The sequence below is a fragment of the Pagrus major genome, chromosome 14 (genome assembly GCF_040436345.1).
Source record: "Pagrus major chromosome 14, Pma_NU_1.0".
In the NCBI taxonomy this organism is placed as follows: Eukaryota; Metazoa; Chordata; class Actinopteri; order Spariformes; family Sparidae; genus Pagrus; species Pagrus major.
Genome location: NC_133228.1, coordinates 2,629,421 through 2,839,180, shown reverse-complemented (window position 1 = coordinate 2,839,180; position 209,760 = coordinate 2,629,421). Strand labels below are relative to the sequence as shown.

The 209,760-nt window shown below is 41.7% G+C and overlaps 3 protein-coding genes, 26 non-coding genes and 1 pseudogene across 35 annotated transcripts; 29 read left to right on the top strand and 1 right to left on the bottom strand.

Annotated features, from left to right (window-relative positions):
- Positions 1 to 11,130: 11,130 nt before the first annotated feature.
- trnae-cuc (transfer RNA glutamic acid (anticodon CUC)) lies at positions 11,131 to 11,202 on the top strand. Its single transcript has one exon. It is a non-coding gene; the product is annotated as a tRNA-Glu (tRNA).
- Positions 11,203 to 11,730: 528 nt separating this feature from the next.
- trnae-cuc (transfer RNA glutamic acid (anticodon CUC)) lies at positions 11,731 to 11,802 on the top strand. Its single transcript has one exon. It is a non-coding gene; the product is annotated as a tRNA-Glu (tRNA).
- Positions 11,803 to 12,549: 747 nt separating this feature from the next.
- trnae-uuc (transfer RNA glutamic acid (anticodon UUC)) lies at positions 12,550 to 12,621 on the top strand. The gene has a single exon. It is a non-coding gene; the product is annotated as a tRNA-Glu (tRNA).
- A 745-nt stretch (positions 12,622 to 13,366) lies between these two features.
- trnae-cuc (transfer RNA glutamic acid (anticodon CUC)) lies at positions 13,367 to 13,438 on the top strand. The gene has a single exon. It is a non-coding gene; the product is annotated as a tRNA-Glu (tRNA).
- Positions 13,439 to 14,185: 747 nt separating this feature from the next.
- Positions 14,186 to 14,257, top strand: trnae-cuc (transfer RNA glutamic acid (anticodon CUC)). Its single transcript has one exon. It is a non-coding gene; the product is annotated as a tRNA-Glu (tRNA).
- A 1,673-nt stretch (positions 14,258 to 15,930) lies between these two features.
- trnae-cuc (transfer RNA glutamic acid (anticodon CUC)) lies at positions 15,931 to 16,002 on the top strand. The gene has a single exon. It is a non-coding gene; the product is annotated as a tRNA-Glu (tRNA).
- A 747-nt stretch (positions 16,003 to 16,749) lies between these two features.
- On the top strand, positions 16,750 to 16,821 carry trnae-cuc (transfer RNA glutamic acid (anticodon CUC)). Its single transcript has one exon. It is a non-coding gene; the product is annotated as a tRNA-Glu (tRNA).
- Positions 16,822 to 17,567: 746 nt separating this feature from the next.
- On the top strand, positions 17,568 to 17,639 carry trnae-cuc (transfer RNA glutamic acid (anticodon CUC)). Its single transcript has one exon. It is a non-coding gene; the product is annotated as a tRNA-Glu (tRNA).
- A 723-nt stretch (positions 17,640 to 18,362) lies between these two features.
- Positions 18,363 to 18,434, top strand: trnae-cuc (transfer RNA glutamic acid (anticodon CUC)). Its single transcript has one exon. It is a non-coding gene; the product is annotated as a tRNA-Glu (tRNA).
- Positions 18,435 to 20,108: 1,674 nt separating this feature from the next.
- trnae-cuc (transfer RNA glutamic acid (anticodon CUC)) lies at positions 20,109 to 20,180 on the top strand. Its single transcript has one exon. It is a non-coding gene; the product is annotated as a tRNA-Glu (tRNA).
- Positions 20,181 to 20,903: 723 nt separating this feature from the next.
- trnae-cuc (transfer RNA glutamic acid (anticodon CUC)) lies at positions 20,904 to 20,975 on the top strand. Its single transcript has one exon. It is a non-coding gene; the product is annotated as a tRNA-Glu (tRNA).
- A 746-nt stretch (positions 20,976 to 21,721) lies between these two features.
- Positions 21,722 to 21,793, top strand: trnae-cuc (transfer RNA glutamic acid (anticodon CUC)). The gene has a single exon. It is a non-coding gene; the product is annotated as a tRNA-Glu (tRNA).
- Positions 21,794 to 22,540: 747 nt separating this feature from the next.
- On the top strand, positions 22,541 to 22,612 carry trnae-cuc (transfer RNA glutamic acid (anticodon CUC)). Its single transcript has one exon. It is a non-coding gene; the product is annotated as a tRNA-Glu (tRNA).
- A 747-nt stretch (positions 22,613 to 23,359) lies between these two features.
- trnae-cuc (transfer RNA glutamic acid (anticodon CUC)) lies at positions 23,360 to 23,431 on the top strand. The gene has a single exon. It is a non-coding gene; the product is annotated as a tRNA-Glu (tRNA).
- A 723-nt stretch (positions 23,432 to 24,154) lies between these two features.
- Positions 24,155 to 24,226, top strand: trnae-cuc (transfer RNA glutamic acid (anticodon CUC)). Its single transcript has one exon. It is a non-coding gene; the product is annotated as a tRNA-Glu (tRNA).
- A 746-nt stretch (positions 24,227 to 24,972) lies between these two features.
- trnae-cuc (transfer RNA glutamic acid (anticodon CUC)) lies at positions 24,973 to 25,044 on the top strand. Its single transcript has one exon. It is a non-coding gene; the product is annotated as a tRNA-Glu (tRNA).
- A 723-nt stretch (positions 25,045 to 25,767) lies between these two features.
- On the top strand, positions 25,768 to 25,839 carry trnae-cuc (transfer RNA glutamic acid (anticodon CUC)). The gene has a single exon. It is a non-coding gene; the product is annotated as a tRNA-Glu (tRNA).
- Positions 25,840 to 27,513: 1,674 nt separating this feature from the next.
- Positions 27,514 to 27,585, top strand: trnae-cuc (transfer RNA glutamic acid (anticodon CUC)). The gene has a single exon. It is a non-coding gene; the product is annotated as a tRNA-Glu (tRNA).
- A 747-nt stretch (positions 27,586 to 28,332) lies between these two features.
- Positions 28,333 to 28,404, top strand: trnae-cuc (transfer RNA glutamic acid (anticodon CUC)). The gene has a single exon. It is a non-coding gene; the product is annotated as a tRNA-Glu (tRNA).
- Positions 28,405 to 29,151: 747 nt separating this feature from the next.
- trnae-uuc (transfer RNA glutamic acid (anticodon UUC)) lies at positions 29,152 to 29,223 on the top strand. Its single transcript has one exon. It is a non-coding gene; the product is annotated as a tRNA-Glu (tRNA).
- Positions 29,224 to 29,969: 746 nt separating this feature from the next.
- Positions 29,970 to 30,041, top strand: trnae-cuc (transfer RNA glutamic acid (anticodon CUC)). The gene has a single exon. It is a non-coding gene; the product is annotated as a tRNA-Glu (tRNA).
- A 746-nt stretch (positions 30,042 to 30,787) lies between these two features.
- On the top strand, positions 30,788 to 30,859 carry trnae-cuc (transfer RNA glutamic acid (anticodon CUC)). Its single transcript has one exon. It is a non-coding gene; the product is annotated as a tRNA-Glu (tRNA).
- A 746-nt stretch (positions 30,860 to 31,605) lies between these two features.
- trnae-cuc (transfer RNA glutamic acid (anticodon CUC)) lies at positions 31,606 to 31,677 on the top strand. Its single transcript has one exon. It is a non-coding gene; the product is annotated as a tRNA-Glu (tRNA).
- Positions 31,678 to 33,349: 1,672 nt separating this feature from the next.
- On the top strand, positions 33,350 to 33,421 carry trnae-cuc (transfer RNA glutamic acid (anticodon CUC)). Its single transcript has one exon. It is a non-coding gene; the product is annotated as a tRNA-Glu (tRNA).
- A 747-nt stretch (positions 33,422 to 34,168) lies between these two features.
- trnae-cuc (transfer RNA glutamic acid (anticodon CUC)) lies at positions 34,169 to 34,240 on the top strand. The gene has a single exon. It is a non-coding gene; the product is annotated as a tRNA-Glu (tRNA).
- A 1,673-nt stretch (positions 34,241 to 35,913) lies between these two features.
- trnae-cuc (transfer RNA glutamic acid (anticodon CUC)) lies at positions 35,914 to 35,985 on the top strand. The gene has a single exon. It is a non-coding gene; the product is annotated as a tRNA-Glu (tRNA).
- An 8,465-nt stretch (positions 35,986 to 44,450) lies between these two features.
- Positions 44,451 to 142,559, top strand: dennd5b (DENN/MADD domain containing 5B). Of its 4 annotated transcripts, XM_073480905.1 has the most exons (24): positions 44,463 to 44,835; positions 82,432 to 82,491; positions 88,991 to 89,100; positions 93,321 to 94,023; positions 103,511 to 103,698; positions 108,369 to 108,959; positions 110,172 to 110,406; positions 116,217 to 116,367; positions 117,388 to 117,478; positions 117,829 to 117,939; positions 118,995 to 119,126; positions 124,846 to 124,998; positions 125,343 to 125,427; positions 128,726 to 128,807; positions 129,042 to 129,170; positions 130,484 to 130,605; positions 132,129 to 132,274; positions 132,888 to 132,929; positions 133,634 to 133,752; positions 134,105 to 134,292; positions 135,917 to 135,999; positions 137,475 to 137,601; positions 138,005 to 138,179; positions 138,397 to 142,559. In XM_073480905.1, exons 1-24 carry the CDS (start codon positions 44,727 to 44,729, stop codon positions 138,578 to 138,580), a joined length of 4,116 nt encoding a protein of 1,371 aa, XP_073337006.1. In that variant the 5' UTR covers positions 44,463 to 44,726; the 3' UTR covers positions 138,581 to 142,559. The 4 variants fall into 4 exon arrangements, with proteins under 4 accessions (XP_073337004.1, XP_073337006.1, XP_073337002.1 ...); XM_073480901.1 differs by lacking the exons at positions 117,829 to 117,939; positions 132,888 to 132,929 and having other exon boundaries at positions 44,468 to 44,835; XM_073480902.1 differs by lacking the exons at positions 82,432 to 82,491; positions 117,829 to 117,939; positions 132,888 to 132,929 and having other exon boundaries at positions 44,468 to 44,835.
- Positions 125,922 to 128,520, bottom strand: LOC141008657 (uncharacterized; annotated as a pseudogene).
- A 3,643-nt stretch (positions 142,560 to 146,202) lies between the features above and the next one.
- On the top strand, positions 146,203 to 156,254 carry LOC141008472 (SIN3-HDAC complex-associated factor-like). The gene is made up of 6 exons (XM_073480848.1): positions 146,203 to 146,283; positions 149,434 to 149,561; positions 153,381 to 153,480; positions 153,597 to 153,711; positions 153,920 to 154,070; positions 155,387 to 156,254. The coding sequence occupies exons 2-6, from the start codon at positions 149,434 to 149,436 to the stop codon at positions 155,634 to 155,636; spliced, it is 744 nt and encodes a 247-aa protein (XP_073336949.1). The 5' UTR covers positions 146,203 to 146,283; the 3' UTR covers positions 155,637 to 156,254.
- Positions 156,255 to 170,281: 14,027 nt separating this feature from the next.
- caprin2 (caprin family member 2) lies at positions 170,282 to 199,048 on the top strand. 4 transcript variants are annotated; one of them, XM_073480280.1, is made up of 21 exons: positions 170,282 to 170,369; positions 170,924 to 171,179; positions 171,278 to 171,340; positions 171,433 to 171,519; positions 172,679 to 172,917; positions 178,409 to 178,491; positions 179,061 to 179,174; positions 179,314 to 179,342; positions 179,506 to 179,685; positions 181,081 to 181,122; positions 181,202 to 181,330; positions 181,919 to 182,003; positions 184,301 to 184,350; positions 184,441 to 184,548; positions 184,621 to 184,722; positions 184,820 to 184,960; positions 185,661 to 185,805; positions 185,887 to 186,063; positions 186,244 to 186,305; positions 192,707 to 192,758; positions 197,799 to 199,048. In XM_073480280.1, the coding sequence occupies exons 2-21, from the start codon at positions 170,937 to 170,939 to the stop codon at positions 198,371 to 198,373; spliced, it is 2,706 nt and encodes a 901-aa protein (XP_073336381.1). In that variant the 5' UTR covers positions 170,282 to 170,369; positions 170,924 to 170,936; the 3' UTR covers positions 198,374 to 199,048. The 4 variants fall into 4 exon arrangements, with proteins under 4 accessions (XP_073336381.1, XP_073336382.1, XP_073336380.1 ...); XM_073480281.1 differs by having other exon boundaries at positions 179,458 to 179,685; positions 185,887 to 186,003; XM_073480279.1 differs by having other exon boundaries at positions 179,458 to 179,685; positions 197,802 to 199,048.
- Positions 199,049 to 209,760: the final 10,712 nt, after the last annotated feature.

Genomic DNA, 209,760 nt, shown 5'->3' with positions numbered 1-209,760 from the left:
CCACCATGACAGAGCAGAGAGGGGACCTGCCGCCGGACCCACAGTAGGTCGCAGAGGGGAACTGGTCCCCCACCCTCCCTCTTCTCTCATCTACCGCTACTGCTTTTTCTTTCTCTTTTTTCTCTCCTCCTCCCCCTTCTTCCTCCTCCCCCCTTCACTCTCCTTCTCCTTTTTCTGCTCTCTCCCTCCACCCTGCTCTTTTTCCAGTCCGCTGCTCTCCACAGGCTCCACCTAAGGAAAAGAGAGTTGCACAGACCCCAAGGCCAACACCCTACCTCCCCACCAATCCCCCTCCTTCCCCACGTCTGCATCCTGAAGCAGCGCAGGACATAGAGGAGGAATTATTGGTCGACCTCTTCGCAGATGAGGACCTGTCACCCAAGGGCCGGGTGAAGAGAACCACCACAACACCTGCACATCAACAGCTCCAAGGGGGACTTCTTCCCAGAGCTTCAAACATAACACATGAGTCAGTCCAGAGCCTACTACAGTTCAACTTGCAGCTGCCACACCACACACACCAACACGCAGACCTACTAGACACATTAACACTAAGAGTAAAAGCAAGGAGTGGTGTCTCACGGCGAGAAAAAAGGGGTTGATTGTAGGGGACTCTAACACAGCCAGGTTCCCACCCCTCCAGCAACCAGACCTGCAGATTGACAGCTTCCCAGGAGCTACTTTCAGAGACGCAGAGGCCACCCTCTGGAAAACCGAGGTTTCAACAACAGTTCAAAAGATCATCTTATCCTTTGGGCTGAACAACAGAGCTCAAAAAACTAACCAGACTACAGTCAAACAACTGCAGAGAGCCATGAAAATGGCTAAAATGGCCTTCCCTCAGGCCCAAATTATCATACCTGAGATTAACTTTTCCAGGACTCTCCCCCACCAGGAGCAGGACAATCTGAGACGCCTAAACGGGTACATCACCACCAACCACCACTTCATCCCAGCGCTGTCCAGAGGGTGTTTCACCACAGAAAAAGACGGCATCCACTGGTCCCACTCTACAGCCAAGCAGATGTTGGAGCATTGGCTTCAATATTTAAAATAGTTATCCCTGTGAACACTGTTACGCAGACGGGGAGTAAGAATGTTATTAATCTATGTAAAGATTTCACATTGTCCACAGCACAGTTTGCTCTACTTAGCAGGGGTCTTAACTTTATTCCGACTAAGGGCAACAACAAAAATATGGACCAAATCAGATTGGATATCCAACAGTATCATAGGAGATTGAAATTGGTAGCCTATTTTGAACATAAACTGGACTCAGAGCGTCCACCTTTTACTCCCAAATCACAGTGGGTCCCACCTACTGGCAAACTGCCTCCTGAAATCACTGCTGTAATTGATGCTGACATTCAGCACTTTCAAACAAAATTCAAAATTGGCTGGGTTAAACAGAACCTTACCAATGGGGAATTTGAAGCACTCTTTTCATTGAGCAATAACAAAAATATTATCATCAAACAAGCTGATAAAGGCAGTGCAGTTGTTATTATGGATAGGGAACAATAGCTGTGGGAAGGATATAGACAATTAAACGATAAAATGTATTATTCTAAATTGAAAAAGCCCAGTTATAGAGATACTGTACCACTTATTGATAAGATTATTCAATCATTATATAATAAAAAATGTATCAATAACAAACAAAAAACATATATTCTGGGAGATACTGAGCCTAGACCCAGAATTTTTTATATGCTGCCTAAAATCTACAAGGACCCCTCTAAGTGGAGCAAACCAGGGGAAATCCTTCCAGGGAGGCCCATTGTGTCTGATTGCAGCAGTGAAACCTACTATACAGCTGAGTTCATTGATTTTCATCTTAATCCACTCTTGACGAAGCATGCCAGTTATATCAAAGATACATATGATTTTGTAGAAAAGGTTAAACAAATTCACATTCCTTTAAGCTCATTCTTATTTACAATAGTTATAGACAGTCTCTATACCAATACGGATATCAAGGAAGGCCTACAAGCCACAAAAAACACTTTCCAAAAGTATCCAGACAGTAAGAGGCCTGATAAGGAACTTTTACAGTTACTAGAAATTAACCTTACTCGGAATGATTTTGAATTTAATGGGGAATTCTTTCTGCAAATTAAAGGCACGGCCATGGGCAAAAAATTTGCACCTGCCTATGCAAAACATTTTTTGGCTGAATGGGAAACAACAGCCTTAGCCTCTTGCTCCAAAAAACCTTTATATTATTATAGATTTTTAGACAATATTTGGGGCGTGTGGCCGCACTCGAGAGAGGATTTTGATTAATTTTTTGTCACTCTAAACAATCACAACCCATCCATCAAAATCAAATCCAGCCTCAGTCCGTCTTCTGTGGACTTTCTGGACACAACCACATTTAAGGGACCAGATTTTAAAGAAAATTTCAGACTTGATATTAAGGTATTTTTCAGAGACACTCATGCTCTGCTTTATAAATCTAGTTTTCATCCTAAACACACTTATGCGGGTTTAGTTAAATCACAATTGCTGAGATTTTATAGAATATGTACAAGACAGGAGGATTTTAAAGAAGCCACCAAGGTGTTGTTCTCTGCTTTAGCCGGTAGAGGGTACTCTAGGACCTTTTTACGCAGAATCTTCAAAACATTTCAACAAATCAAGCCAGTGATTATCAGCTCTCTGCTTCCAGTTATTACTACATATTCCCCATCAGCAGTACAACTGGTCAGAGCAATTAAAAACAATTTTAGCAACTTTATAGAAAGAACTCAGCTCTTACATGATCACAGGACAATTGCTGCATATAGAAAAAACAGAAGTTTATAGGATATTTTAGTTAAGGCTAAAATTAAAACACATTCTCACTCCAGACCTAAATGGCAAGGAGAATTTTTTCAGCACCAACCCTGGGTGCGCAATCATCAGAATAATAATGTTTTTCAAACACACAAATATGGCAATGTCCATTTAAAAAACTGGTCTACCTGATAAAGTGTAAACAGTGTTGAATGCAATATGTGGGTGAAAAAGGTAATACAATGCTTAACAGGTTCACACAACACAGACATAATATTTCTAAAAAGAAAAACGCACACACTCTTTTGGTTAAAAAAATTTGTAGAACAAGACTAGTCTTCACTAACCACCACAGTATTACAGTGTAATCCAAGATGGTCCAAAGCCCAGAGAAGGAAAATAGAGAGGCACTGGATATGTCAACTAGGCACTTTACAACCGGGAGGTCTCAACGAGAGGTTTGGGGGGGTCGGGGTTGACATACAGTTGATGGCCTGTGCATTTAATTCAATTTTCTTTTCCCTAACTGGCCCTTGCCTCGCTGTGTGTGGCCCTGGTCCTCTTCCTTCCCTCTATGGAGACGATTCTGGTTTGTGTGGTTATGACCCTTCCATGTTTAGACCTCTGATCGGATCACCCACTTCTATAATTTGCCATACTGAATGACCACTTTAGACTGTTTGTGATTTACAAGGATGTTCTTGTTTTATTCTCTGTAACCTCAGGAGGTATGTATCCCCATTCTATTAGTACATTAGAGCAATCGTCTGGTCATTTATGTAACAGTGATGTTATTATGGACAATTCATTGCCTGAGAATATTAATTGATGCTCATGTTGTCTCAGGAAGCTATTATCGAACCCTTGGTTGACTACAGGGTAATACTTGCACTGTATGATCTCAGGCTATTTTTTCTTCACAGGGATCACAGTACTACTACAGGTTCAGTTCATGGACACTGGTGACTCCAGAATGTCAATATTTGTTTATGTTCTGGTGAAAAGTCATGTTTGGACTCTAAATGCTAATGTCTAACTGTTATGTTAGTACATATGGTTATAGGTATATATATGTATATATAATTTTGTATATGTGATGGTCATGTGTGTAACCCTAACCCTAATTAGACTCTGTCAGGATTTGGCACGCCTTTACTAGTTTTAATTACGGCTTTTCCAAAAAGCTGCATTCTACGGTTTGACCAGCAGGGGGATTGCAAGGTTGCTGGAAAGGGATACCTAGAAATTATGGCTCAAGTCTGGGTTCTGTAGGAGATATATACATATATCCTTATCCTATTTCCTTCCTTGCACCTGCCAAAGTTTTGTGCCCCTGGTAGTCCATAGTCCAAAGTTTTCCTAAGTGTTTTCAAAGTGTTTGAATGGATTACCAGGGGCACGAAACTTTGAATGGAGTACCAGGGGCACGAAACTTTAAATAGAGTACCAGGGGCATGAAACTCCGGCTGGTGCAGCTATTGGTGTGTAGCCACGGGGGGGTGCTTAAGTGTGGGTGCACAGGTTCGGCTGGTGGGCAAGGTCCCTGGAGGGGGCTGGTTAGGATGAAGGGTGCCAAGAACCCAGCCTGGTCCTCTGGGGCTTGCTGGAGGCTTCTTAGGGGATGTTGGTAGGGAGCCAGAGTCCATGAATACAAGTTTGGAAGGGGGGGGGATAGACAGGGGAAAAAGTGGAGCCATGTACCCGATACAAAGTGCACCATTCATGAGTAAAGATCCAGGGATCAAGGGGGTGAACGTGGAGACATTTACCCCACAGACAGTGCTCCATTCTTGGGGTAAAGTTCCAGGGATTGAGGGGGGGAATGTGGAGCCATTTATCCCACAGAGAGTGCTCCATTACTGGGTAAAGATCCAGGGATTGAGGGGGTGGATGTGGAGCCATTTATCCCACAGAGAGTGCTCCATTCCTGGGGTAAAATTCCAGGGATTGAGGGGGTGAATGTTGAGCCATTTATCCCACAGAGAGTGCTCCATTCCTGGGTAACTCCATGTACACATCACTCAGACCCACTACTCAAGAAGGACATAACTTTCCTTGTAATTCCAGCTTCGAAACTTGTATTTATGGACTTTAGCTCATGCACGGCACTTAGTCGTGGTGACCAAAGTACACCCCCGAGAACCAGAGGGAGAGGGGATGTATGTGATGCCCCTACCCATCTCTGAGTGCCTGCTGTCAGCTACGTAGAGAACCAGAGGTTGGCGGTTTGTGTCCTTATAATTACAGCCTCAAAACTTGTATTTATGGACTCCCTTTTGGCTCTATGGCACCACCTGGTGGCCACTTAGTGAACTTCACTCATTCCTGGTGTCTAACTCGGGCCATATTTGCAAGATCGTGGAAATTGGGACGCACCCATTCAAGTAAATGGGAAAAGTCCCTAAATCCAAGGATTGCGATGGACTCGCAAAACGTTGCACTTGAAAAGATGAATGGGGAGGCCAGAAACTATTTTTTTGGGAACGGATTTGTAAGCTTAAGATTACAGCTTTACGCGCCCTAACCCCTTACCCTAACTCCTAACCCTAACCAGGTTATTTACTCGCCTAACCCTAACCACCCCCCCCGCCCCGGGCCCTAACCCTAACCTCACCCCTGTCACGCCTGGGAGGGGGGGGCTGCTCCAACCCCCAGAACACACACAAACAACATCCATCACAACTCACTCTTTTTGTTTCCACCTTCTCCCACAGGATTACAGGCCCACACTGGCAAATCAAGAACAACTTTTCTCGCGTACAGTCATAATATTCACATATTCAAAACTACAGGGTAATCTCAGCATTCCGGAAGAACAGCAATCTATAAAACATCCTGGTCCGCTCCAAGTTCACTGACAACAGACAAACACCCCACACACAGTATGACAAGCTCTACAAAAAACGCAAATTCATCCACAACCCACACAGTGGGGCCACTTTCCCTTTACTTGGCACATTTTCACTTACCTGCAGTAATATCATATATATCATCACATGCAACACCTGCAATAAACATGATATTGGAGAAACCAAACACACCATACTCACCAGACTAAAACAACACCTATACAACTTAGGGGAAGGAAGACTCTCCACCCCATTGGTCACACACTTCCAGCATCACTCCCTGGAACACCTCACAATTTCTGGCCTGGAAGCAAATGACCGCTGGACCAGTGGGCAGAGAAAGAGAGCAGAGAAACTGTGGATCTACAAATTAGGCACAACCACTCCAAAAGGTTTAAATGATGCACACTAATCCACCCTCCCCACAGGCGCTGCCCCAGAACTGCAACATCCATCCCTCCTTCCCCACAGGAACAATATTTCTCCCTATACAGCACAGTTTACTGGCTTGCTCCCCCTCCTATCTTCTATCTTCCCTACCCCCTTCCTACAACTGTTTTAACTGCATTTTATGTGAATTAAAGTCATCCAGCTTTAACCAAAATGTGTCTCTAATTCTTATGAAACCCTAATTTATGATTTTTACAAATTTTATCAGATTTTATCCACCATATACGCAGTCCACACACCTTCCTGGCCCAAACTGGTGGGTCTTCAGGGGGAGGGTGGCCCCTGCTGGTGAAAGGGTTATATGCTTTTAGGTATTTATGTATTTTAGGCACTTTAATTGTAAATATAACCCAATAATACATTGTCCACATATGGATGCATATAATTGTGTGTGTTATGATGTTTTAATCTTTAAGTTAATGATGCACTACTTACTTATCTATATGACTCAGCACTTTTATCCAGCACTTTTCTTTGCACTTCATTTAAATTAAACCCCAGCCTTTTTGTGTGTCTGTGTGTTTATTTGGGGCTGTTTTATTAAAACTGCATCTATAGCAACACAACTATAAAATGAACAGTGGTAACGGCACAAGTGTTTTATATGCACATTTTAAACTCCATGGCCCACATAACCTGCAGAGCCTGGGCCTGGAGAGCGACAGCAGATGGACAACGGCACAGCGATGAGTGGCGGAGAGAAAGTGGATCCACTTGTTGAAAACAATAGACCCCACGGGACTAAACGAAAAATACTAGCAAGGAATCCCCTCCACTTCTTTTTAAACCCATTTTGAAACCAACCTCTTCTGCTTCATGGTCTCCCCCCTACAGGTTTTATCCTCCAGCAGCACGGCGTACCTCGTTTCATTTATTTAATTATTTTATTTATTTATTTATTTATTTATTCTAAAATGTGTTGACTGGTTTTACTTGTCTTTTATTCTATTTACAGACTTTATATAGCCCTCTCTTGACTTTATATGGTATGATTCGTTTTTATTAACATCTTTGTTTTTTATTCACCCTACAAATATTTCTCTTTTGCCTGTGTGTTTATGTATTTATTTGCTTATTTATTCATTCATTTATTTATTAATTACACAATCTCATGGAAGAACTAAATAATGGGACCGCAAATTCTACACTTTATTGCTTGCCTCTGTCTTTTTAAGCAAGTTAGAATCCACACAGAGAGGTTTTTATAGGTTTTACAAGCAATGAATAAAATAAAAAGTAATATAATAATATTTAACCATCTGCAATCATTTTTAACTCAACAACTTTTAATTACAGTTTTTCTCAGTCGCTTTGGTACATTTCTCAAATCATCCTCGACATTTGCAAAACAGTAAGTGCATTTCTCAACACAATTCGTACAAATAGCAAAACACCAAGGATTACCTGCAAAAGCCAGTCTCTTGCTCAAAATCCTTAGTTTATCTCTCAAAAGTAAATATCTGCGTCAATGAGCATGTCATTGCCATCAGAATGACAAGTCCTTGTGTCATTGTGTACGGATAAGACAGTCAAATTGCTTAGTCATGTTGTCAATATAACAGTGTACTCTGGAGGGGTGTTCTGATGTAAACTATGGCTAAAGTTCTAATGACAATTATTGTAAATTGTAAGTTACACCTTAGTGTATATGGGAGATTGATTGCAAGAGACTGGACAAGATTCACATTTACGCTTTTACTGTTTGTACTGTAATTTGTTGACAGATGACCATGTCATTGCAATACAGAAAGGAAAACACAGCACTGCATAGCACAAAGAAAAAAACAAAAAACAAAAGTAGAAATGTGAACATAGGACAATCTCCTTAGGGAAAACTGTACATGCAGTGCTGTAGGAATTACAGTGTAGTCTTCCTACATCTCCTGACATTCCTGTCTGTTGGGCCACAAATTCTCATCCACATCACAACGAATATCTTCTCTTGCGATGCAGCGTGGAAAGAATCTTTTAGAGTGTCTTATCCAGCCTCTGCAGGCATCTGCTGTGATGTCATCACACGCTGCATCCATGGCAGCCAGAAGGGTTATCTGTGTATGTGGCTGGCGATCATATACTTTCCATCTCCATGCTGAGAAAAATTCCTCAATGGGGTTAAGGAATGGGGAGTAGGGTAAGAGGAACTCCATCAGCATCCTGTTGTGGGTCGCAAACCATTGCCTTATGATGTTGTAGCGATGGAAACTGACATTGTCCCAAACTATCACGTACTTTGGCAAGTCATCTCCAATCTGACCCCTCTCTTGTTCAGGGGTGAGATCCCTGTAGAGAGTGTCTACAAAAGGTGACAAGACGCTCTGTATTGTATGGCCCAATAATGGGAATATGCGTTAGCCCACCATTCTCAAAGATAGCAGCACCCATGGTTATGTTCCCGCCCCGTTGGCCTGGCACATCAACTGTAGCTCTGTGGCCGATGATATTTCGACCACACCTTCTGCGTTTTGTTAGGTTGAAGCCAGCCTCATCCATGTAGATGAAGTTGTGCGGTGGTTAACTTGCTTCCAGTTCCATTATACGGTATATCGAGAAAACACAAAATGAGTTTTATGAATTACATGCATTTTCATTTTGGACAAGATACAGTTACATCAAATGTATACAGCACATATTGCATCTTCTTTTCTACAGCCATAGCAAATGTGTAAAGGTCACACTTACTGTACTGTATATCACTATACGATGTTGTACCGTTTACTGTGAGGTACAGTTACTGCATGCTAATACATGTTTTACCTGTACATACTGGTAGCGCAGCTCCTTCACTCTTTCACCATTTCTTTCAAATGGAACAGTGTACAGCTGCTTCATATTCATTTGGTGTCTTTTCAGCACCCTGTCAATGGTTGAGATGCTGACTGTTTGGATGTTTTCAAAGATGTTGTTGTCCTCTGTAATGGTAATCTTTATCTCCCTTAGTCTTATGGCATTGTTTTCTACAACCATGGTGCAAATAGCCTTCTCCTGTTCAGGTGTGAAAAGGGGCCCTCTGCCACCCCTGTGAAGTTGTCTTGCAGTCCTATGTGGAAAAAATATAGTAATGCAAAACACAAAATTGAGTAAGATAAAATGTCACTGTAGAAAGTATACTTACTGTATATTGTAAAATGCAAGTGGAATACTGTAATATTTTATGAAGCATTACAGAAAGTATACAGTATTACAGTACAGTGCCTATTGTTAGATTATATACCTGTTCTGTCGACGAAAAATCTGAATAATTGAGGACACAGTTGTTCTCCCAACATTTGGCTGCACCCTTTGACCAGCCTCGGCCATTGTAAGCCCATAATTGAGAATGTGGTCTACAAGTGTGGCTCTTATCTCATCAGGAACGCACATATGTCCTCGGCCTCTTCTGCCTCGTCCTCTGTTTTGCCTCCCAGCTCCTCCGCCACGCAGCCTCACTCCTCTTCCTCTTCTTCTTCTCTCTGGCTGTTGACCCTGTCCAATTCCTTGTCCTTCCATTGTCAGACATTGTAACATTGTGTTGTGCTCCAGCTATATATATACTTGCTAGTTGATGGTTCATGAGATGCACCTTTGAGCTATTTCAGAAAACTGGTTGATCATCGGTTGATCTAATGCGTCACACATTTCCCTTCATTAGAGAAAGTCAAGATTCACCTGGGAGCAATTTACCAATTCAGGACAGGACATAAGAAATATGCTTGACATATTATGACAACTTGTTCAACCATTTTGCATGTAAAGACTTATGCGATGAACTAATGCCTAAATGTTGTGGGGGGTGAGACTATTCAACAGAGACCCATTATAATACATTTTGATCAACATAACATAAGCAATTGATAATGTAGGAAACAGCAGAGAATTGTACATAATAATTTGCATGGATGTACCAAAGCATTTGCAACTTGTTCAAAGAGATGAGAAACTGCTTTTTTGATGTGCACAAGTGACACAATGATGTGAAGATTGAACAAGTAGTTTTGAGAATTTAAATTCTGATCTGAGAAATGTACCAAAGCAACTGAGAAAAACGGTAAGATTGGGTCTACAAAAATGTAAAAATTTAAATTTAAAAATGTAATAATAATTCAATTCATAATTCAATAATCTCTCTATATATATATGTGTATATATATATATATTAAATGTATATGTATGTATGTATGTATGTGTATGTGTGTACATATATAATATATTTATATATATATTTATTTTTTTATTTTATTTTTTTTTTTTATTTATTTATTTATTTATTTTTTACTTTCCCTCTTTTTTCAAAAAAAATATAATTATACTTTATTATTTTAGATTTTTAGGTTTTGGAGGAGACTGTCGTGTCAGCATGCCTTTACCCTCTTAAACAGTTGGAGGAGAATCCGTGTCAGCAGGGAGCCTTTTTAAACAAATTGAACTCCCGCAGCCTTCCTGTGTCCTTGAACCTCTCTTGTCATTTTACTCTTTATAATCTTTTTATTTTGTTTTAAAACTTTTATCCATTAATTTCCTACATAAATAGGCTTTTCATTTTTAACTTCTTTCATGTTTTTCTTTGTTTTACCCCCTTTCCTTTACTGTTATTTTTAACAGGACCATTTTTTAACCAACCACGGATGGTTTTTATGAAGACACCCAAAAACTTTTTTAACAACCATGGATGCCTTGAGCCAGAGCCCCCCGGAGCACTCTTAAGAGTGCTGCGTTTTAACCCAACCTAACCCTGTTTTATGCCATCAGTATATTCCTCCATTTTCTCGATTTTCTAAAACCATTCACCTTAACCTGGTTTGTCAGAAGATCCTCACCCATCTGGCAGATAAATGACGGAGAGACCAGATAAGAGTTGACACTTCCTTAGTTGGCAGCATTGCAGTCTGCAGGGTTAAATTCCCGGTCAGGGAATGTGATTTTAGCACTGTGATGCCTTTGACACCTGCAAACACCATTCTCCCACGACCGATTTGCTTCGGAATGCAAATCACTCACTCACTCACCCACAAAAGCCAACCCGTGGGCTTGTCATTCCTCATTAACTCTTGCACTATGGGAAGGGAGAGCAGTGTGTTCCCTGATGGTCTAGTGGCTAGGATTCGGCGCTCTCACCGCCGCGGCCCGGGTTCGATTCCCGGTCAGGGAATGTGATTTTAGCACTGTGATGCCTTTGGAAAAAAAAAAAGCTTTTCCAGTGCCTCCAGACTTGATGAGCCATTCACAGCACATGCCATTACATTCCCTTTCTCAACTGAATCTAAATCCAATAACCAGATTGTTTAATGCCATCAGTGCACTCCTCCATTTTCTCCATTTTCTAAAACCATGCGCCTTAACCTGGTTTGTGAGAAGATCCTCACCTCGACAACATACACCCCACTGGCAGATGAATGAAGGAGAGACCAGGGAAGAGTTGACACTTCCTTAATTGGCAGCATTGCAATCTGCAGGGTTAAACCCCAGTGGGACTGTAGTCCGCCGCCTTGACCACTCGAGCGCACCTACCTCACCTCGGGATGACCTGTTTTTCCAGGAGAGATGGACCTTTGCCGATTAAGCAGATGACCGCAGATCAAGTCAAGCATACACAGCAGACATTAGTAACCTTTCCGTATTGCCAAACAATTCATCGTCTTTACATCTCGTGAATTGAAGAGGAACAAGTTGTTCATTGTCCCTGATGGTCTAGTGGCTAGGATTCGGCGCTCTCACCGCCGCGGCCCGGGTTCGATTCCCGGTCAGGGAATGTGATTTTAGCACTGTGATGCCTTTGACACCTGCCAACACAGTTCTCCCATGACCGATTTGCTTCGGAATGCAAATGTGCTCCAATCACCTTGAGAAAGTGTACCTGTAAAATACATAAACATCCATGAATGCATTCCCGATGTTCCTCTGGTCCAGAACCCCATCTGCGTCAGGGAAAGCAGGCGCGTACACAATCGACCCCGGCTCAACTGCTTGGGAAGCGCCTCGCTACTATACCGCCAAAACCTTCAGGGAAGCTTTTCCAGTGCCTCCAGACTTGATGAGCCATTCACAGCACATGCCATTACATTCCCTTTCTCAACTGAATCTAAATCCAATAACCAGATTGTTTAATGCCATCAGTGCACTCCTCCATTTTCTCCATTTTCTAAAACCATGCGCCTTAACCTGGTTTGTGAGAAGATCCTCACCTCGACAACATACACCCCTCTGGCAGATGAATGAAGGAGAGACCAGGGAAGAGTTGACACTTCCTTAATTGGCAGCATTGCAATCTGCAGGGTTAAACCCCAGTGGGACTGTAGTCCGCCGCCTTGACCACTCGAGCGCACCTACCTCACCTCGGGATGACCTGTTTTTCCAGGAGAGATGGACCTTTGCCGATTAAGCAGATGATCGCAGATCAAGTCAAGCATACACAGCAGACATTAGTAACCTTTCCGTATTACCAAACAATTCATCGTCTTTACATCTCGTGAATTGAAGAGGAACAAGTTGTTCATTGTCCCTGATGGTCTAGTGGCTAGGATTCGGCGCTTTCACCGCCGCGGCCCGGGTTCGATTCCCGGTCAGGGAATGTGATTTTAGCACTGTGATGCCTTTGACACCTGCCAACACAGTTCTCCCATGACCGATTTGCTTCGGAATGCAAATGTGCTCCAATCACCTTTAGAAAGTGTACCTGTAAAATACATAAACATCCATGAATGCATTCCCGATGTTCCTCTGGTCCAGAACCCATCTGCGTCAGGGAAAGCAGGCGCGTACACAATCGACCCCGGCTCAACTGCTTGGGAAGCGCCTCGCTACTATACCGCCAAAACCTTCAGGGAAGCTTTTCCAGTGCCTCCAGACTTGATGAGCCATTCACAGCACATGCCATTACATTCCCTTTCTCAACTGAATCTAAATCCAATAACCAGATTGTTTAATGCCATCAGTGCACTCCTCCATTTTCTCCATTTTCTAAAACCATGCGCCTTAACCTGGTTTGTGAGAAGATCCTCACCTCGACAACATACACCCCTCTGGCAGATGAATGAAGGAGAGACCAGGGAAGAGTTGACACTTCCTTAATTGGCAGCATTGCAATCTGCAGGGTTAAACCCCAGTGGGACTGTAGTCCGCCGCCTTGACCACTCGAGCGCACCTACCTCACCTCGGGATGACCTGTTTTTCCAGGAGAGATGGACCTTTGCCGATTAAGCAGATGACCGCAGATCAAGTCAAGCATACACAGCAGACATTAGTAACCTTTCCGTATTACCAAACAATTCATCGTCTTTACATCTCGTGTTTGAAGAGGAACAAGTTGTTCATTGTCCCTGATGGTCTAGTGGCTAGGATTCGGCGCTCTCACCGCCGCGGCCCGGGTTCGATTCCCGGTCAGGGAATGTGATTTTAGCACTGTGATGCCTTTGACACCTGCCAACACAGTTCTCCCATGACCGATTGGCTTCGGAATGCAAATGTGCTCCAATCACCTTGAGAAAGTGTACCTGTAAAATACATAAACATCCATGAATGCATTCCCAATGTTCCTCTGGTCCAGAACCCCATCTGCGTCAGGGAAAGCAGGCGCGTACACAATCGACCCCGGCTCAACTGCTTGGGAAGCGCCTCGCTACTATACCGCCAAAACCTTCAGGGAAGCTTTTCCAGTGCCTCCAGACTTGATGAGCCATTCACAGCACATGCCATTACATTCCCTTTCTCAACTGAATCTAAATCCAATAACCAGATTGTTTAATGACATCAGTGCACTCCTCCATTTTCTCCATTTTCTAAAACCATGCGCCTTAACCTGGTTTGTGAGAAGATCCTCACCTCGACAACATACACCCCTCTGGCAGATGAATGAAGGAGAGACCAGGGAAGAGTTGACACTTCCTTAATTGGCAGCATTGCAATCTGCAGGGTTAAACCCCAGTGGGACTGTAGTCCGCCGCCTTGACCACTCGAGTGCACCTACCTCACCTCGGGATGACCTGTTTTTCCAGGAGAGATGGACCTTTGCCGATTAAGCAGATGACCGCAGATCAAGTCAAGCATACACAGCAGACATTAGTAACCTTTCCGTATTGCCAAACAATTCATCGTCTTTACATCTCGTGAATTGAAGAGGAACAAGTTGTTCATTGTCCCTGATGGTCTAGTGGCTAGGATTCGGCGCTCTCACCGCCGCGGCCCGGGTTCGATTCCCGGTCAGGGAATGTCATTTTAGCACTGTGATGCCTTTGACACCTGCCAACACAGTTCTCCCATGACCGATTTGCTTCGGAATGCAAATGTGCTCCAATCACCTTGAGAAAGTGTACCTGTAAAATACATAAACATCCATGAATGCATTCCCGATGTTCCTCTGGTCCAGAACCCCATCTGCGTCAGGGAAAGCAGGCGCGTACACAATCGACCCCGGCTCAACTGCTTGGGAAGCGCCTCGCTACTATACCGCCAAAACCTTCAGGGAAGCTTTTCCAGTGCCTCCAGACCAAGGTTATTATCGTAAACGAAAACGAACGAAATGACGAAAACTAGAATTGAAAAAACATTTTCGTTAACTGAAATAAATAAAAACTATAATTAAAAGAAAAAAACGATAACTAACTGAAACTGTATTGTGTGATTACAAAACTAACTAAAACAAACTGAAATTATAGATAAAATTCCCTTCGTTTTCGTCTTTGTCAATTTCGGATTGATATGAAATCGATTTATTTCGCTCAAGCAATTTTACGTGAGCTGGCGGCGCCATACGGCACCTCACGGTCCGTCACTTCTCGTGTAGAGCCGGCCAGAGTCGGCTTCTCTTCGCCCCTCTACGGCAAAAAATGGCGTCAAAAGTTGGGCGAAAGCGACAGAGTCCTATATGGGATTTTTTTGAATATGACAGCGAGAAAGACAAAAGCAAGTGCATTGTCATGGAAACAGGTGATACAATCTGTGGAATACTTCTCAAGGGAAAAAACCCCACGAATCTGAAAGTCCATTTGAGAAGCTTGCACAAGAAGGCTAATGGCGAGTACCTTGACAAAGTGGCCTCTCTAAGTAGCTCCCCTGAAAGTGAAGCAACATCCCGGCCAGGTAGCACCGGGAAGGAGGAGACATCGATAATGGACTGCTTTCACCGACGACCAAATAGATGCTGGTTAGTTAACACGCAGGAACACCACAAGCGGGAAGATGCACTCATAAATATGTTTATTGAGACCAAAGTATGAAAAAACTAAAACTAATACTAAAACTAATAAAAACTAAACTAAAACTAAGCATTTAGTAAAAAACGAAAACTAACTAAAACTAGCAAACCCGCTCTAAAAACTAATTAAAACTAACTGAATTAGAGAAAAAAAAGTCAAAACTATCTAAAACTAAACTATAATGAAAAATCCAAAACTATTATAACATTGCTCCAGACTTGATGAGCCATTCACAGCACATGCCATTACATTCCCTTTCTCAACTGAATCTAAATCCAATAACCAGATTGTTTAATGCCATCAGTGCACTCCTCCATTTTCTCCATTTTCTAAAACCATGCGCCTTAACCTGGTTTGTGAGAAGATCCTCACCTCGACAACATACACCCCTCTGGCAGATGAATGAAGGAGAGACCAGGGAAGAGTTGACACTTCCTTAATTGGCAGCATTGCAATCTGCAGGGTTAAACCCCAGTGGGACTGTAGTCCGCCGCCTTGACCACTCGAGCGCACCTACCTCACCTCGGGATGACCTGTTTTTCCAGGAGAGATGGACCTTTGCCGATTAAGCAGATGACCGCAGATCAAGTCAAGCATACACAGCAGACATTAGTAACCTTTCCGTATTGCCAAACAATTCATCGTCTTTTCATCTCGTGAATTGAAGAGGAACAAGTTGTTCATTGTCCCTGATGGTCTAGTGGCTAGGATTCGGCGCTCTCACCGCCGCGGCCCGGGTTCGATTCCCGGTCAGGGAATGTAATTTTAGCACTGTGATGCCTTTGACACCTGCCAACACAGTTCTCCCATGACCGATTTGCTTCGGAGTGCAAATGTGCTCCAATCACCTTGAGAAAGTGTACCTGTAAAATACATAAACATCCATGAATGCATTCCCAATGTTCCTCTGGTCCAGAACCCCATCTGCGTCAGGGAAAGCAGGCGCGTACACAATCGACCCCGGCTCAACTGCTTGGGAAGCGCCTCGCTACTATACCGCCAAAACCTTCAGGGAAGCTTTTCCAGTGCCTCCAGACTTGATGAGCCATTCACAGCACATGCCATTACATTCCCTTTCTCAACTGAATCTAAATCCAATAACCAGATTGTTTAATGCCATCAGTGCACTCCTCCATTTTCTCCATTTTCTAAAACCATGCGCCTTAACCTGGTTTGTGAGAAGATCCTCACCTCGACAACATACACCCCTCTGGCAGATGAATGAAGGAGAGACCAGGGAAGAGTTGACACTTCCTTAATTGGCAGCATTGCAATCTGCAGGGTTAAACCCCAGTGGGACTGTAGTCCGCCGCCTTGACCACTCGAGCGCACCTACCTCACCTCGGGATGACCTGTTTTTCCAGGAGAGATGGACCTTTGCCGATTAAGCAGATGACCGCAGATCAAGTCAAGCATACACAGCAGACATTAGTAACCTTTCCGTATTACCAAACAATTCATCGTCTTTTCATCTCGTGAATTGAAGAGGAACAAGTTGTTCATTGTCCCTGATGGTCTAGTGGCTAGGATTCGGCGCTCTCACCGCCGCGGCCCGGGTTCGATTCCCGGTCAGGGAATGTGATTTTAGCACTGTGATGCCTTTGACACCTGCCAACACAGTTCTCCCATGACCGATTTGCTTCGGAGTGCAAATGTGCTCCAATCACCTTGAGAAAGTGTACCTGTAAAATACATAAACATCCATGAATGCATTCCCGATGTTCCTCTGGTCCAGAACCCATCTGTGTCAGGGAAAGCAGGCGCGTACACAATCGACCCCGGCTCAACTGCTTGGGAAGCGCCTTGCTACTATACCGCCAAAACCTTCAGGGAAGCTTTTCCAGTGCCTCCAGACTTGATGAGCCATTCACAGCACATGCCATTACATTCCCTTTCTCAACTGAATCTAAATCCAATAACCAGATTGTTTAATGCCATCAGTGCACTCCTCCATTTTCTCCATTTTCTAAAACCATGCGCCTTAACCTGGTTTGTGAGAAGATCCTCACCTCGACAACATACACCCCTCTGGCAGATGAATGAAGGAGAGACCAGGGAAGAGTTGACACTTCCTTAATTGGCAGCATTGCAATCTGCAGGGTTAAACCCCAGTGGGACTGTAGTCCGCCGCCTTGACCACTCGAGCACACCTACCTCACCTCGGGATGACCTGTTTTTCCAGGAGAGATGGACCTTTGCCGATTAAGCAGATGACCGCAGATCAAGTCAAGCATACACAGCAGACATTAGTAACCTTTCCGTATTACCAAACAATTCATCGTCTTTTCATCTCGTGAATTGAAGAGGAACAAGTTGTTCATTGTCCCTGATGGTCTAGTGGCTAGGATTCGGCGCTCTCACCGCCGCGGCCCGGGTTCGATTCCCGGTCAGGGAATGTGATTTTAGCACTGTGATGCCTTTGACACCTGCCAACACAGTTCTCCCATGACCGATTTGCTTCGGAGTGCAAATGTGCTCCAATCACCTTGAGAAAGTGTACCTGTAAAATACATAAACATCCATGAATGCATTCCCGATGTTCCTCTGGTCCAGAACCCATCTGCGTCAGGGAAAGCAGGCGCGTACACAATCGACCCCGGCTCAACTGCTTGGGAAGCGCCTCGCTACTATACCGCCAAAACCTTCAGACTTGATGAGCCATTCACAGCACATGCCATTACATTCCCTTTCTCAACTGAATCTAAATCCAATAACCAGATTGTTTAATGCCATCAGTGCACTCCTCCATTTTCTCCATTTTCTAAAACCATGCGCCTTAACCTGGTTTGTGAGAAGATCCTCACCTCGACAACATACACCCCTCTGGCAGATGAATGAAGGAGAGACCGGGGAAGAGTTGACACTTCCTTAATTGGCAGCATTGCAATCTGCAGGGTTAAACCCCAGTGGGACTGTAGTCCGCCGCCTTGACCACTCGAGCGCACCTACCTCACCTCGGGATGACCTGTTTTTCCAGGAGAGATGGACCTTTGCCGATTAAGCAGATGACCGCAGATCAAGTCAAGCATACACAGCAGACATTAGTAACCTTTCCGTATTACCAAACAATTCATCGTCTTTTCATCTCGTGAATTGAAGAGGAACAAGTTGTTCATTGTCCCTGATGGTCTAGTGGCTAGGATTCGGCGCTCTCACCGCCGCGGCCCGGGTTCGATTCCCGGTCAGGGAATGTGATTTTAGCACTGTGATGCCTTTGACACCTGCCAACACAGTTCTCCCATGACCGATTTGCTTCGGAGTGCAAATGTGCTCCAATCACCTTGAGAAAGTGTACCTGTAAAATACATAAACATCCATGAATGCATTCCCGATGTTCCTCTGGTCCAGAACCCCATCTGCGTCAGGGCAAGCAGGTGCGTACACAATCGACCCCGGCTCAACTGCTTGGGAAGCGCCTCGCTACTATACCGCCAAAACCTTCAGGGAAGCTTTTCCAGTGCCTCCAGACCAAGGTTATTATCGTAAACGAAAACGAACGAAATGACGAAAACTAGAATTGAAAAAACATTTTCGTTAACTGAAATAAATAAAAACTATAATTAAAAGAAAAAAAACGATAACTAACTGAAACTGTATTGTGTGATTACAAAACTAACTAAAACAAACTGAAATTATAGATAAAATTCCCTTCGTTTTCGTCTTTGTCAATTTCGGATTGATATGAAATCGATTTATTTCGCTCAAGCAATTTTACGTGAGCTGGCGGCGCCATACGGCACCTCACGGTCCGTCACTTCTCGTGTAGAGCCGGCCAGAGTCGGCTTCTCTTCGCCCCTCTACGGCAAAAAATGGCGTCAAAAGTTGGGCGAAAGCGACAGAGTCCTATATGGGATTTTTTTGAATATGACAGCGAGAAAGACAAAAGCAAGTGCATTGTCGTGGAAACAGGTGATACAATCTGTGGAATACTTCTCAAGGGAAAAAACCCCACGAATCTGAAAGTCCATTTGAGAAGCTTGCACAAGAAGGCTAATGGCGAGTACCTTGACAAAGTGGCCTCTCTAAGTAGCTCCCCTGAAAGTGAAGCAACATCCCGGCCAGGTAGCACCGGGAAGGAGGAGACATCGATAATGGACTGCTTTCACCGACGACCAAATAGATGCTGGTTAGTTAACACGCAGGAACACCACAAGCGGGAAGATGCACTCATAAATATGTTTATTGAGACCAAAGTATGAAAAAACTAAAACTAATACTAAAACTAATAAAAACTAAACTAAAACTAAGCATTTAGTAAAAAACGAAAACTAACTAAAACTAGCAAACCCGCTCTAAAAACTAATTAAAACTAACTGAATTAGAGAAAAAAAAGTCAAAACTAACTAAAACTAAACTATAATGAAAAATCCAAAACTATTATAACATTGCTCAAGACTTGATGAGCCATTCACAGCACATGCCATTACATTCCCTTTCTCAACTGAATCTAAATCCAATAACCAGATTGTTTAATGCCATCAGTGCACTCCTCCATTTTCTCCATTTTCTAAAACCATGCGCCTTAACCTGGTTTGTGAGAAGATCCTCACCTCGACAACATACACCCCTCTGGCAGATGAATGAAGGAGAGACCAGGGAAGAGTTGACACTTCCTTAATTAGCAGCATTGCAATCTGCAGGGTTAAACCCCAGTGGGACTGTAGTCCGCCGCCTTGACCACTCGAGCGCACCTACCTCACCTCGGGATGACCTGTTTTTCCAGGAGAGATGGACCTTTGCCGATTAAGCAGATGACCGCAGATCAAGTCAAGCATACACAGCAGACATTAGTAACCTTTCCGTATTACCAAACAATTCATCGTCTTTACATCTCGTGAATTGAAGAGGAACAAGTTGTTCATTGTCCCTGATGGTCTAGTGGCTAGAATTCGGCGCTCTCACCGCCGCGGCCCGGGTTCGATTCCCGGTCAGGGAATGTGATTTTAGCACTGTGATGCCTTTGACACCTGCCAACACAGTTCTCCCATGACCGATTTGCTTCGGAATGCAAATGTGCTCCAATCACCTTGAGAAAGTGTACCTGTAAAATACATAAACATCCATGAATGCATTCCCGATGTTCCTCTGGTCCAGAACCCATCTGCGTCAGGGAAAGCAGGCGCGTACACAATCGACCCCGGCTCAACTGCTTGGGAAGCGCCTAGCTACTATACCGCCAAAACCTTCAGACTTGATGAGCCATTCACAGCACATGCCATTACATTCCCTTTCTCAACTGAATCTAAATCCAATAACCAGATTGTTTAATGCCATCAGTGCACTCCTCCATTTTCTCCATTTTCTAAAACCATGCGCCTTAACCTGGTTTGTGAGAAGATCCTCACCTCGACAACATACACCCCTCTGGCAGATGAATGAAGGAGAGACCAGGGAAGAGTTGACACTTCCTTAATTGGCAGCATTGCAATCTGCAGGGTTAAACCCCAGTGGGACTGTAGTCCGCCGCCTTGACCACTCGAGCGCACCTACCTCACCTCGGGATGACCTGTTTTTCCAGGAGAGATGGACCTTTGCCGATTAAGCAGATGACCGCAGATCAAGTCAAGCATACACAGCAGACATTAGTAACCTTTCCGTATTACCAAACAATTCATCGTCTTTTCATCTCGTGAATTGAAGAGGAACAAGTTGTTCATTGTCCCTGATGGTCTAGTGGCTAGGATTCGGCGCTCTCACCGCCGCGGCCCGGGTTCGATTCCCGGTCAGGGAATGTGATTTTAGCACTGTGATGCCTTTGACACCTGCCAACACAGTTCTCCCATGACCGATTTGCTTCGGAGTGCAAATGTGCTCCAATCACCTTGAGAAAGTGTACCTGTAAAATACATAAACATCCATGAATGCATTCCCGATGTTCCTCTGGTCCAGAACCCATCTGCGTCAGGGAAAGCAGGCGCGTACACAATCGACCCCGGCTCAACTGCTTGGGAAGCGCCTCGCTACTATACTGCCAAAACCTTCAGGGAAGCTTTTCCAGTGCCTCCAGACTTGATGAGCCATTCACAGCACATGCCATTACATTCCCTTTCTCAACTGAATCTAAATCCAATAACCAGATTGTTTAATGCCATCAGTGCACTCCTCCATTTTCTCCATTTTCTAAAACCATGCGCCTTAACCTGGTTTGTGAGAAGATCCTCACCTCGACAACATACACCCCTCTGGCAGATGAATGAAGGAGAGACCAGGGAAGAGTTGACACTTCCTTAATTGGCAGCATTGCAATCTGCAGGGTTAAACCCCAGTGGGACTGTAGTCCGCCGCCTTGACCACTCGAGCGCACCTACCTCACCTCGGGATGACCTGTTTTTCCAGGAGAGATGGACCTTTGCCGATTAAGCAGATGACCGCAGATCAAGTCAAGCATACACAGCAGACATTAGTAACCTTTCCGTATTACCAAACAATTCATCGTCTTTTCATCTCGTGAATTGAAGAGGAACAAGTTGTTCATTGTCCCTGATGGTCTAGTGGCTAGGATTCGGCGCTCTCACCGCCGCGGCCCGGGTTCGATTCCCGGTCAGGGAATGTGATTTTAGCACTGTGATGCCTTTGACACCTGCCAACACAGTTCTCCCATGACCGATTTGCTTCGGAATGCAAATGTGCTCCAATCACCTTGAGAAAGTGTACCTGTAAAATACATAAACATCCATGAATGCATTCCCGATGTTCCTCTGGTCCAGAACCCCATCTGCGTCAGGGAAAGCAGGCGCGTACACAATCGACCCCGGCTCAACTGCTTGGGAAGCGCCTCGCTACTATACCGCCAAAACCTTCAGGGAAGCTTTTCCAGTGCCTCCAGACTTGATGAGCCATTCACAGCACATGCCATTACATTCCCTTTCTCAACTGAATCTAAATCCAATAACCAGATTGTTTAATGCCATCAGTGCACTCCTCCATTTTCTCCATTTTCTAAAACCATGCGCCTTAACCTGGTTTGTGAGAAGATCCTCACCTCGACAACATACACCCCTCTGGCAGATGAATGAAGGAGAGACCAGGGAAGAGTTGACACTTCCTTAATTGGCAGCATTGCAATCTGCAGGGTTAAACCCCAGTGGGACTGTAGTCCGCCGCCTTGACCACTCGAGCGCACCTACCTCACCTCGGGATGACCTGTTTTTCCAGGAGAGATGGACCTTTGCCGATTAAGCAGATGACCGCAGATCAAGTCAAGCATACACAGCAGACATTAGTAACCTTTCCGTATTGCCAAACAATTCATCGTCTTTTCATCTCGTGAATTGAAGAGGAACAAGTTGTTCATTGTCCCTGATGGTCTAGTGGCTAGGATTCGGCGCTCTCACCGCCGCGGCCCGGGTTCGATTCCCGGTCAGGGAATGTAATTTTAGCACTGTGATGCCTTTGACACCTGCCAACACAGTTCTCCCATGACCGATTTGCTTCGGAGTGCAAATGTGCTCCAATCACCTTGAGAAAGTGTACCTGTAAAATACATAAACATCCATGAATGCATTCCCAATGTTCCTCTGGTCCAGAACCCCATCTGCGTCAGGGAAAGCAGGCGCGTACACAATCGACCCCGGCTCAACTGCTTGGGAAGCGCCTCGCTACTATACCGCCAAAACCTTCAGGGAAGCTTTTCCAGTGCCTCCAGACTTGATGAGCCATTCACAGCACATGCCATTACATTCCCTTTCTCAACTGAATCTAAATCCAATAACCAGATTGTTTAATGCCATCAGTGCACTCCTCCATTTTCTCCATTTTCTAAAACCATGCGCCTTAACCTGGTTTGTGAGAAGATCCTCACCTCGACAACATACACCCCTCTGGCAGATGAATGAAGGAGAGACCAGGGAAGAGTTGACACTTCCTTAATTAGCAGCATTGCAATCTGCAGGGTTAAACCCCAGTGGGACTGTAGTCCGCCGCCTTGACCACTCGAGCGCACCTACCTCACCTCGGGATGACCTGTTTTTCCAGGAGAGATGGACCTTTGCCGATTAAGCAGATGACCGCAGATCAAGTCAAGCATACACAGCAGACATTAGTAACCTTTCCGTATTACCAAACAATTCATCGTCTTTACATCTCGTGAATTGAAGAGGAACAAGTTGTTCATTGTCCCTGATGGTCTAGTGGCTAGGATTCGGCGCTCTCACCGCCGCGGCCCGGGTTCGATTCCCGGTCAGGGAATGTGATTTTAGCACTGTGATGCCTTTGACACCTGCCAACACAGTTCTCCCATGACCGATTTGCTTCGGAGTGCAAATGTGCTCCAATCACCTTGAGAAAGTGTACCTGTAAAATACATAAACATCCATGAATGCATTCCCGATGTTCCTCTGGTCCAGAACCCATCTGCGTCAGGGAAAGCAGGCGCGTACACAATCGACCCCGGCTCAACTGCTTGGGAAGCGCCTCGCTACTATACCGCCAAAACCTTCAGACTTGATGAGCCATTCACAGCACATGCCATTACATTCCCTTTCTCAACTGAATCTAAATCCAATAACCAGATTGTTTAATGCCATCAGTGCACTCCTCCATTTTCTCCATTTTCTAAAACCATGCGCCTTAACCTGGTTTGTGAGAAGATCCTCACCTCGACAACATACACCCCTCTGGCAGATGAATGAAGGAGAGACCAGGGAAGAGTTGACACTTCCTTAATTGGCAGCATTGCAATCTGCAGGGTTAAACCCCAGTGGGACTGTAGTCCGCCGCCTTGACCACTCGAGCGCACCTACCTCACCTCGGGATGACCTGTTTTTCCAGGAGAGATGGACCTTTGCCGATTAAGCAGATGACCGCAGATCAAGTCAAGCATACACAGCAGACATTAGTAACCTTTCCGTATTACCAAACAATTCATCGTCTTTTCATCTCGTGAATTGAAGAGGAACAAGTTGTTCATTGTCCCTGATGGTCTAGTGGCTAGGATTCGGCGCTCTCACCGCCGCGGCCCGGGTTCGATTCCCGGTCAGGGAATGTGATTTTAGCACTGTGATGCCTTTGACACCTGCCAACACAGTTCTCCCATGACCGATTTGCTTCGGAGTGCAAATGTGCTCCAATCACCTTGAGAAAGTGTACCTGTAAAATACATAAACATCCATGAATGCATTCCCGATGTTCCTCTGGTCCAGAACCCATCTGTGTCAGGGAAAGCAGGCGCGTACACAATCGACCCCGGCTCAACTGCTTGGGAAGCGCCTTGCTACTATACCGCCAAAACCTTCAGGGAAGCTTTTCCAGTGCCTCCAGACTTGATGAGCCATTCACAGCACATGCCATTACATTCCCTTTCTCAACTGAATCTAAATCCAATAACCAGATTGTTTAATGCCATCAGTGCACTCCTCCATTTTCTCCATTTTCTAAAACCATGCGCCTTAACCTGGTTTGTGAGAAGATCCTCACCTCGACAACATACACCCCTCTGGCAGATGAATGAAGGAGAGACCAGGGAAGAGTTGACACTTCCTTAATTGGCAGCATTGCAATCTGCAGGGTTAAACCCCAGTGGGACTGTAGTCCGCCGCCTTGACCACTCGAGCACACCTACCTCACCTCGGGATGACCTGTTTTTCCAGGAGAGATGGACCTTTGCCGATTAAGCAGATGACCGCAGATCAAGTCAAGCATACACAGCAGACATTAGTAACCTTTCCGTATTACCAAACAATTCATCGTCTTTTCATCTCGTGAATTGAAGAGGAACAAGTTGTTCATTGTCCCTGATGGTCTAGTGGCTAGGATTCGGCGCTCTCACCGCCGCGGCCCGGGTTCGATTCCCGGTCAGGGAATGTGATTTTAGCACTGTGATGCCTTTGACACCTGCCAACACAGTTCTCCCATGACCGATTTGCTTCGGAGTGCAAATGTGCTCCAATCACCTTGAGAAAGTGTACCTGTAAAATACATAAACATCCATGAATGCATTCCCGATGTTCCTCTGGTCCAGAACCCATCTGCGTCAGGGAAAGCAGGCGCGTACACAATCGACCCCGGCTCAACTGCTTGGGAAGCGCCTCGCTACTATACCGCCAAAACCTTCAGACTTGATGAGCCATTCACAGCACATGCCATTACATTCCCTTTCTCAACTGAATCTAAATCCAATAACCAGATTGTTTAATGCCATCAGTGCACTCCTCCATTTTCTCCATTTTCTAAAACCATGCGCCTTAACCTGGTTTGTGAGAAGATCCTCACCTCGACAACATACACCCCTCTGGCAGATGAATGAAGGAGAGACCGGGGAAGAGTTGACACTTCCTTAATTGGCAGCATTGCAATCTGCAGGGTTAAACCCCAGTGGGACTGTAGTCCGCCGCCTTGACCACTCGAGCGCACCTACCTCACCTCGGGATGACCTGTTTTTCCAGGAGAGATGGACCTTTGCCGATTAAGCAGATGACCGCAGATCAAGTCAAGCATACACAGCAGACATTAGTAACCTTTCCGTATTACCAAACAATTCATCGTCTTTTCATCTCGTGAATTGAAGAGGAACAAGTTGTTCATTGTCCCTGATGGTCTAGTGGCTAGGATTCGGCGCTCTCACCGCCGCGGCCCGGGTTCGATTCCCGGTCAGGGAATGTGATTTTAGCACTGTGATGCCTTTGACACCTGCCAACACAGTTCTCCCATGACCGATTTGCTTCGGAGTGCAAATGTGCTCCAATCACCTTGAGAAAGTGTACCTGTAAAATACATAAACATCCATGAATGCATTCCCGATGTTCCTCTGGTCCAGAACCCCATCTGCGTCAGGGCAAGCAGGTGCGTACACAATCGACCCCGGCTCAACTGCTTGGGAAGCGCCTCGCTACTATACCGCCAAAACCTTCAGGGAAGCTTTTCCAGTGCCTCCAGACCAAGGTTATTATCGTAAACGAAAACGAACGAAATGACGAAAACTAGAATTGAAAAAACATTTTCGTTAACTGAAATAAATAAAAACTATAATTAAAAGAAAAAAAACGATAACTAACTGAAACTGTATTGTGTGATTACAAAACTAACTAAAACAAACTGAAATTATAGATAAAATTCCCTTCGTTTTCGTCTTTGTCAATTTCGGATTGATATGAAATCGATTTATTTCGCTCAAGCAATTTTACGTGAGCTGGCGGCGCCATACGGCACCTCACGGTCCGTCACTTCTCGTGTAGAGCCGGCCAGAGTCGGCTTCTCTTCGCCCCTCTACGGCAAAAAATGGCGTCAAAAGTTGGGCGAAAGCGACAGAGTCCTATATGGGATTTTTTTGAATATGACAGCGAGAAAGACAAAAGCAAGTGCATTGTCGTGGAAACAGGTGATACAATCTGTGGAATACTTCTCAAGGGAAAAAACCCCACGAATCTGAAAGTCCATTTGAGAAGCTTGCACAAGAAGGCTAATGGCGAGTACCTTGACAAAGTGGCCTCTCTAAGTAGCTCCCCTGAAAGTGAAGCAACATCCCGGCCAGGTAGCACCGGGAAGGAGGAGACATCGATAATGGACTGCTTTCACCGACGACCAAATAGATGCTGGTTAGTTAACACGCAGGAACACCACAAGCGGGAAGATGCACTCATAAATATGTTTATTGAGACCAAAGTATGAAAAAACTAAAACTAATACTAAAACTAATAAAAACTAAACTAAAACTAAGCATTTAGTAAAAAACGAAAACTAACTAAAACTAGCAAACCCGCTCTAAAAACTAATTAAAACTAACTGAATTAGAGAAAAAAAAGTCAAAACTAACTAAAACTAAACTATAATGAAAAATCCAAAACTATTATAACATTGCTCAAGACTTGATGAGCCATTCACAGCACATGCCATTACATTCCCTTTCTCAACTGAATCTAAATCCAATAACCAGATTGTTTAATGCCATCAGTGCACTCCTCCATTTTCTCCATTTTCTAAAACCATGCGCCTTAACCTGGTTTGTGAGAAGATCCTCACCTCGACAACATACACCCCTCTGGCAGATGAATGAAGGAGAGACCAGGGAAGAGTTGACACTTCCTTAATTGGCAGCATTGCAATCTGCAGGGTTAAACCCCAGTGGGACTGTAGTCCGCCGCCTTGACCACTCGAGCGCACCTACCTCACCTCGGGATGACCTGTTTTTCCAGGAGAGATGGACCTTTGCCGATTAAGCAGATGACCGCAGATCAAGTCAAGCATACACAGCAGACATTAGTAACCTTTCCGTATTACCAAACAATTCATCGTCTTTTCATCTCGTGAATTGAAGAGGAACAAGTTGTTCATTGTCCCTGATGGTCTAGTGGCTAGGATTCGGCGCTCTCACCGCCGCGGCCCGGGTTCGATTCCCGGTCAGGGAATGTGATTTTAGCACTGTGATGCCTTTGACACCTGCCAACACAGTTCTCCCATGACCGATTTGCTTCGGAATGCAAATGTGCTCCAATCACCTTGAGAAAGTGTACCTGTAAAATACATAAACATCCATGAATGCATTCCCGATGTTCCTCTGGTCCAGAACCCCATCTGCGTCAGGGAAAGCAGGCGCGTACACAATCGACCCCGGCTCAACTGCTTGGGAAGCGCCTCGCTACTATACCGCCAAAACCTTCAGGGAAGCTTTTCCAGTGCCTCCAGACTTGATGAGCCATTCACAGCACATGCCATTACATTCCCTTTCTCAACTGAATCTAAATCCAATAACCAGATTGTTTAATGCCATCAGTGCACTCCTCCATTTTCTCCATTTTCTAAAACCATGCGCCTTAACCTGGTTTGTGAGAAGATCCTCACCTCGACAACATACACCCCTCTGGCAGATGAATGAAGGAGAGACCAGGGAAGAGTTGACACTTCCTTAATTGGCAGCATTGCAATCTGCAGGGTTAAACCCCAGTGGGACTGTAGTCCGCCGCCTTGACCACTCGAGCGCACCTACCTCACCTCGGGAGGACCTGTTTTTCCAGGAGAGATGGACCTTTGCCGATTAAGCAGATGATCGCAGATCAAGTCAAGCATACACAGCAGACATTAGTAACCTTTCCGTATTACCAAACAATTCATCGTCTTTACATCTCGTGAATTGAAGAGGAACAAGTTGTTCATTGTCCCTGATGGTCTAGTGGCTAGGATTCGGCGCTCTCACCGCCGCGGCCCGGGTTCGATTCCCGGTCAGGGAATGTGATTTTAGCACTGTGATGCCTTTGACACCTGCCAACACAGTTCTCCCATGACCGATTTGCTTCGGAATGCAAATGTGCTCCAATCACCTTGAGAAAGTGTACCTGTAAAATACATAAACATCCATGAATGCATTCCCGATGTTCCTCTGGTCCAGAACCCCATCTGCGTCAGGGAAAGCAGGCGCGTACACAATCGACCCCGGCTCAACTGCTTGGGAAGCGCCTCGCTACTATACCGCCAAAACCTTCAGGGAAGCTTTTCCAGTGCCTCCAGACTTGATGAGCCATTCACAGCACATGCCATTACATTCCCTTTCTCAACTGAATCTAAATCCAATAACCAGATTGTTTAATGCCATCAGTGCACTCCTCCATTTTCTCCATTTTCTAAAACCATGCGCCTTAACCTGGTTTGTGAGAAGATCCTCACCTCGACAACATACACCCCTCTGGCAGATGAATGAAGGAGAGACCAGGGAAGAGTTGACACTTCCTTAATTGGCAGCATTGCAATCTGCAGGGTTAAACCCCAGTGGGACTGTAGTCCGCCGCCTTGACCACTCGAGCGCACCTACCTCACCTCGGGAGGACCTGTTTTTCCAGGAGAGATGGACCTTTGCCGATTAAGCAGATGATCGCAGATCAAGTCAAGCATACACAGCAGACATTAGTAACCTTTCCGTATTACCAAACAATTCATCGTCTTTACATCTCGTGAATTGAAGAGGAACAAGTTGTTCATTGTCCCTGATGGTCTAGTGGCTAGGATTCGGCGCTTTCACCGCCGCGGCCCGGGTTCGATTCCCGGTCAGGGAATGTCATTTTAGCACTGTGATGCCTTTGACACCTGCCAACACAGTTCTCCCATGACCGATTTGCTTCGGAATGCAAATGTGCTCCAATCACCTTGAGAAAGTGTACCTGTAAAATACATAAACATCCATGAATGCATTCCCGATGTTCCTCTGGTCCAGAACCCATCTGTGTCAGGGAAAGCAGGCGCGTACACAATCGACCCCGGCTCAACTGCTTGGGAAGCGCCTCGCTACTATACCGCCAAAACCTTCAGGGAAGCTTTTCCAGTGCCTCCAGACTTGATGAGCCATTCACAGCACATGCCATTACATTCCCTTTCTCAACTGAATCTAAATCCAATAACCAGACTGTTTAATGCCATCAGTGCACTCCTCCATTTTCTCCATTTTCTAAAACCATGCGCCTTAACCTGGTTTGTGAGAAGATCCTCACCTCGACAACATACACCCCTCTGGCAGATGAATGAAGGAGAGACCAGGGAAGAGTTGACACTTCCTTAATTGGCAGCATTGCAATCTGCAGGGTTAAACCCCAGTGGGACTGTAGTCCGCCGCCTTGACCACTCGAGCGCACCTACCTCACCTCGGGATGACCTGTTTTTCCAGGAGAGATGGACCTTTGCCGATTAAGCAGATGACCGCAGATCAAGTCAAGCATACACAGCAGACATTAGTAACCTTTCCGTATTACCAAACAATTCATCGTCTTTTCATCTCGTGAATTGAAGAGGAACAAGTTGTTCATTGTCCCTGATGGTCTAGTGGCTAGGATTCGGCGCTCTCACCGCCGCGGCCGGGGTTCGATTCCCGGTCAGGGAATGTGATTTTAGCACTGTGATGCCTTTGACACCTGCCAACACAGTTCTCCCATGACCGATTTGCTTCGGAGTGCAAATGTGCTCCAATCACCTTGAGAAAGTGTACCTGTAAAATACATAAACATCCATGAATGCATTCCCGATGTTCCTCTGGTCCAGAACCCATCTGCGTCAGGGAAAGCAGGCGCGTACACAATCGACCCCGGCTCAACTGCTTGGGAAGCGCCTCGCTACTATACCGCCAAATCCTCCAGGGAAGCTTTTCCAGTGCCTCCAGACTTGATGAGCCATTCACAGCACATGCCATTACATTCCCTTTCTCAACTGAATCTAAATCCAATAACCAGATTGTTTAATGCCATCAGTGCACTCCTCCATTTTCTCCATTTTCTAAAACCATGCGCCTTAACCTGGTTTGTGAGAAGATCCTCACCTCGACAACATACACCCCTCTGGCAGATGAATGAAGGAGAGACCAGGGAAGAGTTGACACTTCCTTAATTGGCAGCATTGCAATCTGCAGGGTTAAACCCCAGTGGGACTGTAGTCCGCCGCCTTGACCACTCGAGCGCACCTACCTCACCTCGGGATGACCTGTTTTTCCAGGAGAGATGGACCTTTGCCGATTAAGCAGATGACCGCAGATCAAGTCAAGCATACACAGCAGACATTAGTAACCTTTCCGTATTACCAAACAATTCATCGTCTTTTCATCTCGTGAATTGAAGAGGAACAAGTTGTTCATTGTCCCTGATGGTCTAGTGGCTAGGATTCGGCGCTCTCACCGCCGCGGCCGGGGTTCGATTCCCGGTCAGGGAATGTGATTTTAGCACTGTGATGCCTTTGACACCTGCCAACACAGTTCTCCCATGACCGATTTGCTTCGGAGTGCAAATGTGCTCCAATCACCTTGAGAAAGTGTACCTGTAAAATACATAAACATCCATGAATGCATTCCCGATGTTCCTCTGGTCCAGAACCCATCTGCGTCAGGGAAAGCAGGCGCGTACACAATCGACCCCGGCTCAACTGCTTGGGAAGCGCCTCGCTACTATACCGCCAAATCCTCCAGGGAAGCTTTTCCAGTGCCTCCAGACTTGATGAGCCATTCACAGCACATGCCATTACATTCCCTTTCTCAACTGAATCTAAATCCAATAACCAGATTGTTTAATGCCATCAGTGCACTCCTCCATTTTCTCCATTTTCTAAAACCATGCGCCTTAACCTGGTTTGTGAGAAGATCCTCACCTCGACAACATACACCCCTCTGGCAGATGAATGAAGGAGAGACCAGGGAAGAGTTGACACTTCCTTAATTGGCAGCATTGCAATCTGCAGGGTTAAACCCCAGTGGGACTGTAGTCCGCCGCCTTGACCACTCGAGCGCACCTACCTCACCTCGGGATGACCTGTTTTTCCAGGAGAGATGGACCTTTGCCGATTAAGCAGATGACCGCAGATCAAGTCAAGCATACACAGCAGACATTAGTAACCTTTCCGTATTACCAAACAATTCATCGTCTTTTCATCTCGTGAATTGAAGAGGAACAAGTTGTTCATTGTCCCTGATGGTCTAGTGGCTAGGATTCGGCGCTCTCACCGCCGCGGCCCGGGTTCGATTCCCGGTCAGGGAATGTCATTTTAGCACTGTGATGCCTTTGACACCTGCCAACACAGTTCTCCCATGACCGATTTGCTTCGGAATGCAAATGTGCTCCAATCACCTTGAGAAAGTGTACCTGTAAAATACATAAACATCCATGAATGCATTCCCGATGTTCCTCTGGTCCAGAACCCATCTGTGTCAGGGAAAGCAGGCGCGTACACAATCGACCCCGGCTCAACTGCTTGGGAAGCGCCTCGCTACTATACCGCCAAAACCTTCAGGGAAGCTTTTCCAGTGCCTCCAGACCAAGGTTATTATCGTAAACGAAAACGAACGAAATGACGAAAACTAGAATTGAAAAAACATTTTCGTTAACTGAAATAAATAAAAACTATAATTAAAAGAAAAAAACGATAACTAACTGAAACTGTATTGTGTGATTACAAAACTAACTAAAACAAACTGAAATTATAGATAAAATTCCCTTCGTTTTCGTCTTTGTCAATTTCGGATTGATATGAAATCGATTTATTTCGCTCAAGCAATTTTACGTGAGCTGGCGGCGCCATACGGCACCTCACGGTCCGTCACTTCTCGTGTAGAGCCGGCCAGAGTCGGCTTCTCTTCGCCCCTCTACGGCAAAAAATGGCGTCAAAAGTTGGGCGAAAGCGACAGAGTCCTATATGGGATTTTTTTGAATATGACAGCGAGAAAGACAAAAGCAAGTGCATTGTCGTGGAAACAGGTGATACAATCTGTGGAATACTTCTCAAGGGAAAAAACCCCACGAATCTGAAAGTCCATTTGAGAAGCTTGCACAAGAAGGCTAATGGCGAGTACCTTGACAAAGTGGCCTCTCTAAGTAGCTCCCCTGAAAGTGAAGCAACATCCCGGCCAGGTAGCACCGGGAAGGAGGAGACATCGATAATGGACTGCTTTCACCGACGACCAAATAGATGCTGGTTAGTTAACACGCAGGAACACCACAAGCGGGAAGATGCACTCATAAATATGTTTATTGAGACCAAAGTATGAAAAAACTAAAACTAATACTAAAACTAATAAAAACTAAACTAAAACTAAGCATTTAGTAAAAAACGAAAACTAACTAAAACTAGCAAACCCGCTCTAAAAACTAATTAAAACTAACTGAATTAGAGAAAAAAAAGTCAAAACTAACTAAAACTAAACTATAATGAAAAATCCAAAACTATTATAACATTGCTCCAGACTTGATGAGCCATTCACAGCACATGCCATTACATTCCCTTTCTCAACTGAATCTAAATCCAATAACCAGATTGTTTAATGCCATCAGTGCACTCCTCCATTTTCTCCATTTTCTAAAACCATGCGCTTTAACCTGGTTTGTGAGAAGATCCTCACCTCGACAACATACACCCCTCTGGCAGATGAATGAAGGAGAGACCAGGGAAGAGTTGACACTTCCTTAATTGGCAGCATTGCAATCTGCAGGGTTAAACCCCAGTGGGACTGTAGTCCGCCGCCTTGACCACTCGAGCGCACCTACCTCACCTCGGGATGACCTGTTTTTCCAGGAGAGATGGACCTTTGCCGATTAAGCAGATGACCGCAGATCAAGTCAAGCATACACAGCAGACATTAGTAACCTTTCCGTATTACCAAACAATTCATCGTCTTTACATCTCGTGAATTGAAGAGGAACAAGTTGTTCATTGTCCCTGATGGTCTAGTGGCTAGGATTCGGCGCTCTCACCGCCGCGGCCCGGGTTCGATTCCCGGTCAGGGAATGTGATTTTAGCACTGTGATGCCTTTGACACCTGCCAACACAGTTCTCCCATGACCGATTTGCTTCGGAATGCAAATGTGCTCCAATCACCTTGAGAAAGTGTACCTGTAAAATACATAAACATCCATGAATGCATTCCCGATGTTCCTCTGGTCCAGAACCCCATCTGCGTCAGGGAAAGCAGGCGCGTACACAATCGACCCCGGCTCAACTGCTTGGGAAGCGCCTCGCTACTATACCGCCAAAACCTTCAGGGAAGCTTTTCCAGTGCCTCCAGACTTGATGAGCCATTCACAGCACATGCCATTACATTCCCTTTCTCAACTGAATCTAAATCCAATAACCAGATTGTTTAATGCCATCAGTGCACTCCTCCATTTTCTCCATTTTCTAAAACCATGCGCCTTAACCTGGTTTGTGAGAAGATCCTCACCTCGACAACATACACCCCTCTGGCAGATGAATGAAGGAGAGACCAGGGAAGAGTTGACACTTCCTTAATTGGCAGCATTGCAATCTGCAGGGTTAAACCCCAGTGGGACTGTAGTCCGCCGCCTTGACCACTCGAGCGCACCTACCTCACCTCGGGATGACCTGTTTTTCCAGGAGAGATGGACCTTTGCCGATTAAGCAGATGACCGCAGATCAAGTCAAGCATACACAGCAGACATTAGTAACCTTTCCGTATTACCAAACAATTCATCGTCTTTTCATCTCGTGAATTGAAGAGGAACAAGTTGTTCATTGTCCCTGATGGTCTAGTGGCTAGGATTCGGCGCTCTCACCGCCGCGGCCCGGGTTCGATTCCCGGTCAGGGAATGTGATTTTAGCACTGTGATGCCTTTGACACCTGCCAACACAGTTCTCCCATGACCGATTTGCTTCGGAGTGCAAATGTGCTCCAATCACCTTGAGAAAGTGTACCTGTAAAATACATAAACATCCATGAATGCATTCCCGATGTTCCTCTGGTCCAGAACCCCATCTGCGTCAGGGAAAGCAGGCGCGTACACAATCGACCCCGGCTCAACTGCTTGGGAAGCGCCTCGCTACTATACCGCCAAAACCTTCAGGGAAGCTTTTCCAGTGCCTCCAGACCAAGGTTATTATCGTAAACGAAAACGAACGAAATGACGAAAACTAGAATTGAAAAAACATTTTCGTTAACTGAAATAAATAAAAACTATAATTAAAAGAAAAAAACGATAACTAACTGAAACTGTATTGTGTGATTACAAAACTAACTAAAACAAACTGAAATTATAGATAAAATTCCCTTCGTTTTCGTCTTTGTCAATTTCGGATTGATATGAAATCGATTTATTTCGCTCAAGCAATTTTACGTGAGCTGGCGGCGCCATACGGCACCTCACGGTCCGTCACTTCTCGTGTAGAGCCGGCCAGAGTCGGCTTCTCTTCGCCCCTCTACGGCAAAAAATGGCGTCAAAAGTTGGGCGAAAGCGACAGAGTCCTATATGGGATTTTTTTGAATATGACAGCGAGAAAGACAAAAGCAAGTGCATTGTCGTGGAAACAGGTGATACAATCTGTGGAATACTTCTCAAGGGAAAAAACCCCACGAATCTGAAAGTCCATTTGAGAAGCTTGCACAAGAAGGCTAATGGCGAGTACCTTGACAAAGTGGCCTCTCTAAGTAGCTCCCCTGAAAGTGAAGCAACATCCCGGCCAGGTAGCACCGGGAAGGAGGAGACATCGATAATGGACTGCTTTCACCGACGACCAAATAGATGCTGGTTAGTTAACACGCAGGAACACCACAAGCGGGAAGATGCACTCATAAATATGTTTATTGAGACCAAAGTATGAAAAAACTAAAACTAATACTAAAACTAATAAAAACTAAACTAAAACTAAGCATTTAGTAAAAAACGAAAACTAACTAAAACTAGCAAACCCGCTCTAAAAACTAATTAAAACTAACTGAATTAGAGAAAAAAAAGTCAAAACTAACTAAAACTAAACTATAATGAAAAATCCAAAACTATTATAACATTGCTCCAGACTTGATGAGCCATTCACAGCACATGCCATTACATTCCCTTTCTCAACTGAATCTAAATCCAATAACCAGATTGTTTAATGCCATCAGTGCACTCCTCCATTTTCTCCATTTTCTAAAACCATGCGCTTTAACCTGGTTTGTGAGAAGATCCTCACCTCGACAACATACACCCCTCTGGCAGATGAATGAAGGAGAGACCAGGGAAGAGTTGACACTTCCTTAATTGGCAGCATTGCAATCTGCAGGGTTAAACCCCAGTGGGACTGTAGTCCGCCGCCTTGACCACTCGAGCGCACCTACCTCACCTCAGGATGACCTGTTTTTCCAGGAGAGATGGACCTTTGCCGTTTAAGCAGATGACCGCAGATCAAGTCAAGCATACACAGCAGACATTAGTAACCTTTCCGTATTACCAAACAATTCATCGTCTTTACATCTCGTGAATTGAAGAGGAACAAGTTGTTCATTGTCCCTGATGGTCTAGTGGCTAGGATTCGGCGCTCTCACCGCCGCGGCCTGGGTTCGATTCCCGGTCAGGGAATGTGATTTTAGCACTGTGATGCCTTTGACACCTGCCAACACAGTTCTCCCATGACCGATTTGCTTCGGAATGCAAATGTGCTCCAATCACCTTGAGAAAGTGTACCTGTAAAATACATAAACATCCATGAATGCATTCCCGATGTTCCTCTGGTCCAGAACCCATCTGCGTCAGGGAAAGCAGGCGCGTACACAATCGACCCCGGCTCAACTGCTTGGGAAGCGCCTCGCTACTATACCGCCAAAACCTTCTGGGAAGCTTTTAGACTTAGACTTAGAATTAGACAGACTTTATTGTCATTCAGTGAGCAACAAGTGAACACAGAACGAAATTTCGTGTCAGAGGCTCAGCATAGAATTAAAATATGAAAGTATATCAAAAAAATACCACAATAAGAATAATAAATATCAACAACAGAAACATACTGAAAGTGCAAATTATTGAACGTGACATTGTTGAGTTAGGTAGCGCAAATATTTTGAGGAAACAAGGTATCCAGAATAAACGACAATTGTCACTTAGATTTCAGCAGTCTGATGACATGAGGGAACAAGCTGTTACAGAGCCTTGTGGTCCTGCACCGAATGCTGCAGAACCTCTTTCTAGGGGCCAACGCGGAAAACAGTCCATGGTGAGGGTGGGAGGAGTCTCTGATAATATTCCCAGCTCTGGGCATGCAGCACTTGGGAGTAAAGTCCTGAATGGGGGGGAGAGAAGTCCCAATGATCTTCTCTGCTGTCCTCATCACTCTCCTCACATTCCTCCAATCAGAGGCTTTGCAGCTTCCACACCACATGGAGATGCAGCTGGTCAGGATGCTCTCTATGGTGCTCCTGTAGAATGTAGTGAGGATGGGCGGGGGCAGGAGGGCTATCCTCATCCTTCGCAGGAAGCGCAGACACTGCTGTGCCTTCTTGACCAGTGCAGCAGTGTTCACAGACCAGGTGAAGTTATCTGTGATGTGCACCCCCAGGAACTTGGTGCTGCTGACCACCTCCATAGCCGTGTTGTTGATGAGAAGTGGAGCGTGGCTGGACTGCTTCTTCCTGAAGTCGACAATGATCTCTTTGGTTCTGTCCACGTTCAGGATCAAGTTGTTTTTGCTACACCAGCCCACCAGCTGCTCCACCTCCTCCCTGTAAGCCAGGTTGTGGTCATCCCTGATGAGGCCCACCACTGTTATGTCATCTGCAAACTTCACAATGTGATTGGTGGTAGCCCTTGGGACGCAGTCGTGAGTCATCAGAGTGAACAGCAGGGGCTCAGGACACAGCCTTGAGGGGAGCCTGTGTTGTGGGTGATGACACTGGAGGTATTCTGACCGACCTGCACTGACTGTGGTCTTTCAGTGAGGAAGTCTAGCAGCCAGTTGCACAGGGGGGCGCTGAAGCCCAGGGGTCCCAGTTTGTCTACCAGATGCTGTGGAATGATGGTATTAAACGCTGAACTGAAGTCCAGGAACAGTATCCGAACATGAGTGTTTTTCTCCTCCAGGTGTGCAAGGCTCAAGTGAAGAGCGGTGGAGATGGCATCCTCAGTGGAGCGGTTTGGCCGGTAGGCAAACTGGAAGGGGTCAAACGTGGTGGGGAGTCTGGAGGTGATGTGCTCCTTTACCAGCCTTTCAAAGCATTTCATCATAATAGGAGTGAGTGCGATGGGCCGGTAGTCATTGAGTGATGTGATTTGAGGTTTCTTTGGTACTGGGATGATGGAGGCAGTTTTGAAACATAATGGGACTTTGGCTTGATCCAGTGAGGTGTTAAAAATGTCTGTTAGGACACAAGCCAGCTGATCTGCACATTCCCTGAGCACCCGCCCAGGTATGTAGTCAGGGCCCGGAGCCTTCCGTGAGTTGACACTCCTCAGAGACCTTCACACCTCAGCTATGTCAAGGCAGAGTGCCTTTTCATCCTGGTGGGGAACAGTTTTCACAGCAGAAGTGTTGTTCAGTGCCTCAAACCTCCCAAAGAAGTTATTTAGTTCATTTAGGAAGTCCACGTCATCGTCACATGCAGGAGGGGCAATCCTGTAGTTGGTGATGGTCCGTATGCCTTGCCACATATCCCTGGTGTTAGCGGGATCATGGAAAAAGTCTTGGATTTTTCGACTGTGCGCATGCTTTGCTAGTCTGATGGCATGGTTCAAGTTGGCTCTTGCTGTTGTCAGTACCATCTTGTCGCCAGACTTGAAGGCTGAGTTCCGTGCCTTTAGCATTTTGCATACTTCATCAGTCATCCAGGGTTTTTGGTTGGCCCGGGTGGTGATGGATTTGCTAGCACTGACATCCTCCGTGCATTTGTTGATGTAGGCTGACACAGACATGGCATACTCATCTATGTTGATGTGATCGTTGTAAATGGCAGCTGCTTTGAACATATCCCAGTCAGTGCACTCAAAACAGTCCTGTAGTGCCTCCATAGCCCCCTCAGACCACACCCTCACCTGCCTCACTGTAGGTTTTCCTCTGACCAGCAGGGGCTTATATGCTAGAATTAGCATAACAGATAGATGATCTGAAGAGCCAAGATGGGGGCGGGGGGCTGCTCTGAATGCATCTTTCATGGTGGTGTAAGCCATGTCTAATGTATTTACTCCCCTAGTTGCACAATCCACATGCTGGTGGAAATGTGGGAGAACTGACTTCATGTTGGTCCGGTTGATGACAATGAAAAAGCCCTCAGTGTGAGTAGATTGCAACTCACTGATAGTCCGATAGAGAACTTTCATGGCCTCTTTAGTGTAAGCGCTGGGGGGCATGTACACAGCAGTGATGGAAACTAAGGAAAACCATAGAATGGTCTGCAGTTTACATTCAGAAGCTAAATGTCCAGTGAGCAATGGCTTGAGACAAACTTAGCATTTATACACAAGTTGTTGTTGATGTAAATACTTACAGCTGAGTGCGCAGCTCCTGTCAGCACGAAAAGTAGCCAGTCCCTGGAAGAATTATTGCACAACAGTTCTTCATCTCTCATTTACTTGTTAATTCCACCTGCAGATGATCTATTTTGTTTTCCAGGGAACGAACATTTGAGAGGAAGATAAATGGAAGTGGCATTTTATAGGGGCTAGCTTTTAGCCTAGCTGTTAGTCCTCCCCGACAGCCGCGGTTCCGCCTTTGGTCACACCGCCTCCGCTTGCTCCTCTGTCGGCTTGTGATGCTAGGAGCGGCCATAGCAACTGGGTCTTGATGGCGTAGCACTCGGTCACAACGCCTCCGCTTGCTCCTCTGTCGGCTTGTGATGCTAGGAGCGTCCATAGCAACTGGGTCTTGTCGGCGTAGCACTCGGTCACACCACCTCCGCTTGCTCCTCTGTCGGCTTGTGATGCTAGGAGCGTCCATAGCAACTGGGTCTTGTCGGCATCGCACTCCGAGGCTATGTAAACACTCCCGAGTAGTCGTGTCAATGAAGCCGAAGTCACTGGATGATCGTATTTCCAGCAAGAGATGGCAATCATATATTAATTTGTAGAGATTGGCATCTTAGGCGGCAGATTTTGATATAAATATTCTAAACTATCATGAGCCAGTGTAGCCGCAGCTGGACAGGGCGCTGCCATCTTGAAGAAAGTGCCTCCAGACTTGATGAACCATTCACAGCACATGCCAGAGAGATATATATAGAGAGAAATATATCTCTAGCGTTTCATGACATAAAGTCATGAAAGAGAGATAAATAGATAGATAGATAGATAGATAGAGAGAGAGAGAGAGAGAGAGAGACAGAGAGAGAGAGACAGACAGACAGGCAGATAGATAGATAGATAGATAGATAGATAGATAGATAGATAGACAGACAGACAGATAGATGTGTATGTGTGTGTGTGTGTGTGTGTGTGTGTGTTGGTCACTCACTGTCCCTCAGGTTGTGGCATGTTGACACATATTGGGCAGCAAGATATGCCCTATCTCCTTGTCCCAGGAGTATTTTTAATTTTGATATGTCGTTCAGCTCTTTGAAGCCTGAGATTACCTTATAACTTGTTAAAATAAATGTTCCTGGTTTCGTTGAATGCTTTACATTGTAGGAGAAAGTGCATCTCTGTCTCAACCTCACCTGTCGAGCAGTGACCACGTTCTATTTTCTTTTGGTTGCCATGATTGTTTGTGTCTTCCTGTTTGGATTGTCAGTTTGTGGTCACTGAGCCTGTACTTGGTGAGGATCTGTCTCTGCTTTCTATATCTGACAGTAGAGAGATCTGCTCATTCATAATCTCTTTTTAGGGCTAGATAACATTCTAATCTACTTTGGCTTTTAGTTTCTTCTCTCCAATGTTCCAGATAGGTTTCTTTACATTGTGTTATAATGTGCTTTACTCTGATTGGTGTTTGGAGAGCAGTGTTGTTGTGCGGCTGGTCAGACTGTGTCTGAGAGGGGGCAGTTAGCCTCAGTACCAGCTGACATAGGGGACTCTTTTCTGGGCTCAGCTCTTGAGTTTGGAGGGCTTTGGAGTGGAGGGTGTCTCGGGGGCTGGATTTCAGGTGGTTAAAAAAGTTGAGCGTTCTCTTTTGAATGTTAATTATCAGTGGGTATCTGCCTAATTCTGCGCTACATGCATTTGTTGGTGTGTTTCTGTGTACGTGTAAAATGTGTCTGCAGAATTCTGCATGTAAAGATTCTCTTGGATGTTTGTCCCAGCGGGTATAGCTCTGATGACTGAGTGGACCTCAGACTTCACTACCGTACAGCGCAATGGGCTGGATGACACTATCAAATATTTTAAGCCAGATTTTGACTGGAATTTGGAAATTATAAAATTTTCTCTTGATTGCATGTAGGGCTCTTCAAGCTTTTTCTTTTAGTGCATTCACTGCCATGTTGAAACTCCCTGATGCTGTAATGGTTATAACAAGGTAGCTATAACTCATGCTATGTTCAATGATATGATAATTTATGGTAAATTGGTGTTTGTTCTCCTGACATCGGGGGCGTTTTTGAAAGATCATGACATTAGTTTTCTTCATATTTACTGCCAGAGCCCAGTTCTGACAGTACTTTCCTACTATGTCCAGCTGTTGCTGTAGTCCTTGTTCAGTAGGAGACAGTAGAACAAAGTCATCAGCATAAAATAGAGACTTCACCTCTCTATCTAGGAGGGAGAGGCCAGGAGCAGCACATTGATCCAACTCAACAGCAAGTTCATTTATATACATGTTAAATAAAGTCGGACTTAAATTGCAACCCTGGCGTACACCTCTTCTCTGGGTGAAGAATTCAGTTTGTTTGTCTCCAATTTTAACAGCACACATATTTTCCAAATACATTGATTTAACCAGATCGTACATTTTGCCCCCTATACCACAGTGTAGAAGCCTGTAATAGAGCCCTTCATGCCAAATAGAGTCAGCTTTCTTGAAATCAATGAAACAAGTGACTATTTTACCATTTTTTGTTTGGTGTACATGTTTGTTAATTAAAGTGTGAAGGGTATATACATGGTCGGTGGTGCAGTGTTTTGGGAGGAAGCCAATTTGACTTTTACTCAAGATGGAGTGTTCCTCAAGGAAATCTAGTATTCTTTTATTCAGAATACTACAGAATAATTTACCTAGACAGCTGTTGACACAGATGCCACGGTAGTTATTAGGGTCTGATTTGTCCCCATTCTTATGAATGGGGGAAATGAGCCCTTTGCACCAGATGTCAGGAAAACATCCCGACTGTAATACAATATTGAACAGCTTTAACACTGCACCCTGCGTCTCTGGGGTGCTGCATTTGAGCATTTTGTTTTTAATGCTGTCTGGACCACAAGCTTTCCTCGGCTGGAGAGATTTTGTCTGTGTGGTCAATTCTTCCCAAGTAATTGGGAAATCAAGGGGGTTTTGGTTGTCTGTAATTGTTTCTTCTAATGTTTGGAGTTTTTCTTGTATAATACATTGATCTGAATTGATTTGATTTATTGGTATGTCTTTGTACAGATTTTCAAAATGTGCTGTCCAGATGTCACCATTTTGGATGGATAATGTCTGTTGCTTTGTGTTGAACTTGTTCCACATATCCCAGAATTGATTTTGATTAATGGCATTCTCAATATCTTCAAGTTTCATATGGGTATAATTTTGTTTTTTGTTCCTAATTGTACATTTATATTTCTTTAAAATTTCATTGTATCTAATGTGTAAGGCTGGGTTGTTTGGTTGGTGATGTTTTTCATTTGCTATTTTTCTCAGGTCTTTTCTGATGGTCTTGCATTTTTGATCAAACCATTTGATCTGAGAGTTTAAAGAACACATTTATTTGGTTGTGGTCTGAAAGGGGGGATTGCTGTCTGACAGTGAATGCACTGATAGTAATGCACTGATATCTCTCTCTCTCCCTCTCTCTCTTATATTTTTCAATTCAATTCAAAGGGGCTTTATTGGCATGGAAGTTTCAATAACAATGCTGCCAAAGCATCAAAATACAATTATATCATCATGTAAATATATATATATATATATATATATATATATATATATATATATATATATATATATATATATATGAGAGAGAGAGAGAGAGAGAGAGAAAGACAAATTTAGAGATATATATCTCTATGACAGCCTGAGGGACAATGACTGACTGGATCTGATCCATAGCAGGTTTCTTTGAGAATGATTAAAGGATTGTATATATATATATATATATATATATATATATATATATATATATATATATATATATATATATATGTATATATATATATATATATATATATATATATATATATAGAGAGAGAGAGAGAGAGAGAGAGAGATCTCTAACATTTCATGACTTAAAGTGTCTTTCACTCCCATTCAGTCTACGCCCCCTTCTGTATGCGTACACGTGCTCTGTCTCACTCGACAACTTCAGTGAGGTGGAACTAGCTATATCTTTAATATAAGAAACAAACATAATAAAGACCTACAGGAACAGCTGTCAGGTAAAGTTGTGGTCTCTAAAAGTAATGTTAACTTGGTGTGCTAGCTTCTAATCAAGCCCTCTCCAGTCTGTTTGTCTGTCTTGGTAATCTAGCCGGGCAGCACATAGCCTCTATCTCTCTGTCCTCGTTTTATTTACCAGCCACTTCCAGCGCTGTTCTGTGACCCTGTGCTTAGATCTAAACATGAGTGTTGAAATTAAAATTACTTTTCAACCAGAGTTGTGTGTGGCTGAATATAGTACTGTATATGAAGACTCTCTTCACCCTGAAGTCTGCATTAACGTCTCCACAAATCAACACCTTTCCCTGGGCATAGAAGTAGTTTGTCTTCAGTCTGGCTTTTTTATGGATGAAATTATATCTGATCCATGGCAGGTTTCTTTGAGAATGATTAAAGGATTGTTTTAATGAGTTGTTGAATTTTACTTAAAGAAACAGAAATACAGGTAGAAGGATGTGTTACTAATGATATTGAAGTTTTGATGCTGGTTCCAGCAAGGTAACTGCCAGGACTGTAAAGATGTCTGGGGAGGACATGTCTCTGCATCCTCTGCCAGAGGAGACTTCAAGAAGTTTATTTCCCCTCCTCCACTATTTGGAGTGCTTACAGTGACACCAACATTAATTTCCTGATCACAGGAAAGGAGGAGTGGATTCTGCAGTTTTGGGATCCACACTAGCTCCAATGGTCCATGTTAATGTCATGATATACTGGAAGCCAAGTAAGACTGTGGAGAAGCAAGCTAAAAAAAAACTTTTCTCAATCACTAAAAGGATGTCTATGAAAATGAAATGTCAAACAGCTTTTTTAATCAAATGACATATACATATGTGGACAATTACAGTGCTCTTGTGGAATTACATTTTCATTTTCAACTGTACATTATGTTTTAGTAATGTCTCATATGGGCTTCCATCAAAGAGAGAAACTTTTTAGTTTTAGCCTAGTTCTTAAAATTACACACATTTAAATTGGCCACGGAAAATGGGCTTCACCAATGAGGGAGAAGGAATAACTTTAAGATTTTAATGAGGTATTTATACCTTTATCTGCATGTTGCACACACATTAGATAATTTGTATGTATGCCTTAATAGAAATGTAAAGGGTTCTTTAAGGGTCTCTTAAATTTTGAAACACACCCATTTCCATTAATGTTTTGAACACCCATGCCTAATTTCTTAATTAATTTTACCATATTTTTAAAAAGAAAAGAAATCTTATCTAATGGTCTCATTTTAAAGATTTAAATAAAGTCAACACATTTGAGCCCACAGCTTGTGTGTTATTGTATTTTGGACAGCTCCATTGAATATATGATTCAGCACTGTAGCTGCATGATGACGTATGTCAGCTCATTAATATGTATGAGGCAGTGAACGTGAGCCAGTCTGTCGGTCACTCAGAAACAGAGCGGAGAGCGGACGCAGGCAGATGGTGACTTTTTTTTTGCCATATAATCACAAAACAGAATAAAATGTGGGCCTTTGTGTCAGCGAAAAGACTGGACTGAATGGGGGACTAGATTTGAATATCCCGCCCTCTGCTAAGCAACTCCTCCGAGCTCCACCGAGGCGGAGATTTCCAACGAGCTATCCAACACAGTCAGCAGTGTGTCGGGAAGCTCTGCCAGCACAGCTCACTGAGCTCCAGCTACCGCTGGAACAGCGTTTAAAGGAAACTTCGCTGTATCACGGAGCTTTTGTCTACAGCTAGGAATATACAGAGAAGTATTTCTCCTGAGTTGAGCATTTTATCCGCGTTTCCCCTTTTTCCTGGATATGTATCGCTTTGAGAACTAGGAGCGGACAGCGCTGCACACCTAAGCCGGGATGAGTGGGTGCTCCGCGGGCTCCGGCGCGGCGCCCTGCCGCTTCGCCCATTACTTTGTTATTTGTGGGATAGACACAGAAACGGGACTGGAACCGGACGAGTTAGCAGGTATGAGCTTTCACTTGTATGGCGTCTCGTTGGTTGTGAAAATGATTACATGATTTGACAATAATGAACCGCAAAAAACACATTCAGTTCAACACATTTGGACTAAAAATTGTCCTTCCACCACTATGTACATATTCTATTTAGTGATCCATTATGATATAAACGACGAAATATATTAATGTAAACTGACAAAGTCTTCGAATTTAAACTAATTATCATAAGTGACCGTTACACACTATAACCCCCCAAAACGGCACATGGTTTCCTTTAATTTGACTGTCTAATCACCATTAAAACACACAGGATAAACAGTTAAAGCAGCACTGAGGTTAGATGTCAGCGGGTTTGTTGACTTGTGTGGAGACTCAGCAGCATCGCTGTCCGATGATCGAGTGTCATTTTAGGTACTGCTGAGTGTGAGCAGGGACAGATCACCAGTATCTTTTCTAAATGTTACCATCTGATTTAAGCTTCCTGCGCTTCGCTGTATTGCTCTGAACCAGTCAAAGTGAAACTACTGTTCATAACTGTACTCCTGTTTTTACTCACTGTGTTTTCCAAATAAAAGTCGGTTGTCAGGTTATCTTTGATCACATGTATAAAACACAGCCTCAGCAAAATAAACCCCACACATGAGATGACTTCTCTAAGATGGCACCAGTACAGCTGTGGTGTTGCAGCATGCTTGCTCTGTCACCTGATACATTCACTCAGCCTATCCATTCATAATGTCCCAAAGTGTGGTTCTGCCAGCATAGAAGGCTGCATGTTGCAGTTGCTGAGGTATTGCATCACAGCCAAATTGGAAGCTTCTGTCTGTGTAACTGGTCTCTGGGCCAAAGTTCAGAATAGTTAAGTCTGCAGCCATGGTCAAAAGTTTACAAACACTTGAAAAGAACATGCAGTCTTGAGCACAGTCCACATGTAGTCAGTGGGGCTCAAGTCAGGACTTTGGGAATACAATTTCAAACGTCAGTTAGCCTGGTTGATCCATTCCTTTACCAATCCTTTTGATGTGTGTTTGGGATCATTGTCCTGTACCCAAGACCCAATCTTCTGTCTGATGATTTTAGGTTTTCTGGAAGAATTTGGAGATAATCCTCCTTCTTCATTATTCCATTTACTTTCTTTAGAGCAGCAGATCCACTGGCAGCAAAACAGCCCCACAGCATAATACTACCAGCACCGTGCTTGACAGTAGGTATGGTGTTCTTGGGGTTAAAGGCCTCACCTTCTCTCCTCCAAACATATTGCTGCTCATTGTGGCCAAACAGCTCAATGTTTGTTTCATCTGACCACTGAGTTTTCCTTCAGAAGGTTTTTTCTTTGTCCATGTGATGAGCAGCAAACTTCAGCTGAGCTTTAAGGTGCGTCTGGAGCAAGTGCTTCTTTCTAACACGGCAGCCTCTCAGCTCATGTTGATGTAAAACACACCTGACTGTGGACTCTGACACCTGTCTTCCAGCAGCTTCTAATTCATTGCAGACTTGCTTTTTTGGTGGTTTTTGGTTGACTGTTGACCATCCTGACCAGTTTTCTCTCAGCAGCAGGTGATGGTTTGTGTTTTCTTCCTGATCGTGGCAGTGACACAACTGTGCCATGCACTTTAGACTTACAAACAGTTGTTTGTACAGTTGATCTTGGGACCTGTAACTGCTTTGAAATGGCTCCAAGTGACATTCCTGACTTTTTCAAATCAATAAAGCATTCTTTCAGATCAATGCTGAGCTCCTTAGACTTTCCCATTGTAGGGTTTGTGGCTGAGTCTAATGGCTGTATCAAACAAGCCCTATTAAAATGGGTCCAGAAAAGTCACCAGCTGTTATCAATCAGAATCACTCAGAAGAAGTTAAGAAGCCATGCTAAAAAGAACATTTGATTCACACAGCTTTCTATAATCACCTAAATGGATTGCTCTAGTTATGGTATATATATATTACACAGCAGACTTGGTCACATTTTCAGAAGACCTATAATAAATTAACTATTGAACCAAACTTCATAAATCTTTTTTGTGACAAAGTAGTATGTATTGTGTTTTGTGTATGTTAAATTTTGACCACGACTGTGTCAGGTGAGCTGTATTTGCACGTTTGGCCTGATATCAAGTGGACTTGGACCAGTTGCAAAATAATCAGTTGTACTTAGTGAAACATTTCTCCTGAGTTTTTGAGGGTTTTGAGCATTTAGTTTTTACTGCATTTATGATGTTTTTTGTGTCTCAAGGTGTTCTGTTAGTTTGCAAGGATTGTGAGTGTGTGTGTGTGTGTGTGTGTGTGTGTGTGTGTGTGTGTGTGTGTACGTGCGTGCCCTCAAGCTGTAGCAAATCTCTGAGGTGACACTGATAAGCCTCAACCATACTGAGTCCATACGCCTGCTGTGTGCTCTGCTTAAACCAATCACCCCAACTTGCTGAGCATCTGCTGTGTGTATGGTTAAACTATGGGACAAGTCAGTGATGTGGTTAAAGCTGCGGTTAATGATTATTTTCATTATTGCTAAATCTGCCAATTTTCTTGAATAATTGCTTTGTCTATAAAATGTAAAAAAAAAAAAAAAGTAAAAGCCGCCCATCACAATTATCCAGAGTCCAAGGTGACATCTTTTAAATGTCCAACCAGCAGTAGTTTGGAAGCCAATCCTGGTCCAATATTCAGCATACACAAGTGTGATGTTGAAACTTGAAGTGACCAGTACATTAAACTTAGAATGGACTTCACATGAAAGTAGGAGACAAATTGTGCCCAGCAGTCATTAACATTATCAACATATTCATATATTCTGGAATTTTTAACAAGGGAGAAGGAATAGGTGGAAATTTAAGTGAATTGTGAATTTAAGTGAAGTGTAATTTGAATGTGTTAATTACATGTTTGTTCCTGCTAGAAAGTTGTATGTTTGCCTATGATGGGGATCTTTAATGACCCTGTTTCTAAAACAACAACGGAAACTAAAAACTCCCCAGTCGTGCAAAAATAATTTTCCTAACAGACATCCATTCTACGGAACAATATTCATTCAAGTGAATCAGTGAACACAATTTCAGAGGCAAGTATCCAGGTCTTATAACTAGGGATGCACGATATATATTGGACGGATTAATTATCAGCCCAATAATGGAAAATTTACATTATGGGTTATCGGCACACAAAGAAATTATAGCCCATAATACAAAGCCAAATTGCTTTTGTTGACTTAACAAGTGCAGCATCTATACACAGTAGGTGATGGTATGCACCTTTAAAGTTTTTTTGTGAGCAGCCAATAAACACATAGAAGAAGAACAACAAACACGCTGATGTCGCACTCATAAGGTCAAACTGATGCACCTGTGTAGATCCACGCAATGTAGACAGCAGCCACACATGTCATCACTGGTGTAAACTTTTTTAATGACATGACAGGAGGGAAAAAGTCTCCAAGTTTAACCATGAAATCTTATCACAGCTATGGAATATCAAGTAAACCATCTTTGCTCACTACATCTTAGCCTTTCTAACACTCAAGCGTGCATAAAAAAAGCATTAAATGTTAGTTTCTCTTATTGGTTGTTTTGTTGGTATCAGCCATGAGAGTCAGGTAATTATCGGTTATCGTATTGGCTGAAAAAAATCCATACCGAGCATCCCTACTTATAACACATCCATGGCCAATACAGATATAACAGGATTGTTTATAGATTGTTGAGGTTCATCATAATTCATGTGTTTAAAGAAGTACTGTGCAGCTCTCAATGTAAATATGGTGTCTGCTATATTTTTCACTAGGGATGCACCGATATGAAAATTTTGGCCGATACTGATATCCGATATTAATATTGTTGTTATGGCCGATAACCGATATTTATCGATATATGTTAAAAAAAAATAAAGTTTCTGAGATGATAAAATTTTGTACAGACTGAAAATCATGCAAACTGAATTTTTTAATGTCTTCCTTTATTTTCAAAACGTGTTTTACTTCCAAATAAGAAGGTTACAGGGCTACCATAAAACACAAGTAACCAACAGTGTTACTTTTTAGAAACCCTTACAACTTGTAGCAAGTGTGTAACTAAATTAAAGTACAGTTTAACTCCCTCAACTCACAAAACTCCTGTGAGAAAGTTTGGATCATAAATTACAAAAAGGATCATAAATCAAAATAATATCCTGACAAAGTTACCTTATCAAATTTACCAGTATTCATGGCAACCAGGCATTTATTAAATTGCAAAACATGTTTTAAGCTCAAGTCCACTCCATTTAAACTCAAATCTGTGAAAAAGGCTAAATCAAAAATATCAAAAACATGTCCTGACTGTCAGTCACATTGTCCAACAATTTGTGGATATGCGTGGCCACGGCTTCGTGCAAAGCAGGGAGGGAAACGTCGGAAAAGTAGCGCCGACTTGGAAGGCTGTAGCGGGGTTCAATATGCTCTATCAACCGCCGAAATCCTCAGTCCTCCACTTTGGAAAATGGCTGGTCATCAAGAGCAATCATTTCCATTACCTTGTTAGTTATTGACCTGGCTTTGCGCTGTCCTTGGCAAATTTCTTGGTTTGGTCGAGTACTTGCTGTATTGGGCTCCCAACTGCGGCTGCTGCTGCTTTCGTTTTGCCTGCTGGCTAATGTTAGCAGTGTTAGCTTCCTGCCATTGTTTGTGAACTTCTGGATTGGCGGTTTTTCCTATGACATATCAAATTTGTGGTGTTGAATGACTTGACGCGGCATCCTCCTCGCATTACCTTGACTTTGCAAGTGTTGCATACTGCTTTTCGAGTATCTTCTTTCGACACTGTGAAAAACGACCACACCACTGACATTTTTTCTCCTCTTTAGTTTAACACCCCACAATCCTGTGCTGCGTTTGCGTCACTGACACTGTCACATGCCCAAACAAATACCGCATGGCCAAATCCCCCTCCCGACACACATACACAAACAGCAACTAGATGGATATAAACATCGGTTGTTAATATCGGCCCAGTTTTACTCATCGGACCGATGCCGATATGTTAAAAAATGACAAACATCGGCCGATACCGATATTAATGCCGATATATCGTGCCAATTCATGTGTTAAAACAAGATGTAACATGGAGAAGCAGAGTGTATATTTCTGTAAGTAGACTTTGATTTTGCAATACATTGTAATATATTTTTGTATATTCTGTTTGTTCAACAAAACTATAACCCTAACCCTAACAATCGCGTTGTAAAGGAGTCTCTGTTGTATGTTTCACCATCACCATCAACCACATTCATGTGTTTGCCTAACAGCTGTGCTAAAATATAAATGCTGTGAACCTGAGAGAAGTTGTTGCGTGAGTCAGAAAAATGGGGTGACTCGGACACATCTCAAATCTCAACAACGTGTTTTGTCAGCCTGTTTGATCCAGCTCTTATTGGGGTGCGGGTCTGAAATAGAAAAGGGAAAAGCACATAAACATACACTTAATCTATACATATTAGCCTTCATAAGCACTTATGTGAATGAACTCCATACACATTCTCCCTATGTGCATCTGTGGGGGTTTCTATGCAAGCACACAAACTGATGCCGCCAAGAGGTCGGCACAGTTACTTTACTGATGCATGCCGATGTATCAAAGTATACTACTTTCCTGTTTGCAGTGCAGTAAAGCAGCTTGTATGTCTGGTATGTGGTTCGAACATTAACTGACTTGGTGCAGTGTCACCAGTGCGTGTTGCACTTGAGGGAAAACCAGCACCTTCACGAGGAAAGCAATAGCACAGCATTATGTCCCCGTCCCCTTTGTTCATCCCTAAAGCTGCCCACCCCCATTTCTTTATCATCTCCCCCAGTTTGCCCCCTCCCTTCTTCACTTAATTGGAGATCATTTACAATTCTGAGCAGGCCTGTTGCTGGCTCCCCCATGACACACCATCATCTAGACGACACTAATGCTGCAATGAGTGACATCAGCATGTTGCCTTTGGCGCTCCATGAACCTCCTTTTTTTTGTAAAGCACATGGCTACATCTCAGCACTTCGACATATTCCTATACCCTGAGTTGGAGGCAGCCATAATTGCAGTGACCCACATTAGGCAGGGTTCTATGCCTTTGCTTATTTCAGGCCTTGCTCTTTGTGCGGCAGTATGGCCCATTGTTCTAGTCAGAGGGCCAGACTTCCTGTTGTCCTGCCTCAGGCTCTGTCGTTGTTTTACAGTGCCTACTCTCTGTCTACGTGTGAGTCTACTCTTACAAGATCGTTCAGTATTTAAAGGAGCTGTTCAGTTTGCCCTCATGCCAAAGGAAAGCTGAGTAAAATTTCATAGTCCACAAAACATTTCACATAAACTGGCTCCATACAGCCCATCCGGTGTAATACAGGCTCCAGAAGCTCAGAGTTCTTAAACTGATTTGAAAAGACGTTAGTTACATCCTTTAAAAATAATTAAATAATTAAATAAATAAATAAAAACAGCTTCGGCCAAAGAGATATTGCTTTTAATAATGCATCAAAGTATGCATGAGGGCTGGCTCTCGTATCCTGCGTCTGTTTGGAGTGTTAGTCGTGCACGTCCACAGAAATTAGCGCTATGCTTCCGTCAGATACTATATGCACATGAACGGTAGGCATTGTGTAGGACCAGTATGGGGGTGTGACTGGATCAGGAGTCAGTAAGCGTGTCAGCAGCAGCAGGGACAAACAAGCTAACATGTGCCATCTAGTAGTATCCTTAAGTAACTTGCATAGTATATAGGCAAGTATGTGAACAACTATGTTCACAATGCAGCCAGTGGTTCAAAAGCAAGTATATCTCCGGCCTTGGAGAGATGATAGAAAATCGGATGAGAGGAGCGCTGGGAAAATCAGATGAGACGGGCAGATGACATGCAGCACAGGGCCACAGGCAGGATTTGAACACCAGGCTGCTGTGGCGAGGACACAGCCTCTGCACATGGGTTGCATGCTCTACCAACTGAGCTACCGGGGTGGCCTATATACATCTTTTTTAAGTCACTTTGACAGAGTGTTGATGGTGTAAATGGCGTCCTCTCAAATTAATTAAACCTTTTATTAACGGATTATTATTCTGGACGAGCTGTATGAAGCCATTTTATGTTTTTTTCAGTTGTTTTTTATGTTTTAAAAGTCCCCATCTACTTCAGTTGTTAAGGAGAATGCCGCAACACTACTTGCTGTGAAGCTCCAGAAATGTTTTCTGGACTACAGAACTTGACTGAATTTTCATTTTTGTGTGAACTGTTCCCTTTTTTTATTTAAAGCTATGGTCTACAATTTGAAAGATTGATCATTATTATTAACATTATTTAGATGGTGGTTATGGTCCAATAGGTCCGCATGGCTGCTATTGGTCAATTTTTCCATCCATTCCCCTCGCTCACTCTCCTGCTCCTGGTCACGTCTCATCCCAACCCACTTCCACATTTTAAACTACAAGCGGACAAGAGGTTTGTTTGGCCCTGAGCAGGTAATCTTTCGTCTTTATTGTGGATGTTGTGACACAGATAATTTTTATGCCGATGCTGGCTTATGACTGTGAAAGCTGCCATTAGTTTTTTTCTGTGTTATTAGACGGCGTCGAAACAATTTCTGTCTCTGCAGTATTGTCAACACTTGACGGAGACGTTAGCCTCTATGTTAGCATTGTAAGCTAAAATTGCTATCATGTTTACACCAAATCAGCCTATTTATTTGCTCGTGGCAGCTAAATGAAGCAGCAAGTAATGCAAGTAAGATGAATGAATGGATGAATGATCAAAGGTTTCGTTCATCCTGTCTGGATTTATTTCTCCATAACAACCTCTCGCCCGGTCACTACTCAACTGTTTTGCTAGCCCTCCTCCCGGTCTTGTCCATTTGTTTTCAACGAAGCCTTTGCTAAATCAATATGATGGATTATCATATACGCGTTATGATGTGTGTATTTGTGTGTCGTATCTGTCATAAACAAGAGATTACGGTTTACGGGGCACGTTTGTGTCGCAGTCTGGTGCTGCTCAGACAACAGCTGGGACACAGCTGGTCCGAGGCTCATGCAGGTTTAGTTTTCAGTCACAATGTGGAAGCGATCGTTGTGATTAAAGCTAACGGCAGCATCTGTTAGTCTCTTGGCCCTCAATAACTTTTAGCAGTGGCTAACTTAGCTGTTGATAAATAGTAACTTATTACCGAGCTGTAATGTAACGTAGCCGTAACATGCTAATGATGTTACGCTAGCTTGGCTGTGGAGCTTAGCTGTGGACATTGTAATGACTAACAAGATTTACGTTAGTTTCAACGTGCATTGTAATAACTTTACCTGTGACTCCGACATCGTTACTCCACATTCAAAGCTGGCGCCGTATTTGGTTTCTGCCGGCCGGCTTGTTGCTCTTGTTGCTTGTTGCGGGAGGGGTGTGTCGTGGGAGGCTCCGAGGGGAGAGCGATACGAGCTCGGAGGGGAGGGATTAAGGAGCACAGAGGGGAGGAGTGTGTGTGGGGGGGATGCTTTTTTCAAATCTTTCTCAGATCGTAGACCATAGCTTTATTTAACTAATGCTCTGATGTAGATCCTGAGCTCTTTGGTCTCAGGCTTGAATGCTAATTAGCTGGTTTATTTCCTCCCATAAATAGCCATTTTGTCAGCCCAGACACCCACCCCATACCATGCCATTGAGCTTTAGTGGTATAAATACACCCTGGCTGGCACACAAAGCCTGAAATAGTCCCTGCATTCTAACACCAGACACAGTTAGAGTCAAGCTGCATTGTGGAGATGAAAGGTGAGAGGAGTGAAGAGCTAATTTGGGGAGGGAGATGTTTGGCTTGCCAGTTGTAAATAGAGATATGAGGTCAGTGCTGCTATATTGTACGATGTGGACCAATTGGCTATCTTCTACCCCTGCTGGGGAAGAGGTGGGCATTCAGCACAGTGTAGCTGCTGCTGGAGAGATGTTTGCACACCAGTTGGCTTACCAGACATAAGTCAACCAGGCATTTTTATGGATGCCTCTACTTACTACTACTGCCAAGACAGTTCTTACTCTGCCTCTGATTGGCTGCCATTGTTGGCAGGGTTTGTAAGGTTTAGGCATGAGGAGTAAGACTGGTTGGGGTTAGAGCAAGAATATCAGGGTATGCCAGTCAGAGGCAGAATAGCCAATCAGAGCCAATCGGCTATTCTGCCAACCAAAATAGTTTGCATTTAATTTTCAGTTTGTCACTGAGTTAATCAGTTAATCAATCAATAATAATCACTGATTAATTGGAAAGTGACAGAGATGGTTTGTTTTCCACAGGTGTGGGTAATGTATTACTGGGAATGCTCTCAATAGAGATGTAGACATATTGTACATACATCATCACATCGTAATATGTATGACTTTACGGCATCATAAAGCGTCCTTTAGTCCTTTAAGCCGCCATTGTTATTAAATGATTTTGGAGAGGAATGGTTGCATCGATTATATGTCATGTCCACGTTGTGTACCCGTGCTTGTGCTCGTGCATGAGCAACTGTACCGTGCTGAAGCACACCATTTCCCTTGCTTTAGCACTAATCAAACAAACTGGACTTTGGGGGTCAAACATGCTTGGGCACGGTACGGATTGCCTAGTGTGAGTGCGCCCTAAAAGTCAGGATATCTCAGCCTCTGCTGCTAATGTCCATACATTTTTGTATCTTTATCTTTTAAGTCTAATCCTAAATCATTGACTTACTCAGTACTGTAGATTTGATGACAATGACATTGGTAGAGTGGACAAATCAAAACGTTCACAGCTTTACACAGATTTACAGTATATACCTACATACACACACAGACACACAGACCTATACACAGACATACTCACACATGCAGAAAGATGCTCTTCTGAAAATAACAGATGCTTTGTTTCAGTTCTCAGTTTCAGTTTCAGTTCTTCAGTTCGTCTTCCTCCACCTTCATATACTCCCTCTCTCCTCCTTTCATGTCCTCTTTGTCTCCATCTTTCACACCTCCCACTCACAGCAGCGCGTCACCCACTACTCTCCCACAGCAGCGATCTCCTGCTTTAGTCACACTGAATTAGACAGGCCGTTGTCAGTATTTTATCACAGGTTGGTCATTGGCCATTACCCAGATGTAAATGAGTTATTGTCACCTCAGGGAGAATTGCCCTCTTGTAGCACTGGGACTTACAACCACCTCCAGTTTCTAGCCAGATGCCAACAACTCTCTTCAAGTTAAACATGTCTGTTTCAAGATGAATGTCTTCTATAACAGCTTGACTTCAATTCAGACTAAACATAAAAAAATTAAACTGTGAACTTGGATTTTAGAATTTGATTATACAGTATTGCTTGAAGTTTGAATTTGGGATAATACTGACATGATCTTGTCAGCTGAAGCACAACACAGAGCAAATCACAATATGTTTCTCATGTTGCACCTATTAGTCCAAGAGGGAGATTGTCACTCCCAAGAGTTTCTTCTGAGTTTTTATGGTGGTACTTTTTCCTTGCTAACACAAGCAGGATGTCTCTAAGGGCTTGGGGAACCTTTTGAGTATGATTAGCCCTTTGAAGACAAAGAATACCTAACACTACTGACTTCAGATTCTTGTGAAGTAGTGTTGTCATGATACTGGAATTTTTAACGTTGATACATACCTTTTGATAAATATCGATATTCAATATCATATTCGATCCAACAGGGAAAAACTACATTTGGGGCATAACATTTCTGATTTTTATTATAAGATATGTATATAACAAGGCCCAAGTACTTTGTGTTAAGCACAACAGCATTTAAGTTAATTTACTTCTGGAGGAGATGGGGGCTATGTGGGCACTACAGTGCTGTATGTGTCAACTTGCTGTCTGAGAGGATAGCAAAAAAACACAGCTAGTACTGGACTATTAGTACTGCAAAAAATGCGTATGGAAACCATTTCAAATATTCAGTATCAATATTTATTGATATTCTGACAACACTATTGTAAAGTAATGTCTCTCCGTCACTCAGACGTCTGATGCTTGCTTCTCTTCTCAAAGTGAGGCTCTGGGAGGACTAACAGCTACAGTTGGCCAGTATGACCCTGTTTCTGACTATACATATGCAGTTTTTTTTTTCAAAAAGCTCCCTTGCTGTCAATGGGAGCTGGGAATTGGCCGGCCCAGCTTCAAATATGACTGAAGCAAAGAGGTGTTTAGACCGGGGCTGAGGTGGGAGCGTCCTACAGCAGTACACAAAGGGATTTGAGCAGCTAAAGCTCTCCTCTGGCCTTGACCATCTGTCCACACATAGACCAATCTGGGAGTCAGTCAGCACAAAGGCTGCACACTAACACTGCCGGCTGACGAAGGCCTATGATGACAAGGGCTAATGACACTGATGCACGCCCCTGTTGACTTTTGCTAACTATAGTATGCCTGGGTAATGAGCAGATAATGATATGGCATGTACAATGCTAGTAGCTCAGTAAAACAAAGATCAAACCAGACACTTGTTTTCTGGGGAAGAAGGAATTTAAATAGTTTCTGTTCATCTAATTATGTATTCATATTGACATTATGAGAAAATCTTTTTCTTTGTCACATATGTTTTTTGTTGTTGTTGTTTTTCAAGATGAGGAATTAACTTTTTTGTTTTCTTTTGCTACAAATTCTAGGGTCTTTTATGGCTCATCAGTTCCTTTCTCCTCTCTTCCCCCTGTAATGATCCTGTCCATCTATCTGAGATTTGTGCCCCGCTCATTGCCTCGTGCTCTGTTAGACCGGCTGGGCTGCTGTTAAGACTGTTAGAGTAATCCATTCAGACAGTTCCTCCAGGCTGCACTGAACCCATCGCTGTAATGTAGCCACACACGCACGCACGCACGCACACACACACACACACACACACACACACACACACACACACACACACACACACACACACACACACGACTCCACTCTCTCCATCCTGCAATGTTTGACCAGCGGCATCCTCCTGTCTTTCTTCATAAAGCCTCTCACTATGGGTCAGCTTGTTAATAGCTTTTGATGTGTTGGCCTCACTGGGCAATTAATGATTTTGGGATGAATTTTCTCAAAGAAAGAGCTTCCATTAAGTGGAGTGTAGGTCACCAAATTTCAAAGTCAAACAATTCAATTCACCTGAAAATAAATTAAATAAAAGTTAAATTTATATTACGATTAAAATAAGTCCATGTTAACTTGAGTCAGTCTTGTACAAAATCAGACAAGATGACCTGATGAAACCCTCGAGAGCTGAAAATAATAGAACTAAAAAATAGTATTTAGACAGGAAAATTAATCTGCAACCATTAAGTCAATTATCAAGACACAGTGCCAAACATTACCTGGTTGCAGCCTCTCCAGTTGACTTCTTTTGTCTTTTATGTATAATTCATAAATTGAGCATAGCCTCTTTCCCTGTCTTTTTCTGTTTCTGTTCTTATGCAATGATTCGCTTAGCTGAACAGCCAATCAGTGTGACCTCTGTCTTACTGATGGGCTTCACTGCCGATTCTACATTCTTAGTTGGCCAAAAAGCCTCCGACAAGGGCCGACTAGTGCCAATTGTGTGAGACACAACACAAAAACTGGGGTAGATGTATTTCAGAGCCCTTTATTTATTTATTTGAATTTTATATAATAGGTACAATGCATTTTAACATAGTTCCAAAAGAAAGATTGTAACTGATGTGCTGCACAGAGAGCATATAGCTATTGCTAATTTTCAACTCTTGCCCTAGCTGGGCTTTTACATGTACGACTGTTATGACTTTAACTGTAATTGGCATGTAAACAATGTTGAGTTGTTTACCATAAGCTCAGTGCTTGACCAAGAGAGAATTCAAGTGACTGCTGCAGAGACAGTAACGAAAAGTAGGAAATAAATAAAAAGAGAGCACCTAAGCTAAATATGCAGCAGATAAGACCAAAAACCTACAGCTCTCTGCTTCTTAAATATCTATAGTAGCTTTATGAACTCCAGACAACTCAGATACAGGCTAGAAGCAGTTTCCAGGTAGTCTGTAGTTTTGGGACAGTAATTTGCCCAACTGTGTTAGATGAACACTAGACTTTTGCTGCCTCAAATGCATCCTGTAGGTTTAAGTTGAAGGTCCTGACTGATGAGATGTTGAGTGTCTCTTGATGAGCTGTCTCAGCCTAGACCCATATAGTGTAGAAGAGGCTGCCATATGCTGGTAGTCAAAGTTTAAGGGTTGGGGGGTGAGAGAAGGGGAGCAATAATGATGGATTGTCTGCCTCTGGGAGTCAGTGGGACATGACAAACTCAGAGGATGCTGCTAGCTGTTGCTGACTGGTCACATACCTTTGCAAATGCCTCTATATCTCCAACATCCCCTCGCTTAGAGTGACCTCTGACCCTGAGCTCCATATGTTCTTTCTCTAAGGGGCAGGAAGGAGACAAAAGCCCTTTTCACACAGAGACTCCGTACTATCGCCACAAAGAAGGCTCATCATTACGCTGCCTTTGTTCAAACTGAACCAAGCAGTGCCGGCGTGAAGCTGCTCCAGTGTGTCATTTCATACAGCATGCGGTACCAAAAGAGGCATGACGGCACACATCATGACGTAGACATCTGTGTTTTTTTTTTTTTTTTTTTTTTAATGTGTTTCCCCCATATTCCACCTGTTAATCCAAACATGTATCTGCCAACTGTTTCTAATCACATAGATGCTGTTATAAGTGTTGTGGTTGAGATCCAGACCCACCATGCATTGTGGAAAGTAACAACAATAGCAAGTCAGACACCGAAACAACGTCAAAACATCCGGTTAATTTTCAGAATAAAACATCTGTGTTGACACCACAAACATCTAAAAAAAGAGACAAATCCAAGCAAGTCCACCCTTCTTATAATCCTTTGGTTGGGAATACTAACCATTGGTCTGTTTGTTGCTGTGTTTATAGCACATACATGTTATAAAGTAGTGTAACAGTAGTATACATAATTGCGAATCTGCATGATTCTGTAATTAATGCGGGAGCTCCTAGGGGTTGCTACTCCAGCTGTCCGACAGTGCTGCGACGTGCTGCACTCAAAACGCAGCCGGTGGGCGTTGATGGACGAGGGAGCACTGAGCAAAACTGCAGCGGAGCCGTTCCGTAATGCACATGCAACGAGTGGAATTCTGGAGTAAGGCCAGTTATGCACATTTTCAGATAGTCTCTCTTTAAAGGCAAAACAAGACAGAAGTAGCTGTTTAAAGAATGAAAAAAAGATGAAAAAAAAATGAAAAAGATTTTTGATGAGCGGTTAAGCTCATGTGTAGAACATTTCCCAAAGTGTGCTACAATCGTATCTTAGCAGACTTTGTGATATTGGAAAATATTGTATCGTTGTCCAAAGAATCAATATAGTTAGGGATGTCCCGAGCTGATCTGCGGGGTCGGGATCGGGGCCGATATGGGCATTGTTTCACTGATCGGGATCGGCAATTTTGAACTCGGACCCAAGCCTGATTATTTTTACGTCAGCTGTAAGCGGAGCACAATTTGTGGAAGAACGCAGACGCGCGCGTAACATTACTCTGGCAAACCTGTGGATAAAATGTCTGCAGTGCGGAAATATTTTAAATTAGAAAGCGAAAGCAGTCCAACGGCGACATGTAACATCTGCAATACGACTGTTTCACGAGGGGGTAACAAAAGAGCTGCATTTAATACTACAAATTTGATACGGCACATAAAAAACAAACACTCAAAGGAATACAAGTTGACTCAAGCAATACAAGCAAAGGCACCGAAGCAACAAACACTCGTGGATACTTTCAAAAGGAAAGAGAAATATCCTCGAGACAGCAACATGGCCAAAAATATTACAGAGAAGGTAACTGAATTCATCGCTCTGGATAACCAGCCCATCTCCGTGGTAGAGGATCAGGGTTTAGTTACTGACGTTGTTTACTTGGTTGTTTTTGTTAAAAAACAAAAAACAAATGAAAACCAATGTTGCAATAGGATATGCAGAATAAGAAAGAGCCATATGAAAGTATTTACTTTGTTTGAACAAAATAAAAAAACCTATTAAGGAACAGCTTGGATGCAGGTATTTTTTTCTTAATGCAGCTGTATTATCTCGGAAAATATTAGTTAGGGCTAAGTATCGGATCGGGACTCGGTATTGGCAGATACTAAATATTAAATGACTCGGATCGGGATCAGGGTAAAAAAAACCTGATTGGGACATCCCGAGATATAATTTTAATTTTTAATTTTGTAATTTTTACAAATTTACACCCCTAAGAACCACATTGTAGAAAAACAACCACATTGTAGAAAACACTGTCACATTGTAGGAAATGCAACCACATTTTAGAAACACAAGGACATTTCAGAAAACACAACTTCCTGTTGTTGTGTTTTGTTGAATGTTGTTGTCTTTTGTTGAATGTTGTTGTATTTAGTTTAATGTTGTGCATTCTGAAATTTTCTTGTGTTTTGTGAAATAATAATGTGTTTTGACGTTCAGCGCAACCGTAGCCAGGACTGAAACTCTAGTAATAGTCAGTAATTCGCTGCCCTACTTTACCAAATTAGTTGTGGAAAAACTGATAAAACATTTCAAAGACATAGCATTTGTTAAGTTGTGTTTAATTAAATTATTATTATTATTGTTAAATTATTTAATTAATTTTTTAAACTTAATTTGTTTATCCACTGCTGCCCCCTTTTAGCTTCTCTCCCCATTAGTGCAAAGATCTACTCGTGTTTCATTTGCTGTGTGTTGTAATGTAGTGTGATGGTACACTCCGTACTTGTTTGTAGGTGCTAGTCTGTACCCAGGTCAAGCAGACACTGATATTATGAGAACGTGGACTTCCAGAGACAGAGAGGGAAGCAGGTAAAAAAGAGATGCAGGGAGGCTATGACTGGGAAAAACAAGCTGGCCAGATTCTAACCATGATTGAAACATCTGTGATGAATAAGCCCACATTAATTGATTGACTGTTGAATGTAATGCCATAAAATAATACCTCCGAGTCCCCACAGATGACATCAGCCCACACAAACCTCATAATTGTAACAGCGTGGAGTGCAGTGTTATGTCAGGCAGGCTGTAAATCTCCTTACATAACTCTGATAGGCTGCACAGTGGTCACTAAGGCCCTTTATGACAGATAAGAGCTGCTGTGTTACAGGGGTCCTGCTGCCAAATGACAAGCCAGCACCTCACTGTGAGACACGCTGGACACACACAGTGGACACTGGATTATTCGTTCTAAACACAGTCAGAGCGTTACAGAGCTGAAATGCATTTATTTATTATAAAATTGCTTTCCAGGTTGATAATAAGTGCTGGTTGTTGTAATGCCTCACAAGCATGCAAACTAAGCTGCCTCCTCTCATGCATATATCTCTTTGACAAGATTCATATAAGATCAACACATAATGCTTTTTTTCAGTGATTAAATATCACTTGAAGACAGAAGACAGATCCATTGAGTTTGGAGGCATAGTTTGGCCAAATTGAATTGAATACAAATTCTCCTTCCACTTACTCTCTATTAGGAATATATCTTGAAAAAGCTTTGTTTACCTGAACCCCTTATATTCCATTAATAATTAGAATAATAGCCCGATCAAAATAAAAGTGCCATTTTAACCACTTCAGTTAAAAGATACTGACCTCATCTGGTCCAATGCAAATACATTTTTAATTGGATCAATAATCATCATAATCCATTCAATAGGAATATTTAGTGCCAAATAACCATGTAAACACTTAATCTGACTGTTCTCCTGTTGGAATAAATCTATTCTTGCTGTGCATGTTCACCTCACGTGGGGATAACATTGTGTAACATTGATTCCGGGAGAGACAGAAACATGGTGGTAGCCAAACAGAACTTGTCTGTGGCTAAGACAACTTTTTTGTTGAAGATCTTAAAAGATTAAAGATGGTTGAATGCTTGATGGTGGAAAGTCTTGAAACAATGAGCTGATCAAACAAGATTTTGAAAGAGCGAGTGAATGAATTAATTGGATTTTCTCATTGAAGATGGAGAAAAACTTCTTCAGTTACATTTCTGGCAAAGTAGATGATTTAAGCAGGTTGAACCACTCTGTGCATGTTGAAAAAGTTATATACGTATTTATTAATTATTTATTATTGCTTTGGCTATATAAAGACACATTATTGGTTTGTTTTATTTATTGTCCATGTAAACAGTGAAATTGGAATCTCTAACCAAAATGATTGCAATTGGATTGAAGAAATCTATTTCATTTTGTGATCAATTTAGTAGGTAGATGATTGCCTAAACAATAACCACACTAAACGTATTGGCTTTCACTTTGCCGTGTGAAATTGGTAGGTATTGCCCCTGGATGCAAATATGAAATAAATATGTCTGTCTGTATTTGGTTGGTCTGTCATGTCTTCTTGTTTTAGAAGGAAGAGTTTGTGTGTGTATGTGTATGTATATGTGTGTGTGTGTGTGTGTGTGTGTGTGCTTTTGTTGGTGGATTATTTGGACTTTGATCTCTCACTGATTGAGTTCCAACTCATCCACTGAACTCTGGCCTGTATGATTTGGCTGGTTAAACAAAGCATGACCGCTATCACAAAACTAACCCATGTCATATTCTCCCTCACTGTGACTCTCCAAACTTCTAGATAAGAGGATGGATTGAGTAATTTCCTTTTTGCCTTAGTCTTGCCTTCTTGTGTCAATCTCATTACTTTATCCTCTGTACCTCCTTTCTTTCCATTTTCTGCTACATCTTCTCTTTCCCCCGAGCAGTACATCAAGTTGAACACCCAGTATGACTGCACAGGACAGTGAATATAGTGAATTAAACCAGTGATGTGTAATGAAGTCTCCTAGTCCTGACCTCCCCCTGCTGCAGCAGAAATATCCAGACTGGAGTATCCCCAGGCTGACTTTGGATGTCTGCTGTAGGTGGCTCTGAGGAGGCTAACAGCTCCCCAGTGGCCCTTACACACACACATAGCAGACATTAGAGGCATCACTGGCAGCCATAACAGTCCAAAGTGTAATGCTGTAAGGGTAACTTATGTGAAGAAGAGATCAGCAGGCAAACTACAGAGAACACCATCAGAGAGGGGTAGGGCAAAATGTTAGAGCTACATTGCAGAGGTTTTTCAGAGGTACACCTTAAACCAGGGGTTATGAGAAATCTCTCTTGTTTCAGTGCATTATGGTCATTTTCTTTATTACAAGCATAAAGCAATTGCTGCCAGTTTGCTGATGTCTCATTAGCTAACTAGCCAACTAGCTAACGTTACATTGTTATTGCTGATTTGTGCATGAGCATCCTGCATTTTCACATACCTTTTACTTACTTTTAACTGAAGTCCAGCAGCAAAGTTGCTGCGCTTGGTACCGCTCCTCTAATATCAGTGCAGATGTGCAGGGTAGGAGCACAGGTTGCTAATGCCCATAAAGTACTACTAGTGACCAGGTAATGAAGCAATGTTGTTTTTTATTTGATAACTTGATTGATAGTGTGGAGTTGTGAACAATATGCGAGCATCCATGCTAAATGGCGAATAACAATTATGACAATATCAGGATTGCCACGGTAATGCAAGAGAATCACCACAGCTGAAGACGGCATGTTGGAAAAGTTCGGTCACGTGGGTTTACATATACGCCATTGATGACTACTTATGATGTGTGAGAGGCTTGAAGAGTTGTCCCATCACATAGGAGGAGTTTTCAACATTACCCCTTGTATCTCTGTTCTGAGGGGCAAGGGGCCACTCAAAAACAAGTGGTAGGGGTAAAAACTGGAAATGGGATTCAGCCTTAGACTCCTGTCATTCATGGACCAATGTGAAATCCATAGAGGTCTCTATAGAGTAGTTGAATGGTAGAGCTGCAATGATTAGTCAATTCATTAACTGATAAGTTCATCGAAAGAAAAAATAAATGCAAACTATTTTGATAATTTACAAAAATGTCAAACATTTGCTGCTTCCACCTTCCTAAATTTGAAGATTTGCTGCTTTTCATTGATGACAGTAAATAGAGAGTTTTTGCATCGTTAGGAACGTACCTAAAATCCCAGGCTAGAAAATACACCAATAGGAACACATCTCATTAGGAGTGTTTTAAGAAAATAGGTGGCGGCTCCATAAGAACTCCATAAGTACAAAACTAGAAACCCTGCGAGCTTGAGTTCAGTCTGGTCCCGGGATTGGCTCAAGTTTATTGAGGTTGCTGACTGGGAAAACTAAATAAACTCTATTGCAACAGATCCTGCTCATCCCCTGTGGATTTCTCTGAGTATTTTTGTTACTTCGATAGTTTATTAGGTGTTTTTGAAAAAGTGCTGGAATAGGGTCCAGACCTTTTCTCTGGCCCAGACCTGGATGTCTGAGCACCAACAATCCCTAGTGAATGGTGCATTCTGGTTTGAGAAAAAGTAGTTTAGCTGTATTCTTATAGGTTCAATCAATAAGCATTACTAGCATTATTAGCAGGGGCTCAGGACAGCGAGGCATTGGCCCAGCATGATTATGTCACCGCACACAGCTGCTTAACGTAAATCCCTCAGAATGTGTTTAAAAAACAGCCAAAATGTCAAATTAACTGACTCTGTTTTTGTGTGTGTGGTTGAACTTGGGTCACATTCACTCCCGCCCAGACGAAGCCTCCTCTCCTCTCCTGAAAACATCAAGTTATGTAATTGGACCGTCGGTGAACTTGTCAAGGCAGATTAGAGAAACTCGGCAGCTATTTCTGAACCAGTGGCTAGGTTGTTTATCTGAGCAGAGTGAAGGGTAAAACGTGACAGGACAGCAGAAAGCAGAAATCTGAGAGGAGCCCAGACTGACTGGAAGAGAGGAAAAGAGATGTGATGGACAGTGGGAGGAACTGATCAGCTATGATGTGAACATCAGCTCAAAAGAAAGGAAATGGGACAGGACTATATTGTGTTGTTTGATGGTGAGGTTGTAAGAACTGTATTATTTTGGGTATTAAAGGAACCTACAGAAGAGTTTGTATGTTTTGCTTTCATATATAATTTGCGTTACCTTCAACACAGTAATGTTAGAGACAAACATTGTTAAATGTGGGTCTATATCTTATATCACAGTTTTTATTTGATATTTTTATATTTTATATTTAAAGAAGTAAAGTCTCCTGACAGTGATCAACGTCCGCCGGCTTTTTAGTTAACATAAATCAAGTCTTTAGAAACATCAGTTGGTTTGACATAGTGATTCAAAGTTTTGCCACTAATCTTTCCAGAATTTTTCTGACATCTTCAGCTTTAACTCACTCCTTTAACTGTTGATAATAATGGACATCCTCTGCTCCAACTGTTTCACATTATATCCGCCTGCCTGATTTAAAGCTGAAGTATGGAACGTACGGCTGTAGTAGCTTATGCAACTGTCCTAAATGTCGTGCTCATTCTTGGGGCCATTTGAACAAACATGTCTCTGTCTGTCACTCTCTATCTTTTTACTTCATCTGTTTTTATCTCTGCTCCCAGCCTTTATCATTTCCTTTCCAAGCAGCTTCCTTAAAACATATGGTCCTGTGGGTTTTGTAGAAGCCAGATGGGAGCACCCATAATAAGACATCATTAGTATTGCCTACGAAAATGAAATCACCCACCCTACACTCAGGTGTAGTGATGAGCTGAGGGGCCTGCTCCTTGGCAATGTAATTAACATGTGCCTGGGTTCAAGACGTAACCTCCATTAACAGCGGCCCTCTACCCTTTTCTGTGTGCTACAGGGAGCACAGGGGTTGCCATGGAGACAGGAGAGCATTTAAGCAAGACAAATGATTTCACGGACGGGGGTTGTTGAGCTAAAGAGAGCGCCCTGTATCTCTGAACCCTCCTCCACTGACTTACTCTCATCCTTTCTCCTTCTGATTATATGCAGAATTTTTTGTTAACTGTTAGCTGGACAGGCTTTACCACTGCTCTCCACTAAGTCACTCATTCTTGGTAAAGCTAGCTATGAGATTCATGCTGCAGCTTTGTTCCAATTCTTAACCATTATTTCAATTAATTTAGCTCCAATCAGAAGTTGTTTTTCTTGATTATCAATACATGTCATCTTTAGCAAAATTACACTGTTAATATTTTCTCATTAAAGAATATTATAAGCCTGTTGTCACAGAGAGTAAAAGACAGGGACGTTTTTTGTTAGCTTTTCAGTATGGCCTCTCACAAATTAGGTAACCAATGTAGCGTTAAATTAAAACTCATCTTCATCTTCATCCGCTTTGTCTGGGGTCGGTCGCGGTGGCAGCAGGCTCTGTAGGGAGCTCCAGACCTCCTTCTCCCTAGCAACACTTTTCAGCTCCTCCGGGAGGATCCCGAGGCGTTCCCAGGCCAGATGAGATATGTAGTCTCTCCAGCGAGTTCTGGGTCTGCCCCAGGGTCTCCTCCCAGTTGGACGTGCCCGGAAAACCTCCATGGGGAGGCACCCAGGAGGCATCCTGATCAGATGCCCAAACCACCTCAACTGGCTCCTCTCGACGCGAAGGAGCAGCGGCTCTACTCCGAGCTCCCTCCGGATGTCTGAGCTCCTCACCCTATCCCTAAGGCTGAGCCCAGCCACCCTATGGAGGAAACTCATTTCAGCCGCTTGTATCCGCGATCTTGTTCTTTCGGTCACTACCCACAGCTCGTGGCCATAGGTGAGGGTTGGAACATAGATGGGCCGGTAAATCGAGAGCCCCACCTTGCGGCTCAGCTCCCTCCTTACCACGACGGTCCGGTACAACGCCCGCAATACTGCAGACGCTGCACCAAGCCATCTGTCCACCTCATGCTCCATTTTCCCATCACTCGTGGACAAGACCCTGAGATACTTAAACTCCTTCGCTTGGGTCAGGAGCTCACTCCCCAACCTGAGGGGGCAATCCACCGTTTTCCGGCAGAGAACCATGGCCTCAGACTTAGAGGTGCTGACCCTCATCCCGACCGCTTCACACTCGGCTGCGAACCGCCCCAATGCCTGCTGGAGGTCACGGGCTGAGGAAGCCAACAGAACCACGTCATCCGCAAAAAGCAAAGACGCAATTCTGAGGTCCCCATACCGGGGTCGTACCAGGACCGGATAGCTCGTACCAACGGCCCCGGTACCCTATACTCCCTCAGTACCCCCCACAGTACTCCCCGGGGGACCTGGTCGTAGGCCTTCTCCAAGTCTACAAAACACATGAAGACTGGATGGGCAAACTCCCATGAGTCCCCCAGCAAGCCTGCAAGGGTAAAGAGCTGATCCACTGTTCTGCAGCCAGGGCGGAATCCGCATTGTTCCTCCTGAATCAGAGGTTCGACGATTGGACGGACCCTCCTTTCGAGCACCCTGGAATAAACTTTCCCAGGGAGGCTGAGCAGTGTGATACCCCGATAATTAGAACACACCCTCCGGTCCCCCTTTTCGAAAATGGGGACCACCACCCTGGTCTGCCACTCCAAAGGTACCATCCCTGACCTCCACGCGACTCTGAAAAGATGTGTCAGCCATGACAGCCCAACAATGTCCAGAGCCTTCAGCATCTCGGGGCGAATCTCATCCACCCCTGGCGCCTTGCCACTGGGGAGCTTCTTGACTACCTCAGTGACCTCTGCCAGGGATATGAACGAGTCTTCCCCGTGTCTTCAGGCTCTGCCTCAGTTTCAGAGGACGTGTAAGCCAGGTTCAGGAGGTCCTCAAAGTGTTCCTTCCACCACCCGACGATATCCCAAGTCCGGTTCAGCAGGTCCCCTCCCCGACTGAAAACAGCCTGGGCTGAGGCCCGCTTCCCTTTTCTGAGTCGCTGGATGGTTTGCCAGAACTTCCTTGAGGCCAACCGAAAGTCCTTCTCCATAGCCTCACCAAACTTCTCCCACACCCGGGTTTTTGCTATTTTAAATTAAAACTCAGCTAATCAAAAAATTTTGGCCCACCAAAAAAGGCTGGACACGGTGATTTACCTACCACCATTTATATTCATATTTATATTTATTTATATATATTTATATTTATATATATGTATACACACATATACATATATATATATATATATATATACACGTGTGTGTATTTATGTCCCAATATTTTTTTTTTTATTAGTATACCGTAAGCATCCGCCGCAAAAATCGAGTATTGGTTGGGCTCTAGGTTCTACTATAATTAAGCTTCTTTTACTAAAATTCTACTTGTCCTGTACACGTTGGACATTTAAAATCTAAAGAAGGGGTTATGTCCACTCAGTTGGAGTGCTCTTACTCTTAAGAAACTTAGCTTTAAATCAAAAGAGGAAAGCAACCAAGTATTACAGACAGAATTCATTACAAGGTAGCATAAATGAAAGCTAACATTTCCTATCCACGAGTTTCCTGCGGAAGTCACTGGGTAAACGATTATGGCTGATACTTTAGTTGCTCGGCAGAAAGAGCGCAGGTTACACAGTTCCATAATAACTGACGCACAATAACACAACTGTAGCTAACTGTGAGCACCCTTCAGTTGTGTTGTGTAGATTCAGTTACTGTGTTGTCATATCAGCTTTAAAAGAACAGCATTGTTTCTGTCCTGTGTTGGCTCGGCCCTCTCCACAGCTGTCCACTCTCCTTCCCTTTCTCTTCCTCCCACCGTCTCTTGTTCTGGCAGTCTTGTTTGTAGTCCACACATTGATTTCATCTCTTTCAGGCTTGTTGCTTCGTGTTTGTCACTCACACCTCACTGTCACACCTCTCCTTGTTTCTCAGCATCACTGCAAGGCTCGCTGCATCTCAGATCTGTCTTTGTGTCTCTGTTAGTCATCCCTTGCGGTGGATTGCTACATCTTATTGTGTGATCCCTGTCACACTCTGCCTTCGTCTTTTCTGTTCATTCAGACAACACAGGGGCCTAGTTGATGCTGCTTTCATTATTTCTGCCAACAGAAATCATGTTTTTCCCCCGTCTGTCTCTCTCTGTTAATAAGACATCTTGTATAGTTACTTTGCTGTTGTCAGTATATGTGCTGTATGTAACTTGACTCCCAGATAAACTGCTTCCTAACATCAAAGACTGTAAAGACTCTGTTGCCTCGTCCACAGGTTTATTGACATTGCATTGAAATTTTGAAACCAAAGCATACCAAAGGCATGTTAACATTATGGTTACTTTTAACATGTACAGCTATACACAATGTAAATATATTGACTCAGAAATGAATGAAATCTCCTTATTTTACTGTTAGATGGTGTGTATTTATACAATACATTTTAATTAGATTAAATGCAATACATGACCTTGTATTCTAACATATAGGTTCATTCATATTCATCTTTCTATGAATTTCAATAGTAGTAACTCAAGTAGTAGATTTCTACCGTCAAACTTCACAAGGTGTAACACTGCTCTCAAAATAATTAACTGTAATATGTTGATGAAGGTTCTCAGTCATCCAGGTCATTCAGTTTCTGAAGAAGCCTCTTGGACGAGAGGTGAAACGTCTTCAAGAAACTAAAACAAGTCCAGATGCCTACGATACAGCACTTAAAATTAACTGTAATCTTACATAAGCGTAAAAATAATCAATACCTACCCACGATGCTACCAAAGGGTTAACATGTATGCAAATGCACTACGATAGAGTGTCAGCTTTCCGTGCCATGCTGACTTACTGCCTGATTACTGGTCACATGACAACTTCCTATTGCTAGTCCCTGTTACTCTCAAAGTGACCACAACAAAATACAAGAAGAAAGAAATACTTTAAAAAACGGAAATAATGCTTTTAATGTACTATTTCAGCTATAATCCAACATGCAACATTTATTCACAAATAAATACTCGCCAATTTGCTGCCTCTGGGTTCTCTTTCAGACAGAACTTCTGCTCTCATTTACTGATCTATTCCAAAAGCTTCAAATTAACAGTTTTTGGATCAGCATTTAGCTGCTGTCAGTGAAACTATTAGTGTTACCGGTAATAAAACTTAACATGTCTTATATACAAGTTTTACATTTAAAACACAGGAAAGTAGAGGTTATATCCTTGAGTTATTTTAAAGTGAAATAACTGTTCAGGAAGTATTGATATAAGGAGAACAGAATGGAATAAATTAGTTAGTTGACTCCATTTTCCTTTAAGTCTGGATCCACAGTGGATCAGGCGGTGCAGCGAAAACAAGGTTTTCCTGTTCATTTTAATGAGAGCAGTCCATTTGGCTGCGGTGGTGCTGGCCACAGGGGGCGCCAGAAAAAAAACACAGTTGAAGCCGACTCAACTTTTGGAAAAAAGCCTGAGTTTTTTGGCCACTGGGCCAAGTAGTTGCAGTGGCCAATCACATACACTGGCAATCAGACTTGCTGCATGAATGACTGCAACCACAGTAGACATTAATGTAGTGTGTCATTTGTATACACTTTGGCATTGTGCACCAGTTAAAACACATCTGTGGATGCTGACAATCACTGTAGGACCAGCATGCTTAACCTACTATGGCAGAGACATAACCACAGATCAGAGGCAGAACAGGTAAGTAGCTGGGCATGTTATTCAGTATGGTTAAAAGCTACAGAGGGAGCACAATGGACATTTCTCTGTGAAGCTTTATGTTTCACTTGTGATCACTCGGTTTGGTTTTGTGCCCCAGTTTAAAACACACATTAATGATCTGCCTCACATCCTGGTTGTTTACTCTTAGTTTTAATCAGCCTTTCGGCAAACTGATCATCAGGGGGTTCCCAACAGGTCACACACATGGACCATGGAGTGACACTCCCACACCGTTGCACAAGCCTGCAGCATTTTGTCGCACCACCAGATTTCATCTAAATATACCCTAAAGAACATGGGAACTGATCAGAAAACAGAGAAGCTTTTAAAAGTATGATAAAATCTACTAATAAAACAGGAAAACATTGAAGAAAAAGACCAATACACTTGTTTTAAATTTGGGGTAAATGATGTCCCCGACCAGTATTTGAGAATTTACACTATTGTCATTGAAAGGCTGGAGACTAGGGCAAACAGTTAGTTTGAGTAGTCTGGTTTGTTCCTCCGTGAACATCTGGATGAACCTCAATGAATTTTCAGAAGTCATCATGGATGCAGTGAAGCCAGATGAGGCCTGAGCCTGATAGACACATCTGACTACCTTAAGAATGAACTTGTATACATCTCTTCTCTCAGCAAAAAGTGACTCACTCCCATCAGGCACACCATCGTCACCACCTTGTTATAGCCCTATAGCTGTTGTGAGAACAGCTGCCATGTGATGACACATACACAGACACAGATGGCAACATCCTGCCTGACATACTTATTATTCAGAATAAAAAAACGTATCTTCCTTGACTCCCAGAAGTCTGGTTTGTATGGAGCATAACCTCTGTGGAATTGTAGAAATATTTGGACAAATAAAAAAAAATAAAAAAGTTAAATAGAAACAGACTTAGCCAATAAATTATGACACACAAAGCATGTGACTTACATGTCAATCAAACTTCCATTGATACGACAAATGGAGGCAAATCAAGTTAATAAATGGAAAAAAATGCCATATTTCGATAATGTTTTCTACATTGTTTCCCATCATTTACAGTCCTCTATCTTGTTGTGTCTTCTTTTCTTTAATGGCTTAATGGTGACTGAGAATTAGAAAGACCAACTGTTTATCTTAATGCACCAAACTCCTATATTCACTTTACAGAAGTGATAAAAAGTGATCCTGTCTGATACAAGCACCCTTCGCTCAATGAAATCCAACCCTGTGTGATGCTGCACAATCTATGATCAGTATATACATCACATTACCTCATGTTTATCTGGCAGCTAAAAGTAAAGTGCTTAAGTAAATTGTTGTTAACTCAGACTTAACAGACTAAGGACATGTGTATGAAATGATGCACAAGATGAATGGAATAGTTCAATTTGATGGAATAGTGCAACAAGTTTAAAATATGGCATTTTGGGGTTGGAAAATGTCACTCAGTAAGCATCATGTTTTATTGAAATGTTGGACAGGCAAGACAACGGCATATGTAAGTGACATGGATGTGTACTCTATAAGTTTTATTTTTATTTATGGGGTAAATCAGGGTGCAGCAGCTTAAATGAGGATTGTTGTTTTTTAGTTGGTGTCGCAGCCTGCGTGCTGGCAGCCTGCTGACACGGTTGTGTCATGAGTAAAGAATGCTGGGCTAAGGCCTCTCTGGCAACTGCAGCTTAACAAACAAACTTGTGAGGACACATTTTCCTTTCCAAATCCCTCAGTGGACGGATGTGTCAATGTTTTATCATCCTGCATAAGTAAATGCCTCATCATGCCCATCATTGCTTTCATTCAGTGTACTGAGGGTTATCTGTGCAGCTTTCATCAGTTACTTATCACAGCGCTCATAACAAGGTGTAGATATAAACCAGCTGCAGGTGACTGTGAGTCACAAAAGCATCCCATGATAGAATGACCCAGGGGAGCAACCAGAGCATGGTACTGAATGAAAATTAGTTTTGTTTCTTCTCCCTCTTCTTCGCTCCCCCTCTCTTCTTGCCACCCTAAAGTGAACAAAAGAACAAAGCAGTGTGTGACAGCATGACAGGACGATGATATCACCACTGTAGCCTCCTGTGGCCAGCCAATACAGCACTGAATAGGGCCGATAGATCCATCTTAGCAGAGTGCTGGAACACTGGAATATTGTAACACGCACACACACACGCACACACACACACACACACACTTTATTGTCTGGCCTCTGCTGGACAATGAAGTTACGTCGCGACGTTGCTCCCATGCTTTGGATTGCGGGCCGACATTAGGCTAACATTACTTACGTAGGAGGTATGTCAGAGGGAGGCAGAGATCATTTGCGAGTAATTAAAAAAAAGTTCTGAAAAATTTTATGAACTTGCTGTGAAGCATGAGCTGTACGAGCAGCTAATAAATAATCACTGTTATAGCAAGCCCAGCTAATCAGCCAAGAGTAGGTGCTGTCATCTTTGCCTTCTAACTCTGAGAGAGGTGTGTGCAGCAGATTCAATAAATGCCTTATCTTAAAACTGCCATGTGAAAACAATATTATTGTAGATGATAATCTGATTATTGGAAGGACTATCTGAATAAAAGGGGAATTTAAATGATGTGCAGTCATATAGATCATTGTGGATGCCATACAATGAGATGCATCGAGATGCATCAAGAATCATTTTGCATTCAAATTGTTGACAGCTGAATCGTATTTGAATCAAATTGTGAGGCCAGTGAAGATTCACACATCTAGCTCCCACCCAGCCAGTGCCAGGTGTTGGCATTTCAGCAGTTGATCAACTCCTGCTGGCTTATAGTGAGACTATGGCCATGACGAACAATTAAATTTTCCTAACTGCTGTTAACGGTAGTAGCAGCTCCGAAGCTCTGCTTATATTATTCAGTGCCTTATACTTTGCATTTTTAAGCCGCTGTCAATGAAACTCAACACTTCCTTCCGATGTTTCACCTTAAAAGAACTGTTCAGCCAGAAATGAAAATTCAGTCATTATGTACTCACCCTTATGCTTATGGAAAGTTGAGTGAAGTTTTGTAATCCACAAAACATTTCTGGAGCTTCAATGCAAAACAGCGTTGCAGCATTCTCCTAAACAACTGAAGTCCATGGGGACTTGTTTTAAAACTTACAAAAACAACTTAAAAAACACAAACATAAAATGGTTCCGCACAGCTGGTCCGGTGTAATCTAAGTCTCCAGAAGCCCCAAGATCCCAAATAGATTTTTAACGCTATTATAGAAACCCTCAACAGTTGAGATAAGTATTCCAAATATCATTTGGAAATACTTATCAAATGACTTCTTGCGTAACCAATTTAGACGGGTTGTGCACCAACCACTCTTAGTTTAGTAGCTTGAATGAAGAAAAAAGGTATAAATAACACCTTTGTGAAATTTGGGATCTTGGGGCTTCCAGAGACTTCGATTATACTAGACAAGCTGTATAGATCAATTTTGTTTTTATTTATTTATTTTTTTTTGGTTACATTTTAGTCCCTATTTACTTCAGTTGTTTAGGAGAATGCTACAACACTGTTTTGCTTTGAAGCCTCAGATATGTTTTTTGGACCATGAAACTTCACCCAACTTTCCATTGGCATTGCGTGCCTAATATTAACTGTGTACTAGTGTCTATGATGATGGATTACGGGCCAACCAAACACAATGTAGGATCCATTGTTTTTAGGGCTTGATCCATACTACAGAAAGAAATCTGCTGCTTCAGTTTCTGGGCTGTGATAACTGAGATTCTGGTTGATTATGAGAGTCATGTTTATTGTATAAAGGCTTGTTCTATTTGCTCTGGTAACTCGTGGTAAGACACAAATGTGTAAAATATGTCTGGGTCGTACATGAATGGTAAATGGATCAGTTTGTATCTGCAGATTTCTCTCCTTTTCACCAACATTTGATTCTACCTGATTGCTGCCTGACTTAAGAGTCCACAAACACAGTGATTCTTACACTCTCTCCTAGAGCTGAGCATCTGATCACCTGCTCTAGCAGGGCAACAGGCTCCACATACATTATACATCTGTGTCTGCAGCCGACATATACATAGTTCCTCAGTCTTTCTTCTGTGTGTGTGTGTGTGTCTGTGTGTGTGTGTGTGCGTGCGTGCGTGCCTGTGTGTGTGTGTGTGCGTGCATGCGTGCGTGCATGTGTCCTTGCACGTGTGTGTGTGGCATTTCCCCCTCAATTTCCCCCTTCATGCTCACTCTCCTCATTACGGCTTTTACTTCTGAAGAATCGTCATTTTAACATGGTGATGGGGTTTGTGTGTCTGTTTGTGTGTGTCTATTATGGTTGTCAGGGAGGGTGTGTTCATAAACCCGACAGCTATATGTAGAAACAAAGACGCAGAAAACTTTAGCTTGTGTTAGCTCGAAAGCAGGATTTTTTCTGCTTTCTCAACAAAAGGAAATACTTATCAAAATCAGTGTGGCAGTGTGGCATCAGGTAAGATACAGTATCTTCCAGTATGCACTTGAATTGCAAATTGACTAGCAGAAAAACACAAAAACAATTTGGTCTTAAGTGGTTACTTCTACTTACATTTTCCACAACTTAACTCTTTTATCAAATTGCACCTAAGATGAAAATGTATAATCTTACAGTGAGTAACATCCAAAATTACCTTCCAATATTACTCAGGCTAACAAATCACTGTGTTTACATATCTTCTTAAGTCACTTATCTACATAAATATACAGGACAACAGTTACACAGAACCTAAACATATCTGTATTAGCCTGTTATGTGTCTTCTGACTGGTTAACAAACAACAAACCTATTTTGCACGTCTCATAGCACTTCTGTTGTGCTGCGTATGTTAACTTGCTCATTAGCAACCGGTCCGCTAACCTAGCATGGCAGTGTACAGCTAAACATCTCTACTTCCACACAATACTGCAAAATGACTCAACTCTAAAAATCACACATTATCACCAAGGATTCACAACACTGTTATCCCTTATACTGGGGTGCATGCTTGTGGTTTTGAGGCATATTAATCCACCTATATGTAGAAACAAAGAGGCAGAAAACTAGCTTGCCTTCAGCTCGACTGCAGGATTTATTCTGCAGTGCTTGCCTCTAAAGGATTTCAAATTCTTCCCCAGCACTATGCACTAACTAGTCACCTGTCTGAGTACTGCATTAACAAGTAGAGGGTCAGATTTTCCATGACAGTCCAAAGGATGTGACTTTATGCACATTCTCAAGTGCCTAGTCTCAATACCTCTCTGGCTTCCAGCGCACCACAGAAATTCCACAAAGCCCCTTTAAGGGTTAATTTTATAATTCTTAGAACATTTCACAGATGACACAGCTTGGTGGTTGTTTCATGGTGTATACATCAACAGGGAAGCAAGTTTGATGGCAGAATTTTTTTTATTTATTTGCAATACTAATGCAGTGTTTATCTGCCCCCAAAACCAGTTTGCTTTACCGTACACTAGCTGTAAGCTAATGCTAGCAAGCAACGGCACACACCAAGAGTGTGTGTGTCCGTGTTAAATTCAGGACAACTCTCTGTGAATTCAGTTGGCTACTCACCAAAGAATCTGGTTCTCTTGCTTCTTTTCCCCCTCCCACTCACAACAACAGAGCTAAAGCTAATTGGATGATGGTACAGACAACATGCTGGATCAGACTCCATCATAATGAAAAAAGACCTCAGATTAAATTGGATACCAAGGGAGTGAAAGGATAGTGGGAGTTGAGTGTGGTAATGAGTATATTATTGTTAATATGAAAACAGTCAATCCCATGCATCAATATTGAGTCCCAGAGGGTGGAGAGGTCTGGGATTAATACTGACTCACTAACTCAATTGGTTTTGTTTGCTATACAGTGAGCTACTGAAGGATGATCCTGCTCTGATGGAGAAAGTAAAATCTTTACTGTTTCTCTCATAATTTTGGTACATCTTTGTACTTATTTTCTCCTGTCTCAGCATACTGCCCTGTGTGCCATAAAGTAGCACATGCCAGGCTTTTTACATGGTGATATATAGTTTGTCTCAGCTTTAAGTCATGGCGTCTTTACCCCTTGATTCCACTGGGCAAGTCTCCTGGCTTGTGCAACCCTGTTTTGTTCTGTCCTCCACACGACATCATATCCCACTGGGAACGTTTCAGAAGGAAGCTTCATGCCTGCCTGATGTTGACTTGCTCAGATTGTGTTTATTTCATCACTTGATTTTGTGTGCCTCTACTGTGGTTGAATAGGCTACGTAGTTGATTTATTTTGTTATTTGTCTGTTTTAGGGCCTGTGTCCACATAGTGTTTTTTTTTCCGGGCAGGAAAGCGTTGGCTGTGCCCTCAGGGGTGAGAGAAAAAAAACTGCACGTGGGTCTTGTCTCTCTGACAACATTATCTTGACAACTGCCACTGTATGATCAGCAGTGTCTCGTCTGTTTGTTTTTTATTTGACATCACGACAACAGAGCAAGGGGGATGTGGGTGCATGATATGATCCATAGGGGACAAAAGTACAGTGAATATTATCACCTAAGCCAGGACAAAAAAAAAAAGGAACGGTGACATCACCAGTACCTTCCTGAAAAGTTGAGAGATTTTTAACTTGGAGCGGCCGCACAAAAAAGGTGGAGCACTGCGCCTTTTCTCCAGGTGGCTGCCTGCTGCCGCAGACACTCGCTCCTCATTGTGAACAACTGAAAACAGACGCTGGCACAGTAAAAAACGCTATGTGGACACAGGCCCTTAAATGTGTTTATTGTTAACATTTCCAACTTTGTTGTGCTGTAGATCTCAGTGTGTCTCAGAGTGTTTTATTTTGAAAATTGAGCTGATGCCGCTGTCTGATTTTCTGTCTGGCTTGATCTGCTCAGTACAGGTTGACGTGGCTGCGGTCCACTTCCGTCAAAAATAGACTCAACGCTGATCTCCGCAGAGCAGAGTGGAGAACCACTTTTGGGACACTGCTGAAATTTGTCGTGGCGCAGCTGGTCAAAACAAGAGCATTGTCTTGAATGGCCATGATCCACTCCGGCGGCCGTATAGCGACCGTAACACAGCCAAGACAGGCCTGGTGAAATCTGGGTGTTAGAGTGAGAATAGAGTCCAAGCCAACTTTGGGAAATAACTCCAAAACAGACAGTGTGTAAGGAGAAGTGTTGCAATCGACATAGACTACTTTAAGTCCACTGTCTTCACTGATGCTCATACTTCTTCAGGGGAGTGAAATGAATTCAATTTGGTTAATTTCAAAATAAATCTCAAAGATGATGATATGGATTGATGTTTTCACTTTGCATCAATATTTGATTGTTACCTCTATCAAGGAGGTTGGTTTGTTGGTTGGTTTGTCAGCCAAATTACACAAAAACTACTGCACTGATTTCCACAAAACTTGGATGGAGGATGGATCTCGGCGCAGAATAGACCCCATTAATTTTTGGTGCAGATATGGACATTTTTGCATTATTTATCCATGCATTATTCCCTGAGAAATAATGCATGGATAAATAATGCAAAAAGATTTTAAGAATCAGGTGTATTTATCTAAGCCTACTGTTTCCTACTCAATACTAAATCTTGAAAATCAACACATATGATAGTTAAATACATTCAAAAAAGCCTCAGTGATTTCCTAAAACAGTTGGTCAATTATAATTAATAATAAACGATACGCAAAACGGTGGAAAAAGTGCATTTGGGACTATTTTCTGTGACAAATTAATCCACATTTAGTGATCTAGTGTGAGTATTTAGGGGTGTATATTCAATTGAGTCCAAATAAACTACAGTGTGTGTTCCTGGTAATACAGGAACATGTCACCCAGTGCAACCCTACGTGAAGTAGTATATACTAGAAGGATACTTTCATTATTTTGGCTCTACACATGGGATTTATGATACTTCATTATTGAAACTAGACTTCGTCTCTTTGCTTACAGTAAAAAAGCTCACCAGGAATGAGCCGGAAGAGAATCAGAGCAACATTAGTGCCATTTAGATGTTAGTAGCTTTTAAGCAGTATCAACAATAAATCCATCACTTTAAGGAGCAGCAGTATATGCAGACCTGTACCTAATGGGCTTAATACTGCAACTCATTGATCCCATGCCAATACTAATCATTAAAATCATGCAAAACTGCTTCATTAGTCCTGCTGTGCAATCATGCAAGGATAAATGGATGTGAGTGTTTGTTCAAGACCTCATTTGAAGGAGGACGATTACATGATCCAGAGAATGTTCAAAATGTAGTTTTGCATCTTTTTACAGTGTGTGTCTGCGTGATTTTATCTTAAATATGAGAATGAGACAGGGTAGATGAGAGTGAACAGAGTCGGGCAGACAGAAATGCAGTGATGTAAGAAACTGGTAATGGCACCAGCTCTGTGTGTGTGGTTTTCCTTTCACACAGACACAGCAGCTGATTGTTTCCCTCACTTTTGACTTTGCCACCATTTCAACCAAGTGACTTTTAGTTCAAGCCCAGCCACTGGAGCAGACACTGTGGTGCACACAAGAGAAAAAGCAACCTCTCTTGTGTAGAATGATGAAACTGATGGAATATTTCCACATGAAAAGGTCCATTATTTACCTTTCTACAGCTCAGGGAAGGATGAGCTATACATTCGTTGGAATACTTACTTTGTTATTAAGGGAATAAGCACCATACCAGTGGACCAGTGGAAATTTTTGTTGAAGTGGTTCCATCATATGTTACTGGGACAGGTCCAGTTTGGGAAACTTACCCACTCTGACATTCAAGATTCAGTTAGAATAAAATACATTGAAAGAAAATCAGTTGTAGATGACAAACAGTAAGCAGACATGGGCATTATTATTAGGTTTATAAGATTTTGCTCACAGTTGACTAAAAAAATCACAAAGCTTGCAGTGTCCATGCATCTAATTACAGGGGTTCCTCCTTGTAATTGCACTTCAATGCCATCTGAAATGCAGAATAATAAGCTAATAATTAAGAGCTCCAACTATCCCTTAATAAATCGATTCAATATCAATTATTTAATTCATTGCCAGGTATTTTGATAATCTCAGTTTAAAGGAACTTGTGGCAGTATCAAGAAATAAGACTCAATAGTGACACGACGGCCGTTGCGGCCGTTAGGGTAACTGCAGCCATCAGCCAAGCCGGCGCGGGAGCATGCATGAACTCTTCACAGCAGTGCAGCTGATGTCTTATCCCCTACACACATGAAGCAGCCGGGAAGCCGGCTCGCTGCGTGTAGGGTCACACAAGCGCGGCGATTTACCGTTACGGTTGATGCAGTCTGAAAGGTACAGGCGAAAGCAAAGACGGCATATTGGGGGAGAGAAATATCGTCTCTGATACGGGATTGCTGTGTGTAAGCGGCTAATGTTACTACACAGACACAAACAAACCGTTAGCCTCTGGCTACAGCCAGCTGCTAACGTTACCTCCCGGATAACAGGTTGGGCTTTCGGTCCCATATATAAAGGGACATATTTCTAACTATTCGGTTTCAGACTAAAGGACCGTGGAAAATGCGCAGTCTGTAACTATTCAGTGTTACAGCGGTGGACTAAGTTACATGTTTGCAGCTAACGCTACTTTGCACGTTAGGTCACTCCGAGTCCTCGGTGATCTCATATGATTTTCAAATCAAGCTCTAAACATGACCTGTAATGTTTTCTTACCTGGTTACTAGGAAATGAGCCATGTCAGCATCTGTTTTCAGTCCCAATTCAAGTTGAAGCTGCCTCCATGAGTCGAACGCGTATCCGATGTTTATTCAGGTGCCAGCCGGCTTTAGTCGTAATTTCGTTTTGACTCATGACATGCCGCTGATAAAACCTTTGTTTTCTTCTTAGTATGATTTTTTAGTGGACTTTGTGTGGTGGTGGGCCGTTTGCTGACCGTAGCAGAATCCATTACTACCCAAACACTAGTTTGGGTCCACCGCGCTTGTCTTCTTCCCGTATCCAAGGACGCGCATTCAGCGTCATCGGACGCCACGTCTGCAGGACTGCGCGGGAAATTCGGGCCTGAATTGCAGTACATTATGCAGCACACAGCCTGTTCAAGGCAATGGAGAGATACGTGGGTGGGCTCATTCTTTTTGGTTTTGAACGCTTCATCACCCATTAGCATTAAAAAACTTAAAATGCATGTTTATTTTTTCACAAAGTCCCTTTAAGTAAAATAAGTCGAAATTCTCTCATTCCAGTTTCTTAAAAATGAATATTTTCTGGTTTCTTTCCTCCTCAATGACTCTAAACTAAATATCCTTGTGGACAAAGCAAGGAGGAGGGTGAACAGATCTTTTCCGTCAATAAAAACCTTCAGTGCCGTTCTTTGTTATTCCTTAAATGAAATATACTCTTCAATTTTTTTCACTGATGCTAATAAAAAAAATGTAAATCTATATAATCAAAATGACCTTTAAGGAAAATAGTACTGTGCTACTTGTTGCAATTTAAGGCAGAGAAACAAACAGCAGTAGCTGTAGAAATAGTGAGCTGATTGTTGAAACCGTCAGGAAGAGTGGAATGATGTAAGAGATACACGGTGAGGAGGAAACTGCAGAGATAGCAGACTTAATAAATGTTCTAGAGTTATATAATCCTGACAGAGAGGTGTGTGTCTGTCATAAAGATCAGCAGTATGGAGTCCTGTCCCTGTGTTGTATTTGTGCGTGTGTGTGTAAGTGAGCGCAACACACACACCTGGACACCATAATGACCTTGAAATCCAAGCCCCTGCTGTGTGTGCGTGCATGCTGATACTATCCATGTTTCTGTACTGTAAGGGTGCACATTATTGTACCATATTACATTTTATTTTTTACAACATTAGAAATATGGCAGTTATATTCATGTACATTATGGCCAACACTGCCAGGATTAGGGACTGTAAAGCTCCTAGCTTTTCCTCCAGAGTTTTGTGTTTAAGAGTGAACCGATTAAGGCTTCTAATCTTCCAATCACCAGAGCAGAGATTCTCTCACAAGGATTAGCCTACTGTCTGTATGCTCACAGAGTATCCCCATCAACACGTAGATTTGCTTGTTTTTTGTTTAGTGTAATCTAGACATTTACAGTCGACAATGAAAAAAACAGTTTACACTAAATATGTTTAGTGTTGAAATGGTGAATGTATTTTACATACCGATATCAGTATAATCATCCCAGGGAATGCTACTCATCGTGTCAGAACAGTTGTATAATGTTTTCTGTGGCTCTGCAGGAGCTTTGTCAAACCTGAGACAACAGTAATACTGGTGATGGCATAAAGGTGTCATCTGGGTTATCTAAGCTTGACAGAAAGACTGTATTACAAACTGGGATGTAACATAAAGATGCTTTTGAGTTACATAATAGGGAATGTAGGTTTCAGTGTCGACCCATGCTAAGGACTAAAAGTGTCCAGTTGAATCTAAAATATAGTTCTGTGGATCTGAAAAAAGTCTGACCAGAAAGCATGTGTTTATAATGACTGTGAGCCAGTGGGATTAAAGAGGTTTAGCCAAGATAGAGTTGTCATTTTTGTGGTCTCTATTTTGGAGTTTGACTGAGATCTTAATATGTTGTAAGTCCTTTTCTTCTCCTTACAGTGTGTGTCACTGTGCAAATGTTGTTGCTTGGGTTGACTCAAGTTTGCTGCTCACTAACATTTAAACACAAGCTACTACTTCACTCACAGCTCCATCACTCAAGGCCGACACTGACATGCATCTAAACCATTTAATTGAGTCTCTGTAATGGCACCTTTTACTCCCTTAAAGACCAAATATTCATTAGAAAGTCTTATGTGCCTGATACTTTGTAGTCGATGACCCAAAATATTTGTCTAACATACTGCATGTGCCTACATTTTGTGGCTTTTGCCCCCATATTATAAGGCCGTTTGATAATCTCCATAATATCAATGGTTGTAGATGGTTCAGTATCTAATAAAAATAACCTTGAAAAGTAAAAAGTGCCGTTTCAGAATGCTGATACTAGATGCTCGTGTGTTATGTCTTAAATGCCATGCTCTGTTGTGATGTTGATGTTGATGTGTATGTGTCGTTCATGCTTGACTCATTCTTATTCATTGATTAATTTGCTTGTCTGTGTGCATTTGTTTTGACATTGGCCCCTTTTTTCTTTGTTTTTTGCTTCATGTTTTTCTGCACGCGACTCGTCTGTAGCTTTGTACCAATGGCTAGAAGCAGACCGCCAAGGCAAGGATCCTGATACTGCAGCCACAGGTAAAACACCATCAACTGTTCCCCCTTCTTCATGATAGAGCACTACACCCCACACTGTGTGTGTGCATGCCTGCTTTTTGTCAGTCACCTGCTTCCTTATACCATGTAAGTAGGGTTGTAATGATATGAGATTGTCGTGATAACCATCAAATATCCTGGTTTCACTGTACATTTTATACAATTATGAGTAGTATTTTCAGTTACAATTACCCTGAAAGGAATGAACAAGTACTTTATTACAATTTCACAAAATATTATCCTGACAGACATGAAACTTAAATTTGAAATATTTATATTTTTTAATAACACAAATACAGTAGAATGCAGTATTGTAGGAAATGAGCATGGTATGATAACTGTCAGTTTCGTACCACCTTGAAATTGGTATACCACTGCAACCCTATGTATAAGCTACATAATCTAGTATGAGCCATGCCCCATTATAGATTTACAGTTCCAACGTGGTGAAAATAAATAGCATTTTCAAATAATCACCTCACACACAGAAAAAAGAGGTCCAAGTACTACTCTATGTGGAACACCACATTTAACCTTAGTACAGAAGGATGTAGCTTAATTTTGTTCTTCATTGCTCTATGGTAATAAAAAACACCAAGAGGAAATAAAACACCTAATAGGTTAATTACTTATGGGCTTAGCAAAGATGATATCAAAAAAAATAGAAATGAAAATGGATCCAAAGTGGAACCAGTTATCAGAACCCAATCCTATGCTGACTGCCTTGAGTTATAGACAAAGTCAGCATGACAGAGCCATCAGTTAATAGCATATTAATTGACAGCAAGCAGCTGAAAATATGTCATAAGATTGAGTATGATCAAGTATTTTCACACTTTATATACTAATATATACTTGATATATTTATAGTCGTAAATGGCAGCATAGAAATTCTGTTATTAACCATCTGGAATGAGGAAGATGGTGCCAAATATACTGTAACTGATCTTTTCTCCATAAAGATATTACTTCAGGCTGTGTTTGTGTAAGGCTGACATCACTTATATGGTCACTAGATCGCTGTGTATCTTTCTGTTCCACAACATCCACCTAGATTACATCCTTAAATCCATTTCATCCACTTAACCTTTCTCTCTCTCATTTCCTTTCTTTGTCACACTCTCGCTTGCAGACTGGAGTTATTAGACGTAGAGGATGTAGGGCTTAGAATAAGAAAGCCTCTTCTCTTCTCTTCTCTTCTCTTCTCTTTTTTTTCCTCTTTTCTTCATCCTTTGCCTGTCACCTTCTGTTTGTCATGATTAAGGGCCTTGGGGTGGCTTCAGTCATGTTCTTTGTGCCGACAGAGAAGACACAAAGCACAAAGTGAGCGAGAGGACACGAGAGAGACATACAGAGACAGACAGATAAAAACAAACAAACAGAAGGCAGAAGGATGTGCGAATGCAGACAAGAGATCTAAATGAATTGTGATAAATGAATCAACACCAGACCAAAACGGTGTTCTAAAATATTTTACACAGAAAGAGAGAGAAAAACAAACAAGGGAGAAACCAACAAACACAAAAACTAAAAAAAAACAAGAAAAAACAAACACAAACAAAAGAAAGAAAGAAAAAACAAAACGCAAACAAAAGAAAGAGAGAAAAAACAAAACACAAACGAAAGAAAGAAAGAAAGAAAGAAACAAACAAAATAATGAATCAAAGGAAAGGCAGGCACTTAAAATTTGTTTCAGTCCTACTTACTCACATTAATGCCAGGTGAGGCAGGGGTTTCCCTTTTTTGGCCTCCCCCAGGCCCTTGGGAGGTAGCTAGCTGTTGAAGATGAACACCCCGTCACCCATCCTGAACAGCCCCCAGACCCAGTGAGAGAGAAGCTGTTCATGTGGGCAGAGATGTTTTTTGTTTGTTTGTTTATTTTTTCTCATTCATATTTGTGTTTGCTATATTCTAACATGAAACACTTATTGATCTGCTGGTGGGGCCCATGCTGGAATGATCAATCATTAAACGTTCAAAACAATTAGTGTGCTCCTCCTCCTTTATCCTGCGCTCCTCTCCAGTAACCTCTTCACCTCGCTTTAATCATAAAAAGGCCCAAACTGTCTATAGTCAATACAACAGCACTCTCACTTACAGAGCCTAATTACTTAATCTAATCAGTGCAGGTTTGTCTCAACCTTGTAGCAGGACTGTTGGTGATCTGGTCACTGAAGGATATGAAATGGTGTGTGAATGAGTGGTGAGATTTTGCAGCTCAAAGAGAGTCATTACAGAGCTGCAGATTTGACCCCAGCAACAGAGAAGCATCAGCATTTCACCAGCCAACAAGTTTGAGTCTTCCGAGTCAGTACTATTTACCTTGTGTTAGCCCCCCTGTGCATTATGTCTCTTTATGATCTTTTTTAGGTGCTTCACTCGGGATAAATAGTTATTGCATTGAACTGATTCTGGATGGCTTCACCAAACTGAATACTAGTGCCTAGTTGACTGTCAAAGGGGACCAGTGAAAAGAATTCCCAACATGGACAAATGAATTGCGTTATTTGTGTTACTCTTTAAAAGATCAATTTAAGCAAATTGTAGCAGTCCCATTGAGTGGCACTGGCTATCTTTTTTATTTTAAAATCCCTCTGGATTTATTGCAGTGGATTTTCTTTTGTTTGTTTAGCTTTTGTTTATCTTAATTGAAGCCCTTGTAACCCAAGCCCCTCGATACACCTTTAGTTTTCCCACGTTATTTAATTGGGGACTTGAGAAGTTGTAAAACACATATTTTTGTTTCATTATCTGCTGAAGAGGCATTTGACAAAAATCACAATTACATTTGATACCCTCTTGTGGTATCCAGTCATACAGCCATACAGTTTTCTTTGAAGACACCTCATCCAGTTCCACACACTGATGAAAGGAAATGAATTAGTGATTTAAGGACCTTTTCAGTTTTTCAATTTTTCTTTTTCAATTGGTGTGTGAGTTTCCTGGACTGCAAAGAAGTATCTTTCAAATGATCTGTTAGCATAACCTAGAGATTCTCAAGTCAGAGCAAAGAACAAGAAAAAATGCGAAATTACTTAAAAAGCATTACGACAATTCAACATTAATTGAGAATATCGGTTTCCAATGCACAAACAAACAAACAAACAAACAAAATAGTAATCAATGCTTATTAACCTATGGTCGAATTTGGCTGCAAATTTCCATTTTCTCTAATATTTCTTTCCTGAACTTTACAGACTTGTAAAATTAAACAAAGCAATGATTAACTGACGTACTAACACAACCAAAAAGATTCCAACAAATCTAATGTTAAAGAAAAGAAAATAATGTAAAATAATGAAACTGTAATCTTCACATATTATTGCTCTGCCTTTTTATCCAGATCTAGTAATGTTCCTACTACCATGATACCATATACACCTACATTTACCTTATCATTTGTGCTTCTCCCTGGGTTCCCTTGTATGAATTCCTCCTGTCACCACACTGCTGATGGAAGCACAATTGAATTTTCGAGACAGTTTCTCTTGAGAGTTTTCATTTTACATCGAAAGCATTTAGCTGACGCAGTGAAGGATTCAGAACAAGCCTAGTGGCACAATAAACTTATATTTCTTAATCAATAAGAGCAACAGTGTGACTGTCGTTCAGTGGAGCATACTCAGAATGCATTGGAGAAAAGTAAGAGTCCTGTGATTGAGTCAGCTGTACTGGAAGAAACAAATGAAGTGGGATAGTAGATCATATAAACATGGCTGTGTCCTGAGCAACTGTTGGGTATTAGACAGTTTATCTCTGCAATGCTGTTGTGACAACGTACGCATGCACGCACACACACACACACACACACACACACACACACACACACACACACACACACAGAATATTCCTTTTTTACTTCAGATTATCATTTTACATTTAAGTTTGTTTTTTGACCTGATAGGTGTGTACTAAATAATCTAAAATGATAATCTTTTTAATTGTATTCATTTTACTTTCAATTTCTATTTGTACTATTAATTTTGATTATTAATTAAATATGCTCCATACGAGGGTTGGGTATCATTCAGGTTTGAACAGATACCAGTTCTGATACTAGTACCTGAAAATCGGTACCAGTACCCAACAGTACCTTTTTTTTCCCCCAGAAATTTCAGTTCTAACCAGTTAAATCATTCACCTCTAGAGACAATATGTCATTAGTCATATTTCTAATAACAATGCACATCACATGTCAGTCAGTCTTTCTAGCTGTCTTGCTGTATTGCATATAAATCTGTAAAATAAAATACTTTATGAAGTAAACTGCTACATTTAGCTGTTCCCTGCTGATCAACCTAGTGCTATGAGAATAAATAGAATAGAAAACACCAAGATTTATATGTGCTGCCCTCCAATGGCACAAAACATCTCCATGAGTGGTGACTGTATTTTAAAGCAATTGGGAATTTTGAGTTTGTGTTTTGACGCCTTGAGCTTGCTGTAGTAGCTTAGTGTTGAAACAAAAGCAGCAGTTATAAGTTTGTTCAAGAACATATTAAATACTGTTTATGCCTGTAAATATGAGCACACATCATTTGATGTTAAGTATGTGAATTAAAGTGTTTTGTTTGTAAATATACGTTTAATGCGGTAGCAATGCTAACCCTAATTAGCACGTCTATGGGCATTCCCATTATGTGTTAGTATTGAGCTAGCAGGCTGAGTGCTTGTTACACAAAATTGTTTTGGTAATCAAACAAGCATGATGTAATATTTCCCCGTATACAGTATACAGTTCACATACTGTTGGTTTCATACCGAGGTTTTGGATGAGCTAAAAAACATACTGTTTTAGTAAACCAAACATCATGTTAAAGGAATTTCAGACGCAGTCAGTGACTGAGTTTTGGGGAGACGTCTCACTCTGTCTCTCTTTCTATAACGTTACTGTGAAGATGCGCACTCAGGTACTGAAATTTGGCACCAATTGAATAAATGTAAATCTGTACTGGGTAGTACCAACGTAATTTGGTTGGTACCCTTAAAAGTACCGAGTCCAGTTCCCAACCCTACTCCATACAGAGGGTGCTCTGAGTGCTCTGAAACTGGAACTGTGAATTTACTGAATGTATGAACACACCCATATTTATAGCTAAATTATCAGCGGGCTAACAGTTACTTTTAATTATAAACCCATGTTTGTATATTCTAAGTGCTATATCATTGGCAACTGGACTTGTTTAACGGGCAGGATGTAGCCAATCAAAGGCAGAGTAGGTTGAGTCATGCCGAGCAAGGTAGTGTGATTGAAAATAACACTGCTACAGCTGGTAACCATGGCTGCGGTACAGCCATATATATTTTATGATACACATATATAAAAATATATATTTATGTAACACCTGTTACATAGTGACGCACATAAGTTACGGAAGTAAAGGCTCGATTTCAAACCAGGTGTTTGAGGCAATGCAGGAGCAGTGTTTTCTGTGGGAGAGAGTAACTCCCTTTGGTGTGGACTTTGGGCGTTTCACTTTGCAGAACTTTTACATGCACAAAAATCATACAGGAAAAGCAAAAACACAAAAAGCATAATAAGACTTCTTTAAATGAATTATACTCACCTTGGGGATTCCTTGACTTTTCATTTGGAGCTGTCATTGGGTCAAAATGAAAATTGTCAGTATTGTTTCCTTTCCCTTAATTGTCACACGACAACTCTGCAATCATACGTCTCAGTAACGTTAACACTCTCGAGTTCTCAACATGGGAAACGTTTGCATCTCTTCCATCCATGCCATATGACATGAACACAGTGTACACATCAGCTTGTTAGCATTGCAATTGTCAGCATGTGATCGTACACTTCTTTTTTCCAACCAACAATTCAAAACCCAAAGACTCTTCATTAACTATCAAAACTGACAAAGCAAATTCTGACATTTAAGAAACTGGAACTAGTAAATGTTTGCCATATTGCTTAAAAAATGACTGAAACCATTTATCTATTATCAAAATAGTTAACAACTAATTTTCTTTTGATCGACTAATCAATTCATTGAGAAATCGCTGCAGCTCTAAGTGACTTATTAGTGTGTGTGTGTGTGTGTGTGTGTGTGTGTGTGTATTTAGTGAGATGTGTTTTGATATAGGGGATGGGGGAAATGTAGAACTGTCCAGCTGCTGACAAAGAGGAATGTCATGCATGCAGTCACAGTGGCTGTTGGTGAAAAGCTTCATCCAGGGTGTCACACACTGTACATGAGGTCATCCTCTCACTGCTGCTGTTTCTGTCCACATACAAACTACTGGGGTTTCTTTTGTAGATTTTCTGTCACTGCACAACATACAGACACATAACTACACTTGACATGTGTGAACCTGTTAATAAGGGAAAGTTTGCCAAATGGATCTTCTTCATGTTATTTTAATAAATAGTTTTTGTTTGTATAGGATGTTTGACTTGACAGGAAGCAGTCATGATGCTGAGCTGCTGTGTATACTGCTGCTTTATTGCATTGTCATCCCATCTGTCCAGGTGAAAACTTTGAGCAGAGCCCCCTGAAGAGGACGTTCAAGTCAAAAGTTCTGGCACGTTACCCTGAGAATGTGGAATGGAACCCATTTGACCAGGATGCTGTCAACATGGTAGGTGGACCGTACCAGTAGTAGATGAGTAACCCGAATGAATTCAGTGCAGGTAGAGACTAGTGGGATCATTGAGAGGAAACAGAGGACACTGTGGATGCTTTTAAACTAGCATTTTGGGGAAGAGACACTTCCTTTAAAAAAAAAAAGAAACTGCACATTTGAGCATTGAAACCCTGGATTAAGACACACAGTGCCTTCTCAAGGGATCCTGGGTAACGGAGCGCTAATAAATCCCTCTGCATCTTGTTTCCCAGAGAACTTTGCATGGAATAAACTAATGAACTTATCCTCATACAAACAGTGTTTGGAGCCTATAAATGACAGTAGAAAATAATTTAGGCAGTTGAGATGATTTTCAGCAACTTGTGGTGCAGACCTTATCGACTTGTGACCCAAACACAGACATGTTTTGCCGTAAAACGATACAGATAGGAGTTGTGTGTCACATGCTCAGTGATAACATGGAGTAAGTGTGCAGCGTGTCGAGGATTATGCAACCTCAAAAACATTCAGTAAAATTTGAAACATTTAAGAGACAGAAAAAATGGAATTAAGAAAAAAATAGCCTATAAGGTGTTAAAATTAAATCAGTGACATTGAAGGGAATTCCTACTTACATTATAACAACAGAATTAGTCAACCTTATCTATCACCATCTCACATCCAGAGGAGAAAACTGTGAGGAGGGATGAAGTTGAAATAAATTATTAGAAGACCTCTAATAAAACCTTTCCATACATAAAGGCATAAGCATACACATTTTCAGTCATTCTACTTCACAAAAGTATTTCACATATGAGAATTAATGAAAAGTCCTTGGATTTATTTGTCAAAGTTTGATTGTTTGATGAGGCTCAGCTGAATGTGCTAGACTGTCACTCTAGTGATGTTGAAAGGAACAACAAGAGTGAATTCTCCCTGTGTGTGTGTGTGTGTGTTGTGCTTCGAGTGTCTCTCTCTCGTGATGGAAGGTCACAGCTTATTTTTCCACCTGCCCTTGCGTCAGCACTGCTGAATAATTCAGCCGCGGTTCTCGCCTTACGTCAGCATGGAAATGGGCCATTATGCTGCAGCGCTGCATCTGAAACCCGACACCCGGGTAACTGGGAGCTGTCAAAGATGACAGCTGAACAACATTCTTGAAGCAGCGTCATTTCTCTTACTCTTTCTATGTCTTATGGCCTCCACGGCCTCATCAACTCCTCCTCTTTAGAATGTCCCTATCTCTGCTCCTCCTCCTTCTCCTGCTGTTCAGCGAGAGATGAGAAAGATGGGGGAGTGTAATCACACTTGTGATGATTTTTTTTCAAATCCCAACACCCCCAACCAACACACATGCACATACACACATACACATGCACGTGAACACACACACACACATACACATGCACGTGAACATACACACACTTTGCACATACACGTGCACACACACACACGCACTCTGTTCTTCATCTTCAGTCCACACTAAACCAGTGTTTTCAACCAGCATAAATAGATCAACATGTTTTCAACCTTCAGTTTTTTATAGGGGTGGGAATCACAGAGTAACTCACGATATACTGCTCACAATACAGAGATTATGATACTTGATGCATTGCTAGACATTCATCTATGATACATCACAATGTTTGTGTAAGTGAAGAAAAAATATAAATGCAAAAAAGTTGAAATTATTTCACTGCATTATAGTGTCAGTTTCACAGGACTTGACAAGTGCCATCATTACAATGTAAAATCATCGTGAACTGGCAAAGTGCTGAACTTCCAGGAAGCAGAACGGTTCTGGAATTAGAATGTTCAAAAGAAGGATACAACAGTGCTTCACTAAAATCCTTCAACCTGTTTAAATTAAGTTTACAAAAGTTTATACCCAGAGAGGTTGTGAAGTGGTGACTGTGATTACTCAAATTGTAAAGGGAATTTCTTTAGAGTGCCTGAATGTTTTAATAAAGATATTGATATTTGGCACCAGTTGCATGCGATACAATCTATTGCCATATCCAGTTTTCAAAGACATATAAAATACAATGAGCTTTTTTCCACCACTGATCCCCCGCACCCGCAGCCCCTCTGTTTCCACCCGGACCATTGACAATTAACCTCAACTGTAAAAAAAAAAAATAAACCGCTACATTTCAGGCACATTGATGTGACCAATGAAAATTTAAACCCTGGAGCCCTGTGTTGGCTGTAAATTACTTAAAGAACAATATGGCATATTTATGCTTTTTAATAACTGTATAAGTCTGTGTGTGCTCGTGTAAGTGTGGGTGCAATGTGAATAATGCTTATTCAGCTGTGCCTCTCACTAGCTCAGGCATTAGAAGATTCAATGATCTGAGTTTATTTTGTGTCTTTTAAGACTTAAGGAACCTTATCTGACACCTACCAGGGCTGCACGATACGGTAAAAAAAACAAAAAAACAAAGACAACAAACAAGCATTTTGAGATTATTTTGCCAGATATTTCGACTGTGTTATGATTCAAGATTAGTGTGAATGATCATTTTTGCATGACAATCTTCATTTTCACTGAAAAAACTATAGAAATCATGATGACATGATTTGTTGTTGTAAGAAACCATGTTTGTTTGGTATAGACATCTGGAGAACAAGATTTGTAGGTCAGGACATCTCTGCAGCACTACAGTACTTAATTATAATCCTGTTTGTCACATGTTACTTTATCAAAAAATTACATCTTCTGCGATTGGCCATATTTCGATTTCAATGATATTTCAATTAAATTTGTACAGCCCTAATCCCCGTTTGCGGTACATTGATGGCTGAGTCACCACAAACAGGATCCAATGGATGATCTTCTTTCCCTTTTCCCCTATTAAGTTCAGCCACATTTTTACTCTGAGAGTTCCTGCTAAGCCCTACCTACAGATAAACCTGATAACAGCTCCTAAATAAAAGCCTCAGCAGATTTCGTGCACTGTTAACAATAAACCATGTGCACCTCATCTGCTCCTGTTGTCCTTTTCCACATGACCTAAATAAACAGGAGAACAGGTGAATGAGGTAATTTTTTTTCTGTGGCCACTGTGTCATGAAGATGTATATCTTGTTCATACATCACACACGTTGCTTCTCACTAATGTAGCTAAACAATTTAAAACGCTCCTCGGCTTGTTCTGCAGGCAGTGAGTCGATACTTATTGGACAGAACACAATTTCATGGTGCCTTATGTGAGATTTGGAACATATTTCTCTCACTGCTCTGTTTGGGTTCATTACCCTCCTCGGCTCAGCAGGGCTGCGAGGTGAAACACATGAAGAGATAAATGTTTTCTAGACAACCAAACTGAATAAAGAATGTTCAGACAGGCACTGTGTGAAAGAGAGAGATAATCTGTCTGAACTGAGAACTGATTAGGACTGACCCATGCATAATCCAATCAGGTCACCAGGCCTGTGTGTGCATATGTGTGTGTTAGTGTTTCATTTGTTCTCCATAAGACAAAATGTGCATGATTGGGAAAACTGGGTACAATGTTATCAATGTTTGTTATTCAAGGCAAAAAATAAGCATACAAACATGCATACTAATGTAAATGTATGATTTTATGAGTTTATACATGCTTGCAGACTGGAAACTCATTCATATGTATGTATTTACCAAGCAGTAATAGCTAACCCACTTGAATGCATGTTTATGTGTGTTGGCACAGAGCAGCTCTTGTTTCAAGCCAGTTCCTGTTCAACTCTCAGCGGCCAGATAAACATAATGAGACTAATAAGTCAGATTTTTTTTAGGGCTGCTGCTGACTGGGTGTATCAACATGTTTATGTGGATCTGGCTCAGAGTTTGGCTGTCAATGTACAAGCACACACTATCAATATCAGTCATAACAGTTAAACTTCGTTTTCTCACAGAGAATATATCAACCTTGTTTTAAGGAAAATAGGTTTCATCAGCAATGTCATGGAGAACTTCTACACTACCCGCAATTCTCAAGTGTCCTAGCATTTATGAAGTTTTTCTAAGGAGATTTCAAAATATCAAGATATATATTGTGTACCACGATATAGCCTAAAAATATCACCATATTATTTTAAGGTTATATCACCCAGCCCTAGGTATCTTAAATAAAAATGCATGCTATCAGAATAATTGTACACATGGTATCATTAGAAAAAATATTGGTTTGACTAGAATTGACTGTCTGTTTTGTGGTGATTGACTCTTGTCCTCTGTCCTCTCCCTGCAGCTGTGTATGCCAAAAGGTCTATCATTCAGGACGCAAACAGACCGGCGGGATCCACAGTTCCACTCCTTCATCATCACAAAGGAGGATGGTTCTCGGACATACGGTTTCGTCCACACCTTCTACGAGGAGGTGACCAGCCCACAGATTTGCTCCGCCATGCAGACCCTCTACCAGATGCACAATGCAGAGCATGCCTCCGCCAACCCCCCTACCTCCTCCTCTTCCTCATCCTCCTCCTCTTCCTCCAGCATGGACTCTCTGGCCGGCAGTTTAGAAGAGGCCGACTCCCCCACATCCTCATCCACCTCGTTGTTGTCTTGTAAGGCGGGTGGCTATGACTCATCACGGGACACCCTCTACGTGTCCAAAGCTTTATGTCTGATCACGCCCATGCCCTTCATGCACGCTTCTCGACGCTTCTTGTCGCAGCTACACAGGGCTGTTACTGCGGCCACCGCCCCCCCTCTGCCACTGGAGAGCTACGTTTACAACATCCTGTACGAGGTGCCGCTGCCAGCTCCAGGACGCTCACTCAAGTTCCATGGTGTTTACGAACCAATCGTTTGCCAGAGGCCCGGGCTGGGGGAGCTGCCGCTGGCCGACTTCTCCCTCGCAGAGGCCTTTAGTCTGCTGGGATTGGAGAACCTGATCCAGGTGTTCACCTGCACGTTGCTGGAGATGCAAATCCTACTGTACTCACAGGGTAAGAAAGTAAATTAAGACAGGATCATAGCCAATCAGACTTCTTCTTAGCACTGTCAAACAGTTTTGTACTCTCCTGACAGTTGTGTTTATATCCATGAATACACTGCACAGTTTGGACAGGGACAGGGACTGCTACTAGCTAATTTGGCATTCTTAATGGTGCTAAATTTCCAAAAATGTAAACAAATATAAATGAAAAACTCAAGTCAAGTAGTAGCTCACAGCCAACTCACCCATTAATCATGGGGACTGAAAGCATGGTTATCCCTCAGATAGAAGTAAGACAAAGGACAATAATAGAAGTGACAAAATCCACAAATTTAAAAATATTTCATGTTAACTTGTTAATAATCCTTACTGTATTTAACTTTTAAAATGTGCTGCTTCTGTGTGCTTAAAGAGGGAAGATGTGATTAAGTTAACCTGTATTTATGCAGCCCATTTCAATTCAGAGTGCTTTACATAAATATACTGCAAACAATAAAAAATAACTCTTAATATGAAACTAAAAGGAGGAGGAAGGAAAAGAAAAAGTTTAGATCAGCAGGCTGGCTGATCCATACACTAAATTTGGACCATCAGTAACACTCAGTTACAAACACAAGCCTTCTCATCCATTTCAATCAGACCACTCTGTTGGCTCAGCAGGGGGATCTGCTAAAGAGCAAAGTTACGGCACAAACTTCTGATGAAACTAATTCTGTCTTGGCACAGTTTTTTAGTGCAGTTGATATGTTAGAAGCAGTGGGTGGCTGTAGAACCATGCTGTACTGTTGTATGTATGTTTCTGCTGAGCAGCAGGAAAAACTCTTACATAGTGTCCCGTTGAAACTTAGTGATTCAGAGACAAAAGAAAGTCAAAAAAATGATCTCAAATGATCACATAGAATGTCTGAAGTAGAAACGCTTCAGCTATATATGAGGCTAACTGAGATGTGATCAGATTTTCCCTCCTCTAGGTTTCCCTTCATCCATTATTCACAGCTGCAGTGAGACAGGGGTGTGTGTGCTGCTGGTTGTATTGGTGTACATTACCTCCACAGACAGAGCAGACACTTCAAACTACTCTGTTGATTAAGATAACCATCCGTCCTGCATTCCTCTGGCCTACTTTTTCTCAGTTTCATCTCTTCCAGCCTGCAGCGCACTCTGTAACACTTTCTCCGCAGCTTGTTTGTTTATCTTCTGTAATGGATGAGTCATGTAAATAGAAAAGGTTTGCACGGAAACCAAATCCACAGCCCCAAAATAAAAGCCTTTATCTACAGTATTCTGTAGCATGCATGTAGGAGGACCTGTTCCTGTGGTGCAGACTAATTACAAGAGGTGAATCAGTGAAATAACTCGGCTGCTTTTTAAAAAAAAGATTAACTAAGCATAAAAAAATCAGCCAAAATCAGAAAGTGCAGCTGAAGCAATCTTAACAGTATCCTTAAGATGATTACAGTCATTGTATTCACACAATTGAGATGCTGGTGCCAGATGTGGCCAATGGCACAATTAATTATAAAATGTTTGTCAACTTGAAGACTTGATTTGAAAGTACACTGTATGATAGCGTGAATAACTGTTGTGCAGACTTTTGGCATCTGAGAAGCCTTCAAAGTCATCTAGAGTAAACTAACAACTAATTGATTAATTGAGAAAATAATCCACAGATTAAAAAACGATTCTACCGTCTACCTTCTTAAGCTATAAGGATAGAGATAGTAGCCGACAGACACCTTCGCCTGTCACTTGACCCCTCCTCTTTGGTTGTAGCGATACATCAAATCTCCGTCATGGATCATTTGTTCAAATTAGAGGACAAATGCTAATTAGATAACAGTATGTGTAGTAACATCCACACTGACCCACAGCTGCTAAAAAAGACCACCACATTCAGGCTTGATGACAACGTCATCGTATCTGTTCCCACCAGGAGTCAAAAGCTCCTCTGGTCTGGAAGTCACCGTGATATTTTCATGCACTGGCAGATTAAATGGCAACAACTTACAACATGTAAAATGTCGTCTTCAAGTATATACTGCATAAGGCATCATAGACTGAGCAGATTAATAAACATGAGTTATGATTGCAGTCCACAGACTTTGGTATTTAGGATCAACCCTTCACTTGCATCTACTTCAGATAAATAACTGTACTCCCTCAAGATTTCTTTTCATGGTCGATCATCTCATCCGTCCTCATAGACCACTGATTATGTGGTGCTGGAGCCACAGCTTGTAGTGAAAACAAATGGGTTGAGGGATTAGACACTGTAATTTGATTGACTGACTATATTGCTCTTTCCTGTCCTACAGTAGTGGCTCAGCTCAGAGGGAGTGATTTTGGGCCGTCAATAGGCCACAGGGTGAGATTAGCTGGCAGCTTCAGGACAGATTAGGTTTTGAATAGTACTGACACTACTGTTAGTAGTAGGAACTGTGAAATGTCACTGTGTCAGCAATCATCGTCTGTGACATTTTCATATAAAGATAAAGTTTCTCTTCCTGAATAAATCTGCAGGCACACAAGCAGTGATGTTTTTACGGTTTTTAATGTTTGCAGCAGCACCGAAAGTGAAAATTGGAGGTAGTGATTAGATAATTTTTGTTCATACATTAAATGCCCTTCGAGATATAAGAAGGTCTTGAAGGATTGTGCCTATTCATAGGGTTCGACCACTAACCTTTTAACTCTGCTCTGAGGAGCAAAGAGGCACTTGAAAACAAGGGGTAGGAAATTGAGCCTTGGTCTCTGAAAGAAAGCTACTATACTGACCTATTCCTTTAAAAACTGTGTAGTTCAGATCCCTTTTCAGAGAAAAGATGGCCAACAAAATAGACACTGCATCAGGAGAACATCCATCCAGGGCACCTGTTGTCGGTCCTGAATTCACGATTGAATTGATAGAGGTTATAATGACACAGATAGAGAGAGAGGAGCTCATGCATCATGGGAAATCCCCCAGCAGTCTAAACCCATGGCAGCATAGCTAAGAGCCTGTGCAGGCCCTAACTATAAGCTTTATCACAAAGGGAAGTTCTAAGTCCACTCTTAAACATAGAGAGGGTGTCTGCCTCCTGAACCAACACTGGAAGGTGGTTCCACAGGAGAGGAGCTTGTTGGCTGGGCTAAAACCGCCCAGAACATCACTGGTACCCATCCGCAGAGCATTAGCAACATCGTTGAAGTGAGATGTCTGCACAGAGCCCAAAGGAAACTAAAAAATGACACCCACGCCGCTACAGTCTGTTCACCCTGCTGATACATAAGTATCCGCTGCCATACCGGACTACAACATGGGCAGTAAGTGGTGGTCCAAGATGGTGGATCCCCACATGTATCTTTGATAGGAGAGAACAAAGAAACAATGGGGATGCTCACACTAGAGTTGTTCCGATTCCAATACGAGTATCGGAAATGCTGACGATACTGCCAAAAATGCAGATATCAGTATCGGTGAGTATGTGAGTCTATGAACTGATCTGATACCTCGTAATTTAGAAACGGGACCCTGCTACTTCCCAGTTAGCTCTGTTAGCTCCGCTTAAGGTTACACACTGGAAATCAATTCTTCTTCCCTGCTCTAAAAGCCAACACAGGAAGTTCCACTGTGCTGCCCCTGGTAACTACTGTTTTTAGAGCGAGTTTTCAGTGGCCATTCAGTCTTGGTGGACTATGTTGTTTCTTTGCTCAGTGTTACTCCTGGCTTGCATATCCAAGCATGACTGGTCCTCAGACCACTGTTGCTTTGATTAGTGAAAATACTGTTCTCCCATGGTTAAGGCAGAATACCTTACACTAGCTAAGGTTTTTAAAAATGGCTGCAAAAACCGCTCCAAAACAGCACCTGAACAACCTTGGTTGAAAAGGGGTACCAGAGGCCTGAAATATGGTCCAAGTCGAGTTTGAGTAAAAGATCCTTAAAATTGAAGGCTTTTTAGATGCCAAAACTGCACAATGGTGTGTAATACTATGATACAGGATTTTTATCACAGCAGCCATGATTTCATCAGAATAACTGAGGTAAACAGAGACATACAGTGTAAATGTTATAAGGTTACTAATGATGTTCTGAGTGGGTTGAATAGGACCCTGCACGAACCATGCTAGTTTGTCATGTTTCCAGTCAGGATGCTTTCTATTGCTGCTCTGTAGAAGTTGACGAGAACTTGGCTCCAGAATTTATCCTTCTTTAGCCCTTCCTTTCCTTAAGAAGTAGAGCCTTTTTTGTGTAACAAAGTAATCTACCAGGAATGTGTGCTTGCATATAAGTGATTGACCCATACAGCACCATGCCAGATGTTGTTGAGTTGAGTTGTTGAGTTGCATTTTTGCTGGACAACCTTGAGTTGTTTTGCCGGACCCCACTGCAGTTGCACCCTAGCTGAGTTGCAGGCAGCCTTGTCATCCAACATCAGTGGTCAACCTCACTAAAGCCAGCAGCATGGTATTCTTTTCTCAAGCTTTACACTCACACATAGCAACCGTTACGTAATTGTGGCTATTGGTGGACCAAGAGTGTGCTTTTCAAAATGTTTAACATTGTAGTCTAATGCTGCGCAGAATGTGCTTTGTTGCTTTTAAATGTATACCTGGCCTAATTACTTACTGTTCAGTTTTCTTCAAAAACACCTCAAAAACAACATGGCCAATGTATTGTGAGACTTGCAAGGAAACATATAGAAGAAGCAACAAAACACGTGCTGTGCAAGTGGGATTATGAATACGAGTATAGGAGTTGCAGACAGTGCACACAAGATCACTGGGGAAATTGTATGCAGTTTGGTGTGTGGACACTTCATGCTGAGCCCTTAGTGCTCTTGTGTCTGAATGGGAGCAAATCCCTGCAGCCAGGTTCTGTAATCTGGTGGACAGCCTCAAACCAGAAGATTGGAGGCTGTTACAGCAGCATATGCAGGGTTTCCCCCAGGAAATTAATCGGTAGATATGGTTGTCAATGGGAATGGCTGAACCGACCCTTTAACATTCTGCTTAGATATACTAACCTTTTCTCTATTTTGTATAGTGTGTTTTTCCCAGGTCAGTTGACCAGTAGTTGACCAAGGTTTTCACACATAATAGCTTGGCTTGTTTCTTTCATTCCCCATGGGATGAGACGCTTCTCTTCGCCTCTTTCATTTTGATTTCTTTCTAAGCTTCAATCCAGACAGTAATTTTATGACTCTTGTATTATATTACAACATTGTCAGGGTGCAGCTGAACTAAAGTCTATCCTCTTTGCATTTGGAGAACACCTAATGTCGGCTGTTAACCACAGACAGCTTGCCTCTTCCCTTGTGAGAGTGAGCTGGCTGTGTTTATCAGTCCCTGATGCACTGTTACAGTTTCACAATGACATGTCCCGTTCCCTTGAGCACCGTCTCTGCCGGGACTTTCTGCAGCGTTACCCTTTGCCATATCAGATTTGGTGTTTTTAAAAATGATTATGTGCTTGCTCACCCATCACAGGCACTTGTACTTGTTATATTTCAAAGAGAGATTCCTTGGCGATGCAGCAAATGTTGTAATAGATGAATCAGCCCTTTTCAAAGGAGCACCTGTAGCAATTTCTCTGTGCTACAAAAATGATGAATTCATTCATCACCAGTTCAGTAAGAGGAGAAAATAAAATCAAGTAGGAGAGGATTTGACATGAAAAAAGAAACAGGTGTGTTTCAGTCAGTCTCTTGCTGTGTTTCCCACCAGAAAAACCAGAGAAACTTTGAACCAGAGAGACTGAGAGAGAGTGAGAGACTTTGACTTTTAGCCACCTTTATTAAAACATATCTACCAGGTACTTACAGCACTATACAAGACATTGTACATCCCCCTACAACCCCAGGCACACCCACACACATAGACAGATTAAAAATCTTTCTGTTACAGAAGCTTTTCATAAACAGATAGCCATATATAATTGCCCTGACAATGGACAGCCCTGCCGAATCCCCCTGCCTAAAGGCACCAGCCTATACAGCCCCCCAGCTACCTTTACTAGACATGAGGCCCCGCCATAGAGCATCTTCACCCAAGCAACAAAACGTTCCCCCACTCAAGCATGTAAAGCCTTAAACATGTACCCATTGTCCACCCTGCCAAAGGCCATCTCCTGATCCAAGCCAAGAAGACCAAAGTTCACATTTAAAAGTTATGCCAAGTCCATCATGTCACGCAGGAGATGCATGTTGTGTCCCTTCAGCTGGTTTGCCACACTCTTGGAAAAAAAATTAGAATCAACACAGAGCATCACCACGGGCCACCAGTTCCATAAATCATTTAGATCTCCCTTCCTAGGTAGCAGAGTAAGGACTGCCCTGCGACAGCTGAGCGATAGCTCCCCTACGCGAAGGCACTCCATCACCACCTCATACCAGTCTGGGCCCAGTACTGACCAGAAGCTTTTATAAAAGTCAACCAGCAGACTATCCACACCTGGGGAATGTCCAGACGCCATATGTGCCACTGCCTCGCTCAACTTCTGAAATGTGACAGGGGATTCCAGGTCATTCCGTTTGGTTGAGGAGAGTTGCGGCAAACCCTCCAGTAGTTCCTCAACACAAGCTGGCTCACACTCCTCTGCTGCATTGTCCATGTATCCACCAGATCATAATCTGTTAAAATCCCTCTCAATACAGTGGTTGAACCCACATGTGGCTCTTCACCCCTCCTCTCTAGATGAGGATCAATAGTACTGTTAAAATTTGCTGGAGTTACCCCAACACCTGAGGCCACCCTCCTACCACTGAGCACTTGTCTCACAGATCTGAGAAATTTTTGGGAATCCGGAAAATCCAGCAGGATAAAGAAAGGGTATGAGTGCGAAACATTGAGACCTTTAAGTGTTTTTTCCATCATTAGAACTGGTATTCATATATAATCAGAGGTCCTTGTATTCATTTTATGTTTGTATGTTTAAAGACGCACTCACACACTCTCTCTTTCTGTCTTTTTCTCTCTCTCTTTCTCTCTCTCTCCCTCTCTCTTTTTAGAAGTGAACAAACAGCTGCTTCTTATCGAGTCTCTCTTGTTGAATATAAATCAGTGTGATCTGTGGCTAAGGCACTGGAGAGCTTAATGCGTTTTTTATTGAAAGTGCATACATACCATATGTGCACATAAAGACAGGAGGACACTGTCATTTCCTTTCATTCCATTTAGTTCAGTCAAACAGGGAGAGAAGCACAGAAGAAAAGAGCAGCTAATTGGATAAACTTCTATAACTCTGATATTTGTTATTCTTTTTTTTCTTACTTTCCTCGAGATCGTGCCGGACATCATAATAACATCTGATCAGACTGCTGCTGAACTCAATTCTAAAGCCGGCCTTCAACTCCTGACCTTAATCTGTTTTTTAGGGAACAGCAGAGGCAGTCCCCTCAAACACAAACACACACGCACATGTGATAAAGGATTGAAAAGAATCCATTAGAATGTAATTCCTCTTGTCCTTAACCCTAACTCACTCTCATATTCAATTTGAATCACTTGATTAAAGCCTCTCTTGCACATCAATACTCTCACATATATGTATTTCATAAACCTCTTACTTTCTCTCCCCCACCCCCTTGACTCTGTTCAAGTCTGTTTACTGCAGTAAAATTATCTTTACGTGGTTGAAGAGTTCTTTGAAAAAACATAACCTACTTATATTCAGATACATTGTAATAACATCTTACATACGTAATACGTAATAACATAACATGTACTGTAATAATCTGAAAACGGGTCATTGCTTCTTTTCATCCTATTTTGAGAGAAAAACTATTACATCATTGAGCCACACGTGTTCCTCTAGTAGCATGAACACGCACACTATAGTTTGTTTTGCACTAAATGTGGATAACTGTGGAATGTTGTTGACAAAAACAGCAGTCACCAGCTGTTTTAAGAAAAAGTAGAGTTTCATAGTATATCACTTTTGTGAGGTGTTTTTTAAGATTAATGTCTTCCGTAGGAACCACTGGACTTTGGAATATTTATTTGAACATTATCAACACAGTGTGAAGAAACAACAGTGTTGACATTGAGTCAAAGAAGCTTTAGTATTGTGTTGCAGAGATGTCTACTGAAGCTAGCATGCTAACCAGCTAGCCCCGCCATGTCATGTCTCCTAATATCACTTTGTACCTCAAGGGGTGATAGTCTGATAGCCCCATAGTTTCAGCTGGGAGATGTATGTGAGCTGCCAGTTTGCCACATTTTACAAGCTCCATTTTTTTGTCTAGTATGTAGGCAAAATAGACTCACAAAATGTCATGAAATGATATACTTTCACATCTATTTTCCTCAGTAAACCAATAAATACAACCGTTTACCTTCTGAATTCAAGTTTCTCTCTTTTACCATACTAAGATGAGCTTAATTGCCTCGTTAACTCAATCTTAAAACACACGTCATTCAAACTCGACATAAACTAAATAAAACTCAGAAAAACAGTCTTGATTTGTTATCCACAATTACCTCTGGTTTGGTGGAAGTAAATCCTCAGTTCACAGACTAAGATGTGAAAATATTGCGGCTCTACGCGCCATTTTTACCCAATGCTGATGTCCGACTCTCTCTTTCCTCTGCAGCTTCATGCCTCTCCTGTCCCTGCCTGCCATGTCTTCTGGTCCCTAGAGTCATAGTCCTGATCAGAGCCTCTGTAAATCACCCCCATACTGTATCCCCTGTTCAAACTGACCTCTGTGAGTCTCAGAAACTGTTTTCAGTCCCAGTCTTATGTCCAGCAAGTGCACTGGTAGGCGAATGAGCCCGGTCGAGCTGAGCCTCCTCACGGTTGCAGGGAGCGCATATTCCAGTCAGCTAATCAAGCCACTTAGTTCCACAACTAACTGAGCTACTTGCTAATGGCAGCTTGTAGCAAAAAGTATCCTGAGCCACAGTGAGGGGTTATGCCCTCTATAGTTTCACCAGTTACCTTCAAATTGTGGCAATTTCTTACAGATTACACCTTTCAGGTAAATTTGATATCGTTTGATGTTTATTTTGTTTTGGAAAATTAATACTGATTTATTTTGATTAAACAGATGGAATCCGCAAGAGCAATTAACAGGGAATAGAGAAGTTATCTCTGGAAGTCCAGTGCAATGACATCACAAACTTACAAACAAAACAAGGAATTACATAAACAATTTACATTTGAGGGGGAAATTTTGTCATTGTCAGGCTCATTACTGTGCAGTTTTGAAACCCAAGAAACTACAGTTAAAATGCATCATTTCTCACCTGTTTTATCAAAGTCAGACAAGTGATGTAGCAGCCATGACCTTTAAATTTCAACTGTGTCACTCCTTTAACTTTGATTAAATCACACTGGAAGCTCAGAGGTGATTTTAGGTTCAACATTACAAACTCTAATTAAAGAGCTTTCAGACTGTGCACAGTGGTACAGTGTTCCTCCTTCCTACAAAATGAAGCCACAGGAAGCAAAGTTTGTAGACTGTCACTTTAGATATTTTGCCTCATGTCATCATGCTTCTCTCTCCTTCTCCCAGACTACCAGCGGTTGATGACAGTGGCTGAGGGTATTACCACCCTGCTGTTTCCCTTCCAGTGGCAGCATGTCTACGTTCCCATCCTGCCCGCCTCTCTCCTGCACTTCCTGGACGCTCCTGTTCCCTACCTGATGGGTCTGCAGTCCAAAGAGGGCACAGACCGCTCCAAACTGGAGCTTCCTCAGGAGGTACACAGCCAGTGTTCACTTAGGGACATTTCCTTTTCAAAGTTCAAAACAATATTTATCCACAATGAAAATAATAATATGCATTAGTTATTTTCACTGAAGGAGCACATAGATCAATAGACATAACTTAGTTATAGTTGGTTTACTGCTTTCTGATATAATCATAGGGGACTCCAAATCTTAACAAATGATATGAGTCAGACAAGCAGTAGCTTATCTCCTCCAAAAATGACAGGAAGCCATATCGTTGAGCCAAAAAGGGGAGGTAGATTTCCTTTCTCTCTATTGATAACTGTTATAGCTGTAACCATACAAAAGATGAAAGTCTGCTGGGTCTCATGTTGCAGCTTTAGAGGGCTTTCTAACCAGCCCCAAACAGAAAGTACACAGTCTGGATCAGTTTGCTCTAAAATCTCCTGTATGTAATGTTGTGTTAAGATCTGAGTGTGAAGGTCATAAATATGATTCATTTTCACACTCATTGAATCTTCAGTGAGCCTTTGTGTACCACTTACATGGAACCATTTGTATTTGTAATGCTTTTTCACACATTTATTCAGGTTTCTCTATTATTTTGCCCCTCATCTGTACATAAACTGTGACTGTTGTGATGATGTACAATAAACCCCAGGCTTTGATTTTTAAATGTGATTTTTTAACCTGAGCCTTGTTGTAAGCCTTGGGTTAGTACAAGTTTGAAATGAGGTTGTTAGCCCCAAGCTTTCTCGGGGTTCAGGTTAATCTTGAGCTAAGAAAATGCAGGTGTTAAAAGCCTGAGATATGAAATGAGTTTTATATTAGGACTTAGGGTGTAATGCTTGTGATTGGAGTTCGGCTTATGTTTAGGCCCTGATAAGGTTTGGTCAGTGTACAAACTGCAATGGCAGTATAGTAAAGCAAGTACTGTAAGTGTGTGCATGCACTAGCAGCAGCAGTTTGCAGTCAGTGCTCTTTGCGGCTGACAGAACATTATCCAAGGCCAACAATGAAAAATAGCACCACACACATACACACACACGCACAAAGGCAGACTACCAGACAGGAAATTGCAAAAAACGCCTTTCTGTTCTAATCAGCGTCTCTCTTGCACACACACACCCACAATATAACATGGAATTACCTATTGTTCGTCTACAAATTCACCTCAAGGCAAAGAGAGTCTAAAGTTAGTTTAGTCTCTGCTTTCTTCTTGCCTTTGTATTTAAGTTAGGAAGGTGCATGTCCTCTGGATTTCAACCAGTATTTAGCATTCAGTATTTAGCCCAATGCAAGGTTGCAGCGTGTGTGTGTGTGTGTGTGTGTGTGTGTGTGTGTGTGTGTGTGTGTGCGTCTGTCTGTGTCTCTGTCTGTCTGTCTGTCTGTCTGTCTGTGTGTATTCATGTGGTAAAGCAAGATAAGGCCCTAACAAAATGGAACAACCAGGCTCGCCGGCTTCCGGCTTTGCTTACATCCCCTGACTCCCAGCGCTCGTTAATCCGGCACATTCCGTATGGATGCTAATGATCCCAGCCAATGTCTGGATGCTGCTGCAGAGCACCCACAAGCCTGTGAGCCTCCTCTGCCCTCCTCCTCCCCCACACGGGGTCCCCTGCCTGCCTAGACTAGCAAATCTCCCTGTGTCTCTGAATGATGCTTTGAAGTGGCGGTGCCCTAGAAATGGGCTGATGATGAAAGAATTGCTTGAAGCAAAGCAGAGAGGAAATGATGAGAGAGAGGAAAATATGGATGTAATTGGGGAATTACTGCCGGACAAGGTTTGCCTTTCTTTACCTGATCAAATGATAACATCAGTTATGTTTGCATTGCACTATTATGCACATCTGAGGAAATTTCAATATTTTCAGTATCTGCATGCTATTTAAGTGGATTGGTAATTAGTAATTCGCATGTGCGTTTTGTGTGCATGTGCACACAATGCACTCGCGCTCTGGCTTGATCAGTTGGCTCTTGCCTGTCCACTGAATTTTGGAGCTTCAGGAGGAAGATGAAGGGAAGGTAATATGTGTTTAGTGCCACTGCAAAAGCCGAGAGAATGTTGTCTGTGAGAATCTCATGGAAAAGTGAAGGTCTTTTACTAAATGTACATTTTCTGTCACGTCTTTCACATGGATATTATACTAAATGCACTTACATCCATTGTTAATTGTTTGTCCTGATTGGCAGTAGTCACTGCCAGCTAGTATAATAACTAATTCAACCACTCATCGTGGATCATCAAAACACCTATTATATGTACCTAATACCGTTACACAATAGTAATACACTTTATTAACTTCTGTTGAACACCTCAATGGAGTGATTATTGATATACTGTTCTCCCAAAAAATGGACGATGACCACCACACTTTCCTGCAGCAACACCTGGTTTGAGGTAATTTGTGTTTAAAAGAAATAAAAAATAATAACACATCCATGTCACCTACCGAGCTCTGTAGATTTCAATGTGGTTCACTGCAATGAAAATTACATGTTAGGGCTCTCTTAACGTGCTAATCTTAGCAGCAGATGTAAGTGAACACACTGTTTCAACTGATCGAATCATTGAACTAGTAACTGCAGTATCCCCAGACCCTCTGAAAAAAATTGCACAATTTAGAGAGTTGTTGAGTGAGGAGTAAACTTTGAAAAACGGCTATGGCAATTCTAAATCATTTGTGCCTTCTTGTAAGTTCAACCTTTACCTCAAATTTTACAAATACAGTAAACAGGAGTCAATAAAGCCACTTCTCTGTTGCCCATAGGGAAAGGCCACATGCTCTCTTAAAACATTGCTCAATTTTGTGAGTTGTTGAGTTAGTAGAATTTTATAAACTTTGTGAAATGCTTTCTCTGACAAATTCTTAATTGTTTGGGCCTTCTTGTATATAGATTCTCAGTCATCCAGGTCATGGTAATTCCAAAAAAAAGGGCTGTGTAGGCAACTGGACTTGTTTCAGTTTCTTGAAGACATTTCATTTAGAGTTGTTCCGATTCCGATACCAGTATCGGAAATGCTCCGTCGTCCTCGGGCAACCCCCACCAGCTGTGAGTCCGCCACAGCAGCTCCGCCGAACAGCTGGAGTTACGAAACCGAGGAATTCCCGCGATAATTACATAATCACGCACGAGCGCAGTTATATGTATGTGTTATAAACACAACAACACGAAGTGTTCCCGACTGAAGGATTAGAAGAAGAGCGCGTATTTGTCTCTTATTTGAGGTTTTTGTACTTGTATCAACACGGAGTGTTTTATTTTGAAAATTGTTGACACACGTTGTTGTTTCGTGCCTGACTTCCTGTCTGCTCTGTGCTGAATTCGGCTGACTTGCTGCGTATCTGCTCCGCTTCTTCTGCTCTTAACACAGGTGCGCTGTGCTGCCATCTGCAGACAGAAGAATTGATCACCTGACACCTGCAGACAAGGAGCTAATTGTGGCTGCACTTTAATTTTTAAAAAAATAATTATTCCTAGATTTATTTAGTTAAGTTGCACTACTATTTTATACTGTTCTATTTAAAAATAAATGGCTTTCATTTGCTGTATTCATTCATGTTTTACAAAGGGTTTAACCTGAGCCAGGCCTTACCACAATGATAATCATATCACAGTCATGTAGGCGTAGTATGATATATATTTTTTATATATAACACACTGGTATCGGTATCGGTACTCGGTATCGGCCGATACCCACAGCATAAGTATCGGAATCGGTATCGGGAGGGAAAAAATGGTATCGGAACATCTCTAATTTCATTCCTCCAGAAGACTAACTGGAGGGGAGTTGCAGGCATTTAAACTTGGTGTGGGAGTGTCCTTACAGAGTCATCAAGGACTGTCTGTGTTTAACATATTTACATGCATAACTCCAGTTTACTACTAGGGTCCTTATCACTGTTGTTTTGACAATAACAAAGTGATTGATTAAAATCACTTGCTGAGATCTGGGATCACGTTGACATGCTTAAAACAGATCCAGTGGAGCAAGAATTGGCCTCAAACAGAAACCTCAGGATTAGTCATACTTATTTGAAAGAAAAAACAATGCAAACAGTAAACATTATTACCCAAACTAGCTATTGTAAACATCCCAGTTTACAAACCTACCTGCTTCAACCGAGACCTTCAGTATTGTTTGCTAATCAGCTTTAGTGTTCTTACAATCTAGCTATGGCATCGCAGTCTGTTTGGCAGCCCATATTTGGATGTTGGAGATTCCACCAGCACATGAAGACACCACACACTGCAGCCTGACCTCCAAATTCAATCTGGAGCTCCTCTGTCAGTCCTGTTTTTAATATTGATTTTATTTCCATTTCTGTGGTTTAGAGCTACAGTATTATCAGAGGTTTTGCTTTAATCCCATATGAGGGTGTGATCCTAACTCCATTATGTCAGATTTAGGTTGATCTCCCCTTATGTGCTATTATCAATCACACACTGACCTACATTCTCCGCACTCTACATCGCCCATCCCCATCATACCTCCTTAAACCAGTCTGTCTCAAAATGGCTCTTGATAATGCCTGTCCCAGCTCTCTGGGCTCACCCTGCACCTTTTCTGCCCTCAATCCAAACAGGAAACTGTTATCTTCTTTCCGTGATGTAGAGATTTGATTTTGTTTTTGTAGTACCAGAACTGTGTGTCAATTCAGTTATTGTTGTAATATGAACATCTGTCCCTCTCTTAGGCCAACCTTTGTTTTGTGGACATTGACAACCACTACATTGAGCTTCCTGAGGACTTTCCCCACCTTCCCAACAAGACTGAGTTCATCCAGGAGCTCAGCGAGGTGCTGCTTCGCTTTGGCATTTCTCCCAACACGGGGGCTCCACCACGGACCCGCTCCTGTCCAGGCAGCACTCCTGGCAGTACCCCCTCCACCCCTGGTAGGGAGCGTAAGACCGTTGCTCTCCGTCAGCTAGAGGACGACGGGCGTAACGGCAATCTGGCAGGAGAGGAGCTTGCTGTGCTGGAGCTACTACAGGAAAATGCCACCCTGGAGAGACTACAGGCGCTGACCAAGCGCACCGGGGTGACGGTGGCCCGCATGGAAACTCTAAGGGCCAAAGTCAAAGCTCAGAGTGCTGAGTGCCAAGGAGGCCTGACAGCAGCTGAAGAGGATGAGCTAAAGAATGCCAAGCTGAACATTCAGCTGAGGGAGGTGTTTGCCAGCCGCTTCACCACCATGTTTGCTGACTATGAAGCCTTTGTCATCCAGAGTGCCCCGGACTTGGAGTCCTGGCTCACGAACAGGGAGCAGATGCACAACTTCGACAAGGTGACTAAATCAAGAACAAACGGAGTACTTTCAAAACTAGGTTTTCTCTGTGTGTCCATCTTAAACAGTTACTTCACCTACAAATGAAAGCCCTGGAAAGTGGAAAGCTGGGAAGTTTCGTAGTTCACAAAACATTTCAGGAGCTTTACAGCAAAACAGCGTTGCAGCATTCTCCTAAACAACTGGAATAGATGGGGACTTGTTTTAAAACTTAAAAAACAACCAAACACAAAAAAAATAAAATGGCTCCATACAGTTAGTCCAGTGTAATCCAAGTCTCCAGAGATCCCAAATTTGAAAAAAAAAAAAACACTTGCAAAAACAAATAGAGTTTTGTTATGTGCTGTGCATTCAGAGCCGGTTAAGGATCGTAAATAGCAGTGTATGCATATTACATGCAGCACATTTCCATGGTAAGTTGTGAAAATATCATCTACCGCGCAGATTTGAAACTTGTTGTCAATGACAGAAATTTGTTTTTTTGGTTAGATCTCTGTCTACACTATACTTACACCAAACTGTTCATCCCAGCCACAGCAATGAGACAAGACTGTTTTATTGCAGACCAACTCAATGTTCGGTTTCTCATTTACATTATTTCTGTTTCTGTCAACAAACAACTGAAGAAGCAGGAAACAATGGTTGGATCGTCCTGTTAGTTACCGTTTCACCTACATTGTCTCTCTTAAATCACTATGTAATGATTGCAAAGTCATTTGAAAACATATGTGTTGCTATGTGATATTGACAGTTAAAATTAGTGTTTTGAGGCAACAGAAAGTTGACTTCTTAATTTTGCTGCCAGAACAACACTTAGTATCTGGCTGAATACAGTACTGGCTTAGTGTGGACATGATCTAATTGGTGGGCCAACTAAATGTTTTTTTCCCCTTTGCCATGTGTTAAATTTGTTAATGTACTGTTAATACAAACATCAATCTTCCCTTACATATACGCATATTACGTATCTGCTACACAGCAAAGGTTTTCCAGCAGTTCAGCGGAAATATGGATTTTTCTTCTCTGAAAGAAATTAGCAGTGAAGCAGCAGAAAATGTTGTGTTTGCATTAAAACGACACAAGTGATCAAAGTGATTGAATCAGGTGATTTTGTGTGCTGCCTATAATTAATCTAAACAGGCTGCAACTGGCTAACCTTGGAAAACTAACATTCCATATATTTCTGTATCTCTGTGATCATGCTTGCTCCAGGCATCGTTCCTGTCTGACCAGCCAGAGCCCTACCTGCCCTTCCTCTCCCATTTCATTGAGACGCAGATGTTTGCCACCTTCATCGACAACAAGATCATGTCCCAGTGGGAGGAGAAGGAGCCACTGCTCCGCGTCTTTGATGCACGCATCGACAAGGCCCGCCTCTACAACGTACAACGCGCGCCCAGCCTCCGATCTTCCATCTACCAGAGGTGCTCCATCCTCAAGGAGTCTGGTAAGCTCAGCATGGAGAAGTGTGAGTGCTAGAACGTGTTGGAGTGTGCTTGACTTCACAGAAAACGTTATTAAAATTGGAGCAGAAGTGGTTGGAGAGGCTTATCTACACCAGAGACGTAGTGTTTTTAATTGGCAGCAGGAAAGGAGCTCATGCTGCATACCAATCGTCCATTAGGAGAGGTCAAACAGGATGGCACTGTACAATGCAATTTAAAAACACACAAAAACCCTCTGCATTCATCTCTTGGCCTCCTTCTCCATTTCAACTTCTCCTCTTGTTTTTCATTTTATTGTCTGGAAGCAGCTCAGCTTTCCTCAGTGACCAGAAAACCCTACTCCTCATTTCTCTACATCCCGACACAGCAAACATTTCACCTCTCTCTCTGTCTCTCTCTGTCTCTCTCTCTCTCTCTCTCTCTCCCTCCTGCATTACCACAAGCACACACTCTGATGCCGTCTTACTGCAATAGTGTTTGGTCAGACCTTTTTTCTTATTTTCTCAATTAGTGCTGCTTGGCTTTCCTTTTATTAAGCCTTTAATTGGTGTTCAGTGTGCAGTGTGAGGCAGGAGGTGAGTGCACAGGACTGACTCAGACTGTTGGAGGCCAACAGGGAATCTGTGAGGCTGTGGTTTACTGTGGCATAAGTTTATGGATGTAACCACAGTTCTGTGAACCCTGGATGACTACTAGTGGCAGTGCTTATCACTCAATATCTTCCATCTCGCACACTAGGTCGAGTATACTGTATATATCAACAAATTTCTATGTGACCCTGACCAGGTATAAGTACCAGTGTCATCCGCAGAATCGTTCCCACTGAGTTTTCTCAGCTAACAAGATTCCAAGTGACCGAGATCTCTGGTAGTCATCCAGCGTTCATAGAGCCGTGGTTACATCTGTAACCTTTGTTCTATTTCAGCCTTCCTGATTACCAGAGGCAGTGCTTATCACTGGATGACTTATGACAACAGAGTTGTGAGGAATCCTGAGTATCTACCTCATAAGCAGAAGAGCTTGGCTGAAGAACCACACCAAAAAGACCACATCCACTCTGTAGTATCTGGAAAATTTGCTGGGCGATGCCCACGAGGTGTAGCTCAGATGTCCTCCAAGGGCACCCCTCTCAGGACCACCCATGATGTGGAGAAACTCCTGGTAGAGTGACACTTGACCCCAGATGGTTTAGCATGCCCCGTCGCGCTGTACACGTAAGCATCATGGCATCCACAATCCAATGGAACATGTGCTGTTTGAAGAGAGTGCAACCCTTCTTAGGCGGGACTCTGATCAAATCCAGGGGTGTGGCACAAAGGCAGGTTTTCCACAGGAGGCTCTAAAGAAAAAATAAAACTCAACTCAACCTATAGAGAAACACTGCCCGACGTTATGTTGCGATGGCCAATCAGATAAGGTGGCAGTCAGACTCGCAGCATGAATAACTGAAACTACAGTGAATAGTGTGTCATGTGTATTCACTCAGTTTGGCACTGTACACCAGTTTAAAACACATCCATGGATGCCAATTGACCTAACCTGGCAGAGGCATGACAGCAGATCAGAGGCAGGGTAGAATGGATCAGTAGTGGGCCCCAGTTTAAAACACACAGTAATGATCTGCCTCACATCTTGGTTGTTAACTGTTATTTTTAACCTGTCGATGAGGACAAACAATCACGAGTAGCATATGCTGGTAGTATAACAACATAGGAGCTTCTCCTTTCGGCAAACTGATCAGTGGGGTTTCCCAACACCTCACACACACAGACCACTGATGACACTCCCACACTGCTGCACAAGCATGTGGCATTTCGCCTCACCACTGGATTTTATCTGAATGTACCCTAGTGCCAGCGTAACAGACAAAGAGCTTTTCTGACCGCTGTATGCATGCAGTAGTTTGCACACGCCGCTGGATAGGCTGATTTAGGTGTGATTGTGCCAGCAACTTAGGAAGGAATGCTGTATTCATCCAGTGGTGACACCCAAGCCATCTGGGTCCTAGAGTCAGACTCCAGAGCTGCAGCCTCAATGTGAAACGCTGAGGCCTCTGATGGCGTGAGCTGGTTGCCTCGATGGCAGATTCAAAACCCCTAGGCTTCTAGGGGGCAGCTTGTCCCTGCGCAGACCCGAGAACTGCTATATGGTCTGGTTAGCTTGAACCATCTGCTCCAGGACCTGCAGAGCGGCTGAGCCAAAGAGCTCCCTTGGCTCCACTGGGACAGTACGGAGGGAGGAGACAAGGGTGACTGTGCGAGCCAAACCTGGTGGCAACTCTGAACCAGAGTGGACAACAGACGCCCAAATTCTCTTGACATGATGGCAAAGGCCTGCAATGAAGCTTCACTCAGGCTAATGAAGGACATGTTGACTGCAGTCTGCTGCAAGGGAGCTGAGAGGGCAAGCAAGAGGTGAAAGGAGGAGGTCATCTGTCACTCGACATTGGGGTCAAGTACATCTGGCATCTGGCCTCAGCGCCTTTTCAGGGGAAGTTATAAGGGAAGCAATGGTATGCTCAATAGCTGGCATGCAGTCGTAGTCAAATTTTGCTGCATCCTGCATGGTCGCCAGAGTCCAGGCATCAGACGTTGGGCAGGTGAGAGCCTAGGTGTCCTTTCAGTATGCATGGAGAAGAAAATCTAAAAGAGGAAAAGTTAAGTGAGTGGGAGCCGAAGTGCGCCTGGAAAAAAAGCACTAGCAGGCGCCTATTCTGACTGCTGTGAATCTAGCTGCAGGTGGCCCATTGCCATGCAAATGACAAGCCATGGAGCCATCCCTTGAGCCTTCTGTAGAACTATGAGTCGAGGCTCAAAGGCATGGGAGGGCCCCTGCTAACCATAGTCATTGAAGAGAGTAGCTGAAGCTGCTAACAACACAACAACTTCCGCTGGCACCAGCTCAAGCATGGGTAGAGTGGACAAGCCAGTCTTTCTCTACACAGCACCAGGGTGGATGGACAGGAGAAGAGATTTAATCTGTGCCATGTTAGCCATTCCACCTTTAGAAGACAGCTTGTCTTCTAAAGGTGCAAACTACCAATAACCTGTAAACAGACCTGTGCTTACAGATGCAGCCTTAAAGCTTCCCGTTCCTCCGTGTTACGCTCGACCTAGGGAGCCGAGCCTAACATAAATAACCGACACCCAACACAAGGCGAGTTACGTGACACAAACAATTTATTTACAACACGAGTAATAAGTGCAATTATGTACAGTGAAATAGGTGCTCTATATACAAGTGATGAAGCGTGGCTTCAGGGTGAGCTCAGGCCTAAAACAACAAACAAAACACAGATCTAAACTCCGGGGTCGAATCTATCTAAGCCCTATAAAAAAGAAAAGAAACAAAAAGACAATTGCTGAACCTAACTCCCTAACCTAATCAAAAACAGGAGAAAACTGAAGTAAAGAAAAAGGCAGCTCACCCCTACTGCTTCCCTAACCGCAAACACTCTTGCTCTGGTTTTACCCAGAGCACACGCACTCTCACAGACACTCTCGCACTTGGGCTCACAAACACACTCTAACTTTCAGCACTAATTTTCACAGTACGAAGTAACGCTCTCTAAGTTTGGTAGATGCCGGCACGATAGCGATCCACCTCTTCCTCTGGCATTGCCGGCTCTTATAGTCCCCGCTTCCTGGAGCAGCCAATCCCTCGCTGCCACAGCAGGGATACGGAACTAATGAGGTGCGGGAGCCACACGATCCTCTAGGGAGACAGGAACTCTCACTCTGTGTACAGAAAGCAAAAACACACACACGCACACGCACACACACACACACACACACACACACACACACACTAACGAATAACGGCGCGAGCCGTAACACTCCGTGACAGGGCCCTAACCGGTCCGTGATGGGTCCGTGCTCAGACCTGGAGGAGTCCATGACTGGAATGAGATTCCCCACGATGACATAGTGAAGGTGGGGCAGAATCGTAATGCCCCTAAGCGTTGTAGAAACCAGTTGCAATGGTTTATCTATCCACCATGAGGAGCAGTGATGATGGAAGCGGAAGCATTAATTCGTGCTACTAGCGTGAAATCAGCTGTTTTTACTGTATCATAGGCATACAGTATTTGACGTGTGTGAGAGACATATTTCACACATATTTAATGATTATTAGGGTACCATATCATGAGGTCATCAATATTATGCTTCAGCTTTTTGTTTTTCAACAGTACTACATGAACGTGAAAGTAGTATGGCTGGGGAATTAATGATTTAAAAGGAAGGAAAAACTGTGTGCAGCACTCTGAGCGACTGACTTTATCTGCAGTGGTACCGGGATATTATAGTGTAAGAGCTGTTTTCTTGTTTGTTATTGTAGTTATATAAATGTAATTTCTCATGCTGTTATTTTACTGTTAGACCATGTCGTCAGGTGCATGCAGAAATCCGAGAGCAAACTTTTTTTTGCCACAGTGAAAATTATATATTTTTTGTTAAATCATTAATTTCCCAGTGAAATTGCGTTCACTACTGTTGAAAAACAAAAAGCTCAAACATAATATTGATGACCTCATGATATGGTAGATAATCTTTAAACATGCTCGGCCCGTGATCATGCTCAGGTCAGGCTTGAACCCTGGGCCTCTGTGGCGAGGGTGAGGTCTCTCTACACTCTACCAACTGGGCTTATGGGGTGCCCCAGGAGGGGAAACATTTTAATTAGAAGAGAACGATATTCATTGACTGATTTTATGTGCATTAACAAGCTAAATAAACACATGGTCTTTGTTTTCATGACTGAATAAACAAATGGTCCATTTCAGATTAATATACGTATAGTATATTCTCGAATTATAACTATTGATGCATTAATGTGTTCATAACTTTAGAGCTGCAGCAGGTAAAGGTAATTTTAATAACTTTTTATACTGCTGGGTGGCTTAACCTATAATAATATAACCTAGGTACAACTTTAGATTATTAGTATAAAATATAAATAAACTAAGTAAAGTAACTAGTAGGCCTAATGCTAACTAAACTAACTAAAGCTTTAAAATAAATAAAGTGGAATAAAATATATAATAAAATATTTGTCTCTGAGATACAATGGAGTAGAATAATATGGTTTAGGTTTAAAGGGTATTAAGATATCAATATAGGGCAGATAACATACCAGGATGTGAGAGGAGGGGAGATCCTCTTCACCTGAGGTGTGGGGAGTTGTCAAGGTTAGAAAAGGTCAGGAATTCATATAAGGGACAATTCTCTTTGCCTAAGTTATTAACAGGAAGGTAGCTATGATGGCACTTATTATCCAGTAAAATATCAGAGGGTCACTGGCCTGGGGAAGACATGATTGACACAAACATCAGATGATCATTCCTTTGGGGAAGGTATGGGTTGACAACAATTGTCATGAAGTAAGTAACCACTGTTCTGTTGTGTTAAGGTCAAGAAAATCTGGAAGACCGCAGAGAACACTGGGTCTTCTCTCCATGCCGCATGTATTAAAGAGATCTGATTCATCATGCCGAGTTTGTAATTCTTCAGAGCATTAGCAACTCTCTACCTCAACAAGGATAATTTCCCTTACAGTAGCAGAGTAGGATGAGAGGACACCATACTCCATCTGTGATTTATTGTGTAAACAACCTGTTTTTGAAGTCCAGCCAGGTTTTTTCGTCTTGGCAAATGAGCAGCTGTTAGAGCTTATAATTCATATTTTTCTGTGTATTGACTTTCTATGATTCCATGGACTGCAGGAAAACTGAGAAGAAAAATACAAATAAAAAATGTTTTTTTCACACTTCCTGATCAAAGTGCTATCTAAATAGATTCTGTCCTCCCGACAGCTCAGGCCATTGAGCAGCGGCTAATGAAGATTGACCACACCGCCATCCACCCACACCTGCTGGACATGAAGATCGGTCAGGGCAAATACGAGCAGGGATTCTTCCCAAAACTGCAGGCTGATGTGCTCAACACGGGGCCCACCAACAACAAGTGAGTCAACCTCCGCACATGAAACCAGCATATGAAGTCAGCACTTAACACCAACACTTTATCAACTCGCTGGACTCATTTTTATACTGCTTCTCCATGTGCTTCATGTGTTAGGTAAAGAACCAAATTTTGCTTTCTGTATCAGTTTCAGTGTCCTTTCAGATTTACTCTTCACTATTTGACTATGTGTCTTTGACCTTATTTGGTATCCTGTTTTTTGTACTGACTTGTGTTTTTAATTCGTATGTGTTGTGCTGCATTTACACTTTCGCTTGGGATTAATTATGTATATATCAATCTGTCTGTCTGTTTGCAGAGGAAAAGAAGAACGTTTAAAAAATAAAATTAAGGAATAGTTTTAACCTTTAACAGAATACTCGACACAAATTTGTTAGTTTAAGCTTTTATTGGACAGCTGGCAGTAGAGAAATGACAGGAAATGAGGACCCTTCAACCCTAAGGCCATCAGGGCACCTCTGGTCTGAGTAATTTGTCAAAGACTTTGGACAAAGACTAGAACCCTCTCTGCCCTTCTTGATGCTAAGCTAGGCTAACCATGTCCCGACTCAAGCTCTGCACTTGACACAGACATGTGATTGATAACATTCTTCTGTTTACAGAGGAGGGATTCAGAGGAAGACAGTTTCTGTGAGGGCTGTACAATTAATCATATATCCAAATTGCAGAAGCTGCATTTGTTTTTTGATAAGGTAAAATGTGTAGATCTTGTTCTACAGATGTAAACAAACATGTCTGTTTGGTACAGACCCTAACAAATGTCACTTCATCATGATTTTTATATTTTTTTCAGTGAAAATAAAAATTGTGATGCAAAAATGATAATTCCCACTAATCATGAATCATATTGCAATTATAATATCTGTCAAAATAATTGCAATAATTTACAATAAAAGTTATCATGCACTCCTAGTTCCTGTGAATTACATTAAAACCTTTTAAAAAGTAGTGATAAAAGTTGTAATTTCACTTAAAATTAAAAGTTGTAATTTCACTTTTCAGGTGGTCTCATAGGAGTGCAACAGCTCAGCGAAGGAAAGACCGTCACAGACAACAAACGGAACATCTGAGCCTCGACAACGACCTGAAAGAGGTAGAAAAACCTCCTCACAGCCAACCTGTAACATTCTCCTTGAAATTCCCCCCCCCCCCCTTCTCTGTTCTCTAACATAATGTAGTGTACAAGCATGTCTTTATTTTTCTGTATGTCTCCTTACAGCATATTTCTGTTTGTTTTTGTTCTGTAATTTAATTCTTGTTGGTTTCTGTTTGAGCTTTTATTTGTTACTTTTTTATCCCTTTTTTAAGACTTCATCTGCTTGCTGCCTTCTGTTTTCTTTCCATCCTTCTCTTTTGTTCCTGTTCTCTCCTGTCTGCTTGCTCGTGTGTCCTGTGCCGGTCGGTCGGGGGTCGGGTCGTACCCTTCTTTCTCCTCCTCCTCAGCAGGTGGAGGGCTGTCTGGTCCTGCAGAACTCCATGGCGTTTTGGGAGTGGGACAATGCGTCCCCTCCACCTAACAAACCGCCTAAAAAATCTGCCTCTGCATCCTGCCTGGTATGTGAAGGAGCTGCTTCTGTTGTGGACTCCCTCTCACAGACCCCACCACCTCCACCTCCACCCCACACTTTACACTCCTACCCAAGGTTTCCCACTGTTCTTAAGGTCAAACTTTTTTACAGAGATTTTCTGTGCAATTCAATTATATTATTATATTTCCCCTCTCCTACACTTCTCAGTTGTGGAATTTAAATGGTAGTCTTCCATTCCTGCGCTAGATTCAGATTGTCTACCTTAACATGCAGGATTGACAAGAAAAATTCATGCATGTAATCCAGAGCAATTTGATCTCATTGATATCTCATTGATATTAACACACTTGCTATTAACATGGTAACCACAAGTGTTCCCAAATTAATTATGACTCGAATCTTAAGGGGACAGTTTACACCCAATTCTAAAATTTCATTGTTATAAATGCTGGTCTGACTGGGCCCTGAGAAGAAGCTTTATTCTAGAAGTTTATTGCAGGGAAGCCGACTGAGTCACAGTATGTGACAATGTGGAAAAGCTGTGATGCTTCAGTTATGACTTCAGTGGGAACCCTGCTCACCTCCCAACACACACATCCTTTCTTAAATGATGTCCTAGCTTTCACGTGTGTCCACTGTCACATCCATTCTTGTTAACTCACATGAATCCTTTGAAGTGTTGGATTTTCACAGCTCTTCACTTTTATAAATATCACAAGCTATAGTCATTATATCATTTCTACTCCAGAAAACAGTTGCTGAGGGGTGGCCGTTTCTGTTTGATCATGCAGCATATTTTGTCATATTTACAATGACCGCAGGGAAACAGACAGCAGTGAGACACAGCTGCTGTTTGAAATCAAATAAATGTATCTGTGCCATATTGAAGTGAATGTTTTTGATGCATCATGTTAACTTGCAGCAGAAGTGTGTGCTTCTTAGGTTTAATGTCTCAACCATTAGCTTGTGTGCATTACGAAATAAATAAGACACAACAGATACAGTTCAGTTCAGGCAGTTCAGGCCTGATCATAGTGCAGGTTCTCCAGAACTCACTAGTTTCTTCTGTTTGATCTTTAGAAGTACATGCAGGAGGCCCGCAGCCTGGGGAAGAACCTTCGACAGCCCAAACTGTCTGATCTGTCGCCTGCTGTCATCGCCCAGACCAACTGGAAGTTTGTGGAGGGACTGCTCAAGGAGTGTCGCATGAAGGTGAAATATCACAGCATTTCTCTGCACTAAGAAAAGGACCTGATTCATTAGTACAGTCATTCACCGACATCATGACTTCCTCAGTGTGATAACCTCTGTGGTTTTCACAAACTTAAAGATCATCTCTCAGGAACAGGCACGCATGGAATATTGGCCACAGAATTCCAATGACAACTCTGCAGATTTTCCACAAATTTAAATGAATAAAGAGACTGCTAAGATACTGCTTGTAAAACTCAAGCAAACATTTACACATCTCCACCCCCTTGTGCATGAGTGTGACAGTTGTGTGTTGTTTTCAGTCAGCGTTCAGATCAAGTTAGTGGTGCAATCTGACAGTATGTCAAAAATTTGATTTACTACTGAGGAACCATTTGGCAACACAGATAACTAACTGCAAGTGATCAGTTGACTGAATTGGGCAATGACTATTAAGCGGATGGAGGAGTGTTGCTCTGTAGTGTGTCAGCACTACCTGTGGAGGCAGACAGTGCTCAGAGACACTCACAGACCCAATGACATCTGACCTTAAGGAGGAAGGGTGTCAAGAAAGACAAGGAATAGACCTGAGAAGACATGCCTTGTTCCATCAAGCACAGACTTTCCATTCTTATCCTTATGTCTTAAACCTATCAAGAGTCATAAATACACCGCATTCCTCACTAAGTTAGTTCCCCTCTCTTTTTCCTCCTTCTGTTTAGCCTAAGTGTCAGAAATGGTCAGAACTATCAACTTGAATGTGCAAATATATATACCTTGTGTTTCACAACATGTGATCATTTTGATATTATGAAACTCTAACTCTGCTTCAAAATCTGCAAATGTACAGGATTCCACTCTGGTATCTAATGAGTTTCGGTAATAACCTTTAACACAATGATATAAGGAAATACCAGTACCACATTAGTGTATTTGGTGTTAACCAGTATGATTTTCTTATGATTTGACTTATATTATCATTTATTATTTTAGATGTGCTTCACTGTTATATAATCCTGTGCTACAGATAAGAAAATGTTGATTTGTTGTCACTTGACTGTTTCCAATTTGCAAGTGTGTATAATTCAGATATTATTTAGAAAATCAAATTATTCCCCTTTAAGAAGAGGCCAGTTCTCTTTCCACACATTGGAATTCATTAGTAATTAGTAAAAGAGCGCCATGGGTCCTCTTTCGTCCAAAACACGCCGCTAAACTATAAAACTTTACAACACATTCTCTTACAGCTCCCTTCTCTCTTGTCCCTCTTCGGCCTGACTCTTGACTTTTGCTCATCACCTTTTTTGGGCTCTCGTAGTGAAGTCCCTTGCTGGGACATGAGACCAGCTGCTTCACTGAACCTGCTGTACAACAGTTATCATCTGGCTGCACCGTGGCTCCCCAGGATCACCGAGTCTGCTTGCCATTTTCTGCGCTTTCCAGGAAGTTCACTTCATCATCAGCTCATCCATCACCTTCCTGCGTTCTGTTTTTTTTTTTTTAAAGGAACACTTAAACGTCACAGTATAATACCAAGTCACTTAAACTTCAGGGATATCAATCAGTCCATTTAGGAAGCACAAGTGATTGTGAATCAATTTCACCTACTTTGGTGCAAATGAAAGTGGCAACAGGTGCAGTGGAGAGGCAGAAGCAAGACAACCCCAAAAAATTTAATGTTGTTGCATGTGGTGGCCACAGACAGTTGCTCTCTCCTTATCCTTCCTGGCTAATTATTCTCTAGTTTTTGGTTCTGATTGTGTCTTTGTCACTACTGGTAGCATGAGGTGGTACCTGCAGCCCAATCAGGTAGTCCAGCTCCTCCAGGATGGCACATTCATACGTGCGGTCGCAAGAAGGTTTGCTGTGTCTCCCAGCACAGTCTCAAGAGCATGGAGGAGATACCAGGAGACTGGCTGTTACACGAGGAGAACTGGACAGGACCGTAGAAGGGCATCATCCCAGCAGCAGGACTGGTATTTGCTCCTTTGTGCGAGGAGGAACCTGAGGAGCACTGCCACAGCCCTAAAAAGCAGGCTACTGGTGTGCATGTTTCTGACCAGACTGTCATAAGCAGACTCCATGAGGGTGGAATGAGGACCTGACATCCTCTAGTGGGACCTGTGCTCACAGCCCAGCACTGTGCAGCTCGATCGGCACTGGCAAGAGAACACCAGAATTGGCATGTCTGTCACTGATGCCCCGTTCTCTTCACAGATGAGAGCAGGTTCACACTGAGCTCATATGACAGGCATGAAAAAGTCTGGAGACACCGTGGTGAACGTTATGCTGCCTGTAACATCATCCAGCATGACCATCGCACCATGTCATACCCTACGGTATCCTGACTGTTGTTAGGTACTGGGCTGAAATCCTCAGAGTGATTGTCAGACCTTACGCTGGTGCAGTGGGCCCTGCAGGACAATGCCAGCCCTTCTGTGGACAGAGTGTGTAGGCAGTTCCTGGAGGACAAAGGCATTGATCCATTGACTGGCCCTCTCGTTCCCCTGACCTAAATCCGATTGAGCACCCATAGGATGTTATGTATTGGTGCATCCGACGCCACCATGTACGGCCACAGACTGTCCAGGAGCTCACTAATACCATTATCCAGGTCTGAGAGGAGATCCCCCTGGACACCATCCGCTGCCTCATCAGGAGCATGCCCAGACATTGTCAAGAGTGTATACAGGCACACGGGGGCCATGCACACTACTGAGGGTGCATTCACACCAACAGCAGTTGGTGCGCACTAAACAGTCCATTCGAACCAAAAGCTCTTAGTTCGATTTGTTTTTGTCGGTGTGAAAGCATCAATCGCACTCGGGTGCGCACTAAATCAAGCACCAAATGCCAACCTTTGGTGCGGTCCCTCTGGTGAGAATGCGAACCTGGACCAACTCAGGTATAAACGAAATGTATAAACAGCATAACAGATTCTACAGCCTAGAAATCTAGACCCTAGCGGTCTGGCTTGTCAGGCTATAGCCTACCTTGTGGGTCTTTGGAAAGGTGCTTGTCTCATCATCACCATGACAGCACTTGTGAAAATAGCGCGTCTCCTCTCCCTGAAATGACGCGCTATAGGCTACGTCTTCTGCGAATCCAGTACATCCGCAGATTGTTCTCCAGCCGCAGCCACGACTCATTCTGAAATTGGATATTTTGCCAGAAATGGCTGATATTGACAATATGAAAAGCAAGGACCAGCGCAAGTAACAGTGTACGAACTTGTTGCTCCATTGTGAAAGTCCAAATTGGCGCTTATTTCTACCGGAAGATGACGAAACGTCATTCAGACCAATTTTGGTCCGTTTGCATGTGTGAACGCGGACCACACCGCAGTCTGTATGCTACAATGTAACAATTTTACTGCCTGGTGCGGACCAAATAATCGAACTAGCGGTGTGAAAGCGCCCTGAGTCACATTATGAGTTGCCGTGTTAAAATTCACGCAAGTTGGATCAGCCTGTGATTTAAATTTTTTTACTTTCATTTTTGGTGTGATTTTGAATCCAGCCCTCAGTGGGTTGATGATTTTGGTTTCCACTGACCGTTGTTACATCATTTTGTTCTCAACAAATTATACAGTGTACATCAGTAAAGAGTTTCAACTTGAATAATTTGTTCATCAAGATCTGATGTGTGATTAAAGTGTTCCCTTAATTTTTTTGAGCAGTAGTTCAATACATATCTTGAATTAAGCCATTATATTCAGGTTTTCCTTTATTACATAGATGGAGGTCAATGTAATTGGCATACAACTTTCAGACATAAGACTGATACGAGTTCATGGTTTCATATATTTTTATCATTGTGCAGAACTGTCGGTGAGGTCCATTTTCTGTTGATTATAATCTGAGTCTTATTTAATTTAACTGTAACCCGTAGACCAGTTTAGGTGAGGTGGAGTTGCCGAGGCTGGGCACACTCAGCTTGTGTTCACAGCTGCAGCACCAAAACACAGCGGCTAAAAGTAATAGAAACTGTCAAATTTGTTTGTGCAAATAAATGTTTAAACACATCTTGAATGTGTATGGTTAACTATCTACAAACAAGGAAATACAAATTTGGCTACCTGAGTCACAGTGTATCTTTCACATCTGTCTCTACCCCTCCACTCAAAGGGTATTCTCTGCTAATTCTTGCCAGTTTCTCATCAAGGTGGATGGGCGTTGCGTCCTCTTTCCCCCACCTTGGCTGTACGCTTTTGGTGTCCACTTTTACAGTCGGGACATTCCATGCTAACTCACCCAAAATCCAGAACTTTTCCCAGTTCACATCATGGATTTTCTCGAAGAAATGAATGTTGAAACTTCTAATAAATTCATGGGACCTTGCAAAATCCTATAGGTGTACTCCAAATGCTTTTTAAGTTATGATTTTTTTAAGTCTGGCCCTCAGAGCTAAATTTCAGCATTTTTGTGATTATCTGTGTATTCTAAACCTCACCAATTGCTGATTTTCCCCTGGATTGGTTTGAAAATTGTCCTGGAGATCCAAGAGACCCTAAGGAAACTTGGCAACTTTCATTCATTTAAATAGTTGCTGCTGAATGGTTACAGTAATCAAATTAGTAACATGAAGTCAACCAAATTTTGGTTCTGTGTAGTATTTATGTAGTTCTATCACATCTAGAAATTATTTGGTCCGGAATAAAAATTTGAATGATTTTGTTAAATATAGCTTTCGGAGATGAAAAACCCACTTATTGGGTAATTTTGACTGTAAACTTTCCTAGGATTATTTTAATTTCCTTGAAACTTAAGTATGTGAAAGTGTTGATTCATTGTATAAATATAAAAAAATCAAAGATATATATATATATCTGGAGGATGAAGTGTTTCTTTTTGGGTTGAGAGATGAACTGAGATATGAAGAGTGTTGATTATTAATTATAGTGTAACTATTCAGAAAAGTCACTGGCACTATCAGACACAGCCCATTCCCACATGAAGCATCCTCTTTCTCTCGTGAAAAAGAAAAAACTCTCTCATGAAGCAAACAATAAAACTTAAAGGGGAATTCCAGCATTTTTATACCTGGGCATAAACCTTTTGGTTTGTAAATAATTCATACTTACCATAAGTTTTGAATTGGCCCAGTAGATCGCCTCAGCTGGCAGCCGTTACACAGCTGCAATGTAATCCTTTGGGGCAACTCCGACTGTCAAAGTTTTGGCAATCTAGCTGAGGCAACAACTGTAAAGACTCACTTCTCGTAAGATTTCATAGCGAAACTTCTCCTTGAATAAGACTTGTATTTCTGGTTACAAAATTATTCTTATTATTTCACATAGTCATCATTTCTGTAATTTCAGACACTTAGAATAACAACCTCAGCCTGTCAGTAACAAAACCAGGTACTTTCAGTGGATGTACCTTTGATGGTTGGAGTTGCCCCAAGGGATTAAGTTGTAACAATGCTGAGGTGATCTACTGGACTGATTACAAACCTTTTGGTAAGTATGAATCATTTACACACCAAAACGTATAAATATAGGGCCCAGGTTTAAAAATACAGATATTCCTCTTAAGGGAAATTCTGGTCATGATTTTGAGAAATATTGTGAGAAGTTTGATTCTTATAAAAATTAAACTTTTGTCGAAGTTGTTTGTAATTTACACTGAATTTTAAAATACAACTTTTTTACTTTTTTATGAATTGTGAATTGTTTGGTTTCATTATTTATCCCCTCAAACCATGCATATAGCTATCATAATGTTGTGTGTATGTTCAGACTAAGCGTATGCTGGTTGAGAAGATGGGTTGGGAGGCGGTGGAGCTGGGCCACGGTGAGGCCAACATCACCGGACTGGAGGAGAACACTCTGATCGCCAGCCTATGTGACCTGCTTGAGAGGATCTGGAGCCACGGGCTGCAAGTCAAACAAGTCAGTGCATGTCATACACACATACACACACACACATACAAACACAGAGTCAGAGGGACATTTAAACATACAGGGAAACATAAATGAAGCTTCATACTGTCACAAACCAGTGCACGTGCATCAGATTTATTATAAAGTCAATTTGCTGGAATACACCCACTTGTGCTGTCAGTAAAAACACTCGGTGGTTAATCAGATGTTTATGACCTTATTGGATATTGAGGCTAAGAGGTTATATCCTGATAAATCCTCTTTATGTGTGTGTATAATCTCTCCCTTCATCAATGAGCTGCCTTTACGGGTGTGATTCTGGTTCTCTTAAACACTCTTCTCTGACCTCTCAGGGGAAGTCGGCCCTATGGTCCCACCTGCTACACTACCAGGCACGAGAAGAGAGGCTGCTGGAGCAGCAGCAGGCAGAGTCACCAGGTAACACAGACACACACACACAGTATATTTTCCAACATTTAACTATATTCACTATAATCTTTTTGTTCATTGTTTGAGTGGCAAACTCAATTTAAATATTTAAATCTTTCCAATCTTTGATACATTGTGATATTTGTTTAACTTTTCAGTCCCATTCATAACATTTGACTCATTCTCACTTCAACCTCTCTTCATACTCCATTACATTACATTACATTTACATTTAGGGCGTTTAGCAGACACTTTTGTCCAAAGCGACTTACAATAAGTACATTTGTCACAAGAAAGAAACCACAACATATCACCGTCGATAAAGTAGAAAAGAAAAGATAGAAAACAATTTTCAAGCCCTCATCTGAGCAAAGTAGCTGCTATTTATCAAGGATACCATAAGTACAAAAATGCTATGATGTAAGTGCTAAGGGTAAGAACATACAAGTGCATATGCATTTTTTTTTTTTTTTTTTGGGCGGGGGGTTGGGGAGGGAGTCATGCTATGCGGGGTCGAGGTGAAGTCTGAACAAGTGAGTCTTGAGTCTTTTCCGGAAGATGGCGAGTGATTCTGCTGTCCTGGCATTGGTCGGGAGTTCGTTCCACCACTGGGGCGCCAGGACAGAGAAGAGTCGCGACTTCGCTGAGCCGGTTTTGTTTGTTCTTAGCGATGGCGGTACCAGCCGGCCAGCTGATGTAGAGGGAAGCGCTTGCGCTGGGGCGTGTGGTCTGACCAGTGTTTGGAGGTAGATGGGTGCAGTTCCGTTGATGGCCTTGAAGGCCAGCACCATGGTCTTGAATCTGATGCAGGCCGCAACAGGAAGCCATTGGAGGTCACGGAGGAGGGGGGTCACATGGGAGAATTTGGGTAGATTGAAAACAAGGCGCACTGCAGCGTTCTGGATACGTTGCAACGGTTTAGTCGCAGAGGCTGGGAGTCCAGCCAAGAGTGAGTTGCAGTAGTCCAGACGGGAAATGACCAGCGATTGGACCAGGAGTTGCGTTGCGTCCTTTGTGAGGAAAGACCGGATCCTGCGGATGTTGTAGAGGGCAAATCTGCAGGATTGGGCCACCACGGTGATGTTAGGGGTGCAGGATAGTCCGTCGTCAAGGATTACGCCCAGGTTCCTTGCAGTCGATGAAGGCGATACCGTGACGTCCTCGACAGTGACTGACAGGTCCATGTGAGGGAAGTCTTTCCCCGGGATGAGAAGGAGTTCAGTTTTACTAAGGTTGAGCTTGAGATGATGCGCCGTCGTCCAGGCGGAGATGTCTGCCAGACATTCCGAGATGCGCGTGGCAACATGGGTATTGGAGGATGGGAGAAAGGAGATGAACAGTTGGGTGTCGTCAGCATAACAGTGGTAAAAGTATGGTAAAACGGTGGTAAATCCATGTGATGTGATTGCAGAGCCTAGTGATCTAGTGTATAGTGAAAACAGAAGCGGTCCTAGTACTGAGCCTTGAGGGACACCAGTTTCCAGGGAGCAGGGTTTGGACAAGGAGGCATTCAACATGACCTGAAAGGTGCGATTTGTCAGGTATGATGTGAACCAGGTTAGAGCAGAGTCAGCGATGCCAAGTTCAGCCAAAGTGGAGAGGAGGATTTAGTGGTTGACTGTGTCAAACGCAGAGGATAAGTCGAGGAGGTTGAGGACTGACGAGTGGGACGAGGCTCTGGCGGCACAGAGTGACTCAGTCACTGTGAGGAGGGCCGTCTTAGTGGAGTGAGCAGTCCTGAAGCCTGACTGATTAGGGCCAAGGAGGTCATTTTGTGAAAGGTAGGAGGACAGTTGGCTGTAGACGGCATGTTCCAGGGTTTTAGAGAGGAACGAGAGAAGAGATACAGGTCTGTAGTTTCGGATGTCAGCCGAGTCTAGGGTGGGTTTCTTTAGGAGTGGCTTTACTGTAGCTGTCTTGAAAGGAGCTGGAATATGGCCTGAAGTGAGGGAGGAGTTGATCAGAGTGGTGAAGAAAGGCAAGATGTCGTATGAGATGTTTTGGAGAAGAGAGGAGGGAATTGGGTCAAGGAAACAGGTGGTGGCACGGTTAGACGTCACTAGTGTGTGAACATCTTCAGAGGAGAGAGGGCTGAAGTAGGTAAGGCTGTCATAGGTGGGGGTTGGGGGAGGTGCTTTCTGGGAGGGCATAGGAGTAAATGAGGAGCTGATGTCTTTTACTTTCTTGGTAAAGTAAGTTGCAAAGTCATCAGCAGTGAGGGAGGACAGAGGGGGAGGGGTAGGAGGGTTGAGGAGCGAAGAGAATATGGAGAATAGTTTCCTGGGGTTGAAGGCAGAGGAGTTGATCTTTGACAGGTAGAAGGCAGATTTGGCTGCTGAAACAGTTGATGTGAAGTCAGAGAGGAGGTGGTGGTAGTGAGCAAGGTCATCAGGATGATGAGATTTTTTCCATTTTTTCTCTGCTGCTCGTAACACCGATCTATTGGTTCGCAGCTATTCAGACAGCCAGGGAAGGGGGGGAGATGATCGTGCTGGTCGGGAGATGAGGGGACAGAGAGCGTTTAAAGAGGAGGAGAGGGAGGATGACAGAGTGGAGGAGGCTTCCTCGGTGGACAGTAGAGAGAACTGATCCGAGGATGGTAGTGAGGAGAGAACAGTTGATGAGAGAGTGAAGGGAGAGAGGGATTTCAGGTTGCGGCGGGTGGTGACCGTGCGAGGTCTAGGGGTGAGGAAAGCGGTGGACTTCAAGGGGAGAGAGAAAGCGACAAAGTGGTGGTCGGACACAGTGAGCGGGGTAACAGAGAGTGCCGAGGTACTACAGGACCTTGTGAAGACAAGGTCAAGTTGGTTCCCGCCCCGGTGGGTGGGTGGAGAGGGGGAGAGTGTGAGGTCAAATGTGGAAAAGAAGCTGATGAATTCAGATGAGCGCAGCTTCTCGGTGGGGGATGTTGAAGTCACCCAAGACGACAAGCGGTGTGCCATTGTCAGGGGAGCAGCTTAGGAGGACGTCCATCTCATCATAGAAGTCGCAGAGAGGACCGGGAGGGCGATAGATCACCACAATATTGAGCTTGAAAGGAAGGGTGACAGAGACAGAGACATTAGGCTCCAAGTAGCCTATAGTATATTTTGAATCCGTCATTCTCACCCCACTATAAGGACGCTTCATACTCATAAATTAAATAACAATTCAGTTTAGCGTCAGCTTTTTCAACAAACCTCAAAATATTCCACAGTTTTCATATATTCTTGCCAATGTCCATTTAGCGTAGCTTTCTATCCTGCATCATCTAACACCCATTTCTGACTGCAACAAAGCCATCATATGCTGTATTTCTTCTTAACAGTGTCACATGTTCCTGAGAGGAGGAAGTCTGATTGTTCCATAGCGATGCCGTCTCTTCGTGTGTCTCTCATACAGGATATGAGGTGTGTGTTGCTGTCTTCTAATGATGGAAGATGTCTCATTGGTGTCTCAAATTCACAACTTGTCATGTCAGTCTTGTGTCTGTAGCCCAAACTCATCAGAATTTGCCCTAGAACCCAGATAGATTTTTTTCTACCAGGGGAGTCATTGAATATTAGAGTGATGAGGTTGGATGTTTATGCCTATGTGCTTGTTTTATGAGCTCTCTACTGTCTCTCCATTGTATGTGTACTCAGGCATATCCAGAGTATGTCAGAGATAAAGACAGATGTGGGACGAGCAAGAGCCTGGATCCGTCTGTCCCTGGAGAAGAAGGTGCTCTCTCAGCACCTCAAACAGCTGCTGTCCCGGCAAGCCTTAACCAAGTGAGCACATAGAAAACTCACACACAAATACACTCACACACTGATAGGTGAGATTGATTCCCATGTTCATCTCAGATGCAGCTGTACTAATGTTATTGCATGTCCCAAAGATCATTCAGTGTAAACAAACTAATTTGTGCTAATCCCTGAAGTTATTTCTCTTTAAATGAATCAGAAATCTTTATCTCTTTGTCCCTTTGTGTGGCTTTTCCAAGCTTTTTCTCAGTGCGTTTGAGTGTGCTCACTGCTGCCACCCGTTGGATAGGCAGTGGGTGGGCAGATTTAAGTTGCATTTGTAAACAATCTTGGACAGGTCACACAAAGCCAAGATATAGTTTTTCGTCCGAACTGTTTACAAGTAGGATGTTTCACTTTATCAAATTATCCAGTTGCAAATCTGCAATTTCTCAAAATCTCAATGATTTTGCAGTTGTTTGCACCACCTCCGAAGAGGAAAAATCAAATTGAATCAATAATTTATTACATTATCATTCAGATATCCTAAAGTGTGACTTGACTCGATTAAATTGATTTCCGTTCTGCACTCCAAAAACTTGGTCTCAATGAAAATATTTATTAATTAACTAAATACTAATCCAGTGACGTATTATTTTCAAACAGGAATATTTAACGTATACAAGCAATCAAAATGATGACAGTGAATTGGAATGATGAAAGGGGAATGGTGGAAGAAATAATCTGTTCAATATGTATTCTAGTAACTACTATTGAAGGAAGATGTGAAATTTTGAGGTCGAATCACTGTCAATGTAGCAGGAGTTGAGAGCTCGATCGGGACCCACAGCACTGGATGCGGTGGACAGAGGCTGATGATCTTAGGTTTTCCGGGAGAATTTCTTTGTTATTCCATTTACTTTCTTTAGAGCAGCAGATCCACTGACAGCAAAATAGCCCCAGAGCATAATACTACCAGCACTGTGCTTGACAGGTGTGGTGTTCTTGGGGTTAAAGGCCTCACCGTCTTTCTCTCCTCGAAACATATTGCTGCTCATTGTGGCCAAATAACTAAATTTCTGTTTCATGTGACCTCAGAGTTTTCCTCCAGAAGGTTTTTTCTTTGTCCATGTGATCAGCAGCAAACTTCAGTTGAGCTTTAGGTGTCGTGTCTGGAGCAAGAGCTTCTTTCTTACACAGCAGCCTCTCAGCTCATGTTGATGTAAAACACACTTGACTGTGGACTCTGGCACCTGTCGTCCAGCAGCTTCTAATTCATTGCAGACTTGCCTTTTGGTGGTTTTTGGTTGACTCTTGCCCATCCTGACCAAACCTGCCGTGTTGTTCTGTCTCTACAGGAATCTTTACAAGCGTTATGCCTTCCTGCGCTGCGAGGAGGAGAAGGAACAGTTCCTCTTCCACCTGCTCTCTCTCAACGCTGTCGACTACTTCTGCTTCACCAGCGTGTTTACCACCATCAGTGAGTTCTCCATCAGCTGCACATGACCTATGACATCTCTTCAACAACAGCTGAGCTCAATATTAAATCCAAACCTCAGTCCAGATTAACAAACCTCTATCAGAACACAAGTCACTGAGCAGCTCTGAATGTGATTAAAGATGCTGAAAGTTCTGACACGACATACTGTGGTAAGATTTCATCACCCGAAGACTGTAAATGACATTTCTATTGGTTAGAAATTTCACTATGGCAAGTCAAAGTGAGGATGAAATTTACATGATTTAAAGGTAGTAAATTGCTTTTCATGAAGTTTTTAATTCCACTACTTTTTTACAAACAGGGTTGTTCTTACTAAGTATTTGTTTTGATATTAACTTTACTTAAGAAGATGGTTGCACACGGCACCAAGGACTGACAAAACCATTGACAAAAAACATCCTGGCTTTTTTTTTCTCTTTCCATTTCCTATTTTCTTAAGCCTTTACTCAATGTACAATATAGATTACCAATACAGATGACTGATAATTACCTGCTTCTCATAGCTGATACCAATAAGATAGCTGATGATAACCAATAATTTCACATTTTTGTATTATAGAAATAAGTGCCATACCTGTAGTTTATGCACACCTGAGGATAAGAAAGGCTAAGATGTAGTAAACAAAAATGGATGATTTAATATTCCGTTGCTATAAGATTTGTTGTGTTGTAGACGTTTTCCCTCCTCCTGGAACCCTTGTATTACATGTATAGTAAATTGCAATCAAGTTGGTATTTATCAGCTATTATTTAATTATTGTTAGAAATAATAAAATGGCTTGTGTCACTGATCTTAACTAACTACTGTAAAAACAAAGACATCTTGTGAACATAACTAGCTAAGCCAGCCTATTGGGTCAAAGTTGAACAAGGAAATATCTTTGCAATGTAAAGGATGTTAAAAAGTATGTTTATGTAATGAAGTTGATAAGTAAAATATAGTCAGCATTCATAAAAATACTATTAAATAGTATATTTAATTAGATGTGGCCTGACAGACTACTCTGGGCATCTGTAAAGCAGCACATCCCACCTGTGAATATCTATAGTTCATATTTCCAGAAACTCCTCTTCCCGCTCGTTTTTCTCTGAGTTATTTGGTTGATGGCAGCTGGTAGATGGATGGAGCTGAATGTAGATCGATGGCTGGCTGAGCTATAAGTGTGAATAAACCATGTGAATGTATGTTATCAAAGATTTAAAACACAATGTATTATTCATCTCAGTGTTTGCACACAGACCAGCTAAGCCTCTCACATAGATAGATGACTGCAGATCTACAGAATATGTTCAGTTTGTGTACAGTGTGCACAGGTGGTGATATAAGGTCTCTGCTGCTGTACTATCTCATCTGTTGTTTTTTTTTTCCTGTCTGCTGTAGAGTGTTTGCCTTAATATGTGATTTCATAATAAAAATTGATCCATTTAGATAACGTACATTGAGTCTAATTAGCATGTCCATTTTTACTTTTCTGCTCTGGCGCTGACATGTTCCCCTGCAGTGATCCCATACAGAGTCGTCATCATCCCCATCAAGAAGCTGAGCAATGCCATGACCACTTCCAACCCCTGGGTGTGTGTGTCAGGAGAGCTGGGAGACTCAGGCATCATGCAGATCCCCAAGAACGTCCTGGAGATTACCTTCGATGTGAGTACTATGACCTCTGACAAGATGAGCACACGGTCAGTCACTGCGGTTTGTTGATTGGAGTGCAGTGTGGGTGATGTTGGGTTTGTGTGTGTCAGACATGATCTTCAGTTATACTCACTGTTCATGTCCTCTGTCACTGTGAAACCATCACACTCTACATGTCAGCAGCACTTACATTAAAGCAACTGCATGTAGTTTGTCTTGTTTCATTAAAGGGTAATCAGGTTTTTTATTACAAAGTGTAGGTATACATACCTGCCTACCTACACCTACTTACATACACTGATCAGACAAAACATTATAAAATGGAAGTAAACAAGTGGTCATCTCTTTACAATAAAATGTTCTGCTGGGTCTTGGGTCCTGTCATGTAGAAATTCATTGACACGTACTACCCGTACTTTAGGTCATAGTTCTGCGTAGCATTTTACTACTTAGACTTCCTGCTGCCCACCTCACACTGCATGCCTCTTCAGGTGCATGTGTTGCACTGGTGGTGTATTTTTTCTGTCTGCATGATGGATAATATGCTTGTTTTTGTTCTGAGATTGCCATCACATCATTTTATTGTCCATCCATTGTGTCTAAACAAGTGTTTAATGTCTCTCAGTCTGCTTTCAGGCCTCACACGCACATCTCTGCCTTGTTCAAGGTTAGAGAAAGCCTGACCCCCTTTTCCCATCATCCTCTTCTATCTCTGTGACATGCTTCTGTTCCAGTTGTCCTTAAGTCCTAGGCACCTTTGCCCTTCAGTCAGCCTTATTTTAGTCCGTTCTGAGTCATAGTTGGTCTGATATTCGGCAGCAAAGTGTTTTCAGAATAGCTATACTCACACCTATAAATCCAAATGCTGCTCTGTAATATATGGTAATTATTAGCACTGCTTAAAACTACTAAAATAATTGGTTTAAAGATACATTTAATGGAGGTAAATGTTATTTCCACAAATGTGGAAACTTATGCCCAGTGCATGCTGGGATAGCAGCCTTGAAAATGATTCAGGATTTAATTAATTGAATTCTCATTTCCATGGACCTCCATGAATTAAGCATGTGAATTAGATGAAGTAAAATATAGAGAACTGTGACAAAAATCTTATAACATAATTCTATTTTTCAAAAATGATTAACTCTAACTTAATTAAAGACACTCAAATATAATCAAACTGGAAGTAGGAAATTCACATTAATGTGAAGACAGCAGTAATAACAGTGCTGGTAATTGGCTGTAGATCAAGGTGTTTATTCATTATATCGGTGTACAGAGTGTATAAAGTAGAATTTTGGTAGGATGATATTGATTAAAAGCATATTGCATCAACTAGATTTTCTCTCCACTGTGTTTGTCTATGTTTAGTGTCAGAACCTGGGAAAGTTGACCACTGTGCAGCTGGGTCATGATAATGCTGGACTCCTGGCTAAATGGCTGGTGGACTGTGTCATGGTGCGCAATGAGATCACAGGACACACCTACAGGTGAGTGGAGGCTGAGAATTTTTAGTCAGGTTCGCGGCAATGTTGATCAGTCAACTACTTTAGCCTACACTGAAATATGCAGTCCATGTTGTTTTTAGAGCAATTACCCTTTTCAGTTTCAGAAACCTTTTTGACACACTACATGAATGTGAAAAACAGCATTGCCCCTACAGATCATGGATACTTATTCAACATTTTCTTGGATAATAGAGTCTAGTGTTGTGGCAGGTCTCCAAGAACTTTTAGAGAAAAAAGAAGCAGTGAGAACACTGGGAAAGAAAATAAATAATAAACAGAGTCAACCAATAGGACAAAAACAGATCCATCACCTTGCTCTTTCTGTCTCCTCCAGGTTTCCATGTGGTCGGTGGCTTGGTAAGGGCATAGATGACGGCAGTCTGGAGAGGGTCCTGATCGGTGAACTAGTGATGTCCAGCGGAGAGGAGGATTCTGGGAGAGGCTGCCGCACTCCCCCACTGCAGCGCTCGCCATCCCAGACCAGACGCATCAGCATCACATCTCTGTCTGGGCGAGGGTGCAGTAAGTATCTGTCAAGATTCACATACTGATGTGCAGGGACAGTCCTCTCGGGATCAGCCATGACGTGGATAAAATTTCTGGTGGAGTGACACTTGACCGACAGCACTGTAAATGTAATCGATTGCATCCTCAATTCAAAGGGACTGGCGCTATTTAAAGAGAGCGCAACCCTACTTAGTACCACCGTAGCAGACAAAGAACTGCCCCCGCTATTTCTGATGGGAGAGGAAGTCTGCGACCTGTTTCTGGTCCTCCGGTAGATATATTGCCTGCAGACTAGTCATGCGGAGGGCTGCCCACGTCAGAAGATCCTGTGACACCCGCAGCAACAGTGCAGATTTTGTACCCCCTGGCAGTTTATGTGAAAGACGGTCAAGGTGTTGTCCGACCAGACATGCTTCTTCCCCCTCAGGTATGGCAGGAACTGCCTGAGTGCTAGGTGCACAGCCTGTACCTCCAGCACATTGATGTACTCTGTGCAGTTCTGGGCAGACCACTGCCCCAAAGCCATCCTGTTCTGCTATACTGCACCCCATCCTGACTAGCAGGCATCCGTCGTGACAGTCTCTCAGCAAGACGGAACGGAGCCCATGGGCACGCCTCTTACAGAGATACAACCTCTCCCCACGTGGAGACAGAGCAAGGAGGCACCACTGTGACACCCTGAGCTGCCTGTGCCGCTTGGGATCCAAGTGGAAGCCAACTTTGCAGGGGCCGCAATGTCAGTAAGCCCAAAGCAACGACGGCTGAGGCAGCTGAGGCAGTGGTGAAGAAACTGACTGTATTGCAATACCTTGCCCTGTCGGAAGAGGGGAAGGAGGTAAAGGATGTCCTCCATGTGCTGAAGTAGTGACGGTGTCCAGAGCAACACCAATGAATGCTTTGCTCAATGCTTCCCCAAGATCACCTTGAGGCCCAACCGGGCCACGTGCATAGGAAGGCAAGCCGCCCTGTGAGGGAGCACAGATTAACAATTTTTTCAAGCTACCTTTGACTTCTGGCAATTTCTTACAAATTACAACCCTAATTTTAAGTTATTAAACAGCCATTTAAATTGAATTTTTTACTAATCCATTAATAAGTACTTTTTGAAATGTATCAGTTGGCTGTAATGTGTGCAAACTCCAGACTCAATATTTCAATGCTCTTTCTCTGCTAGAAATTAAACTGTGGGGGAGAATTACTTAATCATTGGCCTAAAAGTGATAAAAAACTAAATATATTGGGTCTACAAACACTGGAATATAACTGTGAAATACCTTCCATGGGTAAATCATATTAATCATAGAATTTGAACTCCCCCGAGGTCTTATAAAGCCCCACATTCACAGAAATATTACCAAGGACCTGACCTCAGCATCTTCAACACTAAATGTGGCCTGTTAACAGTATAATTTACAGTATTAAACAGCAGTCAGGTCATGCTTATAATGTAAGTGTCAATAACCCAATTTGTGTTATTTGCTAAAAGTTCATTTTATTGTGTACGATTTGCTTGTGGTGTTACTTCGGGTACATCAGTAAGTGTCTGACCATCGGGGGATCTGCTACAGTAAGGTTGATGGCACTTCCTTTCTGTACTTGGAAAGGATATATATATTGATGCAGCTGTTTTTCATTCCAGAGCCGACCTCAGCCCAGATTCAAGAGGCCATCGGGGAGGCTGTGAACAACATCATCAAACACTTCCACAAGCCAGAGAAAGAGGCGAGTGACTGATCTCAATATCACTAGTGTATCAGTTGCTCTGATTAACAATAACTAAAACTCATTTATCATTCGCTTTCACTGCTGTACTTTGTCTAAAACCTTCTCATCACTGAACTGTGTGGATTAAATACTCTGTCTGTTTCTATCCACTGACTGTGTTTATTATGTTTTAGTGGTGTTGTATGGTTGGTTCAACAGCACTCCTACTGCCACAGCAAAGGAAACAGATGTGCTACAAATATCTCAGGCCACTTTATACAGCACACTTTAAGTGGCCTCTGTCAGAGAAGTGATGGAGAGAAATTAAAGTTGAGAGTGATTCATATAGCCTCAAAGAGGCCATAAACCAGACGACACTGAAAATCCATCACAATGAAGCCAGCGCTCAAAATCCTACAAGACTGTGTGAAGATTTGGCATCAACAGTGTTGTCCGGATCATGATCTGGGGCCCTTGATCATTGTATTCACAAGGCATGTTAGTACTAAAACCAGCACCCAAAAGTAAATGTAATTGGACTCCTCGGTCACTAAAAAAGTCACTCACTTATTGCAGGTAATGAACTTCATGTCAGTGTTTTGGAAAAATAAACCCACATAAAAAAAAAGCATTTTGTGCTGGCTGGTGAGTTAATAAGGATCCAACAAAATCGGCACTACAGAATTGCATTATAAAAGGAAGACTTTATGACCGCTGGAAAAAAAAAAATATTACGGTATCAACATGTAGATAGTGTTTGATAGCAAATACAATATACCTGATGGGTCATTAATTTACTAGAAGCAGCTATAAATGATATTTGTATTAAAACAATGTATCAAAAAGGTGAAAACAGAGCCAACAGCCATTTTCATTGGTTTTCAGATCGTTGTTTAGCTGTCCGGCCACAGCTTCACTGTTTTGGTTCACTCTTGCCGCTCTCAAAGCAGATAAGACAGCAGATAGTTGTTTTCAGAGAAAAAGCTTTGACAAACCTTCTGTACAGTACCTGCTCAGCACCAAACGGCAGACAGACCGCAGTCAGGTTTCCATCCAGGTACAGGGGAAATAATTTTAACAACATTTTTGGAGAATCTGCCAAAGAAAATTTATACTCTTTTCCATCTACTACTGTCATGCAGATATTAGTCATTTCAGTCAGATAAGCAGTAGTTGGTACTAATTATTTTATGTCCTAATCATCATTTATTCACTTAGTCTGTTTCCATTGCCATTTGTCGCATTTTCTTTTTATTGATTCTCCAATTTTCCACCTCAGCTAAAGTATTTCTTTTTTTTTTTTAATTGTCAGTATTTCCACACAGACTTTTTATACAACAAATTGAACCTGATTGCTCATCAAAACCAGTGGATGGAAACCTACCTGCCATCAGAGAGTAGCTAAAACTCCGTAGTCTTTCCTCATCATGTTGACCTCTGTTCTCTGTGTGTATCATCTGTTGATGTTTGGTCTCCTGGTTGTCTTCATGCAGAGAGGCAGCCTGACCGTGCTACTGTGTGGAGAGAGCAGTTTGGTGGCAGCTTTGGAACAGTTCTTCCATCACGGCTTCAAGTCTTCCCGTCTCTTCCAGAAGACTGTGTTTGTGTGGGACTTTGTGGGTGAGTGTGAAGCGACAGCACCATCTGCTGCTGAAGAGATGAACTATTTAATATGGCCCAATTTAGTTTTTGGGGGGGTTTTCAAGTGTAGGGAGCTTTATCTTTGCACAATTTCGCCCTTGTTTTCTCATTTATTTTTGGTATTTGGTATTATTTGATCATTTGTATATATGATATTCATATTTGTTGAATATGACTGTTGCGGCAGTCATATTCAGGAAAGACTAATGTAAAAGGTAAAGGTTTTGCATCAGTGAAAAAATGAATGTGTTTTAATACAAAATAAAGACATTGTAGAATGTTGTGTAAGGTAACTATAATGCTCCGAGCTCAGTGTTCTTAAACCACAGTCTATATGGATTCAAACTCTCTGAGTGTGTATTGTCACCCCCTCCCTCTGCAGAGAAGGCTGTTGTCTACATGGAGTCAGCTGACCAGATGGGAGACCTCCAGGAGACCGCAGAACCCCTGGGGATGACCTGTCAATCACTCTGTCACTATGTCAACGCTATCAACTCCACCCCCAGGAATATTGGCAAGGATGGGAAGTTCCAACTGCTGGTCTGCCTCGGAGCCAGGTCAGTTTCAGGAGATCACTGCTGTAATTTACCTAACTTGGACATGACTGCTTTTTAATTCTGTTACGTTTATATGTAGTATTCACAGCAAATATAGGTTGGAAATATATGAAATATATTGCCAGACAATAAGTCACTCTGCTAGCTGTTGATAACAGAGCTCTCAGGTTATAAAGTGGTAGTTTTCTAACTGACCATCTTACTGTTTGTTCTGCAGAGACCGTCTGCTGCCCCAGTGGCTCCCCCTGCTGGTGGAGTGCCCAGTGATCCAGCAGATGTACGAGGACATGGCCCTGCTCAGAGACCGCACCACTGTCAACGCCCTCATTGGAGTCCTGGAAACACTTCACGACTTCCCCATCACACTGGAAGCCTCGCTGATTAAGTGCATAGACCTTTAGTCCCAAGTGGGACCATCAGGATCAGCTCTACTCTTTCCTCCAAAACCTCCCCTCAATACCACCGACTTTTAGCCAATTAGCTCTGGGACTGGACAAAAGGAAGGAGAAAGTGAGGGGCAAGAAAACGAAATTGAAGATTGGTTTGGTCACCAAAGCAGAAACTTCTACTGCTTCATGTAAGAAGTTGGGGCTTTGGATCAACCATAAGCTTATATGCAGTATTATTACCCCACCTGTGGCTCTGAAAGACCCATTTTAATCAAATAACAACCAGTGCTTAATCATGTTATACCTCCCAACTACAAATCCCAAATACCTTACATTACAACACAATTTTCCAGAACATACCATTTGTTTTCCAGGTGATTTCCTAGTTTCCATGCAGCCATTGGTTTCACGTTTCTGGAAAAAACAGTCCCTGCCCTCAGTGGCTGAAACAGTGGCTGCTTGGAAGGAAGTAAAGAAAAATTGAAGCACACCTTGGAAAATTGCTGACAGTAATACACACTAATGAGAAGATAAAGGAGGCGAACAATTGCAAAACCATTGGTGTGTTTTATTAAAACTTTTAGTAGCAGCTGCAGACATTTGCCTGTGTCCTAGCTGTGTAGCATAACCCTCCGTCAATAAGTAGAGCTAGATAGACTGTGTGGTAAGTTCTCTTTTCTTCACCTGCCTCTGGCAATTACAGCACCATTGTCCCCACACCCTAGTTAGTGTTAGCGTTAGCAATAGCGAGCATGCCTATGGGATGTGGAAAGAACAGATGACCTCAGGAAGAGACTAAGCGATCACTGACACACTGGAAGAAGGATTATCACAGAAGTTGGTGATGGAGTTCTGTTCTGTAACTTACTGACTTGCAGACAGTGCAGTGGTGTGGGGTCACCAGCCCTCCATGCCTCTCTTTCTTTAATTCGCTGGACTTTAGTTGGGCATTTTCTACACTCTTAGCCTGCAGATGACCACAAATGCTGATCTCTGTGGTTCAGAGTCCGGGAGCTTAACCTGTGGCTGCATGGATATTCATTCCTACCAAACTATAGGCATTGACCTGGCTGTGTATGTTTTGTGCGATTGAGTGTGTATCACATTTTAAGGGTGCGTCTGCTGTGTGTGTGTTGGCCCTTCATTTACTTTCCATTTTATCTTCCAACTCAAAGTCTACTGGTTTCTGTGGTGCTCTGTAACACTGTGTGTGTGTGTGTGTGTGTGTGTGTGTGTGTGTGTGTGTGTGTGTGTGTGTGTGTGTGTGTGTGTGTGTTATAACGTTTGCCAATATTGTCACCTCAATAACAGCTACAACAAAATAATTCCAGAGCTTTGAACCACATTGTGTTTGTTTAGTTGTCATGGAGTCATCACATGACTTAGTGCAAGACTTTGTGGCTGAAAGCTCTGGCAAAGGTTAGGAAGTGAATCTTGAGTTAAGAATATGTTGTCAATTTTATTATTTTAAGTTCAAGACTGATTTTTTACACAACTAAGCAATGTTCCTTTCTCTAAATGATTTAGTGTAGTGATCAGTGGAATAGAAATGCTAACAGAAGAGAGTTTGGAGAGGATCAGCCATTTGTAGGTCTACTTATTGAACATATTGAGTGAATCATATGGTAAACAAACAGCTCAAACCTGGTTATAAATACAGCTTCTCAACTAGGAGCTCATAAATCTAGATTTTTTTTTACCTCCTACTAGATAAATAACAGGAAATCACCCTTTAAATTGTAGTTCATAGTTCACTGGTTGGGCTTGTTTTCTTAAAGGTGCAATATGTAAGAACTGGACACCTTTTGAATTACTACTCCAAACAAATAGGGGGTAGCATATCAACAGACTAACTGCTAACTGTAGAGGCCTTCAGCTAGTTAGCTTAGTTAGCAGTGCAGCTAGCAGTCTGACTGGCAGCTTAGAGATCTGAGGGAGTGTTAGTGTTGTTTACACAACTTGCACTGGAGCTTTGGATTGCCACCATGAGGAGGACCTATCAGGGAATGCTGGGAGGGAGTGGTGCCATAACATTACATCAAAACTGTTAATTCTTCAACTTTAGTTGATAACTTAAGTATTTTTTTTTATTGTTTTAGACTAAACTTCTTACATATTGCACCTTTAAATTCTGCTTCACAATGCAACATCTGCCTAAAAATGTGCTCCTTTTTGCAAGTGTTTGTAGTTGTATGCAACAATGTACTTAACACTCGTTGATTAATTTTCAAATTGTTCTTAAAGGAATTGCTCAACATTATTGGAAATACACTTTCTATCAGAAAGTGACATGAGAAGTTTGACATCAATCTCATGTCTGTGTGTTAAGTACAAGGCTGAAGTCAGAACATGGTTATCCTAGTTTAGCGTAAAGTCTTGAGATGCATGGGGGAAATGCTAGCCTGGCTCTGTCCAAAGTAAGAAAAAAACAACACCTCTGAACAACTGTGCATCTATCCTCCCAGGAATTCTGTGCTGCGCCTTAACTAATTGTGTGGGTTCCCACATACAGTCAGTCAGAACAGGGGACTCCAGGAACTCACTCCAGTCACTGTGCCAGGTTGTTTGCCAATAGTTCCTCTTTTTAGGATAAACAAACTGATACCTTACAATGATGCTTGTGATGCTTACAATTTAAAGGATAAGGCTGGTGTTATCCTGTAATTTTTTTTGTCAAAATATCCCATGAAAATTCTCAAGCTCAATATACCAACCAAAACTCAATAATCAACTTTCTTCAAGACATAAATCTTTACAAATACCTCACAAATATATAGTTTTTATTTTTAAAAGGTTTTTTTTAAATTTCCTAATACAGCTGGTCACTGTAGCTTCTAACATGTCAAACAGGAGGACATAGGACATTGGTTGCTTTGTTGTAGTTTTTTGGCTACATACGTATTAATTGTTGGTTTGCATCTTTTAATGGGATTTGTTGACTATGACAAAACTACATTTTCTTATAGTAAACAAAACCTAATTTAATGCTAATGAAGTTTTAGCTAATTTGAGATCAGTGCGTGATGTTACAGGCTAGCTGTTCAGACTCTTAATTCTAAATTACTTTTAACAGCAGCCAGCAGATGGGTGGAAACTAATAACTATTTTTCTTGAGACAGATTTTTATTCCCCCCTCAACTTTTGCTGCATGAGAGATTTTGCCACTGTTCCCACTCAGCGCTGTCTAAATGAATCCTGTCTGAGAAATGGTGTAAATACTCTCATTAGTGCATGTTGAATTTAGACTGAGCTGTATTTATTGTGACCCTCTACAATGAATTCTTGAGTTTTGAGGGGACAAAACATGGAAGTGGACTTTTTTGCAATCTCAGTTCCTTGTAGTATTTCTGCTGTATCCAGTATTAAGTCTGTGAAGGGCACAGCCTGTCATGTTTGTTTTGAATGTCTTTGTTTCATTAATTTATTAATTTAGTATTAATCCATGGTATGCTGACAGCGGCACTGGTATTTTAAGGTTGATGAAGATTATGGAATAACTGGAAACAATCATGTCTTTAAGAAAGTAACCACTATTACAACTTCATGTGTTTTGATCATGTATTAACCCTTTGTGCTCCTGCTGCTGTGTCCCTGATGCCTCCCCTACTGGACTATCCACGGCTGCAGAGCACAATAACAGATTCCTATGTTCTCGTTTGTGTACAAACTCTCTGCCGACACCTACATGGCAAAGGAGGAGGATATGCTTTGTGGACAATTGAGATTCCTCCTTAGACTACTACACACTTTGCTTATGGGGTGGATTTGTTACATGAACATGTCGTGTGAAAAGTGGTATTAACCGTGAGTGGATCTTCTCAAACAAGAAACAACAAATGCAACAGACATCCATGACAGCAGTAGCTGTGTGTTCTGCAAATGGCAAGAACACCACTGGGCCTAAATAATTTCATGCCTGTGTCACACTGATTGCTCTGTTCTGATATTTATTATGCCTATTTCAATAAAAACACCCACTGTGTTAAAAGTGTCTGTGTGTTTGTCCATAAACTGCACTTCCTTAATGTACAGTGTCCAAAGCCTGTATGTGATTTTATCAGAAATGAAATGATGTTTCACTAATGTCTTTAAATGTGATGTCTGACATTTCAAATGTGAAATAGTGTTCCTTATTTGATAGAGTGCCTCACATGTGATAATGCCACATGTCCTTTTATTTTGAAAATAAATGTTTTTGAAAATAGTTGTCCTACATAAAGAAAAGTTAAAAGCAGTTCTCGAATAAAAAGTCAGAGACCACTAGTCAAGGTACTTCTATTTTGCATCTGTTAAAATTTAATACTATTTTTCTCATTACAAATATATAATATCAGCTTGACAGTTTGAGTGGAATGTTGAATCTTTGAAAAATTACGATGAATCTCAGAATAGCTTAGTGTTTGTTATGTCCCCCTTTTGCTTTAATGACAGCATTCATTCAAGCTGGCATGGACTCCAAAGATTTGTGTAAAAGTCAGACTTTTGGACCTTACTGTATACTCAATTGAAAATGGTACAAAGAGGATATACTTATATTACAATATACAAATGTTTTACCTCATCAACTTCAATGATTTTTGTAAATATCTGCTTACTCTGAATTTGATGGCAGCAGCACTTTTCAAACAAGTTGTGAAGAGGTCAACAAAAGACTGGGAAAGTTGTGCAGAAACACCTGTTTGGAACATTACTCTGGTAAACAGATACATTGGTAACAGCTGGTCGTATTGTTGCTGCAATTTCTGTCCCCAATAACGAGGTGAACACTTTTAAGATTTAATTCTCAAAAACGTGCATATGGGTTGACCCTCGCAGAAGAAACGAGCAACAGGTCAAAATTTCCAGCACATTATACATACACACTATATACAGTATATACTATATACTCTTCTTGTTTTCATCGTACAAACAGTCCCATTATCCAAGTCAGAAAGAAAGGAAGGATGAATGATAAGAAATTACTGACCTAATTCTATCTATTTCTCACACAGAACAGCCTGTGCTGATGCAAGTAGAGAAAGAGAAAGATGTATGGCATTAAAGTTGCTACAAGACACAGAAATCTGTCCTTGGATGGGAATGCAACATGGTTCATTTGAGAACAAACATGCCATGTATTACAGTAGTTCTTCAGTATAAACCTTAGGGCACAACTTATGTATAAATAGAGTTTGATTTATTTACATATAACTAATTCATTTATTCATTATCCATTACCGCTTTACTGTTGCTGAGCAACATATACATGCATTTCTAACACTGTGTGTCCCTTACATAACATACATGTTATAGCATCAGTACTACTGACACCCTTATTCTTGTGAAGGCAGTCACATCAGATGGATCAAACTTACACAGCATAAATTTGCCAGGTGGTGCAGTGTTTATGACAACATATTGTATTAACAGATATAGACAATGGGGGAATAAAACAGTTATTTCATAGCTACTATTATTTAATAGCAAAGGATTGTAGAGGAGAACAGGGTTTTACTGAAGTGGATTGTTCCACAGGAGACATTTACATGATGGGGCAAATATAACTTGAGACTTCGCCCTATTTTAGAAGTATTTTTTATTTATCTTCACATTATTAATACATCAATGCCAATGATGCAATATAGAAACAGAGGGACCATCATGTTTTCAAAGATTAAGCTAGGATCAATAGAGTGCTGCAGAGATGACGTGTTTCTGTATGCTAACCTGGAGGTTTGCACTGCCTGCTTTTTCAATTGGATTTTGGAATATGGTATAAAATAATCTCTGCGGCAAGGTTGATACTCACACAATGTTCAGAAAGATAATCTTCACAAATAAACACCACTTTTGTTATTTTTAAGGCATAAATTAATTCTCCAAAAGTAAAAAGCTAACGTTAAGCTATAAACAAACTACATCACGGTCGCATTACTTCAATTTCACCAACACCAAGTATCTTACTAAAATATAAAAAACACAATTTAGTATAAAGTGATCAATCTACAAAGTGTTAGGTTAGAGATAGAAGAGAGACTAAACTTCTGCAGTCTTATTTAGCCACTTGTTAGAAATCAAATTTTTCAAGACACTTTATAATTCATATAGCGTTTACTGATGTACTTTATGTCATAGAGCAAAACATGAAAATCTCTTAAGCTTGTGTTAACCATAGACCTTATTTCAGGCACCAAACCTAAAACCCACTCATATAAACCTATGAACTTTGATTCGAGGGAACTGAATTGCAAACATGCTAACTTATTTCCATGTGTTTAGGCTCTTCCCTGTGGAACTTTATTTTCCAAATAGTTTAGGTCAGAATTATTTTGCTTTCTCTTATAATTTCAACATACTGACATATTTAGATTTCATTTGGAGGTATATATCAATATTATTATCTATTCAACAAATTGTAAGTAGCTCTTGAGATTGTGTGAACCTTCAGCCAGTTGCCATGTTGCCACTATACAAGATATTGGAATCAAGAATGCTATCCTTCCTCACTCCCTGCAAGGATACTGTGTTAAATTAGTAGTCCCAGATAAATTATATTACAGTGTTATTGTAGTGACCATGCTTCACTTGACTTAATTATTGTTTATTTGGGGGCAGCAATAGCTCAGTCCGTAGGGACTTGGCTTGGGGACTCAAAGGTGGCTGGTTCAAGTCCCACTTGGACCAAAAAAGTCTGATGTGGACTAGTAATGGAGAATACTATTTCACATCCTGGGCATTGCCGAGGCGCCCTTGTGCAAGGCACCGACCCCTAACACTGCTCGTTGGGCACCATTGCATGTGGCAGCCCTTTCACTCATTCTCCTCTATACACTGTGTGTGTGTGTGTGTAATGTAAGTGATAAAAAGAATAACTAAAAAATAGTTTTAAAAAATTAAAATTAAATTTGCAGCTGCTTTTGCTGATAACAAAGCAATTTCTGCTTGTTGTCAGATGGTCCACAAACTACATACAGTGCTTTCCACAGTTGCATACTTATACTTTTATTGTTGACATTTTTGAGTTCCTGTAGATTACAGAGAGATGTTTTTAATTAATCTTGTTTTTTTCTCAGTTGAAATGTATATAGTGTGAAATGTTTTTACTCTTACAACCAGCGTGTCTTTAATTTGTAATTGTATATTAATATCTAATAAAATAAAACAAAATCAAATCAAACTAAATTCAATTCAATTAAGCTCAAAGAGTAACATAAAAAGTGTTAACAGAGCCCCCTCCTGGCAGCATCCCTGTCCTGCAGCCTCTGCCTTGGTAAACCTCCTTTTCCCGCGTAAATGTCCCTCCTTACTTGGGTATCGCAGTGTGTGTACGCAGGCAGACGTCACAGCTGTATGCAAATCATGCTGATTGAAGAAAATCAGAAAATGGTGGCGCGTGAGTCGCGTAACGCGCCTGCGTGTACGTTTCTACTACGGGTCTGCATTAGGCTGAGGATTTATTCATCTGGCTGGCCACACATCGTCAATGCAAGATCGGAAGTTGTCGACCTGGCCTTCAAAATAAGTGGATGATAGAAAGGTATTCATGACGCTGATTTTAATTTGAAACTGGCAAGCGGAAGTGTTTTTTGGTAACCCATGTGTGAAGACGCTGCGGCGGGCAACGTTCTAACTGATGGTGTGCAGCGGCGCGCAGTGTTAAATGAGACACTTCAGAAAAGGCTTTTTACCGCATATGACAGAGGTGTGAGCCGCTCGGCTTCTCACTTTAAAACAAGGTAAGTGTGTTTTCTGTCTGTCTACAGAAGGAAGGTTGTTTTGCCAGCTCGATGTCTGTCGGCGTGCAGTAAAGTTGTCGGAGGCTGGTGTTTCTGATTTCACATCTCCGCGTAGCTTTACCCTAACTAGCTGTGTAAGCAGTTCAATAAAGTGATGGACCTGAAGGAGCACAACGCCTCGGCTCCACCATCACTGAAGCGGACCACACTTATTCTAACACGGGGCTTGTTTTGCTGCGGTGTGTTGTTAAAAGGCTCCACGGTGTCTGTCTGTCTGTCTGACGGTGCTCTTGGTGTTTTAGCTGGGTAAGTCAGCGTTGACTAGTTGCTCAAATATTTCTTCAGCTTTCAATAGTCTGCTGTAAGCTAACTTATATGTTTTTAATAGTCATACGTCGGCTCGTAACCTGTTCAGGTTACTGCTCAAAACGAAATCAAGTTTAAATGTTACGTTAGCTTGAAGTTGCTCAACACATTTGAACGTTGAATGAAAGTGTGCAGAGATGAGCTCCGCTGTGTGTTGGGTTGGTGGGTGTGTGTCTGTCAGCGTCAGTGTCCAGCCCCCTCCGCTAACATTTCAACTACATCGACACGTTAGATTCAAAGCACAGAATGAAAAAAATGAAAAAATGATCGCAGTATTTCTAAACAGCAATACCAGTTAAAAGTTTGTAGGCTACTTTTATTTTAGGGAAATCCAACACTGCGGCCGACTATCAGCCCTCAGAGTCGTCCCGGATACTCAGATACTTCGTTGTTTTGGCGACATTTCAGAGCTGGCAAAAAGAGGACGAGATATAACATAATTGCAATTGGAACTTGAAATTGATAAAAGTGCACTGACCTGACCCTGATCATAATGTTTCTCTGTCAAATCAAAGACAATCTAATGTCCGATAATATACGCACACGGAGGAGCGCTGCTTCCATGTTACGATATGAGGAGTAGTGGACCTGTATCACTGAGTCGAGTATTGACAGCATAGTTACGATGTGTTTTTTTCCTTTACGCCCTTTTGCAGTCTGATCTGTTGCATGTAGCTACACAGCAACGCCGTCCGTCTGCAGGTAGGCCTAGTGAGCACTAAGTCTGGCGATGATAAATCTATAAAACTTTGTCAATAATCTACAATATAAACGCGTTACAGTGAACTTTGTCCACTTTAGTCATATTCAGACTGTGAACCATTGTGTGCAGCAGGCACAGCACCACATCGCGTCAGTCGGCAGCACGCCTCCGCTACTTCCATCCTCCTGCCATGTGCCTGCCTGTCAGGACAGGATTACACAACCACTGCCAGCACCACCGCACAGCTCCACACGTGACATTTTCAATACAATAACCGCACAAAGTCCATTGTAACATTGCTGTGGTTTGTGTAACGTAAAACGTGTTGGTTTCCATTTCGTCTTTTAATGTTTGAATCTGGTAAGAGATAAAGTGAGTTTAAACCTGCGTCTAAGCGATTAGAGTGTTTTCTTTTCGGTGGTTGTCGATCACCTAGACTCACCATCCCTCGAGCCTCCAGTTGCATCAGCACCACGGTTGCGTAAGTGGCAGCCAGGCCGCGCTGTTCCGTCCTCCGTGATGCTCAGCCTGATAACCTGGCGCATTAACCACACACACACACACACACACACACACACACACACACACACACATCTCCTCCCCTCCCCTCCCCTCCCCCCAGGTGTGCAGGAGTGACAGGAGGGGTCGGCTTAAATCGCATATGACGTAAATGCGCATAGTAAGCACACAGACCCAGTTTGGCGATATTATCCTTAGATTCTTCTCATTGTGCTACATGAATTAGTTACAAGAATATGTCTCTATGCTTAACTGAGGAGAGTAAGGCAATACTGTGTTTGTTCAGACATAAAACCTGCTGTCTGCAAGTCCTGAGAAAAACTATAATGTCTAAACTGATGAGCCAAAACCTTAGAGATGCTGTAAGCATTATTTTCTTATCAAAATGAGAGGTCAGCCCAGTTCAGACCAAAGACTTGTGACGCAACAAAACTGTTTTATAATGGTGCAGCAGTGTGAACTGGCCTAAATAGCTTTATGTTCCAACAGTAATCACTGTTATGTAGAGTGTTTGGTCAGTAACACATGTCTCTCTTGCCCCTGCTCATGCAGTAAAAGAGAAATTACATTTTCTGGTATCCCTGTCCATTTTATCCAATTAGACAGAGAACTCCATTAAGAAACAGTCCTGTCAGGGCGCCCCAGTAGCTCAGTTGGCAGAGCACGTCCCATGTACAGAGGTTGTGTCATCACTAGGGATGCAGCAGTAGAGTTTTCCCACAGTTCGGTATGCATCACAGTTTTTGGGCCACGGTAACGGTACGGTTTCGGTATCTTAATATAAAACTACTCACTAGCAAAGGCAATATTGCATGTAAAAATAATTAAAAGCAGATATAGTCAAACCACAAACCTTATTATAAAGATTTAACACTTATCTTAATTGCCTTCCATAAAAAACATATGCAGTATCCAATCAAGTTAAACGGCAAAAATTTTTGTAGTATTGTATTGTACTGTATTGTATTGTATTGTATTGTTTGCCTTTGTGTATTGAACCTAACAGGGCGTATTGAACGGTTCGATAAAATATTGAATATTGTTGCATCCCTAGTTATCACTGCCACGGCCCAAGGTTCAAGTCTGACCTGCAGCCCTTTGCTGCATCTCATCCCGTTTCCTGTCATCTCTCAACCAATCTCAACCGAGATGGTCTATCTGTTGACAGAGAAATAATCAGCAACTATTTAGATAATTGATTATTTGTTAGTCATTTTTCAAGCAAAAACAGCAATCATTTTGTTCTCAACAAATTATACAATGTACATCAGTAAAGATTTCCAACTTGAAGAATTCATTCATCAAGATCTGATGTGTGATTAAAGTGTTCCCTTAATTTTTTTGAGCATACATACATATAAATGTATGTGTGTATTTATGCATGTATGTGAAATTCTAATAAAAAAAAGAGTTTGTTAAGCCAAAAAACCCTGTTTCTTTTTTATAAGGGTCATTGTAACTGATTAATAATAATTGTGTAATGCCTTATACAGTGAAACCATGATACTTTTTGAGATTGTTATCTTACCATTGCAACTCTATCTCTGCCTGCGTTACTGTAGATGTTTGGCTTCCACAAACCGAAGATGTACCGTAGCATAGATGGCTGCTGCATCTGCAGATCCAAGTCATCCAGCTCCCGTTTCACTGACAGCCAACGCTATGAGACCGACTTCAAGAGCTGCTTCGGGTGAGTCAGCAGCACCTTCCACAGGTCCAGATGGTTGAGTTAGGGATAACCGAGACACGGTTTAACTTGGGTCTCTTCTGTTCGTGTAGACTTTCAGGATTCACAAAGTAGTGAGGTTTTGAAACTGTGAGACAACAACGATACTGTGTAAATCTCTCACACTCTGTATCTCCATACAGTATGCAGATGCTGATTTCCTTTTCCAGCAGCACTTGGCATCTGCCCAAACTACTAAAACTACTAATAAATGGTTTGCTTACCATGGTATTACTGTGCTTGACTGGCCAGCCAACATGCCAGTGTCGCAGGGTTTTACCTGCTATATAGAGGGCTCAGTATTCATATAGTGAGATGCACCTTCATAGGCAGGTTCACAATGCATGTACGCTGTGCTTTATTGATTACAGAGGCTGCTTTCAGTCATTTAAAGGTTTCCTTTCCATGCACGTAGTAATGTCACTGTAGCAAACATCATGGCTCATTTAAGCAGCAAAACTAAAATCTGTAGTTATAAACAGGACAGTACAGGAGGTACTCTCCAGAGGAAACGGCAGTGATGAGCTCAGGAGTCGGGAGATTTCAATAATCAGTGAAGTTAAACTCTGTCTCGTGCGTAAATGCGTGCGTCTCTCTTGAGGGGGAGACGCACGTCATGTTTCTGCTGCTAGAGTCCATTGCAGGTTATGTTATTAATATGTCCCTTATTAAAGATTAATTGTTTCACCCACCTACACCCCATCCCCTATTTATCACAATGATAGTCTGTATGATCTGTCCTGTCCAATCAGAGGACTGAGATCCGCTCACCACGTTATGCACACAGAGGTGCACCGCAGTGCTCCTCCTGCTCCAGTTAAATAGAGCATTTCTTACAATATAAACTGTTTCAAGATTTCAACATCCTTTATTGCTCAACAACATGTAAAAATAGAATAAGAATCAAAGACATAATACACAAATAAGACTGAAACTAAGAATTGTTTGAGCTTGTAGTAAGTAGGGGGAGGGGTTTTCCCCTCGATCCATTTCCTGGGAGAGGGATACGGTCAAATAAAATTACATTTTATTTCTTCAGATTCTCTGTGTGTGTAGCAGACAGCAGCAGCAGGGCCAGGCCAGGAGGACTACTGTGACTACATACCTTAGTAGCATTACAGTTAGGGGTGTCACGATTCTCCAAATCCTCGATTCGATTACATTTTCGATTCCAAGGTCACGGTTCGATTCTCGATTTTTACATTTATTTTTTTTAAAGCACAGGTTGCTATGCCATTTTTAGACTAGACTTTTATGCAATATAATATCTGACCTTTGTTCGCACTGTACCACACTTGTCAAATTTAAAACATTTATTAACAACATAATGTAACAATAACTTATACCTTCAGTCAATTGGAAACTTAAACAAAATAACCTGCCATCTAGTTTCTCTATTGTAACTGCAGTCTTCTTCACAGAAGATGACATTCAAGTTCACAACGAAACAAACAAAAAAATAAAACAAACAAAAAATGAACAATTAAGTGTCTTAACAAACTATTTCCGAACAGTTGGACATATACAAGGTGCGTAAGGTGTGAGTGGGCGAGCAAGAGTGAGGGAGTGTGCGTACGTGCAGACAGTGGAGAGGAAGGAGAAGCGAAAGGAGTAGCAGTAGTAGCGACAGCATTAAAGTGTACAATATAGGCTGCAGTTTGGCTGTGAATAAAGGCCACGGCTCCTCAAGATACAGCAAAGCTCCCTGGTATTATTTCCCGACCAGCTTAACACGTGAAAGGGGATTCACCCCGAAGGTAAACAGAAACTTTGGCCCTGGAGGAAATCATCTCCCCTGTCCTTCCCGACCACGGTCCGGGAGCCGAACAGGAATGGTGTAACACCATGCTATCATTTGACTGGCTGTAGCTAATAGCTACTGGCTTAGCTAGTAGCTAAGTTAGAGGAGGTTGACTGGCAGCACTTCAACACGTGTGTGTTTTTTTCCCCTTGGCAAGCCGACCGGACGTGACATGGGGGCGTGGCAGCATCGACGATTCTATTTTTTAATTCAAAGTTCGAGATTGTGAATTAATTTCGATCGATTTCGATTTAAAATCGAAATCGTGACACCCTCAATTACAGTAGATCTTTTTTGTTCACTTAAAGGGCCATCGTCCAACAGGTCTTCCAGCCCCCACAAGGTGCATTGTCACACTGAGAGCAAGAGCCTTTGTAACACTACAAATTTGGTGTTTTGTTATCTTTTTTAAAAAAAACATTCCTCTGTGGTGAGCTTGAATAGCAGGTACAGCAGTGATGTGAATATACAGACAAAAGACAAAGAAGGCTACATTTGGAGGAGCCAAGGATCAAACCTCCGGCGCTGTGATCTGTGGACAAGCGACTGTACAGGGCCGTCCACACCAAGATCAATAACTAGGCTGTAACAATAACAATGTAAACAGTGGCACCAAGAACACGCTGCGCAACTGTATCAGCAGCTTAGGAAAATGAATATTGATGGATAACATGGATATTGATTACCTTTTTAAAATTGCGTTTACGAAACATGTAGGGCCTACTTATACACATTAAAATGACCTTTTAGCAGTTTTTTCCATCAGTTAGTGACTATAATAATGACAAAAATAAAAAAATATTAAATTGACAATAATAATAATCATATGGAAACAATTATAGTATTGTATCAAAATCACAGTATCCCAAATTATCCCAAAGAATTATTCATTAAAATATATATTACATCCATTCCTCACATTTCCAAAAGAAATCATCCATTGGTTTATTTTTTAGATGCATTAAGTGCTCAATTTGATTTGCCATGCTGGTTAGCTGGGAAAACTTTACTTCTGCACTTAACAAAACTATCAAAGCACTGCAGAATCAGTTTCATCCACAAAATGCAATCCACTTCTTCATTCAGCTGAACAACGTCCACCTCATATAATTGACAGACACAGCACTGCACTGCCGTCCTCTTGGGCAAATTAGTCCTAATTAGCTCTAATCAGTTATCTGTCACAAAGCATGGCATGTTATGACTTTCGGTTTGTCTTATTCTTCCAAACCACCTGACTGTCCATGCAGTTCTCTTCTTCCATCTTTTGTTTGAGTCAGACTGTTTTCAATTCCCTTAATTGGTGAGGAGCTAGTTTTTTGACTAAAATGTAGGTTTCCAATGAATGAAGCCTTGGCTTGACGATCTTACGATTCCCTTTGTCTTCCTCTACATCTCTAGATCTGCAAATGAAACGGATGGCCTGATCTTGCTAAATATCTCAGTTGGACAAAGCAGAACTGCACCACTTCAACTGACCAACCAACCGATATTTGTTTAGCGCCAATTTACATCAAAAGTCATCTCACGACACTAAATTGAGAGGTTCTATGCCATTCTCTTTAATTAATTTGAGACCCAACATTTCCCCCATGAGCAAGCACTTGGCAACAGTGGCGAGAAAAAACAGCCCTTTAACAGGCAGAAACCCTTGAGCAGAATGTGACTTTATAACATTAGTAGGCACTATAAGTCACCAAGACTACACAATAGAGTGTTAGTACTGCTAGTTTTTTGGCCAGAAGGGGTCATTATAATTATTTCTGGTCTGGAGTCTTCAACTGCAAGAAATTTTTGGAAATCTAGTTCTTAATTTCAGTGAGAAGGACATAATAAAGGATACATCAGTGGTACCAGGCCTTACAGTTATGTATAATCCATGTAGAAATTAAAATCTATATCATGTAAACATCTCCGATACAACATGAGCTTGTCTGTATTTGTGTGATGCTTATCAGGTGACACTCTTCCTGTCCTTGCAGGTTGGGTGAGGTACGTTGTGGGGACATCTGTAATGCCTGTGTCCTCCTGGTCAAGAGATGGAAAAAACTTCCAGTTGGATCCCAGAAAAACTGGAATCATGTAAGGACCCATTCATCATTATTACCCTTGTAGACCTTTTTCTGATGAGTGTTTTGGCTACACCATTTGGCTAGATCTTCCTGTAAAACCCTTTTCTTATCTTTGTGTGATTTCAGGTAGTCGATGCAAAAGCTGGGTCGAGCATGAAGGCTATGCTGAGGCCGAAGAAGATGAAGAAGAAACTGAGGCCGATGCAGATTAGTCGGGTGCAGAGCGAGCTGAAGAGAAACAGTAAGCTACCAATGCAGTGATGGAGTAGTGTGTAGGACTGCAATATTACATTTTTAATACATGACAGTTATTATCATAAGTAGCATTCTAACCTTTATACATCTCGGTATAAAAGTTAACCTTACATCTCTGGTTAAACGTACTGTAGTGTGTGTCTCTTTATGTCATTAGGAAGTGTTGTGATCTGTGTGGTTTGTGTCCCTCCTAGATTCCGACGCCCACAGCACTACCTCCAGTGCCTCGCCCGCTGAGTCACCTAGCTACAGCAACCAATCAGACGAGGGCTCAGACACAGAGCTTTCACCCTGCCCCACCCCTACCCAGGCCTTCTCCTTTCTAGACCTCACCTACTGGAAAAAGTAACTGTGTCCTCCACGGACTCCAACACTCTTTTCATTCAAGTGTTCCTTTGTCCCTACCCGAAATCATCCATCCAAACATCCAGCCTCGTCAGTTCATGATCCACGCAAGCTGCAGCCACACATACAGGGAGACTGTGCAAACTCCACACAGAAACTAAAGATCGGTCAATTGAAAAACACACACATAAGACTAATTCAATTAAATCAAATTATCAGTCAAAATCTACATGAATTAAGTTCACCCAAAAATTAAAAATTCAAGTCATTATCTATTAACCCTCATGGAGATGGAAAGTTGGCTGACGTTTTGTCATCCACAAAACATTTCTGGAGCTTCACCACAAAACAGGGGACAAAAAAAACAACTGATAAAAGAGACTTGTATTACACCCCAATTTTGTGTTTTTCACTTGTTTTACTTTATGTGTAAAATGAGTCCCCACTACTTCAGTTGTTAAAGGTGCATTTTCTAAGATCTGGACATAATTTTAGTTTAAAACATTCAAAAAATAAACTAACCGTATCAACAGTGTGTAAAAGTAACCGGTCTGATGAAGATGTGTGCACAGCTGTGTAGCTTCATGAGTCTAAAACATGCATAGTATTTCATTTATAATTTTATTGTAATTTGTAATTTGAAACATTCCCACCTGCTGGAAAGGCTTTTGAGCCAGCTTTACTCAAATGTGGGTTACAGTGGGTGTTCTGTATGCCTGCTTACATAGACCTGTGTTTGTTACACCAACAGAATGAGCTGAGCTGAGGAATGGTGAATATATGGGTAAATAAATGCATCCATAGTAGTAATTATTTCAGTCCTTACAATTTTAACCACTTTCAGCAATGAATTTGCAAAGAAACAAATGAAATATATCAAATAAATAACAAGAAGGTTTTGAACAAAACGTTGAGAAGTACTGCCCCCTATGCATTTGAAGCAGGTGGCTGGAAATTACAAATAGGTTCTTTAAGGAGAATGCTGCAACACTGTTCTGCTGTGAAGCTCCAGAAATGTTTTGTGGACTACAAAACTTCACCCGACTTTCCATCTGTATGGGTGGTGAGTAGAAATTGACTTGATTTTCATTTTTAGATGAACTTGCCCGTAAACCTATCCAAATAGGGCTGTTGATGGCTGTTTATGTCCCAGTAAACAGGATTCTTTTTTCCCACCCTAAGAAACAACATAGAAATGTACTCTCTCTATGGCCATGCATTGTAAACAATCCCTTTTTAATTATTCTTTTCCAAAATTGCTTTTATATCGTAGGTTATGTAAACTCATACTCACAGAAGCATGTTTGATGTTTTAGACAGAAGGTGTGCTGTGGGATCGTGTACAAGGGACGCTACGGAGAAGTAATCATCAATCCCCACCTGTACAAGCCCTGCTGTCAGAGGAAGCCAGATCTGCCGCAGGCAGAAGGTGGAGAGATGAAAAAGGGGGTGGAAGAGCAGGCATTGGGAAAGAACGCACTGAGCTTGTCCCCACCCCCCATACCCAAACAAGAAGTGGAGGAGAAGGAGAAGGAGCACGGTGATGGGAGCACAGGGTTGGTATAGTCTTCCTTCATGGAAAGACCAACAGACATTGGCTTATGACACACGACCAAACATACAGTAACACATACTGTTCAAACCAAACCTCACTGTAGTTTTTGCAACTTTTATAAGCTGCCACAATCCTTCCAGACTTTCTTTATATCTCTGACACCACCTAGACTGGATCCTTGGACTGGTTCTGTTTTCAGTGTCTTGGTTTGCCATGAGATTCTGTCTTTTGTAAATAATTTGTTTTGATTTCGGTCTGAAATGCTGGATCCACAAATGCTGCATGGAAAGCTGGAGACGTCTGGAAATCACCCTTTATTCTTAGGATGGAGCCATACATTGGAAAGCAGCCTTCCACTCTTTCCATTTACCTTTCCCTTTCCCTTTCTTGATTCAACAAGCTTGTTCTCAAGTGTAGCTCTATTTAATGATTCTACTTCATTCTCTCAAAAAGGATCTGATATTGTCTATTCACAAAGATAGTGGTGCAGCAAAAGTCATTTTTGTCTCATGAGAAAAACTATTTGGGAAGCTGAGTGACTTTTGACTTTTTCTATGTTAAGTTTAAGTACAAGATGACTAACATGGCATTTGTTCAAAAATAAATCAAACACGTCAAATTAAATAAAATACTAATCTAGGCTGTAGACATAACGGTATTACATTTACTTGTGGTGCCTACACTGCCCCTATAAGTCACACACTGATGTACAACTGTGAGGCTTGGAAATATGGTCCACACAAGTTAGTGAACGCAAATGACACATCTGACCCAGCTAGCACAAACATGCATCCCCGGAAACATTTCAATGTGAGCTCTTACACACAGTTGGAAGTAACAAACGCCAATCCTTGAAGGGGTGATATAGAGCTAATCAGTGTTTCCTGCTGTAACTACAGCACAGAAGGAAGAGAGAAACAAATAGACGAGGAGAGAAGAGGTGACAGTGTCATTAGTACTGGTAAGCCATGGCTGTTTTGAGCGGAAGTGAACCCAAACAGAAGGAGTCAGCTTTCTCTTGTTGTTTTGTACTTGGGTTGTGTTATGATTTTCAGGTAACTCATTCCAGAACACAACAACACATGAAATCTATGTTTGCCTTTGCATATATACATTTGTGTACTTGTGTAGACCATGTTTCTGTCATTAGATTGCATTTGGCAGATTATTTAGTTGAATCAAAAATTCTTAGTCACTTGGTTTGGTGACATGATTAAGTGGTCCCACAGATGACTGGTTTTCTCAAACAGAACACAGTCAAGCAAATATTAAATATATTTCACCTGGTCATTACGTTTTATTCTAGACACATTCTGTATTTGTGCCACTGACTTCTGTCTCACTACGGCAAATTGTGCCACATCTGGATCAGTTAAGACTGATGGATGGTCTAACAAAGTGAATATGATAGTTTCCTCAATTTTAGACTCCAAAGGGGCCTTTATTGCCTCAAAGGTCAACATACTCCACATTGAAGCTCCATGTGTTTCAATTAAAATGAATTGAAGATGTTTCCAAAATGTTGCTGTTAATACCATTATGATCAGGTTTAAGTAAGTAAGTCTCAAAAAAAAAGAAATGCACCACCTCCACAATTGTCTAAATATCTGCAATAAAAAAATATCAGACTAAATTTTTAAAAGTTGATACTGGCTGATACTGGCTGAAGTGCAGTCATTGTTGGGTGAATCTTTTCCAAAAAGTCATTACGTTTCCCTACTGTCCTTAGTGCTCATGTCACTTCTCATGAAGTGTAAATAATGAAACCCATTCAAAACAAAGCTTTAGAGTCATTTTTGTTGCAAGGGATTGATTCATTGTGCACATGCATAAAAAGCACAAACAAATATTCAGGGAGGAGCCCACATGTGGTCATTTGAACCATTATAAGCTAAACAAAGCCTTAGGAAGATTGGGGCAACAGCACAAACTGAGGCATGGTAGAGGCACTTCCTGTATGGTTGTTGCCACCTTTCAACAGCTTTTCTTGTCATGTCGGGATGGGCTTGGGAACTATTTGTATTCCAATGATATTATAATGTAAGCCCTGTTTTTCCACAGACCAATAAAGCTGTGAGGATTTGTCCTTTCATTATTAATAGTTTTTAGTTTGAGGCCTTCAGAGGAATGTTTAATGTGCTGTGGTTGTTTGCAGATCTCAATATACTTTAGTATTTTGCATGAGCTTTCCACATGTTCGTTTTTTGAGGGCTCAATTTTTCTCGATGTGATGTTGTACAGCGTGAATATATATTTTTGGATATAAATTAATAAATGGAGACAAGCATCTGTCCAGTTACAGATCTGTCCTCAACTTGAACCGTGTTGTGTAACCTATCATTAATAATTACAAGGGGGGGTTGTTCACTTTTAAAGATGTTAAGACAGTGCTTGCAGGTGTGTTCAGATTTCTGAGATGATCTCACGGTACGATATCGTCACAATATTTAGTCCACGGTACAATATTTATCACGATATTTAAAAAAAAAGAAAAAAAGATTTCTTGAACAATGTCCTTAAATAAAAGATCATGTGTACATAATTTATTTGCATACACTTTGTTTTTACTTTAAGTACTTCTGCTCTCCTACAATAAAAGAAAAGTAGCCTGCTATGACCTAGGCAATGAATGATTGGATAATGAACAACTGTGAAACGATACGGCAGCCAGTAAATAAAGTCAATAGAGGCACATCTCTTTCTCAGTAGTAGTTCTTTTTTAAAGAAAAATTAAATTAAAATAAAATAAAAAAAATAAATGATTCTGCCGCTGGATCATTAAAACAAAATAAGTCAAAATCACAGACTTGGCACATCAGTTCTTTTTTAGCACCCCCTATTCTACTATCTACCTATATAGTATTCTAGACAGGCTTATATGTAGTATCAAAAACAAGTCACACTATCACAGGCAGACACAGGAACATCCAGTGTTTTTTTGACCTGCTACCAACTCACAGAAAGAAGGCAGACAGAGAGATATGCTTTGGCCATGGGAGACCACAGTGGGTAAAGCTGTGCAGTGTCTTGCCACCACTTGAGAGGACTTGAGAGGTCAGAGGTAAAATAGAGGTCCCTTGGCAATACAAGTCAATTTCAGCCTCAGTCTTGAAGTTGGGCTGTGCAGTGTCCACTCCTTCAGTGAAAGAATCTCCAAGGAGATCTTCAAGTGCTATCTTTTTGGAAGGAGATTGTGTCTCCTCAGCTCAATGGGCTGTGTGTGGCAGGCCATCACCAGGCTCAGGCTGTCCTGCTGCATGTGTGGGGCTGCCTGGTGCTGTCCTTTTCCCCTCTGTATGACTGGAGTTCTGGTAGAAAAAATGACCTAAATGTTTCAGTTTGTTTCTTTTCACAAAAGCAAAAGAGGCTTTAGTCACACCCACGCTCTATCTTCCTCTAACACAACTTAAAATAAGTTGAATAAGTTACCTACACACACACTAACACATAGAATATTTAAATAAATACCTGGTTTTGCATCTTTGTTACTTTGAACTTCAGCCTATTGAAAAATTCTGGCTGTTGTCTAGCTGGAGCAAGCAAGCTCTGAAACCAGGGGTCCAATGCAGTGTTTTCAAGCAGAAACTTGTTTTGCTCCCCTTGGTATTGGTCTGTCAAGTCCTTCATTTGGGCGATGGTGGCGAAGTCTCCCTCGCACTGTGCCATACTCTGTTCCAGCACAATGAGAGACACTGTAGGATGAGACTCGTCCAGGTGATGCGTTGCGCCTCAGTAGTGCCGTGACGTAATGGTGTACTTCAGCATTTGTCGTTTCTTTTTCGCCATTGTCCTTTTTTTGAAATGGGACAGCGGAAATGCTTTAAATCAGCTTTAAAAGTTGACGGGGCATCTGCAATATGAATTTCCTCATCTGCATTCCTTCGCCATTGTGTCATTGGGTCCACGGCATTGACTGGCCTCAACACAAAGGGTGATGGGAGTCTGTCGTTTTGACCAGTACGACTGCACTCTCTGCTGTTCAAACAAAACAGTACGGTGAAAATAACCACATGATAGATCGGTAGATATTGTCACAGTCCCACGACAGTATTGTTGCATTTTATTTACCACCATTTATCCACCACCCCAGACAAGTCAGAGCTCGAGGACTTATGGGAGGCTTTGCTCATCTTTGTGTTAAAGGTAATTGATGTGATGTTCCCCACATTTGCAGGCCATCAGGAGTGTCTTGAAAGCATGATGAGTAACATGTAATTCTCCATTCGGGAGGAACAACAGCCTCAACAGCCTCACAAGTTTTACTCACGAAATGATGCAGACGATCTAAATGTACTGACAAGAGGGAGGGATAAAACTATTTATAATCAGGTTTTGTCAAATTTGTTTTTGGGTGCAGACATGACTATGTTTTAAATGTTTGCTCAGTGTGAATGCTGAAGGCAAGTTTGAACAAATCTGAACTTTGAACTGTTCAGCTTGTATTCAACTTTTTAAAATCTTTTACAGTTTTTAAATTACCATAGTTTTAGTTGAAATGTTTTTTCGCCCCCTCTTCAAATTTTATAAATGGGTGTGTATTGCGCAATGTTCAGAGGTGCAGAGTGGGTCACATGACCCCTAGAGTGGAGAGCAGGTGGAAATAATATAATAATCTTGATTTAGATCCCACAGCTTTTACTTCTCAATATATACATAGAAATGTAGGAAGTTATGTTGGCTTTTCAGCGACAAGCACTCCAGCAACTCCCCCATAAGCCACAATGTTAATATTGAGCCTAAATTTCTGGAGGAGAGCAGACAGCAGCAGTTATGTCACTCGCTCTAACTCCCTCATTTTTCAGTTCAGTTCAGCAATGTCTCCTGTTGCTCACAGTAAAAAATTGTGCTCATAACCATTACGTTTTTTTCAAGACAAGCAGGAGTTTGCAAGTTTTTATTCTATGTAAGTGGACCTAATAAGACAGATACTGTTATTTATGCTTAGTAGACTTAATAGTAGTACTACTACCAGTACTACTAGTATTACTACCCGGAATACTAATCTAGTATTACTACCAGTACTACTACTACAAATACAACTACAGATATTACTACGACTACTACAGCTTTTACTACTACTACTATTACCAATACTATTAATACTATTAGGCTACTACGACTAGTACTACTTTAACTGTTACAGCTTATACTACAACTACTGTGAATACTAATATTACTCCTCCTACTGCAGCGACCACTGCTACTACTTATATTACTAGTAATACTACAACTACAACTACTTCAAGTACTATTATTACTACTTGTACTACTTCAACTACTACTACTACTACTTTTGCTACTACTACTACTACTTTTGCTACTACTACTACTACTACTACTACTTGTACTACTACTACTTGTACGAATACTACTACTTGTACTAATACTTCTACGAATACTACTTCTTGTCCTTGAGCTAGAGAAACTGTTCAGTTATCAAAAAGGTTAATCTTTTTAAGCCCATTCAGCCTATGACTTTTCAGCCTGTCTGCCTTTTCAACTTATAAAATATTCAGCTTTTTCTGCAAAAATTTGTCCATTCATTCTTATAGGGAATTTTTCTAATTTCTGCCACTGCTTCAGCATAAATTCAGCTAGAGAAACCACTCAGCTATCAAAATGTTCAGCTTTTTAAGCCCATTCAGCTGATTACTTTTTTCAGGTTTTTAAAATATAATACTGCTACTACTTCTACTACTACTACTATTTTAGGTTTTTAAAATATACTACTTCTACTACTACTACTACTACTACTACTACTACTACTACTACATGAAGATTTTTTAGCAGTGTAGTGCAATTCATTATAGTTTTATAAGAATAATAATAAATAATAATAATAATGATAATAATAATAATACATTTATTTTATATAGCACTTTTCAGGGTACACAAAGACACTTTACAGGTTAAAAAGCAGAATAATAAAAATACATTAAAAGCAGTGATGGCTGGTTGTGGAGGGCTTTGTGAGTGAGGAGGAGGATTTTCAATTGGATCCGTTAGGGATAGGGAGCCAGTGGAGTTTCTGGAGGACGGGGGTGATGCGGGTCACGGGTGCAGTTGTGGGTGAGTAGGCGAGCAGCAGAGTTCTGGATGTATTGGAGTTTATTCAAGAGTTTGCCGTAGAGGATGCTGTTGCAATAATCAACTCTGGACATGATGAAGGCGTGGATCAGGGTTTCTGTAGCAGAGAAGGAGAGTGATGGGCGGAGACAGGCTATGTCTTTGAGGTGGAAGAAGGCATTTCTGGTGATTTGATTAATGTGTTGTTGAAAGAAGAGGTTGTTGTCAAAGATGACTCCGAGGTTGCGACTTTGTTGGGAGGGAGACAGGGTGGAGTTGTCAATGGTGAGGCAGAAGTTGTGAGTGGTCTCGATGAGGGATTTGGGGCCGATGATGACCATGTCTGATTTGTCGCAGTTCAGTTGGAGGAAGTTAGACTGCATCCAGGATTTTATTTCAGTGAGGCAGTTGGTGAGTGTGGAGTGTGTAGCAGTGGTGATGGACTTAGTGGAGATGTAGATTTGGACGTTGTCAGTGTAACAGTGAAAGCGGAGACCATGACGGCGTATGATGTTGCCAAGGGGAAGCATGTAGAGGATGAAGAGGAGTGGACCAAGCACCAAACCCTAGGGGACACCTTGGGACAGAGAAGTGGTGGAGGAAGTGCAGTTGTCGATATGGATGAACTGTTGTCTGTTTGTGAGATATGTTTTTTACGAGGAGAGGGCAGTGCCGGTGGTGTTGAGGAAGGATTCAAGGTGGGAGAGAAGAAAGAAGTGGTTGAGTGGTTGGTGGTGTCAAAAGCTGCAGTGAGGTCCAGGAGGATGAGGATGCTGAGGTGGCCAGAGTCTGCGGAGAGGAGAAGGTCGTTAGGGACTTTAAGGAGGGCTGTTTCAGTATTTTTGATAAGAAAGGGAGGTTGGAGATGGGCCGGAAATTTGTCATAATGTCAGGGTTGAGTCCAGGTTTTTTGAGAATGGGGGTGACAGCTGCCAGTTTGAGTGATTGAGGGACTGAACCAGAGCTGAGGGAGGAGTTGATTATTTTTGTGATGAGGGAGGAGATTGCTGGAAGACAGTTCTTGACCAGGTGGGATGGGATGGGATCCAGGGAACAGGTGGGGCTTTTCATTTCTGCCATGATGGTGGACAGGTCCCTTGGAGACACAGGGGAGAACTGAGACAGGGGCTGAGAGGTGAGGGGGGGAGGGTTGGATGAAGGAGTGGAGGGGGGAGGGGCAAGAGAAGTGGACAGGTTGCTGTAGATATTGTCGATTTTTATATGGAAAAATGAGAGGAAGGAGTTGCATTTATCGGTTGTAAAGGAGTTGGAGGTGTTGTCAATGGGTTTGAGAAGTTTGTTTATGGTGGAGAAGAGAGCTTTGGGGTTGGTGGAGCCAGAGTGAATGAGGTGGGAGTAGTAGGTGGAGCGGGTTTTGGTGAGAGCATCCTTGTATTGCTGCAGATAGTCTGTATATGCTTGGAGATGGACAGTTAAACCAGTTTTCTTGGCAAGTCTTTCAAGTTTACACTTTTGGGATTTCATTTGACGGAGTTCAGGAGTGTATCAGGGAGCAGAGTGAGTGAATGAGACTGTTTTGGTTTTAATGGCAGCCAGCTGATCGAGGAAGGAGGAGAGTATTTCATTGCAGTAGTTATGCATTTTGGGCAAATATTTTTCCGTATATTCAGCAGTTTTTTCAAAATCACTTCAGCTGTCAGCATTCCCACTGTATTTTTGCAGGAAATACACATTTTCTAGTGTAAAATAGACTTCTCAGGGGAACAAAATGTGGCTGATCAAAACCATTGCAGAGTATGATTTTTGCTTTAAGCAGGCTTGAAGGACAGCAGCTCTAACTTCAAAAATACAAATTAGACAAATCTGCTGGTTCTGGCAGCAAGCTGCAGCCTGGACCTCCACCTCCAATATTGCCAGAGGCATGCAGCTACGAGCTCCACTTGCTGGTTCTGGAAGTTAACTGCAGCCTTTACCTCTACCACCAACCAATGCAAGAACCTGCAGCTACAACCTACCCGTGTATTTTGGTAGTAAACAGCATCCTTTACCTCTGCCTCCAACCACTGCCAGAACCTGCAGCCATTACCTCCACCTGCTCGCTCTGGGGAGTATGCAGACCCCCAATACTGTGTTCCTGCAGTTGCGGAGACTGCACTTTCAGGACCACAGTTTCAGGACCGCAGCTTCAGGACCCTAGATTTTACTACAGCGCCCCGTATCATAGAGGAGGCTGCACTTTCTGAATGTTTAGAGAGAGAGAGAGAGAGAGAGAGAGAGAGAATTTTTTAGTTTTCCTGACCCTTCAATATTCAAACCTCAGATTGGCAAAGTAGGTAACAGCATTTGAATCCAACAATTCACTGTCAGTGCTCGGGCCCTAATAAATAATCCTCACAGATACAATAGGGCCTTCGCACAGTCAGTGCTCGGGCCCTAATAAAACTTTATTCACTTTCAGTACTCACACTTATTTGTTGTCCTTACTCTCGTCTATGTGCGTACATACGTCCATACGTCTTACCCTCTATCTCCAAAGGGGTTGTCCAATTCGGTAGGTGGTGCTGTGGCGAAAAACTGGGGTCCTGAAAGTGCACAGTCCATTACTGCAGCTACTGCAGAAGCAAGAGACTCCGTCTCTAACTACTGTCAGAAGCCTTCAGTCACAGCCTCCACCTGCTGATAATGCTAGAAAGCTGCAGCCTGTACCTCCACCTCTGACCACCACCAGACACCTGCAGCAAGATCCTCCACCTGCTGGTTCTCTCAGAAATCTGCAACCTGTACTTCCACCTTCAGCAACTGTGAGAAACCTGCAGCGACAACCTCCACCTTCTGGTTTTGACAATAAGCGGCAGCCTTTTTCCATTACCTCAAACCAAGGTCAGAAACCTGTGGTGACGATCTCCACCTGCAGGTTATGGTGGTACACTGCAGCCTGTACCTCCACCTCCAAGCACTGCCAGAAACCTGCAGCCACAGCCTCCACCTGCTGGTTCTGGTATTTAGTTGCAGACTGTTCCTCCACCTAAGACTACTGCCAAAAACGTCTGACCACAGCCTCCAGTCTTTGATAGTCTAGTGGTTAGGATTTGGCGTTTTCACCACGCCAGCCCAGCTTTAATTCCTGGTCAGGTAACGTAGGTTTAGTCCAGTGATGCGCTTGCAATCTCCAAAGAGGGTTTGCAGGTTTGCAGGTATTTTTAACTCCTTCCATTTAGATATAGAGGCCCACAATTTATTTTAATTTCATTCTTTTTCATTTTTTTGCCAAAAAATGTGTAGAAATTTAAAAGTAAAGCAGGGTTTGTGGTCATTTGCACCAGAGAAGATACAGTATAAGACCCTGCAAATATTTTGTATAACTAAAATGATCGTGTCAACCATAAATAAATCATATTGTTTTGTCTGTCTGGATGAGCACAATATGGATTTCAGTATTTTTTTATCAGTAAAAATTGTGTCTTGGGAGACCATTGAGGTCTCAACTAAGAAAATTGTGACTTTCTCTTTCTTTAAATGTCTGCCTGACAGCATTACTTTAAATGTATCTATTCTTTTATGCATTCATGAACATCTGATAATAGGCAGGTGGTCAGCCGGTCCCATGTCTTCTGGTGCTCTGTTGTCCTACTACAGCCATGCCTCCATCTGACTCTGTGCAAAGCAGGAGGCTGTAGCTACAGCAGTAGTATGGCTCTCAAGTTCCACAAACAGCTGATATTTACAGACAAGTTAACAGTGCACAGTGATGATGTTGTGAAAATATTTCACTCAGAACCCCAGATGTGAACAACTTGGAGCCGCAAAAATCATTTGGTTATCAGAATCACAAGGACACAACATCTGGAAATCATAAATTTTATGACAATCCATCCAGCTGATGCTGGGTATCTGTGTTACAAATTCGAGAGAAGGGTTGGACCCAAATGCAGAAACACTCGGGGGGCAGACAGGATTCAGGAACTAAAGGCAAGCTTTATTAAACAAAAGCTGAATGATACAAAATAAACAAGAATCCAGGAAAACCAAAAATTAGTTAAAAGGACAAAAACACAAAGTAGCAACAAAAGAGCTTAAACAAAGTGCAAACAAAAGCAAAGTGCAAATCAAAGAAAACACAAGGAACAAAAACTAGCACATACCATGAGGTCAAACGGAGAAACGCTAGATAACACTGGAGGACGCTGGGCTGAAACACAGGGGAAGACAGGAGGGAAACACAGGAGAAAACAAAACAATCTCACAAAGACAAGAGGGAGCACAAAGACTATATACACACACGTTAACGAGGCGATGAGGTGCAGATGGAGTGAGGCAGGGAAAGGACAGGTGAGCGAAGGGAATGGAAAAACACTGGAAGGAGGGAAATCACACAGTGAAAAGCACAACTGAAAAGCAACACACGACACATGAGGGCACATTTACAAAATAAAACAAGAAATAACAGAACAACAAAAAACAGAATCATGACAATTTGACTGATTAAATGAAAAGTTTGACCAGCTGGTGGCACTAGAGGAAAGCTAAGTGTTGCTAGGATTTATCCCTGAGCACCATGGATATCAAATTTACCAACTATCATGGCATTCATCCAAGACATTTCCAGCCCATCCTCAACAGAAAAACAACAGTCAACTGTGAAAGCAGCATTTTACAACCCATGTATCTGTTTGGCGGTGACCTCTAGTGGCTGTTGTAATTATTGTGGCAGCGAAAGAGGAGGTGAAGTGGTATAAAGAGTGACAAGTCTACATAGGGAGCAGGTCGGGGACAGATGGTTGGGTCAAACATGAACAGGACTTTTATTTTATATGTCACTGGGTCTGAGTAAATATCCACTCTGGCTTAACAGGTTAACCCACACCGCAATGTTTTTCTAAACCTATCTAAGTCGTTTTCTTGCCGAAACCTAACCAAGCTGCACTGACTTGTTTTTCTTTTGGGGAATAGCTGTCTTTGTGTTGAATGTATAATTCATATTCAATGCCATCTTGCTTCAAAATATGGGCTGTAATTTTGAATGAAATAATGTCTGGATTCATCTGCACAAATGTAATGGCGTTTAGTTGCTAGACTTCATGAAACAAATCCAATCCTTTTTTAGATGAACTCAGTGAATATCCATATGAACTTATCTTCAGATGGTCTACAGTAAAATATCAGAAAAATTATACAGAGCAATGACAATCATTTCTGCTGAAAACGTGTCACCTCAGCGTTATAGTTCATGTGTCTTGTAACCACCCACACCCAGTGAAATATTCAAACCAAATACTTCAAATATAAATACCATCACAGACAGAGCATATTTAAAGATTATTAGGCTACCATATCATGAGGTCATCAATATTATGCTTCAGCTTTTTGTTTTTCAACAGCACTGCGTGGAAGTGAAAGTAATATGACTGGGGAATTAATGATTTAACAACAACGGGACAAACTATTATAGTATAGTAAGGTTTTTTTTCTTGTTTGTTATTGTAGTTATATAAATATAATTTCTCGTGCTGTCAGATTACTGTTAGACCATGCTGTCAGATGCGTGCTGAAATCCGAGAGCAAATGTTGTTTTACCACAGTGAACATATTGTTTTTGTGGTTAAACACATATTGAAGCAGAATATTTTTTTCAGGTAAAAACATGTTGTGGATTTTGGAAGTGATTACATTGATATTTTTTCCATACATTTCAGCTTTTGGAATTTTTAACACTATGAAGTTACTTTACATGAAGTCTGCAGATATGTAGTAGCCTACCTTAATCTGTCTGTGGAAAATGTTTTTCTTCAGCAGGTATTTTAGTTATCCTCGAGCTAGCTAAGCATTTCTGTGTTTATATATGCAGTATTTATTCAGTTTGGGAAATCCCACGATCTCTGGAGCATTCAAGGTGGACTCAACAGGGACTAGATATCATCGCTTCACCAAAAAATGCTCTAATGTGCCTTCCACATTTGCGGAAAAACGAAAAAAAATTGCTTCTGGCTCGTGTAATCCGAACATTTCTAATAATTTCAGAGCACTTGAAAAGTCCAAAAGTCAAAACATATTGAAAAAAGATCAATGTAATAATTTCCAAAATCCACAACATGTTTTTATCTAACAATTCTATCTATTCTGCTTCAATCCATATTTGTTGGAATTTTCAAAAATAACATTTTCACTGTGGCAAAAAAACGTTTACTTTCGGATTACCACACGCACCTGACGACATGGTCTAGCAGTTATCTAACAGCATGAGAAATGATATTTATATAACTGCAATAACAAACAAAAAACGTCTCATACACTATAATAGTTTGTCCTGGCACTACTGTAGCAGTCAGCTGCTCAGACGAGTGCTGCAAACACAGTTTTTTTCCTTCCTGTTAAATCATTAATTCCCTAGCCGTATTACTTTCACTTTCATGCAGTACTGTTTAAAAACAAAAAGCTGAAACATAATATTGATGACCTCATGATATGATAGCCTAATAATCATTAAATATGCTGTGTGGGAATCACACTCTCTCACACACGTCAAATACTGTATGCCTATGATACAGTAAGAACAGCTGATTTCAGCTGAAGTAATGCTTCAGCCTCCATCATCACATGGTGGATAGATAAACCATTGCAACTGGTTTCCCCACATGGCGCTTAGGGGCATTACAATTTGGCCCCACTTTCACTATGTCATTGCGGGGGATCTCATTCCAGTCACGGACTCTTCCAGGTCTGAGCACGGACCTGTCAGGGACCCATCAGGCACCGGTTAGGGGCCCGTCACGGAGGAACGGGAAGTTTTAAGAGGCTTCATCTGTACAGAGCATCAGTGACATTGGTGAAGTGAGATTTCTGCACAGAACCCAAAGGATACTAAAAGACAACAGCCACCCAGCCACAATCTGTTCACTCCACTGCCATCTGACAACAGATACAGAAGTATCTGCTGCTGTACCATCAGACTACAGAGCAGCTTCACTCCCCAGGCTGAGACTCCTGAACTCATCCTCAACACTCCACCATGAAAAATAGCTTTTCTTGTGGAGCATAAAGGAACTACAACTTACATTTTGTTGTACACCTTGTGTTATGGAATGATAATTAAATTAACCTTGAACCTTGCAGTACAGTTTTGGGGTACTTGGGGTAAGTATTTCCACTTTCCACTCCTTTATACTTCCACTATACATTTTGGTGGCAAATATTGTACCTTTTTACTTTTTACTCAAGTACATTTAATGTTAGATACTGAAGAACTATTTGTATATGCATGATTCTCACTTGTAGTAATAGCTCAACACAACATCGTTACTTTAACTCAAGTATGATTTGTGATTGTACATTTTACAACACTGCACAACAGTATATAAAGCAGCGAAAATGACCTCAACCTTAAACATGTACGACAGTAAAATGCAACATACAGATTAATGCAGCAGTAATATTAATCAAAATCATCAGATGTAAGAGAAAATCACTGACAGGGACCATTTTACTGCAGAATAAGCACTTTTACTTTCTATAATTTAAGTACATTTTGCTGATAATATGGCTACTTACATAACTTTACTCAAGTAAGGTTTTGAATGCAGGACTTTTGCTTGTAGTGGTGTATTTGCACAGTGTGGTATTGGTAATTTTACTTAAGTAAAGGATTTGAATATTTTCTTTTCAGAACAGCTGTAGTAGTTGATAAAGGTCACTTTACATTTAACAATTTGGGTCCCACATACAGTATGTTGAAGCTGTACTCCTTTCAGAGTGTTGTAGCAGTTGTCTGCCACCGGAGGGCACAGCAGGACAAACACAGGGGAGAAATCAGAATTGGGGAATTGAATGAGGTAAAGCATGTTACAAACAGAAGGTTACTGGCTGTGTGTGCTTTATTGCCAGCATCCATGATGAGTACACATACACATGTTGATGTTTCCCAGAACACCAGTGGACTCAAGCAATATATGTTGTAATATAAATGTTTGGGTAGGCGGTAAAGAGACATTGGATAGAACAGACAGGCATGCCTACATTTAATTGCTTTATCGTCTTTAACTGGTCATGCAAGATGTATTTATGTGTAAACAGAATGGTTATTGTTAGTTGTTGTTCATATTTTGGCCTTGAACAGTTCAATGAAGAATTTTCTCAAGATGTTCCAATATGATGACTTAAAGGGTAACTGCACTAATTTTACAAATTAAAGTGTGTTTACAGGTCTTGGGGGGTATACAGTATAAAGCCTTCTGTGGCTGCTGAGGAAGTTGCTCCCTTTAAGTAATCATATTGGAACATCTTGAGAGAACTCCTCACAGAACTGTTGAAGGCCAACATATGAACAACAATAACCATTTTGTTTAGTTTAGTTTCATTTCTGTTTTCTGGTTATTTCATTTATGTTACAATAACGAAATAGAAATAAAAATCAAACCATTTATTTTAATTTTACTCAACCCTTTTGTGACACAGTAAAGTGACTTGAAGTTCATTATTCCGCACTAAGTACTCACGGACATAACCGTGACCGGTACCAGAACCGGATGTGGTCACGGTGGATGTTTGGCCCCCGGCGGAGCGCGTTGTGTGGCCGCAGGGTATATAAAGGTGTGGGCTGACGCCTGCGTGGCCTCTGCGAGCTAAACATCACGGTTGGAAAAGGGGGTCGGTCAGTTTCGGCGCTTTCGGATGTCCAGCGGCTCTCCTGAGAGGATTTAACGCGCACGAGTCAAAGACACGAGGTGGGTCAGCTGTTTCTGTCGCGTACTGTTGGTTTCAATAAACGCTGACGTCAGGCCATTAAACCCGACAGCATTTAAAGACGGGGCGAAAGTTTCAGGTAAAGGGATATTTGCAGCAAAGTTTGGATGGATGCATGATTATAGCATGATTAATCTCGTGCCAGCGCTTTAATTGCTCATCCATCCTTCTTAATTGCTTAACTTCCCATTCTGCTGATATTTATCCCACCCAACCCTTAAGAGAAGTATGACTCGCGGCAAAGGCTGCATCATATGCACGCAGGGATGTTTAATTCTGGGAGATGGTCCGATAAAGATCCTTTCTTGCATACTGTTTGTTTTGAGCTGCTGCTTTCATGATTCATCCAGAGAGCACGCTGTTCACTGCCGCTATAAATGCAGTGTCACGGGGTTGGCGGCTGTCCAAGCTGGGCTGAGTCCATCTCCATCTCTATTGAAACACTCGGCTCGGTACCAGCGGCATCTCTCCTCTGTTGCAGCTGCGTGGCACTGAAACCACGGGGCTCATATTTGCAAACGTGTCCCTCTTGTAGTGTGGAGCTCAACATGGTGCAGCTGTCTCCTTTCCCTACCCTGGATGTCACCCCTCCACCTGAGCACTCAGAGGATGGGGAGGAAAGACAGGAGGACTATGTGACAGCTGGTAGCCCAAAGGTGGGCTCACCAGGTGGCCTGGGCACCCTGCAGCTCAGCCTGGAGGCCTCCACAGCCTACCATGGCTATGAAACCTACATAGAAGATGGTCTAATCTGCCTCAAACACAAAGTCCGCAACTTGGAGAAAAAAAAGGTAGGGTGGTGACAGGGTGGAGTGAATAACAGGTATAAAAAAGTGGATAGGTGGAGGCAAGACACCTGGATTGTGTGATGTGTCTTGTGTGCCCACAGCTGAAACTGGAAGACTACAAGAAGAGGCTGAGCCAGGGCGAGGCACTGAACAAGGATCAGATGGTAAGACCTGGTAATGAAATGGCAACAAAGATGTGATCTCATAAATGTAAATGTTGTGTGAATTTTTTAAAACCCATTTTGTTGTTTTCTAGGTGGCTGTGGAAAAGTATGAGGAGGTGCTGCATAACCTGGCATTTGCACAGGAGATGCACAAAACCCTGGACGGCTTGACTCAGAATGTAATTTTTTGGCAGTATGGCTACTCTTCACTTTGGTGTCTCTTTAAATGAGAGGTCTTCTTAAATGATATTTAACATCTCAGTAAAGCCTACATATGATATAAATCTCAGCATCCCTGCTAATTAGTTAGTTTCATTGACAGAGCCCCAGAAGTCACATTTCATGGCTGATAAACACCTACATAGTTGAACATCTGCCATCAAGTATTTAGATTTTTTGGAATGCCATGCACTGACTTTTTGTATCTGCTTTTAACTCTGTTCATCCAGTACTTCATATGCCAAACTATCCATTTGCAGCCACTAAATAGGAGCCTGACCGATAAGCAGTTTTTGGGGTATAAAAAAAAAAATCCAACGATATATAGGCAGATATTCACACATTTTGAATGTGCCCAGGGCCGTCTTTTAATTAGAATTTTTAAAAAGTGGGGGGGGGACACTGGTCACTGGTCACCCACTATCAAATGTAGCTGTGATGCTGGAGCTATAACACATCAAACTAGGACAGGAAAAAGCATCCACACACTCAATCTGTGGAAAATTATGTTTAAAGTGCATAAGCTTTTGGTCCGAGACCATCTTCAAGGCGATTTTGAAAGAGATATTTACTTTTACAAAAAAGATTAATGTACTTTACTTTTTGTCTGACATTTTACAGCAAGATGAAAAAGTGTAATCCATCTTTAATCTCTAGAGAATTTTGTCATGGTCCCCACAGTCTATTGCAAGAAAAGACCGTTAAAGTAAACTGTTGCTTTGGTTGCAGAAAATACATGAAGATCTTCCTGAAATAGATCGGCAATAATCTTAATGCCCCTGGATTTCCATGTATTAAAGACTGAAGTGCCACTACGTAAGCATAAAGACCAAATCCATCTTTTGGAAAACTGAATAATATTCCCCAGACCTTAACAGAATTGTAAACTATAGGGATAATTTTAACTTAAATGATGTGTTTATTGCATTTCAGCAAGCCCCAAAGGGAGAGAGGTGAGAACCTGAAGGTTTCCCTCAATCTAAATTCTGGGCAATATATCTAAATATTCATCATATTTTGCTGCAGTTTAAAAAAAAAAACGAATACTATCGTCATAGCCCATACCTCATTCAATGTTCATGTTTTCTCACTCCTCCTTAAATTATCCTGCGGCTGCAGTTGCTGAGAGGCCAGAAGAAGGCAGTGAAGAAGGAGCAGGTGGTGAAGTTGGAGGCGGAGAGGAGGCGTTTGAGCACCGTGCTCCAGGTCCAGCACCTCCTCCACAGTCTACAGCAGGAGCACGTCAGGAGAGACCTGCTGGCTGGACACAACCAGGCACCCCACATCCCAGCCCAGCAGCTGCATAGCCTGAGTCAGCTCTCAGCCCTGCTGGGAGTCAAGAGGGATAACAGACTGAGGTGAGTGTATCTTTGTCTTTGCAGATTAACTGAAAGCGTAAACTCATTTGGTGTGGAAATGAGTAAGGGCTCCACTCGCTTACCATAATATCTGCAGAGTTTTGATGGTGACTGACTACTTGGGTCAGATCTGTGGGGACATTGCTGTATGTGATTTGGATTTCAATCTCTAATTCTTATTGGATGTATTTACAGGTGTATTTTATTATCAGATGGCTACTGTTTTAGTACATACAGGTGCATCTCAATAAATTAGAATATCGTGGAAAAGTTTATTTCAGTAATTCAATTTAAAAAGTGAAACTCATATTATAGAGATTCATTACACACAAGTGCAATATTTCAGCCTTTATTTGTTTTAATCTTACGGCTTACAGCTCATGAAAACCCAAAATTCAGTATCTCAGAAAATTAGAATATTGTGAAAAAGTTCAATATTGTAGACTCAAGGTGTCACACTCTAATCAGCTAGTTAACTCAAAACACCTGCAAAGGTTTCCTGAGCCTTTAAATGGTCTTTCAGTCTGGTTCAGTAGGCTTCACAATCATGGAAGACTGCTGACTTGACAGTTGTGCAGAAGACAGTCATTGACACCCTCCACAAGGAGGGAAACCTCAAAAGGTCATTGCTAAAGAAGCTGGCTGTTCAGAGTGCTGTATCCAAGCATATTCATAGAAAGTTGAGTGGAAGGAAAAAGTGTGGTAGGAAAAGGTGCACAAGCAACAGGGATAACCGCAGCCTTGAGAGGATTGTCAAGCAAAGGCCATTAAAAAATTTGGGGGAGCTTCACAAGGAGTGGACTGAGGCAGGAGTCAGTGCATCAAGAGCCACCACGCAACACCAACAACGTCAGAAGCGTCTTACCTGGGCTAAGGAGAAAAAGAACTGGTCTGTCGCTCAGTGGTCCAAAGTCCTCTTTTCAGATGAAAGTAAATTTTGCATTTAATTTGGAAATTAAGGTCCCAGAGTCTGGGGAAGAGTGGAGAGGCACAGAATCCAAGTTGCTTGAAGTCCAGTGTGAAGTTTCAACAGTCAGTGATAATTTGGGGAGCCATGTCATCTTCTGGTGTTGGTCCACTGTCCACTTTTATCAAGTCCAAAGTCAACCCAGCCGTCTACCAGGAAAGGAGCACTTCATGCTTCCTTCTGCTGACAAGCTTTATGGAAATTCTGATTTCATTTTCCAGCAGGACTTGGCACCTGCCCACACTGGAAAAAGTACTAATACCTGGTTTAATGACCATGGGATTACTGTGCTTGATTGATCAGCAAACTCGCCTGACCTGAACCCCATAGAAAATTGATGGGGTATTGTCAAGAGGAAGGTGAGACACGAGACCCAGCAATGCAAACGAGCTGAATGCCGCTATCAAAGCGACCTGGGCTTCCATAACACCTCAGCAGTGCCACAGGCTGATCGACTCCATGCCACATGGCATTGATGCAGTAATTCATGCAAAAGGAGCCCCAACCAAGTACTGAGTGCATATACAAGAACATACTTTTCAGAAGGCCGACATTTCTGTATTAAAAATCCTTTTTTTACTGGTCTTATGTAATATTCAAATTTTCTGAGATACTGAATTTTGGGTTTTCATGAGCTGTAAGCCATCATCAAGATTAAAACAAATAAAGGCTTGAAATATTTCAATTTGTGTGTAATGAATCTATATAATATGAGTTTCACTTTTTAAATTGAGTTACTGAGTTATTGAGATGCACCTTTAGTGTCTTATGTCGGACCTGGGCATGAGTGTGGTACAGGCTTGTACTTTTTTTTTTTTTTTTCAAAAGTACAATCAAAAGATAAGGTTAAGTGCTTTTTTTAGCCATTGACTATCCAACATGTGGATGAAGAGTCCATGTCTGAAAAGTGCAGCCTTTAATCTGCATTCTTTCAAATGGCCAGAAGGGGCGACTCCACTGGTTTCATAAGAGTCCCAATTGTATGTAAGGTTATGAGAAAGTGATCCTACATCTCACTTGATTTATTTCCTTGGTAAACAGTTAAAGGAATAGTTTACTCTAGAACAAAATTCAGTCATTATCGACTCACCCCATGCTGATGAGAAGTCCGGTGCAGTTTCTTATTCCTCAAAGTGCAGCTGGAGACCCGCGGGGGTACCCTCCTGCAGCAAAAATCCATATAACAGGCGTAAATGGTGTCCGAGACGAAAAGGTCCATAAAACTACACAAAAACTTTGTAATATTCCTCCATACTGCTCGTCCGCTGCAATCCAAGTGTCCTGAAGTGGCGACATCCAGAGTTTACTCGAAACGACGTCATTTAGTACATTTTTATAGCCTAAACAGTCACTATACTACACTGAACAAAAATATAAACGCAACACTTTTGTTTTTGCTCCCATTTTTCATGAGCTGAATTCAAAGATCTAAAACTTTTTTTATATACACAAAGATCCAGTTCTCTCAAATATTGTTCACAAATCTGTCTAAATCTGTGTTAGTGAGCACTTCTCCTTTGCCGAGATAATCCATCCCACCTCACAGGTGTGGCATATCAAGATGCTGATTAGACAGCATGAATATTGCACAGGTGTGCCTTAGGCTGGCCACAATAAAAGGCCACTCTGAAATGTGCAGTTTTGCTTTATTGGGGGGTCTGGGGGGGTCAGAAAACCAGTCAGTATCTGGTGTGACCACCATTTGCCTCACATCTCCTTCGCATAGAGTTGATCAGGTTGTTGATTGTTGGGTTAGGGTTAGGCACAGGTGTGCCTTAGGCTGGCCACAATAAAAGGCCACTCTGAAATGTGCAGTTTTGCTTTATTGGAGACGGCTTATGGTAGAGAAATGAACATTCAATTCACGGGCAACAGCTCTGGTGGACATTCCTGCAGTCAGCATGTCAATTGCACGCTCCCTCAAAACTTGCGACATCTGTGGCATTGTGCTGTGTGATAAAACTGAACATTTTAGAGTGGCCTTTTATTGTCTCTGGATACGACACGTATACGATACGTATACGACAGCGTGTTCCAGTTCCTGCCAATATCCAGCAACTTCGCACAGTCATTGAAGAGGAGTGGACCAACATCCCACAGGCCACAATCAACAACCTGATCAACTCTATGCGAAGGAGATGTGAGGCAAATGGTGGTCACACCAGATACTGACTGGTTTTCTGACCCCCCTCCCCCCCAATAAAGCAAAACTGCACATTTCAGAGTGGCCTTTTATTGTGGCCAGCCTAAGGCACACCTGTGCAATATTCATGCTGTCTAATCAACATCTTGATATGCCACACCTGTGAGGTGGGATGGATTATCTCGGCAAAGGAGAAGTGCTCACTAACACAGATTTAGACAGATTTGTGAACAATATTTGAGAGAAATGGATCTTTTGTGTATATAGAAAAAGTTTTAGATCTTTGAGTTCAGCTCATGAAAAATGGGAGCAAAAACAAAAGTGTTGCGTTTATATTTTTGTTCAATGTATATCTGCCTGGAGGCACACTCCCGCATGCACACAAGTCTCCCTCACAGCGGTTTGCACTACGGAAGCCGCACCAGACAAGATCAACAGAACTCGCGATAGATACACACCGGTATTTACATCCTGCTGTGAGTGACCGAGCGACACACAAACACAAGAGGGATCTGCCTGCACTAGTGATTTGAAACTTTGACACTCACAGATGGATGTAAATACCAGTGTGTATCTATTGCGAGCTCTGTTGATCTTGTCTGGCGCGGCTTCCGTTGTGCAATCGGCTGTGAGGGAGACTCGCTTGCATGTGGGAGCGTGCCTCCAGGCAGATATAGTATAGTGACTGTTTAGGCTAGAAAAATGTACTAAATGACGTTGTTTCGAGTAAACTCTGGATGTCGCCACTTCAGGACACTTGGATTGCAGCGGACGAGTAGTATGGAGGAATATTACAAAGTTTTTGTGTAGTTTTATGGACCTTTTTTTATAATCATTTTATATTTACGCCCGTTATATGGATTTTTGCTGCAGGAGGGTACACCGGCGGGTCTCCAGCTGCACTTTGAGGAATAAGAAACTACACCAGACTTCTCATCAGCATGAGGGTGAGTCAATAATGACTGAATTTCATTCTAGAGTGAACTATTCCTTTTAAGTAATGAGTTTATGGTCTCAATCATGAGTCTTAAGTCTTCTTCAAAACAGCATGATGTTCATTTTGTAAAGTGTGTGTGTTCACTTCTACGGCATGTTGTCCGTTTCTTAGTCGGATCCAATCAGTGTTGTCCCCACCCCCTCCTTTTCTGCCAGATATGGTCAATCATCAGCGAAGTGAATTTTAACCTTGTGATATTTGGGAAATTGTTTATCCACCCCAAACAGCCGCATTACTTTAGTGTGAGTGTGTGTGGAAACTGCAGTTCTACAAATGGCCACTTGAGGCTGGCTACAAACGCAAGTCATTCCCCATAAGAGCCTATATTAAAATGTCCAACTTTACAGCAGAAAAACAGATTTGGTCTCTCTATCCAATTAATCCTTCATGGGATAAACTGGATGTGGTTGAAATTTTGGATACATCATTCATTTAAATTATATTAAGGCTTACAAATTCCACATAGTTAAGGGCCTGGCTGCTTTGAGTGCCAGCAGGTGGAGGCTGTGGCTGCAGCTTACTGCCACACTTGAGCCACGGCGCAGCCAAAATCCACTGTAACGTGATTTAAGTCTTATTTACAAGTTTAATGACATAAAGAGCCTCTACAGCCAAGTTTCACTTTGGAGCACAGGGCCCTTGGCCCACTACGGGCTCAGGGCTCCTTGATAGTGAGGCACGGGCCGCATATTTCTGTCCCAACCTGACCGAGCCCGAGAGAATAGTACCCGAACCCGTCCGAACCTGACAGTCATTCTGTTTTATGTCCGAAACCGAACCAAGCCCGACATTATTTAATTACTGAAGCACTGAGTTTCTGTCGTATTTCATGAGAACCGCACACGTTTTACACATTACAAATCCAACTGGCTCGTCATTTTCTGCATTGACGACTAAATCAAAATGCCTCCATACCGTGGATTTCCCTGCGTGGTTTTCGGTAGTTTTAAACTTCCCAGATGACAGATGTTGTTTGGCGTCCTCCATGTTTTAGCTAGGCTAGTAATGTAACGTTAAGTTACAACTACTAAAGTCCGCCAGAAAAGTACCGGCAGGACCCCCACCTCAAAGTTCCGGCAGAAATAGCCTGTGTGTGTGTTCTGTTCAGGTGTTGTCACGTAAATAACAGTTCCCAAGCAATGAACAGGACAGACAATAGGATTTTATTTATTTTTACATAACATTTTCACTGAAAGCTGACCGAATCCGACCCGAGCCTGAATACAATTTTTTTTTTTTTTTTTTTTTTTTTTTTTTTTTTTTTTTTTTTTTTTTTTAAACGAACCCAGCCCGACCCGTTGGGTACCATCGGGACCCGTCGGGCTCGGGTCGGGTAGCCACACTCTACCCCTTGATGACCTCTCCTCTGTTTTCACTGGTGTAGATTGAAGGAACAGATGGAGCAAGCAGCTCTGGCCTACTTGGACCTGTTGGAGGGTAAAGAAAAGCCAGTGGCAGGATCCACGTGTGAGTATTAAAAACAGAAATCTGAGCTTAGTCGACTGAGCCCCATACTTTGTTCTTTTGTTAATCCAGGCTGTTGTGATTTTTGGTCATCCTCATGCTTCAGACTGAAGGTCTTCAAAGGTAGTTTGAAAATGTGGTCCTCAATCCTGGATGTAATTCTCCTGGGAAACTACTCCATATTTTTGAGGCAGTTGGAATAAGTGGACACATGGCAATATGATAGCGTAGTTGATTAATCTTGCGAAGGAGGAACTCGTGGCAGAGGCATATTTGACAAACTATAGTATTGAGCCAATAGAAGTTAAACCTCTAGGCCTGATCAGTAGGTGGTGCTTTTATGTGTTGAGCTATTATCTCAAACACAACACGGTTAGGTGTTCAAGATTGATTGTGACCTTACTGCTCATTTCTTGCCTACTTCTCAGCAATAACTTTAGTGATTACAATGTTATTACAGATAATACAAACGATTGTTGAAGCTACAAAAATGAGAACCAACTTGTAAAAGATAATTTTTCCATTTGGTCGTCTGAAGTGGGTTTTCCTCTACTTGACTGTTGTTTTTCTAGTTAAGCAGTTGAAAGAGGAGCTCACCAGGCTGTTGAACTGCAAGTACTTCAGTTGTCTGCCACCTCCACCCAAAAAGTCTCCAGAGGTGTTACTGAGCTTAACCAGCCACAGCAGTAAGAAGATAATACTTTAACTGTGCCAGAAATTATGTTCATCAAAAAACTTGCAAGTGTGTAATTTACTACTAAAACCTTTGTCTATTCTGAATGTCGAGTTGCAGATTCTTATTTCTTTCTCTTTTGCTCCTGTCAGCCACAAAACCAAATGAAGCATCAAAGGAGGTAAGACAGATATCCAGTTTGTCTAAAGCCGTATTTCAATATTGTGTGTATTTCAGTACTGTGTGACTCTGAGCATGCGCCAGGATCTACTGATGCTCTGTTGGTGATATGGCAGTTTTTCAACAGACTGTACCTGACTGACACGGCGACTCCTCTCACTCAGAACTGGAAGGAGGACTTCCAGACCATGAGAGAGCAGGAGCCTCCTGACAGCTGGGATATGGAGTTCTCAGACGGAGCTGCCTCGCCCAAAGCTGCAGTTCACAAACCGTGGAGAGGAGCTGCTGCTTTCATTCCCAAAGTGCCAATCAGCACCAAGAAACAATCTGCTGAATGCAAACAGGTGAGGGCTCATCAAACCCTCTGGGTCCTGGACTTGGCGTTGCTATTGTGTCGATGGACAAAAGATGTACAACTTGGAACATTACAAATTGCATTATAAATGGTAAATGGACTTTTATTCCTGTAGTGGAATTTGGATTTTATCTTCCTGGGTGGGCTGCCCAAGTAGAGCCTATACATGGGAAACACTGGTATCATTTGCAATTTAGGATGGGTTTTACTACTCAGAGTTATTAAATGTAGTTGAGACGGAATCAAATTAAATGTGTAAATTAATTTTACATTTTTAACAGACTATTAGGTATGCACCAGTCTTAGTCTCAGTTTCTTATAATCTTGTGCTGTTCTTGCAAATTAGACCCAAAGGAAATACGTACCTTTGACTTAACCACATTTTGAAACTGGAGAAATCGCCTTTGGAAATCCTCTCAAAAAATGATTGACTATAGGAACTTTTAGATGGGTAAAATAATCGTAACCGTTGTTGGTGCCTTTGTGTGTTTTTAGGGCCCCCTATTGTCTCTGTAAGGATTTTTTTTTTTCTTCTGCGCTTTGACTGCATATTTGGTGGCCTGAACGTACCCCAAAACTCACCAAACTCAGAACATACGTCACATGTGGCGAAAAAATTTATAATTCAATGTGATTGGGGGTGGGTGTGGCCAGGGGACTCCAAAGCGCCACCTAACATCAGAAAATTTGCGTGAAGATCATTTTTGATCATCATGAAATTCACAGGAGTCATAGGTCTCATCGATTTAGCCACAAATTTGTTTTGTTGGAATTTTTGCCGCAACAGGAAGTCGGCCATCTTGAATGGTGTGCGGCGATTTTCATTTTTCCGACACTGTTCAGAGGACTTTAGGATGTTCGCAGACTCACCAAATTTGACACGTAGGTTCAAACTCATGAGTACTTTAATTTGATGCCACAACTGTCCTCAGGTGCGGCACAACAGCTCAGTAGCGCCCCCTAATGGCTTTTCCCATTTGGTACATACAGACAAACTCCTACAAACACCAAATTTGGCAGGTCCATTGCCAGTCACAAACATTGATGTCTGATATGGGTCTGGGCCTTTTTAAGTGCAAAGATGGCACCACAGCAGCCCCACGAGGATTGAAAAGGGCGCTTAAGCTTGAAGCCCCGCCTCCTACATGCACATACATGAACGAAATTCGGTATGCATATGTATCATGACCAGACGCACAAAAAACCCTCAGCCTGACGTACGTGGGTCGAGGGCCCGTTCATCACTGCTGGCAGTTTTCTTTTTTTTGTTTATTTTGTTTTAAGTGTAAACTGCTGAGTAATCGATTTGTAATGCCATTTAACATAATGTTTACATTACAGCAATGGTGTCCAAACAATAAATAATCCATGATATTCTCCCCAGAAAAAAGCCAGAAAAGCCAAAGTAGAGCAACATGCCAAGTCGGTGAGTATAAAACATGTAGTTTGAAATGTACAGACATCTCTAAACAAATTGCAAACTATCCACATGTGATTCCTGACAGCCGGTTCACATGGATATGACTGTAGAGGTTTTCAACTCTCCGTCTGCCTTACCTAAAGACCCCATCCTGAGGAAGCAGCACCTGGAGGACCTCATGACAAAGATCCACGGCTCCTTCAGTTTTATGCAGGTAGAGTTGAGCTGTTTGCAAACCCATGAACATATTATACCCTTTTCACACTAAACACCCATTAACATCTGTTTTTTGTCTTCAGTGGGAAAGGGTACAATCAGCATTCATTCCCAGGTCAAATTACTCTGCAGGAGTTGCATGTTGTGAAGGAAACACCTGGGTGAACATGAAAATGTGCCCCTCTTTTCCAGGAGAAATGCTATGAAATTAAAGTTACAAATTTTCACACCTAAATGTTTTCCATGGGTGTCTGTTCAAGTAGTGCTTGAACGTCATTCAGTGGGTGTTTAAAGCAACCGCAGTAGAAGCTCCAAAATGTAACCACCACAACATTGCCACTGGCCTCTATGCTGCTGTTTTCATGTGTCATGATGAAGCATCAGGAAAAAAGGCAAACTCGTCTACTGTTACCTTAATGGGAAGGGAGTCAACCACCAATATTGGCGGGTTTTACCCACGTTTAAAAAAACCTGCATGTACGCCCTAATTTTGGAGTGAAAGTGGTATTAACAACAAACCAGTACAAGGTATAGCTGTGGTTTGATTGAGTTGTGCCAGTTTTTAAAATGGTCCTGCCCTTTTCAGGACTCTCTTCTTGATGGTGAGATCTCTGCCACGAACAGCCACACCAGACTGAAAAGACGGCCGTCTAGATCTCCCTCTCCTCTTGGTAACTTGGAACAAGTCAACAAGCTTTGTAATTTGACATGGTCTTCATCAGGTAATGGGAGGAATTGCTCGTTTAACATGAAAATGGTTCTGATTACCCATCCAAACACAATTTGCTGAGGAAGGCCATGGATCAGTTTTTGGGGTACCTGTACCTGGCTTTATTGTACCTAACATTTGACATCCTGCAGAACGGGTAGCATGAAGCTGGTTAAGTTTTCTGTTAACGGAGTTTTCCAGTTCAGCTACAGTCATGTGAGGGTGACGTAATCAGAAGCATGAAGTGCTTGCTATTAAATAAGAGAAAACAATGTAACATGGGAATATTAGCTTGTAGCTACATTAATATTAATGTGACGCACAAAACATTTGAAAGGAATCTCAAGACGGTTTGTTTGGAGAGAAGAAAAGTCATTCATATCCTGTATAAATCCTACTTACTTTGGTGATCGCCTGACTTGCTCTCGTGGCACCATCACCTCAAAATCGGAATTTGTCCAAGACTTTGCTCTATGAACAAATACCTGCAAAACTAATATCATTTCCACCAGTCAAAGCTGTACTTTGTTAATTAAAGTTAATATGCTAAACTAATGATAAATATTATAACTGCTGAATATTATCATTCTTATTGTGAGCATATTGGCATTCCAATGTTGACCAGTTTCCTGAGGTCTCAGTAGCTAACTAGCCAACTTTACATTGTTATTGGTGATTTGTGCATGACTGTCCCACATTTTCATGTATTTCAATGTTGTATCCCCCACGCCCTGGGATTTGCGCGTATTGACAAACAAGCTTTTGTGTGACCGTGATCACCCACTACGTGACCATTTACATCGACTGGGTGTGGCGAGCTAGCTGTCACATATGCCTAAATGATTCATTCTTAACTCTACTTTTTTCTAGAATTAACTGGCATCACCACAGTATTGTATTATCAAACAGTATGTGATGGTGAATTTAACATTTTCAGTGACAAAATAACTTACATTTATGACAATCTTTTATAAATATGAATAATCATTAATATCTCAGAGAATCTGTTGATTGCCTTTTGACAGCTGTCGCCTGTCATGGTGCCCCTCGCGCCCAGTAGGCCGGCCTCCAGGATGATGAAACCAGTCATGCATGTGGAACGTTGACTATCTTTATATCAACACATATCTTCCAAATGTTGTGTATCTCACAGATGTGCGTTTCCCTGTTTATCACAATCAAGTGACTGCATTTGCTGTACAGTCACTGTGACACTCGTGTGAAGTTGCAGGACAGTTTCTTCTGTGATAATAACCATGAATACGTGTTTGCTTCATTGTTGACATTTACCCGATGCTTGTTATAATCATAGAGCTGACATATTCAGGTAAGCGCAAAATTCCTCGTTTATATGCTTAATGCTTTGTTTTTGTGTGCTGTCAGTAGCGAGGATAAAATACAACAATACAAGTCCTCTCCTCATGCATATGTTGATATGCACTAATCGCAGGAGTGTTAATTGACCTTGATGTGAAGCATCCATAGAAAAAAATCATATAGACTAACCAAAACGCTGCACACTCCACTCCACCCCTGTCTTCCTCTCCTCTTCTCCCCCTGTGTTTTAAAAAAAAAAAAAGCTTAGCTTTGGCTCTGCTGCCTGGTGATTAGTCCAGTCCTCACAATTTACTCTACTACATATCTCTGGCAATACAATGTTAGCACAAGCCTATAAGCAATAGTTGATAGGCTACAAGATTAAAAGCAATAGATTGCTATTAGTCCTGACTTGTAACTAAACCTTGACTGAGAGACCAGATGATCACTATCCTCGAAGCAACATTGAAACCGTTATTGTGAGAGATGAAAAACTCTTTGGCTCAATGATTTTATATTTTTGGATAAAAATGAGACTGGTGCAGCAAGTTAGACTATGGCGGGCCACAGGAGTCTTGTTAATTAATAGGAAACACTGAATTATCAGCAGCAGAGGTGTGGCACTGCTATGTGCATATAGGGGAACCACTGTAATACCGGCATTGCCACAGTATGTCATGCCCGGTCGAAATGTAACTGGCGTATGAGGGTCTTAAAGCTTTGGCCCACTTCATAGGGGGAGATTTCAAACATTAATCCTTGTAACTCTGTTCTAAGGGAAAAGGGGGCACTCTAAAACGAAGGGAAGGTGTAAAAAGGTTGCGACTGGGACAAGTCCAAGCAGAGTACACGCATTTAAGCATCAATTTCAAATAAAAATTTGACTTGTTATATCTTGATTAATCGTTTTTTCTTTTTTCTTTTTTTTTTTAATTAAACCAGCTCATTCAAACTTGAGAAGCCCAGATGAAGTCCTGCCCAAAGCAATGCATGTAAGCTGTTCTTTCATTCTGAGATTTCAGTTGTGACTTTAATTGAAATAACTTGGACATGTCGTCACTTCATCCTCATCCCCCACTTAGTCTACCCCACTGCCTACCAGGCTTATGGAGCGCAAAGCCAGTCTAACAAATGGAGATGAGTGCCTGGAGACCTGTGACCTGGAGCTTTCATCAAATGACCTACCTCATGTAAGAAGCAGTACATTGAATATGAGACACAACATATTGCATATTGTAGTTTAAGTTATCTTGTCTCTGCAGGAGCCGCTGCAGTTGGCTGAACGAAATAAGTTTCCTTCACCACCGCTGTACCGCAGGGAAGCGACCATCTCTGTTGGCCTGGAGGAGAAGAGCCGTCCTTGTGTAAATAAGCATTCTTGGCCATGTCAACAGACAAAACATTTAAGCTGATGTGAAACTTTGTCGATGTGCTTTTTGTTACTTTAACCTGTGTTCACAGACACCAGTAACTGAGTCAGGGGAGCAGTCACCCTGTAATGGAGTGGCACCTTGCACCTCCACCCCTCCCCAGGGACAGACTTTCTCTACACCCCCCACTAGGCAAACCCTAACATCTGCACAATTTCGAAACATCCAGTCAGTAAGTCTTCATCATAGGGCCTTTACTTTTACACCTGGTACTAAAAAACTCAGTCCTTATCTTAATTCTGGAGCTCAATATGTAAATTATGTAGTTTGAACTGGCAGACTTGTTAAACTTGGTGCATCCTAGGTCAAGGGAAGCAATGCAGGATGCACTCCAGGGGTTGAAACTTAGGAACACCTAGAGAGAATTTTCAAATTTGGCACAACCTCCAGTTGGACAAACCGATTACATTTTGGTGATCAAAGGTTAAGGACACTGTGACCTCACAGAACACATTTTTGGCCATAACTTCCAACTTCTAGTTCCTTTAGTGAAAATGTGTGGTTTTTAGCGTGTTGCTGGGCATTTGAGATGTCTGGAAGAGGCTGTTTCTGATGGCATTTAGCAAAACTGCAGACTTGGGTCAGGGTACAAATCCAATCAAGATCTCAAGTCTGTGTTAGCCCAATAACAACCCAGAAAACATATGTGCCAAATTTGGTGGTGGCTAAGAAGTGTCATGTCAGTGTAAATGCAAATGCTTTCAAGGTCTGTGCAGTTGGCTTTTTACTACAGCGTCCTGCATGAAAAATCTCAGATGATTTTCCTCTGGTGTCCAAATAAGAATAAAATAATAAACAGAACAATACAAATGTGAGCACCGAGGCATACACACTTCTGCAAGTGTCTTTGATTTTCGTTTTCTTCACTGTAGGTCTTCAAGGTAAATGGCTCCTTGCCTCCCAATGGAGACCTTAATTACAAACCAGATTCTGCAGTTTTCCCTGAGCCCAGGTACAGCACTGCCAGTACCCAAACGCCACCTGAGTTTGCTCCCTCAGAAGATGAACCACAGCAGGGTATGTTGATCGAATTTTAGTTTCAACCCACATGGGCTGAATGGTCAAGTCAATTGTCTGAGACCCATTTCATCCATCTAGTGTACCAGTCAGATTATACAGTGGGTAATGGTGGACAGATTTTCCTGTCCCCTGGCCCTTCGGGTGGAAGTGTGTGTCGATCCGGCCAGACGTACTACACCAGAGGATCTGTGAGAGGTATGGCACGTGGTGGCAAGGGACTGGCACAAACCTTTCGCTCTTCTGGTTGGCATCGAGGTATCTATCCTCAGCTCTCTTTTCTTTTTGGCTTTTCCCCACTGCTTCATGTCTTTCTCCTTTTCCTGGACATTTGTTCAGGATCAGGTGTTGCAGCGTTGTCTTGTCACATCCTGGCTGAAGCTTGGACTGAAATGAATCTCAATAAAGTAATTCTCAACACTGATTTCTACTCCTCAGGAGGAGCTTACATCCCGCAGACTCATTTCAGGGACTCTGGCCCTCTCCTCTATGCTGCTAGAGTAAGTAAATCCCTTTGTACTCTGTTGTGCAATTTTGCAATGGAACAAACTAGGGCTGGGTGATCGATCAAAAATTGTAATTTGAAAATAAAATTTGGCTTCCAACAATTATAACAAATAGTACAGTTGAAACAACCTGAGCTAACAGAACCTAGCCAGACTTCAGGGAGAGGACAACACTGAATTGGTGTAAAAAATATATATACATATTTATTTATTCTATTTTAGTTTGTATAATAAAATAAGAAAAAATAGGAATATGAATGCAAATGGAGCATTGTTTAAAAGTCCCTCAAAACATTATGAAAACTCTGTGGGTTCCGGTTCTGCTCCACAGAAGATGACTTCAGAGCCCAATGGTTTTGTCAAAGTAACCCCAAAAAATCATATTTCTTAATAATTGGTGGATACTATTTAAATATGGAGAAAGGGGTTACCACCAGAAGTGATAGACCAGGAGGGTCGTGCGTGGAGGGACAACTTAAGGATCTATGGAATACCCGAAGGTAAAGAAGGTAGCGACATGGTTGGTTTCATGGATCAACTGCTGAAAAAAGCACTCGACCTTCTTGCTGACGGAGAGCTTTGAGCTTTTTTGGGATTGACCGAGCTCATTGTGCCCTGTCACAGAAGCACAATGACCCACAAGCAAAATCCTGGTCTATTATAGTCAAGTTTGGAAGCTACTGGATAAAAGAGTGCATGGCAGAAAAAACCATCTTCAATGACACTCGCTTCAATGTTGACCATGATGTTCCTCTCGAGGTGCTAAAGAAACGCAGCGAATGCACCAAAGCCAAAAGTGCAGAGAGAGAGAGAGAGAGAGAGAGAAACAGATCAAGTTTCAGGCACCATATCCTGCAAGGATGCATGTCTTTTACGAAGACGACACTCGGGTAAAGCAGATAAGTTTTGCTTGGTTTGAATAATATATTTAATTCTCCTACCAATCCAAAAGACTGTCAGCTCGTTTCACATATAGGTATGTTTCATTCCTACTCTATATTTTCTCCATAGATAAAGAAGTTGGGGCTGACTAATTAGCGAGTCACCTATGGTTTATTTTGTTTGGATTTTGGTTTGGACACTGGCTAACATGCGGCCACACATGAGGGCCCCACCACTGACCCAATGTGGGACACTTCCTTATGGGAGCTTTGACTTTGCAAAGCCCCGCAAGCAGTAGGCGATATGAGGGGGGATGCCGTCCCCCTTGTTAGCAAAATTACCAAAAAGCATCCCCCTTGTTAACCTGCCATCCCTCTCCATCCCCTAGTAGCAGAAAGTGTGTTACAAACCACAAGCGGCTGCGATCAGCTCTGGCGCACAGTGGAGTCAAGCCGTGCACGGCTGCTTTGTGTTCCGGCTGCCTGGTCGTTTTTTTTTTTTTTTTTTTTTTTATCTTTTTTCTTCTTTTTGATGGAAGCCGCAACAAGCTGCACAGAGCAGATCGCGCCGGCAGGAAGTCAGAGACACAGGAACAGCATAGAGCATCCGGTCAATTTTCAAAATAAAACACCCTGTGCAGACTCCTGATTGTATAAAAACGAAAAATGACCAGATCAAGAAAATCTGAGCAAATCAACAAAATCTGGCAGACAGAAGGCTCTGTTCTGAAACGTTCCCGCTGGGTTCTCTTTATACATTCATGGTATGACGTCGTGCGGAGGGCAGAACAAAACCTGTAGCAGACACGACGTCATAGAGAAGCTTCCGGTGGATTCCCAGCGCGTCTCTCGTGTAGAGGAGGAGCACAACAAGTTTGCTTGTTCTAAAACTAAAATGTGACTTTTTGTAAGTGTTTTTATTGTCTGTTCACAACATGGTGGCTTATGTTATGTTGGTAATTGTCATTTTTGTGCTGGTTTATAGTTCAACCATTAGTGAGGTAGCTGCTACATTTCCTGACACCAGCTGTTTTATCCCCCGTTGAAGCGCACTCTGCTGGACAAACTGTCATTACACCAATTTTAAATTAGCCCAAGTATGTCTTCCTGCATTATAGTTTTTAAATATATGGTTATAATATCGGACAATATATACACCGATACTGATATATTTGTGATAGGCTAATATCGGCCGATAAAATCGGCCTACCGATAAATCGGTTGGGCTCTACTATTTTGCACAATGTTCATTGTGTGTCCTTCAAGGAATTTAGATGGTAAAAAATTCCAAGGGGTCATGTAACTTAAAATGACCCTGCTTGTAGTGAATTGTGAGAAACATGAGAAAACCCTGCCTGAATAAACTCAGTCCACTGCCTACAATTTAAAGGTGTATTTACTCATTACTTTAATACAGTTATAAAAAGACAATTGTAGTAGGGAGAGAAGGAAGATAACTGGATAAAATGGAATTGTAGGATTAGAAATGTCAGTTATGGTTAAGGCGTCAACAATGTCCTTTAGGAGGTGTACATAGGTGTGTCGGGGCAGGGTGGTGCTCCCATTGAGCCATCCCCCCTGTTAAAAATTAACAAATCACCTACTGCCCGCAAGGCTCTTTTGAATCGAGCCTCTTCATTGGAACCAACTGTTCTAATTTTTCTCCATGAAGCTTTGTAAAATACTGTTTTTATTTGTTGTTTTTATAATTGTTCTCTGGGAGAGAGATTATCACTGTGCAGTCTTTATGTTACCAGGAATGTTGGGAGAGATTTTATTTAGGAACATTTTACAAGACTGAGCAAGCAAGTCCTCAAAGTTATCTCTTATAATGTAAAGGGGATTCTAAACCCGGCAAAGAAATTATAAAAAATATTTTTAAAAATTATATCCAAAATGAGAGGAAAATGCACAAATCGTACTTTTGCAAGAGACGCACCTCACCCCATCAGATCATGAAAAACTAAAGAATGGGATTCTCAAGGGTATATTCATTTTTTTATAAATCAGGTCGAAGGAGTGGAGTAGCAATCTTAATCTCTCAGAAAATATTTTTTGAACAAATTTCAGAGATAGTGGACAAGGAAGGGAGATGTATAGTAGTTTCTGCAAAAAATGACTACCACAACAATCTGTAATATATTCCCAACTCTGTCATTAGGAGATTAATTCTTTTATGTAATGACAAAGCACAAAACCTTGCTTTTTATAGAAAGATGTTTGATTTAATGATAGGGGCCACAGGAATTGTGATATGTGGTGGAGATTGGAACATTCACCTCAACCCACAACTTGACAAAATTCAACCGATACGTCATTACATAAAAGAATTAATCTCCTAATGACTTTCACCCATCAGACCATGATTATACTTTTTACTCACCCCCTCAGAATACATACTTAAGAATAGAGTCTGTCATAGAATGCATAGCTGTGATATTGGTAATATTGATTGATCAGATCATGCTCCTATCTCCTGCACTGTTCATATTAACGATAATCCAGGAAAACACTGTGGAGACTAAACACAAGTATTCTAAATAACCCACAATTCAAAACTCAAATGAGAAATTAAATAAAAAATTATGTAAAAGACAATGATACCGGAGAGGTAGACTCAACTATAGTATGGGACACCCTAAAAGCAGTAATCGGGGAAAATTGTCTTTTTGTGCCCAAAAAACGAAAACAAACGAGACTAAAAGACCTCAACAAAGAATTAAAAGATCTTGAGGCACAACACAAAAGAACAAAAAACAACCATAATGATGAAAATAAAGGAAATTAATTGACGCATTATACTCTCAGGAAATTGAAAAAAGATGGTATTCACAAAGCAAAAATACTAAGTCAGGTTTAAAATCAACAACTTCTGGCGAGAAAGCTACAAAAAAATCATAAACTACTATCCTTGCCAAAAGACTAGAAAAGATTATGCCATAGCTTATACTCAATGACCAGAAAGCGTTAAAGGAATCTGCATTAATGAAGACCACAAGGTGGCGCTCTACGCAGATATTTTGGTTTATTTAAGTAACCCTTCTGAATCTTTCTCTAACCGTATGAAACTTCTTGACACATTTGGTAAATATGCAGGGTATAAATTAAATATAGAATAAACACAAATCATGTCATTCAATTGTGTACCTTCAAAACACCTTTTTAGAGAGGAATTTAAATTAAAGCGGGATCAAAACTCATTGAAATATCTGGGGATAAACCTTCCAAAAATCCTCTCAACACTGGCTGAGATAAATTATAACCCCCTAACAAAAGTCAGATGACATACATAGATGGAACTCTGTCTCCTTCCTTGGCCTCAGTCATAGAATTGAATGTGTGAAAATTAACATACTTCCACGATATCATTCTATTTCAAGCCCTTCCTGTAGAAGTCCCCTCAAAACATTTTTCTGAATTGAATAAAATCTCTAGATTTATTTGGCAAGGGAAAAAACCTAGGATCAAATGCAAAACCCTACAACTTCCAAAGGAGGAATGGCTCTACCCAATTTAAAAGCTTATTATTCTGCAGCCCAAATTAAACCCTTAATTAACATATGTACCCCAACATACCAGGCTAGGTGGAAAGACATTGAACTTTCCATTATGAATGACCCTCCAATTCATGCAAGTACTACCCCACAAAAACCTGGCGGGATTCATAAATGATGTAAAGAATCCACTTCTCAAAGCTCAACTAAAAATCTGGAATACTATTAGGGATGTGTATAAACTAGAAGATAAACTACAAATAATCCAATGGTGTGCTTATGATCCTATGTTCAAGCCAAACAAAATGGACTATAGATTTAAATTCTGGATTGCAAGAGGAATAACAACGTTTTACTCCCTAACAGAAAACGAACAGTTGAAAGACTTTTGAATACCTGAGGGAAAAATATTGTCTTGAAGAAAAATATTTTTATAGAGGTCTCCAGATATGCAATCACTATGAACATAATATTAAGAATAAAACAGACTTTAACAACCCCAATACTGAAAATATTTACTGATTCCTACAAAAGCAAGTCTAATAAGGGTGTTGTCTCTAAACTTTATAAAGGCCTAATGGATAAGAAATCCAACACCACAGAATACATTAAAGAAAAATGGGAGAGGGGGTAATCTTTAAATCTCAAGTGAAAGTTGGCTTGATATGTGTAGACTCCAGTGGAAATGTACTAATTTAATACCTGGCGGGAATTCGGATGGAAATGCTTTTTTCGTTTCTTCATATCACCAAGGCAGAAGGCACATTTTACTCGAGGGAAGCCAAATGTTGGAGACAATTTGGTTCTCAAGAGGCCAAGCACTGGCATATATTTTGGGACTGTTCAGTGATCAAACCCTTTTTTGGGTGGAGTTTCACAGAGCACTCAAAAGCTTACTTAACGCTGACCTACCCTTGGAATTTACTGTATTATTCCTAGGAAATGTTGACCCTCTGACAAGGCTGATTAAATATAAATATATCAGCCTGGAAAAAAAGGCATAACCAGGCACTGGTTACTTCCTGAACCGCCCACAATACAAGAATGGATTGATATAGTGAATAACATTTGTCATGGAACAGAAACTTTCTCCCTTCGCCTTCAGAAAGAAGTGTTCATTAAATTCTGGACTAAGTGGATTAAATATGTAAAACCTTTTACAGCCAGATTTTGTGGAGGTATTAAAGACCCTGTTATGCTGCTTGTATCTAACAAACGGTATTTGTTTTAGCTCCTCATAAGTCTCCCCTTGTCTACTTTTCCTTTTATGCACAGTTTTCCTCTCCCAACCTGTAGTCTTTGTATATAGAAAATATGAGGACTGCAGAAGTTTAAACTGACTTTGTATGCATATTTGACTTTTTTTATATGAACTGCTGTCCCAATAAAAAAATAAGATAAAAACATTATGTAAACTCTTCTCTGATCAATATTCACAAGAAATAATCTGCTTAAAAATCTTCCAAATCAGTTTCACAAAACTTCCTTCATTTCACCATTTTGGATTAATTGAAAAGATAATCAGTTCATCTGTACTTTTATTGTTATGCATTGAATATCATGAGTTTACTCATTGATAGAAAAGGGGTCCATTCAGGAAAAAGGTTGGGCACCACTGTTCTACTGCTCATGAGTTCCCTTTTCAAAACTGAAATGTACACGTTTTAAAACTTTGTCCAGTTCTTTTACTGTGGAGATATTTATTTTTGCATATTATCTTGTGCTTTGCAGATTTTGTTGAAATTTTATCACTTGGCAGTGTCCAGTGATTTTCAAATGTGTAAGCTTATCAAATTCAAAGTTAATATGATGGATGATTTGGGATACTTTGCTGCATGATGGCTTTGGTTATCTGTTTCTCTGTTAAGCAGATCAGCAATAAATAATAAGTAATCAAACAAACATTAGCACAAGCCAAGAAATCAGTATGCTCGCACACAGCCCTGTTTTAAATCCAGTGCTGTCTTGCAGCTTTGTCTGTCTACATAAGTTTCATAGTCCCTCTGTGGTATTTTCTCAGGATTCTGGATACCAACACAGCTATAGACGTGGAGGAGGGAGGCATAACTCTGGTAAGAACACAATTCCAAACAGTAATTTATCTGTCAGGGAAGAACTTTTGTAGCAAACGCCTGTTTTAAGTTCCTCCCTTAAGGAAAGTAGTTGGAATGGATAGTTATCATTAGAATTTTATTGATACCACTCTTATCAGCACTGCTCACATCTGGTAGTTTATTGGTACTTATTATGGTTTAAGGGGCATAACAAATTAGCCAATTTGGTGTTTATAAGGGTATGTGAATTTCAGTCCCCAGCCCTTCTAGTTTGGCAGCAGAGATTACCCCTCATGAGTGCAATGGTGCTAGGCTTGTCATCAGCCAATGTTTGAGCAGTGAAAATCTCACTCATGTCTCTAATGACTGGGTTGGTGAGCATCTGAAACACTTGCATGAGCATGGAAGTCCCCTGGATGAGTGACTATATTTACGGAAGTTAAAATCTGGTTTATTCGGATAAAGTCAGAAGTCTTGACACTTGCTGACTTTTAGCATATAGAACATCTGAAACATGTAGTCACTAAAACTATCAACACTGCTGCTGTGTCCAAATAGCAGGATGACATTGTTGGAAAAATCTACCATTCCAATCAATTATAGATCTGTTCAGTATCTACTGTGCAATGCTTTTGATTAATGTGCTTCAATTAAATCTAATGCCTCTCCATATACTCATAGAAGTATCCATGACAGTCATGGGTACGGTTGATTTATTTCTATAATTCTGTAAGAATGTAAGAAATGACCAGAATTTTAGCTGAAAAAATTCAATAAATTATCTAACATTGTGAACGGTGTGAAGAAAACCGTGACGTTCTGTCAAAGACATCTGTTTTTAGATGTTCACTGAAGTTAGCATGCTAACCAGCTAGCTACGGGAGTCTCTGTAAGGTAATGGCTGACTTGGCTGACTTGGCTCCCTGGCTAACCAAACTAACTTGCTAGCAGCAGCTAGTAGAGATGGGATTTATGGCTCTTTGAGGGGAGCCGGATCTTGGTGAGCCGTTCCTTTCAAAGAGCCGTTCAAAAAACTGGCTCATTTGACTGATTTTTATATTTATTAAGTTTTAAGAAGCCAGCCTGGTGGTAACTCATTTTATCTTGGAAATAATCACTGGGAGGTATGATGGGGTGAGATTTGGAACAAAATAATACAAAATTAGATATCCCACCAATATCTGAGTTTGAATTATTCTGAAATATTGATTATAACCTCATTTGACATGTGTGGACTAGATTTTAAAGTCTGATCTGGATTCATTGTAAATATTCCACAAGGTTGCACCATATCACTGTCTTCCACAAGAGAAAAGTGCATCCAAATGCTGCTCCATTTCCTTTGGCTCATTTTGTCCAAACAACGACGTCAGACACAGGACAGACTGACTGTCCTCCTCCTAATTAAGACCGCTGCAGCTGCTCTGCTCTCGGAGGCAGGGGCAGTCACGTGTTTCTGTTTTTGCAAAGGCAGCGTGCACAACTCAGGTGGCCTCTGCTACATTTGCATATCTAATAAGCACCTGCAGCTGGGCTGTGCTCCTCCACATGTAACTTTTTTCCCTCCTGTTCTCTGTCCCACTCAGGGAGGAGCAAAGGAGGAGCTTGTGTGTGCATCTGCGTGAAACACATATATATATATATATATATATATATATATATATATATATATATATATATATATATATATATATATATATATATATATATATATATATATATATATATATATATATATATATATATATATATATATATATATATATATATTTTTAAAAAAAAAGAACGGTTCCCAGCTGCGACTCGGTTCCCATCGTTCATGTTAATGAGCCGTTCAAAAGAATTGGTTCGTTCGTGAACGTCACAACACTAGCAGCTAGTCACTGCAGCCAAAGATAGCTACAGCAAAGAGTATAGAAAGCAGTTGTTAGTGGTTTCTGTGTCCATTTCTTATGACTACACCTTTTTTTTTTTTTTTTTTTTTTTTTTTTTTTTTTAAACTAAAAACTACCTTGTCTACTCGCATCTCTTTGTCAAACCCAAAGTAGTCTGACTCAGTGATTGTAGACTGGTGGTATAAGCCTGTCATTGGGTGCAAATTTCAGGCCACGTTGTCGTTCCACTATCTGTGTGTTACTGTTTTCAAAATCCCTGATGCTCCTGGAAACAACACTAACAACCTCTGAGCTACCTGAAAATGGCAAGTTACCCTAACACTAACCTGGTAGCTAACGGTACGAACGTCAGAACACTACTCGTATAGAACAGGAGTAAGTACAATGAAAAATTGGCTGGCTTGGTAAAGTGTGAATTAGAAATACTTTCTAGTAACCTGACATTTCTTTCAGACCATCATTATTCTACTCAACAGTCATCAGAAGGTTGCTTTCTGTTGCCTACATGTAGAATTAGTTATAGAGAGCAGGTCATTATTGAGCAAAGGAGGCATGGAATTCATTACCAAGTTTTTTGATTTCAGAAAGAAAATATTTTAATCGTGTAGTGGAAGAGTTTTTTAGCGCATCATTTTGTCAATTTTTTTTTTTGTAATGAACATTTTTATTGAAGTTTAACACACAAATAATACAGACAGGGAGAGATCAAGGCCAGAGATTTACCCCCTGGATTTGTAGTAAAAGAGTTGAGTATAAAAACACAAATGAAACAACAAAACAAACAAAAACATAGACCACCACACTGATACTTCTCAATAGATAAGCACAATAAATCATTGACAGCATTGCATTATCAAGGCAACCATTAATTTACAGACAGCCAGTCAGTAAAAGGGCTCCAAGTAAACATATATTGTTCCAGTTTGTCCAGTAGGGAGTATGTCACCCTCTCGTAAGCAGCTAGCTGTGCCATTGTTGTAGTCTATTCTTCATAAGGAGGTGGGGTATTTTTGCCTCCAGTGTCTTAGTAGTATCCGTTTAGCTGTTGTGAGAGCCAAAAAAATCCATCTTTTCTCAAAACACGAAAAGTCATTGTCATGAAAGCTCAGTGGTCGATCCCAAGAAAGACAGCTTTGCAGAGATGTGGAACTTTTTTGTGCATTGATCTTAAGAGTAATGCCCCTACCTGAACTTGATCTAATCAGCTGTTCAATTGGGCTGCCCGTGGGTCAGGTAAGCGGGCCTCCTAACCATTTAGACAGGGTGCTTTGCATTTGGACATACCTCCAGTATTGATTATGTGGTAATTTGTATCATCCACTATTTGATTAAAGCTTAAAAAGTGCTTGGTATTGCTATCAAATAAATGTAAAATATAGGTTATCCCTGCTTTTTGCCAAATAGTCCAGTTAACTGTTTTGTTTCCAATTAGAATTAGCTTGTTATTATATAGCGGTGCATGAGGGGATTTGAAAAAGTCCCAATGACCTGCTCTATGTAGTTTATGCCACATTAATTTAGTGTTAGCGATAATAGGGTTATCATTCTGTAATGGCAATTTTGTACTAAATAACTCAGACCAAGAGGACAGCCCCCCCACTTACTTCAGCCTCTATTTGGAACCAACCTGGCTTATCTCCTGCCTTGTCATTAGGTAACCATGTTCTTATGTGTTTCATATTGAAAGCCCAGCAATACCATCTGAAGTTGGGAAGAGAAAATCCCTCTTTTTGTGTGGGCCTGTAATTTCTTTATTCCTAAACGGTGATGTGAATCACCCCAGAGAAAATCTAAGGGTGTCAAAATCTCTAAAGTAGGAAGGTGAGATAGTATGTAATAAATCACAGGTGCAGTCATCATTTTAACAGTGTATTTTTCCCCAGAGCGAAAGGTGGATTTTAGTCCACCTGCCAAAATCTGATTTCATTTTCTGAAGCAGTGGGTTAATGTTCTCTCGGACCATATCTTTATAATCAGGAGTTATTTGAATGCCTAAATGATACCTTTCGAAGCCCAGTGAAATTTCCACTGATCGAAGAGGGTAGATGGGCAATAGCCTGATATAGGCATGGCCTCAGATTTGTCCCAATTGATGCGATATCCAGATAACAATGTGAACTCTTCAATACAGTTTAATAAAGTGGGTACAGATTTTTCTGGTTGCGTTACTACCAACATCATCTGCGTACAGTAAAAGTTTGTGATGGATACTGCCCACTGTGATCCCATGTATATCTGAATTATTCCTCAGTTTCTGTGCTAAAGGCTCCAAGGCAAGCACGAACAAGCCCAGACTTAAGGGGCAACCTTGTCTTGTGGACCTATGCAGCTGGAATGGATTAGATATAAGACCATTTGTCAAAACACAAGCATAGGGAGTATTGTATAAAGTTTTGATCCATGTAATAAAATTTTGCCCAAAGCCGAATCTTTTAAGTGTTTCGAAAAGATAAGTCCATTCAACGCAATCGAAAGCCTTAGCGGCGTCTACTGACAAAGTGATTGTTGGATGGATGGAGTAGTACACTAAATACTGTAAATTGACTAGCCGGCTAATATTATCGGAGCTATAGTGATTTGGGATGAAGCCTGATTGGTCAATGTGAATTATACTTCCAATGACTTTTGACAAGCGATTTGCTAATACCTTTGCTAAGATCTTTTGATCTCAGTTGAGTAAGGAAATGGGTCGATAGCCACTAGGGTCTAAATCATCTTTCCCCTTTTTGTGAATGAAAGATAACTGCAGTGTGCATAGATTGTGGTAATGTGCCAGCTCATTTTGTCAATTTTTATTTTTTTTAGATGAAATATTATAGAGCTATAGTGTGTGACAGGTTTCAAGTTTACTTGTGTGTCTTACCGGTTTGTGTAGTGTCTTGAGTCTTACTGTGAGTATGAATCTGTATTAATGTAATTTATTCATGAAGTATTGTTGAGGAAAACAATGGAGACGCCAGGAAGACTGGCTAATGGGAATCTTGATAAACAAACAAAAGCAGGTCATCCTGACACTATTTTACAGGGGCACCCTTGCTGCATCCTGTCTTCACATGTGCTCAGTCTGAAAATGCCCGAACACAGCCATTTTGTTTGCTGACTCTAGTGCACTGCAGTACTGCTTCCAGTACGTTCTCTTATGTTTTTTGTCTTGACTCTCCAGCAGCATGGAGTGACTCTTCCCAGGTGAGCAGCCCAGACCGGGAAGGAGCCTTTACTATTGTGGAGTCAGGACATGGGGATTCCCTATCAGTCTCCACCTTGGAAGTCCCTCTCACTCCCCACGGCCACCATCACACCGCCCTGCTTCCTATGCAACTCTACCCACTGTCCCAGCCACTGCGAGTGGCCTTCACTGCCTCTCGCACTGCCAACTTCGCCCCCGGCAACCTGGACCAGCCCATTGTGTTTGACCAACTTCACAGTAACCTGGGGGAGACTTATGACACCCACATCGGCCGCTTCACCTGCCCCGTCAATGGAACCTATGTCTTCATCTTCCACATCCTGAAGCTCGCCATCAACGTGCCGCTCTACATTAATCTCATGCGCAATGAGGAGGTGATGGTGTCGGCCTACGCCAATGATGGAGCCCCAGATCATGAGACGGCCAGCAACCACGCCATTCTGCCTCTCTTCCAAGGAGACCAGGTGTGGCTCCGGTTGCATCGTGGTGCTATCTATGGCAGCACCTGGAAGTATAGCACCTTCTCTGGCTTCCTACTTTATCAGGATTGAACTAATGTCTAAGGGCCCTCTTCTCTCAGTGTGAGGACTGCTTACTTTGTACTGAATGGTGATCAAACTGACGTCTGCATGCCAGTACCCTCTTCTTGCCAAAAGACCATTCAAACCATGAATGTTGGTGGCCAAATGGTACACGTATGATCTGTGCTCAAAGCCATTATCTTCACTTGAAATGGAGATTGTGACTGCTTGACATAAGCCAAATGTACTTGATTTCCTATGAATGTATAGTTCATGATGGTGGTGGACCCTGTGACTGTCATACTAGTACAACTCAGCCTGGATGACTTGTCATATAGCTGTTCAGCCCACAGGCCACTGATTTCAGTGAGAACTCTAATGCCATGTTTTGAACTTGTGCCTTTTTGTTTTCTGAATGGCTTTGGATGACTGAGCAGATGTTAATCAGCTAATTAACTGTATGACTGACTAATTTATCAGATTAATTATAATTGACTGTACTATCAGCACATTGCTTGATGCTGGGTTCCTATACAGTTTCAGTTTCACTTTGCTGTGTGCGAATGTGACACTGAGGAATAAAAGATTGTGTTCTTGGTGGTGGGTATGGTGTTGAACACTTGAGGCCAAATTATTGCACTAACAAACTACTGTGGAGAGGTGGAGTGGTCCCTTGACGTGCCTAAATAAAAGATGAGCAATGAACTCTGTGCTTCGTGATTTTTGTAATGCTTTTGCATTTGCAGAGGGATTTCTGGTCTAAATTAGACCATCTTGTTGCATTCAGCGGTCTACTACACTGTACTGACTTTGCTATCGTCCAGGCAATATACATGTTTATCTGATATCGCCGTGCTGGTGTTCCTAGAACATCATGTGGTTGTAGAATGAAATGTCAGTTGAAGTCCCTATATGCTACATAAACTAAATTGTGGAGGATGAGTTCAGGAGTCTCAGTCTGGGGAATGAAGCTGCTCTGTAGTCTGGTGGTATGACAGTAGATATTTTATCTATTCATTTAAAAAGCCTAAGGGGTCCATCCATTCCACCTGATTCAGAACTGATTGCAAAATGAGGTAAAAGTTGAGGGCACAACATCTTGTAGCATAACAGATATTTTTTAAGGTCAGATGAAGCATGAGCTCTCTAATCCATGAAATAAATGTTGATCTGTCTTTCCATTTGAGTAGTATAAGTCTCCTTGCCAGGAGTTTAGCAAACCCTATCATGTTTTTGCTGCATTGTCTAATATTGAGATCCTGTGCCACCATGCCAAATCTGGATTGCTAAAAACTGTTCAGTTTGGGGCAAAAATTTGAAGAAGTGTGTTAGATTGTAATCATAGCCGCTCAAATTATGCAAAATTACCATCAACATTAGGTCTTTTATTATGATTAATCCATTCTTGGTCCATGTATTGAAGGATGTAAAGAGGCAGGCCCACAAGACAAGGTCTCTAACTGTAACAACTGTGGGCTGCTTTCATTTGGCAATTTAAGTCAGTTACATAACATAAAACGTGTATTAGCTGCCCAATAGTAGTATTGAAAGTTGGGTAAGGATAATCCTCTGTGTTCACGGTGTTGCTCTAAAATGCTCTTACAAATTTGGGGATTTTTCTTATTCCAGATAAATGAAGAGATTTGTCTATGGTCAGAAAAAAAGATTTTGTCAAAAAGATGCGTATATAAAAAGATACCTAAAAGGTTTATGTTGGAACAAATATAAAAATTTAGGTAGCACATTCATTTTAATATAATTGTTTCTACCTTATAATGATAATAAATTCCAACGTTCAAAGTCTTGTTTTAAACTATCAATGAGTGGGGGAAAATTAGCTTTGTAAAGGTGTTTATATACCTAAACAAATATTTGACTTGTGTGACCCATATACCGAAATATTTAAATTTACTTTAAAGGGGAATGAATTAAATCTGATCTGTTTGACTGCAGGGTTGATAGGCATAAGTTCACTTTTTTGTGTGTTAATTTTATATCCTGATATCTTCCCAAATGTATCTAATAAGATGAGTGAGGCAGACTGCTTAATGGTTTGGATGGTTCCGATCCATGATGTAAACTTCATGCCAAATCCAAACCTCTTCAATGTATAAAAGAGAGAGTCCCACTCCACCCCATCAGATGCATCGAGTGAGTGAAGTACTTAAGGAATGTGGGGTGGATGGGACTATAAAGGATATTCAGTAATCTATATATATTTAAAATGTGACGAATTTTAATAAATCCAGTCTGATCATCAGAAACTATAGTGGGAACAAATGTTTCCAAGCTGTGGGCTAACATTTTAGAGAGCAATTTACTACAACATTCAATGAGGAAATGGGTCGATATGAGCTACATTCAAGGGTTGTTTTTTTAAAATCCTTTTCAAGGATTAATGATATGACCACTTGTCTCATCGTTTCAGGTGATGAGCCGGAGGCAAAATATTCTTCGTAGACTGGAAGTAGGATAGGAGCTAGTTTGGTGGCAAATAAAATATATTTTTTTAAAAACTAGCTTGGAAATCTGTCAAGCCAAGGGGATTTTCCATTTTGCATGGATCTGATTGCACCAATAACTTCCTCTTTTGAAAATGGACTTTCTAAATCAGCTTCTTCTTCCATTACAGCAAGCAAGCAAAGTTAATTTATATAGCAACTTTCACAGACACCAGTCACAAAGTGCTTCAGTAAAACAAAGTAAAAATAAAATAAAAACAACAAATAAAAATTTCAAGATAAAATACCACATAAAATATAGAGGGAGAGCTGATAAAACACAGGAGTAAAACATAAAGCATAATACTAATAGTCTACCCAAATGCCTGTCTAAAAAGGAAGGTTTTTAACTGCTTTTTAAAGGAGTCAACAGAATCCAGTGATCTCAAGCGTGCTGGGAGACTATTCCAAAGCTTGGGGGCTGCTGACTGAAAGGGGCGATCCCCCCAAGTCTTGAGATGTTTCCAAGAGACACTAAGAAAGCCCTGGTTGGAGGACTCGACTTGAAGTGTAGGGGTATAGAAGGTGTCTCAAGTAACGTGGAGCCTGGCCATGTAAGGCTTCTTAAGTGAGTGCAAAGATTTTAAAATGAATTCTAAAATGTACAGGAAGCCAGCGCAAGGAAGTTAAAATCTGTGTAATATGTGACCATCTATTGGATTGTGTTAGGAGCCTAGCAGCAGCATTTGGATGGTTTGTAGGCAGTGTAATGAGGATTTGCTTAGGCCAGTGAGGAGAGAATTGCAGCGGTCTAAGCATGAGGAGATGAATGCATGTATTGGCATCTCAGTTTCGTGTTTTGATACAACGGACCTAAGTTTGGCTGTGTTCCTAACGTCTTAGTGTAGGCATCAAAGCTCATGGAATGGTCAGAGATTACGCCAAGACTACGGAGACTGGGTTTACAGGATGATGATAGGGAACCAAGTTTCTGCCTAATATCTCTCTGGAATTGTTCAGGAGTAACAATCAAAGCAATGGGAAAATTATTCCCTGAACAGTTTTCCAGGATAGACAGTTTATGGATCTCATGAGGTTTAAATGAGAAATGCAGCTGGATGTCAACAGCATATACATGGTATGAAATGTTGCTGAAATTGCTGATTATCTGCCCAAGGGGTAACATGTATATGGAGAATAAAATGGGCCCCAAAACTGATCCCTGGGGGACACTGCATGGCATAGTAGCAGAGTCAGACAGGAACACACACAGAGACTGAAATAGTTCTAACTTCGAGATAGAAGGAGAAATGCTCTAATGCAGTCCCGGAAATGCCCACCAGATGTCTTAGGCTATGGATTCAAATTTGGTGATTGACAGTGTCAAATGCACACTTCAGCGGTGAGTGGTCTACTCAAACCAAAACTGAACAATAACCAGTACCTGCAGCCATTAACATATCAGTAGACACTCTGAGGAGAGCTGTTTACATAGAATGTAGTTTGTGGAAACCACATTGAAACTTATCAAACATTCCCTCAAAGCACAGGCAGACACAAGTGGCTTTCTTGCTACTGGTTTATTTGAAGCTTTCTCTCCAAAAACACAGTGAAAACTAATCACACATTGTCAAGAAAATAAAAGTTAGACGATGTTAACTTAACATAAAAATAGCATACACAGCATGTGAAATAACTTTTACAAAGTAAAATACAGACAAACCAAACAAAATAGCTTGTTGGCTGCATGCTGCAAAAAGGGAATAGCCTTCAATCTTCAGAGGTTCACTTCTACTTAAAGTGGGCTATGGCAAGCAACTATCCTTTCACCAGAGCACAACTATCCATGCTTACTGCTTGCATTTAACATGACATTTCAGGCAAAAGATTAAACCTTAGTCCGCCTCAAGCAGAGTAACAACCTTATGTAAAGGTCTTTCAAGGAACAGTGTTCTAGTTGGTTTCCCCTTTTTGTCAAATGTGGTGTCACTAACCAGCACTCTTACTTTTCTCACCCTACCACCTGACCCTGGATAGACTTTTGTGATCTTGGCCAGCTTCCATTCATTGCAAGATCATCTTGTAGAAGAACAATGTCTTTGACCTTCATGTTCTTGTGCCACTTTTTTCTTGGTTGCAAGATCAAAAGATATTCTTTTCTCCAACGAGTCCAAAGCTCATTAGCCAAATACTGAACTCGTCGCCACCTCTTTTGAAGATAAAGATCTTCTCTGCCAATTTGTTCAGGTGGGGGCAGAATGATTGTGGACTTGTAAGGATGTGATTTGGAGTTAAATATTCAGCGTGAGTGGTCTGCTATTAATGATGGCCATAACTTCATACATGAATGTTCTTTGAGAGGTGGTGTCGAGCCTTTGTGCTGACTGGTCAAGAATGTCGGTAAGAACACTCCTTATGGTTCTTATTTGACCCTCCTAGACACCGCCCATGTGACTTGCTGCTGGAGGGTTCATAAGAAATTCACATCCTAGGGCCTTCATTCTCGGTCCATTCCTTTCATGATTTCTACAAACTCTTTCCTTGCACCAACAACATTGGTTCCTTGGTCACATCTTAGTTGGCGAACATTTCCTCTTATGGCGATGAATGTGCTCAAATCATTGATAAACGCATCAGTTGTCATGTCATCAATGATCTCTATATGTATGGCCCTTGAACATAGACAGGTAAGTAAGAGACCATAACCTTTCTTTCCAACTTTAACATTAATCAGACCAAATCAGTCTATGCCAGTGTAGGTGAAAGATGAGAAGAGTTGTTTCTGTTCAATCTTGTGGTAAGTCACCCATTCTTTGCTCTTCCGTATGTCTTCTGTACCTTCTGCACTTGACACATTTGAAGATGTGTGATGAGATGGCACTGCTGCATCCCAGGATCCACCATCCATTAGCTCATAGTTCGTTTATCGTCATTCCATGTCCTTGGTGATGTACCTATTCGTGAAGATGCTTGATAAGTAGAGCTTATATGTGGCTGCTCTTTGGGAGTATTGCTGGATGTTTCACGTGTGGGTGAAGCGTGGCTTGATGTCCTCCCACCCTTAGGATTCCTTCTTTGTCCAAGAATGGACTTAGCTTGTCCTGTTGTACTGTCCTTGGGCTTAGTAACTGCTTTCTGTAGTTTCAAGCTTGTTATATCAACTGAGAATGCTTCTTTTGGAACTAGCTTGACACCAACAAGTTCTGTGTCTTTCCTTTCATCTAGGCTTGTACTTTCGCTGGGTCTTTGCTTCACACCTTTGTATTCTTTGACTATTTGTTTCAGTCTGGCAACTGCCTTTACTACTCTCAACCAATGTAAAAATGTAAGTTCCTTTTGCCACAGAAACATTGGTCCTGTGAACCAGTTTGAAGTCTTCAGTTTGTCTGCGGTCAAACCTCGAGAGGCATGATCTGCCAGCTACAAACACCTGAAACCCTCTGGCATTGTTGTTTATGTAGCCAAGAACGACTGTGGAATCCATCCAAAAGAACTCTTGCAGATCTTGGATGTCCAGTTCATTTCATAGCATGTCCCTCGTTCCAACTGCAACAACTGCAGCAGAGAGTTCAAGTTGCAGTATAGTTGTGACTTTGGTTGGTGAAACTCTTGACTTTCACATTACCAGACAGCAATGGACCTTGTTTGCCTCAATAATGGCTCAAAGGTAAGTACATTCATCATATCTGGAGACACTTGCATCAGTAAAACTGTGAAGTTCATACCTTTTGATATTGCCAAAACATGACGGTAAGAAGCATCGTTTGATTTGCATTTCAGCCAGCTTGGGTCGTCCCACTGAGGTCTTAGAGTTTCTGGAAGTTTCTCATCCAAACTGATCTTCTCTCTGCACATTTGCTGAAGTATCTGTTTTCCCAAAAGGAGGAAGGGTGCCATGAACCCCAGGGGATCATACCCAGAAGCTACGATAGAGAGCACGTCTCTACTTGCTAATGGATTAGATTTGACTTCAACTCTGAATTTGAACGAGTCAGATATAATGCTCCACTCTACTCCAAGAACACTTTCCATATGCAGTAAACTCAAGGCACATTCCTCTTCTGGGCTGGCCGCCATCACATTCTCACTATTTGAAACAAACTTGTGCATTCTTAACTTGCCAGTGCAGCAAAGTTCTCTTAATTCACCCACAAGTTGGATGGCTTCCTTCTCGCTTTGGATGCTTGCCAGACCATCGTCTATGTAAAAATTTCTTTAAATTAAGTGTATGGCGTCTTCACTGAACTGATCTTGCCAAACAAGTGGACCTTCAGTCTGTAGATTGATGGTGTGGCTTTCAAGATGCCCTTCTTCCACCATAAAAATCTTAAATAATCTTGATCTTCCTTTTTCACATGAAACTACTATCTTGAAATTTGGCAGAACAGTCAAATACTACACACATTTTTCTAGGTTTCCGCAGATGATAAAAACTCCATGATGTGGAATGGACCATGCTGGATTGTTGTCAATTTCTTCCTCAGGGACCTAATCTGCGTCACCACATGAAATGATGTCATCCATAAAGTTTATGTAGTCTTTCTAGTACTTTTGATCTTCCTTTAGTCTCCTTTCAAGACATTTCTGGTGATGCATTGCACATATTTTGTTGTTAGGTAGTTTCAGTCTTTCCTCTTTTAATGGTAATGGCATTTTGTAGTGACCATTGTCTTTTTGTGTGATGTTTTCTCTTAGCTTAGACAGAAACTTAAAGTCTTCCTGAGACACAGGATCTTCTTCCTTAGCTCTTTCTGAGAAGGCTGATTTGAGGACTCTTATGATGTCTGAGGGAGTGATTTCTCTTACTTTGGCTCAGCTCACATAGTGCACTTCAGTTTTGAGATTTACAGTAGGTTGTTTACGTTTTGAGAGTTTACCACTGTGGTTCTTGAGGTCATAGTGGAAAGCTTGAGCTTGACTTGTTCTTAGTTTGCTTCCAAAACTTCAGCTACTTCACTCAGAATAAAGTTTGTGTCACTTTTAGAATCCAACAAAGCATATACAAGAACTTCTTGTGCTGGTTGAGTTGTGGATGAAAGCCAGACAGGAATTTTTGTAGCTGTTTGCATGTTAGCTTCATCAAGTATTACTCTATTTGAAGTAGCGGCTGTGGTTGTTTCTTTGTGTTGTGTTGATTGAGTTCTTTGTTTGTACCTTTCTTGACATGTACTTTGCTTTTCTTGATTCAGATTTTGCTTGGCTTGTGGTGGTCTTTGTTCTTGAGACAACCAAAGCATAGGCTTTCAGTTTTAATGAATTTGATTCTGTCTGAAACAGCATTCTCCTTGAACTTCCTGCATTTGTGCAAAGTGTGCCATGTTTTCTTACAGAAAATACATGTTATTACAGTCTTTTCGTTGGAACTTGTGGTCAGTGTCTTTGCTCCGAAGCTTTGTCATCTCTGGCTTTTTGGTTTTTCAACCTCACCTTGTTTCAGTGACTGCAAGGATGGGACAGGGTAACAGGCAGTTTTTGCTTCCCTTGTCAGAAATTTGACAAATTGGCTGAAGGAGGGGAATTATTTATTCTCTTCTTGGATTTCAATAACCTTCCCGTTACATCTCGCTGTAAGCCAGTCCGGTAACTTCAAAAGAATTTTCCTATTTTCATTACAGTCATTCAAGATTTCCAGTGCCTTGATGTGCACCATGGCAGCCTCGCAACTTCGGAGAAAATTAGCAAACTCTCTGTTCCTAGACCCCATCTTGGGCCAGGCTTGGAGCTTGTCTCTATACGATTTTGCGATTGTAAACGGGTTTCCATATCTTCCAAAATCTCCCATGCAGTGGGCAGTAAATGTAAATGTAATGGAACAATATAGGCAGATTTAGTTCCGAGTAGGAAATAGCCATCAAATGGCTTTCTTAGTTTGTCCACTTACATATCTACGGAGGTAGTATATATTCTCCTTGTCTTGAATGTTCTTCTGGTTAATCAGTGTTTCCCCACTGAATACCATAGGCACATATAAAGCGCCTGTCAGCATCTTAACAAGCTCGATTGTACTGTCATTTGTGGTGGTGGTCACAGCTTGTGTTACGGGAGAAAGATCTTAACGCAGCACGAGTGAGGAGGCAGGTCTACAATCAGGTGAAAATAGAAGAACGGAAAGAACATGAGATGGTAGCAGTAAACAAAGTTTAGCAGCAGAGGACTTGTAGGAGAAGGCACTTTGTTTACTGCTACCATCTCATGTTCTTGTATGTCTTTCCGTTCTTCTATTTTCACCTGATTGTAGACCTGCCTCCTCACTTGTGCTGCATTAAGATCTTTCGCTGCCTCCAACTGCTGTATCTTTCTCTGTTTTTCTCCTCTAGAGTCTTTTGTGAAATGCATGCTCTTTTCTGTTGAGCTTTAATTCTAGCTTCCTCTTTATCTCTCTGCATTCTTCATTTCAGCTCTTCTGCTTCTCTTTCTAAATGGTGCCTTACAGCTGCTGCCTCTTGATCAGCTATCTTCCTTTTAGCCTTTGCTTCTAGGTGCTGTATTTCCAATTGTTCTTTTAACACTTACAGAACAGCTTGGTTTGCAGCAGCATCAGCTTCTTGTTGTTTTCCAGAAGACCTGCTTGAATGCTCTGACGTGCCTGTAATGATATGTGGTAGCAGAAGGTTACCCATAAGTGGCAGTGTAACCTAAAGGGGCCTCTGAGAGACTGAATGTGATTACAGGAGTAGAAGAAGTTCTTGAGTGAGGCAGCCTGTGTTACAAAATAAACAGCTAGCTGAAGCTAGCATAAAGTTCAAGTTGAAGCTTTATTTATAAGCACAAGAACTTAACATGGTACCAGGATGGAGTTAAAGAAAAAGAAGCAACTCAATGGATGCAGTAAAACCGCCAGGTCAGTTGAAACTGACTGGAAACGTCGATGCAAGTTGGAGGGCATTCAAACAGCAGTTCCTGCTGTACATCGCGGCGGTTGGAGTGGATCAACAAGCGGAGGAAAGGAAAATAGCCATGCTGCTCACCATCGCCAGCTCAGAGGCAATTGAAGTCTTCAACACATTTGTGTTTGCTCGACCCAAAGACGGAGCCAAGTTTGAAGAGGTCTTAAAGAAATTTGAGAAATATGAAACGTATGAGAGATACGTCTTTTGCTCACTCTTGCAGCACCAGGGTGAGTCATTTGATAATTTTCTCACGGACCTCAAGATTAAGGTTCAGTCCTGTAATATCGGTGATCTCAGAGACTCTATGATAAGAGATCAAATAGTTTTTGGAACAAATGAGAAGAAGCTCTGGGAGAAACTGTTGAGGGAGACAGACCTCATATTGGACAGTGCTATAAAAATATGTCAAGCCAGTGAGCTTGCACGACAACAGGTACTGACTTTCAGAGAGCCTGCTCACGGAGAGCGCACCAAGAAAACGAGGCAGTGAACGCCGTGTTCGTGAAAGGAAAGCCATGGAGCAAATTTAAAAGCAGTGACACCAGGAATAAAAACAATGACAAGGAGATGTTCACTTGCAAGAGATGTGGTGAAAAACACAGACCAAGACAATGTCCTGCCTATGGAAAAATGTGTGCAAAATGTAAAGGACAAAATCATTTTGCCAGAATGTGTCTCTCTAAGACGAAGGGATAGGGTTTACACACAGTGCAGGAGGACACATATGACAGCGATGATTTGAGTGAAACATTTTTCATAAAGATGGTGTCACATGATGAAGATGTCAACACACTGTCCTTGAGAATAAATGATTTAGGTCAGACTGTCAATACACTGACAGATGACAAATGGACTGCTCCACTGTTAGTTAATGGGACAATTCTAACATTTAAAATTGACACTGGGGCCAAAGCTAATTTGATCAGTGAGAAAGATTTGAATGCACTGACTGAGAAGCCTAAAAAATTCACAGAAAAAGTCACACCCCTGGAGGCTTATAATAATCAGCGAATACAAACAAAAGGTGGATGCAGACTTAAAGTAACAGCAAAAGGCAAACAGCATAACCTGTTATTCACCATTGTGCCGAATGGACACGAGTCACTCTTAGTCACTTAAAAGTCACTTAGTCACTCAAAGCATCTGAGGACCTAGGTCTAGTAAAGAGGATCTATCAGATAAACACTGACAACATTAAAATAGTCAAGCAAGGCAAAAGACAGGAACACCAACAGTGTGAGGGAAGTGCAGACATAGTGGATAAGTTTCCTTCTGTCTTCAAGGGACATGGGACATTACCTTACACTCACAAAATTCAGCTCAAAGATGGTGCCAAGCCTGTGGTGCACGCCCCAAGGAGAGTGCCAGCACCACTCAGAGCTGGCTTGAAAAAAGAGCTTGAAAGAATGACTCAAATGGGTGTCATTGAACGAGTGGAAGAACCCACAGACTGGGTAAACTCCATCACATGTGTCAAAAAGAAGAATACAGGTGCCTTAAGAGTCTGCCTTGATCCCAAAGATTTAAATGAAAATATTAAGAGAGAGCATTATCAGATCCCAAAATGAGAAGAGATAATGAGTGAAATGACTGGTGAAGTTTTTTTAGCAAATTAGATGCCTCACACGGGTTCTGGCAGCTGAGGCTGGACCCAGAAAGCAGCAAGTACACCACCTTTAACACACCATTTGGATGTTACTGTTTCTTGAGGCTCCCATTTGGCATTAAATCAGCACCAGAGATCTTCCACAGAGCAATGAAGTCCATGATAGAGCGTCTGGACGGCACATGAGTTTATATAGATGACTTGGTGGTCTGGAGAAAAACACGTCAACAACATGATGAAAGACTGGAGAAACTCTTACAGAGAGTCAAAAAGAATGGACTAAAACTGAATAGAGACAAGTGTCTCTTTGGTGTCACAGAGATGACCTTCTTAGGAGACGAGGTCACAAGTGAAGGGGTGGAACCTGACCAGTCAAAAGTGCAAGCCATATTGGACATGCCTGCCCCCACTGACAAAAAAGGTGTCCTGAGAGCCATGGGAATGATCAACTTCCTGGGTAAGTTCATCCTAATCTTACCT

Bases quoted from the DNA above. Each gene is read 5' to 3' on its own strand.
- dennd5b (XM_073480905.1), top strand. From the start codon at position 44,727: ATGAGTGGGTGCTCCGCGGGCTCCGGCGCGGCGCCCTGCCGCTTCGCC. The intron at 117,479-117,828 runs GTAGAAAAACCT...CCTCCTCCTCAG, and splicing joins TCGACAACGACCTGAAAGAG to CAGGTGGAGGGCTGTCTGGT. The intron at 128,808-129,041 runs GTGTGTGTTGCT...ATGTGTACTCAG, and splicing joins TCTCTCATACAGGATATGAG to GCATATCCAGAGTATGTCAG.
- LOC141008472 (XM_073480848.1), top strand. From the start codon at position 149,434: ATGTTTGGCTTCCACAAACCGAAGATGTACCGTAGCATAGATGGCTGC. The intron at 153,481-153,596 runs GTAAGGACCCAT...GTGTGATTTCAG, and splicing joins CCCAGAAAAACTGGAATCAT to GTAGTCGATGCAAAAGCTGG. The intron at 153,712-153,919 runs GTAAGCTACCAA...TGTCCCTCCTAG, and splicing joins GAGCGAGCTGAAGAGAAACA to ATTCCGACGCCCACAGCACT.
- caprin2 (XM_073480278.1), top strand. From the start codon at position 170,937: ATGGTGCAGCTGTCTCCTTTCCCTACCCTGGATGTCACCCCTCCACCT. The intron at 171,341-171,432 runs GTAAGACCTGGT...GTTGTTTTCTAG, and splicing joins CACTGAACAAGGATCAGATG to GTGGCTGTGGAAAAGTATGA. The intron at 184,723-184,819 runs GTAAATAAGCAT...CTGTGTTCACAG, and splicing joins AGGAGAAGAGCCGTCCTTGT to ACACCAGTAACTGAGTCAGG.